The sequence below is a fragment of the Notamacropus eugenii genome, chromosome 3, assembly GCF_028372415.1.
Source record: "Notamacropus eugenii isolate mMacEug1 chromosome 3, mMacEug1.pri_v2, whole genome shotgun sequence".
Taxonomy (NCBI): domain Eukaryota; kingdom Metazoa; phylum Chordata; class Mammalia; order Diprotodontia; family Macropodidae; genus Notamacropus; species Notamacropus eugenii.
The window spans coordinates 398,263,124-398,540,288 of NC_092874.1; the positions used below are offsets into that span (position 1 = coordinate 398,263,124).

The 277,165-nt window shown below is 38.7% G+C and overlaps 7 protein-coding genes across 22 annotated transcripts; 2 read left to right on the forward strand and 5 right to left on the reverse strand.

The window, feature by feature from the left end:
* Positions 1-622: 622 nt before the first annotated feature.
* REXO5 (RNA exonuclease 5) lies at positions 623-37,448 on the reverse strand. 4 transcript variants are annotated; one of them, XM_072597929.1, is made up of 21 exons: positions 37,328-37,448; positions 36,839-36,917; positions 29,231-29,384; positions 27,992-28,122; positions 27,033-27,159; positions 24,812-24,923; positions 20,203-20,346; positions 19,450-19,538; positions 18,330-18,445; positions 17,204-17,342; positions 16,960-17,054; positions 16,121-16,223; positions 12,435-12,580; positions 11,174-11,294; positions 10,419-10,529; positions 10,124-10,261; positions 7,585-7,677; positions 6,614-6,833; positions 6,165-6,370; positions 5,295-5,413; positions 623-1,570 (listed from the first exon to the last, which is right to left on the reverse strand). In XM_072597929.1, exons 3-21 carry the CDS (start codon positions 29,354-29,356, stop codon positions 1,492-1,494), a joined length of 2,415 nt encoding a protein of 804 aa, XP_072454030.1. In that variant the 5' UTR covers positions 29,357-29,384; positions 36,839-36,917; positions 37,328-37,448; the 3' UTR covers positions 623-1,491. The 4 variants fall into 4 exon arrangements, with proteins under 4 accessions (XP_072454030.1, XP_072454028.1, XP_072454029.1 ...); XM_072597927.1 differs by having other exon boundaries at positions 36,793-36,917; XM_072597928.1 differs by lacking the exon at positions 36,839-36,917.
* Positions 37,449-37,492: 44 nt separating this feature from the next.
* Positions 37,493-52,665, forward strand: ERI2 (ERI1 exoribonuclease family member 2). 6 transcript variants are annotated; one of them, XM_072597936.1, is made up of 10 exons: positions 37,522-37,608; positions 41,758-41,828; positions 41,915-41,998; positions 42,833-42,960; positions 43,482-43,638; positions 44,139-44,200; positions 47,465-47,565; positions 49,739-49,820; positions 50,381-50,469; positions 50,672-52,665. In XM_072597936.1, exons 5-10 carry the CDS (start codon positions 43,616-43,618, stop codon positions 52,022-52,024), a joined length of 1,710 nt encoding a protein of 569 aa, XP_072454037.1. In that variant the 5' UTR covers positions 37,522-37,608; positions 41,758-41,828; positions 41,915-41,998; positions 42,833-42,960; positions 43,482-43,615; the 3' UTR covers positions 52,025-52,665. The 6 variants fall into 6 exon arrangements, with proteins under 6 accessions (XP_072454034.1, XP_072454037.1, XP_072454036.1 ...); XM_072597935.1 differs by lacking the exon at positions 37,522-37,608 and adding an exon at positions 37,758-37,959; XM_072597937.1 differs by lacking the exon at positions 37,522-37,608 and adding an exon at positions 40,096-40,147.
* Positions 52,666-54,042: 1,377 nt separating this feature from the next.
* On the reverse strand, positions 54,043-95,129 carry ACSM3 (acyl-CoA synthetase medium chain family member 3). 3 transcript variants are annotated; one of them, XM_072597943.1, is made up of 14 exons: positions 95,047-95,129; positions 77,904-78,182; positions 70,699-70,909; positions 68,868-69,075; positions 62,689-62,832; positions 62,428-62,584; positions 61,635-61,714; positions 60,951-61,074; positions 60,044-60,124; positions 58,476-58,577; positions 56,110-56,237; positions 55,906-56,005; positions 55,218-55,337; positions 54,043-54,308 (listed from the first exon to the last, which is right to left on the reverse strand). In XM_072597943.1, the coding sequence occupies exons 2-14, from the start codon at positions 78,105-78,107 to the stop codon at positions 54,222-54,224; spliced, it is 1,746 nt and encodes a 581-aa protein (XP_072454044.1). In that variant the 5' UTR covers positions 78,108-78,182; positions 95,047-95,129; the 3' UTR covers positions 54,043-54,221. The 3 variants fall into 3 exon arrangements, with proteins under 3 accessions (XP_072454044.1, XP_072454045.1, XP_072454043.1); XM_072597944.1 differs by lacking the exon at positions 95,047-95,129 and adding an exon at positions 94,050-94,326; XM_072597942.1 differs by lacking the exon at positions 95,047-95,129 and adding an exon at positions 89,299-89,395.
* Positions 94,427-101,198, forward strand: THUMPD1 (THUMP domain 1 NAT10 acetyltransferase adaptor). Its single transcript, XM_072597946.1, has 4 exons — positions 94,427-94,970; positions 97,727-97,904; positions 98,442-98,690; positions 99,540-101,198. The coding sequence occupies exons 1-4, from the start codon at positions 94,743-94,745 to the stop codon at positions 99,980-99,982; spliced, it is 1,098 nt and encodes a 365-aa protein (XP_072454047.1). The 5' UTR covers positions 94,427-94,742; the 3' UTR covers positions 99,983-101,198.
* A 1,174-nt stretch (positions 101,199-102,372) lies between these two features.
* Positions 102,373-133,572, reverse strand: LOC140497235 (acyl-coenzyme A synthetase ACSM4, mitochondrial-like). 4 transcript variants are annotated; one of them, XM_072597940.1, is made up of 15 exons: positions 133,417-133,569; positions 129,888-129,917; positions 129,529-129,777; positions 127,644-127,854; positions 125,096-125,303; positions 121,562-121,705; positions 121,262-121,418; positions 117,895-117,974; positions 113,408-113,531; positions 110,426-110,506; positions 109,740-109,841; positions 109,487-109,614; positions 107,399-107,498; positions 103,721-103,840; positions 102,373-102,494 (listed from the first exon to the last, which is right to left on the reverse strand). In XM_072597940.1, the coding sequence occupies exons 3-15, from the start codon at positions 129,727-129,729 to the stop codon at positions 102,408-102,410; spliced, it is 1,743 nt and encodes a 580-aa protein (XP_072454041.1). In that variant the 5' UTR covers positions 129,730-129,777; positions 129,888-129,917; positions 133,417-133,569; the 3' UTR covers positions 102,373-102,407. The 4 variants fall into 4 exon arrangements, with proteins under 4 accessions (XP_072454041.1, XP_072454040.1, XP_072454039.1 ...); XM_072597939.1 differs by lacking the exon at positions 129,888-129,917 and having other exon boundaries at positions 133,417-133,572; XM_072597938.1 differs by lacking the exon at positions 129,888-129,917 and having other exon boundaries at positions 129,529-129,711; positions 133,417-133,560.
* A 39,794-nt stretch (positions 133,573-173,366) lies between these two features.
* Positions 173,367-227,232, reverse strand: LOC140497246 (acyl-coenzyme A synthetase ACSM1, mitochondrial-like). Of its 3 annotated transcripts, none has more exons than XM_072597968.1 (14): positions 227,140-227,232; positions 215,635-215,903; positions 213,375-213,585; positions 210,016-210,223; positions 208,521-208,661; positions 204,053-204,212; positions 196,033-196,112; positions 194,426-194,549; positions 191,108-191,188; positions 186,650-186,751; positions 181,664-181,791; positions 180,794-180,893; positions 177,544-177,663; positions 173,367-175,677 (listed from the first exon to the last, which is right to left on the reverse strand). In XM_072597968.1, the coding sequence occupies exons 2-14, from the start codon at positions 215,833-215,835 to the stop codon at positions 175,588-175,590; spliced, it is 1,746 nt and encodes a 581-aa protein (XP_072454069.1). In that variant the 5' UTR covers positions 215,836-215,903; positions 227,140-227,232; the 3' UTR covers positions 173,367-175,587. The 3 variants fall into 3 exon arrangements, with proteins under 3 accessions (XP_072454069.1, XP_072454068.1, XP_072454070.1); XM_072597967.1 differs by lacking the exon at positions 227,140-227,232 and adding an exon at positions 219,857-219,983; XM_072597969.1 differs by lacking the exons at positions 177,544-177,663; positions 227,140-227,232 and adding an exon at positions 219,857-219,984.
* Positions 227,233-236,284: 9,052 nt separating this feature from the next.
* LOC140497244 (acyl-coenzyme A synthetase ACSM2A, mitochondrial-like) lies at positions 236,285-273,545 on the reverse strand. The gene is made up of 15 exons (XM_072597966.1): positions 273,473-273,545; positions 271,921-272,163; positions 271,547-271,804; positions 268,799-269,009; positions 262,280-262,487; positions 261,098-261,241; positions 258,870-259,032; positions 254,984-255,063; positions 252,855-252,978; positions 247,244-247,321; positions 246,610-246,711; positions 245,377-245,504; positions 240,806-240,905; positions 238,437-238,556; positions 236,285-237,524 (listed from the first exon to the last, which is right to left on the reverse strand). Exons 3-15 carry the CDS (start codon positions 271,730-271,732, stop codon positions 237,408-237,410), a joined length of 1,761 nt encoding a protein of 586 aa, XP_072454067.1. The 5' UTR covers positions 271,733-271,804; positions 271,921-272,163; positions 273,473-273,545; the 3' UTR covers positions 236,285-237,407.
* Between the last annotated feature and the right edge of the window lie 3,620 nt (positions 273,546-277,165).

The window sequence follows — 277,165 nt, forward strand, 5'->3', positions numbered from 1 at the left end:
TGTTGTAACCAAAGTAATTTTCTACAGATCTGCCCCTATGACTCACACAGTCACTCAACCCAAATGCCTGGAATGCACTCCCTCCATCCCTCCACCTTAGAAAGTCACTCTCTTCTTTTCAGATGCAGCCGAAGTACCATCTTCTATATCTAACCTTTCCAAATCCTCCCAACTGCTAGTGCCCTCCCTCTCCTATTACCTTGTATTTAATGTGTCTATATATTTATTTGCTCTGTATTTATGCTATATATAGTCACAGATTTCCTTGCTGTCTCCCCCATTTGAACATAAGCTCACTGTGAGCAGGGACTGTTTCGTTCTTTGTACTTGCATCACCAGTACCTAACACAGCCAGGTGGCTTCATGGATAGAATAGGCCTGGAGTCAAGAACCAAGTTCAAATTTGACCTCAAATGCTTATTTAGCTATGTGCCCCTGCACAAGTCAATTAACCTCTGCCTGCCTTGTTTTCCTCAAATCTAAAGTGAAGACAATAAAAGTAGCCACTTCCCAGGGTTATTGTGAGGATCAAATGAGTTAATAATTGTAAAGTGACTGGCACATAGTAAGTGAAATAACCAGTCATGGATTGAATAAACACTTGTACCTACTGTGTGCAAGATACTGTAACAGAAGCTCATTTTATTCAATTTCCAATTTAAAGAATTAGGTAGACATTTTTTTTTTTATTGATTTGATGTAAAACTAAGAAATTTTCAGGATGAAGATTATCAGGTGTTAGATCAGAGGTTTTGACCATTTTTGTCACTCACTTCTTTGGAATTCTGGTTAAACCCACAGACCCCTTAGAATGTTTTTAAATGCATAAAATATAATACAAAGGATTACAAAGGAAACCGAAGGTTAGTAAAAATAAAGATGTAATTTTTTTCCATCCAAGTTCACAGATCCCTCTGAGGTCTGTGGATCCCAGGTTAAAAACATCTGTTACACAGAGATACCCACCAGTGAAGTAGACTATTGTAGCCCAAGTTTTGTTGGAGACTAGACAAAAGAAGGGATTTTAGGATTTTTTTCCCATGTCTGGAGATTTTTATCATCCATTTATTATCATGGGGCTGAGGTTGTGCTGAGTTAGGAGAGAATTACAAAAGCATTCCCATTGCACAATGTGCCATGGATGCCTTGGACCTGGCTACTATTTAATACCTTCTTCAAAAGGTTTATGTACCAAGTCTTTTAGATTTCTTTCCCCTTGGCATATATATCCAATTTTATCATAGGATCTGCTTTACAGAAATCTGCCTTATAGTCACTTTCCTACAGAATACATTTTTCTCACAAACTGAGAAATAACTGATGTTAAAAGGATTTGTCTGTTTTTTTACCCAGCTTGTGCCATCCGTGTGTATGCACTGGCAGCTGAAGGCTGACAGATGTCATTCTCTTCTTTTCCAGTGTTGCTGAGGTGATGCTATGGAATGGGAAATGGTAGCGGGAAAGGAACTGTCAGTCCTGGCTGGAGACCCACTAAAGCACCTCTGGGGTGGCACTTTTTATATCATCATTTATTGATATTAACCCCAGCCCAGTTGATGATCCATGAACGCTGCAACAAACAAGAAAAATTGCAAGTTTTAGTCTGAAGGAAGCCTGATCTTTTCATAGGACTAGGCAGCTTACATTAGTACCAGTAAGTTTTCAAAAATAATGGTATGGATACTAAGGTCTTGGGGTATAAAGAGTGCAAACTTCTGGTGAATGGAAGTAGAGAATTGGTAGTCTGGATTCTGGAAGACTAATAGCTAAAGAACAATTGCTCTGCATACAACAGATGCTCAACAAATATTTTTAAAATCACATTAAAGATGGGAAATATAGGGAAAACCAACAGGTGGAAAAAAGGAAAGGTTGAGGTAAGAACTTATTGTTCAACCAGATGAGAAGTTTCTGAAAACCACGGTGGAGGGAGAGTACACAGGATCCCAGAGGATAAAAGGATCAAGGGTACCAGCTGGAACTATGAAGCTAGTGTTGTCTGCTGGCTGAGTGGGTAGGGAATGATTTTTCAGGTAGATTCAATTTCAGTTTTGTCTCTTTTGACCTGTGTAAGATGCACTAAGCCACTAAGAAAGCTCCTTCTGGGTGAATGCTGAGAATTGTGGCTCCTTAATAGTTTGCTTCTAAGGTTATTCTGGGTGGGAGGTCACGGGGCTCTAATTAATACCAAAGTGGAAAATGGAGAACAAGGCAAAAAACAGTTACACTGATCATTTTGCTTTCTAAAGCCAAAGGGAAATCTAAGCTATGGATAATCTGTATTCACTCAGTTCTGGGTGGAAAAAGAGCTGCTGTTGCTAGAAAGGCAAACTCGGCTCTCTGCAAGAATCATCACTATGCTGATCAATTACCCATAATTACTGAATGATGACCCTGGGACAGTACTGTGGCTTTAAAAGACTTTAAAGGCTTTATACAGAAAGCAGGGAAATGATTTAAAAATTCTGATGATTATAAAGTGGTAGAATGTTATAGAATGTTTTCTCCAAAATTAAAATGTGAAAAAAGTCAAACCAAACCAGGAAACAGATCCTCCCAAATTGATAAGCTAGTGACCTAAGCCTGGTCAAATCACTTTCCTCTCTGGGAACCATTTATAAAATGGAAATAAAGCCCACCCAGTTCTAAGATATGTAGTTAGAACATCCCTGGGAACCAGAAACGGCAACTGAAGGCTGAAAATGGAGAGAAGAGGAATGTTTCCTTAGGCAGGTGGCGTAATTTTTATTTAGTCCCATAAGGTCACATTAACCATGAGCTATGTTTTGTACATTTTTCTGAATACCATCTTCCTCCTGTTCCTCATTGATAGCTGTAGCCAATTTAAAGGAGAACATCAGCGTAATTTTTCAAATAACATCCTGTGTAACACTTGTTTCTACTGTACATATGTAGTCTGAGCTCTACCAGTCAAGCAGGAATCATGAGCAGACCACAGCATGTCTCAGAGGCATCACAGGTATAGAGATTAAAGGGACCTCAGACACAATGTAGACTAACCTCCTCACTTTACATGAGGTTAAATGACTTATCCAAGGTCACACAGAGAGGGACAAAGGTGGAACTTAAAGCTAAGTCCTTCAACTCCAAATACAGTGTCTTTTTCTGTTGTACCACAATAAAAATCTGAACCTTCGTACCAACCAGGTCACAAGGAATTCTAATTCTCCCAGTTATGAAATGAACTAGTAATAGGGATTGAAAAGATGAGGAATGTCTTCATTCTTCCTTTCCAAACTTGGGCTGAGTGGCAGCTAGCTGTCTACGCACCATGCCATCCAGTCTAGCTAAAGCCATTCCAGACTGTGGGTCCTATACCCTGCACAAAACATGTCATGCCTGGGACCTTGCACACCTTGTCAGGATGGCCAATCTGGCAAATTTAGGGCTGGGAAAGAGAAGCTGCTGAAATATGAATGTGAACAAAGAGAAAGTTTGAGGGCTGATAGGGCCTGAGTTGGGCTGGAAGGTACTTTTAGAAAAGTGAGGGAAGGGACCTGGATGCTAGCAGATTGTATCAAGTATGGCCTGCGGATAGAAAACAAGAGCATTCAACAGGAAAATCTCCCTCCCTTTCCCATTTTCCCAAGGGAGAGAACACCCCCACCTCCACCCCCACACACACTCTCTCTCTCTCTCTCTCTCTTTCCCCTCCCTCCTTTCCTCTCTCCCTCCTTCTTTCTCTCTCATTCACTCACACAAAGCACTCCTGATTTACTGTGAAGGGATGGTGCACTCTAGTGGCCAGAGCAAAAGATCTGGTCCCATCTGCACTCTATTACCAACCTGCACAATTCAGAAGGCACCTCAAAGCGCATTGAGTCTGGCCCTTCTTAACTAACTAGGAATCCCTTCTAGAGTAGTCTCAATAGGTGGCCACCTCTGCTTGAAGACCTCCAATGTGTGGGAACTCACGACCTCCTGAGGCCTGAGAGGAAAAGAAGGGGTATTTTTTTCCCCCTTCATCACCTTGAAGGTGTCTGGACCTTTGTCTTTAAATTAGGAAGAAGTTATGTCTCTGAGAGAAAAGAAAAACCCCCTCAGTGTGGGGCTGGTTTTAGAAGTTTAGCTCATGATAACATGGGGTGAGCCTTCTGTCATGGGGTGGAGAAAACAGCATCCTCAAATCCTTTCACATGAGAAGAGCTGGCAATCAGCTGTCCAAAACAGCAATGAATTGGCATTAGGAGAACAAGTTCTCAACCAGGTTGAGGTTTCTCTTGTCCTCACAACCTAGCTCCAATGCCTCCCCCTCTCTCTCTCTGTGGAAAAATCTCCTTTGCTAGACTATCTTCTATAACATGCTCCCCAACTGTGGGTGTATCCTAAAGCTCTTTCTTGGCCCTCTTCTTTTATCCCTTGGAGACCATTATCCCCTCCCATGGATTTAATTACTGTCTCTATGCACATGACTCCTAGCCCATCCATTTCCTCAGCACCAGCCCCATGTCTCTATCTACTGCCTGAATCTTTCATAGTGGATGTCCTGCAGTCATCAGACATGTCCAAGGCTGACCTCATCCTCTTTATTTATGACAAGGGTACAACCATTCTTTCACTCACCTGGGTCTGCCATTTGGGTTTTTATCCCTTTCAGCTCACTCTCCCTCAGCTCACATACCCAACCAATTGGTGAATCCTGTATTTACCTCCAAATACTTGTCACGTCCTTCTCTTTACTCCCATGGCTCTCACACTAGGTCAGGTCCTCCACATCTCTCCCCTGGACAACTGTAATAGCCTCCTAATCGTACATAACTGCCAGAATGATCACTTCCCTCTTTACTACACTCCCTATTGACTCTAGGATCAAACATAAGTTCCTTCAAAACCAGTCCCCTCTCTGTTTACCCAGCTTTACTCCCCATGATCCTGCCTTGCTGTGGCCTTCCTGCTATTCCCTCAAAGACAACACTCCCTCTCCCATCTCCTCAGCTTTGTCCTGCCAAGCCCCTATCTGGAATGTACTCCCTCCTCCTCACTCCTACTTCTCCAACTGGCCAAGTGACCCCTTCTCCATGAAGTCTTTCCTGACTCCCCCATTGGTGCCGTGCTATTTCCACCCCTCCCCCACCAAATTTACTTGTATTTCTTTTGTATCTACTTATTGATGTACCTGTTATCTTCCCTGACAGAATGTCAGCTCCCTGAGGGCAAGGGTTGTTTCAGCCAGCTCTGCTGGGCACTTGGGACATGATGGACAGACGAGTCAATTGTGCCTTAGTGGTTCATGCAGGATTAGAGTTTCCCATGCCCAGCCTCTGCCCATTTACCTCTTAGTTCCTGGAAGGAGGACGATGCATAGAGTACCGGGGGGCAGCCTCCCATGGAGCTTCTGGATCCTCTCATCTAACCGACTCATGGCTACCTTCAGTTCTTCTCCCTGTGGTGACTGGGCAAGCCCATCAGAAACAGATATAAGTTCTGGGGCTTAGGGTGCTCTCATCTGGCTATCATGAAGTTTTTCTCCCAATGGCAAAGGGGGGAAAGAGATGGAAACACTGTATATGGGCAGAAAAACAAGGGTGTCAGGCCTTTCCAGAGCTGAGAGAAAGCGGGGGGGTCTCTTCCCCTTCTCCCATCCTAAGCCAGTTTAGGATCACTTCAGCCTGCATGTATCCTAGACAACGACCCTGACATATCAGCATGGGGGAGAAATTAGCAGAAATCTACTGTGCATTCTTTATAGTGAAGCAGAAAACACTGGCTGACAAAAGCAAGAAGACTTAGGTCCTGGTCCTAGCTGTGTAACCTTCCATGAAACCCCCAAATATTTCAAGGTCTCTATTTCGTTATCTGTAAAATGAGTGGTGGTCCCCTGAGTATTCTATGACTTGTTTTGCCTGTCAACTCTCTTCATTCTCTCATGAGCTGGGATCAACAACATACGCACTGAAAGAATATTGGGGTAAGAGAAGACAATGGGGAAATCAGTGGTACTGGGAGAAGGAAGCATAATGAGTGAGGACAGGTGCAAAGATATAAAAACAATGGAGGGGCCACTCTAGGATACAGAACAGTTGAAGATAACTGAGCAGGACATCTGTGATCTGATCTGCAGCAACTCCATTTAGGTGGGGTGCAGATGTGGCTCACCCTTGAGAGGGCTTTCTAACCAACAGAACTCTAGGGACATCAGCGACCTTATTTACTGAGGGAGATTTTTCCTTTGAAGCTAGTGGGACAACATCAAATGCTTGTGGGCTTCCTGGGTCAGGGCAGGAGTGACAGATCCATTCGTGGAGGTGGCTGGGGGTCAGGGCTCTTCTGCACACCAGCTTCCAGTTGAGGCCAGTTGGGCCCTGCAGAATTTTCAGGGCACTGTGGGCACATTCAGAGCTTCTAAATTCTGGAAGTAAAAACACAATATATTAATAGTAGCCAGAAAACACTAGCATTCAGGATACCAAAGTTCATCAGGCCCAAACCACTGGCCTCTGTGTGGGTCAAGCTTCAGTACTGCTCTCTGCCTTCCATCTAATGACCTCCTCTCCTCAATTACATGCACCACCATTAATGTTCTTGGCTCCCCTGCCCCTCCTCCTCACATCCCTGATCTCTCCAAAGCCAAATGAAGTTGACAGAGACTCACTCAGGAAGCAATACTTCTTGTGTTTTTTGCTTTGAGGATCCACAGGCAAAAAGACAGCTTCCAGATTGGGCAAGAGACTAAATTTCTGGAACATATCCTCTTCAGTATAGCTCTCCTTCATTCCATTCACATAAATGGTACTTTCATTCTCTGGGTCTCTCTCCAGGGAGCTCACCATGGTGTCACAGTCCAGAGTGAGTTCCTGCACTGGCCTCTGCACCTGGAACAGAACAAGATGAAGGCTGATGAATTTTACCCATTTGTTTACCCATCAGACTTAAGCAATTTCCAAAGGCTGCCCATCTAAATCTACTAATCTTCTAGTTAAAAGGGGGAAGGGGCCTATGTTTGGTTCTTTCCATCCAATCAGAAAGAGCCACTCAGAGCCCTAACAAGTAACAAGGAAGACAAGATAGGTACATATTCAACTTGGTAATAAGTTAACAACAATAGCTGATATTTTCAAAGCACTTCCATTTGAGCCTCAAAACCACTCTGAAGTTGATCTATAGCTAATAATATCTCCATTTTACAAATGAAGAAACTGAAATTCAGCTTAAATGACTTGCTCATAGTCCCAAAGCTGGTATCAGCAAATAATAGGTACTTAATAAATGCACACAGAATTAAGTTAAACCAGGTATTCCTGTCTCCAAACCCAAAACACTACCCATCATGAATGTGGTTAACTGATCAAGGTCTCCATTTCTGAAGAAGACTGCTAATTATGTTACTCTACTGATACTTTTCTACTGCAGGAATGGGCAAGATACCTATTCCCATGTATGTTCTGTGTCTTCACACTAGAGCTGGCCTAGCATTAATGAGCACCACACTATGCAAGTCACTGTGGCACCTGGACTAGCAGTGTGCATTCCCCACAACATGTTCCTAAAGACGGCTTGAAGAATGCATGCAGGTAGGAGGTCTTGTTTCCTGTTTGCATTCACCAGTTCTCACATGCTCTCTACCTTGATCCGGGCCCCTTGGACACATGCACCATTCAAGGTCTCTATGGTCAGCTGGGCGGCTTCCAGTATTCCATACTGGATGCAAACATAGGGCTGCAAAAAGAGAAGACACTCAGAATCAACTTTGCTTCTAGGCTTCAAATGACTGTCCCTCCACTTTTCGCTGTAGGAACTAAGGAAATATTTTAGGTGAATCATGTCAATCAAGAACACCAAGAGCAACTACAAGTATTATAATATGGGCAGAGCTTGATGGTTTTTCTGGCCTGTTTTTGATGGGGTCATCATATTCCACTTTCTGGGTCTTCAACTCTGTAAATCTGGGATGTGTACATTTCTACTCAGCCATAATTAAAATGGGGGAAACGGAGTCATATTAGTTAAATTTGAATGAGATTAATTTATAAGTCAGAATGCAAGTTTGCTAACCTTCAATGGGAAATAAACCATGGCATAATTCCCTTCCTGGAGGAAGCACGTATCAGAACACTGCTCTCAAGGAGCAGAAAATAAGGGGAACATGAACAAAAAAATAGCTATTATACAAAAGAAGAGATAGAGCCCAGTGTTAGCCCTCTCCCATCTTATCTTCTATCTGATGCCCACCTTCAGGGTTCCCTCTCCCCATTCCCTAAAACGCTCACAATCCTATGCTCTCCTTCAGTATTGTTTATTTAGCTTCTACCCTTAAAACACTATCTTGTGATAGTGGAATTTCAGAGGAGTTTTTTAATTTATTGCATGCTGTCTGATAGACTTAAGTCACTGTCACCAAGCACCAGCCTCACTAAGAGATGGACATCCCCAGCATGGCCACAGCAGTGAAAATTGTTTACTAAGTTGCAGAAGGGATAGAGTCTATGTTGATGAAGGGGAGATACAACCAGGAAAGCAAACATTTAAAAATGCTTGAAGCTGAAGTATAGTTTAGCTTGGTGGCTTTCCAAGGTGGTAAGGGAGGTTTTTTCTCTCTGTGTATATATATAAAACACACACACACATACACACAGTACACATATTTGTGTGTGTGAAGTGTATATATACACACATGCCTGGCACATAGTAAATGCTACATAAATGTTAGCTATTATTATTGTTATTTTATTTATGAAATAATTTCTAAGGGTGGATTACTTTTTCAAGGGTTTTCACAGATGTTCTGTGAATTCATGGTAGACATGAATTCTTGTTATCCCAATCTCAGCTTTAGGGTCTTAGCTCTTCTAACCTTTATCTTCTGGCCCTGGGAAGTTAGTACCAGAAAGGGTGTGTGGCACAGGGGAAAGAAAATTACAACTGGAATTATAAAATAAGAATCTAAGTCCTGACTCTGCCCTCTAGTAGATGTATATGCAACCTCACAGAATCTGCTCATCTGTAAAATGGGGATAATAATACTGACATGACATTTCACAGAATCATTATAAGGACAGAATGAGATAATAGAGCTCAAAATGCCATGCAAATGTAAAAACAATAGACTTGCATGCTATTCACAAAAATGAGCCAGTGGTCCTGGCTCAGCTACTGTAATCACTTAGTCTTTGGCAACTGCTTTTTCTGCAGAGTTGCTATGGCTGCCACCAGAAAGTAACATTCTTGGCTTTGTAAAAAACTCTTCATGACTGTATGGAGCCTTTCTACCTGAATCCCCAAATGTCACTGATTCTTTGTTATTATTCAAGCTGTTTCTTCTTTCACTGACAAAGACAGTGGTAAGCTACAGAGAAAGAGGCAGTGTAGTATCCTAGATACAGCTGAACTTGATTGTTAGGGAGACCTGGGTTCAAATCCTACCTCTGATTTATACTGGCTGTGAATATATCATTCGTCTCTCAGCATCCCAGGCAATTCTCTCAGACTATGTAAATTGTGGAGCAAATGACAATCTACATTGGCAGAGTGTTTTTACACCAAAGAAATCACAGGTCTAATCCAAAAATCCAGGGAGAGTAACACTTTTGTATCTACCATCAAGCTAAGTGTAGTAAGCATAGTCTTTTCTCAAGGCAGGAGAGATCTCACTCTAAAGATCATTTTCAAAACCCTTTTTAATTTTTTAAAATTCTCTACAATAAATTTATAGAATCATAGAGATGGAGGAGACTTTTGAAGCAATCAGTTCAATCTATACCTGAAAAAGTTATCTACAAATGGTGATCTAGCCTTTAAATACTGGTGAAGGGGTAGCATCTCCTACCTCTTGAGCAAGTCCATTCCATTTTTAGACTGCTCCAGTTACAGACATAGTTACATTCAACATTCCAGATGTGGTCTGACTTGATGTCATAATAGGACCTCTCTTCAAAGTATGGAATAACAAAAAAAGTGGCAAAAACTCTTCCCTTGTGGTCTAGTTACATTAAACCTGCATCCTTTCATCCTTGACATACAGAAAAGTGAAACTCAAAGTCACTTCCACCAGGACCATTGCTTCTTATCTGTGAAAGGTATACAGGTCATCTCCATCAGAGGTTTCCTTTTGTGGTTATCAATCTGTCCCAGTAGTGGCTGAAGAGTGATTCTCTTGGCTCTTTACCTCATCAGTTTCCAGAATGACTTCGAATGAACGGACAGGGCCAAAGCTTGCAAACAACTTCTTCAGAGGCTTGAGGCAAAAACTTCCCCCAAATGGTCCTGCATAGACAGTTGACATTTCTGCCCACTTGACTTTCAACTATAGGAAAAACAAAACAAAAAAACCCAAAGGGTCAACGTGGGAAAGCAAGAATACAGAGAGAATAAAGCCCCCAATTCACCCTCAGGAGATGCATCAGTTCACTTGATGAAATCTTAGCACCAAGAGAGTCTGGTTCAGCAGATAATCCCATTACCTTTTTATGCATCTCAACAGTGAGGCTGGGTGGAAGGGGATGTGGCCACTGTGAGAACTGGATGACGCTGAAGGATGACAGAGGGACCTCTGCTTGGGCTTGCTCAAGAACCTGTAAGAAATACAAGGCACTGAGAAGCAGGGAATGTGGGAGACAGGCCAAAGGACACTGACCATTTTTTATCTGAGATGAAATGTCTGAGACTTTAAAAAGCAATGATACCCCATGGTACCAGAGTGGATCCTCTGGCTTATTTCCATTTCTCAAATTCCCTAGATGGAGGGCAGTGGGTAGTATTTGCCCAGAAACTAGTCAGAATGATAAGTGTTCTCATATTCAACAAGTTCTTTGACACGTTTTCTGGGACAGCAGAGTTCAAAGAAGTTCAAAGTTCAAAGAAATCTTCCTTCATGTCACGTTAACACCTTTTATGGTCATATCCCTGCTACTGTCATTGACGGGGTAAAAAGCTGCCTATCTACCTACGTACATATATGGAGAAGCAGTGTGGAGGAGCGAATGTAGCACTGAACTGCAAGGCACAGGCTGGGCAATGTCTAATCCTTAGCTTTCTCGTTTGTCAAATAGCAGCACACACCCCGCAGCACTGTCAGGATCAAATAATCAAATAAGAGAGTCTACGTAAAGCCCTTTGGGTGATCCATCATCATTCTCATTATGACACATGAGGTGTTCTGGGGGAGGCTGTCACTCTGGAAAGGCTTCATTTCTAACAAGGAATCCACATCCCTTACCTCCTCATCAGAAGTGCACAGGATACTTTGACAGAATCTGGAAGATGTAAGTGTGCTGCCACCTGCCTCCTGGGACAGGAAGAGGAGTTTCTGACCAGCCAAGTCCAAACACTCTAAAATACTAATAGAGAAAGAATGATAATGAGAGCAGAAGGAGGAATGGAATATCCCTCTGAAGCCTTAATCAGCTCCCAGAAAGGCATTTATGTTATTGCAAAATATGAACTGACATTTATTTGCAATCTAGTCAATGTGATCAGGGCTAAGGCAGACTGAAGTGCAAGGAGCTGAGGCTCCTGGGTAGCGCATTAAACAGTCATGCTGGTCTCTCACCAGTTTTTTACTTGCCTTTATACAAATGCCTTTGAATGTGTAACTCTGAGTAGGACATAACTTGGGAACAACCATCAGATGTCAATAACAAAATGTGCTTAAAAACACACTTACTGAACTATCATTTTTACTGACAACTTTTTTACATGGCAGTCATTTGTGAATATGCCTCCTCCTCCTAGAACTGTATACAATACTATGTCCTGTAGCCCTTTATTTCTCTGATGAAAAGATGACAGATATGTTTCAGGACCTGTTCTCTGGGGTTGAACTGATGCTTATAGTTGCTCAGAATTTGGCTTTCTTTTAGAATTCTTTTCATTTACATTATTGTAGTCATTATACCTTTTTCCTACTGGTTCTGCCCTAGTCATCTGGCATGAATTTGGATGATCGTTTAAGAAACTATTTTCAGGAGATAATAACATTATAAGCAACCTGCAATAACTCTATGGGCCTAAGATCTAAAACTGTAAATCATCTAGTTCAAACCCCTTATCCTGTAAATAAGGAAACTGAGGGCAACAAAGGTGCCCAAGGTCACAAAGCTAATACATAATAGAATCAGGATGTCAACCTGAGTCCACTAATTCCAAATCCTGTGCTCTTTATTTTTTTCAATTAATATCCATCTTTCCACTTGGTTCCCTTCTTCCTCCCACTACTTCCTCTGGAGGAGGAGAAAGAAGAAAAAGAAACGATTATAACAAATACACAGTCAGGTAAAGCAAATCCCTACACGGCCATATCCAAAACCACCGCCCTGTTAGGAGGTGAGTGGAATGCTTTATTCATGTGTCCTCTAGAATCAGTATCCTTTCCACTATAAAATCCTGCTTTTCAACACCTTGGGAAACGACACAAAGTGGGTAGGTAATCTCCACCCTCATTCTACTTCTCCCCATTTGCCTAAGGATCAAAAAGTTACCCTGCATTCTTCTGCCATGTTGCATCTGTTGAGGGTCTCGCTTCTTTATAGGGTCCACTGGGGCACAAAGGCAATGTGTTTCTCTGTTTTGGACTTGCCAGAAATTGTTGGGAGTTAACTGCTGTATCCAGCTTCATCTCTGCAATCTTGAGGAAAGAAAGAGTGGGAAACCCACCAGTTTCTGGGATGTTTATTATAGAATAGTTTCTAGCTAGACAGCCTGCATTTTTTTTAAGTAAAAAAGGAAAAAGAAAAGGTGGTGGTGGGAGTGGGGTGGGAGGGAAGGAAGGATAAAGCAAACCAGAAAGGTTCAATGGATACCCCTTCTTTTTCAGACGCTGGGCTGACAACTCAACAGATGGTTTCTCATTTGCCTAACTAGAGATGCCAATCTGTCACAAGAAGCTCATGCTGTTACACATGTAAAGGAAATGCCAATGTAGGGCTCAGTGGAAAGGGATGCCAATTTTGGCTGGCTCATTGTTACTCTACAGTTAGTCACTTAAGATGTATTTTTGCACTGAATGTGCAACCAGGTTTCTGGGAGAGGAAACTTCTTCTCTTGGAAAACATAAGAAAATCCTTACTAGACTCACTTTTATAGCTTCAGAAAGAAAAACAAGTCTTATTTTGTTTAGTACTAGAAATGCCACTCTGTCCATTTGTAATACTTAAAACTTATCTGTTCTCGGTAGTTACTTTGGATGAGATACAAATTTGTGTCTCGCCTAAAAATCCTTTGGATTTCCAAACTCCCATTCTTAAAACTTTATTGGTATCTTCAATTTTTGTATCACCCTTTGCTTCTGAATATGTCCCTTCCTCTCCAGTGTGCCATCCCTTGAAATAAAGAAAAAGGAGGGAAAAAGCAGCTCACAAGACCCCCACATTATCAAGCAAGCCTACCGGTGTATGCAATATTCCACTTCTGTAAAGAAGGAAGGGAAAGTGAATGTTCAGATCTCTTCTTGGTCACTACAATTACAGAATTTGGCCAAACCCTACTCTAACTGTTCTTAGTTCTCCTCATGCTGCTGGTCTAATGTTGTACTGAGGTACAGTCTGATTTGACAAGAAGTGAGATGTGGCAGAAAGAAGGTAACTATCTACACAAAAGATATCCCCATATGAGGAATGGGAAAGATGCAGGTACCCAGCTGTGTGGTTTAGAAGCTCGTTCTCACAAGTCAGCACTGAGACACCTTCTGGCTCTATGTGGAACACAACTGTGGATCCTATCAAATGTGCTTATTTCCTATACCAGATGGAGCATCATTATAACCTGTAATGTTACTTTCCAAACTGGTCTTATAAGGTGTGCCTTCATTGGTAAGACTGCATCATAAGGTGGCCCCTTGTTACCTGATCCAACAAACAATGGAAGCATCCTCCCCTTCTATCTCTATCTGATAAGGTGGGCTTTCACCTTATTTTTTCTTAGGACCAGGCCTACATGATACTTCCTCACTATACCATTTCCACTTCAGTCCTCACCCTCAACTTTCCATCACCACAAACCACCTGGGACTTGAGTGTGTCTCCTAGCTCTGAGAGATGAGTTTTCATCTTTTCCTGCTCAGAACCAGTCATGCATGCTACTTTCTGGGCAATTCAATTCCACTCCCTTCCAACTGCCCAGGCATCCTTTAAGTCCCAATTAAAATCCTACTTCCTTCAGGAAGCCTTCCCCAACCCCTCCTAATTCTAGTTTCTTCCTTCGGTTAATTGTCTTCTTTTTTCTGCATACAGTTTGCTTTGCATAATATATTTTTTTGTATGTTGCATCCCCTATTAGATTGTGAACTCCTTGAGGACACCGACTGTCTTTTGTTTCTTTCTGTGAACAACACTGTTAAAACAAACAACTTTGAAAGACTTAACATAGCAGCAGCCATGATGAAGCATGCTGCCTACCTCCTGACAGAGAGGGGATGGACTCAAGGAGGAGACACACACACACATTTATGGGGGGAAAGGGGAATGGCCAATGCGGGAATTTACTTTGCTTGACTATGCTATTTGTTACAAGGGTTTTGTTTTTCTTTTATTTCAATGGGAGGGTAGGTGGAAGGGAGAGAAAAAACGTTTTTGATTAAAACAAAAAGGTATTTGTGCCAAGACCTGGGTTTACAGACACAAAAATGAAATACTCCCTTGTCCTCAAGTAATGTCCTATCAGGAAATATAGAGAATAGCTGATTGGTCTGTCTTACACTAAATGCTACTCTAAGATCAAGAGAATGATCCTAAGCTTCCTGAAAAGTGCTTAAAGAGATTTTTGTGGTTAACATAAAGCACCTTTACAAAATTTCTGTTCTAGTTTAAAAAACAAAGTTGATGAAACAGAAAAAGCGGCAATACAAAAGACAAAACAGATAATTACAATTACATGAAATTGCAATATTTTAATGCTAAAAAGCTCAATGCAACTAGGATAAGAGGAGATGACTGAGAAAAAAGTATTTTCAACAAATATGTCTGATAAGGAAGGGTCTGACATCCAAGATATATAAGAAATGACCTCTAGGTACATATGTATACACAAACAATAAACACACTACACACATACACACTCTATACACAGTACACAAAGCCAAGAGGTGTCACTTCCCACTCCTCCAGGGCTCTTAAGTTCCACTTTCTAGTCCAATGACCTTTTTTATGGCTCCTTGTCAAACACTGAACCTCCATTCCACCCCTGCCAGAAAGAACCCAGCCAGAATCCCAGTTCCACTGTCCCTCAGACCCAATTCCCACTTCTCAATGATGGCAGCAGGGCAGTCCCCTTCAGGATAAGGACTCTTGGGACTTTTAATTGACCTCCCATCATTTCTATGTATTTCACATCGAAAATTCCTTATATGTTGTCTCTCTCGATGAGAACTTAAGTTCCATGACTGTATTCTTTTGCTTTTGCATTCCCAGTTCTTGGCACATAGTAAGTGCTTATCAAATGTTTTTTCACTAATTAATTCAACTAACACAAATCCATAAGACCAAAAGCTGCTCCCTAATGGATAAGTGGTCAAAAGAAATGATCAAATAGTTCTCAAAAGAGGAACTGAAAACTGTCAACAATCGTATGAAAAACTGCTTCCAATAACTAATAAGAACAATGCAAATCAAAACAATTCAGAGTTTTAGCATATGCTTAACAAACTGGCAAAAATAAGAAAAGACAGAAATAGTCAATTTCAGAAGGGTTGTGGGAAAAAGCTGATACATTGCTAGTAGAACTGAACATTGTTCTAACTATTCTGGAAAGCAATTTGGAATTTTGCTAAGAAAGTGACTAAAATGTCCATATCCTTTGACTTGGGGAACCCAATGCTAGGTATATTCTCCACCACCCCCCCCCAAAATCAAAATTGAATTATCAAGATATAAGAATGTTCTTCCTTCCCCCTTTTTTTCAGCAGTAGGGGACTATGGGAGTGGAACACTACCTAAAATTTTATATCTGGTTGACATGTGAATAATGTTTCCTCACTGTTTTTTCCTCTTTTTGATAAAGAATGGTGCTCTGGGAGATAGAAGAGAAGCGAGGGAATGTATCAGGAAATTAAAGTGACATAAAATCAAAGCAGAGTGTACTAATTTTTTTTAAAAAGATAATGATTTACAATTTCACTCTAGTTTTAAAAAGCATATAAATATTAGTTAGACTTAAAGTACTAAGTACTAACCTTCCTTGGGCCATGTTTAATAAAATACTGAGCCAGTTCAAGGGTTGCAAGAGCATCTTCTATAGAATCATGGCCGACCTTGTCAGAGCACTGTATTTCCTTCCTAAAGGAAGTAAGAAAAAAAGAAAGATTATTAACACAGAATCACAGGCTAACATTTAGCAATAAAAGGTCCATGTTGAAGAAAGTCTCTCTGGCTGATGTTTTTTTCTGTGTTTTCTGGCTGCATGTGGAATCTCAGTGATTCAAATGAAATAACTAAAAGGGCCCACATCTACAGCAGGCATGTCAACAGATGCTGCTTGTCACAGTTTAGAGGCTGAAAATGGTGGGATTTTGAAATATTTTGTCAACTTTGATACTTCTTTTCCCCATCCAACTCAATCATAGTTCAGTCCCTTGTTGCCTACCCTAAAGGGTTCCCAAGAGATGCGTACAGCACTAAGCACAATTCACAGAAAAGATAATACAAAATGAGAGGTGCACATTTCCAATTCATTACATGAATCACATTGCACTGCTTTGGCAGCATAGCACAGTGAACAGAGAATAAGGGCTTGAGTCAGGAAGACTTTGGTTCAAATCCTGCCTCAGATACTTACTAGCTTTGTGACCTGGGCAAGTCATTTAACTTCTATATGGCTCAGTTTCCTCATGTGTAAGATGGGGATAAAATTAGCACAAGGAGTAAATGAGATAATATGTGTAAAGCACTTTACAAACCTTAAAGAGCTCTAAATTTGAGCAACAATTATTACTGGAGATATTCTGTCCTATTTGAATGTGTCAATACAGGTAATTACTGTAGTGTAAAACAACTCAAACTGTCATAAACTTACCCTAAAACAACCTTGGCTAAGAATTTGAGCTTAAACCTTCGTCCCAAATCTCTGACAAAAAGCAATGAAGTGTCAATAACATTGGGATGTATCATCTGTGGAAAGAAAAGAAAACCATTTTTCAACCTTCTAAAATAATAGATATATGGAGTGGTCAGGGGGGAGAGGGGTGAGAAAGGCAGAGGACAATAGAAGGACGAAACAGGACATAACAGAAAAATGGAGTCCACAAACAGATACACACTTGTAAGGCTTGAAGGTCTGCATTTAAGGAATGGCCCACTAGCACAGCATCTGGTGGGAGCAACTTCTTTAACTTGGCCTGGACATCTCTAAGTTTTGTGGTCACAGGTTTAAGAATCTTCCGTGTGATGCCTGAGAACCTTCCATAAAAGCAAAAAGATGGAGGCCGTGAGAGTAGCCAGTTCCATTCCCCACAGCTCTAACCTTGAAATGTTTCCTGAGAAAAGCATTATTACCACAGAGACAGTCCTTATAAAGAGAAATGTAAGTCACTACAGTCTAATTCAAAACAGCTAACAAGGCTGCTTCTCAAATTTTGACTGTTTTCTACTATTATATATCAGATATTCTTTTTTGAAACACTTGGCTCCCTTGCTTTCATATCACTACATGATTTCCATCCTAGCTCTCCCAACTAATTATATTTTCTTCATTGCTTCCTTTGTTTTTTTCATCCCTTAAATGCAGGGATCTCCCAAGCTCTGTTCTTCTCTATGTACAGTCTCAGCCTTGGTGATCCTCACCATTCGCACAAGTACATCTTTAATGGACAAAACAAGAAAAACGTTTCATTGTGCATTTTCTTTTTAATAATGCTTCAGGAGTTCCAAAATCAAGCATATTATGTGGTATATTAATTCAGAATCTTTGAACAGAAAGAAACGTACTGATCCTGGATACTTTTGGTGAAAATTTGTTTTTTCTAACTGGCAGCCTAAGTTTTAAGGTCAACTCAGGAATTGCATGCAATGTGATGAGTTTCAAATTTCTAGAAAAGAAGTCTTGTTAGATGGCATAGCCCCATTTAATGTGACCTAGTGCTAAAATGACTATTATGAAATTTCAAGGCAAAGAAGCTAACAATTTCTCACTAGTCTAAGTTCACAAGAGGATTATGGGAGAAAAGTGTAAGAATGTTATATATCTGAAAATGAGTCAAAGCACTTCTGGTAGAGAAATGTAACTGATGTGGTGCAGTCCACATTTCTTCTCTATGGAACTTTATATACCAGCAAGCTAAATCATGTAACTCCACAGAAGCTCCAGGCCTCTTCCTATAAAAGGTTCCATCAATTCCAATCTGACCTGCGTTGGGAAAAGTTACAAGTCAATTTGCAGGTATTTACCTGGTGAGGTAGTTGAGAATCTTGTTGTCAGGTTTGACAAGCTCATCCATGATACAACGACCTTCTGCATCAACCAATGAGACTCGTGTGAGTTCATTCCCATTTGGTGTAAGGCACTGAAAAACGAAGAACACAGTCAGACTGCTACACCTATGTGGGCCACTGCTTCCTGCTTTCTAAATATGATGACCTGGTCTACTTACTTTGTGGATATCAAGGTGGGAAAAGTCAAATCAAGGAGGGGTTTCTGAAAATTACATTTGATGATAAATAAATTTGATGAAAACCAGCATAACATAACTTCATTGTAAAGGCTATGCTAGAGGAAGACTAGGAAAAAGAAGGAGAGATCCTATCTCCCCACCAGAGAAAGCAGATGCCTGCTCTGTAATGGGAACCGGGGACACAGAAAGCCATATACAGAAGGTCCAGGACAATTTTTTACTCTTCATTCTGTAGTTGTAAAAATGTCCTCTTGGAATAATAATAGTAATAATAACAGGCATGTGAGGCAGTTCTTCCTGACTTCAATGCCAGCACCCTATCCACAATACTGCCTCACGTGCAATTGTGTACAAAGATTGTAAAACAGAAAGCTCTCTGTCAAAATGATAAAAAGAAATAAATACACCTCTTGTGGTTGTATGTAAACAATTCTTTTGTCAAAGAAATGTTAACCAACTAATATAACTTGCAGCCTTAAGTCTGCTGAAAACCAGCACCAAGGTAATTTTTTTTTATTTTTTAAGTATTAACGTTAGTAATAGCTTATAATAGCCCCATAAGGTAGGTATTATAAATATTAATATTCTTACCTTAATAAAAAGGGGAAAATGAGGCTCTGAGACTTGTCCAAGGTCATATAACTAGCAAGTGGTGCTGCCAGGACTCTGAGTCAGAAGACCTGAGTTCAGTTCTAGTGCTCTTTACCATGCTAGGACCTTCATGTTTCTGGTACCCAAATCCCACAAGCAAAGATTTTAAAAAACCTAATTCTCTGCATTAAACTTGACTCCATCAAAAAAGCTTTGCTTCCTTCTACCATGAGTGAATTCTTGTCCTCTGGGATGGCAACATCTATTTCTGAGAAGCCATTATAAAAACGATATTTATCTCATACCATTTCACAGTCTAGGCCAAAAAGAGGGCTGCTGTTGCTTACTGGACCAACACATTCAGTGGAAACGAAGTTTTTACAGTTAGCCAAACCTGGAGATGAACAAACAAACAAACAAAAACTATGTACAAAAAAACTACAGAGATGATGATGTTCAATTGTCTAGAACAGACACACAGAACTTAGCAAGAAAAATAATAGATCCTGTATACTACTACTGGTGTTACCCTTAGTGGTCCGAAAGGTCACCTTACACCTGTCCACTATGGCATTCTACTTGATTTCTCACCTGCAACATTTTGGTCACAAAAGCAACATAAAAATCACTTATTCCTGGAGTAAAAGAAACAGTTGTTTTTGGGGAAAGTCTGCCCATCTTTTAAAAATGCCAACTAAAAGCTCATGTAACTTCTTTTCCCACTGTCACTTGTCACCACAGTGAATTTTTATGCTAGTATTCACAGAAAAGGAACAGTCCATAAAAACACTTCTTCTCAAGATAAAAAGGGGACTTAACATGGACTAAAATAGGTTTAAAAATCAGGGGAAAATGCTCAGTTTAACTTTGTTCCATGTCCCTATGGACTTAGCCTTCAAGTTCCATTAAAGTATCACTCTTATTGATAAAAGAAAATGGATGGAGATGGAGTCTATACACAGTAGTTAAGAAGATCAAACATCAACGCTCTACTTCTTAAAATAACTTTCTGACCTTTATATATTTCTACCACCAAGCCAATTGTAATCTCAACCAACCTTGGAGTGGAAAGTCAAATTTTTTCATCTCTTCTTTGGTCAATAGACATCTGACCAAACCAACTTTTTCATATCCATATTTCCGAATGATGGGATCATTTTGCAGGTCTGTGATAGCTTGTGAATTGGCAAGAGATGATGACACTGAAACAAGCAGATCCAGAGTTCATGTGTTAATGAGTTGATGTGCTTTTAACGGAGCTTTCCCAATGGCATATCTCTGTTGTATAGACTATTGAAGCTCTTTGAAAAGAATTTTCGTATTACTCAAAAGCTATTTAGTGAAGCATTTAAGGTACAGTATATAGGGATAAAGCCAGACCCATGATTTCTTTGATAAAGGGAACATCCTAATAAGAAAACTCCCTCTACCAATTTAAGATGACACCTACTCTGTCTTGGAGAATTGTCCAGAGCATTGAGAAATTAAATTACTTGTTTACGGCCACAGAGTTGGTACACATCAAGCACAAGGCTGGGACCCAGCACTTTATGGATCTGAGGCCAACTCTCCATCCACTACACCAGTGATGTCAAATTCAAATAGAAGTGGTCCCTATGGGCCACATGTTGACTTATAAAAAGCACAAATTAACACTATCTATGCTGTGTTTTATTTTGTTAAAAACTTCCCAATTACATTTGAATCTGGTTCTGGCAGCACTCGTGCCCACCTGGGCCATGACACCACAAGCAGATGTATAACTATGACAGAGGCATAGTTTGTTCTTTCATGGATCTAATATTCTAGATGTGGAGACACTGGCCTGTTTACCTGATTAGGTCTTAAGTGACAGATTAAAAAGTAATGTGATTTCAGAGGAAGGAAAGATCACTTTGAGGGAGGGCTGAGGGACGTTTAGGGAAGGTGTTGGGGAGATAATATGACTTAAACTGAGTCTTGAAGGACTGAGTGGAATTCATATGGGTGGAAGAGGAGGAAAATGGCATTTCAGGTAAGGAAAACAGTGTGCACAAAGGTGCAGAGGTGAGAATGTACTGGTGAGTAGACTGACCTGACTAAAGCAGAGCATCTGTGAAGGGAATAAAGGGAAATAAGACTGTAAAAAGAGTGTTGGGTTTAGATCATAGAGAGCCCTGAATGCCACACTCGGGAGCCTGATCCTTATCATGTAGGCAATGGAAAGCCATTTGAATTTCTGGAACACAATAGTAACATGATCAAAATGGTATTTTCAGAAGATGAATACAGCATTAGTATATAGGACTTGTTTTGGTTTGAAGAGAAGAATAATTACAAGTGGGAAGAATATTTAGACCACTATAATAGTGCAGATACAAAGTAACAAGACTTGAACTAAGGCAAAGGCGGCAAAGGAAGAAGTATGGTAGAGAGAGTAGAGAGAAACAACAGGATCAAGTTATTAATTAGGCATAGGGGTAAAAGAGGGGAGTAACCGTAAGGTTCTGAAGTTCAGGCAACAGGAAGAAGGCTAGCAGTACCATGGACAAAAATAGGAAAGTAGAAGGGGAAAGAGGCTTGGGGACACTGAGAACTAAAAGTAGAATACATGGGGTTTAAAGAAATGAACAGGAATGAAGAAATGAACACAGATCATTTATGACTGGCAGCAGGATAGTAACTAGGAGCAAACAAAACCAATGCAGTTAAAATTACAAGGGAAATATTCAATTGAGAAAAAAAAATTTGCACAAAGGTTCTCTGATAAAGACCTTAGCTCCAAGATATATAAGGAACTGATTCTAAATTACAAGAAACAGTCATTCCTTGAGACACAACTGGTCAAAAACTATGAACAGGCAATTCTCAAAAAAGAAATATAAGCTACCAATAACCATATAAAGAAATTCCTAATCATCAATAATTAGAGAAATATACGATTAAAACAATCCTGAGGTTCTGCCTTGTACCTATCAATTGGCAAAGATGATCAAAAAGGAAAATGGCAGTTGTTTTAGAAAAACAGGAACATCAATGCCTTGGTGGCAGGGCTATGAACTAGTCTAGCCATTATGAAAAGCAATTTGGAGCTAAGTCAGTAAGTCTGCATATTCTTTGATCCAGCAATAATACTATTAGGCATATATTCCCAAAGAGATGAATGAAATTAGAAAAGGATGTCTATATATATTAAGAGGATGCCTATCAATTGGCAGAACGAATGGACAAATTACAGTATAGTAACGTAATGGAGTATATGTAATGGAGTATTATCTCAATGTAATAAATACAAATGGGATGGATTTTCACAGAAATCTAGTAAGTCAAGTCAGGATACTGTTGAGTGCTTACTTTTTTCAGGCACTGTGCTAAGCACTAGAAATAACAGAAAAACTGAAAGCAGTCTCTGCTCTCAAGAAGCTCACAATCTAATGGAGAGGACAACAGACAAACAACTTTGTCCAAGCAAAATATATATAGGATAACTTGCAGGTACTTCCAAAAGGGAAGGGACTAACATTAAAAATGCCTGGGAAGCTGGCTTCTTGCAGAAGATGGGACTCCAGAGATTTGAAAGAAGCCAAGGAAGCTAGGAGATAGAGATGAAGGGGGAAATAGGACCAGGGAAGAGGCAATGAAAATGATCACACCTGGAAGATGAGAATGTTTTCTTCAAGGAACTGGCAAGGAGGTCAGTGTCAATCAATTCATAAACATTTACTAAGCACTTAGTATGTGCAAGACACTCTACAAAGTACTGGGAATAAAAACAGAAGCAAAAGTCAGTCCTTTACCTCAGTGACACAATCAGTAAACAACTATGCACAAACAAGTTATATACAGGTTAAATAGAAAATAATTAAGAGATAGAGGGATAAGGAAAGGCTTCCCACAGAAGATAGGATTTTACCTGGGAGGTAAAGGAAGCCAGGAAAGCCAGGAGGGAGATGAGGAGATAAAGAATTCCAGGCATGGGGGAGACCTGGAGACAAGAGATGGGAGTGTCTTATTTGTGGAACAGTCCTGCCACTGGACTGAAGAGTACATCAGGGAGTAAGGATTGGAAATGTAGAAGGAGGCTAGGTTCTGAAGGGCTTCAGTGCCAAGCAGAGGATTTTGTATTTGATACTGGAGATAACAGGGAACCACTGGAGTTTACTGAGCAAGGCAGTCACATGGTTGGACATGGCTTTAGGAAAATCAAGTGGCTGAATGAAGGATGGATTGGAATGGAGAAAGACTTGAGACAGGTAGACTGACCAACAGGCTACTGCAATAATCCAGCTATGAGGTAATGAGAGACTACACATGTCAATGCACTGTAGAGTTTATGGAGGCAAGTAAGGGGTAAGAAGACTAGAAAAGTAGGAATGGCCAGGTTATGAAGGGCTTTAAAAGCCAAGAGTGTTTTACATTTGACCCTTGACATATTAGAGAGCCACTAACGTTTATGAGTAAGGGGGTGACATGGACAGACCAAAGTTTTAGAAAAATCACTTTGGCAGCTGAGTGGAGGGTGGACTAGAGTGGGGAGAGACTCGAGGCAGTAAAATCAACGAGAAGACTACTACTTTATTAGCTATCATCACAGGACCTCAGGTGAGGGCCCGCACCAGAGGGGTGGCAAAATCAGCAGACAGAAGGGGTGTCGATGAGAGATTTTAGAAAGGTAGAACTGACAGTACTTGGCAACAGATTAGATATCAGAGGTGAGAATGAATTGAGAGTGATACTTATGAAGACTTATATGAACTCAACTAGAGTAAAGGGAACTAAGAGCACACTTTCCTCAATAAAAACATTGTTAAGACAAACAACCGTGACAGAACTCCAGTCAATGCAATGACTGATCATATGATTCCAGAGAACTGATGATGAGGCATGCTACCCATCTCCTGACAGAGAGGAGAGGGAATCACATGGCAGAATAAGACATACATTTTCAGACACAGTCAATGTAGGGACTTATTTTGCTTAACTGGGAGTATTTATTACAAAGGTTTTTTTACCTTTTTCTCAAATTTTTTTTGGGGAGGTGAGGCAGGGTGAGGCAGAGAATAGGGAGAGAGAGGGGAGCAAGGGAAAGGGTTCCCTCCAAAAAGAAAAAGAAAAGTGGATCACTGACACGTTTTCTGAAATACACAAAAGGGGACCAAAGGAATCACAGACAAGCAGGACAACTCTGAAAATGACGCTGAATTTATTATACATTTAAGAGAGAAAAGCAAGCTGTATTCAATAAAGCTTCACAGTTTCATTTACAACTCTCTCTATTCTACTGTGTATATGGAAGTGCTTACTTTAGCTGATGTCTGTTCAGAATTTTTTAAATGCAATAAAACAAATGATGAAAAGGTCTCAAAGCTCAACAAATAAACCAGAGTGAGATCATTAAAAAGTCAGTGGTTAGAAAGGCCAATTGTATTGTGATAAACACTTTCAAAAGAGTGATCTGCATATGACTGTAGGCAAGAGGAAAGATGCCAAAGGAAAGGTTATACAATAGATAACTGAGGGGACCAAGTCTCAGAGACAGCAGGAGGAGATTATTAGGTAAAATGGCATTTACAAACTGTTTGAAATGTTCTTAGTTCATAGAATTGTTATCTATGTTTATGTTTAACACAAATATATTTACAACATCCTTTTGAATGAGCAAATCACTGACAAGACTGATATCTCTACCTTGCATGGCACTGGGTGTAGGCAGGATTCGTTCTTCTTCTTTATTTCCATTAGGCTGTTCCCCAATAATGTCTGCAAGAAAATTGGCTGATGGAACCGGCAAACGGAATCTCTGTGCAAACAGTGAGTAAACAGGAACAGATTTTCACTAACATCCCTGAAAAGGTAATGAGATAATACCACCCAAATAAAATATGTTTGTTAAAATTAGGCAGCTTTAAAAAAAAAATCTAAATTCCTAGGTTCTCAGTATTCATGCATTCTTCCTTTCTTCCTTGGATATGACTTATTTGGGGGCAGTTTAGTCTAACTGAGCCAGGAGTTCTATGCTTAGCAACCTATGATCATTTTAAAAAGTGTCTATGAATTAATTTTCTTAGTTTCAACTAACCAAACATTTATTAAAATTGTAACCAGGTGCCAGGCAGCATGCTTGGCACTGGGGAGACAAAAACAAAACAAGATATAGTTCCTGGCCTCAAGGACACTTACAATCAAAGTGGGGAGAGAGGATACTCAAATAGGTATGATACAAAACAGATTATGATAAAGTCAAAGGAAAAGATTTAGAAAAAGTGTTCTAAGAAAATGGGAGGAGGAAAAGATCACTTCCCTCTGGAGGAAATCAGGGAAAAGAGTGAACTAGATGGCAACTAAACTGGGACAAGAAGAGAGCAGGTGGTCAGAAAGGAAATGAAGCGGGAAATGTGTACAGTCCAGACCAATGGAGGAGCAGAAAACAACAGGGGGAGACTGGGGAATAGCTAGCAACACAGTTTGGCCAGAACACTGAATTCTTGGAGAGGGTGGGATAGTATAAAAACAAAAAGGCTTGAATGATAGAGAGGTATCCAGATTATGAAAGATTTTAAAAAGCTGGCTCTACATTTTACATTCTAGGCAGCTGGAAGCCACTCAAGATTTCTGAGCAGGGCAGTGAGGGACACTGACCAGACACCTGCGCATTAGGAAAAGTATTTTACCAACTGTGTGATGGATGGGCAAAGGAAAAGACTGCAGGCAAGAAGAACACTAAGAAAGTTATTACACAGCACAAAGGAGGGCTAATGAGGGCCTGTGTTTTAATGGATTAACCAGGCTTTATCCGTATCACTTTATCTCACATGCATCTTGAGTCTACATGAAAATATGTATTAAAAACTCCAGGCTTTCATTTGGGAGAGCAAGGTTTAGTATGAACTAGGAGTCTGGACAATCACCATTTAATTAAGTTCAGGCTTTTCATACTGTCTTAGTACACAGTAATCCCAAAATAAATTGATTTTATTTTTTAAAAATTTTATATATTATTTTTAATTGACTTAGCTGTGCTATGTTGAAAAGGTGAAGTTCCTTTAGGCCAGGGATTGCTGTTTTTGTCCCCAAATCAATTTATATATAATGATGGGAAAACCTCACACAATGTTTCAGTGTAGGCTACATGTGGAGACAGCCCTTTTATAGTTTAAACACCTAAAATGTCACATACAGAGTGACCTGTGCAGTCCCTGGAATAGTAGTCTCTAGTAGGATTCTCCACAGCCAGGTGTCTGAAATAGAGAGGAAAGGGCAATACATGTATTTGCCTATACCTAGGCAAAATTATGCTGCCTTTTCTCAGGCAGCTTCCAAGTTCATCTTTCACATTCATTCATTCACTCAACAAGTTAACTCCTAGTGCCCTACACATTCTAAGCAACACAATGTTAGGTGCTTTGAGGTATACAAGGGAAGTATGAGGCATCATTCCTGCTCTCACTGAGCTTTTTATCTAATTAAAATGTTCACTCATTTCTTTATTCCCCACTCACCCACACACCTTTTTTGCTTCTTTTTCACCTTTCAAATATTACTGACTCAAATTCTTTCTTCTTTATCAAGAATCCTTTTAAGCATTCCTTTGTCGTCAGGTAGTCCAATAAAGGATGAAGAGGGGCAACAAAGTTACTAGAAACTTGTATTAGAGCACAGTTTGGTGAGCACAGCCTCATCAGCTACTTCGCAATCTACTTACCCTTCATTCTAGGAGGAGAGGAGACAAGAGAGGAAATAGGGAAGCTAAATGAGAAAGGAAGGCAGCAATACAGTCTGTCTAGAAGTTCAGCCCTGCACCTTACTACCACATACCAGTCTCTAAAACAGAATGGATTCCTCAGGACTGTGGAAAGAAGACAGAATATCAGGGTCAAAGCAGGAACACAGGAAGGCTTTCTCAACTTACATGTTTGAATGCTTTTCGGAGGTGTTTGAACTGCAAATAGAACTTGTAGAAATGCAGCTGACTCACTCCCTGAAGAACAATAACCACCACACTCTTCAGATGCTTTGGGTGAGAAAGATGGCACCAGCTGTTAAGAAATCAAAGCAACACACAGGCAACACTGAGACCCTAAAGTTAGCTTCAAGTACATAGGGAGGAGGAGGCGTGCAGAAAAGCTATTAGCAAGAGCTAATAGATATTCTCTAGTGTCTCACAGGGGTGATGAGGCCAGCTATTACCACAGAGTTCAAATAAACATCCCTCATTGTGCAGAATGGTCACAAGCCAAGCAAAAAAAAGCGAAATTCTGTGCATCAAATCCAACATTCCCTTGGCCTGGCACTTTAAAGTGGAACTTAGCCTGCTTTTAAAAATGGCTATCTATGGGAGAATGGGGGTCTCCTGTTCTCTGCAAGGAGCTGGCCCTCCATCCTGCTTCCCTTCTACTGATGCAGTCTTCCCTTAAGTGAGCAAATACATGTATGACCTTGAAGGGCCCCCTTGACATGGGAATCAAAAAACTGCTCCAATGTTATTTTGCACATGCCAACAGAAAGATACACGTACTGATGAGAGCTCTACAACCATAGGCAAAACACAAGTATTATAAGGCATCCAGCAATCTCTTGGGTCATGTGAGTACAGCAGAATTCTCAACAAATGATATAAAGTAGATTAGAGTTGGTGCCTACAAACAGTGGTCACAAGCTCATTTCATACCTTGGCTTAGCTCAGGAGTTCTTAAATCTTTTTTTGTGTCATGGATCGGTCTGGCTGTTGTGTGAAGCTTATGGATCCCTTCTCAGAATATTATTTTTAAGTGCATAAAATTTTTAAAAATATAAGATAGCAAAGGAAACCAATTATATTACAATATAGTTACATATTATAATACACATATAAAACCCAATTTCACTCACCCCAGCTTAGGACCCCCGTGTTCAGTGGATTTGTGTTGTTTTCCCAACACTGCAGATTTCAGAAGTTCACGTAGCTGGTCATGGCTTATTTCACAGTTCTTAACAAATAACTTGGTGGATAAGCGGACTTTCTGAAAAGACAAAGATGAGAAATAAGTCACTCATAATCATCAAGTTTAGAGATGAAAAGCAAGGTAAAGAATGTTTCAAAAATAAAATAAAATAATAATATATATTCAGAACCTATGAACAGGTATCCAAATAGCTTTCTGTTTGGCTGAAAAGAGGTATCCAAGTAGCAGAGTGATTCTGGTTCTAGGCTTAGAATCTGAAAAACTTGAGTTCAAATTCAGCCTTAGACACTTACTACCTGTGTGACCCTCAACAAGTCACTTACATCTGCCTCAGTTTCCCCAACCATAAAATGGGGATGGTTGTGAGGATGAAATGAGATAATATTTGTAAAATGCTTAGCATAATGCCTGGCTCAGAGTAGGCACTTAATAAATCCTCGTTTCCTTCCTTCTACTATGCTACACTGGAGACTACCTAAATGGGGAGGCAGTAATGACAGATATAGTACTGGAATTGGATTCTGGGCACTTGGGTTTGATTCTTGGCCCTTCAATTTAGTATATGCATGACAACAGGCAAGTTTTTCAAGCTCAGTTTCTCATATATAAGAAGAAGCTGGGACAAAATAGGCTCTATGATCCCTTCCAGTTCTAAACCTATGCATGATCCATGCCCATAAAGAACTTGTTTACTATGGTAACATTAAAGACATAAACACTAAACCAATGCCTCCAATGAGAAGGCCTCAAACTACCTAAGAATATACCCACCACCTAAGCATTTCTTTCAATTGTCTCATGATATTGCAAGGCTTGTTCTTCAGCTCATTTGGAAAAAGTATTTCTGGAAGTCAGAAGTAGGTTGGGAAGAGAGGAACAGTTTTACATATAGCAGGGCAGTTGCTTCCACCAAATAGCTGATACTTAATATTTACATACTATCATTGTTACGTAGTGGTATCCCCTCCTGCAACATAATATATATACACTTCATTGGGTTACCCATCAAGTCATCACTGTGGAGTTTATTTCTACACCACCATGGGGTTGTGCAATAGGAGTCTGTGGAACCTACTTAGGATATAATCCTTCAACTGACAGTGACTGAGGTAAGCAACAAGCTCACAGATGTGATGGCCTCAAGCCAGTGGTTAGTAGTACTTACCTTACACTTAGGCTGACTCTCTTCATCATCTGGATCCCCACTGGCCACACCTTCCCTAGACACTCTAAAAAGCTCATTCTGTATCTGCTTCCTCTTCCTGCTTTTCTCATCTAGGGCTGCATCCATTCTTCTTCTTTGTGGTGATCTTTCCCCTCTGGCAACAGATCATAACCCACATCAGAACCCTTTGTGACTCTTAAGACCCATGTCTAACAGGCTCCTCCATTGGTACTATCACCCTTCCCCTTTTCCCCCGCAAATGCTCAACAAATGGCCCAGTGGCTTAGGGGGTGGACATGGGTTTGTCTGATTTCAGGGTTATGTGAGTTGGCCCCTCAGTGCATTAAAATATGGATTATTTCATTTCTTCTGTATTGTTAAAGCAAGAATCTATATACCACACAGCTTTCTCTGATCATCACTTGCTGTGTTAAGTTAGAGTGGGGTGGACTAAATGGTGATGAGGCTCCTTTTAACTCTAAAATTCTATAGTTCTGTGCTCTGCACATGCTTGAGCAGAGGTTTCTATACCATAGAGAGAGAATGAAAATTTTCCCCATATAACACTGGGAGAGATCCAGCCTGTTTTTCAACTTCACATCCCGTAACCATTTTCAACTAAAAACAATAAGAGGATTGCAATGGGGTTGGAATATGAGAGAATGAGAGCAATCCTCTTTCAATTTGCTTAGGTTAAAAGATTTATGGATAAGACTGCAGAGGTTCTAGCATTCAATCCAACTCTATTTTTACAGATGAAAAAATTGAGACTCATCAGGATTAAATGATCTGCCCCAGAGGAGTTGGGATTTGAACCCAAGATCTTTAACTACAAATCTAGCACTCTTCCTATGGTATAACATTCTTGCCCTCATTTCAGCTCAAGTGCCATTTCCTCCATGAAGCCTTCTCTGATTCTCTTCTAAATACACATTTTTGGCCAGAAGTGAATTCTCCCTGTCAACATCCAAAGCACACGTTCTTACTTTTTTTTTTTGTATTCATTATGTTCTATTTCATATTCCATTTATCTGTTTCATCCTCTAAAATAGACTGTAAACTCTGTAGAAGACTAGACTGTAAACTGTAGGCTTAGTGTATAGCAGATTACTCTCCAAAAAAGCACTGAATCAATGTACGTTTAAATGAAGAACTGGTCCACCACTAAAGTACTTTTGTGATGTCTCATACAGGTGTGAAGGGTACTTGGTTTCTGAATTAAAATTCCATGCTGTACAACAGACAATAAAAAATCTCCTCGAGACGTAAATGTTCTGGAGATTAAGACCCTAACTGCTGGTCACCCAAGATAAAAGTTAATGACTACATGAGAGGTAAAGATTCCTCAGGCTCCATACACTCACTGTGACTTTTAAGTCCACATCTCCTCCTAATGGGCCCTACATCCCTCAGAGAGGCACTACACCCAACCAAATCAACAAGGTGAATGTTTTTTAAGTAAACTTCTTGGTAAATAAATAAATAAGGTCTACAAGCATGTATCTCATTTTGTCCCAACTGCAAGTCTGAACCATTAGACCAGTCAGAGTCTGGCCTGACCTAGCACAGATGATGCCTACCCGATGAAGATTTTATTCAATCAGTGCAACTCACAAAACCATTTACTAATGTGCAGTGGGACTCTGATCTGTGTTGGTGGCTGGAGCATCCATATGAACAGAATTACAGATCTAATGAAATATGAATTAGATGAAAAAACCGTCAGGTTCTCTAGGTGTCTGCTAACTAATAGGGGCCACCAATGGTTGTACTTCAGAACTTTGAGTCAAATAGATTGTGTCTTATTGGGGGAAAGACAAAAGAAGGTAAAAGGGTGTATGGTCAATCAGTCAGTCAATACACATTTATTAAGTGTCTACCACAGGAAGGGGACTATGCTAAGTACTGGGGATACAAAGAAAGATAAAAGACCCTGCCCTCAAGGAGTTCAATCTAATGAGGGAAACAGTATGCAAACAGCTACGTAAAAACTATATACAGAACAACTGGAGATTAGCAACATAGGGAAGCCACTAGTAGCAAGAAGGATCAGGAAGGGCTTCCCGTAGAAGGTGGAACTCTAGCTGGGACTAGAGGAAAACCAGGAAAGTCAGGACATAGAAATATGGGGGGAAAAATTTTAGGTATGGAGAAAATACCTTGGGTACAGATATGGAGTGTCTTGTTCAATGAACAACAAGGAGACCAGTGTCACTAGACTGTAAAATATGGAGGGAAGCAGAGAGAAATATAAGGTGGGTAGCAGCCAGCAGTTAGAGAGAGACTGAAGATGTCAGTGAATAAACATTTATTAAGCACCTACTATGTGTGAGGAACTGTTTCAAGCACTAGATACAAATGCTAAAAAAGAAAGCTTCCAAAGAGCTGGCAATCTCACTGGAGAAGACAACACGCAAAAAGAAGTTGAAAAGTATGAGGGCAGTGAGGAGAGGTAGGAGGGAAGGTACCAGTTGGGAGCCTAATGGAGAAGTCCAAAGTAGTGTAGCTGGGTGGGAAACAGAGATGGCTGGCCTACGCAGCCTCCTTAAATAGAGGTTTTTGGGAAAATCTATTTGCTTCACCTATTCCCCATCCCCACAGAGGTATCCAAGGGGCAGAGGGTACAAACGGGCTGTGAATACAAAGGCTGATACAATCTGGCCGTGGTAAGAGTCAATTATAGGCGTAGTTGATGCCAGTTGTACCTTCAAACACCCCTCACACTAGCCCTTTTCAGGTACAATGCCCAGTGAGTTTTAACTCTTTTGCTTCTGGTGCATTTGCCCTGGGGCCTTGCTGTATTGATTGGTGAAGGCCTCCCAAAGACCCCTACATCAGGCCAGCTCAGACATCGATTTCCTTGATTCCCAAGCCACCATCTTGTGTGCTGTCTAGCAGTTGCATAGTTCCCTCTCACCACAGCCTTTTCCAGTTCCACAATTTTAATCAAATCAATACTACCAATGCTATCAATCCTAGACCCCTCACTATCCTGGTAAGTTTCCAACCAAGATGCCCCAATGCCCCACCATGGTCACCACTTCTCTATTTGTCTTGTCACCAATTTAAGGGCAAAGACTATCTTTGATGGAATCTTAATAAACCTGACCCTTAGCCCCAACATTCTAACTTCCTTATGGGCCCCACTGAACAGCAGGCATGTCCTGAATTAACCACACAATCTGGCTTTAACCACACTTCAGTCCCCCAGACTCAATAAAGCCACTGACCCTAGCTAGTCACTAACCGGAGATCCAATTCACATATATCAGTAAGTGTATTCTTGTATTCAACCACAATCATATCATACATTTAGCCCAAGACAGGACAATACCTAACTATCCATCTCGACCAGACATAGCTAGCCAATCAGAAAGCAGCACGATCAAGATGTCTGATCACCGAACTATATTATCGAACCATTACCTAATCCCTTAATAAATCCCTCCTGCTTTTTAATATTCATAATTTCTGTTGTACGATCAGCATCAACACACTATAAATTTGTCTGTATTGTCTTACTAAGTTGCTGGTTCGTCTTGGAACCCTGCCCACTTATGAGGGGCATCAATCCTCAACAAATGCCTATACTTGGATTAGAGGTAGCCACAACACACCATGAAACCCTCAGTTTTGTAACTATCTTCAGTAGTTAGGTTTTTTTTTGGCACATAGTAACCTTTAATGCTTTTTCATTCTTCCATTCACACAGCCATCATCCAACTTCAGTCCCATCACCTTGCTGCACTGTATATAATGGGCCCTTAACGAAGGTGTCAAATAGAAATGAATGAGGAGATATTTTCCACAATGATAACAAGGGTCCCAAGGGGTCAGTGGATAAACTTCAGGGAGTCCATGAACTGGAATGGGGGGAGGGAGGAAAAGGGAAGGAAATCACAAGTTTATTTTCACTAACCTTTAACTGAAATTGAGCATTCTTTTCAACTAAGAATTTTTTACAATTTATTTTTAGTTTTCACCATTCACCTCCATAAGATTTTGAGTTACAAATTTTCTCCCAATCCCTCCCCTCCTCCCCCACAAGACAGTGTGCAATCTGATACAGGTTCTACATACACATTCATACTAAACATATTTTCACATTAGTTATGTAGAAAAAAAGAATTAGAACCAATGGGAGAAATCATGAGAAATAAGAAACAAAAAACAAAAGAGAGCAAATAGTATGCTTTGATCTGCATTTAGACTCATAGTTCTTTTTCTGGATGTGGATAGAATTTTCCATCATGAGTCTTTTGGAGTTGCATTGCTGAGAAGAGCTAAGTCTATAAAAGTTAGTCATAGCACAATGCTGCTGTTACAGTGCAAAATGTTCTTCTGGTTCTGCTCGCCTCACTCAGCATCAGGTCATGTAAGTTTTTCCAGGTTCCTCTGAAGTCTGCCTGCTCATCATTTCTTACAGAACAATAGTATTCCATTACATTCATATACCATAACTTGTTCAGCCATTCCCCAACTGAGGGGCATCCTATCAATTTCCAATTCTTGACCACCACAAAAAAAGCTGCTATAAATATTTTTGTACATATGGGTCCTTTTCCCATTTTTCTGGTCTCTTTGGAATACAGATCTAGAAGTGGTATTGCTGGGTCAAAGAGTATGCATCATTTTATAGTCCTTTGGGCACAGCTCCAAATTACTCTCCAGAATGGGTGGATCAGTTCACAACTTCACCAACAATGCATTAGTGTTTCAATTTCCCCACATTTTCTCCAACATTTAAAATCACTTTCCTGTTTTGTCATGTCAACTAAGAATTTTTCAAAAAATTATTTTAAGAAGTTTATAGGCTTTACCAGACTGCCAAAAGGGACCAAGACAAAAAAAAGGTTAGGAATCCCTGGTCTAGAGCTTGGAAAGCATCTCAAGGACTAGTCCAAGGTCACTGTAATGGTAATTTAAATGAGAAGATCCTTCCCATTCATTAATAGGCCCAAGTGACAGCTTATATCATACGGAAGCCTAAGTCACATGTGGTGGGAGGAGTTTGCTGAAGGGGTAGAGCAGGAAGGGTGGAATTGGAAAAGGCACAGCTAGAGCAGAGCTGAGGAAAAAACTGGTCAGAGAGAGCAGTCAGGCAAGCAGGAAGATGACTAGCATGAATGAGAGAGCTTGTCTGTGATTTTGTTTAAGGGAGCTGGTTTGTGGGAAGGCCCTAGCATGGAGAAGGTTTAGGGATGGTGTGTTGTTGTCTGCATTGTTATTGTGTATTGATTTTTGTTACTATGATGGATTTGGCTTTCTGGTATTTGAATAAATGTTTTAGTTCTGTCTTCCATGTGGAGAGTCTGTTGCATTTTGTGATTCAGAATTGCACTGGGATATTCATGGCTGCCGCAGGCACTGTGAATATTACGCTGGCGCTACAGTCACACAGAAAATGTGAGAGGCAAGATTGAAATTTAAATCCTCTGAATCCAGAACCAGTGGTTTTATTACCTGGTCTATTACAACAGCCTCCTAACTGGCTCCCCATTCCCACTCTCCCTTCTGCACCAAGCTACAATCATCAAAATAATCTTGCTAAAACAACATTACTTTGTTGCCCAACAAGTTTCGGTGGCTCCCCTTTGGCTCTGGAATAGAAGGTGATCTCCCAAACTGGCATTTAAAGCCATTCCCTGCCTGGCTATGTCCAGCCTACCTTTCCATGCTAATTTCACATACTGGAATATATGCCATTTGCCCATTTCATTGCCAGTCTCTATTCCTTTGCAAACTGTCTACTATGTCAAGGTCACAAGATGGTGCCAGTGGACACAATCAGGATGCCTGGATTGGATCCTACTCTTAGATCTATCATTTACTAGCTGTGTGACTTCAAGCCAAGTAAGTTACTTAGCATCAGAGCTAAAAGTCTTCTCCTCTGAGATTACCTTCCTCTTACTGTATATAACTTTTAGGTGCTTAGTGTTCTCTGCCTCATTAGAAGGTAAGCTCACCTTGAGGCAGGATTGCTTCATTCTTTGTATTTGTATCTCCAGTGCCTAGAACATTGAAGTGATTATTAAATACTTGTTGATGGACTGACGGCATAGAATGCCCCCTCTTGGATTCAGCCTTTTAAAATCTAAAACTACCTTACCTGTCACCTTTGATGGGGAGTCTTTCAAAAGCTCCTTAGTTCTTAGTAATTTCTCCCTTCTTAATTATTTCTGCATTTCCTTATATTTTACAACTTGTACCACCATCCCCCACCTTCTTTCCTTTCATGTCTGGTGTAGTTAATTTCCTTGGGGGTTTCTTGGAACCCAAGATAAAAAACAAAAACAAAAAAAAAAAAACCAAACCACTATGCTATGCTATGGGAATACAATTACAGAGAATTCTCATTAGTAGATATTGTTAGACCTGAATTAGAATCCTGCCTGTCACTGTGGAACCCTGGCAAAGCCACTTAGCTCTTCTCTACCTGTTTCCTGACACAGAAAACGGAAACACTAACAGCACAAAACTCACAGGGTAGTTATGAGGATCAAACAACAGAACATGATCTAAAACTCTTTTCAAACTTTCAAGTGCTATGTAAATTCCAGCTATTACAAGTACTCTCTCAACCAGTTTCCTCACATGCAAAATGGAGGATAACAGCACCTAGCTCACAATTATAAAGTGCAGTGCAAACCTTAAAAGAGAGATAGAAGGTGTCCCAGAAAGTCCTAGTGAAGTTTTAAGCTCTAACAACTTAAACAGACTAAATGGGTCAGTGGTGCATCTGTGTATTCCTGGACTTGGAGTCCGAAAGACCTCAGCTGGAATCCTATCTCAGAGGCTTTCCAGCTGTGTGACTGGGGACAGGTCCCTGAACCTCACTTTCCTTACCTGTAAAAGGGTATCAAGTGAGAGTGACATAAAGTGCTTTGTAAATCTTAAAAATATATATTACTATTGGCCTTCATCCACCTCCTATAAATACCTAACACTTTAAGGTCTGCAAAGTGCTTTATAAATATCACATCATTTTATTTTCATAAAAACCCAGGGAGAGAGGTGCTATTTTTTTTTCTGCTGAGGAAACTGAGTCAGAAAGAGCTAAAGTGACTTGTTTATACGGTCACATATCTACTTTGAATTGTGACAGCTTCAAACTGCACTGAGACTTTGGGGACACTCTCCAAATATATAAAGCCTAAATAAACAGTATAGCAGCTACTAGAAAAAGCAGCTAGCATGATAAATAAATAGTAAACAGATAGTGGCTAGTAAAAATACTAGCTGCTGCTGCGGTGTTCATGATCGTTTTTAGTAACTGGGCCCTGTAGTAAAGTGCCAGGTTGGGAATCAGAAGACCTGAGTTCAGATCTGGTCTCAGACATGTACTTAGCTGTAAGACCCTGGATAAGTCATGGAACCATTCTCCGCTTCAGTTTTCTCATCTGTAAAACGGGTATGACAATCACATCCACCAGGAAAGGTGGTGATGAGGATAAAATAAGCTAACATCAAGCCTTCTGCAAACCCTGCACTGTATGTGTCTACGTTTATGCGCATATGTTCTTCATTTAAATGAGCACATGGGTTCACACGTGAATACGTACCTCATGTAACATAAACAGAACAAGGACGGCACGCATGTCTGAATACCTGGGCTAATGAGGCTGTGAACTCCTCAAGGGCAGGGACGGTCTTTCGCCTCTTTTTGCATCCCCGGGGTGCACGGTGCCTGGCACACAGTAAGCGACTAATAAATGCTCCCTGACTGTGATCGAGCACGGACAACACAGGTATATTATAAATACATACAGCGAAGTCAATCCACATAAAGGTACACAAAATTATTGACCACGAGGAGATCGGCGGGCGGGGGAGGGGCACGGAGAAGGAAGGGTCAAAGGAGAGGAAGGGGTCCGAGTCCGGAGCCCCGAGTCCCCCTCCCCCGCTCCTCACTCATCCCGGCCCTTCGGAAGGGTCCCTTCCGCGAAAAGGCCTCGGGTGCAGTCGGGTCCCCTCTCTGCCCCTCCCCCAGCAATGTCTTCCCCCCTCTCCCCCCGGAGCCGCTCGCTCCCCGCCCCGCTCCTCTCCAGTTCCCCAGGTTTCCGGACCTCCCCGGCCTCCCAGGCCCCCACGGCTCACCTCCTCGGCCGGCCGCCCGTCCACGCGCCAGCAAACAGCCCGCTCTGCGGCCCCAGCCTAAAACCCCGACGAAATTCCCCAAGGCCTGGTCAATGGAGAAGCGGAAAACATCGATTCGCCGAGGCGTCCGCAAGGGGGCGAGGGAGGCGCAAAGGCTGGCGGAAATGACGCCATCAGCGGCCGCGGGAAGTTCGAAACTTTAACGCGCTTCCGAGGCCGGCCGACTGGGAATGGAGAGCCGAAAAAGTTGGGGAGGCAATGGCCACCAAGCAGCTGGCCCGGTACATTTGTGTGCTGGGTTGGGGTGTACCTGACGAGGGGGAGGCGGGGGGAAGGTCCGCGTCCGCGTCCGCGCCTGCGCGCAGGAACCTTGGGGTGGAGGGAGGGCGTGTTGGGGACCTTCGGGCTTCCTCGAGTACTGTCTGGGCGCTCGCTTGGGCGCATGCGCACACTGGGGAGGGCGCCTTAGGGGCCTCGGTCGGGCCCTCTTGGGTCAGTCACTGAGTCCGAGCAGATTCCCGAAGGAAGGAGAGATGTTGGCAGAGCGCCAGAAAGGTCAAGGCGAGGCCAGGGGTGCATCGGGAGTCGGGAACACCTGGGTTCGAATCCTGTCCCGGAGGCTTACTGACTGTGTGAGTCACGGCACCTCCCAGACTCAGTTTCCTTATGTGTAAAACGCGGATAACCGCGCCTGCCTCCCCGGGTGGACGCGCTTTGTAAGCCTGACGGTGCCGGGTCGCTTCTCCCTCCCCCCGCCCCCAGCGCCCTGTAGAGCCCCGCAACGTTTGCAGAGGTTTATCCCCACAACCACCCCGGAGGCAGATACTGTTATTAACCCTGTTTTACAGACTGGGACCCCAAGTCAGAAAGGGCGGAAGGGCCTTGCCCGAGGTCACCCCGCTAATAACTGCCCGAGGCTGGATCTGAACCCTCTTCCTGACTCCGGTCAAGCATTTATTAATCGCCTCCTGTGTGCAGGTGCGGTGGACAGAGCCCCGGCCCTGGAGGCAGGAGGACTTGACCCTTACCGGGCAAGTCACTTAACCCCAGCTGGGGGAGCTCAGCTCTGGGGGTACAAAGAAAGGCCAAAGACTACCTTTGCCTCCGAAGAGGCCAGGGTCCAGTGAAGGAGGGGAGCCGCGGACACCTAGGTAAAGACAGGCTATGGACCGGATAAACTGGACACTCTTGAGTTAAGGCTTCCGGGGATTTCGGCTGAGACTGGAAGCAGGGATGAGGAGAGGGCATCCCAGGCAGTGAAAGGGCCTGGGTCTGGGGGCTGCACTCATCGCCCCCCTCAAAACTGGGCAAGTCACTGAGCAGTGACCAAGCATTCAGCCATGTCCCTTACGTAGTACTAAGCACCAAGGCCAACAAGGAAAGGAAAAGCAGCCCCAGCAGGTCCTGCCCTCAGAGAGTTCCCAGGAATGGGGAGACAACGTGCAAACAGCTGTGTACAAACAGGATGCATGCTGGAAAGTAGACGTGATGTCAGAGGGCCCGGAAAGGCTTCATGCAGGAGGTTTGTGCAGGTTAGGGGGAACAGCTGAGAAATGGAGTGTCTTGTGTGAAAAACAGCAAGGACAGTGTCCCTGGATCATGCTGGAAAAGTAGGGAGGGGTGTTAGTGAGTCACAGAATTTACTGAGCGGGGCTGGCAGGAGTGACATTTAGGTCTGTGAATCAGGAAAATCACTTTGGTAGCTGAGCCAAGGATGAACTGGGTTGAGGAGAGATTTGGGTGGGGTGGACAACCAGAAGGTTATGGAAGTTCTCTAAATAGGAGATGATTAGGGCCTGTTCTAGGTTAGTGTCAAAAAAGAGATGCTGTCAAAGCAGAATTGATATGAGGGGGTGAGAGAATGAGGAGTCATGGATGATGACTGAAGTTTTGAACTGATAATGTTTTCAGAAATGTTGATTTTAAGATGTCTATGGGATATCCAGTTCAAGATGTCCAAATAGGCATCCGTCCCGTGTCATATTGTATCCAAAGCACCTTGTACTGGAAAATGTCTAACATTGTTTGTTAAATTTAATTGTCTTCTCATGTAAATTGTAAATTCTTAAAAGAATGAGGCTGAATCTCATAACTTCCTGATTTCCATTAGATCTTTGTTTTTTCTGTGTATGTACATTTCTGGGAATGTTATCTACTGAGAGGAATGAGATTTCTTAGGAAGTCTGTGGGGAGGGAAGGAAGGTCCAATGACTGGGTCAAAGATCAGAAGCCAAACTGACAGTCAAGAAATCTGTTAATATTGGAATCAAACTGCTGATAGCAGCTTTAACTTCCCAGGATAGATCTTTAGTTTTTACATTTTTTCAGGCCATTTTAGAGTACATACCACATCAGCAGTTTTCTGCCAGAATTTAGTGTAGAGAAGTAATGCCTTTCCCAGGAAGAAGAGGGTTGGAGAAAGGGGGAATCATTCAAGGCTGAGAAACAGGGGGCTTCAGGTGGACTATTAGCTATATAGATGCCAGGATTTGTTATCCAAATGAGAAAGCATTCCCTTTTCAAGGGGAGGTGACCAAATATTTTTACAATTGTGAGAGAGGTCCTTGCATAGTTTATTATATTATGTTTCTTCAGTAACATTTTGAGTCTTTCTATTATTAGGTTACCAGATGGTCTGGGGTGGGAGTCCCTCCATCAAAATGTTGAAAAGTGATAGAATAATAGTGTATTTCTATAGTGTTACATACTATGTTAAATTTTTAGCACTCATCTATTTGTGCTTTTATCTATATCTCCACAAAGATTTGTTCATCAAATTCGGGTCTGCACCGCATGTGACCCTTGGGCCATGAGCATAAGGTATACAGGCCTGATCTAATTTCTAATTATTCTATATTTTTCAATGTACAAGATTATTTATATTAACAGTAATAATAGTTTGTATTTGTTTAGTGCTTTGCCTTAACATTTATAAAGGACTTTATAAGAAATGATGAGCTTGATGATTTCAGAAAAACCTGCAAGGACTTACCTGATTAGTGAAATGAGTAGAGCCAGGGGAACATTGTACACAGTAACAGTAATATTTTAACTGTGAATGATTGAGTTATTGCCAGCAATACAGTGATCCAAGACAATCTCAAAGGATTCATAATGAAAAAATGCTATCCACATCCAGAGAAAGAATGGATGGCATCTGAATACAGACTGAAGCATACTGTTTCTCACTTCCTTCTTTTTCTGTTTGAGTTTTTCCCCCCACAAAATTACTAATATGGAATTACATATACCAAATTACTTACTGTCTCAGGGAGGGAGAGAGAGAATTTGGAACTTTTTTAAAAAAAGAAAAGAATGTTAAAAACTGTTTTTACATGTAATTGGGAAAAAATGAAATATTATTTAAAATAAGCTTTACAAAGCACTTTATAATCTCATTTCAGTCCAACAACAACCCAGTAATGTCAAGTTTTGTACCGACTTTCTAGGTGAGGAAACTGAATCTCACAGAGTTTGACATACTATGGTAGGTACTAGGGATACAAGAAGAAAAATGACACCCTAATTTCAAAGAGTTTACATTCTGCTTGGAGTAACTCGTGAATATGATGTGTTTGCAGATAGTTTTACTGCAAAGTTAAGAGTGATAGGGTTAATGAAGAGAAACAGAAAGTGTTCTAGCAATATGTGAGGAAGGTGCTGGAGGGCTGGGGATCAAGGAGGCCTTTTTGGAGAAGTTGGCTCCTGATCTGAGCCTTGAAGAAAACTAAGGATTCTGAAAGGCAGAGATGATGAGAAATTCCAAGCATGGACCTAGCTTAGATGAGTATATAGAGGTGGAAGGTGGCATGTTAAGTTTGGGGAAGAGCTTAATTGTCCAAGTTGACTGAAATACAGACTATATTAAAGAGAATAATGTGAAATGATACTATAAAGGTCATGAGGAACAGATTGTAGAGGACCTGACATGCCAGGGTAAGAAATGTTGTGCAAGGGATCAGACTTTATGCCTCTGATAGATGATTTTGTCATCTTTCTGAAACATGTACGATTTCAAGTCCTATGTTCTTTCCATTGCTATTTCAACTTTATTCACATTCTGCAACCATTAGCCTCATTTTTCAGTTGAGGAGAATGAGACTCAGAAAAGTCACAAGAAGAATCCAGTCTCTTGATTTCCTAGTCTTAATAGCAGACCATGCTACATTAATGATTAGTTTCTCTTCCGTTCAAGCCTGTTTTGATAAAGATCACATACAGCAATTTTGTAGTAAAGGAGCCCCAGAAATATCTATGGTTTTGCTTATTTCATTAGTTCATGCAAGTCTTTCCATGTTTTTCTAAAATCAACCTGCTCATCATTTCTTAGAGCACAGTAGTATTCTCTCTGCTGTTCATTTTCACATTGTGTAGTCAAAGAAAGGTCAAGTACCCTCCTTTAATGATTATCCTGGATCTGTATTTTTTAGGCAACTTGGATTAATTAGGAGGAAGTCCATCAGTCCAGCTAATAAGGATGATCTGAGTAGAATCACATCAAGTAAGTGGTGTGCTTAATTTCATCTTATTTTGTAGTGCACTGCATTTTAAGTACTGTTAACATAACCATAATTTGGTCTGTTGCAGAGCAATTATTCGACTACTTAATTATCATTGATTTTGAGTCAACATGCTGGAATGATGGGAAACGCCACTATAGCCAGGAGATAAGTAAGTCTGATTGAAACAATATGTCAAAAACTGGGTTTAATCAAGGTTGAAAACTAGGTTAATTTGAGTTTATGTTTTATAGAGGAAATGAAGCAATAAACATTATGTAAGTGACTTGTACCTTTAATATGTGTTCATTGATAATGAATAACTTTATAATCTAACACTAGAAACGTCAGCTGTTTTTCAAAATAAAATATATTGTGTATTGTTGTGTTGCTGTAAAATTGATCTGATTTAAATAAAGGATGGAAAGAAATCATTCTTGTACTAGTTAACAAAGAAAATTCTGCAGTTATATGCCAATTACTTATACAAGAATACTGATATTCTAGGTAATAAATAAATAACTTATTGAAGGAGGAACCAATTTACTCCTCTGTAGAGTGAGGTTATTGAATTAGATGGCTTCCCAGGTCTGTGTTAACTGTAACTCTGTGGTCCTGTGAATGAATACATTCTCAGCACTTTTTCTCTCTTCATGCGGAGCTGTGTTCGATTCTGAAGAGAACAAAGTATACGGTCTCAGGACCTCTACCTGCGGTAGAGCCTCTTACAACTAGCATATCGCCTTGGCCACCTTGCGGGCAACTTCAGGCCACTGCCCCCAAATGGCTCAGGAGGAGAGGTGAGGCTGGTGATCTTGCACGGCCCTCTCTCACTCAAACCAAAGTCAACTGCCACTCATGTCATCATCTGAATGTCGTGGTCCTCTTGGAGAAGGAAGGACAAACACAACAACTTTAATGGAAATACAGTCATAATATTGTGGTAGTTACTGTGCTAATTTAGTCATTGTATTTTAATGTATGTATTGATCATTATTGTTTTTAGTTGAGTTTCCAGCGGTCCTTCTAAATACTTTAACTGGAGAGATTGAGTCTGAATTCCAGACCTACATCCAGCCTGAGGAACATCCAATTCTTTCCAAATTTTGTGTTGAACTAACAGGCATAAGACAGGTATGACATAAATATGAAAATTTGGGAACAGATTATAGTAAGGAAACAAACTAGAAAGTGAAGGCCTTTTGGAGTTAAATTTATTCAAGGCTAAGAAAAATGTTCTTCTTCCCAAATATCTATTAGTGCTTTCTACCTATTTGTGCAAAGATCTGTTAGTGCATGTACATACACAAACACACATACACACCCTATCCATGTATACATAATTATTCATATATGTTAATTAGAAAAGAAATAGGCTTGGGGAAACTAATATCAAATACTATTATGGAAATTAAGCAACAAAAATTTGTCTTCCATTTAAAAATTCTGGAGAAATTATTTTTGTTGTCATAGTCTTACAATTTATAGTTTGTGATAATAAGGCCCAGTATGCTGTAAGGGGCCGATTTTTACCTCCAAGGAGACAGTAGAAATCAGGACTGACCACCGTGGTAAATTAGTCTTTTCATTTAAAAAATGTGCCCATTTCTAAACCTACTAATATCTGAGAGTGTTTTTTATGGTATTATATTTAGACTCAGGTTGATGAAGGAGTTCCCCTGAAGATTGGCTTATCACAGTTCTGCAAATGGATTCAAGCGATTCAACAGCAGAAGAAGATAACTTTTGCTCCCGGTGTTACTAATAATTCTGCTTCAGAAGTAAAATTATGTGCATTTGTTACTTGGTCAGGTACAGAGAACTTTGGTTTGGGATCAGTATTGAATTATTATAAGGCATGTTCTTGTTAAAGGAAGATGTGCTGTTCATATTAAATTGCTTATATAACAGAAGCTTATCAATCATAATGAAAAGCAATATTTCTGATTGCTTTTTGTGCAGGAAACTTGTGATTACTCAGTAACTCTTGCATCAGCTCTTCTATCCCCCAAGTAGAGTGCCTGGTGTATGTTAGCTTAGATAATTACATTCATGTGTGTCTAAATTTCATTTGAGTTTTTAGACCATTTGTCTTCACTCTAATAATTTGATGAAAAAGTGAAAACCTCTATCCTCAGACTTGAATAAGGAGACGCCTCACTTCATGTTTCTGTTCTGAGACTTCTAAGGTTGAGAGATAAAGCAGGCTTTTCTTACTGTGTAGCAATGGTATAGTATAATTGACTGTCTTCATTTGGTAATAACATTTGACTTTTTCCTCTATCATTCATCATTTCCACATGCTTATTTAGCAGCTTCACTGTGCAAGGCATTGTGCTGGGTGTTTACAGTTATACCAGTTGCCAAGAAATGTGTAAGTCAGCCCACCTTATTCCTGATTTCTGACATATACATTCCTGTTCCACCCTTTAAGGCACATCCATCTGTTTATTAACAACTTTCCTATCCTTTAAGGGCCAGCTCACATGCTACTTCCTCTGTGAAGCCTTCCTTGCTCTTTCAGTTCTATAATGATTCTTTCTCTGGCCTCCAGCGTATGTAGTAGTAATGGATGTAGTTGTTTGCAGAGTTTGCTAAGCCCATTTTGACTCAGCTAACCCCTTGAGGCATGGATTTCTGTTTTTGAGCTCCGCCTTGAAGGGTGGATGAAAATTTGAAAGGTAGCAGTGAGAGAAAAGATATTTTAGAGTGAGCAAAGGCACAGTGGCCAGAAAGAGTGGAATGTTTTAGGAATGATGTGTAGTCCAATTTGGAGCATTGGGTACATGAAAGGGAACAATGAAGTAGAAGATTGCTAGGAGAGGTTGGAGCAAAATGATGGGACTACCTTGACTGCCAGTCTGTGGAATTTAGATTTCATTTGGTAGACAATGTAAGCTGTTGGAAGTTTTAGAGTAGAGGGGCTAAGGTATGGGGAAGGGCGTGATCAGAGTTGGGCTTTAGAAAGATTGATCTAACAATCCTATGGGAAGATACTTCACGGAGAAGAGAGAATGAAGAGGAGGAGACCAGGTAGGAGCAACTGTAACATGCCCAAAACCAAATTATTCATCTTTCCCATTATACTTGCTTCTCCTCCAAACTTTGTTATTTCTGCAAGTTGTACTGCTATTATCCCATTCACCCAGATTTTAAACCTTGGAGTCATATTTGCTTCCTCTGTCTCCTTCCACTTCCCACACTCCCAAATCCCCGTTATCTCATTACTTGTTCTATATTCCTCTGCAAGATCTGTCATATCTATTAACTACTTTTTATTTTTCAATGCTACCTTCATTTTTCTGTCTCCTTGTAATTCCCTACATCTGGAATACTCCCCCTCCCCCTTTCTAGTAAAGGTAAAATGAAATACTGCTTATCCTTAAAGGTCCACCTCTAATCTGCCACTTCCACTCAGATCGCTTTGATGTCACCAGGATAAAATTATCATTTCTTTTGGCTTCTCCTTTGTATATTCTCACTTTACCTCTCTCCAAGTACTTATCATAGAATCATGGAATTTCAGAGTTGAGAGAGACCTGGAGTAGTCATATACTCCAACCTGTACATGAACAGATATACCCTCTACATCAGTGGTTAGTATAGTGTGATCTGTTGCTAATGAAACCATGCTAACTCTTTGTGAGCTCTGCTTCCTTTTCTAAATACAAATCCAATGACTAGTCTTAATATTGGTCCTGGAAAATTGGTTTAGATTCTGTGGGAACTAAAGATGTGAAATGTCACACTCACCATCAGACTGCCAGTGGTAAAATGGTTGAAGGTAGGAGTTAGAGGAAAGGAGCACTTGCAAAAAAATGATATGACTGATATGGGGCGGGGGGGGAATTGTCAGTTGAACTTTACAGTTTTCACAAATCATTCTTTGATTCCCAGAAAAATTCTACACAGATTATTAAAGTCAAGCTTATTGGCTTATAGTTTAGAGGTTCTGTCCACTTCTCTTTTTCAAAATTCAGGACATTTACCTCTTTTCAGCCCCGTGGCATTTATTCCATTGTCCACAAGCTTTCAGCACTTGCATTGACCAGTTCTTTCAGTACCCTGGGCATGGTGAATGGAATTCATTGAGAGCAACTAGGGTCTTACTACCCCCTTTACTTATCTTGGATTTCAGCTCCCCATTAAGCATTTTTGTTTTAGCCTTCGCAGCTCAAAGATCCTTCTTGTCAGAGAAGACAGAAGTAGAATAAAATTGAGGAGTTGTGTATTCTTTCCCATTTTCATCACTTCATCCATCTTTTGGAGCAATCTTATCTTTTTTTCCATCTTTTTCTTGACTATAGTATTGCTTAAAACCCAACCAAAGAAAACAGTCCTTTTTGTCTTTAGTTTTCAGTATACCAGCCTGAGCTCATTCTGAACTTAAGCCCTTCAGCTTTTTGTTTTTATCTTGTTCCCCTTGCTTCTTTTTTCTATACAGTTCTCTTTAAATTGAGGTTGATTGGTGCATTCTTATACATCTACATCAGTCTCTTTTCTTTCTCATTGGAATCAACCATATTCTGTATCATGCTCAAAGTACTTATCCACATGTCATTTTCCAAAGCTCTTTGAGGGCAAGAGCCAAGTCTTATTGATCTTTGTACTCCACACAGATTTTTGTACTACGGCCCTTTGTATGTTGCAGATGCTTAACAGTTATTTGTTGTGCTTAATTTACTTTGAGTCATTCTGCTCTGTTTTGTCTTTTTCTAATAACCTTGGTCAGTCTGAGAGCCAGAGAGCTGAAAATTAAACCAGTTTAATCAAGTTTTGAGATTGGCAAAATGGCAGAGACAGCCAAAGGAGAGGGATTCTAGTGTGTTAGTAAGGACATTACTGCAGTGCCTGATGGGGAAGGCTAACGGGGATAGATTGGGGAATCCAGGAGTTAGAAGTTGCAGTGAGGGCACAGAACGGGAATGGTATAAAGGAGGCAGTGGGACAGGTAGTTGTGATTAGAGAAGGGAACTTTTACCATTTGTGGTTTTAGGGGGAAAGCAGTTTGAAGTTCATGAAGTGTCTGTGCTTGTGAATGGTGGAGACTGAATGGAGATAAAGCTTGTCACAGTTTAAGACACCAAGGAACTGTGAGACAATAGTGTTGGAATACCATATTAACATCTGCCTATCTGAAAGCTTATAATTTTTTTTATATGTAGGGTTTTATAATTTAAAACTATTTTTCTTCCTTTCTGACTTATTTGGTGCTTGAGAAATTCTGTCACATCAGGTAAATTTCTTTAAAATTAGCTATGTAAAATATAACAATTTAATTTTAAGATGTTAAAAGAGCAGTGAATTCTTTGATCTTCTTGTAAAAAAAATAGGATCTTATTCACTAGCACTGGCCAGGGTGTTATAATTTTATTCTGCTTTATGCCAGGGGTGGGGAACCTGTTGCCTTGAGGCCACATGTGGCCTTCTAGGTTCTTGGGTGCAGCCTTTTGACTGAGTCCAAGTTTTACAGAACAAATCCTTTTATTAAGGGCTACTCGTGGCCTCAGCCGCAGATTCCCCACCTCTGCTTTATACCCTATCTTCCAATATTTATTTATGGAACTACAAATATAGCTGGTGAGAGTGGAAATAAACAGTGATAACATTTTTGTTTTATTTTATGTATTTCACATAGACTGGGACTTGGGAGTTTGCTTGGAGTATGAATGTAGACGGAAACAATTGCGAAAGCCTGTATTTTTGAATTCTTGGGTAGACCTCAGAGCAACTTATAAGGTGAGAAAATCATCCATAAGAATCAAAATATGTGCGTTTCTTAGAAGATACTTCTCTGAAATAATAATAGCTTACATGTATACAACCACTTAAGGTTTTCAAAGCACTTCATCTACTTTATATCATTGGATCCTTAATAATCCTGTGAAGTCAGAGCTATTGTATATAAAGCTATCCTGCTTTATAAATAAGGAAACCTAGGCTCAGAAAGGTTTAAGTGACTTGCCCAGGATCACATAGTATCTGCAACCAGATTTGAACCCACATTTTTCAGACTCTTGGTCCACTGTTCTATCTACAATACTATACTGTGTCTCTTGAAAAGTCATTCAATATTTTTAATACATTTAGTTGTATATTAGATACAAGTAAATAATTTTCTAAATATATAAAATTTCTAAAAACAATTGAAAAAAGATGCATGTGTCAAATCAGTTAAAATCAGAAAAAAATAAATCCTTGGTCAAGTAAACAAGGATTTATTGGAGGCAGAGCCAAGATGATGGAGTAGCAGGAAGAAGTATGTGGAGTTCCTACCAGTGCTTCTCCAAACAGATCTAGAAAATGGACCAGACTGAATGCTGAGGAGGAAATCCAAGAAAAAGTCTGGCCCAGGGCAGCATAGGGAGAAAGACACAGAGGGCTGTGGACACTGGGGTCAGCATCTGACCAAGAACATTCTGAATAAAGTACTCCAGCACAGGGAGAGGCTGGACACTAGGGCAAGAGGAGATCCCAGCCCCACAGCTGGGCACCTCAGCCCCCTTCAGGGTAGAGGTATGGGAACCGATACTAAGTGGCAGCTTTGTTCCTCACTATCTAGGACCTGGAGAGCAGGGGCCCTAGGCCTAGGGGTGGTATTCTAGATCAAGCTGTGCAAATGAGGAGCACGTTTAGAAGCAAGCAGCCGTGGTGTGGCTCAGACCCTAGGAGCAGAGCAACGTCTTAGTTCCAGGTTCTTGCACAGTCTGAAACCTGCATGGGAATAACCATGGCAGGAATCCCAAACCAAAGGGAAACCTGCAGTTCTCTCGCTCTGCACTAGCTGAACTTCCCAACTAAGACCCACAGGAGTCTCCTATTTCTTAGACCCAAGCCACTTCTTGTTTTTCTTTTTTGTTATTTCATTCTCAGTGGGGCTGGGGGGAAATTTGGGGATGGAAAAGAGTATGGATTTTATATAAATATATGTAATTAAAAAAACAAGCATTCATTAAGTACCTACATGTGCTAATAGCTGGTATACGTAAAAAGGTAATAAAAATCCCTGCTCTCAGTGAGTTCACAATCTAATGGGGAGACAACATGCAAACAATTATATACCAACAAATTATTTTCATGATACAAGTGGAGATAACCTCAAAGAGCTAATGGTAAAACATACTGAAAAAGGCTTCTTGCAGAAGGATTTCAAATGATACTTTAAGGAAGTCAGGGAAGCTGGGAGGTAGAGTTGAAGGGGAAAAGTGTTCTAGGCATGGGGCACAGTCAAGGAAAACACAGTCGGGAGAAAGAATGCCTATCATAAGGAAGAACAAGGGGGCCAGCATTACTGAATTGTAGAGTACATGGGTGGGAGGAAAATATAAGAAAGATATGAAGAGGCCAGGTTTTGGAGGGTTTTTAAAACCAAACAAGGCTTTGTATTTGATCCTGCAGCTAATCTAGGAAGCTACTGGAGTTTGTTGAATAGGGAGATGACATGGTCAGACCTGCATTTTGATTACTTTGACAGGTGAGTGAAGAATGGACAGGAGTGGGGACAGGGAGGCCAACCAGAAAGCTGTTTCAGTAGTCCAGATTTGAGGTAACAGAGGCCTGTACCAGGATGGTGGCAGTGTCAGAGTAAGGAAGCATGTATGAGTGATGGAGTAGAACTGACAGGATTTGTCAAAAGATTGGATATAGGAGGAGTGAAGAGCTGGAGGTGTCTCTGGGGGGAGATGAAGGTGTAATTGGGAGGATCGCATACCCTTGATAGTATTAGGGTAGTTAGGAAGAAAGGAGGGTTTTAGGTAAAAGATTGTTCCGTTTTGGACATGTTGAACTTAAGAAGGCTATGGGCATCCATCTTAAAATGTCCTTTTGGTCTTCACGGTATAAAAGTTAGTAATCTGTATCACTGCAAATAACAACCCTGTGTTTATAAATACATGTATTTTTATTTGATTAGCTTTTCTATAGGAGAAAGCCAAAAGGGTTAAGTGGTGCATTGCAGGAACTGGGAATAGAATTCTCAGGACGCGAGCATTCTGGTGAGAAAAATCTGAAAACGGATTTATTTTTAGCTAAATATAGAGTGTATATTGCATTTGAGAAATCCAATATGTATTTATTTACAGTTTCTTTCAAATGCTAAAAAAGATTCCATATGGGTAATTATCATGATAGTAATTCTTTAATGATTTCATGTTCAGAAGTCATAGGAAGTAAATTGCTGCCATCTAGTGGCTATTTTGGGTCCCTAATATGGGAATATTGCATTAGGAGTCTAATATAAAGTAAAACATGTTCAAACATAATGATTAAATGAAAAATTAGGCAAGGAAATTGGATTGGGTACAAGTAAATATTACTTTAAAAGTTTTGGTGAATTTTTCTAGCCTGCTGACTAAATTATTATTGGCCCTTTTATTAAACATGGAAAAATCTCAGTTTTCAATAATACTTCAGTGGTTTTGCACAAGCACTTAAGTTTATGGTTAAAAAATATCAAACTATTATACTGTTAATATGCCTTGTTTTCATTTTCATATTTCTCTTGCATTTCTTTATAGTATCACAGGAAATGATATTTGGCTATTTCTTTCCCTAGGATTAGATGATTCTCGGAATACTGCCCATCTGGCGTGGCGCATGATCAGGGATGGCTGCATAATGAAAATTACTAAATCTTTGGATAAAGTTAGTGGTGTCTTGCCTTTTTTTTTATCATTTTAGATTATGTGGGTGGGGGAATAAATATAGATTCATTAAGAAAACAACTAAAATATAATTATTTTAAGGCAATTAGTAATGTTTCTCTTATTTGTCATGCAGTATAACATGCTATAGGAACTGTGATCACCTATTTCCAAGCTCTTGGATTTTTCTGTGAAATTCATAGGTACCACATTCAGAGAAGAATACCAGTTGTGTTGCCAGAGTTTTAAATCTGAATCAGGCTGAAGATACTCTTGGACCTAAGAATGGAATCCAGACTTCAAGCATGGATGATTTTTGTGATGGTGAAATTAACATCAGTAAAAATACCACAAATTCTAATGGAAAAAGTCATCTAAAGTCAACTTCTACGAGTTCTTCTGTAAAGATATATCAAGATTACTTACCATTAGGGAGCGCCAGAAATCTCAGTGAGGTTAAAGGTTGTTTCTCTGTTAATAAATCTTCTCTTCCTCTTAGGAAATTGCAGCCACCCACTTCTAATTCACCAGGGTATAGTCAAAACCAAATAAAAGGTGAATATCTTACCAGTAATCCTAAATATAATTCTTCAGTACTGGGTTCAGGATTAGTGCTTGTCTCTACCACCATTTCATCAGTTAACAATATCTCTGATACAGATACAAATACTAGCTTTGATTGTTTGCCGATGCTGGCTGATTGGGAGGATGTAGCTTTACTACCAGCTTCATGGCCTGAACAAAAAACAGACTCTGCACCTCCCACTGATGATTTAAACCCTGGCACTTCATTGGGCCCTGAGGAAAAGTCAAAGATTTTGAAAGAACAAACAATGATAAATTGCACCGACTTGGGAAGTTTAGTAAAAACACCACAAACCCCTGAGGCATCAGGGTCTATTGTGTACAGAAGCCCTCATACTACTATTTATAATGTAAAGGAATCCCCAAAACAACCTTCAAATATTGATACTTTTAAGTTGCCTAACCATAAAGTAAATTTATTGAGCAGATCTAAGACTGTTTTGTCTCCTCCCTCAACACTGGGGGAACCACAGACTCCTTACTCCATAGTCATTAAAAGAAAGTCTTCTAGTCCCCAGGTTTTCCCACTATCAAAAAAGCAGTCTTTCACAATACATGAAGAAAAGCCTGCATCATCTCTTTGCTCTCCAGTAAAAAATTCATTTCAAAAGGTGACATCTTCTGTCCTAAAATCCACTGTCAACCTCCAAGAATCTTGGAAGAATGGGAAAATGACACCTCCTTTGTGTAACTGTGGCCGAAGGTCTAAAAGACTCATTGTTTCTAATAATGGACCAAATCATGGCAAAGCTTTCTATAGTTGTCCTGTTGGGAAATACCAAAAAAATAGAAAGAACTGTGGTTATTTTAAATGGGAGCACACACTTCAAAAGGAGAGAACCAATGGTATAGACTGCTCTCTTTCCACAGTAGGGATCAGTTTTAGAACTCCTGAAACTTGTAGTTCCTCGAGAAATTTAATCTTTTCTCCTGAAAAATGTTTGAAACTTAGGCCATCTATGAGAACTTGAATATCATCTCTCTTTTTTGGGTGGGTTTGCAGAGTTTGCAAACCCTGCTTTAATTTAAATGGTTTTTGAATGCAGCAAATACGAAAGGTATGTACTACAGATTATAAGGAAATGCATTGGGCATTCTTGAACCCTGTAGACTAGAATGTGCCTGCTTACGTCTAAAGTATTAAAGAAGTAAATCTGTAAAGAAATTTGCTTATAAAGACCTAACAAGATCTATAGATGTTTGGCATTATGATGATTTTTTAAAAGAAAATTAATTTTATAGTATATTATTCCAGATAGTTTGGACTTTAGTCACCAACACTAACTGGACTTTAGCTACCACCTTACCTTATGGTCATTAGCTCTTCAATACTGTGCATATTCATCTATAAAATAAGATATCTCAAATTTTAAAGCAGGATGACATCTAAACATATGCTACTTTTAGTGCCTTTTTTTTGCACCAGTTCTTTAGCCAGGTATTATGTAATTGTCATGGAAAATCATAAATGAAATATTTTGTAAAATATCTTTGTAGAATAAATATTTTTTTTTTACAAATGCTGTGCTGGGACATGTAAACCCTTTTAAAATTGAATTAGAGCTTGAAACAGTTAATTTTTTAATTACTGAATAAAAACTGATAATGTTTACTTTGTTTTCATTCAGTGATATTTCTGCTTCTAGAAACATGCTAATCCTGTGAATGATGTAGTAAGTTTTTTTTTAAAGTCATATGACATAGCTATTTAGTATTTAAAAGAATGAGCATCTGAAGAGCTTTCCTGACTTAAAAATCTGTATATCTTATTAGAATTACAGTTGTGTGTGTGTATGTGTTGAATTCTTGGCCTGATCTCAGAGCAACTTAAAAGTAAGAAAGTTACTAGTAAGAATCATTTTCTTATCATTAAACATTTGTGATGAATGAAATCTGAAATAACTGAGGAAAGAAAGGTTTGAGCTTCTAAGCACATTGATTTGTTAAGCAGTGCATGCCAATTGCGTAACAAATTGGGATTAGGACTCCTAAGCTTGGCACTGGACCCCAAATACAGGAGAAGACAGATTTTTTTGTGCATTAAAAGAATTAACGGGATATAAGCCAGGATACAACATTTCTAATTGGAGGAAAGATGATAGATTTTCCAAGTTGGGAAAAATGAGTTTTGACTGAATTGGGGGTTAGTAGGTTTTCATGATTTTCCTTCTTGAGATACTGATAAACTGCATCCACCTGCTTTTTATACCATCTATAGAATATCATCTGATTATGGATTGTACCATCTATTTTCCCATCAGTGATTTGCAGAAAAAAATGGAGGACAATACATGTAGCAGCATAAGATGGAGTCATTGTTCATGATATCCGATAGGTTCTCTTAATTCTCACATCAAACCAACTCCATTTTGTAATTAGCTTTCGCTATTTCTTCACATTATCACTGTTTTCATGATTATTTCTTATCTTCTTAGCTATGTTGTAAGTTAGATTCTTAAGGACAGGAATGACATCTCATACTTCTTTGTTTAAGCCGCACTCTATTTAATGCGATTCCTTACACATACTTGAATAGTTATTTTAAAAACCTAAAGTTCCAAAATTGATAACCACCCAGATTCTAATTTGTTTGCACTACAAAAATAATTCTTTGCCTCCTTTTAAGAAAATGGTGAAATTAAGATTATTTGTTTTATTAGAATTAAATTTACACATTTTTAGGAGCACTTTTTTGTTCCTAAAATAAAACACAACTGTAATCTTTCCAGTAAGATAGCCATTAGGGGAACTAACTAGTTGTCCTGTCCCATGGAAGTGGGAAATGACAATGGTACTTGCCAGGCCCCAGTTAACACAACTGCAGAAGCCACTTCCTGGACCCACCTCTACAACTTCCATCCCCTTTGGCATTACCACTTCCAAACTGGGGCCGTGGGACATGGGGAATTGGCTTTGATGACAGATTCCCCAGGACACAGCACAATGTCTAGCACATGGTAAGCTCTTTACAGACTGACAAATCACAGAGTCAATTACAGAATATTTTATTTCACTTCAGAATTTTGCTATGTAACATTGTTACCATAGAATGTTTCTAAAGCCACAAATCCATGAGCATCCATTGTTTCTTTATTTTATCTTCAGGGTTTAAGTTCCAGCAAATATATGATTTTTACAGGTGTTACGATGTTATGTAATCAAATAAAACTAGACTCTTCCCCATTCTTTGTTCCGCAGTTCATTTCTTTTTATCTTCCCACTGATGGTCTTTGGTAACTGATGAACAAATTCCACCTATTGGTATCAAGGTGGGAAAGTGTTATTCTAGCATTCTGTACCTAATATTTAAAATAAATTGTACTAAACTTTCATATATGGTACAAATGGTAAAGTCAAGGTTCTAAATGCCTAATACTAGAGTAGAATTTGGGTTCAAATTCCAATTCTAACACTAGCTGTCTGACCATAGCAAAGTCACTTTAGATTCTCTGAGCTTTGGTTTCCTCACCTGTAAAATGAGGAAAATTAGAATAACTCCCTTTTGTGTCATTCTTTAAGGTTTCCAAGACATCTTAATTATCACCACGTATCTGCCTTAAAAGGGTGTTGATTAGGTAATATTAAGAGCTATAAATGCTTTATAAGTGTCAAACACTATGTGAATGTTCATACTTAGTTTGAAAGGAAGGGTTTGAAGTACTTTTATTTGAGTTTGATCTTGTAGCTTGCTGCAAGGCCAGTGTGCCAAACAATATGGCCAATTGAGGTGGGGGGGGGGGGGGTGAGGTTAAACTATAATGTCATAGATGTTAATTCCAATCCCAAATTGGTGAGAATCAATCAATTTAAGACATTGCAAAACATATTTGAGCATTTGTTGTTCAGTCAGGTCTAATTCTTCATGACCCCATTTGGGGTTTTCTTGGCAAAGATACTGGAGTGGTTTGCTTTTTCTTCTCCAGTTCATTTTAGAGATGAGGAAACTGAGGCAAGCAAGGTAAAATGACTTGCCCAGGGTCACCTAGCTAGCAAAGTATCTGAGGCTGGTTTGGAACTCAGGTCTTTCTGACTCCAGGCCCAGTGCTCTATCTACTGCACTAACATTTAAGCATAGTGCTCAATTAAAAACAACAAACAAGTTCTCTCTCCCAAGACCATGGGACAGAACATCAAATAGCCCTTCAATCTAATTCAAATACTTGCCTTTCTGGGATATTTGTATGGTGCTGTAGTTCTTCTGACATGTTCCTGGAGCTCAATTTTAATTTTTTCTGGGTCCTGTGACTTATAGTCAGGCTTGAGAATCACAAAGGCCTTTACTACCTTTAAAAAAAAAAAAGGCAATTCTAAGAAACAGGAGATCTAGATGTACGTGAGCCTGCCTTGGATTTATCTTGTTTTTGTTGTTTCTACCCAGAAAATATAAGCATCTGATAGGGGAGGAATTGTGACTTTCTAGTAGAGATTTTAAGTAGTTTACAGTTTAAGCAGATAAGTTGCATGTATATCAAGTGACATACATGAACGCAGGGGACTCTTAGGAATAATCCTGTAAACCATGTTCGTGTCGGAATGGAAGAAAATGGATACTTAAAAGATTCCAAAATCTAGCCCCGACCCCGCCATCTAATGCTGCATTAGGAGGTGAAGAGAGGGCTTCAGCTTCAGTGAAGACTGCTTGCCCTTTGTTGTGAGTCCTATTTCTTTTTAAATAGAGAAGACTTGCAAAACCAGATCTTAAATCCCAACCCAGTTTCTAACTTGAATTTTTAACAAATTTAGTAAATTCTGCTTAAGGGCACTGCATTATGATACTGTTGAAAAGTGTGCTGTTTGACAGAGAGTTAGCTGCAGAAGAATATCCAAGGCTATGGTGACGGTGTTCTTTTACCTCTCCTCTGATCTGGTCTGGACTGCTGACCACTGCGGACTCCACAACTGCTGGGTGCTCAGCTAGAGCACTTTCTACTTCAAAAGGACCAATTCGATAGCTGCAAAGCAAAGCGTTTGGTAGCACCTGATATACTGTAGATTTATTTACGGATAACAATGTTCAGTCTAAATGGGGCCTATCGAGAGCAGAAAGGAGAATTACCCAGAGGATATGATAATATCATCCGCTCTTCCCATAAACCAGATATATCCATCTTCATCCATACATCCTCTGTCACCAGTCAAGTAGAAATCCCCACGGACTGTCGAGGCTGTTTTGAGAGGCTCGTCCTGGCAAGCATTTAAATAGTATTGTATTAACATTACTGTGAATGTTACTGTGGGGTTGGGTTTTAAAATATTCAAAAGAGGGGGAGGGAAGACCTAACCCACTCAAGAAGCTTCTGATAAGAAAATGAAAATGATGAGCAAGAGTTAGCTTGTAAAATAGAAATGAACCCCCGAATGTTAACTCCGATCCCAAATTGTTGAGAATGAAATGATAAAGGGAGAAGTCATGCAAAAAAAAAAAAAAAAAAAAGGATTTTTTATCTACACTTTGAAGCATTTTGAGGGATAAGCCACAGGGTTAATTATCAATAAGGGACTGAATGTTCAGAACAACAGATCAAGTAAGTCCTTTGCTGGGAGAAATTTTAAAAGGTTTTCACCATGGCAGGAAAAGTCAGAACAGAGAAGTTTCTGCCTTAAGAAGAGGAGGCAATAAGCAGCTAGAAATAGGATCAGATGGTAAGCATTAATTAGTAACAATCTCAATCAGGGCAAGCCTGTAGGAAGAGCTAAGTTAAGCACAATTTGATAAGAGGGAAGTTAGTGGCAAGGATGCTTGACTAGCAGTAGTTAGGTGTGTTGTTTTGAATCTTTTTCATTTTGTCACATAATAAAATAGAGATCAATTTAAATTTAATAATCTATATATTTAATAATATATAATTAATATTATTAATAATTATTAAATGATTAATCAGTAAATAAATGATTAATAAATAATAAATAGCCAATTAATTAAATATAAATTAATTATTAATTGAATATATAACATATATTTAATAATATAGAATTAATTTAATTTAAATGAATCATCTATTATATTCCTACTTTAACCACCAAAACATCTGCCTGGCACAATATTAAGCAATTTAATAGGAATCAGTATAGAATTTATCTTGCCATTATCTATCTTAAGTGACATTGGATATCACATTTACTATCCTTTGCAATAAGCAAAATGAAATTCTCAGCCTAATATGCAATTAATCAGCTGACAATAATTTATTAAATGTTTGTTATATGCCAGGTACTGTGCTAGGTACTGAATGGCAGAGAAGGAGGTTCTCTGTCATTCAGGCATATAGAAAAATCTTCCAGGCTGGAAGCATCAGTGTCATCCTTGACTCCTCAGGATCTCTCACCCTCTATCTCCAATTTGTCACCAAGGCTGGGCAGTATCTCTCCAATATGCCTCCTCTTTCTAACACTGGTACCGCTAGTGCAGGCCCTCATCCCCTCACACCTGGACTACAGCAGTAGCCTGCTGGTATGTCTGCCTGCTTCAGGTGTCCCCACTCTAATCCATCCTCCAGCCAGCTGTTAAAGTGATTTTCCTAAAGTGCAAGTTTACCTACCTCACACCCACTTCCACTAAATAAAATCCATTGCCTTCCTACCACTTCCAGGATCCAATACAAAAATCTTCTGTTTGGCATTCAAAGCCCTTCATAACCTAAACTCTGCCCTCCCTTTACCAAGATTCTTACGCCTTCCTTGATGCCACAGACTCTTCTGATTCAGTGACATGGCCTCCTGGCATTTCCACTCCTGCCATTCTCTGGCTGTCTCTCATATCTGGGATGCTCTCTTCTCTCTCTCCTGGCTTCCTTCAAATCCCACTTAAAATCCTACCTTCTAGGAAGCGTTTCTCAACCTTTTTTAATTCTAGCGCCTCCTAATTATTTCCTTTTTGTCCTGTATATGGTTTGTTTGTACCTAGTTGTCTTCTTATTGTTTCCTCTATTAGATTGTGACTTTCTTGAGAGTAGGGACCGTCTTTTGCCTTTTTTTTTAATATTCCCAGCATTTAGCACAGTGCCTGGTGCCTAATAATGCTTATTGACTGTCACAGACTGAGAAGGGATTGATCAGAGACAGTTATTCCAGAATCAATGTGAAATGTGTCCTCTAAGGACCTTTTTGTTTAAGTCACTTTCAGACTATGACAGCAGTTGGAAGCTTTTTAGCCATCTAAATTTGAGTCAGAACACTTGGATTCAAATGGCCATGCCACTTAATACCCCTGTGAACTTAGGCAAGTCATAATGCCTCTATGTCTCAGTTTCTTCAAAGCACTTTACCAATGTCTCATTATTTTAGGCTTAAGTGTGAAATGTACAAATTATATTAATGCTAATAATTATGTAATTATCGTAACTAATATTTACATTGTTTTAAATAATTAGACTGAAAAAGTATTAAAATCATTAAATAAACAAAAAAAATTGTATTCCTTACAATGTAACCAGCAAATAAACCAAGTGGTCGGTTAGGTAGGACTCGGACGCCAATAGTTCCTTCTTGGTTAGGGGGCAGGATGTTACCATTTTCATTTACAATCTTGAACAAAACAGAATGGATTGTAAGCTGAATGCTCATAAAAATTATTTCATTTTAAGCCCCCTTTGCTCTGGAAATACTTAATTAAACCTTATGAATATCACGTGCTGGAGAACAGAGTCCTTCAGAGACTCAAAGTGTTCATCTGTGCTACAAGAAGGTTGGGATGGATCTGGTTCCCCCAAATCCTTTTTCAGTTCTTGGGATTGGAGAAGGGGAGTGTGCAGGGAATAGAAGGGAGAGGGTTGTGTTTGCAGGGAACATAAGGAAAACTTACAGTGGAAAGTGATCAGTAATCACAACTGACTGATGCTTTATGTCATATTACTCAAAATTTCTCCAGGATTTGGAGAGGGCTAATTTCTTTCTCTATGTTGACCACTACTTCCAGTGGCATTCTCATCCTCTAGTTAAACTGACTGAACTATGAATATATTCTATTCTCCATCATTTAATTCAGATGAAACAAGATTAGAATTATTATAAAATTGGAGAAAAAAATGGAAAAGTGGAGGGCATGTTCCAAGAAAGCTGAGTAGTTAGGTTGGAATTGAGTAGGAGTTAGGAACATAGGGTATGCACGATGGAGTAGTAGATAAAACAGAATCTCAGATCTGGAAGGAAATTAAGTGGCCACCCAATCCAACTTACACCTGAACAAGAATTCCTTCTATTACATACCTGATAAAGGGGTCAGCCAGCCTTTGTTTGAAGATCTTCAATGATGGGGAACCCTACATTTCCCAAGACATCTCATTTATTGATACCTATTTAGGTGGAGCTGGAAAAGCAGGCTAGGTCCAGATGGTGGAGAAGCTTAAATGCCAGGCAAATAAATTTGGACTTGGCCTATATTCTTTCAGATCATAATGTTCACTCCAAAATGTCAAAATCTAACTCATCCTATGAGACTTAGATCCTATTAACTAGGACTCAGGGGTGGGAACCTGTGGCGTCGAGGCCACATTTGGCCTTCTAGGTCCTCAAGTGCAGCTCTTTGACTGAATCCAAACTTCACTGAACAAATTCACAAAACAAGGTTTGGATTCAATCAAAGGACTGCACTTGAGGACCTAGAGGGCCACATGTGGCCTTGAGAACACAGGTTCCCCACCCCTAAACAAGGTATTCAGCCAACATTTACTGATTCAATCCCCAAACATATATTATACATTCTAACCCCCATGCCTTTGTAAATTCTGTTCACTGATACCCTTCCTCCTCTCCTCCCTTCCACCAGTCTACTCATTCTTCAAAACTAGTTTGTAAGCCTCATAAAACCAGTTATTACTATTTGTTATACCACCTTTTTAGGCCAAAACTAGAATAATCTGTTTGGATCACCTACTTTAATCACCATATTACAGAGATTGTGATACTTAGTAATGAGAACAATTACAAAAGAAGGTTAAATTCAATTTCTCTGCTGCTTTGTTATACAGTCTCCCAGCAAAGGATGTACCAACCTTAACATCAAAAGCTGGAGAAGGCTTTCCCATTGAACCATTTTTAATCTTCATTCCTTTGAAAGTTCCACATATTAGCACCTATATTTTAAAGAAAAGAAAAAATAGGACAAATTCACATGTTGATTAAAAAGTGATCTCTAAAATGTTCATTGGTGCTTAATTTTTTTATGTCCCGATACTCCCTTTTCCATCTCCCTTTAAAAAAAACCGCATCTTTCCATTATTCTATGAGGCTTATACTTCTGTATGAACTGCATACTTTTGTCTGGTTTATACTTGGGGAGTTATTTCTAAAGCAAATTAGAAAAAATAAGTTTATCACATTTTTTTAAATAGATGTTTTTTCATTCAAAAATGTTTCTGGCTATATAATGCTTTTCCTTAGGCTTTTATTTTTTGGATGTTTCCAGTGTCTTATTAAAGCTAGGTTTCCTTAGTTTGTGAAGCAATTTTTCTTCCCATCCTTTAAAAGATTTTATAGATAATTTATATCTCATTATTTTTACTTTGTGAGTTTATAGTCTAGTAGAGTCTAAGTTCCCTAAGGCAAGGGCCTTGGTTAGCAAGGTGGCTCAGTGGCAAAAGCCATGGGCCTCAAGTCTGGAAGACCCAATTTAAAATCCAACCTCACAGCTGTCTGACCCTGAGCAAGTCATTTCACCTCAGTTGCCTTATCTTTAAAATGAGGATAACAATAGCACCTACCTTCCATAGTTATTGTGAGGACTGTAATGCACGTAGCACAGGACCTGGCACATAGTAGGTGCTTAATAAATCTTAGCCACTATTATTTATTATTACTATTATTGTTCAACTCTGCATCTTTTCCAGAACTTATACTTTGTAACAAAAAAAGTGTAATAAATTGTTGTTGTGTAACCACCCCACATGTAAATATGTGTACCGTTTCTGTCTGCCCATATCCCTCATAGATGTCCAGCCCTGTCTTGTTTTTCCACTGTTCAGACACTTCAGGGTTCATTGGCTCTCCAGCAGTCACACAGTGCTTTAGACTTTTGAACTTATAACTTCATCAAAAGAAAATAGATGAGAAGTAGAAGGGGAGAAAAAAGGAAAAAAGGGGAATTAGGATTGTTTCTCATGCACTTTCATAACAAGATATATCATCTCCTTCCCTCAAATAATAACTTTAAAATATACCAAAGTGAGTATTTCTAGGGTTTTGAAGTAAATAATAAATCACAATTAGCAGCAAAGAAATGGCATGACATAAAAGAAAAAAAAATGGTGTCGTGAATTCAGTACAAAATATTTACCAAACCACTCTGTCCAGTAAAATCTATAGTAAAATAAATGCAAGCATTCAGTACCTACTACATACACCAGCATTCTTGTCTATGTGATTGGGATCATTAGTTTCTCTGAACCAAATAGGCTAGTGTCTTCTCTTTGGCAGGCATCATCCCTTCTTATATATTCTGCGCTAAGGGTTGTAATGTGAGTTGTATGGAATGCAGTATGGTCCTTGCTATGTTGTTTTAGGAGAAAAAGGGACCATTATTTCAGAGGTCAATTTATCAACCCATTTGACAGTGTAATCCTTCTTAGATATTTGATCACCACTTACCTGGACTCCCAATTTAGCACAAGCATCCGATAGGCAGTTGGAGGTGAACAGAAGACTGTAATGGGAAATCTGGATAGGGTCTAGAATACAGAATTAGAAAGAACCATGTAACTTCAACTCATAAACATTTAAGAAGTAGTTTTGTGCACAGCATGGGGTAGCTCAAAGGTATATTTAATGGCAGATCCAAGTCTGAAGTAATGGAAAGAGGAATCCAGGGAACCAGAAGGAAAGGGAATAAGCATTTATTAAGTGCCTACTATGTGTGTGATACTGTACTAAGCATTTTACAAATATTATTTATTTGATTCTTACAACTACCCTGTGAGATAGGTGCTATTATTATTTCCATTTTACAGCTGAGGAAACTGTGGCAGAAAGAGGTTAAGTGACTGGGTTGTGATCACATTAAGTATCTGAGACTAGATTTTAATTCAGGTCTTTCAGAAGATCTGAGTTTCAGTGCCAACTGCTTCCAAAAAAACCAAGTTAGGTGACTTTAGACAAGGCACATGGGCTTTTGTTTCATCACCTATAAAGTGAGGGGTTTGGATTTGATGATTCCCAAGATTCCTTTTCACTCCTACCAGTCTGGATTCTGGATTCTAAGCTTACTTAAGAGATGAGATGTGTAGCAAGAGGGAAATTTCCCCAGAACTCTGAACACCCTTGGGGGCATTTTACTTTCTAGATCTGAAGTGCCCTGCTCTGATAGGACCCAGCGAGGTATGTTGATCTCTAAGGTTCCTTTCAGCCCTAGCGTTCCCCAAATCTTACTTTCTGTTGGCCTTACTTTTAAGATGGAGACTGGATCAAAACGTGGCATATGTCTTACAAACACACAAGCTCCTAAACTCCATGGAGCAAAGATACTACTCCAAGCTGATTTGGCCCAGCCTGTGTCTGATGTATTCCACATTATATCGGAAGGGGTCAAATCCAGCCAGTACCTGAGAAAATAAAAACACTTTGAGGGGCAGGTGGAAGGTGAGCAAAATTGTTCTGCCACTTTTGTCCTTTTGGTAATGCTCCAATCCACAGAAGAATGAAATACCTTCCATTGATCGATAATCCTAAACCATAACTGCTGTGTGTGTGTTCTGTCATCTTAGGAGAGCCAGTGGTCCCACTAGTAAAGTAGATGGTCATCGTTTCATTGTGTTTGGTCTTCACACAGCTGTGGTCATCACTTGCATGTCTGAAAAGAAAAGCCAAAATAAGTCTGCAGATTCAGTCTGGGACATCTTTTAGTTTAATCAAGCTAAAACTCTCCTCTATCCCATTAAAGTTAAGGTATCTTTTCTCATCTAACTAAATTGGGCTGAGTGTATCATACAAAGGGAATGTTTTTGTATGTTCTTGAAGCCTTAAATATCAAAATCAAATACAAATTCAATTAATTACATTAATTAAATTAGATTAAAGAAAGCCTTAAAAGTTCTGTCTTTTTTTTTCCTTCTTGAGCCTACTGACCTTTTTGCTATCTTCTAACCACTATCTGACCACATGATAAATTGCTTGTTCCCTGACCCCCACTGAGGAACTAGAATATGATGCTTTGTAGTATAGACTTCCACAAAATCACACTTTAATAAGTCATCATGACAAGGAGGTATCCTTGGATTCCTGAAAGCTATACTAGTAGAATGTAAGTTCCTGTAACTCCTAGCATGCTAAAAGGCTTTGAAAGGATATAAAGATAGAGAAATGATGATTATAGTGTTATTATTATTTTTATTTGGGACTTGGTCTCTCTTGCTTAGGCTGGAAGTATAGGGGCTACTCATAGGCCTGATCTCACTACTGATTGGTGCAGTTTTGACCTAATCTGGTCCTTCCCTTTTTAGGCAGCTAGCTGATCCCTGACTCTTGAGGGCATGACCGTACTGGTGCTGAACTTAGTGAAGATACCCAATCAGCTTAGCCTAATGCAGCTCAGACTTCTAAACTCAACTGACCCATGAGCCTCCAACTCTCCAGGAGAAGGAATTATAGGCATATGCTACTGCATTGGCTACAGGCAGAAAACTCTAAAAAGTAAGATCCTCTAAAGCAATTCAGCATGTATGTTGATGTTCACTAACTTTTATGTGAAGGTGTATATTAGGGAAGATGGGGGAAAAAGTAAGTTAGAAGCATGAGACTGGTAAAATGGTGTTGTAATTTTCTTCCAAGCAATCCAAACCCAAAACCTACACACATATTTCCCCAAAAAAGGAATTATGTGCCATAGAGTAATTAAAATTGAATCTATAAAATAGAAGATGAAAAAAAACTTACAAGGTAGAATCCCCATCAAACAGCATGCTTAACTACTTGATTGTCCCAATCAATATTCCAATCACCCAATCCCTTCCACAGACTAGAGCCAGTTTTTAACTTGGGGTTCATGAACTTGTTTTTAAAAATGATAACTATACTTCAATATAAATGATTTCCTGTGTAATATCATGTAATCCTATGCATTTAAAAAACATTTGAAGACAGGGACATAGGCTTCACTAGACTGCCAAAGGGATCTAGGACACAACACAAAGTTAAGCATTCCTGAATTAGGTGCAGGCAGCACATGAAATCTCACAGGCACATATTTTAGGGTTCAAATGTGGGATACCAGATCCTCCAAGATTAGGGACTTAGCCTGAACTCTCTCTCACTTGACAAAAGTTATCAGATATCAACTCTGCCCAACCATATAAAGGTAAGAACAGAGGATGTAAACAAGGCTACTCAAAGCCCAGTACAAAAGTAGGAAAAAGCAGAAAAGAACTTCTGCACCTGAGAAAATAGGGAAAATCAGCTGTGACAAGTATTCCCATTCCCTCAAGACTTTACTTTCTTTTTGGCAAAGAACTAGACTGGGCCCCCAAGGCCCTTGACAAGGAGGCTAAGTATGCCTAGTGGAGGGGGAATGGAATGGAGAAAGTCTAAAGAGCAAAGAGAGAAACCAGTAAAAAGTGACTGGGAACGAAGAGATTAAAAGACAAAAAAACTTCCATGGAGAAAGCCTGAGTAAAAACTTTGCTTACAAGCAGAAAATATAATTCTTATAAGATGAAAAGAAGAACGAGTAAAAACTAAAAGACATTGAAACACCATAAACAAATATTATACTATAAAGGAAAATGAACCAAAATTCTCCAGTGGAAAAAAACAGTCCTCTGGATTCCACAAGGATAATAGATAACAGTAGGAAACTCCAGAGTGATTCAACAGAGAAATAACACTTAAAAAAAAGATATTATGATTGAAATCAGGTCAGAAATCAGTTCTTTCAATGCAGAATTCAAAAAAAAAAAAAAACCACTGGGGGAGGAAAAAAAATTTAAAGCCATAATGGATAATCTTTCCAAAGAAGTAGAAGATCTCAAAAAGAGAATGACAATTTTGAAACAAAAAATGCAGAAGTAGAACATAATCTGTCAAAACAAAAAGCAAAAGACAATTACTTTAAAAGAACAAATGAATCTTATAAAAGCTATCTTTACTGACTTTTTAAACAGAATGTGCAGAGATAAAGATTACAAGTCTCAGAAAAAGTCATAATACTTAAACCTGAATACCATATGTCAAAAATAATGGAAGTAAACTGTCCAGGACCTCTGAATAGAGGTAAAAAAGTACTGATAGACTGAATCTATAGATTACTGTCAAAGAAAAAACCCACAATTAAACTTTTAAGGTATATAGTGGCTAAATTTCATAAGTTTAACAATCAAGTAGCAAGAGAAAGACCTTCAATGAAGAATCACTAATTTAAAAAAAAACCTCGTTATAGATGAAAAAAACTGGACTTTCAACAAAAAAAGTAGCATTTCTGAAACACCAAAAAAACAGGGGTGAGTCAAATATTTAAATAATGCTCATGCCACACAAGGGGAATAGAGGAGAGTAAACAAACTATCTAGAGAAGACTAAGTGATGAAACTAATTATCTCTTATTTATAGGTTACTGTTTAAAGAAAAGAAAAAAAATGAACTGACTGATAAAGAACATAGATGGATCCAAGGGGAGTTTAAAGCATCAGGAGAAAAGGAAGAGCTAAATTAATATTCTATGGGCCAATCTTATCATCCCCTATAGGAATTCCTATCTTTATGAGAGGTATGACGGGAAAACTACAAAATGGAAGGGAGGGAGATGGAAAACAGAGGAGAGATACTGACGCACTTCTACCCAGTCCAAACGTGAGTGGAGAAGGGCTAAGTCATTCTTTTTCTCTCTCAACGAGAGTGGGCATTGTGGGAAAATAGGATAAAAGCAAGGAAAGAAGGGACAAGTATAAGGAAAGTCTTGACACAGAAGGGGAAAGAAACATTCTTAAAAGGAGAGATATATTTCTATGGTAAAAGATAAGCATCTTAGCAAGAGTTTCATCTGAAGGGAAGAAAGGGCTGTATGCTGTAGAACTGCACTCTACTCCCAGAGAGGTAGATGACCTCTAGTTCTCTCTGGCAGCCAATACACAAAGTACAGGTAAGAAGGGATGGTGGTGGTGACAGAATAAAAGACAGGTAGCCTGGTTTTAGCAATAATGAATGATAATGAAGACTGGGGTAGGAGTGGACCCCATGACTCAGGAAACAGAGTGACTCACTGCATGATATTATTCCACTTGGTGCTTCTGTGTGGAGTGAGACATAGCAGGAAAAAAGGAGGAAGGACAAAGAACTACAGATGCAAAAACTGAAATAGGATAGAGGTATTTAGATTTGGTACTCCAAAAAAAAACTTTATTCTCAAGGGGGATACAGAGTTAAAAAGGAACAAATGAGGGTGAAGACTATGATTTGGATAATAAAATTTAGAAATTGCTAGAAAGGAATAGATATAAGAAGAAAAAAAATAAAAGGGACAGAAAAAATCTTCAACTTATACTAAGAGGGTAGACTGGAAAAGATTTTGGAAGCCATGCCCAGCTGAGAGGGAAAAGAGAAGGGTCAAAAGAGGTGAAGAACATAAATAAATAAAAGAAAGAGAAATTAATAATTTAAGTCATTTCAATGATCTTGGGATAAGAAGATATGTAGGAGACTGGGAATAAAAAAAATGTCAGCAAAACCAATCCCATGGGCAAGGCACTGATTTAAAAGAGAAGGGAGATAAAAGCAATTCAAAAAGAAATAAATAGAGGAAAACACAAGTCTATCATAATCTTAAATGTGAATAGCTTAATCTGAAAAAACAAAAGGGACTAGTAGGATAGATTAAGAAAGAAAATAAGCCCTCCAAATTTGCTGCATATAAGAAAAACACATGAAAAATGAATATACAAACAGAATGAAAATAAAACTGAAATAAAATTTACTATGCAGCATATGATTCCAAAAAAGCACAAGCTGCACCCATGCTATTAGGAGAAACAAAAATAAAAATTTACCTCAAGAGAGGTAAATAAGAGATTACATTATGCTGAAAGGTATCATAAACAATGAAACAACACCAATACTAAATGTGCTTCTGGGTTCAGATTAGTGTGAATAACTAATGATGTGAAGTAGTTGCATTTATTTAAATTTATGCTTTTTGAAATTAGAATTATGTAGAATATGATCATCAATTTCAGCCCAATGGAAATATGCAGTACAAATTTGAATAATGTGACCACTTCACAGGATTCATTATTCACACTAATCAATAATTATGGCTCCATAATTCACACTGTATGCACCAAGTGGCATAGCATCTAAATGCATAAGCTAACTGATATGCAAAAACACATAATAAGACAATAATTATAAGAGACTTTAATATTTCTCAGAATTAGATAATCTTACAGATAAAAGGAAAATATAAAACTAAATATGCTATTGGAGAAGTTAAATCTAAAAGATTTGTAGCTTCTTCTAAATGGAACATTAATGAATATATGCAGTTGTTAGCACCACTTTACAAAAATAAGTCATGTACAAGGACAGAGAGAAATTACATGGAAGTATGAGAAAGCTGAAATACTAAACATTGACAGATCATATTGCAATAAAAAGCCATATAGAGTATTCAAAGAAAGCAGATAGACTTAAATGGATACAATTTGTTAGTCAAAGAAAAAAATTACAGAAAATTTATAAACATGAAAAAGAAAAATAATGAGACAACACACCAAAACTTAAAGAGCAAATAATTACTATGCTATACAAATTATTCTCAAAAACACACTTTTGAAATATAAGTATTATGTCCTAATGCTTAAAACAGAGAGGAATACATTTTAAGAAAGAAAACTAAAGGCCTAATACAATTTTTTTAAAAGGCTATAAAAATATATACAAAAAAATTATTCCTTACAAACAAGTTGAATTTATATCAGGGATGTAAGGATGAGTCACAATTGGGAAAACCATCAACTTAACTAATCAAATTAAAAAATAAATGACCCTCAAAAATCATGACTGTGTCAATAGATTCAGAAATAGCTTTTGACAAGTACTATCCTCATGCATACCCTAAAAACCAGGGGCGTTACAGGGGCATTTTAAATAAAAACAAAAAGTTTTTTAGAACCAAAAAAGCATTATTTGCAATGAGAAAACATTAGAAATTTGCCTATTATATACAGGAGTAAAACAAGTAATCCTCCTTTCCTCACTGTTATTTGACATACTTCTAGAAGGTTTAGCAAGAGCAATAAGAGAAAGAATTTAAAGGTGTAAAAGTTGGCAAAAAAGGAAAGAAAGAATATATTTATTTTTCATGATATGATGGTTTACTTAGAAAACCCCAGAGAATCAGTATAGAAACTAACTAGAACAATTAAAAGGAGTATAGTATCTTAGATCTAGAGCTGGAAGCGATCTCAGATTTAGAGCTGGGGTTAGGGATAGAATTAAGGTTAAGGTTAGAGGCAAGTTAGAATTAGGGTTAGAGTTAGGGTAGTTGGGTATTTCATCTTATGCATTTAAAAACTTTCTTCTAAGGAAAAAGTCCATAAGTTTCACCAAACTGCGAAAGGGGTCCATGATACAAAAAGAAAAATAAATTAAGAACCTCTGCTCTAACAAGTGGGTTAATCAAAAAAGTAACTGGCTTTTCTTTGAATGGCGTCCTCCATGCTAAATTAAAAGAATGATTTAGCAGTTCCATGCTCTCACCACCAGATGGCTCTTTTGCTACCTGCTGTGACAGGTAGAGAGCGGTCTTCCCTTTGGATCACGATGCATTTTTTGGAGGGTGGGGAGAGGCTTTGCTTAAGATGCACAATAGTTAGTTTTGTAAAAGCCATGAATACTCACTTCATCATTTCTTTGAGGTTTATCCATCCCTCCCTAGGCTTGTCAGAAACAATTAACTTGGACTTCAGAACTGCACATTTAGTGGCAATGGAATCCACTGTTTTACCAAAAGTCTCATTGGTAATAATGCATGTTGCCATGGAGGTTTGCAGCCTACACAACAGGTCATTTTCAGTCAGCTGGGTGGTTCCAGGAATTAAGACAGTGCCTAAGGACAAAGGAAATGTTTAACTTTTACCTTTTCATATATATAATATAGATTGCATACCCCCTTTCTCAACTGGGATTGGTTGATTGTTTTTATCAAGTCCTGGGAACAAGACCTTCTTACTAGAACTGCTGTTGCATAACACTGGATTTCAAAGACAGACCCTTTTGTCATCATATGATGACAGGATCAGAGCTGAAAGGGACCTATTGATTATCTGGACCCTCTTTTTATAAATGAGGAAACAGGTTCAGAGAAGGGTGTTCAGTGATAAAGGAACCTCCATTTGTAGACTGCTACCTGTATTAGGGGCTTAATGGGATTTTGATTACAAAGTTCAGGTCTCACAAGATTATAATTACTAGAAATATCTTGTTAAATGTGAATTATTTAATATAAAAACTGAATGATCAAGACACCATAAAATAGATCCTTACCTGTTTTGTCACTGGTAGATTTTTATTCATGGAGCCAAAAAGTTTTAGGATTAGGTATACATATTAATTCTAGTGAGTTAGTGAATGGCCGTGAAGGATTAAGGAGTGGAAATAGGTTGGTATACAGAAAAGAGAACTATGTTTCAAATCAAGAGCTAGATTCCTAGGTCTGGCGTACAACTCAGTTAGGTAACCTTAGTCAAGTCACTTCACTTGGTTTTCTCATCTGTAAATCCCCTCGATTTCCAGTTCTTTGCCACCACAAAGAGAACTGCTGTTAAGTATTTTTGTACATGTGGGACCTTTTCCCATTTTTATGATCTCTTTGAGATACAGTCCTAGTGGCAACATAGCTGGGTCAAAGGGTATGCACATTTTTGTAGCTCTTTGGGCATAATTCCAAATTGCTCTCCAGAATGGTTGGATGAGCTCACACCTCCACCAACAATGGATTAGTGTTCCAACTCTCCCACATCTCCAACATTTATCCTCTTCTTGTTTTGTCACGTTTGCCAATCTGAGAAATAATGTTTGGATTTTTTTCATGGTTTCTCCCATTCATTTTAATTCTTCTATGCAATATGACTAATGTGAAAATGTGATTAATAAGAATGTATGTGTAGAGCCCATATAAGATTGCTTGCCATCTCAGGGAGCGGGAGAGAGGAAAGGGGAGAAAAATGTAAGACTTATGGAAGTGATTGTAGAAAATTGAAAATAAATAAATTAATTTTAAAAACCTTCATATATTTCTTAGTAGTATCTTCCCAAAAAATGTATAATCTCCTGGGGGTGAGGGGAGAGACGTTAGTTTTGTACTGCTGCCCTTAGGGCAGGTAGGTGGTGCAGTGGATAGAGTGCCAGACCCACAGTCAGGAAGACTCACCTTTCTGAGTTCAGATCTGACCTCATATACTTACTAGCTGTCATTTCACCCTGTTTGCCTCAGTTTCCTCATCTATAAAATGAGCTGGAGAGGCAAACCACTCCAGTATCTTTGCCAAGAAAACCTCAAATGAAGTCACAAAGAGTCAAACACGACTGAAAAAAATGACTAAATAACACTTGTTGCCCTTAATACAGTATATGCCCTACACGTATCTCTTGATGGATAGTATGGTTTATTATGAAATCAAACATACCTTAATTTAGAATTTATGAATCATAAAATGAATGTATTACCCACCTGTCCGCATACATGCCACATTTATTAACCACCATTCTGGAATTGCAGGTAAAACGACAACTACTCTGTCTCCCTTTTTCAGACCACAGGATTCAGTAAGGACATTGGCCAGTTTTTTAGACAAAGATTCCAACTCCTGAAAGTTCCACCTCACTTCCTCTCCATTATTACTTATCCACCAGAAGGCTGGGTTTGATGGTCTCTTTCCAATCTGGTAGATACAAAAGATCATATATATATATTTTAATTAAATGTTTGGTTCAAAATTTATCATTAAACATCAGTAGAAAAATTAAATTTGTTTGATGATTTCTTCCATTCAAATTCATTTCAATATGTAAAAGTATCATAAGACTTTTTCAGCCCCTTCAAATCCTCATCAAGACTCTGTCCATTTGATCTCATTCACTTATGTTCATATGACTTCGAGTTAATGTGTACTCCATTATAGGTCTGATTTTTTGACTTTACATTGTTTCAAAAAGGTCTTTCTAGATTTATCTCTATTTCTCATGCTTGTTCATCTTAATTGTAATATAATAATCAAATACATAAATCTATCACAATTTAAGTATTTTATTATTACCTCCTATTATTACCTCTAGATGGGAGTCAAGGCAATTTCATATACTTTAGTTATGAAGATCTCTGAACAGATTTGCCCCATTGGGGGAGGGAGGGTTGTTTTTTAATAATACTGCCAGAGTATATTCTTAACGATGGAATCATTTGGTCAAAAGGTATGACCATTTTCATGAACTTTTATTGTGCACTGACAGATTGTCCTTTAAAAAATTTCTACAAGTTTAAAATGTTACCAACAATGAATAAATTAATGCACTTGTTCCTCCACAACCTCATCAATACTGGGTTTCTTTTCTTTTCTTCCTGAGGCAATTGGGGTTAAGTGACTTGCTCAGGGTCACTCAGCTAGTAAGTGTCTCAGTCAGATCCTCCTGACTTCAGGCTTGTGCTCTCACTTCTCTGCCCCTCCAACACTGGTTTCAGTGCTCTTGATGATTTGATGGGTGGAAGTAATAAGTTAAAGTTGTTTTAATTTCTGTCTCTTTGATTATTAGCAAGGGTAAACATCTTTTCAAGTAATGATTTATAATTTTTGTCTCCTCTTATGAAAATGATGTAATTAGACTTTGAAAGACTCACCATTGCAATGTGATGATGAATCATGCTACTGACCTCTTGACAAAGATGATTAACTCAAAGTACAGAATAAGACGTACGCTTTTGAACATGATCAATATTAGAATTTGTTTTAACTTACTGTATTTCTGATACAAGGATTCCTTCAGCTGAGAGAAGGCAGGGAGAATTGGGAGAGAAAGGAGGGTTAGTTACAGTGTTACCAAATTGAAAAAAAAACTTAAAAAAAAAGGATGGACATTTAGGTCTTTTAAAAAATGTACAGAAGAAAATAGAACAAAGGTCAATAGGAAACACAGAAGCAGGGCAGCTTTGAAACTAACATGTTAAACTGAGTATATGCTTAATGAGGAAGACCAACTGTTCATAGTACATATTTGCAGTTATATGTATAAAACAGAAAAACAAAGAAAATGATCTGTTGATATCCTTAAACTATTTATTATACCCCTGCGGCTTTTATTATTCATATTTTAGATGGCAAGTTTTTATTTGTCTTATTTGCCATAAGTACTTTTTCTCAATCTAGTTTTCTTTTTTATCTCAATTCTGTTCTTTTTGTTATATGGAGAGATTTTACTTTTAGTGCACTCATGCACACCTACCTTGCCTTCAAAATTCCTTCCGTTACATGGATAAAAAAATTAATCTTCTCTCAATTGTGATAAATATTTCATCTCATTTTCTTTCATCCAAAAGATTATGCATTTGAAGGCATTCTATTTCAATGTACTTAAAAGAATTCCCAAACAAGAAACTGCATGTTTGGAATATTCTTTGAATTGTATGAAAATTTTCATCTTTGAGTTCAAATATCCATGACAATCATCTCTCCTGGCCTGTCCAATCTTCCATTCCCTACTGTTTCTTCTTTTCTGTTGCCTGTTCTTTTCTTTTTCATAAAGCCCAAACTTTGTTTCTTCCCACTTCTGATGCTATCTATTCCTTCACTTCTACCATTCTTGATGGTTAGGGCAAGCAATTAATTTATTGCCACCAAGCTTCCTTCTTCCTAGAAATACAAAAAGCGAAATCTACCTCAAATCTCACTTTCTTGTGATCAGCAAGTAGGATGTAGAAACACAATAACCTTTACTCACAACCTCAGAACAAAAATGATCCCAAGGAAGTTAAATAGTTTGTAATTTTTGTCCCCTCTGGAAAAGTATTATCCAGATGGGCTTCTATTTTTTTTTTTTTTATTTTGTAATGTTTAACAATCACTGCCATACAATTGTGATTTTATCCCCCCCACCTACCCCCCACTCCCCCCCTCCCTCCCCACGACTGGATACAATTCTGTATAGATTCTACATATACTTTCCTATTGAGTATATTTTCACTATAATCATGCTATGTAGTCAGACTAAGATAAATGAAAGAAATCGTATAACAAATCAGAACATGATACACAAACACATACACATACACAAACATGATCTGCTACAATATGTGAGTGACTTCCATATTTCTCTGAGTGTGGCAGGCATTTTGCCTTGAGATCCTCCATTGGGATTTTTTTTTTTTTTTTTTGGTAAGAAGTTCTTGTGTTATTACAAAAATCTAAGTCTACCAGAAAAAACTCTCACACACTGTGGTTGTTGCTGTGCATAAAGTTCTCCTGGTTCTGCTCCTTTCACTCAGCATCAGGTCATATAAGTCCTTCCAGGCCTCTCTGAAGTCTTTTTGTTCATCATTTCTTATGGCACAATAGTACTCCATTACATTCATATACCATAATTTATTCAGCCATTCCCCAATTGATGGACATCCCCTTGACTTCCAGTTTTTGGCAACTACATAGAGTGCTGCTATAAATATTTTTGTACATGTGGGACCCTTTCCCATTTTTATGATCTCTTGGGGATATAGTCCTAGTAGCGATATTGCTGGGTCAAAGGGTATGCACATTTTTGTAGCCCTTTGGGCATAGTTCCAAATTGCTCTCCAGAATGGTTGGATGCGCTCGCAGCTCCACCAACAATGAATTAGTGTTCCAACTTTCCCACATCCTCTCCAGCATTTATCATTTTCTTGTTCTGTCATGTTTGCCAATCTTATAGGTGTGATGTGGTACCTCAGAGTTGTTTTGATTTGCATCTCTCTAACCAATAGTGATTTAGATCATTTTTTCATATGATTATAGATAGCTTTAATTTCTTCCTCTGAAAATTGCCTGTTCATATCCTTTGACCATTTATCAATTGGGGAATGACTTGTATGATTGTACATTTGGATCAGTTCTCTATATATTCTAGAAATGAGGCCTTTATCCCCGAGCTTAGCTGTAAAAATTCTTTCCCAATTTACTACATCCCTCCGGATTTTGGTTGCATTGGGTTTGGTTGTGCAAAAACTTCTCAGTTTAATGTAATCAAAGTTATCCATTTTGCATTTCATAATGCATTCTATCTCTCCTTTAGTAAAGAATTCTTCCCTTCTCCATAGATCTGATAAATACACTATTCCTTGCTTCTCCAGTTTATTCATGGTATCAATCTTTATACCTAAATCATGTACCCATTTGGACTTTATTCTTGTGTACGGTGTCAGGTATGGGTCTATGCCTAATTTCTGGGCTTCTATTTTTAACAAAACTGAAGAAACATAAAAACTATATTCAAATTTTGAGAAACTTATTACTGGAGTTTACACAAATTCTTGTGAAGCCTCCTCTAGAATACTCTTGTCCCCAAACTGTCATTCACAGGTTGGGTCCTCTGAGAGACAACTAGTCAAATTCAAGTTATTCTTTGGGTGTGCTATACTAAAACTGTAGCTGGTGAGCCCTCACCAATGTAGTTACCTTTTGATTCAGCCAAAAGACAATCAGCCCAAAGCAAAGGTATTTACTGTAACAGCAAAACATCTTCCCCCATAGAACTGAGGCATACTTTTATATAACTATACCCAAAGTTAGTGGGAAAAGGAACAAATAAAGTTCACAAGGGGAGAGGCACACACAAAGTACACATCACCAAGACAGCTTACACCTTTGGCAATAGAGAAGTCTCCAATGTGTTCTCATGATATATTCATCCTGCTTCTCTTGAGGTGCAGCATTTCTGTTGAACTCAGTTGATTAGGTTTCCCTAATGAACTTCTTTCCCTTGGTCTCCTTATAACATACTGCATGTATGTTGTAAAGCTAATTGTGTAAAGCTAGGTTTATATTGAATTTGAAGATAAGAAATTGGGCACAGGGATGTATGTGTTTAAAAGAGAATGTTTCTAATCTAATAGAAACTAAGAGGAAAAAAAAATGATCACTCGTCTCTCCTCTTTCATAAAACCAGACTTCTCAAAGCCTTTTCTGATAGAATAATGAGATTATTCTAGTAATGATTCTATAGGCCATGTTCAGGGCCATGAAAATAGTGTAAGTTAAAAATACTGGTCATTGTTAGAACTCATCCCCCCCACGTATAATTTTATATTTAAGTAAGTAATTATATAAAGTCATAGATATTAGGACAATTCATGAAATAGATCTTAAATATTAAGGAGACCAATATTTCTTTAAGACATTTGTCAGGACTTATTGTTTAATTTTGCTCCTTTGGGGGAAAAGTTACCAAAGGGGAGGGGAAATCCTCTATCTGTGTACATGCAGCATGAGCTATTTGAATTTTCCTCTGATTAAAATGGGCATTGTTTTCAATTCCATATTTAACTCTTCAGGTTATAATTTCCAACTTGTTTCAATATGCTAGGCACTTTCTGTAACAATAAATCAGAAATTAAATAATATACTGTTAAATAGTAACTTGTGTCACTAATTGGTATATAACATATATACACAATGAAAGGAATATGAATCTTATGCAACTGTGTGTCTTTTTTTTTTAAAAAAAAGAGCACCTGTTATAATGGTATTGTTACAAGGTCACTGCCTACCAGGATTCCTTCCTCCCCCAACACCTCCTCCCCCTCAACCTCCAAAACAAGGTTTAGGCTAGTTTTTCCATGAAAACAACAAAGCTGACTTTGAGATCTGATTGCTGTAGGGCCCAAACAATTATCAAGCTCGTGCTTCAGGTCCTGGTAGAATGGTTGTACTGCTATCTATTCTAGGTCACTTAAGGGCATAAAAGACCCATACATATGAGTGAGAACCATTCTGACCTGGCAAATGTCCCAAGAACACAAGAATCTCCATACTCTGCCCTGCTAACCAGATGAATTTCCATATGAAGTCTAGGAGAGGCTAGCTAAATACTGTAGTATCCACATTGAATATCCTACTTTGGTTAATGAATGAATGATCTCTGAGTCATTTTATTCCAGCAAGGAACCTGAATTACCAGGCTAACTGCCTGAGTCAAGCCTGTCCCTCACAGGTATTTTTCCCTGCATTGAATAGTAAACTAGTGGCTATAAAGAACTCTGTAAGGACAGGGACTGAACCTGTAATTTCTTTCTTACTAGAAACTCACTATCAATGCAAGTCAACACCTCGTCTGAAACTTGGAGTGTTAGAGAGTTGCCCAGAGCACTGAGAAGTTAAGGAATGACCAGGATCACACATCCAGTATGAGTCAGAGTCAGATCTTTAATCCAGATCTTCTTGGCTTTGAGGCTCACTGTGCCAAGCTGCCTCTCCATGAGACAACCAAATTGTTTTGTTTTAAAGGAATTTAATGCAGTGGATAAATTATCGGAAGTCTCATTCCCTACCCAGAGATAAAACAGAACCGTCCCTCAGTGAATTAATTTTCTTCTTCACCTTCCTTTTTCCTTCCCCTGGATCTTTGGAGAACATTTTTTTTGTTAGAGGGGATGATTTGGGAATTTGTATTTTACAAGTGGTTAGGATGTTTGATGAGGGAATAGCTGAGGAATACAAAAGTAATTGTGACTTGATGGCAGCTAGGTGGAGAAGTGGATAGTCAGGAAGACTCATCTTCCTGAGTTCAAATCTGGCCTCTGATTCTTCCTAGCTGTGTGATGCTGGGTGAAGTCACTTAACCCTCTTTGGCTTGGTTTTCTCATCTGTAAAATGAGCTAGAGAAGGAAATGGCAAATGACTCCAGTGTCTTTGCCAAGAAAACCCCAACAGGGGTCATAGAGTCAGATATGACTGAAAAATAACTGAACAAAAGCAGTCCGAAATGAGTAGAAATAGCTATGTTCAGTTCTTTGCTTGAAAGATGAAGAACATATAATAAAGTACAGTTTTGGCATTTGTTATACAGGATTATTTCCTATACAGTTGATTATAACTTTTTGGGGAGAGGGGAATGAGTCCAGACCTATGACTTAACTATTTCATAAGCAACTGTTCTATAACATATAGTCTTGGAGAATTGCTGAGAACATTAAGAGGTTAAGTGACTTATCTAGGGACACATTGCCAGTATGTTTCAGAAAGGGTCATCCTAACTTGAAGGCAAGCTTTCTATCCATTATGCAATGGAGTTTTTCTAATAATAATAATATTTGATATTCATATTGCTTTTTAAAGTTTGCAAAGCACTTTATATTCATAATCTCATCTGATCCAACCTGGGAAGTAGGCACTCTGTTATTATTATCCTTATTTTAAAGATAAAGAAACTGAGGCTTAGCACTTTTGGGTGATTTTGCACATAGCCATATAATTAGCAAATTTCCAAGGTAGGATTTAACTCAGGTGTTTCCTAACTACAAGCCAAAGCTTTAGTGCCACATCTTCTGTGAAGCCTTCCTGGACCATTCTAAATTCTTTATTTTGCCCTTTTCAAAGATGCTTTTGTACCATACTGTTTAATATTTTGCTATCTTCTCTTGTTCTATTGTTTCATATGCCTTAGTCTTGTCTTCTCAATTGGATTATCAGTCTATTGAATGCTTTATATTTCCCAATAACATTTAGCCCTGTTATGTACAAAAGACACTCAATGCATATTTGTTTGGATTCTTAATACTTAGCATTCAAATTGCTTAGCCAATCAGTACCTATTTTCACCTCAAACAATATCAGGACAGGAGATTTATGAAATTCACAAAAGAACCATTTTACCATAATTATTCATATCCTTCCCTCCCTCCCAGGAATCCCGTACCTTCTCCATCTTGGCCCAATGATCCATAACATCGTTGGCAAAGTTGAAATACTCCGGTACCTCTATTTTGAAATCTTTTTTAATAGAATCATAGTCTGAAAAGTTCTGAGGGGCTGATACTCTGGAATCTTTGTGGAATACTCTCACAGATACCTTGGGGATCCTCAGCAATTTGGAGCACTGTATCCTTAGCACAATGTTCATGGCAACAAGAGAAGGTATCAGTCCGATTGGGTGATTTCGTATTCAGGATGTCTCTGGTGAGGAATCCAAATCTATCTGAAAAGACAAACAAGCAATTCACATTCACTGCTATGCCAAGGACAGTCAGACTCCCAAAGCAGCTGCTACTGATCTGATGAGTGGTTGAAGAAGGAAATGGCAAACCACTGTGGTATCTTTGCCAAAAAAACTCCAAATGGGGTCAATTGGACACGCTGAAGTGACTCAACAATAAAAACATTCTGCCATAGCTTTTATTTTCAATATGAGGAAAGGTCTGGAAATAGGTATCCTATAATCATGGTAGTTTTCCCCTGTGGATTTCAAAAACAATTTACCAATGTTAATGAAAACTTTCAATGATAACCTACAAATAAAGAAAATGAGAACAGACCAACATATAATTATGATTGTTATGAGGTATTTATATGTAGCCTGCAAATGATGTTAAAGATTTTACAGTATTGTAAGTTACATCTACCTCAAGGTTTTCACACTCTGATTAGTGACCTACATTACTTTCCAGGCCAGGCTTGGCCATGTTCTGAGAGTTAATAATGATAGAGTTGTAAAACTATACTTAAGAACTTTATAGGAAAATCCCCCAAAGAGGATTAGGTCCTTAATAGTTCAGAGAGAGGGTAGAAATTATTTGTTGCTATCCTTTGAATCAGCAATACTACTATATACCAAAGAGATCATAAAAAAATGGAAAGGGACCTACATGTACAAAAATATTTATGGTAGTTCCTTTTGTGGTCACACAAAGAATTAGAAATTGAGGAAATGCCTATTATTTGGGGGATGGATGAATAAGTTGTGGTATGATTGTGATGGAATACTGTGGTACTATAAGAAATGATGAGTCGATGGATTTCAGAAAAACCTGGGAAGACTTACATAACTGATACAAAATGAAGTGAGCAGAACCAGGAGAATACTATATACACAGTGTCAGCAATATTTGTGACAATCAACTATGAAAGATTTAGCTCTTCTCATCAATATGATCATCCAAGACAATTCAAAAGGACTCGTGATGGAAAATGCTATACATGTCCAGAGAAAGAACTGATGGAGTCTGAAGGTAGACAGAAGTATACTATTGTTACATTATTTTTTGGTGTTTTTTTTCTTTTGACCTATTTCTTCTTACACAACATGACTAATATGGAAATATATCTTACATGATTGCACATGTATAACCTATATCAAATTGTTTATTTTCTCAGGGAGGGGGAAAGTGAGAGAAGGGGAAAATCTGGGATTCAAAATGTTTTTTGAAAAGAATGTTAAGGGTACATAATTTATATATAAATACTATACTGATACTATAAACAAATTAGGGGAGCAAGGAATAGTTTATCTGTCAGATGTATGAAGAATGGAGGAATTCATGACCAAACAAGAGATAGAGAATGTTATGAAATGCAAAAATGGATCATTTTGATTATAGTAAATTGAAAAGAGGGAAGAAGAAAACTTAGGAAAGAAGTTTCACAACTAGTATCTGTGATAAAGGCCTCATTTCTAAAATATATAGAGAACTGAGTCAAATTTACAAGAATATAAGTCATTCCCCAATTGATAAATGGTCAAAGGATATGAACAGGTAGTTTTCAGAGGAAGAAATTAAAGCTTTCTATAGTCATATGAAAAAATGCTCTAAATCACTATTGAACAGAAAGATGCAAATCAAAACAACTCTGAGGTACCACATCACACCTATCAGATTGGCTAACATGACAAAAGAGGAAAATGATAAATGTTGGAGAAGATGTGGGAGAGTTGGAACACTAACTCATTGATGGTGGAGTTGTGAGCTGATATCACTCTGGAGAACAATTTGTAACTGTGGGCAAAGGGCTATAAAACTGTGCATACCCTTTGTTCCAGCAATACCATTTCTAGTGCTGTATCCCAAAGAGATCATAAAAATAGGGAAAAGACCTACATGTATGAAAAATATTTATCATAGCTCTCTTTGTGGTAGCCAAGAACTGGAAATTAAGGAGATGTCCATCAATTGGGGAATGGGTGAACAAGTTGTGGTATATGAATGTAATGGAGTACTATTGTGCTATAAGAAATGATGAACAGGCAGACTTCAGAAAAACCTGGAAAGACTTATATGAACTAATGCTGAGTGAAGTGAGCAGAACTGGGAGAATAGTGTTGAGAATAACAACCACAGTGTGGGATGACTGACTTTGGTAGATTTGGCCCTTCCCAGCAATGCAAAGACCTAAAACATTTCCAAAGGATTCATGATGGAAAATGCCATCCACATCCAGAGAAAGAACTGAAGAGTCTGAATACAGAGCAAAGCAGACTATTTTCTTTTGTGTTGTTGTTTTGTTTTGTTTTGTTTTCCTTCTCATGGTTCCTCCCATTCATTTCTAATTCTTCTATACATCATAACTAATGTGAAAATATGTTTAATAGAAATGTATATGTAGAACCTATATCAGATTGCATGCTGTCTTCAGGAGTGGGGCGGGGAGGGAGGGAAAAAAATTTAAAACTTGTGAAAGTGAATGTTGGAAACTAAAAATAAATAAATTAACTCTAAAAAAAGAATGTTAAAAATTGTTTTTACATGTAATTGAAAAAAATACTATTTAAAAAGAAAAAAGAAATTATTTGTCACTTATTTTACCTAAGGTATAAATGTAACCCTAAAAAAAAGGAATTCTGAATGCCTTGAATGAGAAACTAGATTGGTAAGACTAAAAATATAATCACAAGCATTTATGCAGTGTTTTAAGGTCTGCAAAGTGTTTTGTGTATGTTGCTTCATTTGATCCTCACAATTCTGTGACACGTGTTAATTAACAATGTCAGTTCATGCTTGCATGGATATTTATAAAGCGTTTTCATACAATCATGGAAGCTTGGTGTCACAGAAGATACAGCACGGGTCCTGGAGTCAGGAAGACCTAGTTCAAATCTGGCCCCAGATACTAACTGTGTGACCTTCAGCAAGTCACTTAACTCTGTTTGCCTCAGTTTCTCATCTGTAAAATGAGCTGGAGAAGGAAATGGCAAACCACTCCAGTATCTTTGCCAAGAAAATCCCAAAAGGGTCATGAAGAATCAGACATTACTAAAACAACTGAACAACAATAACAAATTTCACACAACCACTCTATATATGACATTGAAGCTGGTATTTGCACAACCCTAAAAATAAACCATACAACTAGCTGTATAACAACAAATGCAGATAATTAACAAGCTGTTTGATTTCTCACTATAATAGATGTTTGGATATCACAGAAACGGTATGGTAGAGTGGAAATAGCTCCAATTCTGGAATAAGAGGACTTGGATTCAAATCCTGCCTCTAAGACCTTACTACCTGTACAAGTACCAAGATGTTGGAACTCCCTGGGTCTCAGTTTCCTCATTTATGAAATGAAAGGGTTGCACCAGACAGTTCCAGCCCTGATCTATAATTGTGTGGGGAAAACAAAGTTTGTGACAAAAGACCAAAGTTCTAATCTTGTTTTCTTTACTGATTTTCTGAGTGGTGTGATGAATCAGAGAGCCATGAGTTCTCCCAAGGTAAAATGAAGGTGATAGTAATAATATTAGCTACCATTTATGTAGCACTTTAAAGTTTGCAAAGGAATTTCCATGTATTAACTAATTTGATCCTAACAACAACAAAGGACTTAGGTGCTATTAATCTCCATTTTACAAATGAAGAAACTGAGGTAAATAAGTGTCTTGCCCAGCATCCCCTCAGCCAGGGAGTATCTGAGGCAGGATCCAAAGTTGGGTCTTCCTGATTCCAGGTCCTTCATTCTTGTAATGCTAATGAGATTAAACATCTTCCCCACCCATTAATGGGCCTGTCCATTAAGGGAAGCTTGATTAGGGGAGGCCCACACTTTTTGTTAATTTTGAATTCACTGGTTCTCCAGGGTTGTGATACCCTGAAAAATGTATAAATACTCTGAGGTGAGGTTTTACTTTGGGGCTTACTCATTGGAAGTATTTGTTGGGCCAGACAAGACTCTGGGCAGCCACTAAGGAGCCCCCCAGCTTTGAAAACCCAGATGTTGGTCCTTCTCTCTCTGGTAACTATGTGTGTATGTAATGGTCAGACAGTTGGATCTGTTGATCTGTGATGTAAGTACTGCTTATGTTCAGGCAGCTGGAAGCCCTGTCTGTTCGTTGATCTTTGCTTTTCTCTTTGTATTTTCTCTGAAGTTCAGGGTGCTGACTTTTGTCCCCTGAACTAAGTGAATGATATGTATGTGCTTGATTAAGGTCATTGCTGACCCCTCAAAAGTTGCCTTTCCTTTTAGAAAAGCAGATCAAAGAACTTATACAGCAGGCCCTCCTGTGTATGTCAGGGTGCTTGCTTTTACAATTCTGTGAAAAAATAGAAATTAATATTACCTCTGGTTTTTATTGTATTGATTTTACAATGTAATTGATTTTATGCTGTATTGATTTTTATAGTGGTTACCATCTGCCTGAACTCATTCCACTCAAAAATATAATCTTTCCCAGGCAGAATTGGTGTAAAGATGTAGTTAAAAGGGAGGGTTGCTAAACTCATATAACTAGCCCTTGGACATGTTTACTAACCAGTTTGACCTGAGACTTTGGTTGGTTGTCAGTAAACACCAAGTAGCTTAAGCTGGAGTTCTTCCAAGCCATTAGGAATGCTTTGATTCCCACCCCCACCTAAGTGGGTGGTTCTTATTTTCTAGCCAAGATTACAAGAGACCATCCAGGCCCATAAAACAATGAATATTTTCTAATCGATAGAGATAATTGATGCTATGATCAGCCTCACTTGAAGGCCAATCCACTTTTCCCTGTAGTAGCCAAACATAAGATCTCAGCCCCTCCCTTCCTGCTTCCCTTCTCTTGGGGAAGCTGACCTTAGGAGAGGGCCAGTATGATCAACTTTGTTGTTATGTGCATCACTGTTAATAAACTGATTATACTTGGAGAAATAAATCTCAGGTTCCCCTTATCTCTTTTTACTTGTCACAATTCCATGCCACCTGACTGCCTTGAGATAACAACACAGTATAACCAGTTATTGTTCAGTCATTACAATCATGTCTGAGTCTTTGTGATTCCATTTGGAGTTTTCTTGGCAAAATCACTGGCATAGTTTGACATTTCCTTCTCCAGCTCATTTTAAAGATGAGGAAACTGAGGCAAACAGTGACGTGACTCACCCAGGGTCACAGAGCTAGTAAGTATCTGATTCAGGATTTAAACTCAGGTCCTCCTGACTTCAGGGCTGGCACTCTATCTACTATACCACTAACTGGAGGCTCAAGATAATGCTGCCATCAGTTCTCTTCTTTGGGACAGTCTTTGACATGAGAAAACGTCATGTTGACACTTTAGCAATTCCCTTGACAATGCCTACAACAGACTTACTTTTCACTGAATTTTATCTGTAGTTATATAGTGTAATAAGCAGCAGCTCACAGGGACAGTGTCGAAATAGGAGTTAACATTGTCAAATGATCACATACTTGGAAAGACATTCCCACATGATTATGGGATTCTGAACTGAAGGAGACCTTAGCCATCATCTCCATGAAAGAAAAACCTGGAGACAAGAGAGGGTAGCAAAAGCCTAGGAGAAGCCAAATAGTCCAACTTGGCTGGAACTTGGAGCAGGTAGAAAGGAGCAGTCAAAACTCATGGGGAAAGCTATCTATCCTCATTGCCTTCATTTCCTCTCATTCATTTCTTCAACTTTTGCAGTCTAGCTTCTCAACTCATCACTCAAATGAAAATGTTCAAAATTACTCTTGACTACTTGGTCAGTGGTCAATTCTGATAGCCTTTTTCAGTCTTCAACCTTCTTAATCACTCTGCAGCATCTGGCATGGTGGATTATTCTTCTGCTCCCAGACACTCTTCCCCTCTTGGTTTTTGTGACACTGCTCTCCATTAGTTCTCCCACATATACAACTTCTTTCTTCCTTCTCATTCTCTCTGCTAGATTGTCATGAATATTCAGCTCCCTTTCTGTGGGTGACTCTCAGAACTCTGTCCTGTGCTTCATTCTCTTCTATTTCTACACTCTTCTTTTGGTGAACTCATCAGTCTTGATGGATTCAATGATCATCTCTACGCAGATGACTCAGAGATCTCTATATCTAGTCCCAGTTTGTCTCCCAATTGCAAGTTCCATGTCACCAATTGCTTACTGAATATTTTAAACTCAATCTCTCTGAGGCTTCCATTTTCATTTTGTTTTTTGTGGTTGAATCTCCATATCTCCCCCAGGTGGAAAGTGCAGTAGCCACTCTTGGGCCTGATCCCACTACTTATCTGCATGGGTAATTTAACCTGCTCCTTTTTCTATTTGGGCCCTGCTCCTGGAGGCTCACTATACGATGCTGGACTTAGTGTGGACACATAATTGGTTTTGGCCTACTTCAGTTCAAAATTGCTGAGCTCAAGCCATCCATTAGCATCAATCTTTCCTAGTAAGAAGGATTCTAGGAAGGGGCTTCCATGTTCAGCTTCTATAGGCATATCAGATTCAACATATTTAAAACAGACCTAATTATTTTGCCCTCCCCATCAAGCTCACCTCTCTTCTGACCTTCAGTCAGTCAATAAGCATTTATTAAGTGGCTACTATGTGTTAGGCACCCTGCTAAGCACTGGGAATACAAAAAGAAGCAAAAGACAGTCCCTTCCCTCAAAGAAATCATAATCTATTGGGGGAGACAATAAGCAAACAAATGTAAATAGGATAAATAGGAAATAATTAACAGAGAGAAAGTGCTAGAATTAAGATGGATTAGCTAAGGCTTCCTGTAGAAAATGAGGTTTTACTTGGGATTTGAAGGAAGACAGGGAAACCAGAAGGTAGAAATAAAGAGGGAGAGCATTCTAGGCTGAGTAAAGAGACAGCCAGTGAAAATGCCTGGAAATAAGAGGAGTACCTATTCTGTGGAACAGCAAGGAGGCCAGTGTCATTGAACTGGAGTAGATGAAGAGTAAGGTGTAAGAAAACTGAAAGGGAGGTGGAGAGTGTTATGAAGGCCTTTGAAAGCCAAAAGAGGATTTTTGTATTTGGAAGCAACATGGAGCCACTGAAGTTTACTGAGGAAGGCATGCCCTTTAGGAAAATCACTGGCAGCTGAAAGGAGGATGGATTTGAGTGAGGAGAGATTTGAGGCAGGCAGACCCTATTTATGTTTATTTATGTTCAAGGTGTCACCATCTTTCACACCTAGGTTCAAAACTTAAGTGTCCTCTACTCATTCTTCCTCACCCCATAAGCAGCTGCCGGATCTTGTCACTTCCACATGTACATGTCCTGCATATGTCCCCTTCTCTCTGCTCGCTTAGCTACCACCCTAATTCAAACTCTCAGCACTTCTTGACTGGACTATTAGCTACTCTGCTTCCTAATTGCTCTCCCTGACCCAGCTCTCTCACCATTCCAAAGTGATTCTTCTGCATATGTTCCCAAAGTGAATGATACTGCCCCTTGGGAGGGTGTTGGAATGACTCAGGGGGGTGCGTGCAATGGGGGGCATTGAATAAAATAATAGGTGGAAGCATAAGATAAGAAAACTTTGAAAAACCATTCATACCTGTTTCTTCTCTTGTGTACCAGAATTAAAGTCATAGTGATTTACATTATTTTCCAAATAAACACACAAAATGTAAGTTATAACAGATCAGTTGTCAAGTCCATAGTCAGGTCTTAAGCAGTTGTTGGCAGGGAAAACTGTAGTGCATTGTTAAGAAGTCCAGGATGTATTGGCAGGAATATGTGTGTGTAATGACTTTTATGCAACATGATAATATTCTGTAACATAATACAATATTGCATCATCAAAATTTCAATGCAGGAAAAACACAAATTTACAATAAATTATCAAATTTAAGATGCATCATTTAAAAATACATATTTTTTGAAATGACACAAATTTCAAAAAAACAACACTAAAGGTTAAAGAAAACATTTCCAAGAGAGCACTGAGTAATATTTTTAAGGGTGGCAATAGGTCAAATAAGTTTGGGAACCTCTCTTCTGAAGCAAAGGTCAGAATATGTCACTAACCTTCACAAAGTATAGTGACTTATTACCTCTAGGATTACTTGTTAACTCCTCTGTTTGCCATTTAATGCCCTTTGTAACGGTGGCCTAAAGCCACCTTTCCAGCCTTATTACACCTTACTCCTCTTCACACAAACATTAGTCCACTCTTTGTAGTCCCATACTCAAGTCCAACTCCTCCCTCTGAATCTTTGTACTGGAGGCAGTCAGATGGCTCAGGGGATAGAGCACTGGGTCTGGAATCAGGAAGATTTGAGACTGAATTTACTAGCTGTATAACCCTGGGCAAATCATTTACCCTCTGTTTGCCTTAATCTACTGGAGAAGGAAATGGCAAATCACTCCAGTATCCCCCTATGGAGTCATGAAAAGTAGGACATAACTGAAACAACTGAACAACCAAAAAAAAATGATAAAAATGGCTACTGGATAAAGTTCAAAACAAACAAAGGTTTCCATGGAGAGATGGAGCTTAAGTTTCATCTTGATGGAAAAGATGAGGCTCTATTAGATGATGGTAAGAAAACAGTACATTGGAGGCAAGTCCAAGCACTTGTTTAGTCCTATTTATTCCACCCCTGCCAACACGTCTTGCATTAATCTCTTCATTTTTATTACCATCATCTTAATGTAGGTCCTGGCTTCTTCTTGCCTGTACTCCTACAATAACCTTTAAACTGGTTACACGGCTTCCAGTTTCTTCTCCCTACAATCCAATTTTATATATCACAAGCCTCTTAGTCTTCTTTATTCAGAGATCTGATCATGCCGTTCCACCAATTAAACCCTTTTATGGCCTTCTCAATAAAGCCCAAATTCCTTAGCTTGGAATTCAAGGTTTCCATAGTTGGGGTACAATCTTCTCTTATTCTACTATCCTTTACCTTTTTCTCTGAAATATAGGCTAGTGGTCTCCAAAGTGGGGGACTGTGGTTTGACACCTAAGGATAACCCAACTGGAGGATAAGAAGGGAGGTCAGATTCAAGGTTATGCTGGAGCCAGCTTGGACTTGCTTGTGAGACAACTGTTAAATGTTCAATGTCAGCATTTTATACCTTGTACTAATTAATTAATTAAGATTAATCCAGGAGGTAAGGAGGGAGAGTATTCCAGGCAAATCCATTCAAGCTAAGACCAATCAGTTGCTTGATTTATTTGTTGATTGTCTAAACTTTAAAAAGTGTTAACAATAAAGATTAAACTTCTTTTTCCCCTAGAGAGCTGGTTGTTAAACATGTACCAGTACACCACTGCTCATCCCACAGTTTCCATGATAGCCAATTGCAGTGATAGGTGCTTGGGTGCCTGTGCTCAGACCCCAATTTCAAGACCATGTTTCTCTCTAACCTCAAAACATTATCCCTGGCAGTTTCTCCCCAGTCCAAGGACACCATGCCTAGTAGTTACTCATGAGCGGGCCCCAGCAAAACACTTATCTCTCTGCATTAATAAATTACACTTGTAGTTCATTAGTTTGAACTGGCTTTGTACCAGCTCATAAAGATATTCAGTATGCACTAGAGTATCTATACCAAGTCCCTACACCTCACTGTATGCATCCTGAACTCCTCATTATGTGTATCTTAGACTTTAGACATATACATCCTCCCTACATCTATCCTGTCAAAGAAGGCACTGATTCGTAGCAGAATGGGCAATCCTTAGCTCTGATGGCTAGTTAACTTATAAATTTAGTGTCATAGCAGGCCTAACACCACACCTCCCTGTGACTACCCCTTGAGCTTTTCCTAGTAAACTCCGGGTAAAATGCCTGAGAAGCAGATACTAAAAGTGCATGTTCCTTTCAGAACTGACTACTCCTTAACCACTCTCTAATCTCACTCTAAATCACCTAGTTAGTGTATTTGGCACATGTTGCACTATAGTTTATCCTATATGAACTTTAACTGTACTCCTCTAAGGTCACAGGTTCCTTAAGAACCTTTGCCCACCAAAAAGTATAAAAATAAACCTTTGGCAACTTGACTTAAAGAAAGCTTGAGTCTGTGAATTTTTTCCAGACTACCCTTTCCTGTACCCTGGTCCCTGAGGAGTCCCTAAACCCCTCAAAACCACACCAGCAGGGCTTGTCTCTAACACAACCATGTTACCCCCTTCACTCATCACAGCCTGACACTTGCCCACTTGAGTCCCTCCTACTGCTGGCCTTCCAAGGCTGGGCAAGCTTCTAGCAACTCTCTGCTCTTTGGGGTGATGATAACTTCAACTTGGACACCTATAGTCAGTTTACTCCCCTCTCAAGCATACTGACATCCTGCCAGCCAGATTACTTCCTGGCTAAAGTAGGTGTCCCTCACCAGGACTGGCTTTTCACTCAGTATGGGCAAGAGAGGATGTGTTTCAATCACTATTGCAGAACTCATTATATTATCTTTCCCCAAAATCTATCCCTCTCACAAACTCCTCCAATTTTCTATAGGCCACCACCATCCTTCTAGTCAACCTGGGTCAAAAACTTGGTTTCAATGAGTATTCCTCAGACTTATCACACATTCAGCAGTTGCCCAATCTTGTTATTGCCACCTCCACAACACTCTTACATTTGTCCTCTCCCTGCTCATATGGTGCACTGCTAATTCAGATTCTCTTCAGCTTTTACCTGATTTATTGCAATAGCCTTTTAATTGATCTTCTCACTCCAAACCTTTTTTTGCATTGTGGACCACTTTAGTGGTCTGGTGAAAACTATGGACCTCCCTCAAGCTAATGTTTCCAAATGCATAAAATACGTAGGCTTACAGAGGAAATCAATTATTCTGAGATAGTAATTAAAATATTTTTTAAAAATCACAGACCCTTAGTTAAGAACACCTAATGATTCTAAGATCAAATATTATTTTTTAGAATTTCATCCTTTTTAAATTTCTATTTTTATGTAAGACAATGCATATAATCATTAGTACAGTGGCACACACACAGGCACACACCTACACATAATTCACAAATTAAACAATCTAGTTAACTAGATCACTATATTCTAGAACTCTGATACTTTTCTCATCTCTTTGCTTATATTTCTTTCACTTAGAATGCTTCTGTTCCTATGTCCCCAAATACAAGACTACTGCAGTACTACCCACCTTTCAGGACACTTCAAATACTGAAAACCTTCCTCAGTCCTCTTAGTTGGAGATGACCTGCCCTTTCTCTAAACTTCAGCATATTTAAATGGCTTGTGCAATTCTTACGTAAGACTTTAAAAAAGGTGTTGTGAAAACAGAACTTAAATTAAATGGCAAAGGAATATTTAAGTCAACAAGCACATCTATTTTACACCTGTTTTGCTCCAGGTACTACACTATAAATTACAGTGATTTGAAGATAAGTTTTATTCCCTACTAAACTAATTTCTACGAAATGGGTGGATGGGAAACTATTTTTAGTCTTTGTATCTCCCTCAGGAATAATAAAGATAGTATCTGCCCTGGAGTTGGGAAGACCTAGGTCCCAAGCTTGGTTCTTAAAACAGGCAGGCTCTATAATCCTAGGTAAGTCACTTAACTTTTCAGTGCTCTCTAAGTAACCTTCTAAAATTTATGCCCTTCCCTAGTGGAGGGCTTTTCCTCAGTGGGAATTCACTATACCAATTAAGTCACAGGTCCAGATCCTCCCTTCCTCTTAATCTCTGGAAATGCCTAGATAGTTTGAATGTAGTAGGAACTTAATAAATGCTTGTTGAATGTTGAGTGTCTTAGGAGTACAAGAGAAGATAATAGAAAATATAGATATTTGGTGGAAGGATGGTTAAGACCGTTTTCCATTCTATTAATGAAAGCACCTCAAGGTATTTTTCAGCCTTCATCGAAATGCTCTGATTCTACATCGCAAAAAATGTAAAAGATCTGTGATTTTGTCCGAGGGAATTCTTTCTATACAGGAATATAAGAAGATCCTTAGGATCCCTTCTAGCTCTAATCTCTGACCCCAATTTTATATGATTTAGTATCAGTCAATCTGATGAGGTTCAGACTCTGGGAGCCTCCTTGAGCTCCCCTTGAATCTTCCCACTTAATATGGCCTTTCTTACTCAAATCTAATCTTTCCATTTGTTCTGGCAGTCTCAGGAAGCCCATGGGCTTTTCATTATCATTTCAGGTCTCTGTTGCACTCCCCACCCCATACTGCCCCTATCAAGATCTCTGGATTGTCCCACCAGCTTCCCACCCAAACCTTCCATTGTCTGATATCTCCTGATAGCCTCCAGGTATTTCCAGCCTTTGACCCTCCTTGGATTCCCTCTTTGGTCTTCTCCTCAAGACCCTTCCTAAACCCCTCCTCTCATCACCCTGGACTACCAGACCACCCCCTCCCAGACCCCTCCTATACTCTTCTGTATTTAAGTTCCATCTTGCCTCCATGAAGGCACTCAGATGCAATCCAGCTCAGACTCTGTCTAGCTGGGATTGTGTCTGGCCCACTTGTGAATACAAGCGTTACAAATGCTTAGGCTCCTTAAGAGGCAATCCAATTTGGCGAATCCTTAATAAACTTTGTTTTCTTTGGCTTTAAGAAGGCTTGAGTCGAATTCATTCGAGCACAACCCGGACCGTTGGTATTTTGGGGTTCACTATCACCCTAAACCTCTTAAAATCCACGAGCATTTATGAAAAGTATACTAAATACTCGGTACTGTGCCAGGTATAAGAAATACTAATACAAAAGACATACCCTTCAAAGGACTTACATTCCATTAAGAAGACATTGCATATTCACAAATAGTAAATAAAAAAAAATACAAAGTGATTTTGGAGGCCAGGAGCAACTAACAAGTGGGAGAGTCAGGAGAAGCATCTTTTTTTTCATGAAAATACATTTTTTAATTTTCAGGAATATTACAAAAGCAAAACAGATCGATCTTCAAAAGTATGAAGTATCACATCGACAGCCTACTTGCAGTTATAATTCTTATTTTAGAGCAACCTTTGCCTTGGCTTATAGACAATACAGCAGCAGGTGATAACATCTACCATTTCAAGTTGTGATTGCTTACATTTCAAATGGGAGTTTAACCTAAAATATATAGACAATTCAACAGTAAATCTGATGTAAAAAAAATTACAAAAATCACAATGCAAGAAAAATACAGATTTTATAGTGCTTTCACTAAGAACATGTGTTTACATGACAAACTAGCATCTATTAATCAGTGTCATCCTTGTCATTAGCAACCAAGGGAATGATGAAGGAAAAGAAAATATTATTTTCTTAGACTTAACCTTAGAGTTGGAAGGGACCTCAGAAGTCAACTAGTCTAATCCATACCTGAATAGGAATTCCCTCTCCAACCTCCCTGATGAGTAAGCATCCTGAGAAATGGTCATCTAAGCTGAAGAAGCCTCTTGAAGGAGATGGCACTTAAGCTGTGTTGAGGGCCAGGGTGGAGTGCGGTTGACAAGATCAGGAAAGACCTTCGGGGAAAACTGTTCTTTGAGACTGAGCTCATTATCATCCGGAATGGCTCTCCATGCCCCCTAGATGTTGCTGTCTCCTTGAGACCAACAAGAGAATTACAGAAAACAAGGGATATGTAAAATAGATGTCCTCTAGGCTCACAGTCTTTAAAGACAATAAGACTGGCCAAATCACTGGGACAAAGACAACAGAATGTTACATAGACTTGCAGCTTCTGTCTATATATACCCTAACCCTCGGATCAATACATGGAATTGGTCTATTTTTTCCCGCCTCCTGTGTCTTTCTTCTTCACCACATCCCCGAGCTGTGTGGGAACGCAGGCCTTCCACTACAAAGCTGAGCTTTGGAGAAGTTCAATGTTCTGAGGCAGAAGTAAGGAAATGTCATTCCAAGACCAGAGGAGAACAGTGTGCAAAACTATGGAAGTGTGAAACGTAATTATCAGTTTGCTGCAGCATAGAGTGTTCAAAGGAGGGTAATGCAGCATCAGCGTGACTGGCTGGAGGCAGATTTAAAGGGCGTTAAATAAGTGCCTGAGGAGGAAAGCTGGTCAGTACAGTGGGGAGAGCAATGGGCTTAGACTCAGGAAGACTGCTTCTGGAGTTCAAATGCAGCCTCAAACACTTATTAGCTGTCTGTGACCCTGGGGAAATCACTTAATCCTGTTTGCCTCAGTTCCCTTACTGTAAAATGAGCTGGAGAAGGAAATGGCAAACCACTACTCAGGAGTTATATTTTATCATGGAGGAAACGGAACCACTGACATTGCTTGAGCAGGGGGGCCAACAGAGTCTGACCTGTGTTGGGAGGCTGCCTGAGGAACATAGAAGTTAAGTGTTTTGCCCAGGATCACATAGCTATTAAGTGTCAGAGATGGGATTTGAACTCGAATCTTTCTGAGTCTAAGCTGATTATAGGTCTTGTCCTTCGTTGCCCAAAAGGACCAAAATGACTGTTGGGGTCAAGGTACAGTGTGTCCAACTGTGGTTGAACAGACCAACATGAGCTTGGAAGGCTCTACTACGGTAGATCAGGCACAAATAGTCTTTATGAACATTTGAAGTAGAGATGTCTCTAAATCTGTGCATCTCATGTTTCTTTTGAGCAGTGTCTCCCAAGACCCTCAACAGACTCCAAAGTTCCTCAGAGAGACCTTGAGAGTGTGTTTGGATCCCTTCTTCTGATAACCATGTGAGGGCTTGCCTTGTGTGAGCTCTCCATAAAATAGCGTTTTAGGCAAATATACATTTAGCATCCAAACAACATGGCCAGACCGCTGGAATTGTGATCTGCAGTAGAGTCTGAATGTTTGGCAGTTCAGCTCCAGAAAGGACCTCAGTGCCCAGTACCATATCTTACCACGTGATCTTTAGGATTTTCCTAAAACAATGCAAATGGAAGTGGTTTCGTTTTCTGGCATGTTGCTGGTATACAGTACAGGTTTTACAGGCATACAACAATGAGGTTAACACAATGTCTCTGCAGACCTTCCATTTGGTAGGCAGTCTAATGCCTCTTCTCTCCCACATACTTTCCTTTGGAGCCTCCCAAACACTGACCTAGTTCTGACAACGCATAAGTCAACCTCATCATCTATGCGTATACATCCCTGGAAAGTATACTGCTAAGGTAAGTGAACTTATCCACAGTATTCCAAATTTCTCCATTTGCTATAACTGATGGTTCCACATGTGGATGATGTGTTGCTGTCTACTAGAGAACTTCTATTTTCTTTTGTGTTGATTATTGGGCCGAAATTAGCACAAGCAGCAGAGAATCAATCCATGTTTTGTTATATCTCAGCCTCAGAGGCTTCATTAAGTGCACAAGCAACTCCCTCCACTTCAGTCTTCGTTTTTCAGCCTTTTGAAGTTAAATAATTCACTGTCAATGAAAGCAGATGACCTTGATATCATTTTCTTTCTCAAGGCATCCAACAGCACTGATGAAAGCATCATGCTGAAAAGCATGGGACCAAGCACACAGCCCTTCTTCATTCTACTGGTGACCCAGAGAGCATGAGAACATCACCCATTACTCAGAAGTCATGCAAGCATGCCATCATGAAATCAACTTGTACAGTTACCGAGGAACTTCTCTAAGCAACCAAACTTTGCCATGACCTTTCACATACCCTCATAGCTGATAGGATCAAAGCCTTTGGCCAGACTGAGGAACATTGTTCTGCTCCTGGCATTGCTCCTATACCTGTTGAGGAGCAAACACCATATCAGTCTTTTCCTCCGTCTTCTCTGAACCCACACTGGCCATAAGCCTTGTGGCAGCAGGTTCCCCACTCCTGGAGCTATCAGTCAATTCAATACACCATGTGAGACTCCTCTGCCTGATTCCTATCAGCACTGATTTTTCATGGATGTTGAAGTGGGAGTGTTGAATGGCCAACACATTTACGTACATGTTACTGACGAGTCTTTTTCTCCATAAGCTGGGGCCACTGGACCTCGCTGAGGAAGGCGCTACGGTTAACAAACAAGCGCTGACTTCCCTGGTCCGGTCAAAGGAGAGGAGGTTGGACCAAAGGACCTCTCAGATCCCGTCCAGATCCAGAGTTATCAAAGCTAGGAAATCAAGTAAGTGGCAGAGCCGGAAGCGGAATCCTCCCCCGGAGCGGTAAAGGGTGGGAAGTGGGACGGCGGGAGCATCCTTTCGGGGAGGTAAGAAGGAAGTGGGCAGGCTTAACAACCGGCAGCGAGCTAAGAAGCCCCTCCTTCCTGCTAAGCGAGAGATCTCTAGGTCAACTTCCCGAGCACCAGACCCGAGGGACGCTGGGAAACGGGAGGACACGGCAAATCACAAGGGGGCGGGGGAGTTTAAGGAACCTCGCTATCCGATCACGCGGCCGACCTCTGACTGTCGTAAACAACTAGCCCCGTTCCAATTTGCTCCTTGGCCAATCAGGCTGGGTTCTTTCGCTCGCATTCCACGTGAGAGGAGGGGGGCGGGAACGGGAAAGAAGCGTTCGCGCAGCATCGGCGTCATAATCCCGCGCCCCCGCCCCACGGAGGGAGCACGTGGCTTGGAACTGCCGCCGCGTGCTTTCCTCCTTTCCCGCCTAGCCCCTCTCGCCAACGCCCCCTCCTTCTTCACTATGGCCGCAGCGGGGGAGCAACCCCCGCAGGCGGGCGGGGTGAAACGAAAAGGGAAGGCCCAGTACGTGCAAGCGAAGAGGGCTCGGCGCTGGGGCGGCGGCCCGAGGCAGCTCGAACCCGGGCTCCAGGGCATCCTCATTACCTGCAACATGAATGAGCGCAAGTGCGTGGAGGAGGCCTACAGCCTTCTCAACGAGTACGGGGACGACCTGTACGGGCCCGAGAAGGTGAGGGGCGGGGGAGGGGAGGGGGGGCGGGGTGAGCGGGGGAGGCCCGGAGCGGCGCCTCGCTGCGAGTTCCGACCTATCTGAGCTCGTCCTCCCTGAGGCCCCCGGCGCTGGCTCTGGACGGTCTGGACGCCTCCGGTGAGGCCGCCGATACGGGCCGAATCGCGCCTGGCCGGAGGACCCCACCCCCACCCCCACCCGGGCCGCTCGAGCCGCCCGCCCCGCCGCTGCCCGCCGCGCCTCCTTCCTGGCGGCGGGCACCCGCGGTCGGGCTGGAAACGTGTTTCCAGAGCCACAACATCCGCACGCACGTGTGAGGGCTTCACGTCTGCCGTGGCCCTGTGCATGGACGCTTGCGTGGGGAGTTCCGAAAGTTGGTGTATTTCCGTATGTGCACACGCATGTGCGAGTGCCCCACGTCTTCGTTTGCGTGTGTGTATGCATGTGGTGTATGTTGTGTGTACTTGTATAGGCGCAGTACGAGTATATATACGCGTGTGCGGATACTCAAAAGTGTGTATGCTTGCATACGTGGGAGGCTTTTAAAAATCTTAGCATGTATATGTGCACACAGGTAAGGGTGTGTATAAAAGCGGTGTGCATGTATACATATACACACATGTAAGGGCTGTTCAGAAGCTAGTGTGCGTATATGTGCACAAATACAGGGCACGATGTACTTGTATGTATGCATGTCTACATACATGCATGGCTGCATACGTACATACATACGCACGCGTGATGTGGATGTATATGTCTACAGCGTTATTAAAGTCTTAGTGTACGTGTTTATAAACATATACAGATGTGCAATGTGTTCCAAAAGTCTTAGTGTACTTGTATGTGAGTATATTTCTATATCCACATAGATACGAGGTGTTCCAAAAGTCTTAGTATATGTGTAGACATAGGTATGGTATTCTAAAAGTCTTCGCATATTTGTACCTAGGCCTATGTATATGTATATAGATATTCGTTATAAGTATGTACATATATGTACAGGATGTTAAACAGTCTTGGTGTACATATATGTATATGTCTATACATGTGTACTGTGGTCTAAAGCCTTAGAATACATGTATGTGTGTACATACATGTGCAGGGTGTTCCAAAAGTCTTAGTGTATGTGTTTTTATTGTGTTCTGGGGCAATTAGGTGGTGCAGTGGATGGGCCTGGAGTTGGGAAGGTCTAAGTTCAAATCTGTCCTCAGACACTTAACCACATGTATGACACTGGGCAGATCATTTAGCTTATGTTTGTCTCTGTTTTCTCAACTGTATGGGGAATCTGCTTCTCAGAGTGGTTGTGAGGATTAAATGAGATAATATTTATAAAAAGTACTTTAGCACAGTGCCTAGCACTGTTGAGTTGTTTCACTTATGTCCAACTCTTCATGACCCCATGTGAGGTTTTCTTGGTAAATTTACTGGAGTGGTTTGCCATTTTCTTCTTCAGCTCATTTTGCAGATGAGGAAACTAAGGCAAAAATGACTCATCCAGGGTCACACAGCTAGTAAATTTCTGAGGCTGGATTTCAACTCATGTCTTCTGAGTCCAGGCCTGGCACACTATCCACAGTGCCACCTAGCTGCCTAATTACTAAAGTTTTAAGCTGTGCTGACTGTTGTGTGTGAAGGAAAAGAGAACCCTGTAATAAAGTGTTAAGTATATATATACATACATAGGTACATTGTGTGGATATATGGTAAATAATATGGTATACACATGTATTTCAAGTTCCTCTTTCCCCTGTTTTCATATGTGTGTATGCACACACACATATCCATACATGCATCTATGCCCTGGAGCAAGTCACTGTTCCATTGTTGAGAGGCAGGTAGCTTCTTTATCTCAGGACCTTTGGTCTCCCCCTTCTGTTCTTACCAGGAGGCTGAGGGCTCAGGAGGGGCCTTGAATCTTCCTGACCAACCCTATCCCTTGAAAAACAATGCCAGGATCCCGGGATTGAGAGCTTCACAGGACCTTAGGGATCATTTAAGTCCAACCCATTCATTTTAAAGATGAGGTCCAGAGAAGGGCAGTGACTTGTCCAAGGACTGTACTAAGGGTAGTCCTTAAATCCAGATAGAGGCTTTCATGTTGCATAAATGTGTATGAAGTTTTGGCTCCATGTGGGCTGGTCTGAGGAGGGTTCTTTATACTTCATCAGATGGTCAAAGGGATCTATGACACAAAAAAAGTCAAACCCTTGCTGAAGGGGATCCTGTATATTTCCAACATAGCAGAAGATCATAGAATCCAAAGTTGGATGATACTTTAGAGGTCAGAGTCCATTTTACAGTTGAAGAGCACCCAGAGAGGAAAGTGACTTGACCAACATCACTTATGGAATAACTAGCTTAACTGAGAGCCAGGCATGACCTTGCTACAGAGGGATCCCCTAGAAATCTACTTTTAAAGAAAGAAAATAGGATCTTGAAATGGCATATTTATTTTGTAAAAGGGAGCACACATGTCCTGGTAAAATAAAATTCAGTGAATGTAAAGTCTTTGAAATTTTGAGGGAAAAGTATTTCATATGACAGTGATTGGGATGCATTCTGCATTGGAGGGGCTGGGGCAGGCAATATATTAAATCTCTGCTTCCCAAAAGTAGAACTCCTCACACCAGCAATAAAAAATTTTGTGTGGGCCATGTACTGTATGCTGCTCAGGATTTTCTGGGTTTATTTAATTACTGCTTTGAAATCTGTGCTGGTACCTTTACTTAAGTTTCTCAACTTAATGCAAACAGTTTGTAGACAAAGATAAGCAACCATCTGGAAGTGAGGAGGAAGAGGAAGATGATGCAGAAGCTGCCTTGAAGAAAGAAGTCAGTGAGATTCAGGCCTCTACAGAATTGAGATTAAGACGATTCCAGTCGTTGGAAAGTGGAGCAAATAACGTGGTCTTCATTAGAACACTTGGCATAGGTATACGAATCTTAGACTCCTTAATATAACAAGTTTGCATTAGTTTACCATATTGACCTTCATGTGGAATATTCCTGCTTCAGAATGTTAACTTAAAAAAATAGCTCCATGCCTTGAATGTGATGACTTGGCTAATGATATGAACATGTCATTTTTCTAGATTTTTATTTTTCTGAAGAAAAGTTTGTATTACAAATGGGTAATATTGTATCAGATGACACTATGGCAGTGGAATAATGTGATAACAGTGATGGATGATGCATATCTCCATAAACATAAAAATGCTTATCAGCATATAGAATTTTTTCAAAGACTTTCCTAGTTAGTCCCTGTTTTCACTAGAATAGTTGCAGTGATCTAGAAAAGTAACATATTTCTTAAGATTGTGTCTAAAATCCACTTAAACCTTAAGGCCTCTGCTGAATTACCTGGTTGAGTTAAAAAAGGAAAAATTAAGATGGTTTAGAGAAAATTTCTAAAATACATAAAAATTCACTGCTTTTTTCTATAATAATTTTTTTCTTTTTTTCTATGAAGAACCTGAGAAACTTGTACATCATATCCTAAAGGATATGTATACAACCAAGAAGAAGAAAACACGGGTTATTCTACGCATGTTGCCCATATCTGGCACATGCAAGGCTTTCTTAGAAGATATGAAAAAATATGCTGAAACCTTCTTGGAACCTTGGTTTAAAGCACCAAATAAAGGGACATTCCAGATTATTTACAAAGCACGAAATAATAGTCACATGAGCAGAGAAGAAGTTATCAAAGAACTAGCAGGTATGTTTCAGGTAACATGGAGGCATGATACGACTGTGGAGTAGTGAGGTGCTCTGGAAAGAGGTCTGGAGTTGAGGGGGTGTTATTTTTAAGCTTGGACAAGATGTTTGGTTTCTTTGGGTCTGTCTGTTCCCTCATCTGGATAAGAAGTACTCGATGTCCTATATAGTTTCTTAGAAATCTACAGTTTTATTACATGAATCTGTAATAATTAGTCACATTATTCTCAAGATCTGAGGTATTTTCCCTCTTAGAATTAAAGCTTTTGTGTATTAAATTAGGTGCTCGTTGGATCATACATTTAGAGCTGGAAGGGACCTTAGAGTTCATGGAGACCAGCTCCCTTATTTTACAGATAGTCTTGGGAAACAAAACCCAAAACTCAGGAAACTGAGGCTCAGTGACTTGTCCAGGGTTAGTCACATAAGTGATAGTCATTTCCAAGGTGGGATTCCAACACAGGGCTTGTCATTGCAAGTCCAGCACTTGTATCCCCCACACCAGGCTGATTCTCTAATAAATCTATCAAAATGTTTTTTAAAATACATTATAATAGTTCTGACATTTCTGGTTTTAATTGCATTCACAATAGCAGGTGTGCTTTTTCTAGGTTACTAAGGTGAACTTTTTCAAAATTAAAAGCAAGTTTTATTAACAGGTATCTTTACCTCATCTTCATTGCTTTGCAGATCTGCAATGATTTTTAAGTTTTATTTAAATCTGTTATTCCAACAAATCTGAAATACAAAAAGGAGGAGTGTGTGGGGGAGATTTTAATCCTGTCATGTTCACAGAGCTAATGATGATCCTTCTCAGTCTAAGTAGTTTGTTCATCTCTTTCTCTTGCAGGCATAGTGGGCTGTCTCAATCCTGAAAATAAGGTCGATCTTAGTAACCCCCAATATACCATTGTAGTAGAAATCATTAAGGCTGTCTGCTGCCTGAGTGTTGTCAAAGATTACATGTTGTTCAGAAAATACAACCTTCAGGAAGTGGTCAAGAGTGACAAAGAACGGTCTCAACCAAACCCTGGCCAGGATGCCCAAGTAAGAAATGGAAACAAGGCAAAACTGGAGTTTGGAAACACAGACAAGGAGAATCTCAAGTCAAATGAAAGTGACTCTGCAGAAGAAAAAAATAATCCCCAGGGGATGGTAGAGGGTAGTAAAGAGGAGGGGCCCATTTCTGAGACCCCGGTGGAAACTGAGAAAGGAACCAAATCTGAAAATGGAAGCCAAGTTCTGGAAGGTTCTAAACCAAACGAAAGTGACCTGATCTTGGAGAAAAATTAACAGTTGAGGCAGGAAGTAGTAAGAGATGAAGCATATTCCAAAGACAGGCACAAAATAAGCTATCCAAGTTGAGAATGTTAAGGAGTAATGAAACTTGCCCTGGAGGCAAGTTTAATCTAAAATTTTTCAAAGTTATGGAAGTATTAGAAAGATGATGCCATATTTCACCAGCCACTCTTTTGGTTGAATAAGTAGTGGACAGAATAGTGTGGTTATTTTTCTTCCCCTACCCCATGCCCGGGAGTGATTACTTGGTTAAATTTCCTATTTACTCCCAAAAGCATTTTTTCATCATCCAGATTGGAATTAGCTTGGGGACATTCTAAAATTCCTAAAAGAGAATAGGATTTTAGTTTTGGGGCCACTGTTTAAAGACAAGGGAGCTTAAATGAGTTAGAACTTGTCTTACATGAGCAAGGTTTAACTTAGAAGTTATTAGATTCTTGGAATATCTGCTTTTTCAGGATTTCTGTGAAATAACTTGAAGGAAAAATTTATGCACATTATTAGTAGTATCACTTAGGGAAATAGGGGGAAAATGCTTTTTATATGAAGTTCCAGCGGATGCCCAGTTTCAAGGAAGAAGGTACTTTAATGGTGTAGAAGCACCAGACTCGGAATAGCTTGGAACTTAAAGACATCTAAACCTATAAAGATAGCCACATCCATCTAGAACGTACTTTCAGCTATTACATGTTGCCATAAAGTTGGGTCCCCTTTACATTTTAATTTTGAGAGCTTCTCTAGAAAGATAATTTTTTTTTACATTTTCAGAGTCTGAGATTTTCTTTCATGTTTATTTCTATGATTTTGGTACTATCTGAATACAACATTTTTCATAAGCAACTCTTCCCCAAGTTAGTCACTGGTACTGCATAAAGCTTTGTGATAAACTGAATTAGTTTACTTAAAGGTTTGTTTTCAGTTTTATAAACTGTTTTCTCCCACTGACATTTCACTTTTAAATATCAAAATTCCATGGTGCAGAAATTGATAAGCTCAGATTATTTTACCATGTAGAGAAGAAGGTGAACTATGTGTCTTCATGTAATGTTTCATTAATACTAATGTTAACTCTAATTTTTAAATGTCCTCAAGGCACTTTTCTTTTCCTTATTGTTTTGGTTAAATACTTGACTGTAATCCACAGCAAAATACTGTATCTCATTGATACTTTTTCAGAAACGCAAAAGTAAATTTACCTTACAGAAACCAATGTTTTGTCTGCTTTTATTTATTTATTTTTTTTTTTGAGGGGTGGGAGTGTGGCATATGGGAAAGGGGTAGAGAATGGGTTAGGGGCACCTAGGTAGTGCAGGACATAGAACATTGGCCCTGGAATATAAGCGAAAGTAGGTCTTAACCAGCTGCACAGGCTTTGAGCATGGACCCAGCAGTGGCCCAGGTCTGCAGATTAGCCTTTCCAAGTGTGGAAATGTGGTTGTAAGAGTGATTCATTTTTTCAGTTGCAGCAACCTCCAAGGATGATCTAAGCACAGAAGAGTTGTGACTCTGTCAGGTGGAGTATTTCCCCTTCCTCTCAAGGAAATCACAGATTCTTGAAATAGATAAGAAATGGTGTGGAAAGTTAATCGCTACATAAAAAGGATTAAATACAGAGTTCCTTCTATAAAGCCAGGAATCTTTAATAAACAGAGTTAATCGCTCCTTGCCTGTTTTGTAATGAGATATTTTAATAGCTAATTTTCTTTAAATCAGAATGTATCTGTTCTTGAAATATTATTACAAGCCCTAAAAGTGAAAGTAGGAGAAAAAATGTAGCCAATAACTGATAATTTTGATGAAAACAGTACTTAAAAAGTAGCTGAATTCAGATTAGGTGGAGTGGCCAGTATTGGTAATGGAGGACAGATGATGAAAAAGACCCTTTGCTGAGGAGTGTAGGGGAGGGGAACTAGGGTTGTATGATTGTGGTATCTGTTATTTTTGATTATTTGGTATAAAATGTAAAAAGCATCAGGAAACCATATTTTTTAAAGTTTCCTAAATCTATTCTCTAGAACTAATGAGCTTCTAAAACTTGGATTAGATGCTTTGACAATTTAAAAAATAAATCTAACCAAATATATAAAGAATGGAAGGACATGGTTTTTTTTCTCTGAAACGCTGGCTTCTGAAGTTCTTAGCAACCTTATTTTTAGCTAATGAGGCACAACTGTTGAAGGACAGTTTCATTTTTTGACTCTATGGATTAAAAAAGCATTTCCCAAATATTTTTGGACTATTTTACAGCTTAAAAAAAAGAGAAAGCAACTGGAAAAAATCCCCCACTAACATTTTGCAGTATTGTGATTTGATAGTAACCTGTCACTAGAATATGATTAAAATTAGCAAGAAGCAAAGGTAAAAGGAGATAAAAGAATGCTATGTAAGTTCTAAGGAGCATCTCTGTATTCTGATCACACTAAGCTCGTCCCCACTCTTTGTCCCTTAGGACATTTCGCTTTATTTTCCCAGTGATGGTCTTTGGTAATTCTTGAACAAACTCCACCTGTAGAGAGAAGTATAGCACAAAACCATTAATAAGATCTTTTCCTTGACCCTGCTTGATTTATAATGTCTATTACTCCAAAATATACCAATTTCTATGTTAGAGTAACAGGCTTTAAGACTTGAAAGACCATCAACACTTTGTGTTCTTAACCTTGGATCTATAAATTTGTTATGTTTTGAAAACTTTCAATATAAGTTTCCATTGTATTCTCCTATAGTTTATGCATTTAAAAACATGATCCTGAGAAGAGGCCTCATATGCAGTTGAGGAAATATTCTGAGAGAGGGGAAGTTATTTCTTAGTTCACATAGGTACCTGGTAGCATGAAACAAAATTAGTGGGCAGTAGATTAAATTAAGGATAGGTTAGTGGTGGGATGGGGGAGCCATGCCGACAGAAGGCACAGTTAAGGTTCTTTACATTTCTTGGAGACTAGGTGGTCTATTGTGCTAATGAATTTAGAGTTTTGCTTTTTCCTAGGCACAGAGAGTTCTCTTTATAAGCAGTATCTCTATATGACACCAGAGTAGTGATTGACTGGTCAGTTGTAATTAGAAAAAAAAGCCAAACTGGTAGATGGATTGAATTGACACAATTGTTTCCATGTATCAGTCTATTCAAGGAAATTGTAAGAATCTGAGGCTGAATTTGAATTCAGATCTTCCAGGCTCCAGGTCCATTGCTCTAGCCACTGCACCACCTAGTTACCAAGAATGACTTTCTTTTTTTAGGAGTAGGGGAAAAAGCATTTATGTAATGCCTACTACAGGTTATAAATATTATCTAATTTGATCCTCACAAATCTGGGAAGTTGGTGCTGTTGTTATCCCCATTTTCCAGTTGAGAAAACAGGTCAAGTGACTTGCCCAGGATCACATAACTAGTAAGTATCTGAGGCTGAATTTGAATTCAGGTCTTCTAGACTTCAGGCCCTGTACTCTATCCAATGTACCACCTAACTGCTTCTTTAAGTAGAGGAGGGTTAGAAGGGACATATTTGGAAATAAGATCAATAAGGTGGGACAGCTAGAGTAACACCTAATTAGATGAAGGTGCTTTTTTTCTGCAAATTTTCCTCTTTAAAAAAATTATGAAAATGACAAACATCAACCAGCATTAACTTTCTGTTTACAAAGAAGTGTGAATCTCTGTTACATAGTCTTTCTTTTTTCAAAGTAAATACAAACTTTAACACAATAGTCCTTTCATTTTTAGGTACTTGCCTTTCTGGGATATTTGTAGGGTGCAGTTAATTTTTTAACATGATTCTGAAGTTCAAGAGTCAGTGTCTCTGTATTGGCAGATTTAAAGTGTGCAGACAGGACAACAAAAGCTTTCACCACCTGCAGGAAGAAAAATCCGAATCTCTCTGTTACAGTAGTTTCATTTTTTCCTTTTTTAAAATTTTATTTATTTTCAATGTTCTACAATCACTACCATATAACTTAGATTTTTTTTCCCTTCCTCCCCCTCCTTCCCTTTACCTCCCCCTTGCCTCCATGAGATGGCACACAATTTTATATAGGTTCTACACATACATTCCTATTAAATACATTTTCACCATAGTCATGTTGTATAGAAGAATTTAAATGAATGGGAGAAATCATATAACAAACCAAAACATAATACAAAAGAAAATGATCTGCTACATTCTGCAATTAAATTCCATAGTTCTTTTCTCTGGATAAGGAAGACATTTTGCCTTAAAAGACCATTGGGAATTTTTTAAGTCCTTGCATTACGATGAAGTACTAAGTCTACCAGAAAAAATCCTCACACACTGTGGTCATTGCTGTGTACAAAGTTCTCCTGGTTCTGCTCCTTTCACTCAGCATCATACCATGTAAGTCTTTCCAGGCCTCTCTGAAGTCTTTCTGTTCATCATTTCTTATCTCACAATAGTATTCCATTACATTCACACCACAATTGATTCAGCCATTCCCCAATTGATGGGCATCCCCTTGGTTTCCAGTTTTTGGCCATCACAAAGAGAGCTGCTATAAATATTTTTGTGTATGTGGGACCCTTACCCATTTTTATGATCTCTTGGGGATACAGTCCTAGAAACTGTATTGCTGGGTCAAAGGGTATGCACATTTTTGTAGCCCTTTGGGCACAGTTCCAAACTGCTCTCCAGTATGGTTGGATCACCTCACAGCTCCACCAACAATGAATTGGTGTTCCAACTCTCCCTCATCTTCTCCAACATTTATTATCTTCGTGTTTTGCCATGTTAGTCAATCTGATAGGTGTGATGTGGTATCTCAGAGTTGTTTTGATTTGAATCTCTCTAATCAATAGTGATTTAGAGCATTTTTTCGTATCACTATAGATATCTCTAATTTCTTCCTCTGAAGAATGCCTTTGAGCATTTATCAGTTGGGGAATGAGTTGTATTCTTGTGTATTTGACTCAGTTCTCTATATATTTTAGAAATGAGGCTTTTATCACAGACAGTTGTTGCAAAAATTCTTTCCCAGTTTTCTGCTTCCCTCTTAATCTTGGTTGCATTGGGTTTGTTTGTGCAAAAACTTTTCAATTTAATGTAATCCAAATTATCCATTTTGCACTTCATAATGCTTTCTATCTCTTATTTAGTCAAAAATTCTTCCCTTCTCCATAAATCTGATAAATACGCTATTCCTTGCTCCACTAATATATTTATAGTATCAATCTTTATACCTAGATCATGTACCCATTTGGACTTTATTCCTGTGTACGGTGTCAGGCATTGGTCTATGCCTAGTTTCCATCATACTGTTACACAGTTTTCCCAGAAATTTTTGCTGAACAGTGAGTTCTTATTCCAAAAGCTGGGATCCTTGGCTTTATCTGTTACAGTAGTTTTCAAACTACATGAAAGGATAGCCCCATTCTAGAAAAAAGGATTTTTTTCTTTTTCCTTTAGAAACCTGAGTTAAGGTAAAGGTCCCAGTCAAGCATCTTTGACTTCTTTAGCTACTACCTCTAGGAGCTTTGTGATAGAAACTTTGAGAGAACCTGGTTTTTGAAGTCAGACCTAGGAGCATCAGGGAAGCAAACATTGGATTTTTCTCCCTAGTAATAAGTCACCACTTACATTGTACTTTAAGCTTTATTAATCATTTTCTTTAACAAACAGCCCTGTGAAGGTAGGTAATACTCCCACCTCACCTTTGCCTACGGATTCATCTCTCCTTTCAGGAAGGAGCATGAAGTCTTTCCAGATCACCCCCCACCCCGCCTCCAACTGTTACTGCCTTTCCTGCCAAATTACCTTGAATTTAACTGCTTAGTATTTATTCCCTTAATTCTATAGTTGAGGCAGTGAGGTAGCTGGTCCCGGAGTCAGGAATACCAGAATTCAAATGTGACCTCAGATACTTCCTTGCTGTGTGACCCTGGACAAGTCACTTAACCCTGTTTGCCTCAGTTTCCCCATATGTGAGATGAGCTGAAGAAGGAAATGCTAAACCACTCTAATATATTTGCCAAGAAAACCTCAAATGGGGTCACAAAGGGTTGGGTACGAGTGAAAGGAGAACAACAAAATAGATATGCACTATGAAAAGTAAAGTTACTTTTTCAAAGTCACATGCAAATAATATTGATCTAGGATTCAGACTAAGATCTCCTGACTCCAAGGCCACTCACTATTCTATCTTCTCCAGCACTCACCAGTTAGAGACAGATTTAAATCAATAATCATGCTTTAAAAAAAAAAAAGTACATCCCTATAAGAAGGTTAAAGACTTATTTTTTTTCATAAATTTTAAGTTCACAGACACTACACTAAGAACCCTTGGTGTAGAGAGAAGTGCAGGGTCCAGGACAGAAGAGGAAAAATCTCTAAACTATTTAATCAGATGTTTCTAACAGTTGACATTGAATGAACTATATAGAAATTCCAGTTGAGGCTAGGGAGCAGGTAATTTGGGCGAGAGCTGGCACTTTGGGAGGGTTGACAAACTTCAAAGTAAGCATGTAGTAATAGGAGAACTTAGCTCAGCACGTGGATCCTTCGTAGGTAAAGAAGAGGACTAGGAGGTTTGGCAAAGACAATTTTACCCATCTTATTTCTTCCATGGTCAACTATGCACCAAACAAAGAGAAATTCTTGTTATCTTCCCTTTCTCTTTCTGTACCACATGACTGACTCCCAGTTCAAAAAACTAAGGGTAGGAGTGTTAAAATAGTTGGGTTACATTGTCGCTTAGATAGGCTTTTGTGGGATTGCTTGGGGACCTCACCACGTTTTATTGCATCTGTGTTTATACTACACATGATAGATACTAGAGTGGTTTTTCATTTCCTTCTTCAGCATGTTTGTGCATATATATATGTATATATAAAGAACATGTGTACTCTTGTAATAAACATGTGAAATACAACAATACACTTGGGGACAAATATATAAATGTATATAATAGACCGAATAATTAACATAGCAAATGTGTAAAAGAAACCAGTGCCCCACCTAGCTGCTATGTATACACTAATGTACTATATATGTGTCAATATCTTCTGTATATACACATTAATTGTGTGCATTCTTTTCTGGAAAGAGCTTTTGTAGTGTTAGAAGTGTTGTATCAACATGAGCTTTGAAAAGTAAAGTTGCTTGTCCAAAGTCATATCATTAGTATTGATCCCTTGATAGCTGCGTCTATGTATCTGTTTGGTACTTTTACATAGCTGTAATCTTGAAATCACAATTCACAGTACTATTTTTATTCTGAGCTCTAAACCACCAATTGATAAATGAACTTTGGCGAGCAAGCTGTTTGTAAATTAGTGTCTAATATTCATTCACATACATTGCTTCTTGACAAGAAGAGACTCCTCTGTCAATTGTCTTTTAAAAAGATAATTGTGATGAGGCATTTTTCATCAAGTTGCTATTCTCATTATATCCATTTTACCTCTCCTCTGATAGGATCTGGACTGCTGACAACAGCAGATTCTACAACAGCTGGATGCTCAATTAGGGCACTTTCAACCTCAAATGGTCCAATTCGGTACCTGGAAAAAAATCAATGAGCACTTTAGACATAGCATTATTTAATCCCATTCTTCCATTTTACAGATGGGGAAACTGAGGCCTAGAGAGGTTAAGTGACTCACCCAAAGCTACACAGACAGTATATAGCAGAGTCAGGAGCTGATCCCAATGCCTCTGACTGCAAATCCCAGGTACTGTCATAATGCCTAAATTAACTTTTAGGAATTTCATTTTTATTTTGCAATTTTCTGTTTTTTTTCCTTCTACCTATTTTGACTGCTTCTTCTTAGTTTCTGGTGCTAGATCAACATGTGTGGCTCCCAAGTTTCTGTCCTGGGCACTCCACTTCTTTCTTCACCAAGGGTTCTTAAAATAGGGTCTGTGAACTTTAACAATTTTTTATAATTGTATTGCAGTATATTTGGTTCCCTTTGCAATATTATTGTTGTTCAGGCTTTCTTGGCAGAGATATTGAGGCGGTTTGCCATTTCCTTCTCCAGCTCATTTTACAGGTGAGGAAACTGAGGGAGACAGGGTTAAGTGACAAACTCAGTAAGTGCTCTCTCCACTGTGCCACCTCACTGTCTTTGTAATATTATATATATTATATTTTATTCATTTAAAAATATTCTTCTGAGAAGGGATTATAGGCTTCACCAGCCTGCCAGAAGGGTCAATATTATAAAAAAGGCTAACAAACTTTGCCATCCCTCTCTTGCTGATCTCATCAGCTTTCATGGATTCCATGATGTGCATATGATATCCAAATCCTCTCTCTATGCACAAATGGCTTCCAAATCTAGCTCTTTCTATCTCCTGAACTCCAGGCCTATGTCATTTTCTAATGCCTTTTAAACATATCCTCCTGGATATCCCAAAGGCATTTCAAAATGAACATGTCCAAATGTGACTCATTCTCTTTCATTTTTCTAGTCATCTGGCCTCACACCTTTAGTCATTCTTGTTCCCCACCAACATCCAATCAGTTGTTAAGTTTTGTTCATTCTACCAAGGATATATCTCTCCCGTCCTTCCTTCCCTTTCTTGTGACTCATATCAGTACCATCCTAGGTCATCATTTCTCACCTGGACTGTTTCAAAATTAACCTCCATCCTTCTAATCTCTCTCCCCTCCATACTTTCTCCACACAGGTTGCCAAAATAATCTTCCTAAAGCATAAGTCTGAGCATATCACTCCCTTGTTTAATATTCTTTTTTTTTCAAAGAAGCAGTACCATTGTATTTATTTTAAAAGTTTTTATGTTCTAGCCTTTATATTCAGACTTTTTATTTTGTTCAAAAGTAAATTTTCCTTAACTTGCTTAATATTCTTTAGTGGCTTCCTGTTGCCTTGAATATTACATATCAACTATTCCACTTCACATTTAAAACCCTTCACAGTCTCACACCAGTATACTTTTCCAGACTTATTTAACATTATTCCCTTTATACACTCTTATATTCTAGCCAAACTGGTCTACTTAGCTGTTCTCTAAACTTGACATTCCATCTTTGGCTTTTGTGTCTTTGTACAAACTGTCCCCCTGCCTGTAATGTACTTCTCCTTCTTTTAGCATCCCTTAAAGCTCAGCTCAGATGCTACCTCCTAATCCTTCCCATGTTGGTGCTTTCTTCTTCTCAAAATAAGCTTGTATTTATGTATCTACTAGAATGTAAACTCCTTGAGAGCAGGGACTATTTTCTGTTTCCATTCTTATATCTCCTCCTTTGTCTTGCTGCTTACATATCCTGGCTTTGTGTGACTTGACAAGTCACCCAAGCACTCAGTGCTCAGAAAATTCTCTAAGACTGTAGTTTCACAGAAAGTGCAGACCTGCACTGGTAGAGGGAGTTTCCTTTTCCAGAAGTTTCCTACAGTAATGAAATCCCAGATCCAATCCTTTTCCCTATCTTTAGGAGCTAGTATAATGCTTTGTTCATATTAGCAATTTAATGAATATTTTTTGAATCACAGTTTGTCACATTCTGTATAGGAAAGGTGCTGACCCAGCTGATATGATGACATCATCAGCTCTCCCTACAAACCAAAAATAGCCATCACTATCCATCATCCCTTGGTCTCCAGTGACATAAAAATCTCCTCTGATAGTGGCAGCTGTTTTCGATGGATTGTCCTAGAAAGAAAGAAGAAGGAAGCAATTCTGAGATTAAATTTGATCCAAATAAAGATAAATGCCAAATTTTGAAACATTTTAAAAATCTTTTCAAAAGCAACATATCAGATTCCAAATTTTCATACCACATATTCCGAGAAGAAACAGAAAGGTCGTGTAGACTTCAATCTAAGAGCAATTTCCCCTTCTTTACCAGGTGGCATAATATTACAGTTTTCATCTATGATCTAGAATGAGAAAAAACACTTTGTGCTTGGCTGTTCAGATTGAATTCTCATGGGAATGAAGATAAAAGTCTCCCTTGATACAAAAGCCCATCATTTTAATACCCATATTCTTCCAGTGATATTACATTCTTTCAAATGCTGGTACATCACAATTTCTGAAGAATCAAAGATGTAGGTGACCCTATAAGAGATAAAGTGGGGGAGGTCTCTTTCAAGAAAGAGAGAGAGAGAGAAGAAGCCTGCTAAGCATCAGTTGACTACTAGTTCAGTTCAGACTGACATGAAAGATGCTGTTTAAGGGATATTATTCAGGAAATGTAGGATAAAAAAGGGATGTGGGCTGGTCATGCAAAATCAAAGAATCTGCAGCATGAGTGTTGCCCAAGCATCCCCCACCTCCCATTGCAGAGGAGTCTGGAGGGAAATGGACAAGAATCACACAGGGTGAAGAAGTGTGCCATCTAGGGGTGGGATCTAGAAGAGATGCCAAATCCACTGAGGTGCTGGAACTGAGGTGTTAAAAATGGAAGGAACCCAAATTGAAGGAGATTGTCTTTGTCAAAACAATTATTTCCTTGACCTACCTGGACATCATAAGGTGGTATTCCCTTTCCCATTGATCCAGGTTTAATTTCATTTCCTTTATAATTGCAACAGATTACTCCCTGTCAAGAGGAAATGTTTTTTATTGGCATGCTAAAGTATGATTTCTCTTTTTCAAGCCCTCTCCAAAGGAAAAGATGTACAGTACAGTAGCTAGAAAGCTGGCCTCAAAGTCAGGAAGACCTGGTTTTGTTGAAGCCCCACTTGTGGCACATACCAACTGTTTGCCCTGGGCAAGTCACTTTTCCACTTAGTACACCAGGCAGCTCTTTAAGACTATAAGTTGCAGAAAGGGTATTGATCTGCCTTGGCAGAGGGAGTTTTCTGACCAGGGGGAGAGAGGTTCCTTATGCTAATGAAATCATAGATTCTATGCCCAGAGAAGGTCTACTTTTTTTATTCTCTCATATAATGAAACATAAACTTCAGATTCTATCTTGACAGACTTTTCCAATGATCTCTCCCAACTCAAGCTTAGGGCAGTTAAATCATAAATCATACTTTATCATTGTGGTTGAGTCATTTCAGTCTGACTGTGACCCTATTTGAGGTTTTCTTTTTTTTCCCCTTAAAAGTATTTTATTTGTTTTTGCAAGTACATATAAAGATAATTTCCAACCTCTTTTTGTAAAACTTTGAGTTCCAAATTTTTCTCCTCCCCTCCTCCCCAAGACAACAAGCAATCTGAAATAGATTATACATGTACAATTATGTTAAACATTTCCACATTAGTCATGTCATGAAAGAAGAATCAGAACAAAAGGGAAAAACTACAAGAAATCTGCATTGAGACTTCATAGTTATTTCTCTGGAAGTGGTTAGCATTTTCCAACAAGAGTCTTTTGGAATTGTCTTAGATCATTACATTGCTGAGAGGAGCTAATCATCATCTGCTCATCATTTCTTATAGAACAATAATATTCCATTACATTCATATACCACAACTATTTCAGCCTTTCTCCAGTTGATGGACATCCTCTCAATTTCTGATTCTTGGTCACTACGATGAGAGCTTCTATAAATATTTTTGTACATATGGATTCTTTCCCCCTTTTTTATGATTTCCTTGGGATACAGACCTACTCGTAGTATTGCTGGACCAAAGAGTATTCACAGTTTTATAGCTCTTTGGGCATACTTCCAAATTGCTCTCCTGACTGGTTAGATTAGTTCACATCTCTACCAACAATACTTTAGTGTCCCAATTTTCCCACTTCTTCTCCAACATTTATCATTTTCCTTTTCTGTCATATTGACCAATCTGATAGGTATGAGGTTGTACCTCAGAGTATCAATTTGCATTTCTCTAATCAATAATGATTTACTGCATTTTTTCATATGACTATAGATGGATTTAATTTTTTTCCTCTGAAAACTGCCTGTTTATATCCTTTGACCATTTATCAATTGGGGAATGACTTGTATTCTTATAAATTTATTCAATTCTCTGTATATATATTTTAGAAATGAGGCCTTTATCAAAAACACTGGCTGTAAAAATTGTTTCCCAGCTTTTTGCTTTCCTTCTAATCTTGATTGCATTGGTTTTGCTTGTGCAAAACCTTTTTAATTTAATGTAGTCTCAAAATTATCCATTTTGCATTTTGTAATGTTCTCTATCTCTTGTTTAGTCATAAATTCTTCCCTTCTCCATAGATCTGACAGGTAAACAAATAGTTTACTGACCAGTAAACAAATAACTTACTGATAGGTAAACAAATTTGACAGTTAAACAAATAGTTGCTCTCCTAATTTGCTCATAGTATCATCACATGTCTAAATCATATACTCATTTAGACCATACCTTGGTATTGAGTGTAAAATATTGCTCTATGCTTAGTTTTTGCCATACTACTTTACAATTTTTCCAGTAGTTTTTGTCAAATAGTGAGCTCTTATCCCAGAAGCTGGAGTCTTTGGGTTTATCAAACAGTAGATTACTGTAATCATTGACTATGTTTCTTGTGTACCTAAGTTAACTAAATCATATTTTATTGTTATTGTTGAGTTATTTCAGTCATGTCTGACTCTTTCTGACTCCATTGGAAGTTTTCTTGACATGGATACTGGAGTGGTTTGCCATTTCCTTTTCCATCTCATTTTACAAATGAGTAAACGGAGGCAAATAGGGTTAAGTGATTTGCAGCAGGGAAGTATCAGATTAGAATAGGGAGAATGCTGGAATGGTTATATAAGGCTATAATAGAAGCAAGGCCATATTTTTTTTTCCCATGGAAGCAAAAACTATCTGTTTCATGTCCCAAGAGAGCAAACCTGGAGATGAGGGGTAGGGACCAAATTTGCAATTTCACTGGTATAGGCAGAGGTGAGCTGGAGTCAGCTTATAGAGCCAATTGTTAAATTTTGGGGGTGAGCATTTATATATCAGAAATCAACAAAGGCTATAAATTTTGGGGGTGAGCATTTATATATCAGAAATCAACAAAGGCTATAAATCAAGGCCTGGATTATTATTACTTTTTATTGTCTAGATTTAAGAAAGTGTTGGAGAAATGTTATTATGGTGGATTAAATGCAAAAATGTATCATGCTTACTTCTTTTGAGAACTGGTTGTTAAACATTTACCAGTACATCATTGCATGTAGGGATTAGCCAGGTGAGTTAACTCTCTCTTCTATTACAGGTTATCACTTTCTCTGAAACTTATAGTCAGAAAGAGTTGCCTCAAACACTGAAAGGGAGTACCAAATAATTAAAATGATTATTTACATGATTTTCCCAGTGTCAGAGGTGGTATTGGAACCTAGGTCTTCCTGGCTTCAAGGATGACTCTCTCTGTTACAACACATTGCCCGATTTGTCAAAGGATTAAAGAAGGGGAGATGGGGGAGTGTCCATTACTTTCCATACCATATGAAAATCCAAAGAGTTTCCAGGGCTCTAGCAACTTTTTTCTGCATGTAGAGAAGCTCTTAAAGTAACCTTAGTCATTTGCACATACCACTTCGGTCTGCCCATAGCCTTCATACAGCTCCAGTCCTGTCTGACTTTTCCACTGTTCCCTCACTTCTGGGTTGAGTGGCTCCCCTGCAGTCAAGCAGTGCTTCAGGGTTTTGAAGTTATAGCTTAAAAGGCAGAGAAATTGTATGAGTTCATCTGGAAAGTGATTTTAATTAGTTGACTATTTCAGTTAAGAAGTACAGTGAGAGAGAGAGCAAGGTAGATGGGGGAGAGGGAAAGAGGAAGGGAGAGAGAATAGAGAAGGGAGAGAGAGGTAGAGAAAGGGGAAAAAAAGAGACAGAAGAAGGGAGAGCAAGATGAAGGAAGGAAGGGAGGGAGAGAGGAGTGAGGAGGAGAGACAAAGGGAGGGAGAAAGAAATGGGGAGGCAGGGAAAGGGAGAGGAAGGTCTTGGGAAAATTTCCTAAAACAATTTGAGATTGTGTGAGACAGATGGCTAAAAGATTTATACATGTAACACAGCATTACCTCCACTGGGCTTATTTCCCAAGGAGGACAAAAAGAGAGGGAACATATGTCAAAATACTAATAGCACCTTTTGTGGTATCAAAAAACTGGAGGTAAAGGGAAGACCTAATGATGAAGAATGGCTGAACAAATCACATGGTAAACAAATGTAATGAATTATTATCACACAGTAAGAAAGTGTGAATATAAAGAATTCAGATAAGCCTGTTAAGACTTGTATAAACTGGGAGGTAGAGCCAAGATGGCAGAGTAGAAGCAGGGACCTTTCTGAGCTCTCCACCCAAACCCTTCAAAATTCCTGTAAAAAATGACTCTAAACAAATTCTAGGGCAGCAGAAGCCACAAAAATAACAACGTGAAACAGATTCCAGCCCAAGACAATCTGGAAGGCCAAAAGAAGAGGTCTGTTGCACCAGGCTTGGAGCAGAGCACAACCCAGCATGGACCATGCAGGCACAGACTGGATTGGAGCAGGCCTCAGGGAGCTGAATCATCGCACCATGGTTTCCAGACTTCTCAACTCACAAACACCAAAGACAGCTTCAAAGGGCAGTGGGGAAGCTCTCTTACCTGGGTAAGAGAGGTCTGGCCCCAGTCTCAGTCTCAGCTTCAGCCCCAGCCCCAGGGTAGTGGCAGCCACTGCTATAGGAGCTGGCTGTTTCTTGAGCTCTCAGCCTACAGACATTGGGGGAATTGAGAGGCTGATCTGGATCGCAGTCCTGGGTGGCGGTTCTGGGGTGAGGAGGAGCGCTGGCATGGAGGAGCTGGTGGTAGCTATAAAGAGGGAATCCTACTCCCAGATCCAGGGCAGAAAACAGTGCTTATGGTTGCTCATGGACCAGAGGGCAGGCCAGGAGAGGAGTAAACACCTCTCCTTTGATGTCACTTCAGAGGAGCTGGGAATTTAAAGCCCTTGGCTTTAAATATCTCTAAAAGCAGCTGCACAAAGATTCTGAAACTTGGGGCAATGCACCCTCCACTTAACAAGGAGCTCAGAGGTCAAGTAATTGGTTGGGAAAATGACCAAAAGGGGGGCGGGGAGGAATAAGACTATAGAAGGTTACTTTCTTGGTAAAAAGGTATTTTCATATGACAAGGAAGATCAAAGCGTACAACCAGAGGAAGACAGCAGGGTCAAAGCTCCTACATCCAAAGCCTCCAAGAAAAATATGAAATGGTCTCAGGCTATGGAAGAGCTCAAAAAGGATTTTGAAAATCAAGTAAGGGAAATAGAGGAAAAATTGGGAAGAGAAATGAGAGTAATGCCAGAAAATCATGAAAAACAAGTCAACAGCTTGCTAAAGGAAACCCCCAAAAAATGCTGAAGAAAATAACACCTTTAAAAGTAGACTAAACCAAATGGCAAAAGAGGTCCACAAAGCCCATGAGGAGAAAAATGCCTTAAAAAGCAGAATGGGCCAAATGAAAAAGGAGATCCAAAAGCTCACAGAAGAAAATAATGACTTAAAAATTAGAATGTAGCAAATGGAAGCTAATGACTTTATGAGAAATCAAAAAATTATTAAAAAACCCCAAAAGAATGAAAAAATAGAAGACAATGTAAAATATCTCATTGGAAAAACAACTGACATGGAAAATAGATCCAGGAGAGAGAATTTTAAAATTATTGGTCTACATGAAAACCATGATAAAAAAAGAGCCTGGACATCATCTTTCAAGAAGTTATCAAGGAAAACTGCCCTGATATTCTAGAACCAGAGGGCAAAATAGAAATGGAAAGAATCCAACAATCACCTCCTGAAAGAGATCCCAAAAGGAAAACTCCTAGGAATGTTGTAGCCAAATTCCAGAGGTCCCAGGTCAAGGAGAAAATATTACAGGCAGTCAGAAAGAAACAATTCAAGTATTGTGGAAATACCATCAGGATAAGACATAATTTAGCAGCTTCTACACTAAGTGATCAAAGGGCTTAGAATATGATATTCTAGAGGTCAAAGGAGATAGAATTAAAACCAAGAATCACCTACCCAGCAAAACTGAGTATAATGCTTTAGGGGAAAAAATAAAACTTCAATGTAATAGAGGACTTCTAAGCATTCTTGTTGAAAAGACCAGAACTGAATAGAAAATCTGACTTTCAAACACAAGAATCAAGAGAAGCATGAAAAGGTAAAAAGGAAAGAGAAGCTATAAGAAACTCATGAGACCTTTCTCAGTATTAGGGTAGTTAGAGGGAATATATGTGTGTGTGTGTTTATGTATGTGTGTATTATATAGGTGTAGGTACATGTATATTGTATATATGTGTATATATGTATAAATGTATATATAGACAGAGGGCAAAGGGTAAGCTGAATATGAAGGGAGGATACCTAAAATATAAAACTAAGTGTTGAGAGCAATGTCCTGGGAGAAAGAGAAAGAGAGAGGCAGAATGTAGTAAAGCATTTCACATAGAAGAGGCAAGAAAGAGCTTTTACAATGGAGGGGAAGAGGGGGGAGGTGAGAGGGAAAAAGTGAGCCTTACTGTCATAGGATTTGGCTTAAGGAGAGAATAATACACACTCAATTGGGTATGGAAATCTATCTTACCCTACAGGAAGGCAGGGGGGAAGAGGATAGGAGAGGAGAGATAATAGAAGGGACAGTAGATTGGGGGAAGGGGTAATCAGAAGCAAACGATTGTGGTGTACAGGTCAAGGGGGAGAATGGAATAGATGGAGGGCAGCATAGGACAGAGGGAAATGTGGTTGGTCACAACATGACTGTTATGGAAGTGTTTTGCATGGCTACACATGTACGGGCTACATTGAATTGTTTGCTTTCTTCAATGAGGGTGGGTGGAGAGAAAGGAAGGGAAAGAATAAGGAATTCAAAGCTTTAAAAATGAATGTTAAAAATTGTTTTTTCATGCAACTGGGAAATAAGTTGTATAGGCAATGGGGTATAGAAATCTATCTTACCTTACAGAAAAATGGTGGGGAGATGGGAGAAGAGGAGTGATAGAGGGGAGGGAAGATTGGGGAAAGGAGTGGTTGGGGTGCAGGCTGTCTTGGGATGGGGGGAGGGGAGAGATGGGGAGAAAATTTGGAATTCAAATCTTGTGGAAGTGAATGTTGAAAACTAAAAATAAATAAATTATATATGCATATACACATATATACATACACATGTATACATATACATATGACTTGTATGAACACAGGACAAAGAAAGTAGAACCAAGAGAATGATGTAAAGAGTGACCACAGTAATGCAGAGGAAAGGATGGGGTTAAGGACTAGTCCTGAAATTTCACTGGTATAGAGAACTCCTAGAAGAGGGTACTCTTTCCACCAATGCAGCTTAACATTTTGTTTGCACCCTATGGTATTACAGTATTTGTTGCCTTGGGCACAGAGATTATGTGACTTGCCTAGCTTGACAAAGCCAGTATGTGTGCCAGATTCTGGCAGCCAGAAGGACTTGAATCCAGGCCTTCCTGGCCAGCTATCTATCCAGTATGCTATGGTGCCATTTGAGAAATGCGAAGGAAAACAGGTCCAAGAGACATCAGAACTCAGATCAATGTAATCACCCATCTTGACTCCAGAGAACCAAAGCTGAACGATTTTGATGCCTCCCTCCTCTCAGTAGAGAGGTATTGCCTATGGGTGTGAAATTCTATATATATCCTCTCAGACATGGTCAGTGTATTGCTTTGCTTTGTGTAACTGTTTTTCTTTTTTATGGGTGGGGTGGTTCTGTGGCAGGGGTAGGGTAATATTAGGAAGTGACATTGAAGTAAAAAAAAAATTATTAAAACATTTAAAATTTTTTTTGAAAGGAGAAAATACAAATTTCCTACCTGAGAAGAAATTGGCTGAGGATGGTAGTGGTCAGGGGTATCTGTCCTGGAGTTTATTTTAGAGCATTGGTTCAGAAAATAGCATAACTCTTAAGTTTCAAGATAAGTGATTTTGCCAAACCAGGAGTTACCAGTTTTCTGCCCCAAGGCAATATGGAAAATAAAAAGAAATGATTTTTTTTTTCTGAGATACCTCTTAAGGTCTTTCTGTATAAGCATCCGGTACACAGTTGGAGCACTGCAGAGAGTGGTTATGGGGTAGTTGCAGAGAGTCTAAAGAAATTAGAAAAGAGACCTCAGAGGTTAAAGATTAAGAAATCAATGAGATGTTTTAAGCTTCTAAATACAATTATAGATTTAGAAATAGAAGGTACTTTAAAGGTCATCTTAGTCCAGACTCCTCATCTGATGGATAAAGAAACCAAGGAGGAAAGTGACTTATATAGCTGGAGAAGGCTAGGTGGGACGGTGGATAGGGTGCTAGGCTTAGAGTCAGGAAGACCTGAATTCAAATCCTACCTCAGACACTAAATGTGTGACCTTGGCAAGTCACTACATCTCAGTTTGCCTCAGTTTCCTGATCTGTAAAATGGGATAATTAACAGCACCTACCTCCCAGAGTTGTTGTGAGGATCAGATAAGATAATGTTTCAAAAGCACTTTACCCAATTCCTGGCACATAATAAATGCTTGCTTCCTTTATTCCTTCAGTAAATCATTCAAACTCAGGTCATCCGACAACTCTAAATCCAATGTTCATTCCAGTGAGAAATTCTGCCTCCTCATCTTTTCTAATTCCTTTAAAAATGTGGCCATTACACATCACAAGACCAAGGAAACTTATTCATTGACAGTACATTGATTATATTCTTTAGTATCATCAAATGTTGCAAACGAAATACATTTTATAAAGTTCCAACTAGTTCTATTTCACTGCAGGAATAACTCAGGGTATTTTACTTGAAATCTAGCTTCCTCAGCAAGACCTCACTAGCCCTTCTTCTACATATTTACATAAAGTATAATTTCTATGCAGATAAACAGAACATTTATACATGTGAACTGATACAGTAGGAACTCTCATCTTTTCCTAAGAAAATATAATTTCTTTAGATGAATTTATAGAATGAAAGAATACTACAGCCTTCAAGTTTCTCAGCCCTGCCACTACTGGATCAGACTCTAATCTGTTAATATCCCTGTAAATGAAACAATTCTGATACCAACAATTCTGATATACCCACTAAATTGATAAAATTAATTAAAAATTTAATGTTGGCAGAGTGTGGTAGGCTAGGACATGAGCTATGACTCAGAGAGAAATTCAGAAATTTCTAGCTCACTGAAAACAAAATGTATAAATTGTCTTAAATCTTTAAAAAAAATGTAATTAAATTTTTTATCATAAGCATGAAAACTATGAATACACATTTATATTCAGTTGCACAAACAGCCCCTAAGATAACAGCTGCACGGAAAGCATACAGTGTTATTGTAAATGTACATGTTAACTTTAACAAGATGATAACTAGATCATCTTATTTATTTCTGTATCTTCTTCCCAAGGTCTGTCATGATTTTCCTGACCTTTTCCTTGTACCCTCTGTTGTTTTTGCAACTTTCCCTCTAGTGAAATAATTTTATTTTATTTATTGTGAAAATTACAATCTTTTTATTGTTGATTTAGTTATAATGATAAGACTCCAATATGGAATCACTTAGACCAAGGTATCCTAATGCCCATAAAGCAAATGGCAAAGATAGACAAGGTTGTACTTTTTCATTGTTCTGACTATGCTAACTGTGTTTCAAGCAGTTAATGCTTGCAACTTCTGATTGGATAAAACTCGAACCCTTTTCCAGTTTCTAGTCCCAATAAAGAAATTCTCCCTACCTGAGTCTCACCAAGTAAAATATCGATAAGTGAGAACTTCACCACTTCTGGCTCTGATTAGGAATGTCTTCTCTCATATCTGGCAACAATTACATCTTCTCCACCAAACCTATTTTTAGAGAATATAGCTTTTCCACCTGAACTCCAGTTTTATGCCTTTCCTCCAACACATCTCCTACCTTTTCTCCCTGGGGGGTTTCTTACATTAGAAATGGGGGGTGGGGTGGAGAAGTTCTGTTTATATCTGCTTCCTTGCTGTGCAGAAATGATAAAGCTCTTATTTGTACCAACTTCTTGAGTACCAATTTCCATAAATTACCTGACCCAGGCCCTTGCTTTAACTTCATTTTTAGGCCAACTAAAATAATTTTCCATAAATACTTAAAAATTGTTTAAGTTCTTCTTTATTATTCCTTAGATTTTTCAAGTTATTTCCTTCCAGTTGTTTCAGTTGTGTCTGATTCTCAGTGACCCCATTTGGGGTTTTCTTGGCAGAGATACTGGAATGGTTTGCCATTTCCATCTCCAGCTCATTTTACAGATGAGGAAACTGAGGCAAATAGGGTTAAGGGACTTGCCCAGGGTCACACAGCTAGTAAGTATCTGAGGCTGAATTAAAACTTGGGAAGAGAAGTCTTTCTGAATTCAGGCCCAGCTTTCTATCCACTGTACCACCTAGCTGCCCTTGGCACATAGTAGACACTTAAGAAATACTAAATGATTGACATGCCCAAGTTCATACAAGTAGGAACAGGGCAAGGTTTTAATCAAGGTCATCTGACACCAGTACCAGTGGCCTTTCTATCAGTTCATCATCTATTATTGATAAACCATAGTAAATACAATTTGTAACCCTGAGCCATATACTGACTGACCTCAGGCCACATAATAAGGTTGGTGTAGAAGGAGGAAAGATCCCAGCTTTTCCAGAGCTTTGGCTTATATTCAGATTTCCAAACTACCCCATCTCAACAGGTACCATTGAGTAGATTTATAGGGCAAACTACCTAAGGCACATAGAATTCTCATGTGTTTAATGGCATATGGTGCATTCTACTTTTTTAATATTCCACAAGGGAAAATAACTGCCCTTCATCACATTTTTCTAAAGGTTAATGAAATCTCAGTCATTTGATACCTTAGTCTAGCCCTTCTTACCTGAGAAGAAGGAATAAGCCTGGTGTTTGCAAAGCAGTATCAAATTCACGGATTAGCACAATGAGAAGGACAGAGTAGGTACAGAAAGGGCTGCTCTGGGGCAAAGTACCCAAGATCTTGCTGGACTTAGAGATCTACCTCTGCCACATATTGTCTTTGATTCACTAAATCAAAAGCAAAATGTTTGTTTTTGCTTAACATTCCTTAATTGATTACTTAGAAATAGGCCCTTAAACTGTCATGGATCATGGTGATTTTAATAAATCTTAAGTAATTAAATAGGGCAAGATTTTATGCTTGAGAGAGCTGTATGTGTTACCTTGTCAGGATATTAAATAAATGCATTCAACAGTGAAGCCCCTAGAGACTTTATGCTGTAAACAAGAGTAAATTCCATAAACCCAGGAAACTCTGTTTACTGACTAAGCACTTATTTGTGGTTATGTGGGTGACATGGGAGAACTCCAAAAGTTTGTGTCAGGAAGCTGGTGGGGAGGCTGTAACATACATCTAAGAAGATATCCGTGTCAAACAGGGCCATGCGGTGCACAAAGACACAGGCTCCACGAATCCAGGTCGAAAAGACACTACCAATGGCAGCCTTCACCCAGCCCATATCAGACATGTTCCACATGACATCTGAAGGTTTCAAGTCCAACCAGTACCTGAACAAGACCAAGGAAGAAGAAAAAAAAAAACGTTAAAAGCATCCCTGTGTTAATAAAAAGTAAATAGGCAGCTCCTGAGAGGCTATAACATTGTAAATCTAAATTCATGTAGGGAGCCATGGTGTAGTTCCAAACTGTACCTTCCACAAAGAGTGTAGCCGATACCAAGGCTACTCTGGGAGTGCAGGGCCATTTTGGGAGAGCCTGTTGTCCCGCTGGTAAAATAGATAGCCATGGGTTCACGGCTTGATGTCTTCATACAGTTATGTTCTTCAGAGGCTGACCTGTAAAATGTAGCCAAAGACAATGACTGAAGTTGAGGGATCAGTTTAATGCTGACACTCTGGTTTTGACAATGATAAATTGTGATAGCTTGTACAGTTTATGAAGCACTTCCCCACATATGATGCTATTTGATTTTCACAACCTGGCATTTACTTGCCATTAGAGGTGGGCCCTGCGTCAGAGTGACCTGGCTGATTCCTGGTGGGTCAATAACTCAACGACGTTTTATCCCTATGTAAATGATCTTCTATTACCTCCTGACTTTGACCCTCAGGCAGGAAGGACTAGTTCCTGCTGCTACTCATACTTCTCCTTGTCGTATTTTGCTCAGGAGATAATAATCATATTAACATACCATTGTTCGTGTGAAAGGCAGGACCAAATGGAGGCAACTAGGTTAGTTTAGTGAATGGAACACTTGATTTGGACCCAGGAAGACCTGATTGTTTAAATCTTGCCTCAGAAACTCACTAGCAGTGTGACCCTACTGAAAAAGTAGGTTGGGGAAAGTCTTTTCTTTTCCTCCTCAAAAATAATTTTTATTATAAACTTAATGAGTTTATAATAAACAAAATGAGAAATTTCATCGGATATAAAACAGACCAAAAAAACCAGTCACAAACTTCTTCCATTTGCTAAGTCCCAAAGGTAAAGATTGTAACAAAATAACTTATTGCTCCATGTCTCCTGCTTTTTTTCAATTGTATACTCATAAAATTTTCCTTTAAACAACAGGAATTTGTATAGCTTTCCTCCTTTTGCAGACAAGACAACTCCGACTTTAAGTAAGTTTGTCCAGGGTCACAGAGATAGTTAGTGAAGTGGTACGTTAGATTATAGGCTTCTTGAGGGCAAGGGCAATCTTTACTTCTTTTCGTATCCCCAGAGTAATGCCCAGATGAATGATTGATTGAAACAGCACTCAAACCTAGGTTTTCTGCTTCCTAGTCCAGGGTTGTTATGGCCTTTGAGGACACAAAGCCAAAAAAAAAAAAAAAAGGATAAATAGTCCTTGCCATCAAGGACTTAACATTTTACTGGGGGATACAGCAGATTAAAAATAATTTGAAGAGGGAGAGATCACTTATAATTAGGGAGATCAAGAAAAGTTTCCTAAAGGAAGTGGTATCAGAACTGAGCTTGGTAGACACCTAGGGATTCTAAGATGCAGAGGTGAAGGAGTGCCTTCCAGGAATGCAGACCAGCCTGTGCAAAGCACAGAATTCCTAGTTTGGAGAACTGCAAGCATTTTGGAGAATACATAAATAGAAAAAGGGCAGTAGAAATCTGGATAGGTAAGCTGCTGCCAGTTTGTGAAGGGCTACTCATGAAGCTACAGCACCACCTTAAGAGTTATTGTCCCCATCTTACAGATAAGGAAACTGAGGCAAACAGAGGTCAAATGACCTGGCCAGGGTCCACACAGCTAGTAAGTTTGAGGTTTGTTTTGAACTTGGGGCTTCCTGCCTCTAGGCCCAGCACTGTACTACTATAATTTTCTCCTATCTGTGCAAATGTACTTTAAATATAAGTAATTATAAGGATATATTATGATTTTATTGTTTTGCTTCGAAATACAATTTTTTATCCTATTGTCTTTGACTTATTGTGATGGTAAGCAAAATAGGATTTTTTGCTGCTTTTATTTTAGTATAATGAAGTGCCTCTGATTGAATCTTGCCTTTATCAATCAAGAGTCTTTACTAGAGTAAAGTATAAAAACAAGAGTTTCTTTAACTAGAAACAGTATATGTATTTGTTAATGAGGTACTGGTTCTCCAGGTTTGTGATGCTCTCTGGCTCTAAAAAAGGTATAAATACTCTGAGTTGAGGTTTTACTTTGGGGCTTACTGACTGGAATTGTTTGTTTGGCCAGATGAGGACTCTGGGAAGCTGCTAAGGAAACTCTTCCCCTCCCGCAACCCCCCCACCCAGCTTTGACAACCCAGATGTCAGTGCTTCCATCTCTGGTAACTGTGGTCAGAGAGTTGGACCTGTCTGTTGAATTCAGACAGAGGAAGCCATGTCTGTTGATCTTTGATTTCTCTGTTATTTTCTTTGAAGTTCAGGGCACTAACTCTCCTGAACTGGGTGAATGATATATGTACTGGTTAAAGAAATGATACATGTGCTTGATTAAAGTGATTGTTAGCCCTTCAAAAGTTGCCTTTCCTTTTATGAATGCAGATCTAAGAACTTGTGATAGCAGGCCCCCTTGTGTATGTTGGGTTGCTTACTGATACATTATGGCATAGTTGGCAGGATCTGCATAAATTAAAAGGAAAGTATGGGGTTTTGTGGGACTGGGAAAATTGTCTGTTGCTCCCCAATTTTGGTGACTATTCTGTGGAGCCACAAGAGGTAGGGATGGCCAGAGCCAGGGCTCAAGTGGATTAGCCTGACTTCAGACTGTGCTGGAGGGGTAAAAGTTCCAAGACTGCGTTGTATTCAGAAACCAGACCATAGAAATGAGAGCTTAGAATGGAGCCCTGGAACCCGAGCAGAAAACTGACTTCGTACTGACCCAGCAGAAGCAGAAAGCTGCTGGTGTGCCAACCTCGGAGAGGTGAGTGGTGGAATGGGACTATTCATTTCATCTTTGTATTTCTAGCTTCTGGGACAGTGCAAAGTAAGATTTTGATTAATGCTCATTTATTGATTGTTCAGTTGTAAGTCTTTAATAAATATTTTGTGGGTTAGATTGGATTAGAAGGGAAGGGATGGAATCTCCAATCCTAGAGTTCAAAGAATCATAGAATTTCAGAGTTGAAGGAATCTCAGCAGTTAACTAGTCCAATCCATATACCATGAAGGAACCTCACCACAACACATTCAATTGGTCAGACATTCTTTGAAAACATAAAATGAAGTGGAAGCCTTCCCTCCTAAAGTAGACCATTCTATATGTGAATAGGTCTAATATTGCATTTCCCTTTACATTAAACCCAAATTTGCCTCCTAAGTTCTCCCCATTACTCCTGGTTCTGTTCTGTGGAGCCAAACAGAACAAGTCTAATTGGTCTTCAGTACAGTGAATTACTTGATTACCTGAAAGAATTCTCCCATGAAAAGGTGCTACAGACTTGATCCTGTGTACAGTTCCTATGTATGTTGCTTCATTCCTTTTCAACTCAATAAAATTAAATTCCTACTACGCGGAAGACACCACACTAAAAAAACAAACCTATCTGTCCTGAATTGTTTGTACAGTCTCCTGGTTTGTAAGATTTCTTGAGCTTCCTCCTTTGTGGTTCAATGGATTTTATTATATGCCTCAGGTAAGGATCCCCAAGCAACTTAGAGGTTCGACAAATCAGTCCACATGGGGGAAATCTTTTAAATTCATTCATATCTGTGGGTAATATAAGCCAGAGTCGGAGAGTACTCACTGAAATAACTCATTGAAGTTTAGCCATCCACTGCAGCTATTTTCTGATACCAAGATCTTGGTTTTCAAAGCAGGGCAGTTGGACACGATAGAATCCACAGCTGGGGCTACCTCATCACTAGCCACAATACACTTGGCCTTGGATGCTGTAAGCCTGTAGAGAATGTCTTTGGCTGTCAGCTGAATTGTCCCAGGCATGAAGACAAGTCCTAGAAAAACCAGATAATTCATATGCAAATACATGGTTGGAATCATCTTAACTTTCTCCTAAACATTTGACTGATTTGGACTATTTCAGAGGACATATCATTCTAAGAAGGGTATTCTGTGTTTTATTTTCTGGGTAGGGAGAAGCAGTACCCTCTCTTAATGTGCTTACAAGATAGACCAGATTTTTGTGGTCCTTATGTTGGAAACAGGATTATGAGAAAAGATGAAAAATGTTAGAAGTCAATTGTTGAGTTTTAGGGAAGGGAAATAGCTACTAAACTGGACCAGAAAATCAAGTAACAGACACTGAATGGCAAAATATTGAAATGAACTGGATAGGAGAACGGGTTTAATTGCTCAGAAGATTTTATATTCTCTTGAAAGTGAATTAAAATAATTATAACACAAAATGGTTATTGTAGAATCAATATATTCTTGATGAACATGAAGATGGAGTAAGAAAATAGCTCAGAGAAGGCATCTCCCTTCTTTTGCAGAGTTTGGGGTCCACCAGTGTGGAGCACTGCATATATCAGATTTTCTTGATGTATTGATTGGTTTTTTTTTGAATTTTTCTCTTTTTGTTCTTAAAATAATTCTTTGTTATGAGAAATGGCGCTTTTGGAAGTAAGGGGAAAGAGGAGAAGGAGGGAAATACAGACAGTGTAAAAAGAAAAATAAACCCAAAATATATTTAAAAATTACCTCAGAGGATACGAATATCTAGAAAAATATAAAATTAATTATTACTCAAACCAATTTGTATTTAACTTGGATATATTTATACTTAACTTTGGCCTTCCTAGCCAAAGAGATGACAATAATTAATTATTGTTATAGAAGTAATTGCTGTGTGGGACTACAGGATTACAGAATCTTAGATTTAGAGCTAAAAGAGATGAACCCTTTTATTTAGCAGATAAAGAAAATGAGGTCCAAAGAGGTTAATGACTTGTCCAAGGTCACTTAGGTAGTGAGTGAAAGAGAGATGAGAATTGAAGGACTGTAAGCACCCATCCTGCTATACATGCTGTTTTTCACTGACATTGGCCAATGAGGGACTGTGATTGGTTGGTTGATTGTTGTCCTTCATCTTCAAAGACGACCAAAATGACATCACCATTGTAAAGTGAAATTTCAGTGTGTCTGACTGTGACTGATCAGACCAATATGAGCTTGGAATGCTAGAATGATAGAGCAACCATAAGAGAAGCCAGTGTGATGGAGGGGAAAGAGCAGACAATTTGAAATCTGAAGACCTATTTATCCTGTATATAGCTTGTTTGTAGATATTTGCTTCCATGTTGTCTCCTCCATTAGATTATAAGTTCTTTAAAGGAAGAGATTGTTTTTTGACTCTTTTTGTATCCCCCACACTTAGTACAGAGCATGGCACATAGTAGATGATTAATAAATATTTATCGACCTCTGAGACATTGAACAAAGTCACTTAAACTTCATTGTAAAATATGGGGTTAGATTGGAAAATCATATATTTAGAGCTTAGTAAGCAGTCAAGCTAGAATCCAAACCCAGGGCTGATCCTAGTTCTTTGCAACTTTGTTGTTCAGTCATTTCAGTCATGTCCAACCCTATATGGGGTTTTCTTGGCAAAGATACTGGAGTGGTTTGCCATTGTCTTCTCTAGCTCATTTTAGAGATAAAGAATAAAGGCAAACAAGATTTAAGTCACACAGCTAGTAAGCGTCTGAGGTCAAATTTGAACTCAGGTCTTCCTGTCTCCAAACCTGGCACTCTATCTACTGTACCACTTAGCTTCCTGACTCTAAAACCTTCAATTGAAAATTTCATCAGATATTTTATTTTAGCTTGAAATTCTATTTACTAATAATAGCTGATATTTATACGATGCTTTCATGTTTACAAAGCACATTTCTCGCAACAATCTTGTGAGACGAGCAACGGGAGTGCTGTCTCCATATTTTATTGAAAGAGAAACTAGGGGTTGAGTGACTTACCCAAGGTCACACACCTAAAAGATAGAAGAACTGGGACTTAAGTCCACGACTTTGGACTCTGTCCTTCACCCTTTTTGTCATACTATAGCTATATCCCCATTTAGTAAATGAATCATTTGGCTGTGCAACACATAATAAGTTTATTATAACTTAGATTTTTATAAAGGGGCATCCATGGATAAATTCCCAGTTATATAACAAGAATATTGACAATTAATTCAGTAATGTCTTTTATATTTCCCTGATTGGAATGCTTTTTAAAAAAATAATAAGCTTATTTGGTTGTTTGAAATATCACTTTTCCTTGTTTCCTGTCTCTCTAAGTTGGCCCCTTGACTTGAGAATGTTAACATCACTGACCTGTTCTCATGCAAGCCACAGTAACCAGCCACCACTCAGGAACTCTGGGTAGAATCACAAGTACTCTGTCTCCTCCCTGGAGGCCACATGACTTGGAGAGGGCATTGGCCACTTTGCGGGATAAGAGGCCCAGCTCCCTGAAGTTCCATTTGACCTCAGCTCCTTTGCCATTAACCCACCAGAGCGCTGGGTTGGGGGGACGTTCTCCTTTCTGGTCAGTGAAACAAGAGAAAGGAATGTGAAGGCTACATCCCTGGAGTCTGGGGTGGAACCTTTAGCGATAGGAACAGCAAATCAGGGCTTGGTATATTATTTTGTTGGTTATTTAAACTTGAGAGAGTCATGGAGAAAAAAATTAATAATAAGGGTTAAATTTAAAATGTGTCACACATACTTTTTTTCTTCTTCTGGAAATCCAATTGTTAAACATTTCCCAGCACAGCCCTGAATGCAGGGGACAATCACTTGCACTGAGGCAGCTTAGTCCAGCACAGAAATAGAAAGGGGATTTAATGACTCCCGGAGAGCAGAGGTATCTCTGCCACTCAGTGATTCTATGAAATGTCTCTGTAATTTCAGAGAGAACTTTTAAATCTTTGAGATGAAAGGGATTTTAGAGGCTATCTGGTCCCATGTCCCACACAAAATGCAATAAAACCTTTTGTAACATCTTTGACAGGTCATCACTCAATTATTTCTTGAAGTGAATGTCATCCACATGACTTGAAAGCAGAGGCTTGGTTTAAATTGGCTACATTGTATTTATTTTCAATTAACCTCTGAAAGACTCATCAACAGATAATTTTTAAAGTTATAAAGTTCCTATAGGTTTGAAAGAGTTGAGAATTATGAAGATGCTAAGCCATCAAGGAATACTTCTGATTTGTGTTTCAGTGCTCAGATATATTCCCTTCCCTTCACTAAATGCTCCCGACCCCATCTCCAAAACTGGAAGGAATAAGATGAATTTGAGGTAATTATATTCACAAAAGCATACCAACGATTGTTTATTGGCTTTATTTTTATTATTTTAAAGCATTACTACCAATAGTACCTTTGGGTATAGCCTGTGACCAGGAGACCTTCAAAAATTACAATTAGCTAACAGAGTTGCTTGGTACCCGTAACAAATGAAGTCATAATGTGAGAAAAGGGAAGGCACTAGGCAGAGACAGGGGAAGTGTAGGTGGAAGGAGATTACTTTTATTTGAGAAGCAAATTTCTTTCCAAAGGAGAAAAGAAAAAAGCTGGAGTGAGAAGCTTAGATAGATAGAGGATTAAAGAACAGAGCTGTAACTTGAATAGGACAAATAAGGTTTTTCCCTATGATATTGAACTAGGAGCTTTGCTTTCTCCCTATTGTGACTGCCATCTCTATGCCAAATCCCAGCTGGCAGTCCTTGACCACCATGTGACACAATCACCCTAAGTTACCCCTAGTGTTCTGTCTCTGTGGCATTCCTTTCTTACAATCCACCTTCCTCCCAAGCTTCTCAAGGATTATCTTGAGATTGTTCCCTCTCCTGACATAGACTGTACCAATGATCAAACTATGCTTTATCCCTTTACTCCCTTTCCGCTCATTTTCCACTGTTTTTTCCCTAAGTTAAAATATTCCTAGTTGTGGCTTTGTTGAAGAATGATTCCTAGGATGATAAATCTTGAGCTGAAAGGAACCTCAGAAACCACCTGATCCAACCTTCTCATTTTATAGATGAAGATGGCAAGACCATGTGAAGTTAAATGACTTCTCCAGGATTATGGTTAGTAAGTAGAGATAGAATTTGAACCAGAATCCTTTGGCTTCTGAGTCAGGGCTCTTTCCATTGGAGTCAATGCTAAGGTGGACCAAAGTTATGTTATTATAAAGTACAACATCTCTTACCTCTTCCAGCTGAGCCCATCTATCCAGTACATCCCCAGCAAAGTTAAAGTTGTCTGGTAAGTCCTGTTCACAGCGATTTATAGCTTCAAAATCAGACAGATTCAGAGGAGCCAAAACCTGGTAGCCTTGATGAAAATACCTCCTAGGGAGCTTAGGACTCCAGATGAATCTGAACATCTGTAACTGGAATAAAATCTTCATGATGGCAAGATGGACTTATGGATAATTGGGCCTTAGCAGTAAAATATCCTGAGAGAAGAATGGAGAGATTATCAGGTTCTCTCTTTATCTTATTCAATGTGTTCAGAGGTATTTTATGGTTCCCACAGGTGTTGAACACCATACCCCCCTTTTCTTACCTGAGTTTTTCTGACTTGGAAGTACTCCATCTTGGAACATGTCCATGCCATGTAAGGATCAAGCAATTAATCAGCATTTATTAAGTACTTACTATGTATGTTCTAGACACACACACAAAAATACAAAAGCCAGTGCCTGCTCTAAAGGAGATTATAATCTAATGGAGGGAACACCATGCAAACAAAAAATATACAAAGCAAGCTACATACAGGATGAATAAGCAGTAAATAACAGAGGGAAGGCACTAGAATTAGGAGGGATTGGGGAAGGCTTTCTGTAAATAAAATGGGATTTTAATTGGGACTTAAAGGAATCCAGAAAAGTTTGTAGCAGAGTTGAGGAGGGAAAGCATTCTAGGCACGGGGGATGGCTAAAGAAGGTGCCTGGAGCTGAGAGATGGATTGTCTTGTTCCTGGAACAGCCAGGAGTCCAGTGTTAGTGGATCAAAGACCACATGTCAGTGAATAAGAAAACTGGAAAGGTAGGAGGGGGCTAGGGTAAGAAAGGCTTTGAATGTCAAACAGAGGATTTTGTATTTGATCTTGGAGGCCATAGGAAGCCACAAGATTCATTTCAAAGAACTGGGAGTGATAAACAGAGAAAAACATTTGGGAGATTTATGACAACTTTCTTTAGATATTTGAAGGGCTGTCATACGAAAGGGGTCAGACTTGTTTTGTGTGACTTCAGAGGGAAGAATAATGACCATGGAGTAGAAGTCACAAAGAGGCAGATTTTGCTTTGATGTAAAGTTAAACTTAGCAATGAAGGCAATCCCAAGGTAGAAAGGTAAAGAGTTGCCTCTCTCTTGAAGGTTTCAAGTGAAGGCTGAATGACTGCTGTACGTGTTGAGGATAATATGGAGGGTCTTCTCAGGAAGGCATGTGTTGAATCAGATGAGATTCCTTCCGGTTCCAGGATATTGTGTTTCTATGACTTTTGTGTTAAGTTTCTATCTCCTCCCTTTGCTTCTAGTCTCTCCAACCTCCAATTCAACCTTCATTCCACTTTAAGACAGTGGGATGTCTTCCTAAAAGTGTGTCTTGCACATATATCACCCTTCTTCAGCCTCACTACTTCCTTCTACCCATACCTCCCACTAAAATAAGCTTTTTTTTAAATTATTTATTCTGTTATGAACTTAAGAAAAACAAGCATTTCCATAACAGCAGAATAGAAAAAAGATGATTGTACATGAAACAGTAAGTCTATTATGTACAGCTTACTATTCCTTTTTAAGTTATGTAACTTTATTTTCCCCCTTTTTTTCTTCCCTCTCCCCTTTCCCTTGCCTTATAGATGGCTACCATTAGACACAAATATATGTAAAACCATTCAATACATACTTCTATTCATCAGCTCTTTCTCTGGATGCAGATAGTGTCTTCCTTCATATGTCCCATGTAGTTAATTTGGGTATATTATAATAGTCACTGAAAATTGTTCTTAAAATACTATTGTTGTTACTATATACAACGTTTTCTTGGTTCCGATCATTTCACTCTTTATTATTTCATTGCAAGTCTATCCATATTTTTCTAAAATTCTTGAACTCATCATAAACTTTCAATGGATCTCCATTCCAGGACAATATCCAAATTACTTAGCTTGACATTCAAGGCCCTCCTTGAACTGACCTTTACCTACCTCTCCAACTTTATCCCACCTCTTCTCCCCTACACAAATGCTATGCCTCCATTCTGAGCAAATGTATCCACCCTTATCATGCAGTATGCATTCTTCTTGATTCCTTCACCCTCTTCAGAAGGCTCTCCTCCCTTCCATTTGTCTAAATTCTATCCTCCCATCAATAATTATAATAGCTGAAGTTCCTTGTTCATTAAACTTTTCTCAAAAGATCTGCTCTGAAATCACAGACTCACAGTACTTGAGAGTTAGAAGGAACCTTAGTGGTTATCTTATCCAATCTATGTCCAAACAAAGCTACCTTCTTGTACCAGACAAGTGGTTCTCCATTCTTTATTTGAAGATTCCTGTAAGGGGGAGTCCACTTTGTCTTTAGGCAGCCCAGTCCACATTTGGGTGACTAGTTGTTAGGATTTCTCTTTTCTTTTTATCAGGTATATTTATGCATGTCTGCAGCTTCTACTCATTGCTTCTAGTTGGTGGGGAAGAGAAGGGGTTGGCAATGGCTAAGATAATTAAACCTTGTTTTGTCTTATGTTGTGTCTTATGGAATGTAGCTACCCTAGGCAAAGCTCCCAGGGTATAGTTTTTAACAGCAAAGTAACCAACTTGCGGAAAGGTGCTAACCTTGAGCGCTCAGCAACAAACTTCAGATATGTTCCCATCTGGTACACAATAGTAAAGCCTTTATGTAGAAGACTTGGAGCCACTGTGTTAAGAGGAAAAGCTCTTCCCCAAGAATTTTTAGCAATATAGACTACAGTCACAGACTCTATTAACTCTCAGAAGTTGTGTTCTCTAATATTGTGTTCCTAAGTCACAGCAGGTATGTTTAAAAATCTTTACTGTTGTGTTTTCAGAAAGAACATACTCCTGAACAGAACGAGACTTTGTGCTTAGCTGTGGTTATAGATTGTGTTCTACGTAAGGCTTTGGCAACTTTCCTCCTATCTTGTATCTCATCCTATAGAAGTTATAAATGAAGTAAGTTTGCATCTTTCACTGCTAGGCTTCTCTTTAACATTGCGTTGTCTCACATGACTTAGCTGAAGGTATTTGCTGTTGCACTGTATATTCAGAGAACCTCAACTTGGCTAACTAAAAACGGTAACTGAGCCCATGAAACCTAGCTTAAGCAGCCATCTAAGGAGATGGGCAAAGAGATTAGTCTTTGAATTAGATGTTCTGGAAACCACAGCTACCTCAGAGTGTTCATATTAGAAATGGACCACTCACCCCTCCATCAATATGTCTAAGCATTTATCTCTTATGTGCCAAGCACTGTTACTAAGTGCCGTAGATACAGAACCAAAATTGAAACAATTTCTGCTCTTGAATGATTTACATTCTGCTGGAGAAGACATCCCTAGAGATTACACTTAAGAGTTAACTTGACATACTATACAGAAGGCAGGCATGCATGGCAGGTATAAATGTGTATCCATCCTACATGGCTTACTAATGTAGATTATATTTTCTCCTTTAGCCCCAAGCATGAATTTAGTAATAGCTGGCATCTTATCCATCAGGGCGCCTAAAATATGGGTTAGCATTGAGGGAAGGGGAAGAGTATTTGCTAGAATTTTCTGTAAATTTACAGTTCAAATCGCCTTTCCAATCCTGAACGTTCTTTTTTTAATAGACTAACTTTTTTCAGTTTTATTCTATCAGAAATACTCTTTTCTTACAGAAGACTGTAGGGATTACAAGGTTAACTCTTTGGGTTAGATTTGGTGAAATTTAGTACAGTAGATGACAATCCTTAACAGCTATCATGTTCTCCTCATTTTCTCAAGGATAAAAGTTCCCAGTTCCTTTAATTTCTACGCTGAAGACCCTGAACCATTTTGGTTGCCTTCCTCTGGATGCTCTCCCACTTACCAATTGTAGAGGGCCGCGCTCCGGACCGTGGCCCCCTGGTGAGCCTGGAGACCCCCCGGGGGTGAGAACCCACCTGCGGATGCTGGGAATGCCCCTTACGGAGCTGGCTCCGCCTCCAGGGCGGAACATGGGAGGAGCTACGGCGGGGTATATATAGTGGGGGGGATGGGAGGTGAAAGTGAGAAGTGAAAGTGACGTAAGAATAGAGTGCGGTCAGCAGCCTCCTGGGGTGAACTGTCTGGTCATTCCCCTCCCCCACAGGAGGGGCCAGAACCCTTGGAAGACCGGTAAGAGCGGTTGGTTTCCAGGAGAGGTAAGCTTCCAGAAACCTCTCAAGGCAGGCCCCGAGCAACCAATGTCCTGTAGAACTCCACACGATACACCAGATATGCTCTGACCAGGGCATAGGATATACAGTGGTAAACTCACTCCTTTCTTCCTCAAAGCTATGCCTCTTACAGAAGCCCAAGCTCTCCTTTGGATTTTTTTCATATGACTGACCTCTGTAGAACTTGCAGTTCGCTAAAACCCCCAGATCTTTTTGGGATAAACCATTGTCTAACCATGTTTGTCCCATGACCTCAGAACTTCTGTAGCATTTATCACTTGTACAGCTTATTTGGCATTTAGGTTATGCCAATTCTTTTTGTTTGGCTTTTTATAGCTCTGTCCTCACCCTTACTAGACTATGATTTCTGGAGGGGTAAGGCAGGGACGTGCTTTAAACCAGTATGGTACTCATCCAGCCATCTGTACTCAGTGTTTGTTGATAATGATGGATAATGAAAGGGCTTCCATTAAACACTCATTGTTCATCATCTTGCGTGGAATGGAGAATCTGTTCTAGGAGCAGATGTGCTTGGGTTGTCAACAAAATTGTGTGTACAAACACCTAACAAAGGGTACAGTTTGCACCATTCTGTGGAAATGTTGCTGCCATATGCTCCCACTGCCCAGAGTTGCTTGTTCCAGAGTGGGAGAATTGAGAGCTACATTTGGCTCTGTTAATAGTCACAAAATCCAAGTAGTGATAACTGACAAAGTTATCTTTATCACTAAACTGTCAATAATGCTATCATAGAAAGAAGGCACTCCATATCTAAGAAAAGTATGGACCTTTCTCCATTTAGAGAGATGGGGAAGAGAAGAATAAAGAGAAGAAGGAAGCAGAGAAAAAAAGGCTAAAGGCTAGCATATTTATAATTTAATTTTTTGTTCAACCTTTCTTTGGACACAATGAGTCAAAATTGGAGCTGTGTTTGGGAGCACTGTCTCTCTGATGTCCTGAGGGACCCTCCTTCCCATGGCAAATAACGACCAGAAATAAACAGAGGGATGAACTAGACAAATGTTGGCACTTGCAATGTAATAAGAATGAGTAGATTGCAGTAGCTGTATGATCTTCATTAGCTTCTGTCTATTTGTGCTAGGCATTGCAGTGGATGGGATGCCAGGCCTGAAATTAGGAAGACTTGAGTTCAAATCCAGCCCCAGACACTTACTACCTGTAAGTCTAGGCAAGTCACTTAACCCTGTTTGCCTCAGTTTTTCATGTCTAAAATGAACTGGAAAAGGAAATGGCAAAGTAGTCTAGTATCTTTGCCAAGAAAACCCCAAATGGGGTCACAAAAATCTGGACGTGACTGAAATAACTCACCACCAACAACAAATCTCAATGAAATGCTGAAATGAAATTGCTTTCAGAAAACTAACTGGGGAATTCTCGTGTCCTAAGGAAATTGGTGTCATTCATTCTAAACAGAAAAAAATTAAATTTATGTACAAATCTATTTCTCGATTTTATTCCTCCAACAAAGAGATTGTTAGATCTATGGAACAAAAACTCTTGCTTTCATTTTTCCCATAAACAAACGTCACGGTACCTTCATGTTCTTTTTCTTACTAAATTCCTGGATTAGCATATCTACATTCCTGGAACTAAATATTTAAATATTCTAGGCTGATCCAAACTGAATTCCCACACCCCACACACAACTTAATATTTTCCCATAAGTGCTGTGCAAAACAATTATAAAACTGGCATTGAGTGATTGCCTACGTAGATTTTGTGGATTTTGACATTTATACAGTATTTCAACTGAACTTTAATTCTAACCAAAAAACATTACAATTTCTGCACAGAAGTGGCCAGTTTTCTGTTACCTTAATCTCAGAGTTCCCTTTTTATTGATGATTCAACCAAGGTATTAAACTACTGTCTTCAGTTTTCTTGAAATATCTGATTCATAACAGATTAGCCTAAAAAAATAACATACGGACTTGGAAAAACTAATTTTGAAAGCAGCTACAGCCTGTCTTGGGCTTGTGTAACCTTGGAATGTTATGTCAATTACATTTCATGATAAGCCTGGTAATGCAAGTAGTTTACTATTTTATATCAGCCTATTTTTAAAAATACAAATAATTCAGTGAAATAATTTCTAAAACCACTAAAATTAGGAAAGATAATATTTATACTTCTTAAGTAGGAACCTTCTAAAAAGGTTAGTGCTTTTGGAGATAGAAGTCTACAGGAATTCCAGAGATTCTAAAAATCTTTGTAAAGAGCCCCACTGAACTCATGAGTCTGAAAATACCTCATCTAGAAAATAACATGTAATTTTCATATTGTCCTTTGTCAAATAACAAAGCAGCCCACTTCCATATTAAAGAGGCAGGATAACCAGGGTTGTGTCTATGCTGGAAAGAAGTGATAGCTTTCCTGTATTAGGATACCTTAGATTTAAAATCATCTAGATTCTTCTATGCGTTATCCTACAGTGTTTTGCTTACCAGGAGTTGCTACTGTTGGTTCAAAAAAGCCTATTTTTCCTCCACAAGGACCCTTCTCCGCACAAGTCATGAACCACTTTCTTCTTTTCTTTATGTGTTATAGCCCTGAGCCTCTAGTGCTCAGTTGGGAGGACTGTCTTCTCCTGGGAGTAGGGTTTTCATTTCTCTGGACAAAATGGCTCATAAGACAAAAAGGTAAGAGCAGAAAGGGAAAATATAGGCCTAGCCTCCCCTTTTGGCTCAGTTCCAAAACATGAATAATCTATTGTACAATAGGTTATTTTTCCTCCCATGGAACTGGTGATATCAAAATCCATAGAGCTCCAGTGACCTAATACAGCCTCAAAATAATTATTGTGGTAAAAATTATTGTTGATTTGTGATTTTTGGCTGTTCCATATTTATCACAGATTTACCCAATGAAGCCCAGTTAAGCCATAATAATCACTCTGTTTACTGATACCATTAGAAGATATGACAACATGAAAAGATATAAATAATTTAACTACTTAGAGTCATCTAGATCTTAGAGATTAAAAAAAAACCCAACCAAACTTAATATATTCCCTATCATCTGATTTGAAATATTAGCTGCTAAAATATAGGAAATGGATCTTTATTCTGTAAAACACATGCTTTCCTCCCTCCTGCCCCTTTTAGGTCTAACCTCTGAAGCAACTAACTAAATATTTGTTGGTGATGATAGAAATGTTTCATGAGTTGCCATAGGAGAAGAATTCATCACCAAATGACAGGTCAAGTGATGAAACAGGCAGGCCAAGTTCTGCCTATTCTTACAATTCAATTACTTGCACCTTTTCCCTTCTATTCCTACTGCCATCATTCTATTTTAGGACATTGTGTCATATATGAATTAAGTTCCTAAGTAGTCTCCCTGAGTCCAGTCTCCTTCCCTAGAGTCAGCTAAGTGGTACAGTGGATAGAGTACTGGACCTGAGTCAAAAGGACTAGAGTTCAAATCTGGCCTCAAACATTTACTAGCTGTATGACCCTAGGCAAGTCACTTAATCTCTATCTGCCTCTGTTTCCCTAACTTTAAAAAAGGACAATAATAATAGCACGTACTTCATAAGGTTGTTGTGAGGATCAAATGAAATAAAGTGCTCTACACAGTGCTTGTCTCGTAGTAGGACTTAATAAATGCTTCTTTCCTTCTTCATACTTGGTTACACTCATCTGTGGAAAGGAAATGAACTGTTGCTAAGATTGTGTTCAAAGTCTTTCCAGATCCTGCCAGGGCTTATATTCCACTGCCATGATGAGATATTGGCTTAGGATTTCATGGAGTACAAAGACAGGAAGGGAAGGGTAGGTTGGATTGCCACCCCCATGCCCCATTTTAAAAAAATGAATAGTGCTATTGATGACTCTAAGTTTTCTCCTGAAGCAAAGGTGCACTTTTTTTTTAAGCTTCCAGTGATGCCACATATCTGCAAATCATAAAATACCATAATTTACCAAGAATTGAACTTGAGGGTCACCTGAATCCTCTGCCCCTACTACATCTCTGCCTCTTAGTGTTCCAGGCTTCCTTCAAGACTCAGCTCAAATCTCACCTTTTGCAGAAGGCCTTTTCTGGTTCCCCTAATGGATAATGCCTGCCTTTCTCAGAGCACCTTCCATCTACTCTGTATATACCTGTAACAGCAAGCAATGTGGTATTTTTTTTCTTTTTGGAGTTCATTTTCCCAAGCTCAGGCTAAATTGTGAGCATCTGAAGGCTCAATCTCCTTTGAACCCTGATAACTCACAGTTGTGCTGAGTCATATAGGTTTCATGCCTACTGACTCTGAGCCAATCAGGAGCTGAGTCTTTGTTATATATACTGGAAGACTGGTGTTTTGCTTTAGGGACTTACTAGTGATTTTCTGGTAGCCATATGTTCAGAGCTCCCTGACTGCTCAGGTGTGAAGGCTCTTTTGATCCAAGGGTGTATGTAAAATATATAGCAATATTGTTTTGATTCAGGCAGTAGAGCCCTGTCTGTTAGTCTTTATTTCTCTGCTTGTATTTTCTTTGTATCTTTTCTGTTTGTTGAATGTAATTTAAAAAAAAAAATATTGTTGACCCCTTAAATGACTATCTTTCCTAGTAAAGCAGATCAAAGAACTTGTGTTAGCAACTACCCTGGGTATGCCAATATGGTTGTTGTTATAATACCTCATATGTACATAGATACATGTTATTTTAGCCATTAGAATGTGTGCTCCTTGAGAATAGGGAGTATGTGGGTTGAGTTCTGCTCACTCCCCTCTCTTTTTTGTATCCTCATAACTTGACACAGTATCTAGTATATAATAAACACCTAATGAATGCTAACTCACAGAATATCAGTGGAGAGAGACACATGGTGATCATGAGTGGGTGACATCATTTTGCCAACTAAGAACTGGGCAGAAAAAGTGTGAGGAAAAGAAAAGATGTGTAAGATATGTATTTCTGGAAAAAAGGTAGAGGTGATCATGCCAATTCTTTCATCTATTTCCCATATTGAATAGCTTCTTTAAATAGGTCATGTTGGATTTGGCTCAATTATGCTCCATATCTCATCATTTTTTTTCTCTCCTTGGCATTGATATTGTTTTTTGCTTTTACTTTCCTTACCTGGGACCAAGCCTTCACATCACTTTCCATCTGCACACCATGTTGTCTGCACTCTGTTCATCATCCTTATTCTCCTCCCACCCAAAATTCAGACTTTGCTCCAGAGAAACTGGACTCTGATAGATAAACTTATACCTCTTCTTGATCCTGAGCAAGGCCTCCATACCATTTTCTGGATATCTCTACACCATGCCACTGCATGCACACCCTAAATGTGTTGTCTTGCTCCATTCAAATGTCAGTTCCTTGAGGGCAGGGACTGTCTTGATTGCTTGTATATGTATTCATAGCATTCAGCACATTGGCTGGCACATGTTAAGCACTTAATAAATACTCTACCTGGCTATCTATCCAATCCATGGTCTGACTATAGCTAATATTCCTAACACTTTCCTGTGTGACTGGTAAAGCTCATGGTACTCTTCTCAGAATAATGTTTTTAAATGAATAAAATAAAATATTTAAGATTGCAAAGTAAAACAATTATATTGGAGTAAGACTGTAATTTTTCCCATCTAACTTAATAGGCCCCCTGAAATCTGTTGATGAACCCCAGGTTAAGAACTCCTGGAATATACACAGCTTATTCAGAAATGGATTCTGTGTCAGCAACCAGCTGTTTCCTATGAGTTTCCCATCCCAAACTTTGTCCCTCTGTGAAATGATATGTGTATAGTATGGAAGAAACTTTCCCCTCTCAACTCTACTCCTGGGTATGAAGAAAGACTAGAACCTCAAAGACAAGATGGAGATATAGAGTTGTACATGGAACCTGGAAATGTAGCTCTTACAGGGAGACATTTGCACAGAGGAATAGGAAGTCATAGAATCATAATGTGGAGAAGAAAATCCATGAACCTTTTTCTTGCCTGCTTAGAGAGGTTGATATATCAGGGAACAGTAGGCACTAATGAACCATCTAGACCAAGCGTAGGGAAACCTGGGGCCTCAAGGCCACATGTGGCCCTTTAGGTGCTCAAGTGCAGCCCTTGACTGAATCTAAACTTCACAGAACAAATCCCCTTAATGGTTCTAGAGAGTCACATGTGGCTTAGGTTCCCCATCTCTGATAGACCTATTATTGTTCTTCTGAGTCATGTGGAGAAAGGTGAAAACTGTAAGAAGAGGAGAGTGGCTTGATTCCCTGTGCAAAGGGGAGAAGGATTTTCCTAATGGTCAAGAGACTCAGAAGTCTGTTTTTAATGTCTTATTAGCTTGAGTATGTACAGGTGATCTGAGTGTCCTTAGAGAAAACAAACAAACAAAAAAGTCAGATACAAATGTTTCTAGAGCCTCAAGACAAGTCAGGCAGATTTTGTGGGAATCACTGGCTAGGAAAATTTTGTGAGAGATGTGAACCAGATACTGATATTCCCAGGGTTTCCTCAAAGGAGGGTACAAGATAGAGAGAAGAGAGAAAACCCTTCCAAATTGCACATGGATGCTCTTACCATGGAAAGATGCTTTGATACCATTGTTCTATATGGGAAACATCTGTCCACAGAAGCCCCTGCCTCCAGGTGTCTCCTTTCTCAGAATCTCTCTCAGGTAAAGCTGCCACCTGGAGAAGCTTGGACAGACGCCATTGAACCTTGCTTATCTAAGGCCCATGTGGTTGCTTGAGCATTTCTAGGATGTTTCTAATCTTCATTTAAAACTCAAGAGATAACTAGTCCCCACCACTAAAGGCAGACATAGTGCTTGATTTCTTGCAGAACTGATCTGACACCCTATGGGAAAATCTTGTCTGCGTTGAAAACTGAGATAACAAGTCACCACAGGATTGCTCTAGCTACCTAATAACCATTTTACAAGGATCATGTGCTTCCAGTGACTAGGCTAGTGCATCTGGGGCCTTGTTATAAAGGAAACCCTAGGGAGAGTGTGGACATGCAGCCTAGATCATTATTAAGACCTTTTGGGACTACACCTCCTTCCTAGTGAAATAGGAACCAGGTTTATTATTATAATTCAACAAGGGGAAGTCAAGAGTTGTGACACAGAAGAGAATTTGTACTTAATCCCTTAGTCTAGTTCTTTAGACTCAATAGATGAGAAGCTGTGAATTCTGGGATGATTAGGCATTCCTTGATCACACCTACCTCTAAAATGAGTGCTGGAAGAGATTCAGCTTTCTGTTTCTTTGCTTTACCATGTATGAGGGTTGTATGTATTGAGGGATGAAGATCAGACTCATGGTTTTGTTCATTTCAGCTGTTTTGGTTTTTGCAAACACTTATTGCAGTTTATGGGCTGGAGGCATAGAAAGAAACACCTATAGAGGTTGAGGGGTGATGTTTTCTATAGTTGTCAAAATGGGACTGTCTATATCTAGAATGGTGTTGATTGGTCAAAAGGAGGTCCACTGGACCAGTACTGATCTAGTAGGAAGAATCTGATGATTCAGTTACTACAGACCGCATCTTTAAAGCCATACAACTAACTGAGACATGAAGAGAAAATAAGATTTAGCTGTATTTATTGTTTATGGACTTTTTTTTTAAAAAAAGCATTTGACTTGATAGAATAAAATGCACCCTTGAAAGTACTCTTCAAATTCGGAATTCTTTATTTCTATGTAAATTTTGTGAGATTATGACAGTTACTACTCTAGAGATAACTTTTCTCTGTAATTTACTGAGTGGAACTCATCAAAGAAAGTGCTGTAAAGGGAGATGGTCTGGAGGTGTCATGGAGACATCCTGTATGTATTCCCTATTCTGATGCTCCTTGTCACAAATGAGACACTACTAATGGCATCAAGCCCAGAAAACCTCCTCAGTGAAATCCACATCAATGTAAAGAGAGCAGTTTGCCCATCTCTATTAGAAATGCAAAATGTATGGAAAATGCATATTTTTTATGATTTACTGGTATATAACTGAATTATATGTATATGTGCACTGTTAGCGGGACTTTTACTGAGTTGGTCTGTAAACTGAGAATGATGAAACAGCAGGTCAGAGACAAAGTGCCAGTAATCAAGTGGCAGTTTAATTAATTAGTTTCATTATGAGGAACAGATGTGCAAATTGGGAATTCTCTTGATCAGAATTCTACCTTGCTGTAGCGAAGGCAAAGATAATATACATAAGTCACAAGTGGGAAGGGAGGGGGGATGATGGATTACAAACAGTCATGGTTTCCCATGACAAGTCCATAAGTTCCACAGTCACTAAGGTACAGGTGTCCTGAAATTCTGTGGGAATAGTATTGCTTCAGATCCTTGGGGGTCATTGGAAAGTCACAGGACCAGACTTCTGTGACAGGAATGAATTCTACAATCTTTGATTTGCTTCACTAAGCACATTCTTGCAGTGATTGTGAGAGTATTCTCAAGGGTTTGATTGATCATTTCACGCTGCATTGTAAGCTTCTGACTTGCAAGCTTAAAGAAGCAATTCTAAAAATCTAAATTATTAGTATATTAATTATGCATATTATATTGATTTATATGAAAATTATAATTCCATTCATAGCACATATGTGTACTTGTATAAGTGTATTATAGGCATAAGTGTGTATGTTATGTATATGTGCATGTGTTTATGTGTGTATGGCAATCAATAAACGTTTATTAAATACCTACTATGTGCCAGGCATTGTGTTAAATGTTGGGGATACAAAAAGAAGCAAAAGACAGTTCCTGCCCTCAAGGACCTTACAATATAATGGGAGAAACAACATGCAAGCAAATATATACGAGTAAGCTATACATAGGATGAATAGGAAATAATTAGCAGAGGGGTCAGGGAAGGCTTCCTATAGGAGGTGGGATTTTGGTATGTATATAAATGTATATGCATTTGTGTATATGCTTGCATGTATATGCATATGTATATGTGAATGTGCATGTCTCTGTATCCAGTGTCTGTCCTCCTGGCTCTTCCTCCTACAAGATACTCCATTTCCTATTTCTTTGCATTTTTATTGACAGTTTCAGAGGTCTAGAATGCTCTCCCTTCTTATCTCTGCCTCCAGGCTTCCCTGGCTTCCTTCCAACCTTGTCTAAAATCCCACCTTCTATAATAAGCCTTTTCTATTCCTCCTCTCTAAGATTACTTTTAATTCACCTTGCTTGTATCTTGTATGTAAATACATGTTTACATATTGTGTCCTCCATTAGAATATGAGCTCTTTAAGAGCTGGAACTGTTTGTGTCTTTCTTTGTATCCCCAGACTTTAGCACAGTACCTGACACATAGTCAGTCAGTCACTCAATAAACATTTATTAAGCATCTACTATTTAGGTGCTTATGGGCAGCTTAGTGGCTCAGTGGATAGAGCACTGGGCCTGGAGTCAGGAAGACTCATCTTCCTGAGTTCCGATCTGACCTCAGACACTTACTAGCTGTGTGACTCTGGGCAAGTCACTTCACCCTGTTTGCCTCAGTTGCCTCATCAGTAAAATGACTTGGAGAAGGAAATGGCAAACTGCTGTAGTATCTTTGCCAAAAATATCCCAACTGGGGTCACAAAGAGTCAGATAGCTGAAAGATAACTGAACAATAACATATAACTACAACTTACTATAACAACAACATGGAACTTACTAAATGCTTGTTGACCCACTGACTATATGCATATGTGTACTGGATCTATGATTTCATTGACATTTAATGTGGCATGGATGATTATATGGTCTGGGGTCTAACCCGATTTGCTCTGTCTTTATAGGATTCAGGAGTAGGGAAATTGCTGGGAATTTGCTTCTTCACTTGCCTATTTCTAAGAAGTGAGTAACCAGATTGTGGGTAACCTACAGGCCTCAAAGCTATCAGTGAGTTAGCAGGGTGTCCTACCCCAAGCATGTGAAGACTTCCCCTGGCAGAACAGGCAAATGAAAACAATTTGTTCCAATGGATATGAAGGCGGCTGAAGCATGTGCTTAGGGCTTGGTCAGATATTGAGGTCACCAAGGTCATCCACTGCATCTTAGGTCATTGCCAGTTATCTTGACTTTTATCTTGCCACTGTACTATAATTATTCTGGAAAAGAGAATGAGGCTGATGACTTTGTGCAATTCTGCCTCACTGAAATCCAATTTGCTGCGTTCACTCTTCGTTTTTGAAGAGGACCAAGACATGATGACATGACTTGCACTTAACTTTGAGTGAGGGAGGGCTGTGCAGGGTCGCAGGCCTCACTTTCACCTCCTGAGCCATCTGGATCCAGTGACCAGCTATTCATCAGGATGACTGGAAATGGCCCAGGGTGCAATGGGAGACCTTGGCCTTTTAAGCTAAGGCCTTTTCAGGTACTCACTTAAAGTGAGGTAATGCCCATTCAGTGAATAGGCCTTTTTAAAAAGTAGTCAGGAGATGACCCCTTTAAACAAAAAAGAGCAAACAAACAAATAAATAAATCATGCTGGAAGGGGCAGGAGCCTCAGGATTGTTGTTTCCAAGAGAAGCAGTTACTATTGACATTCATACTAAGTCAGGAGGGTCCAAAAACCAGTCATTGAGTGGAACAATTTATGCATAAGTCAAAACATCACCCAGGAATGTCTCTGGTCCTCTTTGAAAACAAAGAATGAACAACAACACATCTATATACCAGATATTGGTAGTCCAGGGATATAATATTTTATGGTCCAGAATAAATGCCACTTTTACTGATTGCTTTCAGAGGGAGGGTAATACTTAGCTTACTATCCCCAGCTTACCTCCTTTTCACCAAACACTGGTTATACAAAAAAAAAAAAAATCGTCTTGATAGTAAACCTAGGAGTAAAATAGTAAACAGAAATTGGTAAAGTTATACAGATTAGAACAGATCAAAGAATACATAATAATAAATGAACTCTTTTGCTAGAAGAGAGAGAAGTCTTAGCTCCAGTAAGTACAGAGATAGCATTCTTATAGAGAGGAAGTCTAGTCTTAGTGATCTCCAGAGTGGCAAGCTCTGGGAGTTAAGGAACATGCTGGGGAGTCCAGCTTCCCTAACATATCTACGACTGTAAGGGGTTTCAGTAGCTCTGTAAAAGTCTCATCCTCTCCAAAGTCCTCCAACAATCTGAAGGCATCCTTTTTCATTTCATGAATGTACAGAACATTATGGTTTAGCATTCTCCCCGCCAATAACTTATTGCATGAATATGAAAAGATGTCTGGAGATATAGGTTGGAGCCAGATTGTGAAGAACTTTTAAATGCTGAGCTGAAGAATTTGTATTTTATCTTAGAGGCAACAGGGAGCCATAAAAGCTCCCTACTGGGAATTAGGTGCTATTATCCTCTTTTACAGATGGAAAAAATAAGACTGGATGAGGTTAAGTAAGAACTTGTTCAGGATCTCACAGCTAATAAGTATCTGAGGCAGGCCACTGGGAGGGTCATTCTCAGAGGTAGAAGTAGTGTTTCTAGAAACAATAATAATCAACTAATAAATGTTTCTTGAGTGGCTATCACATTCCCAGTACTTTGTAAGGCATTCAGTGGGGATATAGAAATATTAGGAGTCATTACCACGGCCCTTAAGGATTCTTCTGTCTTATCGGGGAGTCAAAGTATACATGCAGGCAACAATTGACCAAAAAAATGAAAAGTCTTATAAGTTAGTATAGGATATATTTGTCCAAATATGAAAGGCTGTTCAACTCCACCAATATGTCTCATAAATCCTGAAAATTGTCTCAAACCAATATTCTCATTGAAAAATTATGTATTTCTTTCCTTTAAAAAAAGGTCTGATGTTAAGGATGAGACACTTAATTGGGTCAATATGGTAATTAAATGCTAGATTTGAATGAAGTATTAGTGTCAGAGAAATACACAGACTACATCCACACTGAAGGGTTATCACTATCAACGTTTTAGAGTTGGAAGTACCTTGAAAATTATCTAGTCTAATTTACTCATTTTACCATATGAGGGAACTGAGGTCCAGAGAGGTTTTATGATTTGTCTAAGACTATTTAGGTAGAGATGGCACAACCAGGGTTCTAACTCATGTTCTGTTATCCTAAGTTCAATACTCTAGGTTGCCCTTCACCTCATTGCTCTCCCAATCAGTGGCACATATTTCAGCAATTCAATTCAGCAAGTGGTTATTAAGTACTGATGGGCAAAACATTGTGTTATAGAAGGAGATACAAAGATAAAAATAAATCAATCTCTGTGCTTAAGGAAGAATCAGGAAGACAAGTTCAAAAGCTGTGAGTCCCTGAACAAGCCACTTAAACTCATCCAATCTTATGTTCCTCATCTGTAAAATGGGCTAATAATTATAGCGCCAAACTCCTGGGTTGTTAAAAGGATTACAAATATATATATATATATGTATGTATGTATTATATTATGTATTATATATGTATTATATATATGTGATGTATTTTTCTAACCTTGGACTCTGTAAATATTTGCTACCATCACTGTAACTATTACTGGAGAATACAACATGAGCATAAATTTGTATAACTCAAGATAAATCGAAAGGGTTAACACTAATTGGAGGGATAAAGAAAGGTTTTGAAGAATATATGGCACTTAAACTGAACTGTGAAAGAAGGTAAGGATGCTGAGAGGCTAAGATTAACAGGAACTGCATTTCAGGAGTGATAGATAACGTGGTAATGACTGGAATGTAGTTTGTGAAAGAGAGGAGCATAAGAAAGAATCACAGAATTTGAGAATTGGGAGAGAGCTTTGTGACCATTGAATCAATTCATGCTGTTATTGCTCCTCCTTTGTTTTCAGAGGACAAGTGACATCATGGGTGATATTTTGACTTTTTCATGAATTAGATTTAGGTGAGGCAGAGTTGCACAAAGCCATCAGCCTCGCTCTTTCTTCCAGTCATCAAAGTCCAGTAGCAAGACAAAAGTCAAGATGACTGGCGATGGCTTGAGATGCAGTAGACCTTGGCATCTATGGTGTCTGAGCAGTCTCTAAGCCAGGGGTGGGAAATCTGTGGCCCTGAGACCACATGTGACCCTCTAGGTCCTCAAGTGTGGCCCTTTGACAATCCAAACTTCACAGAACAAATCCCCTTAATAAAAGGATTTGTTATGCAAAACTTGGACTCAAAGGGCCACACCCAAGGACCTAGAAGGCCACATATAGTCTTGAGGCTGCAGTTTCCCTACCCCTGCTCTAAGCATTTCGCAGCACCTGCTTCATATAACTTCATGGTTATTGGAACAAATTGTTCTCATCTGCCTATTCTGCAGGAGGGATATCTTCACGTTTGGTGTAGATACTCCCCTAACTTACCAAATGAGTTTGAGGCCTGTTGATTACCCTCATTCTGATTTAGCCTGTCTGTTGAGATAGTTTCACTAGGGTGTAGCCACTTTGCATGCTACAGCTTCTTAAAGACACCAAAGGGGAATTAACAGCCCTGAAAAGGGCTGAGTATGCCCTCACACCAGAGGTGCTAGACCTCCCTGAACATCCCAATTCATTCTCCTTGACGAATAAATACTCCAACCTTTGCCTAAATGCATCTTATAAGAAGGAATCCATTACTTTTCTTTTTTTTTAGGAAGACAGCATTTATTAAACAACTTTAGTGTAAAAGGCATGGTGCTGGCGCTGTGCCAAGATGGAAAATCAACACAGACAAGCACTCTGCCCTTGAGAGCATGTAAAGCCTAATATAGATTTGGAACAATGACCTCCATTCTTTACTCTTCCAAATCTTGATCAGCTGTCATTCCCACCCCTCCCTAAACATAATAAATATTAGTTTTCAATGAATAGGCAACCCCTTTAGATATGGAAAGTCACTTGATTAATACTCTGAAAATAAGGTACAAATGAGTTTTCAATTAATAGCCCATCCCTTTAATGACCAGGCAGTTCAATCATTATTAATTAGTTCTCCATAAAGAACCCCAAAATCCCAGATACAGAAAACCACTTTATTAGTGTTTTGGGTTAGGGTTAGGGTTAGGATGATGATGAACTGAAGAAGACTACCAACCAGCTTCAAAGGATGATGGAAGAAGACTGTGGAATCCATTATTTCTTAAGGCAGGCCATTCCAGTTTTGGACATCTCTTAATTGTTACAAAGATTTTCCTTGGATCATGCCTAAATTTTCTTCTTTGTAACATTCAGCTATTTTGTCCAGTTCTTCCTTCTGAGGCCAAATGAAATCCTTTTTTCACATGACATGAAATGATAGTTCTTTAATTAATTTTAGCTATCACGCCATGATGCCTCCATTTTGTCTTTTGTAGGCTGAAGGCCTTTCAACCAATCCCGGCATGTACTCAAGGTCTTTCACTACTCTGGTTGTCTTCCTCTTGATACTTGATACACTCTCTAGCTTATCAATGACCTTAAATTGTAGCACATAGAGCAGTATGTAGTACTTACTCTAGATGTTGTTTAACTAGGGCAAAAGATAGTGGGACTAAAAACTCGATATTCCAAGAGACTATGACTCTGTTGATGCTTCCCCCCCAAACCCCTGGCTTTTCTTGACTGTCATATCACACTGCTGATTTATATGAAGGTTTTTGTCGAATCATTTAATCAGCAAGCTTTTATTACATGCTCATTATATTTCATGCATTGTGTGCTAAGTTTTAGCGGTAGAAAGAAAAGCAAAGTAAGTCTACTAAACCCACAGGTATTTTTTCCCTTCAGAAAAACTACTCTTTAATTATGTCTCCCCGATTTTGTACTTGTATTATTTTTAATATAGTTATTACTCTTATTCTTCATTAGACTCAGTCCTATGCCCTAGTTTGTCAAGATCTCCTTGCCTTTTCATCTAGTATGATAACTATTCCTTAAAACTTTGTATAATCTTCATATTTGACAGGTATATCATTTATACAAATGTAGAATAGTACTGAGTTAAACATAGATCCCTGGGACACACCACACCTCCTGTCAAGTTAACATTAAATCATTAATGACAATTCAAGTCTGGGCATTCACCCAGTTCTAATTTTTTCCCAGGAATCAAGATAAAATTTACTGGCTTATTATTTGCCAACTCTGTTCTCTTCCTTATTCATTCATTCATTCATTCATTCATTCATTCATTCATTTATTTGTTTATCTGTTTGTTTGTCTATTTATTTATTTATTTTGGCAGTCAGAACATTTACCCTTCTTTAATCCTGTGATACTTCACATGTTCTTTCAGCTATTACTAACAAAGTCTCAGCAATCATATGTACTAATCTTTTCACTATTTTAAAATGATTTTCAAATGGCATGGTGACTTGAATTCATCAAATTCAATTTTATTTTCATTTACAAATTCCCTCTTTTCCACTTTTGCTCCTCCATCCCCAACCCTCCACTGAGAAAATAAGACATGTATAGTTCTATGTATAATATATATTGTAACTATATATAGTTAAGCAAAACAAATCACTAACTCAGATTCATCAAGGTTCTTTCATTGGTTCTCTCATGCTATCTCTTTGATTCATCTTGGGAAGGGGTGGGGAACCTGTGACCTCAAGGCCATATGTGGTCCTCTATGTCCTCAAGTGTGGCCCTTTGACTGAATCCAAACTTCAAAGAACAAATCCCCTTAATAAAAGAATTTGTTCTGTAAAACTTGGACTCAGCCCAAGATTCTTGGGCATCAGCTCCATTTTTGTTCTAATGTTTCTAATGCAAAAGGTATTCTCCTTGAGAGAGAAAACAGAAGCTAAATAAATGTTGAGCAGCTCAGAAGAACTCTGAATCTTCTTTATGTTGTTAGCTATCTCCTTGCCACTCACTGGAAGCAGTGGTCCTAATCCTTCTCTGAGCTTCCTCTCTCCCCCAATATAGCTAAAACAAACAAACTCCTCTTTTGCTGTTTTTATTTTCACTTACAATCCTTACCTCATTTTGAGTTTCAGTACTCTTGACAGTTTTAAAGTTTAAATTAAATTTTTTTACTTAAAATTCTGTTTTCTCTCCCTCTCACATTTCAGGCCCCATTGAAAAAATAGAAAGAAAACAAAACTTTTGTATCTACTGTGTAAAGATAAGCAAAACAAATCCCCTTGTTGGCCATATCAAAAGTCCTGACATTTTTATTGAACTGGGTCATGTTCTTAAATTTGTCCTCTGTTGTCTGCAAATTATTTTCTACTTCATTACATAAATGTAATTTATTTGATTGGTGAGTTCCTTAAGGCTATTATTGGTTTTGTCAGACAAGTCCTCTCTGGAATAATGACAGTGTGGCTTGAAAATTCCTTTCTTGACACTTTCTTTTCCCTCTTACTCTGTCTTTCCCTAAAGAATGTTAGTTTATGGGATGCTATCTATTCTTCCTTTGGAATCTGCTTTCTCAAAATTTATGGTGCCCTTAATACTATGCCTAGCTTTCCTTTCCTCCATCACAAACTTAAGGAGGAAACAGTCACTTCTCTGCAGCATGTTCAGTGTTTATATCACAGCAACTAATTCTGTTAATCAGATCTAGTACTTTTTTTAATCTTAGATTGATTTTATTTTACTTTTGATTGTATTTTGAGTTCTGAGTTGTCTTCCTCCCTTCCCACTTTGTATTAGAGAAGGTCAGCATTTGATATAGATATATACATGTAACCATACAATACATACTTCCATGTATTAGTTCTTTCTCTGGAGGTGAATTTTCCTTTATAGTTGATTTGAAATTCATATTACCCAGAATAGCTTAGCTATTCATAGTTACTCTTCAAACAGTATTTCTGTTACTATATACAATGTTCTCTTGGTTCTACTAATTTCACTCTTTATTATTTCATGAAAATCTTTCCATGTTTTTCTAAAATCAACCTGCTCATCATTTCTTACAGCACAGCAATATTCCACCACAGTCATATACCACAACTTATTCAGCCAATTGAGGGACTTGCCTTCAATTTCCAGTTCTTTGCCATAACAAAGAGTTGCTATATATATTTTAAAACATATAGATTCTTTTCCTTTTTCCCTGATCACCCTAAAAACAGACCTAATAGTGGTATTTCTGGGTCAAAGGGTATACACAGTTTTGTAACTGTTTGGTTGGATCCAGTTCACAGTTCCACCAACAGTATACTAGTGTCCCAGTTTTTTTCACATCCCCTCCAACATTTATCATTTTCCCCATCTATTATATTAACCAACAGATCCAGTATGCTTTATGATTCTCCCACCCTTTGAAGTATGAAATTATTATTAAGGTAAGTTAAAAAGTTATTAACTGTTTTGTTTTTGGAGAAGAGAGACAGACAGACAGACAGACAGAGACAGAAATAGAGAGACAGAGACAGAAATAGAAAGAGAGAGACAGAGACAGAGAGAGAATGTTTTAGAAGACACCCAGATCACTGAATTTTTATCTTTATTATAAAGTCATCATGGTGGGGTGGATACAGAAGTAGCCTCAGGGCCAGGAAGACCTGGGATGATGTCCTGCCTCTGAAATATATGCTGGCTTTATGACACTGGGCAAATTACTTAATATCTCAGTTCTATGAACACTTATAAGTCACAAGAAGTTGCTAAGCAATATTCTGCATTGGGGAGTTTCCCCATCTGGAAGTTCTGTACTAAAGAATTCCCAGGTCCAATCCCTATCCCTATCATTACTGTTTTTCATACATGGTACTCCATTTCCCATCTCTGTGCTTTTTGTCCCTGACATCTCCCTGCCTGGAGTGCCCTCCTTCTTCACCTCCTCCTCTTGGAATCTCAAATTTCCTTCACAACTCGGTTTAAGAGCTATCTTCTACATGTAGCTTTTCCTGCTCCCAATTTGTTTGTATCTTTCCTCTGCAAAATTAATTTGTATATATCCTGTATATACTTATATAAGTACATGTCATCTTTCCCATTTGAAAGGAAGCTCTTTGAGAGCAGGGATGGTTTGACTTTTGTCTGGTGAATAATATAATGCCTAGGACATAATAGATACTTAATAATTTCTTGCTGATTGACTTACTATCTCAATGGCAATGAACTACAGTGAAGAAAGTTAGTTCATTACCATCTAGAGAATGATGGTGGAAACACCCTGAAGTTCAGGGGTGGGGGTGGATGTAAAGGAAGGATGTATGAAACTTGTATGGGACAGGGAAGAAAACACCAAAGATGACTCCACAGTTGGGAACATGGATGACTAGAAGGATCAATAGAAATAGGAATCTTTGGAGGAGGGGAACGTGCAAGGGGAGAACATAATGAATTCCACTTTAAACATGGTGGACTTGCAATGATGACAACATATCCCAATGGAAATATGTAGCAACAAGTAGTTGTTAACACAGCACTGAAATTCAGGAGAGAGAAATTCAGAGCGAGAAATCATGTCCATCATTTGTATGGAAATGCTAATTGAACTCTTGGGAGCACATGAGATCACCCAGAGACTTTTTAAAGGCAGCTAGGTATGATTCTTGGTGTTGTGGTCCAGTGTAAAATTAACTGGTCTATAAAAACCAGAACCCACAACTTTGTTCCCTACCATCTAACTTAAGTACCCCAGGATAGGAAACCCATACCTTATTTGTGAGTTTTCAAGGTTTATAAAGGATTGTAAGAGACAAGAGCTTGAACTTGGAGACCATGCGGTCTAACTGCCTCATTTCACAGGTAAAGAAATCGACCCAGAGAGATGAGATGAGATGAGGTCACAGAGGCTATGAGTGATTGTTGTTGAGTTGTTTTTCTGTTGTGACCAACTCTTTGTAACCCCCTTTAGAGTTTTCTTGACAAACCTACTGGAGTGGTTTGCCATTTCCTTCTCCAGGTGAGGAAACCGAGGCAAACAGGGTGAAGTGGTTTGCCAAGGGTCACACAGCAATTAAGTATCTGAGGTCAGATTTGAACTCAGGAAGATGAATCTTTCTGACTCTCTATTCATTGTGTCACCTAGCTATCCTATGAGTGATAGGGCCAGGATTCAAATCTAGACCCTTTGACTCCAAAGCCAGTGTTTTCCCCACTCTACCACAGAATCAATTCTCCATCCATGGGTGGAGGTAGGAGGGGAAGGGAAATGCACAATCCAGATGCAAAGCTGAAAACAACCCACCCAGTTTCTCCATTCAGTAGGTAAGTGGACAGGATCATTGTGGCTGTTACCAAAAGCCCCACAGGTGCAGTGAAGGGAGAATGAACCTTTGTTTCCCATCAATGGAAACTTAACACTAGTATTTAAGAGTTTAAACCAATAGAGCAGTCTATGTTTTGGGGCCTCCAAAATGTAGGTTGGGTTACAATATTGGCTGAACTTTATCAGTGTCCCATGTACTATTTTGAACACTGAGATGCTGGTTCCTTGGTCCAGTATACTACCCCTCCTCATTTACTTGGCAAACATCCCATTTCAATTCTTTACAACTTGGGGCTTTTCCCTTTAGGCATTGAGGAGTAGGGTGGGAAGGAAGGTCTCAACCAATCTCACTGTATGCAATGCTTTCTTTTGGTATCCCCAATTTTGCTCTTTGCCATTACTTAGTCCTAAATTTATTCCTTCTTCCCAAGAAGGGCAATGAGTATCTGGAGTCATTATAGTACAGGAGGGGAAAGAATACTAGGCTTGGAGTCAGCAGAGACCTCTGTTCAAAGCTTGCCTTGGACATTTGTTAGCTGTGTTATAATGGTTGGGGACAGATCATTTAACCATTTTAAGTCTGTTTCCCCTTCTGTAAAATGGGGATAAAACCTGCAGTACCTCCTTGTCGGGTTATTGTGAGAATCCAATAAGAACATATGTTAAATGCTTTACAAACTCCAAATCAATATATATATACATACATATGTATATACACGCATGCATATATGCATGTATACATACATCCATGCACACACGATGTATGTCTACAATATATGTATGAACACATATATACACATGTATACATGCACATTCATACACATAACACATGCATGTACTTATGTATTTATATGTGTATGTACATATACCTATTATATATTTTTAAAATGTTAACTATTATTATTGTTAATCATGAGCTTCAAACCATACCACCTCCACTGAGTCATCATGTCTACCTTATCTGCAAGGGAAATTTGGACTCCACTCCTAGAACCACACTGGGATAAGTGATCTCATGCCTTTTTTTGCCCAGAACCAGGCCTCCATGTCACTTTTTGGCCATCACATCCAAAGCCTCCTGCTGTGTAGCTCCATCTGTCTTTTCTACTTCCAGTTCCTTTTTATGGATGTTAGCTCCTTGAGGACAGGAACTGTCTTGATTTTATCTGTGTCCTTAATGTTTAGTACAGTGCCTGACACACATAGTAAGCACCTAATAAATATCCTCCCTCTGTGTCTCTGTCTGTCTGGTCTATCTCTGTTGTCCCTGATATAAAGAAAGGGAACAAAAGATGAAAATCATAGTTCTTTCCCACATTCTATAAAGATTGTTGTGCTTTCAAAATGACTAATATGGAAATGTTTTACATAATTACATATGTATAACCTATATCAGATTGCTTACCATCTCAGAGAGGAGGGTGAGGAGAGAGAGATTAGAACTAAAAACTTAAAAAACCCCAATAAATGTTGAAAATTGTTTTCACATGTAATTGGGGAAAAAAAATCACACTAAATTAAAAAATATATTGTTGTGCTTTGGGAACCTTGGAGACATTTCTGGTGAGCCCTTTGCTTGAATCCCATCCCTTACTCAGGGAACCATATAGTGAATCCTTCAGAAGACAAGGTTAGAGTAGAACTTGAAAATAGCAAGATAAGGGAAAACATACTCGTAAACAACCATACACAGTACTAGAATTCATGAGGTATCTGATAATTCAGGGAAAAAAAGGGTTATTTGGGTCTGACCTTTTTTGTGATTGACTATCTCTGCTCTATATACTCCAGTTACTTCTGCCTTCCTCCTTTTTCCAATGACATAGGCTAGGGTTTAGCATATGCACAGATCACAAGAGATAGTATCTCTCTATGTGCAGAACTGGGGAGCCTACTTCTGGGAGAATTGTGGTGATATGAAAAAATCGATGAGTCAAGAACCATTTATTAAGTGTGCCAGGCATTGTGCTAAGCACTGGTGTTACAAAGAAAGGCAGAAATAATTCCTATTCTCAAGCAATGTCACTTTAGAGAAGTGCCTTTGAGAGGTTGCCTGTGAATCATGGTTAGACAATAGTAGCTGGTTCTGGTTGTCTAAATGAGTTGAAGAGGAGGTGTTTTGATCGGTTGCAGAGGTTGTCTAAAAGGCTTGTGAGCTTCAGCTACAGTTTCTTGACCCTGGTGTCCTAGGCACAGCTAGGTGGTACAAGGGATAGAGTGCTAGGCCTAGGATCAGGAAGACCTGAGCTCAAATCTGGCCTCAGACACTTACTACCTGTTCAACCCTGGGCAAATGGCTTAACCTCTGTTTACCCTGGCACACAGTAAGGGCTCCATAAATGTTTCTTTCTTTCCTTATTCCCTTCTTGGCTTTATTGCTTTCGGGATGGTTCAGCAACTGGTGAAGCAAGGGAAACCTTTGACTGTGAATTCGATAGGTCCAAGGGGCAGGGCCAGGGGGCAATAGGTAGGGGGAGAGTGGGGAAAGGATGGGAAAGGAGGGATCCTCAGCATCCTGTTGTTTCAGAGTTCAGATTTGAAGCTGGAGCTGCACTGATGCCTTGAGAAATAAGGAGTAACCTTTGGGAGTGCCCTGAAGGATCCCAGCCCAGTAATAGCTGAGTAGATTACTCCTCTGGCAAGGATTCTGCTACCTCTGGATGTGAACTTGGTAGGATAATACTATGGAGGAGCTGAGCTAAGTTGAACCTATTCTACCCACAGAGCAAGGTGGGATAGCTGAGAGTATGCCTCTTGGGGGAGGAGGGTATGTTTGCATTTTATTCTTGTTGTCTGTGAAATAAACATCCTTTTGTCCAAGCCAGCCAACGTTAAGTGATTAAATGGAACCAGGATGCCAGTCACTGGCCCTCTACCATGTGGAGAGAACACAGTTAGTAGGAGCTCAAGTTGACAACCGAGAAGAGATAGTAACAAAACCTTCAGGGAATCGTGGAACCCTGAGGAATGATGTCATTTGCTTGGTCTTGAGAGAGTAAGTGAGTATAAATGCTGCACCAGTGTCTTCTATGCCTAGGACTTTCCGTGCCGGTAACTTCCATCTCTCATACAATTTTGTGAGATTCCAATCAGGGACAGACCTGAACAAGATCACTCTCTTCTGCATAAAACCTGAAGCCCTTTTAGATGTTTTTGGGCTGCCCAGTGGAGGCATATGATTTATGGAGGACCTATAGGTCCTATTCAGTAGTAGTTAAACCAAGTAAGAGTTGGGAAAACATTAAGGTCCTAATTTCAAGAGAAATATCTTCCATGATCGTTATGGACTTTTTCCTACCATGACTTGGATACCACATCTGGGGCACTGGAGATAGACATGCTTGGTTGTATACCCTCACTATGCCATTTTGGAGGTATTGGCGACTGCCCACGTTGGGCAGGGGGGAGTGCTGGCTTATTTTGTTTCTCTTGTTTCCTGTTTAATTTCCTGTTCAACTGGAAATACAGTTGACACATAACCTTACCTTAAGCCAGGTGTTCTTAACCGTTTTTTGTTTGTGTAACATGAACTCCTCTAGCAGTCTGGTGAATACCAGACTTTTCACAATAATGTTTTTAAGTACATAAAATAAAATGCATAGAATTGTAAAGGAAACAAATTTAAATATTGAAATACAATTATCAAAATTATATATTTATATAAAAGTTCATAGGCCTTATGTTAAGAGCCTAAGTTACATAAATTGTTTTTGACCCTTCACTTTTGTATAGAATGAATAGTCTAACTCTCCTATGAAGTCTCAAAATGACTAAAACCAGAGGATGAAAATCAGACAGAATAAGATTCTTACATTTAAAATCTTATATTCTAGCTAGCAATATGCAGCACAAACACATGAAACGTAACATATTTCTCAAATTTAGTAAAAATATATTTTATTTACAAAGCAGTCAGTGAAAAACAAATGATATGGGGTGTCCCAAAAGTCTTAGTGTAGTTCAAAGCCTAAATTTCATCCCCTAGACTAGGCTGTTGTATGTTGAGTCTGATTTGACATATGATTACAAATTGAATAAATTCATATGTAAAAACACTTAAGAGGTATATCATGTAGTCAATCAACAAGTATTTATTATATATCTACTATTTAAAAGCACTATGCTAGGCTGCTGGGGATACAAATACAAAATGAGCTCTGCCCTTAAGGAGTTTATATTCTACTGTGTAATACAACAGTCATAGAAAAGTAAATACATTAAAAATAATATATTTTTAATGCCTAGAAATTGCCTAAGGAAATCAGGAAAGCCTTCTTACAGGAGGTGGCACTTGAGGTGAGCCTTGAAGGAAGCTAAGGGATGTAAATGTGAAAATAATGATTTTATTTATTATGATTATTTGTAACGAGGTAACAAAGACAGCCATCTGGCTGGGAAGATATGATGTGCAGAAAGCTGGTTCCTATAAGCTTTAACTTTGGGATGATGAAGCAATTCCCTTGTTGGTACCTTGGTCCCCATGGGCATTGGCCACTGATTATGAAGAATTATCCACTCAGTAGACTTCTTCCATTCTTCTGAATGTGGAATTCCTACAGTTATCCCACAGACTTCTCATGAGGTAGGGGAGGGGTCTTTCTCTCCTCAAATGCTCACCCCCACAACTCCAGAAGCTCTGGTAGCTTGCTCAATTAAAGCAATGAGAAAATGTTCTGATCTAGGTAAACCTGAGATTGGATTCAGCTCCCTGCTCCCTCTTCTGTTTTGTGTTTCTTTCTCTTACCAAATCTTTTCCTCCTCCTCCTCCCTCTTTCTCTTCCTTCTCTCCCCTCCCTCTCCCCTCATTGAAACCAGGGAGTGGTATGATATTTGTGTTGGCTAGTATGGTAGAATAATATCCTAACCCCTATTCTATGCAAATCAATCTAATTTTTCCTTAACAGGTATTGAAATTATCTCAAGACTTGATTGGCTCAGGATACAAAGTCTATTGATATCATGTCCTGATTGCCTGAGTATAAAGTTGCTAAGAAGTTCCTCTTCTGATGCGTGGCCAATAGACCATGATGGATAATAATACAGGCAAGGGCACTTCTCTCAGCTGACTGACTCCAGGTGTCCTTACTGTATATCCTTGCTGAATATCTTTCCCCTTTCATAGCTACCTAGATTTCTTTTTGTTAACTGTTGAAGGACCTACAAGAGTTTGATTTTGTTCCAATATCAGACATTAACTATGAGGGCAGTGGCCTGAATCAGGCCTAGCTCAGAACATCTAGAAATCAATAGGTCAGTGTCTTAATGTACATGTAGGAAGGTTTGTGATACCAAGGAACCATACAAGGAAACATGGAGAATACAACAAGATCAGTAAAGCAAGCCAGTTTTACTAAAGGAATATGTTCACAATATGAAGGATAGTCAGGGAAGATGGTGAAAACAGGTCTGGCCTGCTAGGACCTCAAGGAAATTGGACATACCCCACTGGGGCCTAGAGGGAATGAGATACTATTCCCAAATCAGTAAAGTTTGGTGATATTTTTAAAGAGCATTTTTATCTGGGTGTGGCAGGACCAGGGTTTAGGGGCAGGGAAGCAGAGAGTTTAGATCTAGGTGAATGTCAAAATTCAGTTTTGGTGCTGACTCAGTCCTGGAGGGAATGCAGCAGAAATTGACAACTAGGTGATATTCAAACTTCCTTCTAGGGGGAAAGGGAGGATTCAACCATTATTGTAGTCTTATTCTTACAAGGTGATTTAGGGTGTTTTTGATTTTCCCTGGGGCTTCTTTTGTTTAGCAGGTTGAGGACACTATTCCTTATGATTAATTTAGTTGTGAAATGGATAGACCGAGACAAGCACAGGCAAGAGTCAATTGAGAATTTGGGAGCATCTTTATTAGCCGGCAGCTGTCCTCAAAAGAGGGAGCCCGGAACAAAGGTGTGTATGCCTTTTAAGCATCTTAGCACTTCCCAGTACAGCCTTGCAGTTCCAATAGCATACATTTTTCACAGAACAGTTTTGACAGGGGTTCCTGGGTACTGCTAGGCAAGGGGGCACAACAGAGAGGGGGGCCCAGGCAGCTGCTAGGTAAAGGGGTACAACAGAGAGAGGGGCCCAAGCAGCTGCCAGGCAAAGGGGTACAACAGAAAGTGGCTACTAGGCAAAGGGGCACAACAGAAAGTGGCTACTAGGCCTACGCTACCTAGAAACTCAACAGACATTTCTCAACCCAGGGGCTCTGGGGGTGGGGTGGGGAATAATGTCCACTTCAGTTGAATGTAATTAAGGAATTCAGGACTCCTAGATTCTAGTTTGGGTATTGAGGAGATAGCAAAGAGAATGAGAATTGAAGGTGAATGCTGGAATAAGACTATAACTTATGGTGTTATATAATGCACACACACATATATGTGTATATACATATACATATATACATATAAACAGAGGCAGAACAGGAAGGGTGGAGCAAAACCAGGAGTAAGTGAGTGAGTGGGGTCAGGTCAGAGGGAACAGAATGTAGGTCAACTGCCACAAGTCAACTGACACAGTGAGAGAGCTGATAGTGAGAAGGCCCTGAGTGGGATAGGTTTAGTGAAGACTTCTCAGATTGTAATTTTTCTCCCAGGGGTGAGGTAAGGCCTAAAGGCTCAAGGTTACAATATTTTTAGAATAAAATAGTTCCATATAAGGATATAAAACTGTGTAGTGTATTAGGGTCTCAATGACTGGACAAAACTTACATAATTTCTCGATGTCTTCATTTCAAAAGGGATTGGTTAGATTTCGCATCTAGAATGTAAGACCGTATTCTCAGCTAATGAGGATAATGGTCAGTGGGGGGAGGAGGGACTTGCGTTAGGGTCTATATAAATCACTGTCCTTTTCTTTGTCTTCGGCTTTCCTACTCCTACAGGTGAGCCCTGCTTCTCGAGAATCGAATAAATCTCTTTTCTGTTATCACTTTGAGAGGCCTCTGAGTAATTGATTTATGTAGGGACCTGAGCCATCCCACACAGCCCTCAGGGAGAGGAGGTTTGAGAATGGCTTTGTCCCCTGCTGTGATCATGTTTATTAACTTCTTGGTCACCATGACGAATTTTGCTTTCTAGTTCTGGGATTTGGCTTTCTGGCGTTTAAATTAATGTTTTTCTTCTGTCTTCTATATGGAGTCTTTTATACTTGGTGATTGAGAACTACACTGGCATATTCATAGTCACCACTGGTGCTGTGAATTTTGCCTTGGCGATACATAACCTCTGCTCCATACCAGGGACAGCTAGGTGGTAGAGTGCTGGGTCTGAAGTCAGGAAGACTCATGTTCCTGGATTCAAATCTGTCCTCAGACACTAACCTGGGCAAGTCACTTAATCCTGTTTCCCTCAGTTTCCTCATCTATAAAATGAGCTGGAGAAGAAAATGGCAAACCATTCCAGTACCTCTACCAAGAAAATCCCAAATGGGGTCATGAAGAGTCCGACACAACTGAAGTGACTGAACAACAGCAACCATTTCTCCCCACGTTCAAAACCCTCTCAAATCTTTTTCAAGAGCAACGTGGTCAATGGAATCATAACCATTCAACTTGCTGAAGCTGAGCTTAAAGTATAACTAAAGGTTCAGGTGTATTATATAGTCTGTTTTCTTTTCCTTTGTGTTCCAGGAGGGTGAAGCAATTATCTTGATGATACGTCTTTGTGAGGCTAATCCCTTTAAATGAACTGTTTATATAAAAGGTTTAACAGATCCTGTGACTTCAACTGTGATATTTAAGAATCCAAGTGAGCAACAAAGGTTCAACCTGGCCATCGAGGCTGAAGTGAACTGGTCTTTGGGGATTAAATGACTGAAAGTCTTTATAGAAGGGGGCCTGACTTGAGGGTGGGACTTGGTTATAATGCATGATAACAACATAATTACAAAATTACATTGAAAAGACATTAGTAAAAACATTATAGCAGCACTTTTCATAGTGGCAAAGCCCTGGAACCCAAGGAGGTGCCCCTCCATTGGGGAATGACAGAGCAATGAATTATTGTATCATAAAAAATAATGAATGGGACAGTTTCAGGGAACCTGGGAAGATGTGCATGAAGTGATTCATGTTTTCTCTTTCTTTATATTGTGAAATCCTTGAGAAAAGGGATGGCTAGTAGCACAGCCTCTGTCTCTGTAGTAATCAAACATATTTTTTACTAAAGAACTTTGCAATATCTAGGAATTCTGTAATAACTAAGAATTTAGTTTTGTTAAAATCCTTTGGGAATTTGTGTTACCTTACACCAACATAGTTTTAATGAATTGCAATTTTAAAGGTTTATTTTTGCTTTAAAGAGTAAGATACTATCCATCTATCTATCTACAATTTTAAAGATTTCTAACTAATTTTCTTGATAAAAGTTTGGTGAGAATCAAAATAAATCTTAAACTGTTTTTGAAAAGGGGACTTTTGGAAAAATGTGTTTTTTAAAAAATAATCTGTTGTGTGATTTTTAGAAGGTCTGCTAATTTTCAAGATAATTTATTGCTAAATTATTGTAATAAGCTGTAAAGCAGAAGATATCATGCTGTTTTGATCTGAATTTGTAGTTATTCCGTGGCCTAAGCAAGAGATAAAATTAGTGTTTAAACTTATGTAAAAGATTTAAATCCTGAAGTATCTCATTCTTCCAGAGTGAGTACAATTAGAGAAGAATAAACAAGCTTGTGAAACAAGGACATCAATCCATTAGCTTGTGAGGTTAGTCATTAACCTCTTTGCTTTGTTAAAGCTGAAATGGAATTCCAGTACAGGCATTTATATTAATAAAAAGTAATAACTTATGAGCTATCTTGTCTTATGGATAAAATGTAAAGGAAAGCTGAATAATCTGAATAATGGGATTGAGAAATTTAGAAAAATAAATAATGGTTTATTGAAAATATGGGAGGCAGGAGGGTGGAGCCAAAATGGCAGAGTAAAAATGGCAGAGTCACTCTTCCCCCACACAAAATACCTGTAAAAAATGACTCTAAATAAATTCTAGAGCAGCAGAAGCCACAAAACGAGAGAGTGAAAGATTTCCAGCCCAAGGTAGCCTGGAAGGCCAACAAGAATGGTTGAGACATGGAGTGGAGCGCAGCCCATGGAACCCAGCCTAGCCTTGGCTGCATGGCAATGGCAGGAATAGGACCAAAGTAGGTCTTCGGGGTGGAATCTCTGGCAGCAGGTGTGGTTCCCAGATCTCTCAACCCACAAATGCCAAAGACAACCTGAAAGGTCAGTGAGAAAGCTTTTTCACCTGGGTGAGAAGGGAGAAGGTCCTCTTCTACCCCTGGCCCCAGGCAGTGATGGCAGCAGCGACAGCATCCATTTTTGAAACCCTCTGCCTAAAGATCCTAGGGGAATTGAGCATCTGATCTGGGTCTCAGCCCTGAGTGGCAGCTCTGGTGTGAGGACGAGTGCTGGTGTGGTGGAGCTGGTGGAGGCTCTAGAAAGGAAATTCTACTTGCAGATCCTGGGCAGAAAAACTTTGGTAGCTTCCAGACCAGAGTGCAGGCCAGGAGAGGAATAAACTCTTCTTCCATGATTGTGCTACCTTGGAGGAATTGAGAACTTACAGGTCCGCAGACTATACCCTCCTCTTGACAAAGGACTCAAAAGTTAAGTAAATGGCTGGGAAAATGCCCCCAAAAGGGAAAAACAATAAGACTATAGAAGGTTGCTTTCTTAGTGAGCAGGTATTTTCTTCTATCCTTTCAGGTGAGGAAGAACAATGCATACCTTCAGAGGTGCTTCAGTTCAGTTACAAAACAAAACCAAAAGAATGAAAAAATAGAAGACAATGTGAAATATCTCATTGGAAAAACAACTGACCTGGAAAATAGATCCAGAAGAGATAATTTAAAAATTATGGGACTACCTGAAAGTCATGATCAAAAAAAGAGCCTAAAAATCATCTTTCATGAAATTCTCAAGGAAATCTTCCCTGATATTCTGGAACCAGAGGGTAAAAGAAATATTGAAAGAATTCACTGATCACCTCCTGAAAGAGGTCTGAAAAGAAAAATTCCTAGGAATATTGTAGCCAAATTCCAGAGTTCCCAGGTCAAGGAGAAGATATTGCAAGCAGCCAGAAAGAAAAATTTGAGTATTGTGGAAATACAATCAGGATAACACAAGATCTAGCAACTTCTACATTAAGGGATTGAAGGGCTTGGAATATGATATTCTAGAAGTCAAAGGAAGTAGAATTAAAACCAAGAATCACCTACCCAGCAAAACTGAATATAATACTTCAGGGGAAAAAATGGTCATTCAATGAACTAGAGTACTCTCAAGCATTCTTGATGAAAAGACCAGAGCTGAATAGAAAATCTGACTTTCAAACACAAGAATCAAGAGAAGCATGAAAAGTAAGCAGGAAAAAGAAATCGTAAGGGACTTACTAAAATTGAACTGTTTACATTCCTACATGGAAAGATAATATTTGTAACTCTTGAAACTTTTCTCAGTATTTGGGTAGTTGGAGGGATTATACATACATACATACATACATACATACATACATACATATATATGTATACATATTTAGAGAGAGAGACACAGGTCACAGGGTGAGTTGAATAGGAAGGGATGATATCTAAAAAAATAAAATTAAGGTGTAAGGGAGGAATATATTGGGAGGAAAAAGGGAGAAATAGAATGGGGCAAATTATCTCTCATAAAAAAGGCAAGAACAAGCTTTTTCAATGGAAGGGAAAATGGGGAAGGTGATAGGGAAAAAGTGAAGCTTACTCTCATCACATTTGGCTTAAGGAGGGAATAATATGCACAATTTGGTATGAAAATCTGTCTTATGTTACTGGAAAGTAGGGAAAAGGGGATAAGTGGAGTAGGGGGATGATAGAAGGGAAGGCAAATGAGTGGAGGGGCTAATAAGAAGTAATCACTTTAGGGAGGGACAAGGTCTAAAGAGAAAATAGAATAAATTGGGGGCAGGATAGGATGGAGATAAATATAATTCATCTTTCACAACATGACTATTATGGAAGCCTTTAGCAAAACTACACATATATAGCCTATATTGAATTGCTTGTCTTCTCAGTGGGGATGGGTGGGGAGGGAAGAAGGGAGAGAAGTTAGAACTCAAAGATATAGGAATAAATGTTGAGAAATTTTTTTGTATGCAACTGGGAAATAAGAAATACAGGTAATGGGGTATAGAAATCTATCTTGTCCTACAAGAAAAGAGAGAAGATGGGGATAAGGGAAAGGAGGGGTGTGATAGAAGAGAGAGCATATTGTGGGAAGAGGTAATCAGAATGCATGGTATTTCAGGGTGAGGGTGAGTAGAGATGGGGAGAAAATTTGAAACTCAAAATCTTGTGGAAATGAATGTTGAAAACTAAAAATTGATAAATAAATATAAAGAAAAAAAGAAAATAGGGGAGACAGATAAGAGGGTTTGAGGACAAATAGGTTATCCATACCCCTCCTGTCCCTAGGATAGTTGCTCTGGATAGGATTCGGATGGTTTAACTTTGTTGAGAGAGTAAAAGGAAGTATTTTAGGAAGACAGAAAAATTATGTAACTTGATTTGATAATAACTCAATCAAATTTGAGATGACACTATTTGTAGGATACTAACCCATATTCCTTTGCTGTTTAAGACTTTATAGTACTGAAATTTATTATTGTTTTAAGTCTGATTATAGAAATAATTGTCTGAGTTGTTATAAATGTGGTGTGGACTGCAGGGTGAAAACTGCTAAAGGTAGATGTCTGGGAAAGTTTTGAAGGCAGCGTTGGAAATGCTCTAGGTAGGATCTTTCTAACTCTATTTCCCAGTTTTGCTATTTCCTTTCTGAAAAGGAAAATTCCCCACCTGATTATTCCTAAGCCCTGCTTTCAGCACCTAGTGATCACATGATTGGATGTCAGATACTGACTCATACCTGGAATCGACAGTGCTAAGAAAGTCCTTTCCTTCTCTTAAGATATATGACATTATCCCTCTTTTACTTTTATACAAATTTCTATAATCAAGAAGTTGCAATGCTAAATCTATTGGGCAATGGATGGATATTGGAACATCTCTAAGTTACTATAATAGGATGCAAGAATGAAAAGCTTACGACTTTAACCTATATTCATGGCCAAATAAATATAATATAGAGATAACATCCTCCAAAGTAGAAAACGATTAGACAAAGTAATAAGACAAAGATGGACGGTGATAGATGTCTAATTAGATGGGATGGCAAATTTTGAGGAAAAGCAACAGGATCAGACTGATTCCTCTAAGAATTATATACAGACATATATGATTGGCTTCTAAAATTTATCATGTTTTGATAATAAGATCTCAAATTTGGATTATTGCACAAAAATTATGTAAGATAGTGGTAAAAGTAAGTGAAATTACTTTTTTCCTTTCTTCAAGTATCTATCTGATAATTTAAAAGACAGATGAGCTCATTTTACGGCTGGAATCCTCACATTTAAAAAGATTCTCATACTAATTACAGGATTTAGGTAAAGACAGAAACAGCAAATAATACCAACTGAAATTCTCAAAGTTTCAAAAATGGAGAACCAAAATTAAGTGATTGTACTAATTTGTAATGTCAGACCTATCTGGGAACTTCTAGATCTGAACCATAGAAGAAGAACTTTCTTTTTGAACTATTCCAAGAATAAAAACTATTGTCAAAAAAAGGATGTCTAGGGATCAGATAACTACATGAGATATCTGGGATTCAAAAAGTGCTGCTTAAATGGACATTGGGAATAGATAACCAGGACACAAGGAATTTAATGTTAGTTAACATTGTTAATAATGATTGTATTGGTTTGTATGGTTCCTGTTTAAGTTTTTCTTGGTTATTTTGGTGACGTGTAAATTCCCCTTCTCAAAACTAGTCTATTGTGAGCCATCTAAGTTTAATCTGTACATGACCTAATGTAAAAATGCAATTTTGTGAATTGTGAGAAAAACTTTATTGTGTTGTTTGAACCTACCCCTGCATGGCTGGGAAACTGAACCTTTTATAGGTGCCTTTAGCCAGGTTAGCTCTGTTGTGCTGTTTCCTCTCAATTATCAAATCATATGTTTTCCGTGAGCCCCTGTCTGGTTTATCTGACTATATGGAATCTTGGATCCATCTGTCACAACTGTTACCCCTTCTCCTAAGTGGACATCTGAGCCCATAGGAGACGTTATCCTCCAGTTTCCAAGGAGAGCTAAAAAAGATGACATCAGATGTGGACAGCTTTTCCAAGAATCCTGACCAGACTGGCAAGAACAGCTTTCTCCCTACCTGACCCCTCTGCATACCCAAGACTGGTTGCTTAGATCTTTGGTAGCTTTAGCTTACTTTTACTTAGTTGCTCTATACTCCCATCATGCTCCCTACCTTGATTCCCCTTGCAGCCTGCTCCTTTTGCTTATTCACATTGCTTTGCAGTGGCTGCCCATGTCTGGGGATTTCCAATCACAGGGAAAGGGCAACTCCTCCCATCTCCCCACTCACCCTATGAGTCTGACAAAGAATTTGGCCTTATCTTTAGTGGCTCCTATTTTAGGAAGCAGTTGGAAAAAAACCCAAATCCACTTCGATAAGGATTTTTAGAACTTCCCCCTGAGGAAGAGAGGTGTAAGGATGAAACCTTCAGCTTGCCTTTGGCCAAAAGGAGGAAAAGATAATTATTTTATATCATTTTTGGACTTTAATAAAGGCCCGAGCCTGAAGTAATCAATCAGAAGAAGAGCCTGGACCTAACAGCTTCTTTGTTCTCTGAGTAAATTCAGAGAACACTTCTTCCTATGTCAATAAGGCCAGATGGGGTTGACTTAAGAGTATTTTTTCCTCTGTTTAAGAATGAGACTCTTAACCTGAGATACTACTTTGAATGATGATACTTTTTCAGGATTTTAATATTTTATTGACATATGCTGTGTTATGGCACGTTAATAGTAAAGAAAACACAGATATCCTGGGTTGTAATTTCAATTGACACTTTGTCAACTCTCTTATGTATTTACAACTTATTCAACTAAGAAAATTCCTTTCTTGTGGTATAGTTAAACACATATAGAGACCGTAAATCTGAGGGACACAGACATTCTGGAATTGTTCTAAAGCAATTTTAAGCATGATCATTTTTTCATCAGTCAGTCAGAACTTATATTTTGGTTCCTTGTACAAGTTCACTAGCTTAGACTAGCTTTAAGGGAATAAGCAATATGAATTTACATATCACCACCCTGTTTGCTTCCTTTAATCAAATATCCAGGTCAACATCCCACTACTCATAAACTCCAGTGGCTAGTACCACCTCCAGGACTGAATATAAAATCCTCTGTTTAGCATTCAAAGTCCTTCATAACCTAGTCCAGTCTTACACCTTACCCCCTTCAATCCCCACCCCCTACCTGCCCCACACTTCACCGAACTTGATCTAGTAACACTGGACTCTTTGCTGAACCTTGAACATGACACTCCATCTCTTGGCTCTGGGTATTTTCATTGCCTGTCCCCCATGCATGGAATACTCTCTCCCTTCAACTCTGCCTCATGAAGTCCCAGGTAAAATCTATCATCTACAGGAAGCTTCCTACAGCAAACTATCCCTTTTAATTCTAGTGCCTTCTCTCCTCTAATTATATCCAGTTTATCCTGTCTGTAGCTTGTTTGCATATAATTGTTTGCAAGTTGTCTCCCCATTTGACCTTGAGCTCCTCGAGGACAAAGATTGTCTTTTACCTTTCTTTGTAGCCCTAGTACAAAACACAGTGCCTGGCAGATAAATAAATGCCTGTTGACTAACAGAATGACTGACTATAGGGCAAACCTGCCTTCCTCCAGCCTCTTAGTCATGTAGCTTACACCAGGCTTATATTTGTCTCCCACACAGAGAACTTCTTAGATGCAGTCAAGTTACATCAGATCAATAAGTATTTATTTTTCTCCTAGGTGCTTAGTAGTTTATCCAGTGTTGGAAGGTGAGAGAAGTGGATAATATAGCTAATGTCTTGATGGAGCCTGGGATGTGGCTAAGGAGATAAGACAATTTTCATGTAACAAATGTAGAATAGTTTGTAGGAAGGAAACCTTTGAAGGTGATAGCTTACTCTACTAAGTTGAATGTTCTTTTCTGTATCCTTTCCTTTCCATTCTTTGCAAGGAGTAGCAAGAAGGCTGGTGTTGCTAGATCCTAGAGTACTGAGAAAGGAGTAAAGTGAAAGAATTCTGGAAAGGGAGGAAGGGCTTTAAAAGCCAAACAAGTGTTTTATGTTTGATTCTGGAAGCCAAAGAGAGTCCCTGGAATTTGTTGAGTAGTGGGTGGGGTGACATGTTCAGACTTGAGCATGAAGAAGATCACTTTGGCAGCTGAGTGGAGGATGAATTGGAGTGGAGAAGCACTTGAGGCAAGTCAATCACAAGGCTATTGCAGTAGTCCAGGTGTGAGGATATGAGGGCCTACAACAGAGTGTTGGCTGTATGAGTGGAGAAAAGGGACTGTACAACAAGAGATGGATCTCCCTCCCTCCCTCCCTCCTTCCTTCCTTCCTTCCTTCCTTCCCTGTTTCCCTCCTTCCTTCCTTCCTTCCTTCCCTCCTTCCCTCCTTCCTTCCTTCCTTCCTTCCCTCCTTCCCTCCTTCCCTCCTTCCCTCCTTCCTTCCTTCCTTCCTTCCTTCCTTCCTTCCTTCCTTCCTTCCTTCCTTCCTTCCTTCCTTCCTTCCTTCCTTCCTTCCTTCCTTCTTTCCTCTGTGACTGTGGAGAGTATTTTGACTTCAGTTTCTTTATCTACAAAATCAGCAGAGTTGTTGAGATCAAATGAGATTTTATATATACATATATTATATACACACATACACACATATATATATACACATACATGTACACACATATAGTACTTTTCAAACATTAAAGGGCTGTATAAATGCTAGCTACTATTATTATTTCATTTTTTCCTGCTCTTTATTTCCACTCTTGCCATATCCTGCCATTCATGTGTCCAGTTCTTGCAGCCCCTTCCTGGTGATACTAATCAGGGTCCATATTTAGTTCAGGGGTGTAATTAAATGATCATGTACATAGAAATTTTAGGTGAGATGTGTTTCAAGAGCATATAAGTCTAATATACAGCCACATCATCAACAAAGTCTCTTAAGAACTCAGAATTCTTTGAAGACAGGGTACACAGTAGGTATTACCTAATGGAAATGACATAATATCATTTAGGACAACGACCCAGAACTGAGTGACTGTCTTTCTTGGGGGTGAAGGACTTTTATGCCCCAAAGTACTGCTGAGAGAGGGAATTTTATCACTGTCTTAAAATATCTTTTTGTGCAAGGTATTTTGGGGGAAGACTGGAGCTAAGGATGAATGGTATGTACCTCCCTTACCTGTGGTTATATAGTTTGTATATTGGAAATAAGGACAAATAGTTCCATTTGTCTGGCTCATTGAATTTGTAAAGGGTAGCAATGAGAAATAAAGCTAGGATGGTAGGGTAGAATCAGATGGTATAGGGTCTAGAAAGCCAGGTTAAGGAGTCTATAGCCCCAAATACAATTGGAAGCCTGTGAAGGTTTTTGTGTATGGAAATTATGTAATCTCAATGATTCATTAAGAAAATTATTTTTGGCAGTGGTATTAAATATAAATTAGAGACAGTTGAGAGGCTAGAGGGAGCAGTTAAGGACTATTTTCACTAGTCTCGGTGGGTGCAGAAAGGCTTTGTCTTTGGTTAAAGGTGTCTCAGGCATAAGGAATGTGATGGAAATAGATCTGTAGGGCAGGAAAGCTATTTTCTTGTTCCTTAATTGATACTGTGCCTAACTGAGACCCTGAAGATAAGCCTCCTTTAGCTATTTTGGTATAACTAGGAGACTGGATAGTAATGGACTAGTCTACCTTTTTCTCTTCATGTTCTTTTTCCTGACTGAACAATGTCTTTTCTCACCCTGACCCCAGGGATGTAGGATGACTACTCCTGTTCGCTATTACTTCCAAGTTGAGTCTCTCCCCTCTTTCTGCAGCTTCATTATTTTGTTGCTGTTCTCATAAACAGGGCATCCATGGCCTCTTGGCTCAAAGTTTCTTCTACTGTAAGATTATGATTTAAAAAGGTTACATAGTGTTGTTCATTGGGAACAAAACTGAGTGAAACTTTCATGGTGAGGATGGGGATGTTTGGATCACAGACTAGCTAAGCCAGCAAGGGAGAATAAAAGCTGCTTTGGTAAAGACTGGGATAAGTGGGTGAGGCTGTCATGGTCTAATGTTATAGTGGGGTTGAAGAATGCATTCGTTAAAACTGAACATAATAACAATGTCATTGTGAATATTTTTTTGCTGTTTTTGATTTTATCTCTTTGATTTTCAGAAAGACTTTTTTGTTTCTACTTGGGTTTTTTGATTTTCTGCTTTTCTAGTTTTTTTTAAATTAATTTTATTTATTTTCAGTGTTCTATAATCACTACTATATGACTTAGATTATTATTTTCCCTCCCTCCCCCATGCCTCCCTCCTCCCTCCCCGAGATGACATGCAATTTTATATAGGTTTTATACATACTTTCCTATTAAATACATTTTCACTATAGTTGTGTTGTATAGAAGAATTAAAATGAATAGAAGAAATCATATAACAAACCAAAACAAAATAGACACACGCAAAAAATGATCTGCTACATTCTGCGATTGGATTCCATAGTTCTTTCTTTGGATGTGGAAGGCATTTTGCCTTAGAAGACCACTGGGAATTTTTTTTTAAGTCCTTGCATTGTTACGAAGTTTCAAATCTACCAGAAAAAACTCTCACATACTGTGGTTGTTGCTGTATATAAAGTTCTGGTTCTGCTCCTTTTGCTCAGCATCAGATCATATAAGTCTTTCCCCCATTTTCTTCATTACAAAGCAGAAGAAACTGGGGGAAGGAAAAGTGAGATCGACCCTAGTAAATTATAATTGAAACAGTCTGTTTGTACTTCTTGCTCCTCTTCTCTTTATTCAAACCAGAACCTAATCACTGATTCTTATATTTTTATTCCCCCCTTTCCCCTTTTCAGTCCTCCCTTTATGATTAGCCTTCTGGGGATGAAGCTTGTTTTACTTGTGACTAATTCCTGCCCAACTCTACCCTCTTTCTCTTAAACCCTACTCTTCTCCTTGTCCCTGCCTATTTCTCTAATGTATTCCTACACAAGCTTCTCTCTCCCTTTTTCTCTCTCTATCTCTCTCTTTCTCTTTCTCTATCTCTGCATGTCTTTGTTTCTGTCTGTTTCTCTCCATCTTTGTCTGTGTGTCTATCTGTTTCTGGGTATTTATGTGTCTGTCTCTCTCACTTAGCTCTGTTAAAAATGAGACTTTTGAGATGGCCTCTTCCCACTCCCCCCTCTATGCTTGTTTACTCCTTTGTTCTCTTTTCTTTATTTTGACTAGGTTGAATCAACATCTGATGCTTTTTTTTTTTTTTTATTACCACATGAAGGTAAGGTGGGCAGGGTATTTAGGGCATAGTCTTTGTAGCCTTGGGGATTCCTATCCTTAGATTAGACAGTCAGAAGGTAGAACATTTACAATTCTGTCTTCCTCCTCAGTTATATGTAGCTGATCAGGGTGGATGTAGGGATGGATTTTGGTAGAGTATCTGCAGTGGAGGTAGGAGAGGGAATCCCAAAAGAAGTCCCAGGCACAGGCCTTCAAGGTAGTTTGTGTTCCTGCTATGGACATGTAGAATCTAGTTGCAGTAGGAGTGCTGAGTGAACCCTTTAAGAATTAAGAGTTCTTCAGTGCTAATTATTAAGGGATTTTACTTTTTCTAGGTTGTTACTTCTTCTCTGGATTTGGGGAACAAGAATTTTAAAAGTACTATTTGAAGTACTTTTCAAATATTATCTCATTTTATCCTCGCAGCAATTCTATTAGGTGCTTTTATTATCTCCATTTTAGAGTTTAGAAAAATGAAGATATTAGGTGAACTGTCCAAGGTCACAATGCTAGTAAGTATCTGAGGCTGGATTTGAATTCAGATCTTCCTGACTCCAGGCCCAATGTGCTATCCACTACATCAACTAGCTGTCTCAGTTTAGTTTATTTTATTCTACATTTTCTTACTTCAACGTTTGTTTGTTTTTTTTTTTGTGAAGATTGAAGACTTAAAAGATCCAGAGAAATTGACTAATTCATCATTTCATTCTCTAATACACAGTTTTATAGAACAGGTTGTTTTGGTTGTAAGCCTTTTTTCTTTTGCCTTTGACAATATTGGATTCTAAGATTTTTATATTAGTTGTTGCACAGGTTTTTGTGATTTTGACTGTAGTTCCTTGATACTTAGCTTTTTTTTTTTTTTTTTTTGGTATTCTTGCAGCATTTTGTCTTTGAGCAGGAAGCTTTTGGCTATGTTGTTCCTGGAAGTTCCCTCATCTTGGAATTACTTTCAGGTGGGAACTGTAGCTCCTTTCTAGTTCTAATAGATCTGGCAAGATTCTTTTGAGATATCTTAAAATGTGGTATCAATTTTTTGGGAGTTTTTGTTTTCACAGAGTCTGATGAATTTTAAGTGATATCTTTTCAACCTGTTTCACAGTCAGTTTTTTTTAATAAAATATGCCTTGCATGGACATCTACATTTTCAGTCTTCTGACTTTGTCTTAATATTCTTTGTTCCATGGTGAAATTATTGAATTTTATTTGCTTTATTCTATTTTTCAGGGAGTATGCTACTTGGGCAAGATTTTCTACATTTTGTGCAAAGCCATTTCTTTTCCTTTCATTTTTTTTCCCCTTTAGAGCTTTTATTTTTTATTTTTAAGCTTTTGTTCCAGACATTCCTTTAGTTCTTATGGCCAATCTACTCTTTTTTTTAAAGCTATATTTGTACTTCATGTACAAATCAGTTACTCTGATCTCTGATGTTTCACGGACTTTTCTTAATCCATAATATTTTGGCATTCTATTCAAAAATTTCTTCATTGTATATCTTTACTCTCTATTTCCAGAGAGCAACTTTGTTTTAGACCTGATTCATCTCTTCCCCCTCAGATAAGTTGTCACCCATCAGGAAGCAACCCTGTTTCCTGGTTTGGTTACAAAAGGAATGCTGGTTTCTGGCTTCTTTGAGGGCCCTAACATGTGCACACAGTTTGGCCCAGTCACTGTGCCCAGTGACCTACTGGGACCTGGCTCTGTGCTTATTTGTGGCTTTAGTAATCCAAAGTCAAGATCCTGCTAGTTTCATGTCTGTTTACCTGATTTGAATTGGATTTGATTCACCTCTTTTTAGCACAGCCCCACTTAGAGCACCTGAAGATTTCTTAATAGATTACCATACTGTATCATATATCCTATACCATACCAAAGTTTTAATGGATTACCATACTATAAGAATTGCATTGTTCAGACCTAAGACCTAAATGTGTTTGCTCTCTCTGAAAGGGTCAAAAAGAAAATGACCATTATAGGAACTGACATTTATATAGCATTCTAAAAGAGGTAAAGAGAATAACTAGAGGTAGAAGAGGAAGATAACTTCTGACTGGGGCAGATTCAAGGAGATGACATTTTACCTGAACTTTAAAATCCAGTTGTCAGTCAGCAAGCATTTATTATGCACTGGCTATATGCCAAGCATTGTGCAAAGTCCTGGGTATACAAAGAAAGGCAAAAATGGTACCTGCCCCTGAAGGTAATCTAATAGGGGAGATAATATGCAAATAACTGTTATTTTATGTTAATGTATTAATAACATAAAGAATTCAGAGAAACTTGGGAAGACATGAAATGATACAAAAGTAAGTAGAACCAGGATAGCATATACAATTACCTTGATAATGTAAATAATTTAGCGTACAATTCCTTCAATAACATAAAAAACTCACTAACAGACATCAAAATTTTGATCCATACAGTGACCAGTCATATATTCAAGGAACTGATGGTGAAGCATATCTCTTTCCCTCCTTTTGGCAGAGAGGTATAGACTGTGGAGGTATAGACCTCTATAGGCTACAGGTAAAGACTGAGGAATACATCATCAGGAAGGGCAAGTGAGTAGATTAGTTCTTAACCATAATTCTCTGTTACAAGGCAGGCTTCTAGTTGTGGAGGTGGTTGTGCAATATGTGTGTACTTGGCAAGTTCTCACATTTTCTCTACTATTCACCTGTGTGATATTAGGCCAAGTCTTTAACCTCTTTGGGCCTCAATTTTCTCATCTATAATTGTTGTGTTGGATTAGATACCTTCTTAGGTTCCTACCAGCTTAAAATGTATAATTCTAAGTGATGTAAATCTATTAAAATGCATCAATAAAAATGAACTTTAAATTATTTGTCAAGACCTTTGGCCTTGCTTGATTGAGTCAAGGAAATAAATGGTCCAAGTCTAACAAATATATTGAGGGAGCTAAAGGAGCAAAAAGAGGAAAGTCTTTTTCCTGGGCTGATTTTGTTTTTCAAATTGTACATCAAATATTAGTAGAAATAAGGAGTGGAATAGCAGCTCTTGAGTACTACAGAGAAAAGGGTCAGACCTGCAGGAAGTCACGAATTAGGCACTAAGGTAAGAGAGTAACTTTGACTTCTTGTGGAAAAGCAGATGTGTCAATAGAAATTTATGCTAGGAAACTTAGATGAGCTGTGACCTGATGATTCAGCAATTAAGAGGTTGTGTGGCATGGTAGACTTTGGAATCAGATGATTTGAATTCAAATTCTGCCTCTAAGACTGCTTTTGTGACCTTGTGCTAACTGTTTAACTTCTCAGGGGCTCAGTTTCCTCATCTGCAAAAATGAGGGGTTGAACCAGATGGCATCTGGGGTCTTTTCCAGCTCTGTACCCATAATCCTATGAACACCATGCATCCTCAGTGTCATCATTACATTGGGCACCCCTACTAGGTGCCCAAAGCCTAATTCAATTCAGCATGCATTTATTAAGTACTGGGCACTAGGTCTATAAAAACCAAAAGGTCTTTGTCTTCAAGGATCTTACAGGGATCTAAGAGACACAATAAATGCAAGATTATTTGAGGAGGTATAGAGGACTCAGGATATCAAGAAAGGCTTTAAATAGGAGGTGATGCCTGAGCTGGGCTCTGAAGGGAGCTAAGGATTCTAAGGCAAAGAGAAGAGGAGGGCATTCATCTAAGGCAAGGTAACAGTAGATTGGACAGAAACACAAAGGCAGGAGATGGAATAGGGTGTTTGAGGAATGGCTAATAGTACAGTTAGGAAGGAATAGAGAGTTAGGTTCTGCTGATGGGGTTAAGTTGTGACCTAATGATAAACTTCCTTTCATAGACCCGAATAACTTTTCTTCTTAACTGGTTCTGTTGTTCTTATTTAGTCATGTCCAACTCTTTGCGACCCCCATTTGGGGTCACGCATCTCCAGCGGTTTGCCATTTCCTTCTCATTTTATAGATGAGAAAACTGAGGCAGACAGGGTTAAGTGACTTGCTCAGGGTCAAACAACTAGATAGAGTCTGAGGTTAGATTTGAATTCAGAAAGATGAGTCTTCTTGACTCCAGGCTCAATACTCTATCCACTGCACTGTCTAGCTGCTATTGTGGTCAATTATCACCAAAGATAAAATCCTACAACTTTTGGGGTTTGATTCTGTGGCACACTCAAAATCACAACTAGAAATAAATTTTTATGGGCACTTGTAAAGCCTGGGAGAGAACCCTGATCTCTTTATTCCAGCATAATATTGCTTAAATGCTTGCATACAGCTGACAAAGACTCCTCTTAAGGGAGGCAAATGTTCTAGTGTAATGTGAGACAGATTCCAGAAGTACATCACAGATTAAGCTTGTGTTCATTTTTCCGGAGTTCGCTCCTCTTGATCTTTCCTGTGGAGGTTTTGGGCAGGGCTGTGACAAATTCCACCTGATCAAGAAAAGACACAATCCTTCCAGAATCAGTATTAAATCTCTTTCAATGAGTTGAAGAGGTGACTGACAAAGTTGATGAAGAATGTGCATAATACAAACACCGCCATCTCACGTTGACATAGTACTTGGAAGTTTTGAGGTTACAAAACACTTTCCTCACAACAGCCTTATGAGTAGCTAGTGTCCTCATCTATCAAATGTTAGGGTTGGACTAGATGTTCAGCTAAGCTTCTAAGGTCCTTTCCAGTTCTGTCTACAAAACTAAACCGTATATAAAACCATTTTTATAGATGAGGCTTACAGAGAGATGTGAGTTGCCCAGGGTCAGCTAGGGTCAGAGAGGACTTGAATGTTGGTTTCTAAGTATAATACTCCAGAAAAACATCCATAGGTCCTTTCTTCCTTCTCCCTATTTCTCTCTTCCCTTCCTTCTTCCCTATTCTCCTCTGTCAAGAAGATAAGACAAGGAAGACAGCAATTTTAGATATTTTCTTTCTGTCTAAACCTTTCTTCAGTCCCCCACACCTCAAACTCTCTATCACCTCCCCCCCCATCTCCCCCTGTCCCCCCTAAGCTTTCAAGTGTGACTTTGATCCTAGACCTAACAGAGAATTAGCTGAGGATATCTGTCCTTCTATTAAGTGGGCCAGTAAGAGGAAAAATGTGATGACAGAATATCATTGCTTGTTTGAAGGCAACCTTTTTATAGCATTTAAGCCATATTGACTGAACTGACATGCTGACCCTTCACGACCCCATTTGGAGTTTTCCTGGCAAAGATACTTAAGTGGTTTGTCATTTTATTCTCCAGCTCATTTTTTACAGATGAAGAACTCAGGTGAACAGGGTTAAGTGACTTGCCCAGGGTTGCACAGCTAGTAAGTATCTGAGGCCAGATTTGAACTCAGGAAGATGAATTAGATCCAGCACTCTATCCATTGTGCCACATACTGCCCTGAAGTGCATGACAGAAATAAAGTTTCATGAGGATGATTTTTGTGACATTTTTTATGTGTGAAGTTACTTGTGGGAACTCAACTTTGCTCCACAGTCTCAGAAGATCTTTCTAACCCAGCCAGGTAATAGCATATCATCAGCCACAGAGCTGGCCTGGTATAGGGCATTAGTCACTTGGTATAAACCTAGTATAATGATGGAACCCACAAGTCCAAGTTCATGCATCCCTGAATAATGGTTTGTCAATCCACTTGAATGAATAAGCATTGCTTAAGCATCTTTTATGGTTGGGTTTTGAGGCAGTGTGATGTAATGGAAAGTGATGACTGGGACTGATGTTCAATTTCTGATATGTTTTACTTGTGTGATCCCTAGGTAAGTCACCTATTTCTCAGTACCCCAGGGCAAAGATGTCAAAACTTGTACCCAGACGAAGCAGCCTATAAAATGATGACATTCCAACCACGTTCAAATGCAATTGGAAAATGTGTAGCAAAATAAATAAAAATACAGCACAACATAGATGGTGCAAATTTGTGGTTTTCTAAGCCGATGTGCAGCTCACAGGGATCTGCTTATATTTGACTTTGACATTGCTGTTTCAGGCAAGTCTCTGAAACTGTAAGTTGCAGAGCAGGTTCTGGTCTTCATTGGAGGCAAGAGTTTCCTCACTGGGACTTCCTTATATCAGTGGTGTCAAAGTCAAATAGAAACTGGAGTCAACTCTTCTCAGATAAATGAACTATCCCCATGCTCCCTCCCTTGGCTGCACAGTTTTGACAAAAATAGAAGGCCAGTGCAGGTAGCCATTCACAGTTCTTCAGACTAAACTGAATTTCAGACAGACTGGATAGTGATAGAAGGCTATATCTTTCCACACCCCCCATTCCCATTCTGACCTTACCTTCCTGGGGTACTTGTAGGGTGCAGTAACTTTCTTAACGTGCTGCTGCAGCTCCTGAACCAGTTGGCCCGGGTCATGGGACCTAAACTCTGGGGTCAGGACCACAAAAGCCTTCACCACCTATGGGATTGGAGCAGATCAGGGGTGACTTGTGGGCAGAAGGGAAAGTATAACATAGGACATGCAGCTCAGTTAGGGGCCAGAATAAGGAAGATCTGTGTGCAGAGAACTATGGAGTTGCTAAAGAGGTCAGTTGGCCAGTCAGTAAGCACTGATTAAGCTCTGTGTTAATGGCTGAGGATATGAAAAGACGTAAAAGACAATATCTGCCTTCAAGAAGCTGACAATCTTAACAATGGGACTCCAGGAATCAGAGGGTCTGGTTCCTAGTCTCAGCTAACTTTTTGTGACCTTAGCAGATCATGCTGTTTCTCTGAACCTCAGTTTCCCTATCTGTAAAATACAAATAATAATTGTACCACCTATGTCATAAGGGAGTGGGGGTAAAGTGATTTCTAAACTGAACCCTGCTATGTCATAAGATCACAAATTTAGAACCAGAGGAATCGTCAGAGACCATCTAGTCTAACCACAGGTCAAGTGACTTGCACAGGTAGCAAAAATCAAAGACAGAATTTGAGCCCTTGTCCTCCGACTCCATATTGCCTGAAAAATGGACGTGGTCTGTGTTTTGTTTAGTTCACGGCTTTTGTGAGGCTCAACTGAATTGTATAATAGATGTGAAAGCATTTTTTTTTTCCCCAGGAAAGGGAGAATGGAGGTTTTGACTCCTGCAGTCGAACTTCTGAAGTAGAAACTCACTCTACCAATGCAGACTGCAAGTCATCTGGAATTATAATCTTACAGAAATTCCTGAGGCACTGAGACTTGCCCATGGCTTATGTATCTATGATATATCAGGGGTTGGACTTGAACTCAGGTCTTCCTGACAAAGACCAGATCTCTATTCACTCTTCTACATTGCCTCTTGTGAAACTATACAGTACAATACAAATATAAGAGATTGGGGCAGCTGAGTGTCTCAGTGGATAGAACTCCAGCCCTGAAGTCAGGGTAGACCTGAGTGTATAATCCGGCCTCCGACACTTACTAGCTGTATGACCCTGGGGAAGTCACTTAACCCTGATTACCTCAAATAAAAAATGCAAGGGATTATTATTATGCAACCCATTACTGTGTCTCTAAACCTTTTTGTATTTCTTAAGAATGTAGAGACAATAAGTATGGTTATAGGAAGAGAAACGAATGAGATGGACAACGATTTAGGTCACCCCTGGGAACTATATAGCCAAATTTGGTTAATACAGTTCATTTTTAGCTTTTAGCTACAGTAAAATCACTAATTCATTTGCTGAAAATGAGCCAACCATATAATTCAGTTGTCAAAAAATATTAATAAAATCTTAGACCAAATTAATAGAAGCACAGATCAAGGGAGATAATGGTCACATTAATCTCTGTTCTGGGACCACATCTGGAGTTCACCTTGAGTCCAGTTCTGAATGCCACATTTTAAGAAGGGCATTACTCTAATGGAATATGTTCAGGAGAGGGTGTCTGGGATGTTACAGGGCCTGGAAACTAGGTCATAAGAAAATAATTGCAGGAACTTGGGAACCTGGGAACTGCAGAAGAGAAGATTTGGAAGGACATGTTCACTGTCTTCAAATATTTAGAGAGTTGTCATGTGGAAGAAGGATTGGACTTATTCCATGTGATTTCAGAGAGTAGAGCTAGGACCAGTGGGTGGATAGTAGAGGGAGGCAGAGAATGGTTCAACACAAGAAATAATTTCTGAATAATTAAAACTCTTTAACAATGGAATGATGGTGTTAGAGTCAGGAGGACCTTGGCTCAAATTCACCTTTCACACACAGTTTGTCAAGGGTGTTGCAGAGAGCATTTTAATGTATATTTTCACCAGGGTAGGGAGCTACAGGAGGTGTCTGTTAAACATTCATCTAACTTTTAAGATTTTCTGAGCACCTAAATGAGGCAAACATTATGTGCTGGATTCAAATCTGGTATCCACACTAACAGATGGGAGTGCTGTGGTATGGGTAGACCTACAAAGTATTTCAGCTCTAGAATAAATTGCATTTGTCTTCATTATGTTTTACTTAGGCAGATATTAAAGTCAATCCATCCATTCATTCATTCTTAGAACACATTCAGTATGGAAACAGCATTGGACTGAGTTTCAGGAGATCTTGATTTGAGTTCTAGTTCAGCCAGTTACTAGTAATTTGATGTTGGGTAATTCATTTCATCTCTCTATGCCTCAGTTTCCTTACCTGTAAAATGGGAATTGTAATGCTTGTACTGCCTATCTTGTTGAGAATCAAGTGAATAATATATGTGCTTTGTAATTGTAAAATTATATGCTTATCAAAATTTAATAATCATTATTAATTATTATTTAATTAAACATATTAAATATATATTAATATAATTATAAAAATTTTGATTAGACACAATTGTCTAAACTAGAGCAAGGTTATACATGTAAAATGCAGTTAACAGAGCTTTGCAAATGTCAAAGCACTTTGTAAATGTTAGCTGTTTTAAAATTATTTCTACCCTCAGGTCTCAGCAAAAGTCCTGTCTCTTCTTTGAGTCCTTTCTGAACTGCTTCAGCCCATAATACTCTGAAAGGTCCTTTCAAGTTTTGAAATTCTATGATTTCTCTTGGTTCTTTCTTTTATAGACTGAGTGGTTTGGGGAAGTGTTAAGAGAATTTCCAATTATCACTTGTGTGACCTTGACCAGAGTTGTTTTGAAGAAGGAGAAGTTAATAAACTTTCAGGTGTCATGTAAATGTGAATTATTATAACTGTTAGTAATGTAATTTATTCTTTAAACTGCCTTTCCTTCTTGCACTTTGTTGTTCTCTGAAAGTCATAGATAGGTTATATCTATCTAAACTTGCAAGTCCTGTGAAAGCAAAACCTGTATCTTGTACAAATTATGTCTCCTCTGTAACTCCCAGCCCAGTGTTAGTGACATAGCCACAGTGAGTTAAATACCCACAGATGCACCAGACTAGAAGGGGAAAAAATCATTTAAAATGCAGTATTGTCTTCCAGCCACATGGGGGAACTGTACTCATGGCCATTTTTTCCATTGCTCTTGAACTTTGCCTGGGGTTGTTTTGGCCTCGAAGTTAATAATTATTAAGACATCTATTATAACCTTCTATGGACTCACTATGTCTTGGCTCTTTCCTCACCTCTCCTCGGAGTGGGTCTGGGCTGCCAATGACTGCTGATTCTGCCACAGCTGGGTGCTCTGCCAGGGCATTTTCAACTTCAGAGGGACCAATCCGGTACCTGAAGGAGGAAATAGGCTTTTAGTCTCTGAAAAGACTATTGTTCCTATGAACTGTCAGAAAAGGGTGGTTCCAACAACTGTCCCACAGGACAATATTTCTTGGACCTACATAGTGGGATCTTACATCAGCTCTAGTCTGAAAACTTTCCCTTTGCTACCCTTCAAATTCCTCTCTTCCTTAAACTCCCCTCTAAGTAACTTCTGAGAAGCACGTCCACCCTGACAGTGACTGACTCCCTCCATGGTGCTGAAGCTCTCCACTCTTTTGGACAAGGACTGATGAGATAGGTTGTCTTGAGCTCTGTGCTCTGTGCAGTGGATGCATCTAGTGGGGGCAGGGAGGAGAAAGGGATGGCTTGGACCAGTTGTTGCTAAAACCCCCCAAACCCAAGATTTCTACAAATAAAATCACCTTAGCAAGCCCTTATGTGTTCATTGTATGACTTTTTTTTCTCTTTTCAAAGGGGTAAATGGTGTCCATTTAATTTTTTTTGTGATATTTTTATTGTGACAAAGATTTTTATTTACATTTTTATTTTACAATATTATTGGGATAAAAAGTTTGCAGGGGAATACATATGGTACTGTGCTTTGTGGCCCTGCATCCCCACGGTCCTCCTGAAACAGCCCTTGGTCCATGCCCCTTAACATTTAAGGGTAAATTCAAGTCTCACATCTCATAGATATGTCCTTGACTCTGGCACATACCCTTAGAAACTGGTAAGGCTGTAACTGTGAAACATGAAGCCCCCAGAATGTGCAGGCCTACCCAGAAGCTTTAATGATGTCATCAGATCGACCAAGGAACCAGAAATAGCCATCTTCATCTACAGTGCCTCTGTCACCTGTGATGTAGAAGTCACCGCGTTCTGATAAGGAAGTCTTCTCTGGATTATCCTGAGTGTAAGAGAACATTTTTTGGAAAGTGATTTAACACTGGGAGAAGATCGATTCGTTGCAAAGGTAGCCTGCCAATGCCCTGAGGGACTCCTTTCTCCTCCTGTGGCACTTAAAAACAAATTAGACCCATGACTTCATTTGGGTAGGGAACTCCTGGGCAAGGGAATGTCCTTCTCTGATTTATATTGTTGATTTCTCTGCAACTTATAATTTTAGAGAGTTATTTGGGGAGCACTTCAAGGTTAAATGATTTACCTAGGGTCCCACAGGCAGGAGATATCTGAGGCAGGACTTGGCTATGGAGTCCAACCACCTCATTTTCCAAATGAAAAAACTTAGAAGAAGTTAAGTAACTTTCCCAAGATCACTCAAGTAGTGATCCTACTTCCTAACTCCAAAGCCAACTCTCTGTATAAATTGCCTCTCCTTGGGCATTATACAAGATGTCCCAAAAGTCTTAGTGCAGTTTTAAAGCTTAAAATGTTCATTTGTGTGGATAGCTCCTTGATGGTCCTGTTCTCCCTGTAAGATTCTTTAATACAAAGACTGGGTGTCTTAAGTGTATTTCCCATTCCATTATATGTTTTGTCACCATCTGGAATCAGTAATTAAAAATCATAAATTAAATCACAAAGGATTCTGTCCTTTGCATAGAAAGAAAATGCTTCCACTCTGCTGGTAGTCTGTTACAGGCTCACAGGGCTTTTTACAGTAATGTGTGTGAGTGGAACTGAGCCAGTCCTCTGAATGATCAACAGGATACATTTTCAGGAAGGCTAACATACCTGAGATGCAGTCTGACTGTAGATCAAAATTTTCCTAGGATTAGTCTACTTAGCTGTTTGGAGCTAGAGTCCATCCTTTTTAAGAAACAGCATGGCATAATGGGTGGGAAATTAGAACTGGAATCAGTAAGACTGAGTTCATATCCTGATTTAGATATTAACTACTTCAGTGATCTTGGGAAAGTTACTTAACTTCTAAGCTTTTTCATTTGGAAAATGAGGTTGGACTCCATAGCCTCTGAAATACCCTCCAGCTCTAAACCCTGGGTTCATCAACTAAAAAGACTTTAGTGTTAGCCCCTGTCATTATAGAGGTAGTCTGGACCTGAAGAGTCTTAATTTTTGCCTTAGAAGCTTAAAAGCTTTGCTACCTTGAATAATTTTCTCATCTGTACAATAAAGGATAATAAGCCCTATCTTGTTTCTCTGAAAAGACTGTTGTGAGAATTTCATTTGATCCTTAGGAAAATCATTTGACTACCTCAGAATTTAAAAAGATGTGTGTAGATAGCTGGAGTAGGGACAGGCAAATGAGGATTCAGATGACAATAAAATTAGGATTACCAAAGTCCTAAATCATGTGAGACTTGTAGAGCAGTGAAGTAGACTGGAAACAAACATGGTCCCTGTTGGTTAAGGTCCTAGGTTCAAATCTTGTCTCTGGTACTTACTACTTCTGAGATCTTGGGCAAGTCATTAAATCTCCTTGGGTCTCAGTTTCTGCTTTTGCAAAATAACGCATTTGGGTAAGATGGCCTCTGGGGACACTTCTATCTCCAGTTATAACTCAGAATGAGAATGTAAGGGGGGGGGCACCATCCTCAGAGCATGGACCCATTCTTTTTGGAATAGGCTGGGGAGCCTTTTCCAGAAAGTCATGATGCTTAAAGAAAGGACACCACTCCCCTATTTGGAGCATATGCATACATTTTACAACTGGTTCCAGTCATCTATCATGTGGTGAAGGGATGAACTTCTGATTGGCTGCTGAGCCAGAACTGGGGGCACATTCAAAAGACAATAACTGACCAAAGCATTTTCCTTAACTTGCATTTGAGGGAGACATGTACTATCTATAAGCCTTTGGATGGGGAGAGGACTTGGGCCTCTCCTTTCCCCACCTGAAGCCTACCTGTGACCTGTGAATACAAGCCTCTCTTCTTGGTTTCTGTTTGTGTTGGAGATGATGCTTGAGCTTTGGAAAGCCAGAAAAGCAAGCACTATAGGCTGGGTCCGTGAAATCCATGGTGGAATTTGCCAGAAGCCAGAGAGGGAGAGGTGAATGAATCAAAGACAGTTCAGAGGGATCTACAGTCATTTATCCATTGGCTATGCTGAATCAGGAGTACTATCAGGAAGCTGTCTTAAGTCTGAGTCCACATTTCCCAGAGGCAGAGGTGGTATTGGGGAAAGTATTCCCCCAGGTGTTAGGGAGAAATGCTTTGTAATTTTTATTCTTGCTATATTTTTGCAGTAAATATCCCTTTGTAAAAGCTAATTGATATTCATTGGCTAAATGGTACTGGGGCACTAATCACTAGTGGTTAACTCTGAGTAGAACATATTGGTATGGGAACTCAAGCTGATTGCATTAAGGAAGAATTCTCCTGACCTCTAAGAGGGCAATGTTGCCTTGCTCAGGCACCAGACTTGTGTGCAAGTAGGGGAGATGGGATAATGATCCTTAGTGCTTATGGGGTTTATTAAGGTTTTTGTTATATATATTTATATTCCTTTTATATAAAAAGGAATTATAAAAATCTATGTTGGAGGCAATAGAGTTATCAAATAAAAGAAAAGAACACTTAGAGTGGATAGAAAAATGATAAAGGATGATAAAGAGAAGGCAGACACACTTAGTCCAAACTTCAGACTGGAAATTCAGAATCAAAATATTTAATAGGAAGTTGAATCCCCATATAAATGGAGAGAGTGAGAGGTAATATAGTATAGTGGTTTGAAACCAGAATTTGTTGTCAAGAAGACCTGTGTCCAAATTTGACTTACTAGCTGGGTGATCCTGGGTGAGTCACTTTAGGTATGACTCTTTAGGTCTCATTTCCCTTTTTTGTCAAAATGGAGGGGTTTGAGTTGATGGCCTCCAAGGCCCTTTCTCACTTTAAATCTTTGACCTTCCAAGTCTCAATACTTATAAAATCACTAGGCCCAGATAAAGGGGATTCCAGGGTAGTTCACCTGGCAGATGTGAGTCACAGATACTGAGATTTGGAAACCTAAATATGAGACTTGCTATAGAATTGGAGCAAGGAAAATGATTTGATTTACAAAACAGGTGGAAGAAGGAAAATTCTTTAAAGTTTGTTAAGTTTGACTTACATTCTTGAAAAATTCTAAAATCTATTATTAAATCAGACTTGCAGAAAACTGTAGTGTGGGAGGTTAAAAGGGAGTGCGGCTCTTCACATTCAATTCATAAATGGTTCACTGGGCAGAAGTAAAATCATTGAAAAACCATAGAAGAAAATGAAACCATACTTCAAAAGAAAATGAGCAAAGCAGTGCAATTACCACGATGCTGAATTTTGAAATCTCCCTCTCTGATTAAAATATCTCCTCTCCCCTCTTACACAACTGGGCCATCATCACTGTAAGTCAAAACTTTGACTGTTTCTTGATTGATTCTCTATTCTACTCCCTTCAGTGATTGTTTAAATCTCTTTTCAAGCCTACAAGACCCATCTCTGATTCTGTCTTCTCAGCATATATCCTCACCTCCTATCTTACTAACAAAGTTAAGGCAATTCTTCATGAGCTCATTCATGTCTCTATGTTCCAAGCATTGTGCTAAGTTCTTTACAAATACTTTCTAATTTGATCCTCACAACAACCCTGTGAAGTAAATACTGCTATTTTCTCCATTTTAAGGTTGACAAAACTGAGGCAAATAGATGTTAAATGATCTGCCCAAGGTCACATAGGTAGTAAATGTCTGAGACTGGATTTGAACTCAGGTCCTATTGATTCTAGACCAAACTCTATCCATTGTACTACCTTGCTGCCTCATGTTACAAAGTAGATGAAAACCAGAATCAAACAATATGTTTATATGTGTTCATTTAATGCAGAAAGACTTAGAGAGTTTAATGAAAAGTTGTACTGAGATTTATCATGCTACAGTTAACTCAAGTAAAACAGGAGCATCACAGTGAATGATATCAGACAAATCAAGATCAAACCAGAAACTATTAAGAAAGCTATGCAAGGAGATTATATTATATTCCAAGGTACAAAGTGACAACACTTCAGTTTTAAGTATCTATGCACTTAGTAAACTTGCAGTGAGGTTTATGAACAAAAAGTTCATAGAGTTTCAAAGAGAAAGATAAAAAAATAAACGGTAATAGAAACTTTCCCCAGTCAGCTCCACTGTTGGAATATGATAAAAGAATGGGTTCATGTTAGACTAATCTCATTCCCCTTTTATCAATTTAGCAAAGACATTTAACAATGCACGACACTTATCTTCTTGTAGACAAAATGGAAAGTAGGGGACTGGATAAACTTACACCTGGGTGGTATCGCCTAGGTTGATTGATTGGATGAACCCAAAGGGTGAGAGTAGTGACAGATGGATTGATTTAAAAAGATCTCCAGTGGAGTTTTCCATGTCTCTGTCCTTAGCTCTGTTCTGTCTAGTATTTTAACTAATGACACCTTCAGATGAAAGCACAAGGCAGATTTATCTGTTGTAGATGTCATGACGTCAGATCTATACCTGAGTAACAGTCTCCCTATAATATGCCCTACAAGTGGTTGAACCACTTCTTTTTGGAAATGTCCAGTTAGGGATTACTCAATACTTCCTGAGAAAGTCTATTCCACTTTTGGGCAGAACTAATTATAAATTATATTATATATAAATATATTTATATAAATTATAATTATAAAGAAGTTCTTGAAATTGTCCTGAATTCTGCCTTTCTACAATTTCTACCCATTGCCCCCAATTCTGTCCTCTGGGACCAAATACAATAAATCTAACTCTTCCTCCATGTGATGCGTTTAAAGTACCTGTAGGCAATTCTCCCACTGGAGGGGGATGGTCTTACCAAGTATTCAGAGAACAGGCCAATAGGTCTAGTAGGTTTGATCCTGATGGCCATTTCCCCTTCTATCCCTGGAGGAAGGATATTGCCTTTCTCATCTATGATCTGGAAGAAAAGAAAAGTGGCAAGAGATGATTATTTAATAAACAAAATAACTTTAACTTCTTAATGGGTAAGAGGGGTGGAGGGAAGAAGAGAATTTGGAACTGAAAGTAAAATAAAATTGAATTACAATAAAAAAATATTTTGGAGAGTTCAGAGAAAAAAATAGATATTTCAAAGTTATTTTTGATGTACTTCCCTCTCACAAAGCCAACCCCTGAAATGACCCCCACTTCCTCATTCAGAATCTAGACCATCTAGAATTCAACAATATTCTGTTTATACGAAACATTTAATGCAGAAGGACTTATAGAACTTAAATTAAAAGTTTGTTCCAAGACTTATCATACTACAGTTAATTCAAGTAAAACAGGAGCATTGCTGATAATATCAAAGTTCAATTCAAACCAGAAACTATTAAGAGAGGTATGCAAGGAGATTGCATCAGTGCCAGTATGAGTCAAGTCTGTGTCAGAATTGTCTCTGAACTAGAGACTTTTCATAGTGATCAGGGTAATCATTTTGTGTGTTTGTCCTTTGTTGTCAAAGAACACCATGCCATTAGAGAAATAATGACATGACTTGCACTTGACTTTGTTTTGAGTGAGGAAGGGCTGTGCAGGTCACCAGCCTCACTTCTCCTCCAGAGCCATCTGAATCCATTGACCAGATATTCACCAGGATGACTGGAGATGGCCCAGGATGAGGCAGTTGGGGTTAAGTGACTTGCCCAAGGTCACACAACTAGTGAGTCTCAAGTGTCTGAGGTGAGATTTGAGCTCAGGTCCTCCTGACTCCTGCACTGGTGCTCTATCCACTGCACCACCTATCTGCCCCAGGGTAATCATTTAAAAAACAGGGGAAGGAGTTAGAGAAATACTGGAGGGAGAGCCGCCTCGGAAGAGTGCTACCTTTTTGCTCCTTGCTCTTCACATCTTTGCTATGGGTTTGCAGAAGGCTGACTTGCTCTGGGCATAAGCCTATCATGGCAATCTAAATGATTATTACGCTGCTTCAGCCCCGCTTGCTATTATTAGAGAGGCAATAGAATAATAAAAATGATCCATACAACAACACTATGAAGTAGTTCCCATTATTTATTATCCCCATTTTGCAGCTGAGGAAACTGAGGTAGAGAGAAGTTAAATGGTTTTGTCAGGGTCACAAATCTAGTCAGAGAATGAAGCTAGATTTGAATCCAGGTCTTCCTGACTCCAAGTCATGTGCTATGTCACCCAGCTGCTTGAGTTATTATGGAAATAACACTGGACCTGACATCAGATGATCAGATTTCAATTCCTGACTTTGTAATTTGACTGTCAATCATACTTCCTTGTCTGAGGTTTAGCTTTCTCATCTTCAAAATGGGGATAATAAATTCTGCAAAATCTACCCCAGGGGTCTATTGTAATGATTACAGGAGCTGATAGAACTCTGCCACTACAACTGATTTCTTGATTTGTTCCAACTCCCAACCCATTCCACAAATTAAAATTTGGATAGGTAAGTAATTGACTGGATCAGAAAATGTGGTTGGGAATTTTCCCATTCAGACTTTTAAAAACCCATTTTCTTAGCTTTAATCTGAATGGTGAGTATCATATAAATTTTTGAGTTGGTTTCATAGCATAGTGCTTAGGGCACTGAACATGGAATGAAGAAGTCTTAGGTTTAGATTCCATCTCTGGACACTCACTAGCTATTTAGCTTCTTTGTGTCTCAGCTTCCTCATTTGTAAAATGAAGGTGTTAAACTTGATGGCCTCTCAGTTCCCTTTCATACCTAAAGCTATGAACCTATGATCCTTTCCTTTCAAGACTTCTGTAATTTATCTTAAAATGAAGTTGACTAGATTCACAGAGAGGTTAGCTACACTTTCCCATTATTAGTCTCAAAGATGTCAAGAAATTATAGGATTCAGAGCAAAAAGGAACATTAGGGGTCTTGTAGTTCAACCTCCCAACGTCATCTGTAATTTTACAAATGAGGAAACTGAGACCTACAGAGAAGAAGTGACTTTCCTGAAGTCCTACAGGAGGTAAGTATCAGAGGAAGAACTTGAACCCAGGTTCTCTGAATCCAAAGTTAGTTTTCTTTAGATGTCATCATATGTCCTCCCTATAAACTAATGTTTATCTTTTCAATTTTTTATCTCACTTCAAATAAACTTGCATTGTCCTGTAACTAAAAGGGGTTTGAGTCATCTTTTTCAATTCAATCCAACCCAGAAAGTATTTGTTGATATTCTACCACCATGTACCTAGACACTATGGGAATATTGATAAGGAATATAAGACATGGATTTTGCTTCCAGGAATCTTATAATTTTCTAGGAAGATAAAATATAAGAATAACACAAGGAAAATACAATAAAAGTATTTTTCTTTTATGGCAGTAATGCTACAGTTACTTGACAATATATGTGAAAGCCAGAGAAAGGGAGAAAGCCAGAGAGATAAGTGAATTCAGAATAATCTGGAGAAAGTAAGATTGGACCTGGATGGATTGGGATTTAAGTCAGCAAATGGAAGGAGGGAAGGGGATTCCATATTGGGAAAAATAGCACAAAAAAATAGAGGTAAGAATAACCAAATCAAAGCATTTGCTATGAGGAGACCTGCCTGACTAGAGAAGGAGAGAGGGTGGCCATGTTGGAGAATATCAGAGATATGATTGAAAATGCAGGGTAGGATAGGTTATTGAGGTAACTCCCTAGATTGAATGTCAGGTTGAGCTAGAAACTGGTCTGGAACATTATTGCTTCTCAAGCAAGGGAGTAGTATGATAAAATCATCTATCTAAGTGATGGGTAGGACAGATAAGAGCTCGGAGGGAGGGAGGATATTAATAAGAGTTCAAATGTAAATTGATGAATGTAACACTGTAAGGGTGGTTGCTCGGGACATTTTGTGAAGTATCTGTAATTTTGTTAGAGACTTGAACTCGCAGTGTTGAGACTCTACCAATGATCCATATGAGACAAAAGTCTTAGGGAGTTTCCTGAGAAACATGAAGTTAAGTCAAAATTCAGCTCTGAATTCCTTGGGACCTCCTCTTGCTTTGCACATGTTGCTGATCTACTCTCCAAACTGGATCTGCAGAGATCATGTCCTAGAGGAGCCAAGCCGTTTAGCCTGTCACACCCTAGGACCATATTTCTTCGACTGGCCATCTTATGCCCCACACATACTCCATTCCCCCTCCCCCTTTCCTCTTAGTCTGAAAATGGAAATAAGAGCAGCACTACTGTTACTTCTGGTAAGGGCATGTTAATCGTTGGTTTCCACTCACCATCACTATGATTTCTCAGGTCAAAACACTCTTCCTTGGCCACCACTCCTCTATATGTATTGTATGCCATAATTTGAATGTGAATTGAATAATCTTGAAGAACAAGGATTGTCTTGCTTTTGTATTTGTGTCCCCAAACCTTAAATGGCTGTCTAATAAATAAACGCACACTTTTAGTTTCATTCATTTGGCTGGTTTGATTAGGGGTCACAGGGCTGGTGGCAGAGATAAGATGGAAAAATTACGAAGGAATAACTGACATAACTTGGTGACTGATGGGACTTAGGGGAGAATAATTCCAAGATGTCTCTAAGTTTCTAAGGCTAGGTGATTGGAAGGATAGTTGTGGATAGAAATGGGGAACTTGGAAGGTATAACTGATTTGGGGAGGAAGATGGTAAACTCACTTTTGGACACTGAAATTATATTCAGAACTTGATGTTCAACAAGCATTTGTTACGCTCCTACTATGTTTCAAACACTGCTGGGGATACAAGAATGAAAAGAGTTGCTGTTCTCAAGGAACTAACATTCTATTGTGGGGGGAAGGCATGTTCACAGATGAATAAATATGAAATATATAGGAAGTTAGGAGAAGTAATTTTAGGGGGTGGGAGAAGACCTATGGGAGGGTTCTTTAAAATTTGTTCAACATTGCCCAAAAAGCTGATGGCAGATATGGGATTTGAACTCAGGTCCTCTGATTCCAAATTCAACACTCTTCTCTCAGAACCATACTTCCTTCCTCTCCATTTCTCCATGGAATGTATTCTTCTGTCATTTCCATTTCCAAATCTTTCAAAGCTTAGTTGTTCCCCACTCTCAAACTGCTTTCAATCTTATAAAACCTTCCCAGAACAATGGTTTTAAGTGTATAAAATAAAGTATGTAGGATTACAAAGGAAACCAATTGTATTGAAAGTTATAAAAAAAGTTCACATATCTGAGGGTAAGGAATATAGACTCTTTAGAGGAGGACTGTATCTTTTTATTGCCAGTACCTTATAATAGAACTTCATGCATTATAGACATCAATAAATATTCATTGAATGAAATGGAGAGACAAACCTGCACGTCAAAGGGTGGAACAACTTTCCCCATGGAGCCTTTTTTGATCTCCATTCCCCTGGACACTGCACAAGTTAGTCCCTGTTTACCATAAACAAACGAAATAAACACATTTAATGGAGAGAGTCCAGATGTATCTACTGAAGGCCTAAATAGTTCCCTCCTTTACAAAATCAGGGCACCAGGAAAGATATTTTTTAAAGCTCCTTCCCAGCACTAAATCCTATGACATATATTGTTCCAAAATGTCTCACAATCTCTTACAGGCCATTTTCATTTTTTTTCTTTGTGCGATGCTTCTCCTTCTCCTAAGGCCCCACCTCTCCAGGATCCTAACTTGTGTTCCCTTCCCCACTTGTTCAGTTGTTTTTTTCAGTTGTGTCTGACTTCATGACCCCATTTAGGATTTTCTTGACAAAGATACTGGAGTGGTTTGCCATTTCCTTCTACAGCATATTTTACAGAAGAAGAAATGGATGCAAAGAAGGTTAAGTGACTTGCCCAGGCTTACACAGTTAGATTTGAACTCAAGAAGATGAAACTTTCTGACTCCAGGCCCAGTGCTGTAGCTACCTCCCCTTTCTGCTATCCTTGGCTTTTAGCTAGATGTTGTTTCTTCTTAGGTAGGATCAAATAAGCTAAATAACCCAGGTATTAATAATAGAGTTCATATCTGCATTGTTTTATGAGACCAACCAAAGCCAAAGGAATACATTTCCAACATCAGTATCTTCCTCTTCTTTCTAATCTGTAAATCTGGGAGTAGGGTATGTAATGATCTTATCTCTAAGGTTCCTTCTGGTTCTATTTGCAAAGCACTTTACATATTGTTCTCTCTTGCTCCTTACAACAGCTTTGGGAGGCAGGTGCTGCTATTATCCTCATTTTAAAGATGAGGAAACTGAAACTAAAAGAAGTTAAACAACTTGTCCAGGGCACAAAGTTAATAAGTATTTAAGGCAGGATTGGAACTCAGGATTTCCTGGTCCCAAGTGCTACATTCTGTTGTGTTATCTAGCTACTTGAAAGCCTATAAAACACATCGTTATAGGTTGGTGAAGAAATTTTTTTTTTTTTGTGGGGGTGGGATAGTGGGCTTCTTAGGATTCTTTAATCAGATCATATCATGGAGGTTAAGCCTTTATTACACATCACTGTGTCAGGCTGGAGGTACAAAAATGCAACAATCCCTGCTTTCAAAGAACTTGCATACAGCATCTCAAACTGTGTGTCCCATATATATTAGATATGGGTTGGGGAGGGAGAGAGACAGAGAGAGAGAGAGAGAGAGAGAGAGAGAGAGAGAGAGAGAGAGAGAGAGAGAGAGAGAGAGAGAGAGACAGAGAGAGAGAGAGAGACAGAGAGAGAGAGAGAGAGAGAGAGAGAGAGACAGAGAGAGAGAGAGAGAGACAGAGAGAGAGAGAGAGAGAGAGACAGAGAGACAGAGAGAGACAGAGAGAGAGAGACAGAGAGAGAGAGAGACAGAGAGAGAGAGACAGAGAGAGAGAGAGACAGAGAGAGACAGAGAGAGAGAGAGAGCAAGAGAGACAGAGAGAGACAGAGAGAGGGAGAGAGCACAATCAAGGATGGCACCTAGGTTGTAAGCCTGTGTGACTGGAAGGGTGGTGTTGTCCTTAACAGACAGTGAATTTAGGGAAAAGAGAGAATTTTAGGGGAAATATAATGCATTTCATTTTGCACATGTTGAATTTAAGATGTTCATGAAAAATCTAGTTAGAAATGTCCAATATACAGTTGGAGATATAAGACTGGAGGTCAAGAGAGAGGGTAAAACTAGGCAAATAGAACTGAGAATCATCTGTAAGGAGATATTAATTGAATTCATGGAAGATGATGAGATCATCAAGTGAAATAATGTAGAGGGAAGAGAAGACTGAGGACAGAGACATGGGGGATAATTAGAGTTAACATATGTGACATGGATGAAAACCCAGTAAAGGAGACAGAGAAAGAGCAGTCAGACAGGTATGAGGAAAGCTAGGAGAGTGCAGTGTCACAAAAACCTAGAGAGAAGAGTGTATCAAGAAGAGGATGACTGACAGTGTCAAAAGCTGCAGAAAAGTAAAGAAAGGCTGAGCATTGAGAAATGGTCATTAGATTTGACATTTAAGAGATCATTGGTAGCTCTGAATAGAGCAGTTTCAGATGAATGATGCAGTCAGAAGCCAGATGGCAGATGGTAAGAAGAGAAGTAGAGGAAAGGAACTGGAGGCATTGGATGTAGATGGCCTTCTCAAAGGGAAAAGAGATGTGTAATGATAGCTAGTGGGGATGGACAGATCAAGTGAGAGGTTTTGAGGATGGACCAGACATGGGCATGTGTGTGGGCATTAGGGAAACATCAAGTAGAGATTGAAGATAAGTGGCAGAATGGAGATGATAAGGAGGGAAATCTATTGGAGATGAGATGGAGTGAGACCCCTTTGACATATAGAGAGGTTTGGCTTATAATGTAAAAGGGGAGTTGGTGGTGAAGGATTGGTGCTTGTGAAAGACATACGTGGAATATATAGATAAGACAGTCATCTGCATAGGAATGGTAAATGAACCAATGGGAACTAATGAGATTACTAAGACAGAAAGCATAAAGAAGAGAGCCCTATTATTCATAAGGTTATCTCTGAATACTGCACATACATTAGGTGCTTAATTCAGGCTTATTTTTAATATTCTAGTTATTTTATTAGCATAGCAATAATAATGACAGAGGACAATCTTGTTTTAAAATCCCTAGATCAGGCCTGCATAGCTTTAATTATCAGGGTGGTGGTATATTAGAAGACCTGGACTTGAAACTAGAAGGCCTTGGTTTGAGTCTAATTCTGTCACTTACTATTTGTGTGAAATTAGGCAAGATTTTTGGATCTCTTGATGTTCCACCTATTTGTTTATTTAACAAGCATATACTGAGCATCCTTTGTATGTTGAACTTCAGATTCAGATGTTAGGTCTACTGACTGCTGAGACTCAAATGAACTAATGGATATGAAAATTCCTTGAAAAGTTTAAAGTTCTTTATAAGTACATATAAATAATGGAAGGTGACCCATATCTCAGCTTTCCAGAGTTATCTTGTTTAAAATATCTGAATTGTAAGTTTCCTAGGGTCAGGAATATTATCTTAGGTTTCTTTGCTAGCATGAAATAGGCACTCATTAAATATCTAGATGAATATATAAATAGAGGGATGATAGGATGAATGTGTAAATGGATTGATGGATGGATAGAAGGATGAATGCTTACACTGATAGTGCCAAAGTTTCCTTCATTAGCCTGACGAGAGATCTTCTCACTTACCGTTTCTGACTGTCCATATATTTCATGGATAGCCAAGCCTGTTGCTTTTTTCCACTTCTCAAAATCTTCAGGCAGTAATGTCTCACCAGCAGTAGCAGTGTGCTTCAAGGTTGGGAATTTGTAACTTTCACAGAGGGAAAAAATAAACATAAAACAAGACGAGCATGATAAGTATTCTTCTGAAATTTCATTTTGAAGCATCTGCCATTAACCCTGTAAATAAACTCTCATTTCTCTGTCCCTCTGTCTCTGTCTTTCTCCTCCCACCCCTTTCTCCCTCCTCTCTTTGTTTCTGTCCCTCCTCTGTCTCTGTCCCTCCCTCCTCTGTCTCTGTTTCTGTCCCTCCTTTCTCTGTTTCTCACCTTCTTTCTCTCCCTTCTCCCTTTCCCTTCTCTTTCTCCTTCCCCCTCATTTTCTCTTTCTTCGTTCCCTCCCTCCTTTACCTCTCTCTTTTTCCTTAGCAAAGAAAAACTGTTAAGCCAGAGTAACTGATGTAGCAACAGTATTTTACAATGTGTACAACATTTGATACTCATAATGCCACATCTATCTTTGTAGCAGAGGAAGGTGTGTTTCATCATTTGTTCTTTGTGGTCAGAACTGCCCATTGCAACCATTCAGAGTTTGGCTTTGTTAGTTGAACTTAGTTTGCTTAATGCTTGAATTTTGATCACTAAGGGCCAGTAAACAGGCTATTTATGAACATTTTTTTTTCTCTCATCCTTAGACAAGATCTCATAAAAGACTTCAGAGATCATTCAGTACAATTTTCTCATTTTATAAATGGGAAAGTGAAACCCAGAGAGGTTGTGACTTGTCCAGTGTCACATGGGTAGCAGAGCTGAGATTCAAATATAAATTGTTTGATTCCAATATTCTTTTTAGTACACTAGGAAACTTGCTTATCTTCTGAGCACTTCACTTCTCATTGATCATTTGAATAAGGTCTGGGGCCAGGGAGCAAAAATGAAAGGTCCATAAATTCCTGTCACTTTTTGGTATAGGAGTGATAGCACAGAAACAAGAAATCAGAGGACTACTGTAGACACCATCTCTAACCCTCAGCTATAAAAATAAGGGTGTTGGAGATGCTTATTATGTTTGTAAGCTGCTCTAAATAAAGACTGGAAAAGAGCTATTGGTTATTGTGAGGTTGGGGGCGGGCAGTGTTTGTGCAGATTTTGACTAACTATGTTTCCATCTTCTGTGATCACAGAGAAGCAATATATTAGGAAGGGCCAGGATTTTGTTGCTTTAAAATAACAAACACCATTGCAAGATTTGCATAGCAAAGAGGAAGTATGATCTTTTAAAGAAGTTATAAGGATCAAATTGTAACAAAAGTTGATTGAAATTAGGTAGCCGTTCAGAGTGCTTTTGTAAAGAAAGATAATCAGATGCACATTTTACTATGTTGTCACTTTAGTTCTGATTTTTCAAAGAGCTGTCAAATAAATAATCTTAAGTTTACTGAATATCCACATCAGACAGCAGGTAACTTGCCCTTTTTCAGGTGTTTCTCTAGAGTTAAAACCAGTCCAAGTGCCAGGATAAAAAAAGATAAGAATCAACTGGATGAGTGTGGCTACTGGATCCTCCAGTTATACCTGGAAACATCGCATTGTAGAAGCATTCGATATACAGATGGGGCGGCTATCAGGCTAGTGATGGGGTATCTGGAAAGAGTCTGGCAAATAAAAAAGAAAATGAGTTTCTCCCTCAGAAACATTGTTCAATGACCAGAATCCCAATGACCATGAAATTCATTCATTTGTTCACTCATTCATCTATTCATTCATATCAACTCAGATACTTGTCAATAACCTAAAAAGTTAATCACCAATAAGAAAACTCAAAGTCAAAACAACTGTCAGGTTTTATCTCACACTGTGTAAATTGGCAAAGATGATAAAAGATGAGAACAATCAATGTTGGAAGGATAATGGGAACATAAGCATATTGGTGTATTATTGGTGGGACTGTAAGTCATATAATCATTTTAGAAAACAATTTGAAGTTAAGCAAATAACATGACTAAGATGTCCATAGTTGTTGACCCAGGCATACCCCAAGAAGGCAATTGATAAAGAAAAAAATGGTCCTGCACATACCAGTATACATAGAGCAGAATTTTTTTTTTATGATAGCAAAAAATTACAAAGTAGATGCCTATTGATTGGGGAATGGCTAAACAAATTGTGATATATGAGTGTAATAGAATATTATTGTGCTCTAAGAAATTATGAATACAGATAAGATTTGCATGAACTGATCCAGAGAGACATAAATAGTCAATTAAACAATGCACACAAGGACTATGATAATGTAAATGAAAAAAACACCCAAAGAGAAATCAAAATTGAATGTTGCAAAATTATAATGGACAAGCATGGTTCAAAAGAAGAGATAGGAGAAGACACTTTCACCTTATTCATTTATTAAGATGGGAGATCCAAAAGTATTGCCCATTGAACAAATTTTCAGACTTTTTAAATATATTGATCAATTATACTTATTTTTTATCTTTAAAAATATTATTTTTCATATGAAATGACCACCTTAGAGGGGAAGAGGAAGGGATATTAGGGGAAATTATGCTGATATGAAAAACAAAGACATCCCCAAAAGCTATGTTAAAGAACAAAGAACCTACTAAGGGATTCTTAGTAGGGATTATAAAACTAAAACAAGTCTTCACCCTCAAGAAGCTTACATTTTAGTGAAATTCATTTACAAAGTTACATTTACAGTGTGCCAAGAGCTGATGCTTACAAAGAAAAATAACCAGACAGAATATGAAGAATGCTGTAGGAAAGGTACAAACAAAATACTTGTGGGAGTTCATAGGAGGGAGAGATCTCTTTTGGCGGGAAGGCTTTATAGAAGCAGCAGTGTTCAAGCTGGAACTTGAAAGATGGGTAGGAATTTTATAGGCACCTGGCATAAGCAAAGACTCTGAGGAAGAAAAGCACAAGGGATATTTGGAGAATGGTGAGTATTCTGGTTTTACTGGTCAAAGTTTGAAAAGAAAGCTAGTTTCTAACTCAGGAAGATCTTAAAAACTGGTCAACCAACTAGAGAGGTTGTTATTAATTATTTTACATGAGGATTTTTAAGCTGGGAATCTGTGAACACACACATGCACACATAAAAGCATATACTTTAAAAATTATAGAGAATATATTTATCACATATATTCACATAATATAATGTATTACATTACTAAAATATTATGTTAAATAATGATCACATCATATACTATATTATATTGCATTATACCCTATTACTTTTTATATATTACATTATATCCTGTCATATAATGACATTACACACATTATAATAGAATACAATTTATTATATTTTAGAAATATTATATGATGTATACAGACATTGTATATTTTGATAACTATATTTCAAAATATTTAGTTTCCCTTGTTAATACTTTATATTTTATCTTATGCATTTGAAATTTTCTTCTGAGAAGGGATCCATGGGCTTTAGCAGACTCCACAAGGAGACTGTGACACAAAAAAATTAAGGATCTTAACTCTAGACTATGGCTTAAGAGAGGTGTCTTGGAATTGAAGACAGAAAACAAAAATATCCACTGCTGTTGTTGCTGTGAAGGAGGAAAAACCAACTGAAGTACTAAAGACTGGAGAAAGGTAAATTTTATTGACAAAACTCACTTTTCCATCCCAGGGTTATACCAGAACTACTGACAAAAGTCCAGATGAGCCTGTAACATCTATGCATCTTTGTTAGATTGTAAAACATCCACCCAAAAAAGAGGGACTTTTTTAAACTTCCAATGTGTCTGGAAGTCTTATATCCCTATTAAGGGAATAATGAAATCTGATAAATATATTGATTTACTGAATAGCAGAATTGTTCAAGAATTATAGAAATTCTCTAATACTGAGGGAATATTGCAACAGTCTTTTTTTTTTTTTGCCACATATGAGGAAAGGTTAAGATATTTATCCAAGTCATGAGGATAAACATGCTTTAATAATCTGGGAACTCACCTGATTTAAATTTCATGGAAAAGCTCTATGTTATAATCAAGGTTAGGCTTGGAAAAATGGACCACTCATAAAGGTATACTTAATATTCACTGTGATAGGAGGGGGAAGAAAGGGAGAAGACATTTATATGATGCCTACTATGTACCACATACCATGTTAACCAAATATAATCCTGTCTGATTTTCACAACAGCCCTGGGAGGTAGGGGCTATTATTACCCTCATTGTACATTTGAGGAAACTGAACCAAACTTACCTAGAGGTAAATTTGCAATCCAGTGCACCACCAGCTGCCTCTATAAGAAAGGGCTCATATAGGAGGCAACATCTGAGCTGAGCTTTGAAGGAAACTGGGAATTCTAAGAGACAGGGGTAACAAGGAAGTATGTTCCTGAAATAGGGACATACATAGCATGTACAAAAGCATAAAGAATGGAGGGGGGTTGCCATGAATGTATAAAGGTCCAAAAGGAGATGGAAAAGGATGGGAGTGATTAAAAGTTACGAATGAAAGGAGGCTTACTTCTTCCTTTGAAATTTACCCAAGATCACGAAGTAAGTGTCTGAGGCCAGATTCAAACTGACTCCAGGCCCATCACTCTATCTACTGTGTGATTAAGCTGGTTCAAAGTATAAATATATTTCATGATCAAGAAGTAAAGAATATATGTGAATAAATTTTTTTTTCTGAAATCAAGTCTATTTTGGTCTCATTGCATCTTTTACCTCCTGTTCCTGGTTCTGCCTTTAGGGACCAAATGGAACAAGTCTAATTCTCTTTCCACCTGACAGTTCTTTAGGTACTTGATCATAGATATATGAACACAGAACACATATATATTCGAAAAGTCCCTAGTTCCTTCAACTGATTCTCATACAACCTGAACTCAAGCCATTTATAATCTTGGTTGCTTCCTCTGGACATGCTCCAGCTTAAAAACCATATCCTTCTTAAACTCTGGTGTCCAGAAATGTATACAATACTCCAAAAGAAGTTTGATAAGGGCAAAAACCAGTGGGACAATCACTCCCTTATTCCTGGAAGATATGGCTCTCAGAATAGTAGATTGAAGTAAGACAATGTTTAGGGGGTAGGAAAGGAAATAAGAACCATTGAAGAAACCGGGGAAAGATTAGGAAGGTAAGAAGCATGATAGAAAAGGCTTCCATGGAAGACAAAGTAAGAGACATTTTCAATAAGAAGATAGTTAACTGTTCAGCGAAACAGATAATCAAGGGACTAGGAAGAGCATGTTGGATTTTGTGATTAGGGGGTCATTAGTGACTTTTGAGAGATTAATTTCAGTAAGAGTTTGGGAAGGAAACCATATTATAAGAATGACTGACTGGCTAATGAGGGAGCAGAGGAATTTGGCAGGTAAGAGAAGGAAGTAGATGAGACTTTCGCTCAGAGGGTATTAGAATTTGTTTTTAGGATGGGAGGGAAGAAAGGATCAAGAAGAGAAAGAGAGTCTGAAGATGGGGATGGGAAAAAAGGTAAATTTCAAATTGGGGATTTTGTTAATAGGACAGGACTTACAGAAGATTGGGGGAAATACATGGATAAGGCTCACCATGAGGTAGAGTGACAAGGAAAGTTATGATGAACTGGCAGTTTTATTATATACCACTTTTCTTCCATACTCTTTAGTCTGGCCAAACTGGCCTTATTGCTTTACCTCAGCACCCAGGTATTTTCACTTCTACAGGCCATATATTGCTAGAGGGAGCTGTAGGACGGTGTTCACCTGGGTATCCACTGCTGCCTAGGAACCTCTCTATTCATCTCTTGTTGCTTCCTTATCTCATTACTCCCAGCAACTGCTTCCAAATTTTAGTTCTTTCATGCTTCTAACCTCATTCCTTCTTTCTACCCACCCCCTGACTTTGAGTTCATCTCTCATATCACCGAGATGTCTGTGTTGATCCAACATGAACTCCTTCCTCCACATCTCAAAATGTTTCAGGATCTTCACTCATTCTCTCTTGCTTTCCTTCTGTTTCAGAGGAAGTAGTAATCCTCCTTTCATTCATAACTTTTAATCACTCTCATCTCCTCTTGGACCTTTATACATTAATGACATCCCTCTCCAATCGTTATGCCTTTTCACATGCCGTATCCCCCATTCCAGGAACATAATTCCTCCTTACTGCTATCTTTTAGAATCCTTAGTTTCTTTTAAAGCTCAGCTCAGATGTCTCTTTTTATATGAGGCCTTTCCTATAGAGGCAGCTAGCTGGTACTACACTGGATAGAGAGCTGGGCCTGGACTGTGGTACTTGCTGACTGTGTGATCCTAGACAAGTCTCTTAACATCTAACTGCCTTAGTTTTTTTAACACTGAAATAGGGAGATAAATAGTATCTACTTCATAGGGCTGTTGATCAAATGAGATATTTGTCAAAAAAAAAAAAAACAAACTCCACTTAGTGCAGTGCCTGGCACATAGTAGACTCTTCATAAATGTTTTTCAATTTATTGCCACAATAAAGAACAGGTCTAGTAGGAGAGGGAGATTGTAGTAAGAGAGCAGAAGGTTGAAATTTAGCATCTAGGAGATGGAGCAGTTCTAACTGATGGTAAGATTGAGTAGTTGGCTAGTTGTTGTCCTTCATTCTTGAAGAGGACCAAAATAACCTCACTACAGTGTGTCTGACTGTGATTGATCAAACCCATACTAGGTTGGAAGGTTCTCCCATAAGTTGGGCACAAATAGTCCTTACTAACATTTGGAATGGAGATATCTCTAAATTTGCGCATCTCTCATTTCCTTTAGGCTACTGCAATTCTGCTTTGCTCACGGAATGCAGAGTCCTCTTTGATATGGGCATTCCATTCTGCATGGTCCTGTGCCAGTGTCTTCCATGTCATGCAATTGATTCCAAAATTCTTCAGAGAGGTCTTAAGAATATCCTTGTGTTGTTTCTTCTGAACTCCATGTGAGTACTTGCCTTGCATAAGTTTTCCACAAAAGAGTTGTTTAGGCAAATGTTTGTTTGGCATTCGAACATTGTGGTCAGCCCATTGGAGTTGTGCTTTCGGCAGTAGAGTTTGAATGCTTGGCAGTTTAACTGGAGAAAGGGCTTCAGAGTCCTGTATCTTATCTTGCCAGATAATCTTCAGAATCCTAAAACAATTCAAATGGAAGCAGTCCAATTTTGTGGCATGTTGCTGATATATGTCCAGGTTTCATAGGCATACAACAATGAGGGCAACATAATGACTCTATAGACCGTCAGCTTGGTAAGCAGTCTAAAACCTCTTCTCTCCTACACTTTCCTCTGGAGAATCTTAAACACTGAGCTAACTCTGGCAATGAGAATGTCAACCTCATCATCTATGTACATTCCTGGAAAGTATACCACCAAGATAAGTGAACTTATCCATAGCATTAAAAATTTCTCCATTTACTGTAACTGATGGCTCCATGTTTGGATGATATGGTGCTAGCAACTTTTTAAAGCCATTTTAAGAACCCTGCTGACTTTGAAAACCCAGATGTTGGTGCTCCTCTCTGGTAATGATGTATGTGTCATCTATGGTCAGATAGCTGGAACCCCTGTCTGTTGGTCTTTCTGTTTGTAATTTCTGCTTGTATTTTCTCTGAAGTTCAGGGTTCTGACCTTTTCCTCCTGAACTAAGTGAATGATATATGAGGTTGATTAAAGTAGATTGTTGACCCTTAAAAAGTTGCTTTCCTTTTAGAAAAGCAGATCTAAGAACTATATGGCAGGCCCTCCTGTGTATACTGGGGTCCTTGCTGATAACAGTGTTCTGACCCAAATGAGTAAATATGATTCTGTACACTAAATCTCTGAAAGCTACCCACTGTTGCCAACCATGTGTTGTCTCAACTTTCCCTCCAAGTCGGGAATGAACTGTTTCCACTCAGAGATGGGCTCTAATCTGTTGACATTAGATCTTCTGATAGTCATCTTGCCTTGGAGCCACTGCTTTTGTTGAATGTAAAGGATAAGTCTACGATCAGTTCAGCACTCTGTGCCACACATTGCCTTCATCCCTCTCACAACCTGTTTGTCTCTTCTCCTTATAATGACATAGTCTATTAAATGTCAGTTTGCTGTGAGGTTTCATCCATATTGTGTTTAGATAAATGAAGACAATGTTGGTGATGAAGTCATGACATACACAAGTATTCAGTAGTAAGTGATTGTTGCTGTTTCCAGCTCTATTCCTCCCAAGGACTCCCTGCCATGTCTGATCGTCTGTGCCTACTCTGGTGTTAGAGTCACCCAGAATTACAAGTTTGTCCTCTTTTGGCACAAAAGATGATAAGGATCCCCAGATCTTCAAAAACTTTTTCTTTATCCCTCATCAGGGCTCATCATAGTGGGAGTATATATGCTGAAGATGGTGGCATGATGCTTTCTTGCACATGGCAATTGCATTGTCGTGAGCCTGTTATTCACTCCTTTTAGGAGGCATACAAACTTGTTGACTAGTTTTGATAGTAAAACCTGTGCCAGCTTTACAGTGCTCCTCATCACTGCAGCCACTCCAGAAGAACGTGTATCCAGCTCTGACTCTGGTAAGCTGGCCTTCATTCAATAGTCTTGTTTCACTCAGGGCTGATGTCTTTTGAGTCATGCATCAGTTATATTTATGTGAGGCAGATATGTGAAGTCATTAGCCTCACTCTCTCTCACAGAATCACTGGAATTCAGTGGCAAGAAAACAGTCAAGATGACTGATAATGGCTTGGGATACAGTGGATGACCTTGGAGTCTTAAGCATGGCCACAGGGCCTGCTTCAAGGTCATGGGTTCTCATCTACTAAATATTCCAGGGAACATCTTTACATGTTTGGGATAGACATGCTCCTAAAGTTTGAGCCTTCTTGATTATTCTCAACCTAGTTTAGCTCATCTGCTGAAATGGTTTACTGGGGTGCGGTGGCTGCACACGCTATAGTTTTGTAGAGCTACACATGGGAATTGCATAAATCAGATGGACACCAAAGGGGGAAAGAAGCCTTAAAAGGTCTTGGCAGTCCTCCCACCAGAGGTGCTAGTCTTCTCTGGACACTCACACACCCTGGTGACTGAATGAAATGACTTGCTTAATGTCACAAGGGCAGCAAAGATTTAAACTCAGATCCATGTATGCCAATAGTGTGATAATAGAGTAGTAGATGAAAAGCTAAAAAGGAACTTGGTGTGCTGTCTTCATTTTCTAGATGAGGAAGTGAGACCCAGTGCTAGAGGAGGGAATTGAAACCATGTCTTCTGGCTCCCAGTGCGGCTATGTGGCTCAGTGGATGGAGCACTGGATTTGGAGTCAGTTACATGAGTTCAAATCTGGCCACGAACACTGACTAGCTGTGTGAATCTAGGCAAGTCACTTAACCCTGTTTGCCTCATTTTCCTCATCTGTAAAATGAGCTGAAGAAGGAACTGACAAACCACTCCAGTATTTTTGCCAAGAAAACCCCAAAAGGGGTCATATAGAGTCAAACACAATTGAAAATGACTGAATAACTATCTCTGGCTCTGACAGTAGTGTTAGTTCACCAAACTACATGGTTGTAGCTATTCTGGTGGGTGGTAGTGCATCAGTTAGAGTGAAGCTTTGTTCTTACCTTTAGGATAGTCTCAGTGTTGAACTGGGGCATGTCATGAATGAAGGTGCAGGCTCCTGATTTCCAAGGTTCCATTACAGACATCACAACTGATAAAATCCAGCCAGGGTCTGACATGCACCATAAGATATCAGAACTTGTATATTTCATGACTTGCCTGCTAACTCCAAAATACAAATGTTAGATTTGAGGGATTAAATGGGAGAGAGAGCACTATGCAGTGGGTGAGAAGCTGGCCCCAGAGACTAGAGGACTTGGATTCAAATCCTGCCTCTTACCCTCATTACCCCTGACCTCTCTTTGATCAGTCAATCAACAAGTATATGTTAAGTGCCTTCTTTTTATTTGTCAGGCATTTTACTAGATCAGGGATATTAAAAAAAAATCCCCTGCATTAGCTTACATTCTCATGAAGCAGAAAACATGTGGACATATGCACATATGTGTATATATGCACAGATACATACATATAGACATATATATGTTTGTTAATGTATGTGTGTGTGTGTATGTATATATGCTTATGGACTGATATAAGGAAGTCTCAGATGAGGAAATGACATCACCAATGAAGGCTGGCACCTTATCTGAAACTTACAAAACATATAGGTAACTCTAGAGGAGAAGGAACTTGAAACTAGGGGGATCAAGAAATGACTCAGGCAGAAGGTGAGGCATGAGCTGAATCTTGAAGGAAACTAGGAATTCTAACAGGCAGGTGAAACTCTAAGACTTTAGGTTGCAGATGAATTCTTGATCTGATTTGGTAATAATAGGGAACAATAAAAATAGCAACAAAACCCAACATTTATATTGTGCTTCCTATATGCCAGTCACTGTGTTAAGCACTTTATAATTACATATAATTATATATATAAATATAAAATATAATATTATCTCATTTAATCCTCAAACAACCCTGGAAGGTAAGGTCCCTACATCAATAAATCATAGGCATGGTCTAAAGAATAAGTGAGAAATAAAAATAAGTGAGAATAATAAAGTAATAATATTAAAATGACAAAAATAAGTAATAAATTTGTAGTCAGTAGAATTGAGGAAACAAGGATTACTGGAGTCGGATTACTGGATAGATGCTCCTAGAGAGGCATTGCATAGTGTTCCTCTTGGTGAGAACTGGGTGATGAAAGTATCTTTGATTGACAGGGGTCATCTTGAGGATGGGAGTATTTATTTATTTATTTAATAGGTATTTATTGTGTGGAAATAGAAGGATGAGTCAGATAGGGCCTCTGCCTTCAAAGAGTTTCCAATGCACATAAGATGTACACAAAAATAGAGGAAGGGCGCTCTGGTGGTAAGAAGTGTAGATTTGGGGTAAGCAAAGACCCGAGTCTGAATCCTGCCTCTGACACTTACTGTAACAGTGAGGTCAATGGGCAAGTCTATCCACCTTTCTAATCCTCAATTTATTCATCTGTTAAATGAGGGTAACCATAGTTAGTGTTCACTCCTAGGTTTGTTGAGAGAATCAAATGTATTAACATATGTAGAAGTACTTGGTAAACCTCAAAGTATCACAAAAATGTTTGTTACTATGGTTAATTATAATACAAAGTGGAAATAAGAGATGTGCTAAGTGCTGTGATAGGGGAAAGGGGGAAGAAGTCAGCTCCAGCTAGGGAGGAGGCAGGGAAGACTTTATGGAGAAGGTAGCATTTGAAATGAGCTTTGAAGGTCTAGGGCAGGGGTGGGGAATTTGCAGCCTCAAGGTCACATGTAGCCTTCTAGGTCCTTGGGTGTGGTCTTTTGACTGAGTTCAAGTTTTACAGAACAAATCTTTTTATTAGGGGGATTTGTTCTGTGAAGGTTGGTTCAGTCAAAGGGCTGCACTTGAGGACCTAGATGGCCACATGTGGCTTTGAGGCCACAGGTTCCCCACCCCAAGTCTAGGAATCAAAGTTGTATGTGAGGTGGATAAGGGTATCTTAGGCAGAGAGAATATCATTGAGCAAGTGTATAAAAATGAAAAAGTAGAAAATATATTCAGGGAATGTTAAGTAATCCAATTTTACTACAACAAAAAGTAAGGGATTAGTTTTCAAAATTAATAAGAAATTACAATGCCAAAGTAAATGGGAGTTAGGTTGTAAGGGGCCTTGAATGTCAACGAACAAGTTTCATTGAGTCAATAGGTAATAGGGAGCCACTGAAGGTTTCAGAGAGGGAAATTGGCCTGATCAAAATTGTTATTTTAGGAAGGTTAATTTGGCAGCAGTATAGATTAGATTGGAATGGGAAGAGATTGGAGAAAGGAAGACCATTTAGGAGGCTATTTCAGTAGTCCAGGGAAGAGGCAATTAGTATTGTGCTGTATTGGTACCAGTGGGAATGCAGAAGAGGTGATGTGAGAGATACAGTGGTAAGTGACTCAACAAGAACACAGTGACTATTTGGACATGGGATGGTAGGTAGAGGCATGAGTCAAAGATGACACAGAACTTTTGATCCTGGGTGACAGGGGGTATGGTGCTATATGCTGTTTGTATAGAGTGGTGACAAAGATCATAGAGAGGGGGTGAGATGGGGAGGGAGGGTGGAGTGTTGAAGAACCAGAATAAGACTTTTGTCTTCTTCCTACCTTACTGGTATCATCATCAAACCTTTTTTGAGGGTCTTGCTCTACACTAATGGGTGGTCTTTGACTCATGAAGATGAGGCTTTTGCCCCAGAACGAGGAAGGAATCAAAAGTTTTTCTTTGACTCCTCTTGTGAAACAATGAGGAAATGGTCCCTGTGGAAGGTGGGGCAGGGACTTGAATGAAATGAAAATTCAGATCTAACACTTTTTTTTGAGGCTTTGGTTCAATCACTGGAAAATAAAAATAATTTTATTGAGTCATAGAAACTAATGATTTTTGGTAATGTAGGGAACTCACAGATGAGCAAGATTCCCTCTTCAGATGAAAGTCTGCAACCTCTCTGTAAATCATAGTCTTAGAAAATTGCCTAGAACATTGAAAGGTTTACTGTTTCACCCAGTCTTGCTTTCTGTATGCGCCACAGGAAGGATTTGAATTCAGGTAGCTCTGAAACTGGTTCTCTATCCATTATATCACTGTGCCTTTCAGAGTCATTGAAAATATTATAGAATGATAGAGCTTCAAAAGATTTCATCTCTGTTGCTGTCCAGTTATTTCAGTTGTGTCCAACTCTTTTTGACCCCATTTGGGGTTATTTTGGGTGAAGAAAGTTTGCCATGTGCATCTCCAGCTCAGGAAACTGAGGCAAATAGGGTTAAGTGACTCGCTTAGTTTCATATAGTTGATAAGTATCCAAGGCCAGATTTGAACTCAGTAAGATGAGTTTTCCTGACTCCAAGCCCAGCGCTCTATCTACCATACCACCTACCTGCCCTGTCTACTCTTAACCCTCTCCTTTTAAAGATGAGGTCATAGAGGCCAGGGGAGGAAGTGATTTTCCCATGGTTAGATGATTAATGGTAGAACTGAGACGAGAACTCAGGTCTATCTGATTTCAGGGCTAATCCTCTTTCCTCTGTGCTACCATGTCTGGCTCTTGTTTCATCTGGTCCTTTATGTCTTTTAGGATTGTAATTATCTGGGTCATGATTCAGTCGAAAAAACAAAAAGAATATTTGGGTTCATATTTCAGCAAACAAGTTTTGTACTGTTTGTTTTCGATCTAGATTGGGACAGAGGGAGGCTGGATTAGTTTAAATCTTGGTTGAGAGTCAGCCTGTAGTTGTGAGAGTCTAACTTGACCATATGGTGATTGAAGTTAGAGCCTCTTGTTTTATTAGTGCCGTAGGTAGAACAGTGGATAGAGTTCTGGACTTGGGGTTAAGAAGACCTGAGTTCAAATACCATCTCAGATACTTGCCAGCTATGTGACACTGGGCAAGTCACTTTATCTCTGTCAGAGAGTTTCTGTTTCCTCACCTATGAAATGGGCATGATAATAGTCCTTATCTCAGATGAGATAACATATAAGGCATTTGATAAATCTTAAAGTGCTTTATAAATGCTGACTATGGTTATTATTCCAAGCCAGTTATTGGAACTTCTCATATAATACACCGAAATACCAGGGAATGGCCTTTAATCAGGAACAGATGAAGTTTTACAGCGTTTTAATCAATACCATCCAGTTCCAAAATGCTACTTGACTTGCAAAATTCATTCCAACCTTACTCATGTTTCTATATCTCAACTTTCTCCTCTCAGCCTTTTACCCCAACCTTTGGCTCCAAATGGTCTCAGTCTTACAGGTTCTAGCTTCATCAAACATTAAATATTCACTTCCAGGCACAAAAACACTAGGAAAAATGCAGCCAGAGGGAACCAGGGGAGAAGCATAATTAATGCATCTTCTTTTTGATCTGGTTTTCATTAGACCTGCCTTTAGTTTAAGCCTAGGGTCTGTGACCTGGGCTCTATGAGGGTCCCCGTGCTCTCCCCTTCACTGCCCCCCAATCTCCCCTTACGCGGATGGGAGACATGATCTCAGTGCAAGCCCGAACGTATGCAAGACCATCTTGGGTAGACCTGTCGTTCCACTGGTGAAGAGGATAGTCATAGGCTCTTGTAATTTTGTCTTTACACAAGTGTGGTCTGCAGATGCAGATCTGTAAGACATTTGAGATGAAATGACAGTCATATTAGCTTCATTGTTCTGCAACATCTTGAAAGGAATAAAGTGGATGCTAGAGCATGGATATGGGCAGGTAGGTGGTGCCATAGAGCACAGAGGTGCTCTTTAAGTTCAAATCTAGCCTCAGACACTTACTAGCTCTGTGACTCTGAGCAAGTCACTTAACTTTGTTTGCCTCAGTTTCCTCTACTATAAAATGAGCTAGAAAAGGACATGCCAAACCCCTCCGGTGTCTCTGGCAAGAAAACCTCAAATGGGGTCCCAAAGAGTCAGACAAGAACGAAGAAGACTGAACAATAACAAAATCCCCAATGTGCTTAACATAGTTCTTGGAACATAATAGGTGCTTAATAAATGTTTACAGAATAGAATTCTCAAAAGTAATGTTTTTAAATACCTAGAATAAAACACATAGAATTACAGAGGAGCCCAATTAGGATTAAATACTTAGCTAGGAGGCCCTGTACTTGTCCAAGTGAGTGAGTGGAAAAATACCAAAAAATTGAGGTGAAGTATGGTATTGTAGAAAAAAGGCTGTATTTACAGTCGGAGGATCTGGTTTCAAATCCTGACTTTGCTACCTATTTTTCAGTTCTGATTCTATGATCCTGTGACTTAGAGGATGGATACCCACATTTTTCCAAGGTAGGCCATATGAATAAAAATTCATAGGCATGTAAGGTCTGTGAATTTAATGATATTTTTCTTTGTTGTTTAGTCATTTTAGTCATGTACAACTTTGTGACTCCATTTGAGGTTTTCTTGGCAAAGAAACTACAGTAGTTTGACATTTCCTCCTCCAGGTCATTTTGAAGATGAGGAAACTGAGGCAAATAGGATTAAATGATCTGCCCAGGGTCACGCAGAGAATAAATGTATGAGGCCATATTTGAACTCAGAAGGATGAGTTTTCCTGACTCCAGGCCTGGCATTCTATACATTGCGCCACCTGGGGCCCCTCATTACATTTACCTTTAATTATAATGACTAATTAATGAAAACCTTCTAGTATGGCACCTGGTGACAATCACTCACAAAATGTTGCAAGTATTAGCAGGTTAGGGATCATGCTATGGTAGGTGACAAGCTAGTGAATTAAATTAAACATTTTTTTCTTCTTTTGCAAAGAATCTTCAAAATATTCAATGCAGTAACTAGCAATCCTAGGGCACTTGAGGGCAAGCAGGAAAAAATGAACTTTTTAAGACAAATTCAGGTGGTAAGGGAAGATTCTTTCAATGACACCATACTGATTCTTAGTGCTTGGGACAAGACCTTCAAGTTTCCCAGAGCTCCCAAGATCACGGTTAGAAGAGTCACAGACTCACTTAAGCAGCGTCTTAAAGTCTAGCCACCCATCACGGCTATTGTTGGATACCAGAAGCTTGGATTTTAGCTGAGGACAGTCAGATGCCACAGAGTCCACTGCCGGAGCCATGGTTTCATTGGTCACAATGCATTTGGCCTTTGATGACTGCAGCCGGTAGAGGATATCTCTGGCTGTCAAATGGATTGTTCCAGGTAGGTAGACAAGTCCTGAGAAAAATAAACGTAGAATTTTTAGCTCTGGAAGCACCCTTAGCTAATCCTCTCATTTTCTAGTAGACCCAGAGGAGGGAAATGAGTAACCCAATTCACTCAATGAGTTTGTGACAGAGGAGAGGTGGATAAAAAAGCAGAGTTTAGGTCATCTCTGACATTTGTGAAACCATGTGACCTCTTCTCTAAGTCTTTATTTTCGCATCTGCAAAATGGGGATAAGAATGCTTGTAGCAGCTACCTCACAAGATCCTTTGTGAGTTTCCACTGAGATAATGCATGTAAAGTGCCATATACATATCAGGTATTATTAATCCAGGTCTATTCAGTGTAACCCAGCACACTTTCCCCTAAGTTTGTCATGTCCTAATTCCCGCAGGCCATGCTTCCTGTTTGAAAGTTCATAGATAATGGTTGTAGACACCAGATAAAAGTCGCAGCTTGCTTGGTAGCAGGTGCCTCAGGCTTCTGTGATCTTCTGGACTCATTTTCAGCTTCCTATTCAGAGCATGCAGAACAGTGCTTGGCATAGAGCAGGGATAAAATGCTTAATAAAATGCTCGTTGATTGAGTGATTGATCATGTCCTGTTTTATAAAACAGGAACATTTTGAAAGCAAAACTCAAAAGACATAACCTATGAGAGGTAGGGAGTCATAATGAAAAGAATACTGGATTTGAAGTCTGAAGCCCTGGGTTTAAATCTTGACTGTATCCCTTACTTCCTGTGTGTCTTTGGACAAGTCACCTCACATCCCTAGGTCTCAGTTTCCTCATTTTTTAAAGGAGGGAGCTTAATTAAAACAGTTCATTTCAACCCTAAATCCTATGATTCAATGATCCAAGATGTCCACTGAATGCTATAAGGCTCAGAAAATCAAGAAATCACAGTGATTTGGAGCAGTCAAGAAGTACTTCTCAGAGGAGGTAAGCCATGAGTCAGGCACTGAAACATGAATTGGATTCTGATAGGCATCAAAGGGGATGAACTGGACATGTTTAAGGGATAATGAGGAGACCAATCTGTTTGGAGAAAAAGAGCATGCAGGAGATTGTAAGAGATAAATTTGGAAAGGTAGATTGAGATCAGTCATGAAGAATATTAATGCTAGGCTAGAGAGTTTGAGGTTTGAAATTTGGAGTCAAAGTCCGGTTCAAATCCTGATTTGTCACATACTGTGTGAACTTGGTCAAATCATTTCACTTCTCTCTGCTCTGGTTTCTTCATAATTAATAATTTGTTGTTATTCAGTTGCGTCTGACTCTTCATGACCCTATTTGATGTTTTCTTGGCAAAGATGCTGGAGTGGTTTGCCATTTTCTTCTTCAGCTCATTTTACAGATGGGGAACAGAGGAAAACAGGGTGAAGTGACTTGCCCAAGGTCACACAGCTAGTAAGTGTCTGAGGCTGGATTAGAATTCAGGAGGATGAGTCTTCCAGACTCCAGGCCCAGCATTCTATCCACTGCACTACCTAGATGCCCAGGTGATGGTGTTAAGCATTTTCCAATTACTACCTTATCCTCATAACAGTCCTATGCCAAGTACCATTCTTCCTGTCTTATAGATGATCATGGCATAGTGGATAGAGTGCCAGGCCTGGAGTCAGGAAGACATGAGTTCAAATATGGCCTTAGACACTTAAGTGTGTGATTCTGGGCAAGTCACTTAATCTCTGTTTGCATTAGTATCTATAAAATGGAAATAATACAAACATCTACTTCCAAGGATCAAATGAGGTAATAGTTGGAAAGTTTTTAACATCATTGCCTAGCACATAGTAAGTATTATATAAATGCTAGCTATTATATAGATTTGAACTAAGAAAGAGGAGTCTTCCTGAACCCAGATCTGGCACTCTATCTATTGTGCCTTGCCTGAGTATAAATCACTCTCTAGACATGTATTAGCCGTGTGACCTTGGTCAAGTCATGTAACCCTGCTTACCTCAGTTTCCTCATTTACAAAAATGAGCTGGAGAAGGAAATGGCAGTCACTCCAGTATCTTTGCCAAGAAAACCCTACATGAGGTCATGAAGAGTTAGACATGACTGAACAGTAACAATAACTTGTACAGAGCTTTGTCACCCCTGAGCCCATGAAAGAGAGTGAGCTTCTGATGTAGAATTCTAGCCACCACTGCTTTGACTCCTTAGATGGCTTTAACCTCTTGACTTTTATTTCCAGTTGCTCATTCAGGGAAGCTAGCATTTCTGACATGCCTTTCTTTCTAGATACTTTTCTCATGTTACTTTTTAAATAACTTTAATTGGGCAGAATGGTGTTCAAGTTTGTAATTGGGTGTCAGTGGTTTTCTCAAGTCGCTTCTGCCATGATGGTGTTTGATGCCTACATTTAGGGGTATTCCTCTCCTCCCCAGCTTTTATTGTGATAATATATATATTTTCATGCTTTCTGTTAAATACTGTGGCACAATGCATTCATTCATGATGGCTATAGCTGATTCTAGCTTTTAAAAATTAGTCTCCTTGAGGTAAAAGAGTCAGAATATATAATGATCTCTCTCTTTCTGTTTGTCTCTGTCTTTCTCTTTCATTTTGGACATGGCCAATATGAAATTTGTTTTGCTGGACTAACAACATTTGTTTGTAACAAAGTTTTTGTTTTTCTTTTACTCTGGTGGGGAGGTGAAAAGGAGAGTAGGTAGATTTTTGTTGATTGAAAAAATTTTAAAAATGACTCTTCTTTGGTATAGAATATTGGTTTATTGGTTGGATCCATGTTGTCAAAGTCTAAAGGAAGTTTTTTTTCTCCTTTGTTATTCTTGGGTTAGCATGTCCATTTGAAAAAATCATTTGAGTCTTCAGGGCATTTTTGATGATCCCTTTCTTTATTAGGTATAATTTCTGAAATATGTATTAAGACAAAATTTTCAATGACTTGAGGTTTTTTGTTTTTTTGTTTTTTACTTTTCTCTCATCATATTTTAGGAACTACTCAATTTTGTATCTTATTTCCCCTCATTTAGGTTAAGGTTTATATTTTTAAAAAATGACTTTCCTACAGTGATTGGCAATACATTGTTGGATGAGGTGGGGCTGAGGGTGCCTGTGACAAAGAGCATCATGAAACCCTTGCCCATTAACTGGTGAAACTTGTTTCTTGGGGACTAAGCTTGATCACTGACCTGCCCGCATACAGCCCACTGTCACCAGCCACAAGTCAGGAATCCGGGGCAGGATCAGACACAGTCGGTCTCCCTGCTGCAGGCCGCAGGTTTCTGTCAAAACATTGGCTACCTGACGGGTCAGGTTACCCAATTCCTGGAAGTTCCATTTCACTTCATCCCCTTTGTCATTCACCCACCACAGGGCAGGGAGTGGGCCTCTTTTGCCCTCCTGTGATCAAAACCACATGGTTAAAACAGATATTTACAGACCCAGATGCCCATTGCATCTTACTTGGTCTGTTGCAATAACTTTCCAATTGGTTTCCTTGCTTCCAATCTAGACTATTCAGTTGCCAAAGTGATGCTCCTAAAGCATATATAGGTCTGACCATGTCATTCCCTTGCTCAAAAATGCCAATGTCTCCCTATTACTTCCAGGATAAAATATTAAGTCTTTTGGTATTCCAAGCAGTTTATAGCCTGGCTTCTTCCTACCTTTCCAATCTTCTTATACATTTTTTCTCTGTATTTGCTATAATCCAACTATGCTGTTCTTGATATGTGATACCCCTTTTCCTGTCTCTGTGCTTTTGTCTTGACAATAACTCATGCTTATAATGCCCTCTTTTTCTCCTCACCTCTGCCTCTTAGTTTCCTTGGCTTTCTTCCGGTCCCCGCACAATCTCACCTTTTTTTTCTTGCAGCTGTTTGTGCCCTCTCTTCCGAGGTAACTTCCCATCTATTCTATTAGAATTTTATTTAGAATTTTTGAATCAATAGTCATTTATTATATTGGTTTTTAGCTTTCTTTCATTGGTTTAGCCATCCCTGGTTTAGATATTACAGCTATATTTTTCTCACAAATGGATTTTTCTAGAATAATTTATTTCTAAAATTAATGACTCATTTGTATAATATTGTTATTAATTTTTCTTTAAAAGTTTTAGAGAATGCTCTTGCAAATTCAACTAGGTAGTACTGTGGACAGAACATTGGGCCTGGAGTCAGGAAGACCTGAGTTAAAATCTGGCCTCAGATACTTACTAGCTGTGGGACCCTGGGCTTAACCTCTGTCTGCCTCAGGTTCCTTGTCTATAAAATGGGAATCATAATAGCGTCTACCTCCCATGATTATTGTGAGGATTAAATGAAATAATTACTGGAAAGTGCTTAGCACAGTGCCTGGCATATAGTAGGCATTATATAAATACTAGCTATTATTATTATCATACAGTTATTATTGTTATTAACTCTTTATATTTCTTCAGTGTTCCTTGTTATTGACTTGGGAATATGAATTCCATGAAGGCAGAGACTGTTTTTCCTGTTTTCTCTGTGTTTCCACCCTTGAGTACTATGTTTTATTATTCAGTTGTGTCTAACTCTTCATGACCCCATTTGCAGTTTTCTTGCAGAGATACTGGGGTGGTGGTCCATTTCCTTCTCCAGTTCATTTTACAGATGTGAAAACTGAGGCAAACAGGGTGACACAGCTAAGACCGGTTCTGAGCCCAGGGAGATGAGTTTTCCTGACTTTAGACTTGCCTCTCTATTCATTGTGCCACAAATGCTTAGTACGTGGTAAATGCTTAGTACGTGGTAAATGCTTAGCAAATGATTTTTGATTGATTGAAAGAACAATCAATTTATTAAGTTTATTGGCTTTAAAAAGTAAAGACCTTTAATAATAAAATATTTTGTAGACCAGGAAAAATGTTAGAACATTGACCTTCAATCTGTGAAAAATTGTCTACTTCTGTCCTCTGCATTTTTTGCATTAGACTGGTGGTCCCTGGTAGGCTGCTACCCTGCCTGTCCTGTTTGTTCAGTACAATCAATATCTGTTGTTGTTGTTCAGTTGTTCAGTTGCATCCAATACTACCATCAGTACCTAGTAGATGCTTAATGGAATGGATGGAAAAAAGCACATAGTGAATGCCAATTAGACTTACCTTTACAGAACACAGTGGGCATATGAAAGAAAACTTAGATCCCAACTGCATCTCTACAGACCTGTCTTGGTTCAACCCCCCTATCCGTGGATAGACTTAGGAAGTCTATATTAGTCTTAGGACACAAGGCTGTGGCCAGAGAATTTCTAGGCATATAGCAATTTCTTAGGCATCAAACTCCCATTTACCACCAAATTGGACACAGTATTCCTAGGCCAGAAGCTAGGGTTTATCTTTCTATAGGTGAATGGTAAGGACTAAGCTCAGTCTGATTTCCCTTTAGCTCAAATTTCTTCCCTTCACTCCCCAGAGAAGTTCCCCATTACCTTCTCCATACGTTCCCAGTGATCCATCACATCACTGGCAAAATTAAATTCTTTGGGAATTTCATAGTCTCCCCACTGTGGTATCTCTGTCCTTGAGTAAGGCTGGGCGAGGAGGTTCCTGGGATGAGGGCAAAGGGGCCTGTGGGTTGGCCAGGAAACCCAAAGGCCTCGGAGCACCTGGGATCTCATCAGCAACTGCATGACCAGGAGGACTCCAGATATAAGGATTCAAGGAAAATGCTCACTCCTTGAGAATACGGCCACTTTATCTGCCACAGAAGGAAACAGCCATCAGGTTAATTATTTCTTAGAAATATAGCAATACTGGTTCCAGCATCAGTGAATCTGAGCTACTCATACTATGTCTTTCATTGTCCCACTTAAAAGCAAAAGGAGGAAGGTGGGACCCTATCCTGGTCACTACCCAGAGTCAGATCCAGCTCTATGAGGGGCCGGGGCTAGAGCCACAAGATGAACTGATACAGACAATACCTGTTAGGAAAGGAAATTTTCTCAATGGCACATACACACTTGCTGAGGATGAGAGGCTGACACTGGGCTCAGAAAAGGACTGGGGGACTCTAGGGTTTTATAAATAGGAGTAAGGAAGTGTTGGGAGATAGGGATAAGTATTGGAAACAAGCTCCACAGCTGGCTGAGAGGGGGTGGGATGTGTGATCAACCAACTGGAAGATCTGGGACCTTCCAGCTGGTTGATCACACATCCCCTTCCCCCTCTCTTTCAGATCCAAAGCTTGGGTCCCTACTTTGGAGATAACCAACTTATGCTATCTCTTGACATTTGGACAAATCACTCTATTCTTCATCTATCTTAGACAAACCAATAATAGTTGTCCATCTTTTCAAGGCCTCTAGAGGGAGTCCAATAAGTTCCTTTAGAAACCCTTCCTAGTACCAAGATGATCTTTGCTTCAGACTGACCTTATCCTCTATGTGACAGTTCAAGGGAAAGTCACAAGAGATCCAATATAAATTTCACTAACTTCCCAATTTTTTTAAGGTAGATTGGGAGAATTTGAGTTTAGGAAACAGCATGGGACACTGTTAACAGTATTTTGGTTTCTTAGGGTGGCAGATGGAATCTCAGATTGCTGAAGGAATCCCCAAAGGCTCTATGTATCCTTTGTAGTCTGTGCCCTTCCTACATTTCATTGATCCTGGTCTAAATACCCCCAATTAATGAGCATCTTATTTATGGTTGCTATTGTGAATTATGATCATTTGTTAGCTCAGGCCACATAGAATGACTTTCTGAGAACTACCGTTTAATAAAAATAACAGTTGGATTATGGCACCAGAGAAGAACATAGTACATACACTTGTACTTATTTAGTCATTTAGGGTTAGAACTGAAGTTTTAGACATAGGACCAGTGTGTGCCAGATGTAGGACCTGAACCTAGTTCTTTCTGAATTTTGAGGGCAACTTCCTATCTGGAACACCCCGTTGCTTCTTACATATAAGTATGAGCACTTTATCCCCATGTACAACCTTGGAGACCTCAAAAGGATATCAGTTTATAAAACTACAATCATACTGCTAGTTAATCAATGTTCTGTTAGCTTCCTACACATAGTAACAGTATAACCTTCTGCTGAAGATTTCAAAATTTTGACTGTAATTTATACATCTGTTGTCAACTTTAATCGTTTGTATGAAATTAGTTGTTTTCCTCCATTCCAACCATCTGTGCCTCTTATAAAGAGAAAATGTGTTGGGGTTTTGTCAGGTAAGTCTTAATTTGCCAGATAGAATTCCAGATTCTGTCAATACTTTAATCAACACATGTTTGTAATAGATGTACAGGGCCCTCATTAATGATAGGATGAAATATAAATTAATGGGCTTTTCATTTAAGGCTCACCCCATCTAACTCTCATTTACTTTCCCAGTATTATTTTATACTGTTTCTCAATTTCAACTTTATTAATCTCTCCTTTGGTTTTCAGAATTTCTAATTTGGTATTTAATTGGAGATCTTTACTTTGTTCTTTTTCTAGCTTTTTAAATTGAATACCCAATTCATTGATCTCTTTTTTCTCTCCTTTATTCATGTAAGCATTTAGAGATAAAAAGTTTCCCTTAAGAACCACTTTCACTGCATCCCATAAGTTTTGTTGTTTCATTATTGTTATTGTCTTGTAGAAATTATTGATTGTTTCTATGATTTGTTGTTTGACCCATTCATTATTTAGGATTAGATTATTTCATTCCCAATTAATTTTTAATCTGTCTTTTCACGGTCTTTATTATATGTAATTTTTGTTACATCATGATCTGAAAATTACATGTAATTTTATTGCATCGTGACCATGCATTTAATATTTCTGCTTTTCTGCATTGGAATGTGAGGTTTTATGCCCTAATACATGGTCAATTTATGTGTAGGTGCCATGTGCCACCGAGAAAAAGGTATATTCCTTTCTATCTCCATTCAGTTTTCTCCAGAGGTCAAACATATCTAACTTTTCTAAAATTCTATTCATTATCTTAACTTCTTTCTTGTTTATTCTGTGGTTAGATTTATCTAGTTCTGAGAGATGGAGCTTGAGGTCTCCCACTAATAGTTTTGTTATCTATTTCTTCCTATAACTCCCTTAACTTCCCCTCTAAGAATTTGGATCCTATACAACTTGGTGCATATATGTTTGGCAATGTTATTACTTCATTGTCTGTGGTATCTTTTAGCAGGAAGTAGTTTCCTTTCTTATGTCTTTTAATTAGATCTATTTTTGCTTTTGCTTTGTCTGAGATCACGATTGCTATCCCTTCTTTTTTTTTTTTTTACTTCAGCAGAAGCATAACATATTCCTCTCCAGCCTTTTACCTTTACTCTGTGTGTATCCCTCTGTTTCAACAGAGGGTTTGTAAACAACATATTTTTGGATTATGGTTGCTAATCCACTCTTCTATTCACTTCCATTTTATGGGACAGTTCATCCCATTTACATTTACAGTTATGATTACTATCTGTGTCTTCTTCTTCATCCTATTTTCCTCCTCCCCCCATTTATGCTTTTCTTGATCCTTTCTCCCTTTTTCTCCTCACTAGAGTTTTGCTTTTGACCGCTGCCTCCCTCAATCTGCCCTCCCTTCTATCAGTCCCTTCTTTTTCTTGCCCTTTACCCTTACCACTTTTTTCCTCTCTTTTATCTACCCCTCTCTTTTCTTTCCCCTTTCCCCTCTTACTTCATATAGGGTAAGTTAGATTTCTATACCTAAATGATTATATTATTCCATCTTTGAGATGAGTAATAATAATGTTTATAATAATGTTCAAATAATGCTTATCTTCCTCCCTTCTTTTCCTCTACTGTAATAGGTTTTTGTCCCTTTTCATATGATACATTTTATCCTTGTTTATCTCCTCCTTTCTTCTCCTCCCAGTGTAATACTTTTTTATCACTTAATTTGATTTTTTATCATCCCATCAAAATCATCTTACACCTATGCCTTCTGTCTACATATACCCCTTTTAAATGCCATAATCACAATACAGTTCTCAACAGTTACATGTGTCATCTTCCCTTTTAGGAATGTAAAGTTTACCCCTATTAATAACATATTGTTGTGTTTTCCTTTCTTGTCTACCATTTTATACCTCTCCTGAGTCTTTTATTTGATAAACAAATTTTCTATTGATATCTGGTCTTTTCCTTAGGAAGATTTGGAAATCCCCTATTTTCTAGAATGTTCATCACCTCCCCTGAAAGATTATGCTTTTTCAGTGGGTAGTTGATCCATGGTTGTAATCTAAACTCCTTTGCTTTATGAAACATGGTATTCCATGCCCTCCAATTTTTTAATGTAGAAGCTACAAGGTCCTGCATAATCCTGACTGTGCTTCCATGATATTTAAGTTGTTTCTTTCTGGCTGTTTGCACATGTAACATTGGGGGAGGTGGGTTGGACCAGATGTTCTCTAAGATCCCTCTAAATCTATTAGCAGAACCACAAGCAGGAACATATCTGTTTCAGCCTATACATCATAAACTTTGGTTGATTCAAATGCCCTTTCTTATAACAATCTCATTTATTCCCCATTCTCCCTGTGCAAGAAAGAGTTAGCCTTGCTTAGTGGTCTCTCTTGATGGTAGGACAAAAAATGGGGATATTGGTGTTAGGTTGCTCCTCTACTCCCAATTTGCTGATAATGCCCACCTGGCTGTCTCACTTACAAAGATCATAAAGAAAAAAATACCTTTGGTCAATAGTAGAGAATATCTCAAAGGATTCCAAGAGGTTCCTAAAAAACCCAGGAGAGCAATGGTAGATGGGTCAGTGAAGGCTTATCAACTGATAAGATTCTGTGGAAATTCTTCGCAAATGGAACTTTTATTTGATAAAGAAAAGGTGGGGAAAAGGACAGGAGAACTGGCTCACATATTGCTAGTTAACTATTAAATAGAAAGGAGTATCAAAGTACAAAAAGTCAAAGAAAACCTAGGTTAAAAAAATTATCCATTACAAGGATAGGGTGCAGATGCAACAGAACAGTATAATTGATTCTCACAGTTCAACCTGATTTCCCTGCATGTTTTTGTTCTTCTTCCCCTCTGGTTTCCTTTTAGGCCAAAGTCACATCATAGACCTAAAACTGCAAAGGATTTCAGGGCAGATCCAAACTCCTCATTTTATGTTTGAGAAGATTAGGGCCCTGAGAGATTAAAATGGTTGGCCCAGTTGAAATGTGTAAGAGAGGGGATTTGAACCCACATCCTTTGGCTCCAATGCCATTATTACTTTTCCCCCGTTGCCTCCCTAACTTACTACATGAGGTATCAGTAAAGCACTCTTACAACCTTTGAAATCTCTCTACATGCATTCATAAGTCCATCTCCAGAAAGAGTTGGTTGACTCTTTACCATATGAATGAAGAGGCATTTGCATTTTGGCATATAAGACATTCTTCTTAGCCAGGCATTGTGCAATTTGGGACTGGACTGGGAAGGGTTACATTGGCCACAGGAAGCTTTTCATTGGAAATGGAGAGACTGAATCAAAAGAGTTGAGAAGCACTAAGAGAAAAGCCACAGGGAGAAGGCTAGCTTCAGCAGTTATCCTTTGCTTTAGAAGAAAAAAGAAACCTTGGTTGCCTGTTACTGGAAAGTGACTATCCTTCATGCATAATTGATATCATATTCCTTGCCTACTTAGTGGGTAGAGGAGGACCCTGAAGGAGGATGAAAATTTGGAACTCAAAATAAAAAAAGAAAAATTTTTGTATAGTTAAATACATATAGAGACCATAAATCTGAGGGACACAGACATCCTTAGATTGTCCTAAAATAGATTTAAGCCTGGTTGTCCTTGTATCATACAGTCAGAAGTTTCCTTCTGGCTCCATGATTATGTAACTGCTAGCTGTAAGGGAATAAACAATATGAATTTAGCTTGTTTGCCTGTTTTAACCAAACCTTCAGGTCGACAATATGGTGCCATGACAGTCAGATAGACCTGATGGACCAGGAGAGAACAGCTTCCCACTTGGTCAATGCCGAAGACTCAGGTGCCTCAGGATTCATTTTTCCTGGAGTCTTAACCTGGACGGGAATGGGTAAGTTCCTCTATTCTCAACTTCTGAATGACAACAAATAGTTTGATTGAAGTCCACAAATTCCCTTTAAGCTAGTTTTGGGGTGGGGACCAATTCATGTTAAATTGCTTTGCAATACTTAGGTCTCTTTCGATGATCAATCTTAGGAAAATTAGTATGCCACTAGTGTCAGTCAACTAAAGATAGTCCAAATTATTTTGACCATGATGTTAATTTGAAGATTTATGAACCAGAAATGTAAAACGCCAGAATGTACTTAATTTCTAGTGATATATTTAAGGAAAATTTGTTATAGTGACAAGGCTAAATTAATTGGATATTCCCTTTTTAACTTATAGAAACTAAAACTCCTCTCCTTTACAAATACTTTTTTGACAAAGGAACTTTCTGATATCTAGGAATTCTGTAATAACTAGGAATTTAGTTTTGTTATAATACTGTGTGAATTTGCATTACTTTACACACATACTACATACATACTTAACATAGCTTGATGAATTCCAGTTTTAAAGCTTTAATTTTACTTTAAGGAGGAAGAAAGAGATATCTATCATTTTGAAGGTTTCCAACTAGTTTTCTTCATAAAAGTTTATTGAACTGGGGCAGAGCCAAGATGGTGGAGTAGAAGGATGGATCTGCTCTAGCTCTACTCCCATAACCCATAAAATACATGTAAAAATGGCTCTAAACAAATTCTGCCACAATAGGAGCTACAAAATGAAAGAGTGAAAGAGATTTCCAGCCCAAGGCAGCCTGGAAGGCCAACAGGAAAGGTCTATCCCACTGGGCTCAGAGCAGAATTTAGCCCAGTCTTGGCCAAGTGGCTCAGCTTGGAAAGGACTGGAGTAGGCTTTAGGGCATGGAATCACAGGCAGCACTTGTGGTCCCCAGATTTCTTAACTCACAAATGCCAAAGACAGCTTCAAAAGTCAGTGTGAAAGCTCTTTCACCCGGGTGAGAAAGGAGCAGGGTCTAGTGCTAACCTTGGCCCAGGGCAGAGAGGGTCACTGCAGCAAAATCCTCTTTTGGAGCCCTCGGCCTAAAGACCCTGGGGGAATCAAGTGGCTGATCTGAATCTCTGCCCTGAGTGGCAGCCTTGGTGTGAGGAATAGTACTGGCCTGGTGGAGCTGGAGGCAGTTGTGAAGAGGGTACTCCACAGACCAGAGAGCAGGCCAAGAAAGGAGTAAACTCCTCTCCTTTGATTGTGCCACCTTCGAGGAACTGAGAACATACAGGTCCCTAGAGTATGCCCTCAACTTAACAAAGGACTCAAAAGTCAAGCAACCGGCAAGGAAAATGCTCTAGAAAGGGAAAAAAATAAGACTATAGAAAGTTACTTTCTTGGTGAACAGGTATTTTCTTCCATCCTTTTGGATGAGGAAGAACAAAGTATACCACCAGAGGAAGACATAAAAGTCAAGGTTTCTACAACCAAAACCTCCAAAACAAATATGCAATGGTCTCAGGCCATGGAAAAGCTCAAAAAGGATTTTAAGAATCAAGTAAGAGATCTGGAGGAAAAATTGGGAAGAGAAATGAAAGTGATGCAAGAAAATCATGAAAAGTGAGTCAACAGCTTGCTAAAGGAGACCCCCAAAAATGCTGAAGAAAATAACACCTTTAAAAATAGGCTAACTCAATTGGCAAAAGAGGTCCAAAAAGCCAGTAAGGAGAAGAATGCTTTAAAAAGCAGAATTAACCAAATGGAAAAGGAGGTTCCCTGAAGAAAATAGTTCTTTACTATAGAATTGGATCGCAGATAGAAACATGTAAGGGGTTTGGAACTCTTGGGTTATCAGGGTCATGGTGTCCTCAGGAGAAATCTCTTGGGATGTCATGTCCTTGCATGACTTATGTAATGGACCATCCTTACACAATAACTGACCTTCACAATTATCTTGAGCAAAAGCAACAACAGCCAAGCACGTAAGCTCAGCATACAGTGTATATGAGCTTCTTGCATGCATGGAAGTAGGATGCCTATATATACTCTGAGCTAGCTGAGAATAAATGTAGTGCATACCATCTTTGCTCCCACCTCATTCATTCATGCCTGGAAGAAAGATCTCATACAGGCATAGATTTTTGAGGGACTCAACAGAAACAGACCATTTTCTTTTGTGTTATGTTTTGTTTTGTTTTATGGTTTCTCCCACTTATTTTAATTTCTTCTATGCAGCATGCATTTAATAGAAATGTACATGTAGAACCTATATAAGATTGTACGCCTTCTCAGGGAAGGAGTGGGGAGGGAGGGGGGGATAAGAGGGAGAGAGTGGAAAAAAAGTCTAAGATATATGGAAGCAATTGTCGAACAGTGAAAAAAAAACCCAAAATAATTCAATTAAAAAAAGAAAATTGTTCTTTAAAAATTAGAATGGAGGAAATGGAAGCTAATGACTTTATGAGAAACCAAGAAATTACAAAACAAAACCAAAAGAATGAAAAAATGGAAGATAATGTGAAATATCTCATTGGAAAAAACAACTGACCTGGAAAATAGATCCAGGAGAGACCATTTAAAAATTTTGGGACTACCTGAAAGCCATGATCTAAAAAAGAGCCTAGACATCATCTTTCATGAAATTATCAAGGAAAACTGCCCTGAGATTCTAGAACCAGAGGGGAAAATAAACATTGAAAGAATCCACTGATCACCTCCTGAAAGAGATCTGAAAAGAGAAACTCCTAGTAATATTGCAGCCAAATTCCAGAGTTCCCAGGTCAGAGAAAATTCTTTAAGCAGCCAGAAAGAAACAATTCAAGTACTGTGAAAATACAATCAGGATAACACAAGATCTAGCAGCTCCTACATTAAGTGACTGAAGGGCTTGGAATATGATATTCCAGAAGTCAAAGGAACTAGGATTGAAACCAAGAATCACCTACCCATCAAAACTGAGTATAATACTTTAGGGGAAAAAATGGTCATTCAATGAAATAGAGGACTTTCAAGCATTTTTGATGAAAAGACCAGAGCTGAATAGAAAATTTGACTTTGAAACACAAGAGTCAAGAAAAGCATGAAAAGGTAAACAGGAAAGTAAAATCATAAAGGACTTACTAAAGTTGAATTGTTTACATCCTACGTGGAAAGATAATATTAGTAACTCTTGAGACTTTTCTCAGTATTTGGGTAGTTGGAGGGATTGCATACATATAGGCAGAGGGCACAGGGTGAGTTGAATAGGAAGGAATGATATCTAAAAAATAAAATTAGGGGTGAGACAAGAACATATTTGGAGGAGAAAGGGAGAAATGGAATGGGGCAAATTATCGTTCATAAAAGAGGCAAGAAAATACCTTTTCAATGAAGGGGAAAGAGGGGAGGTGAGAGGGAAAAAGTGAAGCTTACTCTTTTCACATTTGGCTCAAGGAGGGAATAACATGCACACTCAATTTGATATTAAAATCTATCTTACACTACAGGAAAGTAGGGGGGCAGGGGATAATCAATTAAAAAAAGTTTAGCAAACATCAGAATAAATTTTGAACTGTTTTTAAAGAAGGGAAAATAACTTATAGAAGAAATGTTTTGAAAAATCTGTGCTTTTTAGGATTACTAAATTTTTGTTTGCAAGATAATTTATTGCTAAAGCAATGCAGAGTTATAAAGCTGAAGAGATCTTACTTTTTTAATCTGAATTTGTTGTCATTCCATGGCTTAAGCAAGAGTTAAAATTTGTATTTGAACTTGTCGTATGTAAAAGATTTAAATCCTGAAGTATTTCATTCTTCCAGAGTGAGTATAATTAAGGAAGAATAAACAAGTTTGTGAAACAAGGACATAAATCTATCAGTCTGTGAGGTTAGCCATTAACCTCTTTGCTTTGTTTAAAATGGAATGGAATTCCAGTACAGAGAGTTATGTTAGTAAAAAGCAATAACTTATGAGCTATCTTATGCTTAAAATGTAAAGGAAATCTGGATAATCAGAAGTGTAGAATCAGAAGAGTAGAATCAAGAGATTTGGAAGGACAAATAAAAGCCTGATTGAAAATAGGGGAGGCAGATAAGGTTTGGGAACAAATGGGCATTATTCAAAACCACCACCCCCTGCCCCATCTCTAGATGGTTGCTCAGGATACCTTTGTGTTAGTTTCAGGTGATTTAAGTATGTTTAGAGAATGTGAGGAAGTATTTTAAGAAGACAGAAAAATTATGTAACTTGATTTGATAATTTATAACTCAATCAAATTTGAAATGGCCCTATCTGAAGGATCCCAACCAATATTTATTTGCGATTTAAGACTTCATAGGACTACAATTTACTATTGTTTTAAGTTCTGATTACAGAAAGTTGTCTAAGTTATTACAAATCTAATTGCCATGTGCTGCAGGCTGAGAACTGCTAAAGGTGAATCCCGGGGATGGTATACACAGCTTAGGTAGGATCTTCGTAATTCTATTTCCCAATTGTGCTATCTCTTTCCTGAAGAGGAATGATTCCCCACCTGTCTACTCCTAAGCCCTGCTTTCAGCACCTAGTGACTGCATGACTGGTTGTTAGAAAATGACTCATTCCTGAAATCAACAGAGCTAATGAAATTCTTTCCTTCTGCTAAGATATATGACATTGTCTCTCTTTTTCTTTTATAACAAATTTCTATAATGAAAAAGTTCTGTAAGTATAATACTAAATCTATTAAATAATAGATGGAAATTGGAACATCTCTGAGTTACTATAAAGTGATATAAGGATGAATATTACAATTTTAACATATTCATGGCGAAATAAATAAATAAATATAACAGAGATAACATACTTTAAAGGAGGAAATGATTAGACAAAGTAAATATGACAAACAGATAAGGTGATAGATGTCTAATTAAAAAGGATGGCAAATTTTGAAAAAAGCAACAGGATCAGACTGATTCCTCTAAGAATTCTATACAGATGTATATGATTGGCTTCTAAAATTTATCATTTTTTGGTAATAACATCTCAAATTTGGATTTTTGCACAAAAATTGTATAAAATAGTGGTAAAAGTAAGTGAAATTATTTCTTCTATGTTAAAGTATCTGTCCAATAATTTTAAAAGGCTGATGAGTACATTTTATAGTTAGAACCTTCACATTTTAAGAGATTCTTATTCCAGGTACAGGATTTAGGTAAGAATAGAAACAGCAGATGATAAATCAAATGAAATTTTCTGCATTTCAAAAATGAGAACCAAATTTAAGTGATTATACTAATTTATAGTGTCAGAACCATCTGAACTTCTGAACCAGAAAGGCAAAACTCCCATTTTGAACTGTCCCAAAAGTAAAAACTATTGTCAAAAGAAAGGATGTTTAGGGATCAGATAACTACATGAGATACATGGGATTTATAAAGTGCTGTTTAAATTGGGTCACAAAGAACTTAATGTTAGTTAACATTTGTAATAATGACTGCATTTATTTGTATGGTTCATGTTTAAGTTTTTTTGTTTATCTTGCTGACATGTAAATCCCCTTTCCAAAAACCTGTCTTTTGTGAATCATCTAAGTTTAATCTGTACCTGACTTAATGTAAAAATGCAATTTTGTGAACTGTGAGAAAAACTTTATTGTATTGTTTGAACCTAGCCCTGTGTGACTGGAAAACTGAACCACTTCTCTGTGTCTTTAGCCATGTTAGCTATGTTGTACTGTTTCCTCTCAATTATCAAATCATGTGTTTTCCAGGAGCCCCTTTCAGGTCTGTCTGACTATATGGACTCTTGGATCCATCTATTGTCCCTGCTCCTCAGTGGGCATCTGAGCCCATAGGAGACCTTGCCCTCTGCTTTTGAAGGGGCCTTAAAAAGATGACATCAGATGTGGACAGCTTTCCTAAGAGTCTGAACCAGACCTACACGAAGAACAGCTCTCTCCCTACCTGAGTCCCTTGCATATCCAGGGCTGGTTAGTTATATCTTGAGTAGATTTATGCTCCTTACCTTGATCCCCCTTGCAGCTTGGTTCTTTTGCTTGTTTGCAATCACTCTGCAGTGGTTGTCCATCTCTTGGGATGCCCAGCCACAGGGAAAAAGTAACTCCTCCCATCTCCCCACTTACCCCATGAGGTAGATTCCATCTAACAAAGAAATTGACCTTATCTCTAGTGGCTCCTAAGTGGTTTGGAAAAAGTTGAATTCACTTAGATAAGGATTTTTAAGACTCCCCCCCCCCCCCCCCCCCCCACCCCGCACTGCTCCGGAGGAAGAGAGAAGTTTTCTATACCTTCTTTGGTCTACAGGTGAAACCTTTGGCTTGCCTTTGACCAAAAGGACGAAATGATAACATTTAATATCATTTTTGGACTTTTAATAAGGGTCACAGTCTGAACTAACCAACCAGATGCCTTTGCTTTGCTGTGGAAATGCCTGTTTTTGTGTCATAAACTTTAAAGACCTGTTCATGACTGGATGCCTACAACAAGAGTGGTGGAATTCTTATCTTGACATGTGGAGACAGAGAAAAACAGACATCCTGGGATCATAAATTCCAACTGACTCTACTTTGTTAATTGCCTTGTCTCACTGAATTTATAACTTATACAACTAAGAAAATTCCTTTCTCATGGTAAAGTATATTTAAGCCTGTATCAGTATCTTGTATCAGTTAGCCAAAAATTTCCTTCTGGCTCCATGATCATGTAACTGCTAGCTTTAAGGGAATAAACAGTATAAATTTAGCCTGTTTGCCTCTTTTAACCAAACTTTCAGGTTGACATTATATTTGGCAAAGAATTAAAAATAAAACATTCCCAGTAACTAGTCATCTAACCTTTAGTTTTTTAAAGGTTGACCTTTAACTAGGGAGAACCAACCACTCTCAAGTCAGCACATTCCATTTGGGGGCAGCTCTAATTATTCAAAAGTTCACAAGTTTTCCTTGCATCAAGGCCTAAATTTCTCTGTTTGCAGTTTGTGTTTGTAGTTCTGGCCTTTGAGGTCAAATAGAATGAATCTAATTCCCTTTCCACATGACTGCCTGTAATGGTAATTTGAATGAAGAGATCTTCCTCATCCATGAATAGGTCCATGTGACCTGCCTGGGTCACATGGAAGTCTGAATCACATGGAGCCTGTGGTGGGAGAAGTTTGCTCAATAGGTGGAGCAGAAAGTGAGTCAGAACAGTCAGAGTTGGACAAGAGAGAACAGGCAGCAACTAGTGTGAGTAGGAGAACTTGTTTGTGACTTTGTTTAAGGGAGATGGTTTGTGTGAATCCTAGAGGAATGGCTTGGGGTGGGGATACGTCCTGCATTGTTATTGTATATAGATTTCTTTGTTGCTGTCATGGATTTGGTTTTCTGGTGTTGGGATTCGTATCAGTAAGCACCCCAACATACGTAGGGGAGTCCACTATCGCTGGTTCTTAGATTTGCATTCATAAAAGGAAAGGCAACTTTTGAGGGGTTAACAGTATCATTTAATCAAGCACATATATCATTCACCTAGTTCAGGGGATAAAATCAGCATCCTAAACTTCAGAGAAAATAAAGAGAAATCTAAATCAACAGACAGCACTTCCAAACTGTCAGACATACAACACAGATTGACAGATTACTGTCTGGCAATACATACATAGTTATCAGAAAGGGAAGCACCAACATCTGGGTTTTCTAAGCCAGGGGACTCCTTAGCAGCTTCCCAGAGTCTAGTCTGGCCAAACAAAACACTTCTAGTCAGTAAATCCCAAAGTAAAACCCCACCCTCAGAGTATTTATACATTTTTTTATAGTCCGAGGGCATCGCAACCCTTGAGAACCACTGCCTCATTAGAAAGGTGTGGGCCTTCCTACAAATCTTCCCTAATCAAACTCCCCTTAATGAGCAGGCCCATTAATGGGTGAAGAAGATCTTCCCATTAAGAAGCCAAATTATATGAACAATAAGCAAAAATTCATTATCACTACAAGATTCAGCTTTCTGGTGTTTGAATAAATGTTTTGATTCTGTCTTCCACATAGAGAGTCTATTATATTTTGCAATTCAGAGGTATGCTGGCATATTCATAGCTGCTGTCAGGCTGTGAATATTGCATTGGCGCTACACCACCCTTCAGTTACTTGAAGAGGGCTTTCATATTTCCTCCCAAGTCTTCTCCACACCAACTGTCTCCATTTCCTTCAATCACCTTCAAGATTGACTTTAGTGTGAAACTGCCTTCACTAACCCTAAAAAAGTTCCCTCAGTGAATATTTTATTAATTTTATCACTGAGGGAGGCTCCTAGAATGACCCATACTTGGGGTCTCTAATTGTTTGCAAAGGATCTTTTTTAATTTCTTTTGTCCTAGAACACAATCTTACAGTCTTATTCTATCTTATTCTTAGCTAGTTGTCATAGAGGAAAACTGTTGATGAATCAATTCACTTGATTTTTCAGATCATATCCCAAGAGCATTTGCATTTTATGATACCTGAAGATAGTCAATTAACAAGCATTTATTAAGTGCCTACTATGTGCCAGACAAACAGTCTGGCACAGTGAATGCAAAGCTGGACCTAGAATCTGAAAGACTTCATGATATGGGCTTAGCCTGATTCAACCACATCCCCTCGTAGTTTAGGTTTAGACCAAATGAGATACTTCTAGGTCATTCAACATTTAACAAAAACACAATTACTTAGCTGTAATAGAAGATTCAAAAAGAACGTACATTGGGCTCACTTTGAATTGTTTCAACTGATTGCAGCTCTTGTCATGATGGAGAGGTTCTCTGAACTGTAAAATTGCATCTAATTCTTCTAAATGAGTTCTATACTATACCATACTCTATACCAAGGATGGAGAACCTGCAGCCTCGAGGCCACATGTGGCCCTTTAGGGCCTCAAGTGTAGCCCTTTGACTGAATCCAAACTTCACAGAACAAATCCCCACTCCTGCTCTATACTATAGGGTATATAAAGAATTGGTTAATGTGATTGATGATAGTTAAAATATTTTAGAGAATAGAGAGAGGGCTGCTGAAGTAGTAAAGGGCAAATATTGTTATGATTTTCCAAAAAGAGAGAGACCTCTTCAAGCTGGAGCACTTAACTTTGATTCTGGCACAGACTATACTACTAAAAGGGTGGTTTGTAAATATTTTAAGAAAGGCAGTTTTATAATGAGGAGCCAATACGGTTCATTAAAGACAGATGGCATGGGGTGTTCAGGGAGGACTAGCACCTCTGGTGTGAGGGCTTGCTGAGTGCCTTTCAGGGCTGCTTATCTACTTTTGATGTTCACCTGGCGCTCAACTCTCACCCCTTGCTGTAAGAAGCTGTAGCACACACAGTGACCACACCTGGGTAAAACCATTTTGGCACACAGGCTAAATCAGGTTAAGGGTAACCAACTCAAACCTGTGAGTGAGTTAGAGGGATGTCTATACCAACCATGTGAAGATTTTTCCCCAGTGGAATGGGCAGATGATATTAATTTAATCAAATGGCCATAAAGACAGCTGAAGCAGGTATTTTGAAACACTTAGAGCTTGGCCAGATATCAGAGACACCAAGGTTATTCACTTCGCCCTGGGTTATCACCAGTCATCCTGATTTTTATCAGCCATTGGGCTTTGATGGCTCTGTACTTTGTGAAACTCTGCCTCACTTAAATTTAATTCATGTTCATCAAGACATCACCCCATGATGCCATAGGTCTTCTTAAAAAATGAAGGACCACTAACAACTAGACTATAGGAGGCCTTCTCTGATCCCTTTTGAATCTGCCTTCCCTCTGTTGACTTTTTTCTTTTATCCTGTATATAGCTTGTGTGTACAAAGTTGTTTACATGTTGTCTCCCATATTATATTATGAGCTTCTGGAGAGCAGGGACTGTTTTTATTTTTGTTTTTTGTCTTTCATATTATCCTCAACATTTAGAGCAGTATCTAATACACAATAGGTGCTTAATACATGCTTATTGACTGACTGAAGATTAAACAGAAACAGGATGGGAAAAAATGACCTTTTATTTCTTTTATAGAATATTGTGAAGGTATGTGCAAACAAGGAGCCAGGGCAGCTTTCTCCAACTTGTATGTATCACTAGAGGCTTCTCCAGATTACCTATTTTTTATGAGATGTTTCATATTCTCTTCAATTTTGTCATTCTTTATATTTTGTTTTTATTATTTCTTGATCTCTTGTAACGTCTCTAGTTTACCTTTGTCCAGTTCTGATTTTCAAGGAGTCATTTTCTTCCTTAAGATTCTGGATCTCGTTTTCTAATTGGTTGACTTTCTTTTCATAATCTTCTTGTTTTTCTTGGATTGTTCATTTTAAGTTTTTCTTCAATCTCTCTCATATAAAGTCTTTTTAAAGTTCTTCTATGAATTCTTTTTGGGCAGGTGACCATTTGACATTACTCTTTGGTATCCTCCTCTAAAGACAAACCCCAGTCTTTTCTATTCCTATAGTAGCTCTTGATGTTTGGATTCTTTCTACTTTGCTTGTGAATTTTTTGGTAATAGTTTAGCTTTTGTAATCACCTTTATTCCTGGGGTATGGGGGATGGTGCCTCTGGCCTCAAATCCTCCAGTTCTTCCCTCTAACCTTGAACCCCAACCAATACCTCCAGCTTCCTGTAAGTGCCCTCAGTCACAGTTCCTGCTCCATTGCTTCTATACTCACCAGATATATGCTGGTTCTTTTTTTGTCCCCACTGAATCTTTGCAGCATGGCTGGATCTGGTATTTCTGGTCAGCAGAGGTTCCTTTGATCTTCCCCAGCTCAGACAACTCCCTTCACTGTCCCAGGGTAAACATTTCTGTGGTTGGGGCTGAGGCAACCTCCCAACCCAGCTAACCCCAGGGCTTCCCTGGGTTTAAACAGGCTAGCCTGGAGATGTTTGCTGTTCATAGAGATGAAAACTCTTCCTGGAATTTTTCTTCAGATCTTCTCTGATTATCCCAGAGAGACCCCTGTTCTGCCCCTACTCATTCATTTTCACTGCTCTATGTTCACCCTGAGGTACTGTTTTATTTCTTTTGTGGAGAAAAATCTTGAGATCTTGAAATTTTCTGACCTACTGTGCCATCTTCCCCAAATTCTCCAGTTTTTACATTTTAAAATAAAGTTTTATTTTATTTACAAAGTATAGTTTGAAGGCTGTACAAAAATATGCTCCTGTAGATTTGGTCCTTAGGCCATAGTCTTTTAACTCATTGTCAAGTCTGTTACATTGATTTACTTAAAACTGTTCATTTAATATCTAATAATTTCAGTGATTGAAGTCTAGAATTTCCCTATAATTCTTACTTTTTCATTATTTCCCTGAATATTTTAGATCTTTTGTTTCTCCAAATGAATTTTGTTACTATATTGTCCTGTTCAGAAAAGTATCCATAAACAGTTAACTGGGGGAAAAATCTTTGCAGCAAATTTCTCTGATAAAGAAGGAATCGTTCCAAATTTTTAAGAAATAGAGCTATTATGCAGCTAACAAACTGTGAAAAGATAGGAACAAGCAGTTTTCAAAGTAAGAAATCCAAACTATCAATAACTATTGGAAGAAATACTCCAAATAACCAATAACTAGAAAAATGAAAATGAAAACAACACTGAAGCTCCACCTCATACTCCTCAGACAGGCAAAGATGATAAAAAAAAAGAAAAATGACAAATATTGGAGAGACTGTAGGAAAAATGGACACATTGATGCACAGTTCATGGAGATGTGAATTAGTCCAGACATTTGGGAAAGCAATTTTGATCTATGCCCAAAATTTCTTTTAAAAAATTATATTTCTTTTGACCCCGAAATACCAGTATTAGGTTTATACTCCAAAGAGATAAAATAAAGAAGAAAAAGACTCATATATACAATAATATTTATAGCAGTTATTTTTGTAGTGGTAAAGAACTGGAAACTAAGGGGATTACAATTAACTGGGGACTGACTGAACAAGCACTTTATAAATATTATCTTGGGGGGGGGCAGAGCCAAGATGGCAGAGGAGAAAGACACATATACTCTAGCTCTTCCCCCACAGCCCATAAAATACCTGTAAAAAAATGACAGAAAAATTCTAGAGCAGCAGAAGCCACAAAATGACAGAGTGAAAGAGATTTCCAACCCAAGGTAGCCTGGAAAGCCAATAGGAAAGGTCTGTCACATAGTGGAGTGCAGCCCACAGAACCCAGCTCAGCTTTGGCCGCTGGGCACCAGCAGGAACAGGACTGGAACAGGCCTTGGAGGCAGAATCCCCAGCAGCAGTGGTGGTTCTCTGATCTCTCAATCCACAAATGCCAAAGAAAGCTTCAAAGGTCAGTGAGAAAGCTTTTTCATCTGGGAAAGGGAACAAGGTCTGGCTCTGCCAGCAGCAGCAACTGTGGCAGCAGCGTTACATTGTTGGAGCCCTCAGCCTAAAAAGCCCCTGGGAGAATTGAGCAGCTGACCTGAATCTCAGCCCTGAGCTGGTCCCTGGGGTGAGGATGAAGACCACTGGCAGAAATGGAGGTGATTGTGGAGAGGGAATACTATTACTTACCAATTCAGGGCAGAAAAGAAAAACAGACCAGTGTACAGGCCAGGAGAGGAGTAAACTCCTCTTCCTAGGATTGTGCCACCTTGGAGGAACTGAGAACTTACAAGTTCCCAGAGTATGCCCTCCTCTTGACAAAGGACTCAAAAGTCAAGTAACTGGTTGGGAAAATGTCCCAAAAAAGGGAAAAAAATAAGGCTATAGAAGGTTACTTTCTTGGTGATTTTCTTCCATTCTTTCAGATGAGGAAGAACAATGCATAATGTCAGAGGAAGTCAAGGCTTCTGCATCCAGTACCTCCAAAATAAATATGCAGTTGTCTCAGGCCATAGAAGAGCTTGAAAAGCCAGTCAACAGCTTGCTAAAGGTGACCCAAAAATGCTGAAGAAAATAACACCCTTTAAAATAGGCTAACTCAACTGGAAAAAAAGAGGTCCAAAAAGCCAATGAAGAGAAGAATGCTTTAAAAAGCAGAAATAACCAAATAGAAAAGGAGGTTCAAAAGCTCACTGAAGAAAACAGTTCTTTAAAAATGAGAGTGGAGCAAATGGAAGCTAATGACTTTATGAGAAACCAAGAAATTACAAAACAAAACCAAAAGAATGAAAAAATGGAAGATAATGTAAAATATCTCATTGGAAAAACAACTGACCTGGAAAAGAGATCCAGGAGATACAATTTAAAAATTATGGGACTACCTGAAAGCCATGATTGAAAAAGAGCTTAGACATCATCTTTCATGAAATTATCAAGGAAAATTGCCCTGATATTCTAGAACCAGAGGGCAAAATGAGTACTGAAAGAATCCACCAATCACCCCCTGAAAGAGATCTGAAAAGAAAACTCCTAGGAATATTGTAGCCAAATTAAAGACTTCCCATGCCAAGGAGAAAATATTGCAATCAGTCAGAAAGAAACAATTTGAGTATTGTGGAAATATAATCAAGATAACACAAGATCTAGCCACTTCTACATTAAGGGATTGAAGAGCTTGGAATAGGATACTTCAGAAGTCAAAGGAACTAGGATTAAAACCAAGAATCACCTACCCAGCAAAACTAAATATAATACTTCAGGGAAAAAATAGTAATTCGATGAAATAGAAGACTTTCAAGCATTTTTGATGAAAAGACCAGAGATGAATAGAAAATCTGACTTTCAAACAAGAATCAAGAGGCATGAAAAGATGAACAGGAAAGAGAAATCATGAAGGATTTTCCAAAGTTGAACTGTTTACATTCCTACATGGAAAGATAATATTAGTAACTCTTGAGACTTTTCTCAGTATTTGGGTAGTTGGAGATTTTATATACACACACACACACACACACACACACACACACATACATACATACATATATACATACATACATATATATATATATATATATATATATATATATATATATATATATATATATATATATATATATATATATATATATACAGAGAGCATAGGGTGAACTGAATAAGAAGGGATTATATCTAAAAAAATCAAATTAAGGGATTACAGATGAATATAGTGGGTGGAGAAAGGGAGAAATGGAATGGGGCAAATTATCTCTCATAAAACAGGCAATAAAAAACTTTTTCAATGGAGGAGAAAAGGGAGGAGGTGAGAGGGAAAAAGTGAAGCTTACTCTTTTCACAGTTGGCTTAAGGAGAGAATAACAGGCTCACTCAATTTGGTATGAAAATCTATCTTACATTACAGGAAAGTAGGGAGGCAGGGGCAAGTGGGGTGGGGGGATGATAGAAGGGAGGGCAAATGGGAGGAGGGAGTAATTAGAAATAAACACTTTTGGGGAGCACAACGTTAAAAGAGAGAATAGAATAAATTGGGAGCAGATGAAGGGAAATATAGTTAGTCTTACACAACATGAGTATTATGAAAGTCTTTTGCAAAACTACACATATATAGCCTATATTGAGCTGCTTGCCTTCTTAGTGGGGATGGGTGGGGAGGGAGGAAGCGAGATAAGTTGGAACTCAAAGTTTTAAGAACGAATGTTGAGAATTGTTTTTGCATACAACTGGGAAATAAGAAATACAGGTAGTGTGGTATAGAAATCAATCTTGCCCTACAGAAAAGGAGAAGATGAGCATAAGGGAAGGGAGGGGTATGATAGAAGGGAGGGCATATTGAGGGAAGGGGTAATCAGAATGCAAGGTGTTTATGGGGTGGGGGAGGGGAGAGATGGGGAGAAAATTTGGAACTCAACATTTTGTGAAAATGAATATTAAAAAGTAAAAATAAATTAATAAATATTAAAAAAAATAAATGCTATCTCATTTGCACTTCACAACAACACTTTGAAAGAGGTGCTATGACTATCCTCATTTTACAGTTGAGGAAACTGAGGTTAAGTGACTTGTCCCAGATCATACAACTAATTTCTGACTTCAGTTTTGAACTCAGGTCTTCTTGACTCCACACCTGGTACTCTATTACTCACCATGCCACCTACCTGCCATATGAATATAATGAAATACTAGTATGCCATAAAAATTATCAAAGAGATAGTTTTGGAGAAATCTTTGAAGTCTTATCTGAACTGACAAAGTGAATAGAAGAAATATGAGGACAATTTATACAATAACAACTTCATAAGGACAACCACTTTTGCAAGACATAAGAATTTTAATCAATTCTATGACCAATCATTATTTCAAAAGATCAGTGATGAACTCACTGCCTGCAAGAGGGTGATAGACTAAAGATGCTTTTTGGCTATGGGCATTGTGAGGTTTTTTCTTACATGACTGCACATATTTCTTACAAATTTTCTTCATTTTTTTCTTCAATGAATGGGGAGATCAGAGGTGGAAAAAAGAAACACTTAAAATTGAAAAAGAAAAGCATCAAGTACTTCTTTAGCAGTTTGATTGGATAGTTATCTGTTAATTAACTTTGGCAGAACTGTCATTCTTATACCATCCAACCACAACCACTGGATATCCTTTAGTTATTAAAGTTGTTTTTTAATTCTTTAAGGATCATTTTGTAATTGAAGCTGTACAAGCACTTAATATGCTTTCATAGATTCATTCCTTAATATTTAATGCATTTTGTACATATTTTGTATGAGATTTAACTTTTTTATTGTTGCCTCATGAATTTTGTTCTTATATAGAAATAATATTAATTTTTGTGGGTTTACTTTGTAACTTGTACCTTTTCTGAAACTATTAATTGTCTTGACTGGTTTTTTTTTGCTGATTCCCTTTGATTTTCTAAGTTAATTATAATTTCATTAGAAAATAAGTATTGTTTTGTCTCCTCTTTGCTTATCTTTATGCCTTCTACTTCTTTCTTTCCTCTTATTGCTATCACTAGCATTTCTAGGACTTTCCAAATAACAGCAGAGAAAGATTGCATCCTTGCTTTAGTCCTGAATTGATTAGGAAAGATTCTAGTGTTTCCTCATCATGTATAATGCTTGCTTTGGGTTTTAGATAAGCACTTTTTATTATGTTAAAAAAGATTACTCAAAGCCTTAGAAGTTTGATTTGAGTTCCTGCTTCCTGACAGGGAATAATATTCCTGATTTGAATAATTGTCATAGGGACTATGGAGGTTGAGGGAAGTATCATTTTATTTGAGTTAGTATCATTTAATGAATGTCACCTCTGAATCTGAATGAGTAGTCTAGCTAATCAATGATTATGCTTGTCCCAGAATAGGGGTTGAAGTAGGAAAGACACCCTGTTCTTCTTTTGGATGGAGAACCACATTGTAAAATATCATTGGGATCTGAGCACACCATAGGTCCTAGTTGTTTGCTTCCATTCATCCTTTCGTAGCTTAGCCCGTAGGATTTTTCCAGTGACTGTCTTGGGCAATGCTGAAACAAACTCCACCTGTTTGGGAAAGATGACACATGTTTCTCTCTCTCTCTCTCTCTCTCTCTCTCTCTCTCTCTCTCTCTCTCTCTCTCTCTCTCTCTCTCTCTCTCTTTCTCTCTTTCTCTTTGTCCCTCTGTCTCTCTCTCTGTCTCTCTTTCTCTCTCTGTCCCTCTGTCTCTCTGTCTCTCTCTGTCCCTGTCTCTGTCTCTGTCTCTCTCTCTTTCTCTCTCATGACCAACTTTGTGGGAAAAGCAATTATGCATAGGTCTATGGATATTTCTGAAATTCTAAGTGTCTTCATATATTAGACATTTGTAGAAGGCAGGGATTGGCCTAGATATATCCCTTGGATAAAGCTCAGCACCATATCATGCATTGCCAGGATATTATGAAAATGATTTTGATAAAGTGTATGAAGAGAGAGCCAATAAAAGGGCTCAGGGTGCTTGCGGTGTAAGATATCCATGAATAGATTGGTGCATACAGTATAATAAACTCTTGTCATACAGGACTTTGTTTTTTCACCGAGTCATATATTAAGCAATACTGGAGATCATGTCATGCTTCTCATACATATATATATATATATATATATATATATATATATATATATATATATATATATATATATATATATATATATATATATATATATATATATATATATATATATATATATATATATATATATATATATATATATTGGTGTTGTTTCTCCCTAAACAGAACAGTGATTGGCTTGAATTCAAGGATAGTTATCAGCCATAGGCCTTACTGTTCAGTACACCTAGGACAATGTAATTCATTAGTTAATTCATTAGTCCCTCTTGTCGAGTGGTTCAGGAGAGTTTGTGGGTCAAAGATACTCACCCCTAAAAAGGAGAGGACAGTGATATGATTTCTTCTACAAACTCAGAGAAGCCTCACCTTTCTGGGGTATTTGTAGGGGGCAGTTGAAGTCTTCACATGCTGCTGTAGCTCTCGAATGAGTTCATCCCGCTCATGGGACTCAAACTTAGGGTTCAGTACCACAAATGCCTTTACTACCTACAGGAAAAGTACAGGGTAATAAAAGTTTATTGCTGTTAAGCACAAAATAAAAACATACTGTTGAAAAAATTTATCACCTTAATTACTATTAATATCCCTTCACTGGAATCATGTGTCATCATCATGATGACTTGCCATTATCATGACCACCATCATTACCATTACTACCCATTGTCACTGCCATGGTTATCACCATCATGACCATCATAAGTACTACCATCACCATGGCTGTCATCATCACTAATACCATGATAGTTAATATCTTGACTTCCAGAATCCTGACCATCATAAGCGCCACCATTACCACTACCATCATCAGTTATCTTCCACCATGACTGTCCTCATCATGACTCTGTGTCAGCACCACTACCACCACCACCACCATTGCCTCCATTATCATTCCTATTATGACTGCTATTGTTACCACCTCCATCAGAGGTAGATATCCTCAAGAAGAACTCATTAGTAGGACCAATAAGAACAACATGATTGTGCAATGTAGGAGGAATATCTTTGATAGGGAGGAAAGTAAGTGAAGGAGTTTGGGCAAAGACTAATGTACACCATTTGTATATTTCATTGGGAGTTTCCTACATCAATGCCATTACAGGTCTGGGCTCAAAAAATTGTTTTAGACTAGGTAGAGCTTTCCTTGGATAAGTAAATGAAATATATCAGTCAGGAAAGTATTTTCTCCTTTCCTTCTTTTATCCTCTTGCTCCTTCTTGTTTTGTCCTCCCTATTTCCTTGGCATTTTTACTTGTGAAGCTGGAATTCTTCCATGTATTTTGTTACAGCTTTCCTTGGTGAGTGGCAGAATCTCAGAATTGGAACACTCCTCAGAGGCCCTCTTGGCTAAGCCATGACTTCTTCTATAGTATATTTGTTAAGTGGTTGCACAGTCAGACTTCCAGTGAGAAGGAATCCACTATACTTGAGGCAGTTTATTCCACTTTTTAAGATAGCTCTAATTGTTAAGAAGATTGTTCTGAAATCAAGGCTAAATTTGCTTCTTACAACTTCCAACTACTGCTCCTACTGCCAAAGAGCAACAGGTTTAGCTCCTCTTATAAAGGACAGCTCTTCAAATATATGAAAACTATTATATCGGGGGGTACTATGGGTGAGAAATATTGAGCGTACTGTTGTATGTATTGGGTTATGGTTGATATGTAGGTTAGTTTTACTGCACTATTTTTTTCCTCTTTATTTTTAATCATTGTTAAAAGAGATATTTCCATGGTAGAAGAAATATAAGAGATATATTTAGCTTTTCAATTTCTTTCTCTGAAATTGGGTTACTTAAACTCATGATTCTTGTTCTGTTAATTCATCTGTTTTGTCTAAGTTGTTAGTTTTATTGGCACACAGTTGAGCAAAATAGTTTCTCATAATTTCCTTTACTTTTTCTTTATGAGTTATTTTTCATACTAATAATTTGGTTTTTCTATTTAAAAATCAAATGAGCTCATGGTTTATTTAATTTTCAAAGCCAGTTCCTAATATTGTCTTTTTTCTTTAATTTTATTAATCTCTTTTTTGATATATTTGTAAATGTAGGAAGGTGCTAATTAGTGCAAACAATAAGTTCTTCTTAAGTATTTGCGTTATTTGAATTCACACTGCACATTTCCGTTGGGTTGGAGATAATCACCATGTTTTATGAAACTTTAATTTTTAATGAATACAAATAATATACAAAATACAAATATGTGTGACCACATCAGTGGATTAATAATTCACATTTATGGAACCTAACTAAACATGGTGTAAAAAACTAAAGACATTAACAAAAGTAAGATGAAAAGAAAATACTTGAAGACTAGACTGCTCTTATGCCCTTAAGTCTCTTATGAGTCTTATTAAGAGACTTATTAAGTGTCTTATGAGACTTAATACCCTTCACTATGGACATAATGACTCTTAAAGGATTGCTTGCACATGGCCATTTTCTGAATTCTGACCCGCTTGATTCCATGTATATTCTTTAAGTCATCCTGGACTCAAGCTGCCCCTTGTGATTATGACCCTTCGTATTGGTTCTGTCTTTTTTGAATTACCATGGGTAGGAACTTTGTCCTTTAGTTCTTTGATCCCTTCCTCTCTGGCTCCTATGCAGGGTACATCATGAAATGGGTACTTTGTAATCAATAAACTGCTCATACTACTAATAGTGTGACAGCCCCAGACCAATAAAGGCATTGCTGGGGCCCATCCCTCATGTTCTGCTGCAGCCTGCCTCTTACCTCTCCTTGGTTGGCATCTGGGCTGCTGATTACTGCTGACTCTGCCACAGCTGGGTGCTCATTCAAGACATTTTCTACCTCTGCGGGACCAATTCGATACCTGAAAGAGGGATTGGATTTTGAGTCTACCTTCAATGAAGAGGAAGGAGGCTATGTCTTCCATAGTTGCAAGTTCCCTTTCCAATCTGCCACCTGCCTTAGAATAACCTTTTTGCTGCCTAGAGTTCCTAGAAGATGTGAGAAAGCTGTGTATATTGCTGTGCTCCAGAGAAACGTCATCAGTGAGACACTACCTCTTGCTACTGGATGCTTTATCTTATTTAACAAATCCTGATGGTAAAAAGAGAAATTGACAAGTCATGCAAGTCAATTGCCTAGGAACTTTCACTCTATTTTGAAGACCTTCAGAGAAAAAAATCTTTCTAAAACTTTTCTCAGTCATTCATTCTAGTAGGGTTTGGATAATCCTCCTTGCCTGAAGCTTGTGTGTGTGTGTGTGTGTGTGTGTGTGTGTGTGTGTGTGTGTGTGTGTGTGTGTGTGATAGCCAACTTCAGGTTAAGCTTATTGCTGTCCTCTATGGGGACAATGAACATTCCTCTCCTTTACATAATGACTCGTCAAAGAAAAATTTTGGGTCTAGGTCACCATATTTATTCAATGATCCATATTTTACCAATCCTTCTCTTGGATTTAGGAGAAATTATACAGTGTTAGAGAACTTTTGAGATGGAAGAGACCCTAAGGATCTTATAATACAGCTTCTCATGTTACAGATAAAGAAATTAAGTTCCCCACACCTCCACCCCCCGCAAAAGGGAATTGGTTATGCCCAAGGCTACAGGTAGTTAATGTCAATAGAATCTAGATCTCCATTCTCCAGGATCAGCAATTTTTTTGCAAATCACCCAGTACTTCATTTTGTCTCACTTTTTCTCAGGTCTAAAGCTACCTTTTGGAGAATTTCTTGTATTTGCAAACAGGTTGAATGCAATGGCTTTCATGACTTCTCTATTATGTGGATGATTCATGCTTTTCTCTTTGGTGAAAGGGTTATGAATTTGTGATTTTGTCAGTGTAGTGAAACTGCTTCTATTAATGCAGATTGCCAACTATTTTGCAATTTTATGAAGAGTTACATAGGAGGGAGATTAAATGACTGACCAAGATTGACAACCAATGTATATCAGAGGTCTTAAACCTAGGTCTTTTGGACTCCAAAGTCAGTTCCACTCTCCTACATTCCCTTTTTGTTACAAATGAAAAATATATATTTTTAGTGACTTTAAACTCTGTGTGGCCATATCAGAGAGTCAATGTGAAAAAGACTTCTGTATTTCCCATCTACATTATCAATATGAATAAAATCTTTCAACCTCTTTCATATTGGATTTCTCTTTTTAAAAATGAGTGATTTAGGGGGCAGAGCCAAGATGGCAGAGGAAAGAAAGACCTGCTCTAGCTCTCCCCACATAACCCATAAAATAACCTGTAAAAAATGACCCTAAACAAATTCTAGAGCAGCAGAAGCCACAAAACAACAGAGTGAAACAGATTTTCAGGCCAAGACAGCCTGGAAATCCAACAGGAAATGTGGGATACCACTGGGCTTAGAGCAGAGTACAGCCCAGCCTTGGCAATGTGGACAGGACTGGAGTAGGCTTCAGGGCATGGAATCATGGGTAGCAGTTGTGGTTCCCAGATTTCTAAACATACAAATGCCAAAGACAGCTTCAAAGATCAGTAAGAAAGTTCTTTCACCTGAGAGAAGGGAGTGCTCTCTGGCCCCAGGGTAGCAGCATCCACTTTTGGAGCCCTTGACCTAAAGACCTGGGGGAATTGAGCAGCTGATCTGGGTCTCAGTTCTGAGTGACAGTCCTAGAAGAATGCTGGTATGGTGGAGCTGGTGGTGACTTGACTGTGGAGAGGGAATCCTACTCGTACATCCTGGGCAGATAAGAATGCTTGTGGTTGCTCACAGACCAGAGCACAGGCAAGGAGAGGAGTTAACTTCTCTTCCTTGATTGTGCCACTTTGGAGGAACTGAGAACTTACAGGTCCCCAGAGTGTACCCTACACCTGACAAAGAACTCAAAAGTCAAGTAAGTGGCTAGGAAAATGTCCAAAAAAAAAAAAAGGGAAAAAATGAGACTATAGAAGGTTATTTTCTTGGTGAACAGGTATTTTCTTCCATCCTTTTGGATGAGGAAGAACAAAGTATACCACCAGAGGAAGACATAAAAGTCAAGGCTTCTATGTCCAAAACCTCCAAAAAATATATACAATGATTGCAGGCCATAGAAGAGCTCAAAAAGGATTTTGAAAATCAAGTGAGAGATGTAGAGGAAAAATTGGGAAGAGAAATGGGAGTGATGCAAGAAAATCATGAAAAGCGAGTCAACAACAGCTTGCTAAATGAGACCTCAAAAAATGCTGAAGAAAATAACACCTTTAAAAACAGACTAACTCAAATGGCAAAAGAGGTCCAAAAAGCCAATGAGGAGAAGAATGCTTTAAAAAGCAGAATTAGCCAAATGGAAAAGGAGGTTCAAAAGCTCACTGAAGAAAATAGCTCTTTAAAAATTAGAATGAAGCAGATAGAAGCTAATGACTTTATGAGAAACCAAGAAATTACAAAATAAAACCAAAAGAATAGAAAAAATAGAAGACAATGTAAAATATCTCATTGGAAAAACAACTGACCTGGAAAACAGATCCAGGAAAGAGAATTTAAAAATTATTGGTTTACCTGAAAACTATGATCAAAAAAAGAGCCTAGATATCATCTTCCAAGAAATTATCAAGGAAAACTGCTCTGATATTCAAGAACCAGAGGGTAAAATAGAAATGGAAAGAATTCACCAATCACCTTCGGAAAGAGATTCCGAAATGAAAACTCCTAGGAATATTATAGCCAAATTCCAGAGTTCCAAGGAGAAAATATCATAGTCAGTCAGAAAGAAACAATTCAAGTATGGTGGAGACACAATCAAGATAACACAGGATTTAGTAGCTTCTATGCTATGGATTGAAGGGCTTGGAATATGATATTCCAGAGGTTGAAGGAGCTAGGATTAAAGCCAAAAATCACCTACTCAGCAAAACTGAGTTTAATAAATACTTAAGGGGAAAAAATGAAATTTCAATGAAATAGAGGGCTTCCAAGCATTTTTGTCGAAAAGACCAGAACTGAATAGAAAATTTGACTTTCAAATACAAGAATCAAGAGAAACATGAAAAGATAAAGAGGAAAGAGAAGCATTAAGGAACTCACTAAAGTTGAACTGTTTGAATTCCTATGTGTGAGTGTATATGTGTATATATATATATATATATATATATATATATATATATATATATATGTAGGTGTGCATGGATATGCATGTATGTGAATATTATATATGTGTAGGTATGTATATGTACATAGATGCATGTGTGTATGTATATATGTGTTTATATACATACATACATAGACAGAGGGCACAGAGAGAGCTGAATATGAAGGGAGAATACCTAAAAAAATAAAATTTCCTGTTGAATGGAATGTATTAGTACTTAGAGAAGTGGAGAGGTAGAATGTAGCAAATTATCTCATAAAAGAGGGAAGAAAGAGCTTTTACAATGGAGAGGGAGAGGGGGGAGATGAAAGGAAATAATTGAACCTTACTCTCATGGGATTTGGCTCAAGGAGAGAATAACACATACTCAATTAGATATGGAAATCGATTTTACCTTGCAGGAACCAAGGGGGAGATAGTATAAGGCACAGCAAATTTGGGGATAATCAGAAACAAACACTATTGTGGGAGGACAGGTCAAGGGAGAGAACAGAATAAATGAAGGGCAGGATAGGACAGAGGGAAATGTGGTTAGTCTTTTATAACATAACTATTATGGAAGTGCTTTGCATTGTTACACATGTATGATCTATATTGAATTGCTCAGTGTCTCAGTGAGGGTGAGTGGAGAGTGAGGGAGAGAATATGCAACTGAAAGCTTTAAGAATGAATGTTAAAAATTGTTTTAGCATGCAACTGAAAATTAAGCTATACAGGCAATGGAGTATAGAAATCAATTTTGCCCTACAGGAAGATAGAAGGGAAGGGGGATGGAAGAAGGGTGGGTAATAGAAGGGAGGACAGATTAGAGGAATGGGTGAATGGGGTGCATGCTGTCCTGGGGTGGGGTGTGGGGAGAGATGGGGAGAAAATTTTGAGTTCAAATTCTTGTGGAAGTGAATGTTAAGAACTGAAACATAAATAAACTATATATTAAAAAATGAGTGATTTAATTGCATAGACAGATTAAAATCCACTGAATTTTACAGCATTCTAGGTTACTGCTTTAACCTATCCACTGATATGTTTAAAGAGCCACCTGAATTCCTAAGGTTTCAATAGGTTCAGAACCAAATGGTTAGGAAACAAAAAGTATCCTGAGATCTGTGATAGGGCACTTTTGCTTTCATGTCTGTTTGCCCCCAACCAAACTCATGTTCCTTGCAGTACCACCTGGTTCAATCATTCTGAAACCCCAAATCACCCTCCTCGAATTTTCCAGAACCAAACCTCACCCCCTTGAGTTGATGACATCATCAGTTCTCCCAATATGCTGGAAATTCCCATCTTTGTTCATGATTCCAAGGTCCCCTGTGCGCCAGAAGTTCCCCGTGATATTGGCAGCTGTTTTCTCAGCATTGTCCTGATGATCATATTTTGGGGAAAGGTTAGCGTTCCAGGAAAGCCTGTGCCCAAGCTTGACTAGCACAGCCTGAATGTCACTTTCTCTCCCCTCAAGTCAATGGATTGAAATGGGGGAAAGCCTCAGAGATTCCAATTAATCTGTAACACAGACCTGGCTTCTAGGGATTCAAATTAATCCACAATCATTCATTATGTGCCTACTATGTGCTAGGAACTGACACCATTAGGCAATGGGGAAAAAAGACAAAAGATAAAGTCAGTATCTGTCCTCAACCAATTAATTGGCTAATCAACAAACATTTATTGAGCCCTTACTATGTGCCAGGCACTAGGAATACAAAGGCAAAAATGAAACAGTGCTCACCCTCAACCAATTAAACAATCATGAAGTATTAATTAAGCATTTACTCTGAGCCAGGAACTGTATTAGTTATTGGAAATACAATTTCAAAAATCAGATAGCTCCTACCCTCAAGGAACTTATGTACTTTGGGCATGAATTTAGTGTTGACTCCCATTTTAGAGCTCATGTCCTCCAAAGGAAGTTTTCCTTAATTATTTCCATCCATTCTCCAAGTAGCAGCATCCTCCTTGACCTGATACTGTTAATACTTGCTTGGCACAATCTCATTTATTTGAAGGTGTAGTGCATTAAAATAAGAAGTATACTGGAGCCAGCTCTGGTTCGAAGAAGCCAGTGTGAGCAATGACAGCTTGGAAGTATTGACAGCTTGGAGTTGGTAGATGCCACAAATTTGTCCAGAGATGAGAAGACTGAAGATTACTGAGTTTTGATCCAATAGACAGGGTTCTTATAGGTGGATTGGGCAGCACAAGCAAGTGCTAATCCTTGAGAATTCCTATCTTGTACTAACAGAATTCTTCATCTCTTCCCTGAAATTTCCTGAAGGTCTGAGAAGGAAGTAGATTAGTTACCTACCTAGGTCACCTAAGCACTGAATCTGTGGTCCAAGGGAAGCTAGTCTGTTGCTCAACTTTCCTACTAGGCTTGTTGGGCTCAGGAGAGTATGACACCTTCATACATTTCTCTCTCCTTGTATGAGCTACAAAGAGACAGGGAGAGTAAAGAAGTGATGCCTTACCACATAGCCAGAGAATAATCCAATAGGCTTGATAGGTTTGATTCTGATGCCAATTTCTCCTTGTGTACCAGGAGGCAGTACATTACCATTCTCATCAATAATCTGGAAAAAGAGGCCCATAAAATGAATGTGAATGCCACACAAAGCAACTACCCATTCCATGCTCCCTTCTCATGCAAATGAGAGATGTTGTTTTGGAAAGTGACCTTAAATTGCTTTATCATCTACATTGTCAGACTGATCAAACACTTCTAAACCCTTTTCCTATTGGATTAAAAAAAAAAAACAACACTCGAATGATCTGTGGCTACATAGATACATCAAAAATCACTAGATTATCCATTGTTCCATATGAACTGCTTTAGCTACTCCAGTAGTATGTAAGAAGTTATTCACTGGTCTTGGAATTTTCCTCAATTTCTTTTATTTTATACTTCTGGTGTAGGTGAGATAGATGGACCATTAACATTATTGAATACGGTTAAAAAAGAGTGAATGCTTTAAAAACAGGTCCCCTAAACCATTTGCCTTGTAGAGAACTGACCACAAGAAGCTAATCTCTTGTTCTAGACATGGGAATCTATGAAGAGCCCTAATGTCCAAACTGGACCCAAGGACAAAAGAGCCAACAAACCTGGACGTCATAACTTGATATTGCCTTTCCCATGAAACCTGGTGTGCTTTCCTTTATGTTAGACCTGCAAACGATGCCCTGTGAAAATACAGTGAAATGGAACATATGTGAGGGTAGGGATGGTGTTGCTATAATAGACAGTCCCGCAAGAGAGACTCTTTTCTGGCCCAGGCACGCCTGTGAAGTTGGTGAAGTCTGTCTCTTTTACCTCATTTCCAATGCCCTCCTCTTGTTCTTGGTATCCTACCCCATTCCCCACCCTTCTTTCACCAACTGTCTTCTATTGTGCCATTCATTTAAAGCCTGACTTTCATCTAGAGTTCACAGCTGGAAATCAACATGGAAAAATTAGCCATACTTAAGAATTCAGGACTAATTTAGATCAATTCCATAAACACTGAAAGACTCCATATAGTGAGGCAGAATGAACATTGGGCTTGGAGTCAGAAGAATTGGGTTTCAGTCCTGACTCTGCCACTTAGTAATTGTGTGACCTAGCACAAATCATGTTGTTCCTTTAAATTTCAGGCCTTCCATCTTTAAAATGGATGTCATAGGATAGTAGAGCTGGTTGACAAAAGATAGAACCCTGGACTTGGAGCCAGGAAGACATGAGTTTTAAGCCAGTTTCAGACATTTTAGTAGCTGTGTGATCCTGGGTAAGTCATAGCCATTGTCTGCCTCAGTTTCCTCAACTGTAAAATGGGTATCACAATAGCACCTGTCTCCCAGGGTTGCTGTGAGGATCAAATGCGATATTTGTAAAGATATTTAGAAACCTTCAATTTTATATTATTATTACTATTACTGGACTAGACCCCAGAAGCTGAATCCAACCCCTTCATTTGATAGACAAGTTAGGTTAATTGATTTGCCCCTGTTCGTACAGGTGGTAAGTGAAAGAGGCAGAATTTAAACCCATTTTCTCTGATTCTGAAGCCAGTGCTCTTTCCTTAATACATGCTGGCTTCTCTCTGTTTCTGTTGAGGGTGATAGTATGTGAATTATCTATCTCAAAGGTGGGACCAAATAAGAGCTCTTACCATGTGTAAAGTGACTTGTAACCATAACATTCTATAAAACATGAGTTATTACTTGTAATGTTAATGGAATAGGAAGATCTTCCCTGTCCATTAATAGGCCTATGTGACCTGCTTTGAGCCCTGGCCCAGCTCACAGCTGTGATATAGCCTGAGTCCCATGGAGCCCATCGTGAGAGGAACTTGCCCAACAAAAAAAAAGAGGAGAGAGAGAAACTAGCCTAGGGGAACTTGTTTGTGGGGAGGCCTAAGAGAAAGAATGCTAAAGATGGCAGCACTCTCTGGACTGGTAATGAGTACCTTGCTAAATCTTATCTCTTGTTATCCTAATAGTGATGTTCTAAATAATTTGGTTTTGCCTTTGAGAAAGAGAATTTATATTTTGTGAATCTACCCTGGAAATATGTATACATATTCATAGCAGCTGCTATGGGTTTTGCATTGGTGTTACATTACTTACTCAGGGTGTTTTATGGGCAAAATACTGTGCTCAAGACAGCAGTGAGGGGAGGGTTAAAAAAAAACCACAACCCAAAGTATAGTCTCTGGCTCTGACCACCATAACCATGTCATGAGTTTCTCAGGCTCTACTCACTTTACGCTTGGCTCTTTTCCTTACTCTCTAGACTTCTCCATCTCCTGGCTATCGGCCTTATACCATCTGCTGCTTGCTAGCTCTTCCTTGGGTGTTATTTCTCCCATAGAAGGTAAAATCCCTAAGTTTGCAGTGTATATTTTTGCTTGTATTTTCATCCCCAGTGCTTAGCATGGGGCCTGACAAAGAAGGCCTTGTTCCCTCCCTCCTCTCTCTCTCTCTCTCTCTCTCTCTCTCTTCTCTCTCTCCCTCTTCCTCTTCCTCCTTCCTTTCTCTCTCTCTCCTTCCATCCTTTCTTTTTTCCTTGCTCCCTCCTCCTTTCTTTCCCTCCCTCTTTTACTTCCTTCTTTCCCTCCTTCCCTCCCTCACTCAATCCTTCTTTCTATCTTATTTTCTCTCTGTCTCTCTCTAACACACACTTCAAAGTTTAGTAGTCTTGTAAGGGAGAGAAGGTGGGAGCAGAAGTAACCAGGTAGAGTTTGAAAACGCATGAGAAATATGAAGTGGAAGAAGAATAATTTTTGGTTGGGAGAAATTGACCACAACAGATGAGGGAAAACTTCATTGACGAGGTGGTCATTGAGTTGAGTCTTGAAATAAATATCAATTCAACTGACAGAGATGGACACATCAGGTATAAGAAACAGATGGAACACAGACCCAGAGGTAGAAAAAATTTGGATTGGTTCAGGGAATAGCAAGTAGTTTGTTCAGTTTGGCTGAAGAGGAAATAGGATCATGTATCTAAAGTGGAAGTCAAATCCAACAAAACTGAGGTCTAAAGAGTTTGGGACTTGTCCAAGGTCACATAGTTAACAAGTGTCTGACATGTCCACTATGCTACCTTGCCAGCATAGATAGGTCAGATTAGAAAAATACGTTGGATTTAAATTGTGGAGAGACATGATGAAAAATGCTGTTCACCTCCAGAGAGAGAACTGATAAACTCTGAGAGCAGATTCAAGTATACTATTTTCATTTTTTTCTTTTCTTTTTTAAATTTTCAGCCATTTTTAAAATTTTGAATTCTAAATTCTTTTCCTCCACTCTTTGCCTCCTCCATCCTTGAGAAGTCAAACAATTTGAAAAAAATTATACATGTGCAGTCACATAAAGCATATTTCCATATTAGTCATGTTGCAAAAGAAAGCACAGTCAAAAAAAGACCCAAGGATAAAAAAAGAAGTAGAAAAAGTATGTTTTGATTTGCATTCACATTCCATCAGTTCTTTCTCTGGAGGTGGATGGCATTTTTCATCAGAAGGCCTTCAGAATTGTTTTGAATCATTGTGTTGCTGAGAAAGCTAAGTCATTCACAGTTGATAACTGTACAATATTCCTTTAACTGTGTACAGTGTTCTCCTGGTTCTGCTCACTTCACTTCGTATTAGTTCATATAAATCTTCTCAGGTTTTTCTGAAACCATGCTGTTAGTTATTTCTTATAGTACAATATTATTCTATCACAGTCATATTCCACAACTTGTTCAGTCATTCTCCAATTCTCCTGAGTTTTCAATTCTTTGCCCCCACAAAAAGAGCAGCTATAAATATTTTTTTTCCTTTTCCTCTTTTTGCAAAATCTCTTTGGAATACAAACCTAGCTGTGGTATGGCTGGGACAAAGGGTTAGCACAGTTTTGTAGCCCTTTGAGCATAGTTCCAAATTGTTCTCTAGAATGACTGAATCAAGCTGCAACTCCACCAATAATGCATTCATATCCCAGTTTTTCCACATCTTCTCCAACAGTTGTCATTTTTGTTTTCTGTCATATTAGCCAATCTGATAGATGTCAAGTAGTACACTTTATTTTTGTTTTGCTTTCTCCCTAGTAAGTAGTATTTTATTTTTCCAATTACATGTAAAGATAGTTTTCAACACTCAATTTTTATAAGATTTTTGATTTTCAACATTTTCTCTCTTCTTCCTTTCCCTCTTCCCTCCCTAAGATGGCAAGCAATCTGATACAGGTTATACACATACAATCATGTTAAATATACTTCCACATTAGTCATGTTGTGAGTGCTCTTTTTTTCAACATGGTTAATATGGACATAGGTTTTGCATGACTTAGCATATATAATTGATATCATTTTACCTGCTTTCTCAATGGGTAGGAGAGGAGTTGGAGACAGGGAAAGAATTTGGAACTCAAAATTTAAGAAGTAAATGCTAAAAATAAATGAGAGACTTGAATTCCAGGCTAAGGCGACTGCTCTCAATTTAGAAGGCAATGAGGGGCTACTATTAATTTTTGAGCAGAAATGTGTTCAGATCTATACATTAGACAGATTAATATGTCAGCTATGTGATTAGAGAGGGGAGAGGGTGGAGGCATGAAGATGGATTAAAATGAACAGTAAGATGCTGTTTTGGATAAAGAATTGGAGCTAGTGTCTGGAAGACGAGTGCAACTCTAGCTTCAGACACTTAGTGGCTGTATGACCCTGGGCAAGTCATTTAACCCCTGTTTCTCTCAGTTTCCTCTGAGAAAATGGAGATCATTTTAACACCTATTTTCCAGGCTTGTTGTGAGGATAAAATCAGATAATATTTGTAAAGTCTTTGCTAACCTAAAAAATTGTTTCCATTTTAGTTATTATTATTAGGTTAAACTAATTCAAGCAAAAAGTAGTGAATACTTGAACCAGGATGGTTAAACTGAGAGCAGAAAGGAAGGGGTAGATGGGAAAGCTATATAAGTTGATGCAACTTGTTAATAAAAGCTTAGGGTGACTTTCTAGAGATATCTGGATTTTAATAGGAGATTTTGTAAGACTAGACTATTCAAGATTTCCTCAAATGAACTGATAATAGTGAAACTTCAGAGACTAAGGCAGACCTTTCTATAGCCTCTCAAATCCTACCTACATGTTGACAGTCATTCATTCCTTTACCTGTAACATCCGACATGCTCAAAGCTTAGGTGCCATTATCGTTAACATGTTGGGGGATGTAGGGATAGTGTGCTTGCTAATGTTGTTATGTGAGCTTTGACACATGGTCATGAGCCCTACTCATGTTTCTCACAGTCCTTTCTGCCCTTGCCAGTCTTTAAGTCAACCTGTAGCTCCTCTTCAGATGTCTTTAGACATTCAGTCACATGGGTGGCTACTGACCAACACAATCCCTGGCAGAAAGAGTGGGAAATTATTACATGGAAGATAAGAAGATCAAGGAGATAATTGATCTATGAGAGTAAGAAGATATTACCTGCATACCAAGTTAACAAGTCTCATTCTCTCCTATTCTGTGGCTGATTATTGGCAACAGATCAATATAGAATAAGCCCCAGCTAGTGTTCTTTTATTGGCCCTTGTTAGTACTGGCCCTTGACTCTAAAACCAGCTTTGTTAGGAGGGATAGCAAAGGAGCCAGGTGAGACCTTATTGTGGCCAATCATTTCAGGTCTGGAGAAATCAGCTACCTGAGTGACTTTCTCTACACATCTATTTGTATCCCTCTCTGTTGTGTCCATCTCTAGCAAAGGTCTTGTGCATTGGGCTACACTTTAAGTTGCTGAAAGCCTTAGGCATACCATGAAGTGCATACTCATTGATGATGTTATATCACAAAGTCATCAACAGTTAAGTACTTCCTTTTTTTCTTCTCTGTTGTCAGTCTCAGGATCTAGCAGTGGATAGATGGGGAGAGAGAAGTAGCAAAATGTGACAGACAGGGGAGGAAGACGCTAGGTAAAGGTATCATTGAATGCTTTAAAGCCAAAAGAACAAAAAAGGAAAAGAGAAATGGTGAAGAATGTCTTTATCTCAACCCCACCCTGACTGGCACCTGGCTTTTAAGCTAATTGCCTGATTTGGTTCAAATGTGCTCTCTAAGCAGGAATATCTGACAAGGTAGGATTTCAGAAGATATAAGTGCATGAATGTTTATTTTCCCTTCTAGAAACTCTGGAAACAAGTTTTAAAAACTACTCTTGGGTCATGCAGCCTACAGCTAAAGGTGAGAGCACATACGGTTTCTGTCTGTCCATAGATTTCCTTGATATTCAGCCCAGTCTCCATCTCCCACTTTTGCAGGGTTTCAGGGAGGAGGGCCTCTCCACCGGTGATGCAGAAGCGAAGGTTTTGGAACTTGTAACTGAACAACAACAAAAAAAAGATAAATAACCAACTGTCCTGAGCCCCATGGGAAGCCCTTTTAGGGAACAACATTGTCCTGAGCCCCCAAAGTCCCATCAGGAATGCAGGAGCTATGCTGAGACAGAGAGTGAGGCTTCAAAATGGAAGTGGTGGTAGATGTTAGATCAGAGAGAAATCTGATCTGTGGAGATACTTGTGGTTTTTACTGCATTGGGACGAAGGACTGTTTGAATGTGTAGCATTTGAAAGCAACATTCCTACTCTCTGCCTTCTCTGATGCTTATAATTCAGTAGAATATTGAGCATAAGGAGTAAGGAGGCTGGGGTGGGGGGCGTAAAGACACTAGGAGTTTGGAAGACCAGAACACTTGCACAGGTGATGTAAACATTATTTACAAATAATGCCAGGTGTAACTGGTGGTGAGGTGATGAAATTTGCTTTGGAAAACAAAACAAACAGCTTGTGTTTGGGGCAATTTCATGTTCTTCCTGTGCCTTTTCACTCCTGTCTTTCCCTTATTCCAAAGCTTTGTGTGCCTTCATACTTCCAACATCTCGTTTCCATACAGTATCCCAAAGTAGTACAATGGCAGTACAAGTCAGAGGGTCTGACTTAAAATTCCTCCCTTTATATTTACAACCTGTGTGACCATGGAAGAGTCATATTACCTCTTTGGATATCAATTTCCTCACTTACAAAATGAGAGTTGGACTAGATGACCTTTGAGGTCCATTCTACCTCTTTAACCTTCCTACCTTTCTAAGGCAAGATCCCGATGTTTCTGCCCTTCCATAAAAACTTTCTTGTACCATACCTCATTCTCATAGGGCTGTGTTCTTTCTAATTCACTGTGAGGTGTTAATAACCAGAAACATTTTGAGCTGTCACTCTGACCTCATGGCATTTGCAATTTAATAACAATAGTATTTACATAGCACTTTGAGGTTTGCAAAACACTTTATAAATATCTCATTTGATCCCTCCAATAACCCAGGGAGGTAGGTGCTATTATCGTCCCAATTTTATAGATGAGGAAACTGAGGCTATGAGAGGATAAATGACTTGCCCAGGGCTGCACAACTAATAAGTGTCTGAGGCTGGATTTGAACTCAGGTCTTCCTGCCTCCAAGTCCAATACTATATCCATTGTTCTGCCTTCTTAGCTAAAAGGAAAAGGAGTTGACCAATGGCAGAGTTTTAGGTTGCTAGGTAGTCTGGTGAAGCAAATTCTCAGCAGCAGGGAGTGTAGCTGGGAGCCCTTCACATACCAATAGCCAGCCAGTAAGAAGCCAAGGACCTCAATTCAAACCCCAGTCCTGCCACTTAGTACCATAGTGATTTAAAGTCACTTAATCTCTCTCTACCTGACTTTACTCATCTATAACGTGAGGGGGTTGGATAAGATGAGACTTCTAAAATCTCTTTTAATTCTAAATCTATGATCCACTGAAAATATTGATGATGATGATAGCAATAAGCATTTGTATAAGACTTTAAGGTTGGCAAAGTATTTTGGAAATATTGTCTCTCTTGATATTCAGAACCATCCTGTGAACTAGTTGCTATTATTATCCCCACTTTACAGATGAAGAAACTGAGGGTGAGAGATTTTAAATGATCTGTCCAAAATAGAAAGAATTCAGGCATTTCTGACTCCAGGTCCAGTACTCTCTATCCTGTTGCCTCCTGATAGACACTTGACTAGGATATACATGCACATTTGTGTGCATATGCATGTGCACTCACACACACACGCACACATACATAGATACACACACATTCCTATTTCTCCCAATAGTAACCACTTTAAAGAAAGATAAAATTCCATTTGGAAAACAGGTGCTGCATTTGCTTCATCTGCAAGCCTACTACAGTGATGGGTCTTAGCAGCAAACCCTCATCCAGGAAAGATGCTCTTGTCTGAGGACAAGCAAAGCTGAGGATGGGCTAATGACCTAGAAGGAACTTTGCCAACCTGGTGGCAATGGGTGACATTACCTACCTGATGAGATCTTGTTTTAGCAGCATCCGGTATAACATAGGAGGTGCCAGCAGGATATTGATGGGATATTTTGAGAGAGTCTGGTGAATAAGAACAGGGAGATGGCTCAGATGTTGAACCTTGAGTCAATTATCAAACTAATTTCTGATCTTTGAATTGGCAGATTTTGATGTAAAGAGCACAGAGAGCTAGTCCCTAAACAATACCCATATTCTAATATGGAGCTCAAGATGAGGAGTAACATTTCTTTTAATTGTCACTGCAGCTCCAGTGCCAGGTATTGGTTCATAGTTTCAAAGATCCAGAAGTAAAAGGGACCTTAGATCTCGTTTAGCCTGATCCCCTTATTTTACAGAAGAAGGAACTGAGGTGCAGAGAGGTTAAGTGATGTGTCTAAGGTTCCATAGTAAGCGGCAGAGTCATGTGACACCAAATTCCATGTCTGAGTCACTATCTATCTTTATTTTATTTAGGACTCTCTCCTCCCTGGTAAGATTAGGAACAAGGAGAGCAGGGGGAAATTTCATCAAGGCCAGTCATTGACAAACACGGGAAGTCCCACGTTTGTGTTTGGTGGCTTCCTATTTCCCCTTTCAGATCCTCTTTCCCTTCTTCTGGTGTTCCCCATTGAGGTTCCTGAATAGAACTTAGGAAGTGGCTGATAATAATTTAGGGTGATACTCATTTCAGGAACATATGCATTTCACTGGGTGGACTCTGAACCAAGGAGTCTTCAAGAGACAAAAAAGTGAGTTTCTTATAGTAGGACAGTAGTTTCTTATGGTCCTAGGGACTGGGGTAGAAGAGAGGAAAATATTGCTCATACATTTAGAGTAGGAAGGGACCTTAGAGGTCATTGAGATCAATTTCTTCCTTTTTACAGATGAAAAACTGAGGCCCAGAAAAGTTAAATGTTTTGCTCAACATCTAGTAATGACAGATTTTGAACCCATTGCTCATGACACCAAATAAGATGCTTTTCTTTCTACACTCATTCTACCTCCCTCAGGTAAGAGGAATTTTCCTGGAAGCCTCTGTCCAACACAACCTGTGTCTGGTTGGTTAGTTATTGAAAAAGTGATTTCTTCCTCAGGAAATAAAAAGTTTTCCAGTCAGTTCCTACTTTTGCAAGACCAGGGGAGGGTGGTCATGCAGGATTTTGAAGGGTATCAATTTCATGTTAAGGTACTGAGAACCTTATATACCCAACTGGGTGTAACTGTGTACTCAAATTATAGAAAAGACTAGAGAGGTTCACTAGGCCAATCAAAAGGAGAAAGCTATGTGAACTGTAGCATCCACTTCCCTTTTTCACCCTTCCCTCTGCCAAGGAAACATTTCAGAAAAGGAAAATAAATTGTTCATTCATGGACTCTCTGGAATGCAAGGACTGCTGGGAGGCAGAGTTTTTGTCTGCAAATAAATCTCATAGGAAAAAATCAAGAGCTATCTACTGACTGAACATATTAGCTGCTCTTTCTTCTATTTGGTTAGTGTCTGTTTCCTGTCAAGTAAGATCCCAAAGCATTTACAAACTTAGCCCCAAAATGTCTAGGTGAATTAGTACCTCTCTTTGTCAAAAGATGACACAATCTGTTGGAAAGGACATTAGAAGAGGGGTATAGTAAAAAGATTGCTGACCCTAGAGGATCAGAGTTACAACCCTATCCTTGGTTCTATGACTTTGGGTAAGTCACAGATTCTCTGGACCTCAGTTTCTCCATTTGTAAAATGACCAGACTTCATAGCTTTTATTGTCCCCTTCCAGCTCTAAGCTTATGATGCCATGACTATGAGTCAGGACATCTGGTTCTATTTCAAATTCACTCCTTGGGAGTGGAGAATGTTGTATCCTCAGCACTCAACGCAGTGTTTTTATTGAGTAGTTTTTCAGTCATATCCAACTCTCCAAGACCCCATTTGGGGTTTTCTTGCCAAGGATTCTGGTTTACCATTTCTTTCTCCGGCTCATTTTATAGGTGAGGAATTGAGGCAAAGAGGTTGAAGTGACTTGCTGTAATGGGAGTTAAAAATCTTCCCCACCCATTAATAGACCTTAGGTGGGGCTGCTAAGGGAAGCTTGATTAGGGGAGGCTTATTTCTTATGAAGGCCCACACTTTTTGCTAATTGCTAATAAGGCACTGGGTCATGAGGACTGTTATGCCCTCCAGCTTTGAAAAGTACATATGTGTATGTGTATATATATATATATATATATATATATATATATATATATATATATATATATATATATATATATATATGTGTGTGTGTGTGTGTGTGTGTGTGTGTGTGTGTATGTGTGTGTATGTGGGTACATAGATATATATATCTATATCTACATATCTATATAGAGAGATATATGTTGGAGGAGAGGTTTTGCTTTGGGGCTCAAATCATTGGAAGAGTGTTTGTATGATTAAGGCAGAGGAGACTCTAGGTAGCAGTTAAGGATCCTCTCTGCTTTGAAAACCCAGATGTTGGTGCTCCCCTCTCTGGTAACGATGTATGTATTGTCTATGGTCAGACAGTTGGAAGCCCTGTCTGTTGGTCTTTCTGTTTGTATTTTCTCTGAAGTTCAGGTGCTGACTTTTTTCCCTGAACTAAGTGAATGATATATGTGCTTGACTAAAGTAAGATAGTTTACCCCTTTCAAGGTTGCTTTCCTTAGAAATGCAGATGTAAGAACCTATACCTCATACCCTCCTGTGTATGCCTGGGTGCTTGCTGTTTTGCTTGCCCAGGTCACACAGCTAATAGAATCTAGGGGCATATTTGAACTCAGGTCTTCCTGGCTCCAGGCCTGGCACTCTATCCCCTGCACCACTGAGCTGCCTCTAGCACAGTACCTGGAATTTAATGAGGGCTCCATGACTGACTGATAGTCTTGAGTAAGTCCTTTAACTCTGGGTCTTAGCCTCTGTGTCTTAGAAGTTGATATGATTTAGTGGGTGTGGAGTCAGGAAGATATAGATTAAAATTCTGTCTCTGTTACTGACTAACTGTGGGATCTTGGGTAAGTTACCTAGCCTCAGTTTCCACTTAAAAAAAATAATAACACTTGCCATACCTAACAACTACAACAATAAGTGCTAGTAGCAGCAGCGGCTACAACACGGTACAGTGAAAAGTGCAATGGCTTCTGGAGTCAGTGGATCTGGGTTCACACCTCAGTTTTTATTCTCTGCATGACCTCAGATACAACATTCAGCCTCCATTCCCTCACTCATAAAATGAAGGAGTTGGACTAGGTGTCCCCTGAGGTTCCTTTTAGATTCATCATCCCATGTAGCATTTTAATATTTGCAAAGCATGTTATATACAAACCACTAAAGACTGTACATAAACGTCAGCCTGCCTATCCAACAGGGTTTATTATGGAGAGTAAATGAAGTAATATACAAGAAAGTTTTAAAACAGTACAAGTGCTACACAAACCACGACATGTTTGCAAAAGGTGGTAGAGGTAGGAAGGAACTAAAGGATTAAAAAGGGAGAGTTGGATAGACTGCCACATGACTGAGTCATAGACAGCAAAGAAAAGCATCTGGGATATTCCAGATCTTTAAGATTGATGCCAAGGAGAGCAACAATGTGTTGCTTATGCCACAATGTGTCACTTACAGCTTCAGCAGAATCTGATGCTAGAAGGACCAGCCCTCTAGGGCTAGTCCTCTGTTCCTAGATGAAAACAAGGTTAAGGATACAGATGCATCTTTGCAAACAGACCAACAGAGGTGATTTTCCATATCATAAATCCAAGATGAGATATCAATGGGGTGTTTCTGGATCAGAACTCGATGATCCTATATATTGGCTCCCCATGAGCATCAGAGGGCTTTGGATTCATCTTCACCAACCCCCATGCATTAGATTCGTTCTTACCTTGATGATAATCAGTGGGTCCGTGTTTGGCAAATGGTGGATAAATGAGCATGCTCCAGACACCCAGGGTTCCAGAAATGTCCCCAATATGTTGAGAATCCAGCCTGTATCTGTTATACTCCACATTGTTTCTGAAGTTTGCAATTTAATCCAACTTTTGTCCCTGCAGAAAGCAGAAAATGTTTACATGCTTCTGTATGAGCTGCCAGCATGTAATTGAATGTACATATGTATGTGGGGAAGCAACTCACAACTTGAGGGGGGTGGTGGTGAGTAGTGATGGAGGCACACGTGGTTGCTAGATCCTTAGCTGCTCTAACCACAAATGAGTCACATACTACCCATGCCTTTATTGTCCTGTCTGTAAGATTGGGGGCACCTTCTTTTCCCTCCTGGCTTTATAGACATTTGGTGATAGTGGATGCAAAGTACCCAGAGCATAGTCAGCAGCTATTTGCTGGGAGATGTCTGGTCTTCTTTGGGAAGGGTGGTCTAAAACATAACCTCCCAGTTGGGTTAGGTGCTTTACCATCAGCAGGATTTTCATGTGGTCAGTAGAACTTAGGTAAGTGAGAAGAGACCCAAATCATTGTGAAGTTATATCTTTGCATAGGTCATGGTAGCCTGGCTCTGTCATTAATTAGCAGGGTGACTTTGGACTAGCTGTCCTACATGATCCTTAGTTTCCTCACATGTAGAATGAGAATAATCCCTATCCTATCAACCTCGTGGGCTTATCAGGAAGCTCAAATGAGACAAATCAGTTTGAAACATTAAAAGCACCACCATATAAATACAAGGTATTCTTAATTCAAGAAGCTCTGCTATGAGTGTCCCTAAATTAAGTGGGTGAAATGGGATTTTTTTTCCCATACTGGCCTAAAGGCACACAAATCTGGAGAATATATGAGATGGAAGGGACCTTCAAAGTTCTTCCAGGATTGCACACTTCCCTTTGTCTCACAGGGGAAGGAAGGATCATCTTTTTAGAAGTGAAAGGAACACAGAGATCACAGAATCTTACCTCATAATACTGAAGATCTAGAGCTGTCCAGCCTCTTCATTTTATAGAAAAGAAAACTGAGGCCCAGAGGTAAAGTTACTTATCCCAGGTCACATAGATAGTACATCAAAAAACCAGGATTCAAACCCTGGCCCACTATCTGTAAAGCTAATTAATTTTTTACAATTGAGTCATTTTTTTAGTCAGGTCTGACTCTGTTTAGGGGTTTCTTGGCAAAGATGCTGAAGTGGTTTGTCATTTCCTTCCCCAGATTATTTTACAGATGAGGAAAAAAGAGGCAAACAAGGCTAAAGGACTTGCCCAGAGTGTCTGAGGCTAGATTTGAACTCAAGAAGATGAGTCTTCTCCATGTGGCACTCTAACCCCCGTACCACCTAGGTGCCTCTACTTGAACACTACTGTGTTCAATCTTCAACCCATTTTTGTATTCTCTTGCAATCTTTTGAAGTAAGAACATGGACTGCTTCTGACTGAATCCTCATAGTGACAATAGGATAATATTGACTTAATTTTCTTTCTGTCTCTCTGTCACTGATGTCTCTCTGTCTCTGTCTGTCTATCTGTCTCTGTCTGTCTCTCCTATGTAGACTTGCTTAAGCAACTATTGGAGAGAGAGGGCAAGATGTGATGTAATAGTGGCAGGGAATTTCTCTTCCCTCCTTACAAAGGACAAAACAAAACGAGTGGAAGGATTTAGATCAACTAACAGAAGAACTTCCTAATCAGCTAGGTAGGCAGTACTCTGGCTATGGTGACATGCCTGGAGTCAGGAAGACATGAGTTCAAATCTAGTTTCAGATACTTCCTAGCTGTGTGATCCTGCTGGTCAAATCACTTAACTTCAGTTTCCTTGATGTAAAATAAGGCTTAATAATAGCACCCACCTCCTAGGACTGTTGTGAGAATTAAATGAGATAATAATTGTAAAGCACTTAGCACAGAGCTGAACACATAGTATTATATAAATGTTACTATTATTGTTATGTCTGGGAGATAGCAAGTATGTCTCCTCCAAAGAGAATTAAGCAAACAATAAATAAATAAATATTTATTAAGTGCTTGCTACATGCAGACATATAAAATAAAACTAATAGTCTTCCTAGGAGGAATTTCAATTAAGTCCTGCTCAAAATATAGGGGGATGAGCCCAATGACATCTCAAAACCCCCTGAGGTTCTCTTTTTGGGTAAAGAAATCTCCTTACATAGCATCTATCTTGAATTTGAAGCTCAGGCTCCCATGGGAGTGCTCGGCCATTTTGGGAGCACCAGTGGTTCCGCTGGTGAAATAGATGGCTTGTGCTTCTGTGCTTGCAGTCTCTACACAGCTGTGTATAGTGGAGGCTTCTCTGAAAGACAAATCCATTATATGCTCAGCATCCAGGAAGAACTTCAGAAATCAATCTGTCTGATACACATTGTTCTTTTGAAATGTGACTCCCTGGAAAATATTAGGCACCTTGGGTAACCCTAAGTTGTCAGCTCTGAAGGTCATCTGGTTTCTAGGCCTGAGTAATAAAGATGTTTCACTTAAACCAAATAAACATCCATTTAGAGACTGGAGCAGGTTGGCTTGTAGACAAGTATCAACTCAGCAGGTATTCTAACGCTTGCTTGGCAGGGACCTGCATCCAGTTCTCTCGTTGCCAAAGTGGAATCAACAACTCTGTTAACTGATTTTGCTGTTTCCATCCCAAATCGGAAATGCCAAGAGTTGCAAGGCAAGAATCCCCATGAAAATGGATGCCCAAAGCAGTCATATAGACAAGCCAAAGTTGTGAATTCCATACAGTAAGGAAGGAAGGAGAATCAATCCCTTCCTACCATAACTTATAGCCCAGGATGCCCCTTGGCATGATGAAGCTGCAGAAAATTATTCTTCAGTCCTCTTTATCTCACTTTTCAGTGACATCGTCCCCTTATGGACAATTCTCCTTTCTCCTCTAAGGCAATTAACATACTTTTATTACTCTGAGCCTCCCTTCCAGGCCTGAGACCTACTTCTCTTCCGTTGATTAGTTAGTTGTGTGTCACATTCTGGATGGAGCTATTCCCAGGTAACTTTCATGTTGGAAAGAATTAGATCAATTCATTCCTTTAATCGACTACTTTCTCCAAAAGTATTTTTGTATTTCGAAAGAGAGGAATCAGTCACTAACAGTAGAATTTCAGGGCCATAGCAGGGTGGTTACGGCCCTTCCTAGAGATCCTTCAATCACACAAAGGTGATTGCAACTCCTTCTACTCTAAAAGCAAGACCCATTATAGTCTGTAAGAGGAACTTAAAATTAAGCCTAAGGAAAGCTGTTGGCATAGAGAGGGCTCCCACCTTCGAGAAACACAATTTTCAAGGGGTATTACAGAGTGAATGAGATCCAGAAACTCACCGTAGTAGTGTTCTGAAGTCCATCCATCCATCATGTCTGTTTTCTGACACTAGGAGTTTGACTTTCAGAGCAGGGCAGTCAGGTGCCACTGCATCTACTGTGGGAACCAAAGCTTCGCTGGTTATGATGCATTTGGCTTTTGAGCTCTGCAGCCGGTAGAGAATGTCTTTTGCTGTCAGCATAGGGGTCCCAGGAATGAATACAAGGCCTAAGAGAAGCAAGGGATTATTGATTCATTCATCAAATAATTCCTTTGATAAATACTGATTGAATGTCTCATGTGTACATTTATATGTACTAGTGATATAAATGACATTAAGATGTGGCCCCTATTCCCAGTGAGCTTACAATTTATCAGATGAGATGACATGTACATATATAACTATAATACAAAAAAAGATTATGATAAAAGTACAAAGTGCCTATACATCTATAAAGTACAAAGTATACAAAGGTGCCATATACAACACACAAAGTGTTAATACTTTTTTTAAAAAAGGAATTAAAATTAATTTAGAATGGAGAGAATTTCTACCTAAGTTACAGATTAGACTATACCTCTGAGCTTCCTTCCAACTCTGAAACTTTGATTTTGTGCGGTTACTTTTGACTCATCAGGATGCATGACAGTGGAAATTGTTTTTCCCAAGTCAGAAAAAATAGCCAGAGTCCATAGAAAAAGGTGAGAAAATCCTAAGGATACCAGATAGAATTACTATAGGGTCAGGCCACTGTGATTTCCCGCTCTGGGTCACATGAAGCTGTAAAAAGGGAAGGCACTCTCAGTTCTCTGTGCAAATGTCCAGTTGTTTCTCTGGAGACCAGTATCTACAGCCTGCAGTTTGCCTGCTAAAATCTCTTCTGGTACTTCAGTGAAAGTTGCCTAAAGGTGACATTGTGATTGAAGGGATTGGATTTGATTTTGGTGCTCTCCTATTCCCTATTTCAGCTCTGGGATTTACGTCTATCATTGGTTTTTCAAAAAGTTTTTAGTCACTGGGCCTTTACATGTTGTTTTGAAGCTAATCTCCCAACTGAAAAGTGTAATAGTAAGCCCAGATCAATCATCCTTCATCACAAGTCTCACCTTCTCTGAAGACAAAGAGAATTTAAGAAGGCACTCTGCGAGGACCTAAAAAATTCTAACAGACATTCACAAGAACTGAATCTTTAATGGTGGAATTTTAGATAGTCAATGGAAGATAATTTTGCTTTGTTTTTATTTTTTACAGGAGCCTTCTTGGTTGTCACATTGGAAAGAATCTGATAAATTCACTCACTTAAAACATTAATTTTGGATATTTGTCATCTTTTTAAAAAATTGATAAATTTTCTTTTGATGTATTAGAAAACTCCTGGCATAATTCCAAATGAATTTCCCCAAATGTACAGTCCTTGAAAATAGTTAAGAAAATAGTGATTGATAATAGTTACAACCTTGCATTTTAATAATTTTTCATTTCTCAAAAGAAAGGGCAGATGTTTGCTTTACAAATTTGTATAAATGTTGTATAATATTTTTCATCTGAGTTTCATTACCATTTCAAATTTTCTTCATTTATATTGTTTTAGTAATTTTGTAAATTATTCATTTGATTTTGTTTCGCTCACTTTGCATCCCTTCATAGGGGACTTCACATATTTGAATTCTTTTTCATCATGCTTCATGGTACAGTAATATTCTATCACATCGACATGCTACAATTTGTGCAGCCATTCTCCTAATTTTGGATTTATTTTGTTCCCAATGTTTTGCTATTTCAGAACAGAGCTTCTATGAAGGCTTTATAAATAGGCCTTTTCTTTCTATTTTTTTTCTCTATAGACTCTTTTGGGGGTATATGCCTAATAGTGAGAGCATTAGATCAAAGAGTATGAGCAATTTATGCACTTCTATGATTTAAAAATTATTTTTCAGTACTTGGACAGCTCCACTACAAAAAGTTAATGTGCCTGACTTCCTAAATCTCATGAACCCTAAATTGTTCCATGTTTTGTCAATTTTGTGATATCTCAGAGTAGTTTTCATTTTTATTTCTTTGATAATTGTATAGGTAGTGTGGATTGTGAGCCAGCTTGGAAATAAGGAAAACTTTGGTTTAAGTCTTAGCTCTGACACATACTACCAGTCTGACCCTGGGCAAATCACCTTAACTGTAAATTCTCTAGGCAACTCTCTAAGATGATAAGTTGTAGAAAAGGTATCAATCTGCACTGGTAGAGAAAATTTCCTCACTGGGAAACTCCAGTGAAATCACTGATTGAGCCCTTTCCCCTTTTTTGATGATTAGGTGCTTTTGAGTTTTTTTTTTAAGCTTCTTCCTATTGAGTTCATAGTTTGTGTTCTCTTTTCCTAAGTTTTTTCCTATCTTCCAACTATTTGGGTATTGCAGCATAACTCAGTTGTATCTATTAATTCGTATCAATTCCCTATAGATTTTGGATGTAAGACTTTTGTCAGAGAAATTTTTTTTTGGAAAATATTGTCCCCAGCTCATATCTTTTCTCCTTATGTTAATGCTTGAATTTGCTTTGGGTAAAAATTTTTAATTTTTAGATAAGTGATCTACTATTTTCATAATATTGTACATGTAGTTCATTACAGAATGTGCCTTATTTATAGTTTTGAGAGATATAACTGTATTTTTTAAATTTTTAAATAGTGTGACCTTTTATATTTTGTTAATTTTTCCACTTGAAATTTATTATGGCGTATTATTTAAGATGGTGAACTAAACTTATATTTTGATAAACTGCTATCCAGTTCTCCCTGTTGAATAAACAAATTTTTTCCTTAGTACTTTGTTTACTTGAAGCTATCAGGGGCTATGCTCCTACAAGCATTTCCTTTTAAATCTTGCTTATATAATCTTTTCAACTTGTTTTTGTTTTGATAGTTATTAGTTTATAATATAATTTAATATAATAAAAATAGTATGCTATCTGCTTATGAGAAAACCCTTTATTCCTGCTTTTTATTATTTACCTAGGTAATGTTGACTTTTTGTTCTTTTATATGAATTTTAAAAATTGTTCTGTTTTATTTTATAAAGTAGCCCCTTAGCAATATGATTGATATAATGTAAATCTAGATTAATTTAAGTACTAATATAATTTTTATTAAGTTGATGTAGCTTAGGCATGGACAGTGAGTATCTAAATTTATTTGGACCTTGTCAATTTCTGCAAAAATTATTTTATAATTTTTATTGGTATAAGTCCCATGTGGATCTTGGTAATAATAATAATAATAATATTAACTAACATTTATGTTACTCTTTAAGGTTTACAAAGAGCTTCGTAAATATTATCTCATTTTATCTTTATAACGATACTGGGAAGTAGTTGTTAATATTATCTCCATTTTATAGATGAAGAAACTGAGGCAGACCCTGCATCCAGGGTCATGCAGCCAGTAAGCCTCTGAGGTTGGATTTGAACTCAGATCTTCCTGATTCCAGATCTAGCCCTTTGTTACCTATCTACCTCTTGGTAGATTAACTTCAAGATATTTAATTCCTCTAATTATTATTTTAAATTATATTTCTCTATTTCTTCATCCTACTATACAGGAATGTTGATAATTTGTGGATTTATCTTGTATTTGGTATTTTGCTGAAGCAATTAGTTGTCTCAACAAAAGAGAACACACTGGTTAATTAATTAATTTTACAGTAAGGAAAACTATAAACCAACAAACAATCCCAAAATAAGCACAAGATGATATTTTTAAAATTAAAGGTGCTATATAAATAATTAACTTTTAAAGCAATTGAATTAATGTTAAGATTGTTCAGGGATATATTTTCCAAAAATTTTTCCAATATTTTCCAAAAAAAATTTCTCTGATAAAAGTCTTACATTCAAATAAATGTTCAGGGATGTAAGTTTTATTTGAAGGGCTACTTTAGCTGCATCCCATGAAATCTGGTGAGTGATTTAATTATTTTTATTCTTTTGAGTATAGTTTTTAATGCTTCTATGACTTGTCCCTTGACCTAATCATTATTTAGAATGTTATTTTTTATTTTCTCTTTAGGTCTACATTTTAAAAAATTTTATTGTGTTGTGGTCTGCAAAGAATGTGTTTAACGTTTCTTTCATGCATTTGCTTGAGTTCCAGATATACTGGTGTTTTAAAAAATTACTCCCATGAAAGATCAAGAAATATGTACATTCACTAAGGTTCCCATTGGTGTTTCCATATATTCATCAAATCCAGTTCTCCCCAACATTTTTCTGTAATTTCCTTCTTGTTTATTTTTCTACTTGATTTATTAATCTCAGACAAAAGGATGCTAAAGTTGACTAGAATTCATGTCTTACCACCTAAACTTTTTCTTGGTAATTTTTTCCTTTGAGAACTTAATCGCTATCAATGTGTGTGTGTGTGTGTGTGTGTGTGTGTGTGTGTGTGTGCGTGTGTGTATGTGTGTGTATGTGTGTGTGTGTGTATGTGTGTGTATGTGTATATATATATATATATATATATATATATATATATATATATATATATATATATATATAGGTAATTCATAGATTTAGAATTGGAAGGGCCCTCAAAAATCTCTTAGTCTAACCCTCTCATTATGTAGATGAGGAAATGGAGGTCTAGGAAGATTTAATGGCTTATCCACAGTCACACATAGTAAGTAGCAAGATCAGGATTTGAATCAAGATCCCATGACTTCAGATCTAGAATTTTTTTCCTGTATTATACTACCACTTAAAAGTCATGTTGTTTCATCAGCTATGGTGTTTTTAGAAATAATGTAGTTTCCCTGATTATTTCCATTGATATCATCTGTTTTATATTGCTTTATATGAAATCATAATTGCAATTTTTGCTTTTTTGAATTTAGCTGAAACATAAAAGGTTTCACTCTATTCCTTTACTTTAAAGGTATATTAACTTCTGTTTTAGATATGTTTCTCATAAGCAGCATATTTGTAATTTGTTTCCCTTTATTGGTGTATTCAATCTCTTAATATTTAAGATAAAGAATTGTTTGATTTTCTCTACATTAGATCTTCTAATATTGCTTTCTTCCCCCTTGACACAAGATGCCATACTGGCCATTTTGTTTTTTGACAGACCCATCTTACTCCAAGTGCTAATAATATACAGCCATTCACTCCCCTAACTTTATCCCATAGATAAAGATTATTTTACTTTGTAACACTCTAATCTAAACTACCCCCTTCTTCCAGAATCAGTTTTCCATTAGTATAGGAGAGAAAGAGTGTGAAAAGAAAAAAATTGAGTATCAAATGTTTAAGGATTAAGAAGGGTTCCATAGGGCACAAAGGAAAGGCAGAGATGAGTATTTGGGGGGATGGAAGACTGGGGAGTAGTAGGATTGAATTGGATGGGAATGAGAGATTGGTAGAGGTAATAGAAAAGAAGCCTTTTGTTTTGAGCAGCTGTTTCAGGGCATCATTGCGTTCTTTTGTCTTTCTTCCCAAACAAGAGACTTTTCCTCACTTAAAAAATCCATAATGCTTAATCTTTGCACTGGGGACTCTTTTTTGTTTATGTATTTCTTTCATTTTTGAGTTTTTCTGTGAAGATTTCTTTCCTTTTTCCTGATCTTTTTCTTTTTTGGTGTTTTGTTTTATTTGGTACCTTTGTCTTTTGAAGGTGGTACAAGGAAGCTAGGACTTGTAATAAACACAATCTTCTCATTGAAAATTTGGGGGATAAAGGAAACAGCTCTGTAGCCCAAAAGAACATATTTCTCTTGGGGAATTTCAGACATGTGGGAGGGAGAGAAATAACCTGCCTCTCAGTAGACTGGTATCCTATCTATTCAAGTCTGCATCATTGTAGGCAGGCTTCTTTGATAACTCTCCAAAAAGAGAGTTATCCACAGTTTTGGTAAACCATAGGGATTATTCTTAGATCATCCTAGTACCTTCCTTCTAAAGAAATCTAAGCACTTCTTACCTGAGTTATCTGATTCACATTCACAACTTCCCTGCAGGGCAGGAAGTGGAAAGTATTTTTCTTTTGATAGAGGATGAAAACCAGGACCCAGAGAATTACAATGATTTGTTCAAGTCACATGGCTAGTCCTTGATTGACCTGGGATTTGAGCCTGATTCTTGATGTCTGTAAGATGAAGTCATTGACTAAATTCTTCAGTCTTTCTTTGAAGATCAATGACAAAAGGAGGCAAGTTAGAAGGTTGTTTTTGTTTTGCTGTAGACATGTCAATGAGCAGCACAAAGGGACAATAGCAAAGAGTGGGGGAAAAGAAGCAGGAGACCTGATTAGCCTTGGTCTGAATAGTCATTCCCATCAAGAGAGAGCTAACTGTCCCAATGCAACACTCAGAAGCAGCAGGAAATAAAGCTAAAAATTTTAAGACAAAAACGTACCACCCCAGTTCCTGGCAGTGTTGAGGTGTGGGAAGTATGGAAGGTAAAGGAATAGTTTTTATTTATTTTTTTAACAAAATAGTTGGCACCTTTCCGTACTTAAGTTTAAGTGTCTTTGATCTGAGCCTTACCACTGACCTGCTCGAATGCAGCCCACGATTGTCAGCCACCACTCAGGAATCCGGGGCAGAATCACAATGACACGATCACCTCGCTGTAGGCCGCAGGCGTCAGAGAGGACGTTGGCTGCCTGGCGGGTGAAATCGCCTAACTCTTGGTAGTTCCATTTTACTTCATTCCCTTCATCATTCACCCACCACAGAGCTGGGGTCAGGGCTTTCTTGCCCTCCTGATAAAATAGAAATCCTAGTGATACAATATGGGTTAGAGTGTACTAAATCCTCCAGCCTTTCGTTGAAGGTTAGCAACAAAAGAAGGCAAGTTAGAAGGTTGTTTTTGTTTTGCTGTAGATGTGCCTTACCAGTGGCCAGACAATTGAGAGGTAGCACAGGATATTAATCCTTGGGACAGTGTATGCATGAGGTTACACATGCACATACATATGTGTATATGTATAGAGATATACACATACACACATACATATGTATATACATACATACATACATATGTACATATAGCCTGTCTGTATGTTTAGAAGAGAGGGTTCCTGTCTAGTTTGTGTGGGAGAGTAAGGTTGATGATGTCTAAGGACTGGGTCAAGGGTTCTGAACCCAGAATGAGTTCATGCGACTCAGAGGCTCATGTTACCATGGACATTATTATAATATAGTGACACCATTTTAATATTGCCTTTTCAAGACTATTTTGCCTGTGGATGCTTTCTAGTCCCCTCTTACGGTCTATTTCTAGTCTTTACAAGATTTGTCTACTAGGCAACATCATTTCTCACTATGTGAAAACCATGACCATGGCCAGGATTGAATGAGGAAGAAATAAAGAATCCTAAATGGTCATAGCTGGAAGAAATCTTAGAGATGATGTGGTCTATTCTCTTTAATTTAGAGGAAACTGGAGCTGAGAAAGTGCAACAGACTCAACCAAGTCAGGTCTAGAAGCTAGGTTTCCTAACTCCCTGGCATCCACTCCCCACCCCAGTGTACACAGTTGTAGGTAGTTGCAAAGAAGATGGTTAGGCTGGGCAACTAGGATATTCTGATGCCTTAATTGGGTGACTAGGTGTTACCATGGAGAGAGCGCTAGTCTTGGAGTCAGAAAGACTTGAGTCCAAAATCTCACCTCAGACATGTCCTAGCTCTGTGACCCTAGAAATATTACTCAACTCCTCTCACCTTCACTTTCTTCATTTGTGAAATGAAGATAATAATAGCACTTACTTCACATGGTTTTTGTGAGGATCCAATGAAATAATATATGTAAATTGCTTTTCAAATTTAGGAGGCCAATGGTACAAAGGTTTGGGGCTAACTTTTTCTTTTTTTAGAGAAGGAACCTGATTTGTTATTCCAATTATATCATTTCCTAAGATTTCCACGTATTTACTCTAGTTGGTTACCTCCTTTCCCCCCACCTAATAGTATCTTATTTTTCCAATTATATGTAAAAATAGTTTTCAACATTCATTTTTATGTGATTTTGAGTTCTAAATTTTTCTCCCTCCCTTCCTCCCTCCCTTCCCCCTCCCCAAGACAGCAAGCAATCTGTTATAGATTATACATATACAATCATGTTAAATATATTTCCACATTAGTAATATTGTGAAAGAAGAACCAGAACAAAAGGGGAAAAATCATAAGAAAGACAAAAACAAAAGCAAAGCAAAGGAAAATAATATACTTCAGTATGCATTCAGATTCCATAGTTCTTTCTCTGGATATGGATAGTATTTTCCATCATTAGTCTTTTGGAATTGTCTTAGATCATTGTGTCACTGAGAAGAGCTAAGTCTATCATATTTGACCATTGCACAATGTTGCCATTACTGTGTACAATGTTCTCCTGGTTCTGTGGCACTAACTTCTGGGAGTGAGAAAGTTTTATTTAGAGTATATAGGGGTAGAGAGGGGTAGAAGAAGGAAGAATGGATTTTGTTCTAGTAAATGCTTGATCTTTCTAGATGGGCTTTCAGATCATTAGCATGTATTGTATTTGAGCTCTACAGCAACCGTTTTCCTCTTTGCCCTCATGTTGGGGCCTCTTTCAGCTGTGCTTGTCTGTTTAATCCCCTTTTCTCCCAAGATGAACCTGAGGGAAATGATCCTACTCCTATGATTATCCTGTAGAGACTAACTGAAACCCAGAGAGAGGAATGATTTTAACCAAGGTCACACAGCAGTCAAACTAAGACTTGAATGTAGGTTTCTTAACTCCCAACTCCACTGTACATTATTATAAGTAGGCTACATCCCCCCATGTTTGCCCTCTAGAGACAAAAAAATCAGGAGATAAGGGAATGAGGTCAGGGCATCTGAGTTGGTGCAAAATGGAATGGAAAGGTGGGGGGCACAGTCTGATTTCGGTCCTAGTGGGTTTGCTGTAGGAAAGCCTCCCAATTGCTTCCTGCAGAGCATGGAACAGATGAAATGAATTGACCCTTCAGGAAATTCTGACTTAAGAAAGGCTTCATGGAGGAAGTAGGCAGGAGAGCTAGAGAGAGGAATCCGAAAGATGGATTAGCAATGCTTGAAGCTAAACCCACCCCCACTTCAGGAAATAGGCAGACCAAATATGTGTGGTGTTGTATTCTGTGTTGAGAAAGGAACAAGGGCACCCACTTTTATGGAGGACACGCCATGGTTTTGATATTCTATTTCCCCAGAACTAAATAGCACCAACACCAAGAGTCCAGTTCCTGTTTCCCAATTTTCCCCACTTCTCACACCCTCAGTCCCTGGAAATCCCTATCACCTTCTCCATTTGAGCCCAGTGATCCAGCACATCATGTGCAAAGTTAAACTTCTCAGGCATTTCTGGATTTCTTGCCCCCAAGAAAGCTTGCTGGACCATCTTCCTGGGATGGAGGTGCAGTGGACAGCAGGACAGGCGGGAAGCCCACAGGGCTCGGCATTGTTGGAATCTTAGCAGCAGCCACATGATCAATAGAGGATAGTTCGAATGGCACCAGGGAGTCACAGCAAACCTTTGAACCTAATTTCATTGCCAAAGCTTTATTGGGAGGAGAAATAGAAGAAAGGATGTTAACTCTTTCTTGACAATACAGCCCAGCCAAACCTCAGACCTCCAGGGCCACCTGAGGAAAACCAACCTCCATTACTGCTTACATGATAGCTTGGTTGCATGTCCAGATACCAAAGAAGAGGTGGGGGCAAGGGTGGGGGTCCGCATTCCTCTCAGCTTCTGAGGTCTGCATCTTACAGGAAGCGTAGGAATAAGTTCAGTAGGGTTGGCATTGTTCATCTTTCAACACTGAGGCTCTTCCCAGAACAGAACAGACAAATCCCTGATGTTTGTTTGATATAGAATTTTGAGAGACTTCAATCATCATTCCTTCCTCCCCTCAACATCTGAAAGTACAAGAAATAATGTTTTTCCTACAGGATAGCACACGGCTGTATCTACTGAGTATCTGTACATGCGGTACACAAGCACTGGACTTGTGTAAAGTCCCACTTATCTGTGTGATCCTGGGGAAGTCACTTATTTCCACTTGCCTCAGTTTCTTCATCTGTAAAATGGGGATATTAATAGCAATTACTTTATAGGGTTGTTGTAAGAATTAAATAAGACAACATATGTAAAGTGCTCTGCAAAACTTAATGCAATCTAGAAATGTTAGCTCTTATAATCCCTGTTTGTTTTACAGTGTTTGCTGTTGTTGAGTCATTTCGGTAATGTCTGACTCTCTGTGACCCAATTTGGAGTTTTTTTGGCAAAGATACTAGAGTGGTTAGCTGTTTCCTTCTACAGCTCATTTTACAGATAAAGAACTGAGGCAAAGAGGGGTAAGTGACTTGCTCACAGCAACACAGCTGGTAAAAGTCTAAGACCAGATTTGAACTCATGTCCTCCTGACTCTAGGCCTGGCACTCTATCTGCTCTGCCACCTAACTGCATTTAACAGTGTAGACAATTAGAATAGAACTGTAATATGATAATATAATAATCCAACCCTCCAACCCTTTCATTCAATGCTAAAGGCTCCATCTCATCATACTAGTTAATCAGAAGTGCCTTAGCTCTTACCATGACTATGATTATGTCATGGGCCTCCTTTAAATGTCATGGGCCTCCTTTTTAATCGCAGAATTTCAGGTTTGAAAGGTTCTCCTGTAACTTTGACCTATACCTGAATGAGAATCTCCTCTATCACCCTTCGACTCCAACTCTAAACCCCAATGTGACAATTCAGCTTTCCTTTCATGATCTCTAGTGAGGGTTAACTTACTATCTATGGAGACCAGACATTTCCACTTTTGGACAGTTCTAAGAGTTAAGAAATTTTTCCTTTCTCAGCCCTAACCTCATTTCTTTGCATCTTTTGCCCATAGATCTTCTTTCTTCCCTCTGGGGCCACAGTGAATAAGCACATACCCTTCTAGTGTTGAAGATTTTTAAGATCTGGCAAGAAGAAATTCCCACCTTAACTATGACTGAAAATGTACATCTCTTTTTGCATTATAGCTTTCTCAACTCACAGACTTCTAAAACTATTTGTAAAGTTTATTCTTTTTTTGCACCCCCATGTATTCATGCTTCCCACAGCCTTCTTCCCTGAACCTTACCCTCTTCCAACTCCAGGCTTGCTACCTCCTCTAAGTGTGGGTGATGAAAAGATAAGGATTTTCGAATATCTCTTGAGACTTAAGTACTTACCACCAGTGAGGTTTTGGAAAGAGCAATTGTGAAGACTCCTTCAAGGAGACTGAGAACAAAAGGGGCAGGAGTTCTGCTATGGCTTCCTAGAATCTGATTTTATCTCCTTCTCCTTAATGCAAACTTTCTTCCTAAACCCAAGTTACTCATAAACCATAAAGTTAGATGAGGCAACATTTCATCAGCTAAAAGTCAAGGCTAGCACTTTAGTTTTTTGTTTTTAAAAAAAATTTATTTTTATTTTTCAACATTCACTTCCACAAGATTTTGAATTGCAAATTTTCTCCCCATCTCTCTTCTTCCCCCACCCCAGAACAGCATGCATTCTGATTACCCCTTCCTCCAATCTTCTCTCCCTTTTATTACCACCCCCCCTTCTCTTATTCCTTTCCCTTTTTTTCCTGTAGGGCAAGATAGATTTCTATACATCCTTGCCTATATATCTTATTTCCCAGTTGCATGGAGAAGCACTTTTTAAAAACATTTATTTATTTATTTTTAAGAATTTAAATTTATAATATTTATTTAAGAATTATTTTATTTGTGTTCAGTGTTCTACAATTACTTCCATATATTTCAGATTTTTTCTTCCTCCCACCCCCTCTAGCCCCACTCTCTCCCTGAGACGGCATACAATTTTATATAGGTTCTACACACACATTCCTATTAAATTCATTTTCACCTTAGTCATATTGCATAGAAGAATAAAAATAAATGAGAGAAATCATAAAACAAAACAAAACATATGATACAAAAGAAAATGATCTGCTTCATTCTGTGATCAAATTCCATAGTTCTTTCTCTGGAAGTGAAAGGCATTTTGCCTTGAGTCCATTGGGAATTTTTTAAGTCCTTGTGTTGCAATGAAGTACTAAGTCTACCAGAAAAATTCCTTACACGCTGTGGTTGTTGCTATGTACAAAGTTCTCCTGGTTCTGCTCCTTTCACTCAGCATCAGCTCATATAAGTCTTTCCAGGCCTCTCTGAAGTCTTCCTGTTCATCATTTCTTATAGCACAATAGTATTCCATTACATTCATATACCACAATTTATTCAGCCATTCCTCAATTGATGGGCATCCTCTTTTGATTTCCAATTTTTGTCCAACAAAAAGAGAGCTGTTATAAATATTTTTGTACATGTGGGACCCTTTCCCACTTTTATGATCTCTTGGGGATACAGTCCTAGAAGTTGTATTTCTGGGTCAAAGGGTATGCACATTTTTGTAACCCTTTGGACATAGTTCCAAATTGCTCTCCAGAATGGTTGGATCAGTTCACAGCTCCACCAACAATGAATTATTGTTCCAACTCTCCCACATCTTCTCCAACATTTATCATCTTCCTGTTTTGCCATGTTAGCCAATCTGACAGGAATGATATTGTTTTGATTTGTATCTTCAGAGTTGTTTTGATTTGCATCTCTCTAATCAAGTGATTTAGAGCATTGTTTCATAAGACTATAGATAGCTTTGATTTCTTTCTCTGAAAACTTCTTGTTCATATCCTTTGACCATTTATCAATTGGGGAATGACTTGTATTCTTGTACATTTGACTCAGTTTTCTATATATTTTAGAAAGGAGGCCTTTATCACAGATACTAGTTGCAAAAATTCTTTCCCAGTTCTCTGTTTCCCTCTTAATCTTGTTTGCATTGGGTTTGTATGTGCAAAAACTTTTCAATTTATTATAATCAAAATTATCCATTTTGCACTTCATAATGTTTTCTATCTCTTGTTTAGTCAAGAATTTCTCCATTCTCCATAAATCTGATAAGTACACTATTCATTGTTCCACTAATTTGTTTATAGTATCAATCTTTATATGTAGATCATGTACCCATTTGGACTTTATTCTTATGTATGGTGTCAGCCATTGGTCTATGCCTAGTTTCCACCATACTGTTATCCAGTTTTCCAAGCAATTTTTGTCAAACAGGTTTATCACACAGTAGATTGCTATATTCATTGACTACTGTGTCTTTAGAAGCACTTTGTAACATTCATTTTTAAAGCTCTGAGTTCCACATTCTCTCTGTTCCTTCTTCCCTTGCAATTTATTTAATTAAAAGGGATTAATTCAACTCAATTTGATTTAATTCATTTCAAAAAGTACATATTAAGCACCTACTATATATATGCTATTATGAAAAATGCCTGGGATGAATCTCTTGAGCTTGCAGCAATTCTGAGGAAAATCAATTTCTTCCTGCCTCACAGGATCCATACTCTCACTTACTGTGTGTCTATGTTTATGCATGGTGTCATTTGTCCAGTTTGTGACCACTTTCTTCCTCTCCTCTATGGATTATATTTTATTATTCTTTCAATGCTTCTTGTCCTATAGGTTTGGACTAGGTTACCTTTAGGTTCCTTTGCACTCTAAATCTGCAGTCCTGTGATCTTTGGGATGAGTTTTGAGAAGAGATGCCTATCACAGAACCTCTCACATTGACGACATTCTGTCAATGTTTATTGAATTAAGAGTTACAGCAGGAATGGGGGTGAACTCAGGTCAATGAATCTCTTAGATTAGTATTAGTTTACTCCAGGATTGAAAGGCCAGGTCAAAGATCCAACTGATTGAATAATATTTCTGGGTAAAGGAACCTGGCCCAGAAGTTTCTGGAAGGGGAGGATTGTTTTCTACTATTAGATTAATACCATGCCCCACATGGCTAGTGCAATGGAAGGAACATTGAGTTTCAAAGTCAGACAGAGGGTCTAAGTTCAAAATCTGCCTCTTCAGTTACTACCTTGTGAGCAGGCACAAATTGTTTAATCTTGGGATGTAATACTACTGTGTCATAAGAAATGAAGAGCAGGTTAATTTTAGAAAAAACGTGGGAAAGACTTGCATGAAATAAAGAGTGAAACGAGCAGAAACAAGAGAACATTGGATACAGTAGCAGCAATGTTGTTCAAAGAATAACTGTGAATGACTAAGCTATTCTGAGCACTATAAAGATTCAAATCAGCTATAAAGGAGTTATGAAGTATGGGAGTTAAAACTGCCCATACTACAGAGACTAAGGCAGAGCTCTGAGCCAATGGCATTTTATTAAAGGGTTCATGGTGCCCTTTAATGAAGTGGACCTCAGATATTCCTCACAATCTGAGACACCCCCTTCTTCTAGGACCTTGTTTTCATAGGGTTTCCAGATATGTAAAAGAGACATGATGAAATACAGAATCTTATTGGTTGATATACCTTGCTTTTGAGGGCTAAAAATGACAAAGCAGCAGGGGAGTGTCAGGTTGGGCAAAACATGGAAGGGCTCCACTGACTAGGTGGTCATAAGATGATCACTTGCTCATGTTGAACAAAAGAGAGAGATCTGGGGGGACAGAAATATATATGGAGACTTTCTAAGGCATCAAGGCATTCTACCTGTGCTGGACTTGTACATGGAATTTGAGCAAAACAGATTGAGCCTCATGACTTGGTAATCAAGTAGTGAACATTACATTAAAGTTTGACACCCTATAAGAACCTCTCTATCTCTATATGATTTATGTAATACGTTAAACTGATTGGAATAGAGCAGGGGTCCAAATGAATTATTTCTCACATAGAAAGATACCATCCACCTCCAATGAAAGAAATGATAAATAGAAGCATGCATAGTATGGTCTTTTATCTATCCATTGATCCATCTGTCTGTCTGTCTATCTATCTATCTATCTATCTATC

Bases quoted from the DNA above. Each gene is read 5' to 3' on its own strand.
- LOC140497244 (XM_072597966.1), bottom strand. From the start codon at position 271,732: ATGTGGCTGCTGCTAAGATTCCAACAATGCCGAGCCCTGTGGGCTTCC. The intron at 255,064-258,869 runs GTAAGAACGAAT...CTTATTCACCAG, and splicing joins ACCCACTGATTATCATCAAG to ACTCTCTCAAAATATCCCAT. The intron at 252,979-254,983 runs GTAGGTAATGTC...GTTGTTGTTCAG, and splicing joins CTAAAACAAGATCTCATCAG to TTACAAGTTCCAAAACCTTC.
- THUMPD1 (XM_072597946.1), top strand. From the start codon at position 94,743: ATGGCCGCAGCGGGGGAGCAACCCCCGCAGGCGGGCGGGGTGAAACGA. The intron at 94,971-97,726 runs GTGAGGGGCGGG...TAATGCAAACAG, and splicing joins ACCTGTACGGGCCCGAGAAG to TTTGTAGACAAAGATAAGCA. The intron at 98,691-99,539 runs GTATGTTTCAGG...TTTCTCTTGCAG, and splicing joins AGTTATCAAAGAACTAGCAG to GCATAGTGGGCTGTCTCAAT.
- REXO5 (XM_072597927.1), bottom strand. The intron at 20,347-24,811 runs GTAGAGATATCA...TGCTTGTTTCAG, and splicing joins TACACCCAGTGCCATGCAAG to TGTCATCATCTCTTGCCAAT. The intron at 1,571-5,294 runs GTAAATGGGCAG...TGTTTGTTGCAG, and splicing joins CTCCTTCCAGGAACTAAGAG to CGTTCATGGATCATCAACTG.
- LOC140497246 (XM_072597968.1), bottom strand. From the start codon at position 215,835: ATGCAGTTGCTGATGAGATCCCAGGTGCTCCGAGGCCTTTGGGTTTCC. The intron at 208,662-210,015 runs GTGAGTCTGTGA...AATGTCTTACAG, and splicing joins GACTTTAAGACGCTGCTTAA to ATCTGCATCTGCAGACCACA. The intron at 196,113-204,052 runs GTAAGAACAAAG...TTTATTTGCCAG, and splicing joins ACACTGAGACTATCCTAAAG to ACTCTTTCCAGATACCCCAT.
- ERI2 (XM_072597932.1), top strand. From the start codon at position 38,755: ATGGGGAGACAACGTGCAAACAGCTGTGTACAAACAGGATGCATGCTG. The intron at 41,829-41,914 runs GTAAGTGGTGTG...GGTCTGTTGCAG, and splicing joins TCTGAGTAGAATCACATCAA to AGCAATTATTCGACTACTTA. The intron at 47,566-49,738 runs GTGAGAAAATCA...TTATTTGATTAG, and splicing joins ACCTCAGAGCAACTTATAAG to CTTTTCTATAGGAGAAAGCC.
- LOC140497235 (XM_072597938.1), bottom strand. From the start codon at position 133,545: ATGTTCCGCCCTGGAGGCGGAGCCAGCTCCGTAAGGGGCATTCCCAGC. The intron at 109,615-109,739 runs GTATGAAAATTT...CTTTCTTTCTAG, and splicing joins GTTTCTTCTCGGAATATGTG to GACAATCCATCGAAAACAGC. The intron at 102,495-103,720 runs GCAAGTACCTAA...TTCTCTCTACAG, and splicing joins CCTACAAATATCCCAGAAAG to GTGGAGTTTGTTCAAGAATT.
- ACSM3 (XM_072597943.1), bottom strand. From the start codon at position 78,107: ATGAACATTGTGCTAAGGATACAGTGCTCCAAATTGCTGAGGATCCCC. The intron at 62,585-62,688 runs GTATTTCATTCT...TTATTTTCTCAG, and splicing joins GGATTATCGATCAATGGAAG to GTACTGGCTGGATTTGACCC. The intron at 56,238-58,475 runs GTAAGGAATACA...AATGCTTGCCAG, and splicing joins GTTTATTTGCTGGTTACATT to GACGAGCCTCTCAAAACAGC.